This window comes from Leucoraja erinacea, chromosome 19 (assembly GCF_028641065.1).
Source record: "Leucoraja erinacea ecotype New England chromosome 19, Leri_hhj_1, whole genome shotgun sequence".
Classification (NCBI taxonomy): Eukaryota; Metazoa; Chordata; class Chondrichthyes; order Rajiformes; family Rajidae; genus Leucoraja; species Leucoraja erinaceus.
The window spans coordinates 12,737,570-13,025,927 of NC_073395.1; the positions used below are offsets into that span (position 1 = coordinate 12,737,570).

General features: G+C 45.0%; 4 protein-coding genes across 15 annotated transcripts; 1 reads left to right on the plus strand and 3 right to left on the minus strand.

Moving 5' to 3' along the window:
• Positions 1-6,712: 6,712 nt before the first annotated feature.
• dennd5b (DENN/MADD domain containing 5B) lies at positions 6,713-171,651 on the minus strand. 5 transcript variants are annotated; one of them, XM_055650329.1, is made up of 23 exons: positions 171,284-171,651; positions 97,447-97,518; positions 94,846-94,955; positions 77,355-78,021; positions 59,778-59,965; positions 48,548-49,081; positions 47,291-47,522; positions 44,218-44,368; positions 43,018-43,111; positions 40,095-40,208; positions 38,048-38,179; positions 34,900-35,052; positions 32,898-32,976; positions 29,990-30,071; positions 27,200-27,328; positions 24,928-25,049; positions 23,663-23,808; positions 22,351-22,469; positions 21,284-21,471; positions 18,738-18,820; positions 14,181-14,307; positions 10,478-10,658; positions 6,713-7,417 (listed from the first exon to the last, which is right to left on the minus strand). In XM_055650329.1, exons 1-23 carry the CDS (start codon positions 171,384-171,386, stop codon positions 7,234-7,236), a joined length of 3,990 nt encoding a protein of 1,329 aa, XP_055506304.1. In that variant the 5' UTR covers positions 171,387-171,651; the 3' UTR covers positions 6,713-7,233. The 5 variants fall into 5 exon arrangements, with proteins under 5 accessions (XP_055506304.1, XP_055506300.1, XP_055506301.1 ...); XM_055650325.1 differs by lacking the exon at positions 40,095-40,208 and adding an exon at positions 57,959-58,048 and having other exon boundaries at positions 171,284-171,650; XM_055650326.1 differs by lacking the exons at positions 40,095-40,208; positions 97,447-97,518 and adding an exon at positions 57,959-58,048 and having other exon boundaries at positions 171,284-171,650.
• Positions 171,652-180,721: 9,070 nt separating this feature from the next.
• etfbkmt (electron transfer flavoprotein subunit beta lysine methyltransferase) lies at positions 180,722-185,806 on the plus strand. The gene is made up of 3 exons (XM_055650331.1): positions 180,722-181,096; positions 181,705-181,835; positions 184,938-185,806. Exons 1-3 carry the CDS (start codon positions 180,849-180,851, stop codon positions 185,276-185,278), a joined length of 720 nt encoding a protein of 239 aa, XP_055506306.1. The 5' UTR covers positions 180,722-180,848; the 3' UTR covers positions 185,279-185,806.
• A 3,038-nt stretch (positions 185,807-188,844) lies between these two features.
• amn1 (antagonist of mitotic exit network 1 homolog (S. cerevisiae)) lies at positions 188,845-206,463 on the minus strand. Its single transcript, XM_055650330.1, has 7 exons — positions 206,307-206,463; positions 204,228-204,360; positions 203,458-203,599; positions 201,141-201,358; positions 193,416-193,472; positions 189,937-190,048; positions 188,845-189,169 (listed from the first exon to the last, which is right to left on the minus strand). Exons 1-7 carry the CDS (start codon positions 206,339-206,341, stop codon positions 189,096-189,098), a joined length of 771 nt encoding a protein of 256 aa, XP_055506305.1. The 5' UTR covers positions 206,342-206,463; the 3' UTR covers positions 188,845-189,095.
• A 13,185-nt stretch (positions 206,464-219,648) lies between these two features.
• On the minus strand, positions 219,649-245,871 carry LOC129706229 (uncharacterized). 8 transcript variants are annotated; one of them, XM_055650335.1, is made up of 4 exons: positions 235,474-236,479; positions 235,269-235,362; positions 229,007-234,901; positions 219,654-220,293 (listed from the first exon to the last, which is right to left on the minus strand). In XM_055650335.1, the coding sequence occupies exon 3, from the start codon at positions 234,831-234,833 to the stop codon at positions 229,041-229,043; it is 5,793 nt and encodes a 1,930-aa protein (XP_055506310.1). In that variant the 5' UTR covers positions 234,834-234,901; positions 235,269-235,362; positions 235,474-236,479; the 3' UTR covers positions 219,654-220,293; positions 229,007-229,040. The 8 variants fall into 8 exon arrangements, 7 of the variants coding, with proteins under 7 accessions (XP_055506313.1, XP_055506310.1, XP_055506307.1 ...); XM_055650332.1 differs by lacking the exons at positions 235,269-235,362; positions 235,474-236,479 and adding an exon at positions 239,954-245,871; XM_055650334.1 differs by lacking the exons at positions 235,269-235,362; positions 235,474-236,479 and adding an exon at positions 239,605-239,733.
• Positions 245,872-288,358: the final 42,487 nt, after the last annotated feature.

Here is a 288,358-nt window from a genome sequence, read left to right on the forward strand (position 1 = left end):
AATGGCCGGTTTCCTTTATGATTGTTGCTCTTTTTGCATATCTTTCATTCATAGAAACATAGAAACATAGAAATTAGGTGCAGGAGTAGGTCATTCGGCCCTTCGAGCCTGCACCGCCATTCAATATGATCATGGCTGATCATCCAAGTCAGTATCCCGTACCTGCCTTCTCTCCATACCCCCTGATCCCCTTAGCCACAAGGACCACATCTAACTCCCTCTTAAATATAGCCAATGAACTGGCCTCAACTACCCTCTGTGGCAGAGAGTTCCAGAGATTCACCACTCTCTGTGTGAAAAAAGTTCTTCTCATCTCGGTTTTAAAGGACTTCCCCCTTATCCTTAAGCTGTGACCCCTTGTCCTGGACTTCCCTAACATCGGGAACAATCTTCCTGCATCTAGCCTGTCCAACCCCTTAAGAATTTTGTAAGTTTCTATAAGATTCATTTGTTCTATATCTCTCTCTATCCTTGCCTTTCCCCAGACTCTCAGTCTTAAGATGGGTCTCGACCCGAAACGTCACATATTTATTTTCTCCAGCGACCCGCCTGCTGAGTTACTCCAGCTTTTTGTGTCTATCTCCGGTTTAAACCAGCATCTGCAGTTCTTTCCTACACAATACCTTTTTGCTGACTGTTTCTAGGAGTTCCCTCAGCACCTGCCACAGGCATGGGCTGGCAGCTGTGATCCATTGAAAACAGCCACATCAGGCCACGATTGAGAGAAAATTCATGTTAAATGTGGGGTGAGCCGAAATGTGGCCGAAATCCAACTTAATTTAAATTAACCAACCTTTTTACCAAAGATAGACACAAAAAGCTGGAGTAACTCAGTGGGACAGGCAGCGTCTCTGGAGAGAAGGAATGGATGAAGACTTGGGTCGATATCCTTCTTAAACCAGCATCTGCAGTTCCTTCCGACACAACCTTCTTACCAAATTGGTCAAGTTCCCATCTTTGGTGAATGGTTGTCCCTTCTCCTTCATAGCCAGCCCCTCAGTTTCAAGGATAACATGCTTCCGCTCCAGTTCTGCCAGTTCCCTCAAAAAATAGGCAAATTTCCTCAAACATTTTTTTTCCTTCTCGGAGTTTGGATTTATTTTCTCCGGTGTCCAGAAACTGTGGTTGTGGGAAACGTTGGGTGGGACACATTGAATCACACTGATCCAACCACAGTAATTGCACGACAAGTTCAGTGGAGGTACTATGGATAGACACCAAAAGCTGGAGTAAGTCAGCAGGACAGGTAGCATCTCTGGAGAGAAGGAATGGGTGACGTTTCAGGTCAAGACCTTTCTGCAGACATACTGGTACAATGGACGTGTCTTTGGTTGCACTACAAACTTCAGGTTTATTTTACACCGGCATTATGGTTATTAATTGTTGGATTTTTAATTATTATATTTCTCTGTGTGTATTGCATTTATTAGTGTTATGCTGCTGTATGTAAACATTTTTATTTGTTGGCTCATATGACAATTAAAACCCTGGGCTAAACGATCCCCATTGCCTTTTTTTTGGATAGAATGTAAAGCAAATGCAAGCACCAATTTATAATCCAACAAACACATGAGGAGTTAGCTTCCTTATCTTTTATTACCAATGCATTAGTTATCGGACACATATACAAAGTCAGCAATTCACATTTTCTACTGATAACATTGATCAGAGTTTTAAATAATAATAATAATAATAATAATAATGCATTATTTTACAGAAATATCGGGTGGGCAGGTCGAGTTGGCTGGAAGCTACAGTAGGGGGCACGTATGCTGCGTGTACGATCGTGAAATTCAGCCCTTACCTGGGGGCAGAGGAGAGATTGGAAAACCCACATTACTGACAAACAGAATCAGATCTAAAAGGCGATGCCTTGCACAGGAGATTGAACAGCTCTGGAGAAATAAGTGACGGGCGATCTTTAAAATTACAATGGGGTTGTGATATGATGGGTAATGTGATTTGTGAAGCAGTCTGAAAGTACAATTTGCTAATATATAGAGTAACCTTCAATAAATAACAGGACAAAGAATGTTACTCAAAGAGCAAACAGAACGTGGAAGTCAGGACCATATGCAATAATGAACATGGCTTGTACGCACGAGAGGAGAACTGAAAGTGTTCATGTTAGAGAAAGATGCACTGACATGGTGAAGTAAACCAGGATGTGAGGAGACTGGTGGTGACGCAAACCCTGCTATCATCCCATTGAGACAAACTGCTCATTCTATGCTGGAACATTGCTCTACATAAAACTAATACGATACCCAATGATTCCCAAGTTAATTTTGATAACTGGTCAGCAACCTAGCATAGCACTAAATTGGGTAACACAACGAGAAACTATCTGCCAAGCCCTTTGCAGGTGAAGTCTCACCACCCATCCATGGCTAGATTCAATGCTCTTCCCCGGCGTGCTGTCATGGCAAGGCTCACCGCTGTCCTGGGTTGTCATAAAAAGCCAGTTCAGCTGCCCTCCCACACAATTTACAGGATTCTCATAGACACACACACACACACCCCTACAGAAATAAATTACAACTTCAGATGTTCTTGATCATGTTCCCCTTCATCTCGCCCTTCAACAATTTGTACTTTGCATTTTGTCTTGACCTTCTGACTCACCCTGTGGGGAATTGCTTCCCCCGAGAGCAAAGGTGTCTCAGCCAGATTGGTGACTACTTACCACACAGGGGGCTGGTAAGTCCTTGGTGATATGACCATGGTTAGTTTCACAGGCAAAGCTGGGTCTGTCCACATGTGTACTCACACACACACACACAGAAGGGCGGCATGGTGGCACAGCGGTAGTGTTGCTGCCTTACAGTGCTTGCAGCGCCAGAGACAGGGTTCGATCCCGACTACGGGTGCTGTCTGTACGGAGTTTGTACGTTCTCCCCCTGACAGTGGGTTTTCTCCGAGATCTTCAATTTCCTCCCAAAATCCGCTGGTTTGTAGGTTAATGCGTTTGGTTATAATGTAAAATTGACCTTAGTGTGTAGGATAGTGTTAATGTGCGGGGATTGCATTCGGCGTGGACTCGGTGGGCCGAAGGGCCTGTTTCCACGCTGTATCTCTAAACTAAATATACACACCCACACAACCCTGTTGTCACCTGCAAGAGGAGGTCTAGCTGATTTATCTGCCTTAATCCACTTGCAATAGAGGGAAGGCAGAGTCCAGCTGCAGTTGGGCACTGAAGCCAGACTCAGTGAACATCACATCCCACGGACTCTGATACACAGAGTTGAACTGAATGGTGGACGCATCACTGAACACTGGTCCAGAATGTGTTTGGTTCTGCTTTCCTTATCAAAAAGGGTGCAGTTTAGTTTAGTTTAGAGATACAGCACGGAAACAGGCCGTTCGAACCAGCAAGTACGTGCCATCCAGCGATTCCCGCACAATAGTATAATCACCCACAAGGGACTATTTACAATTTTACCAAGCCAATTAACCTACAAACCTGCATGTCTTTGGAGTGTGGGAGGAAACCGGAGCACCCGGGGAAAACCTGTGCAGGTCACGGGGAGAACGTACAAACTCTGTACAGACAGCACCTGTAGTGATGATCCAACCTGGGTCTCTGGCGCTGTTAGGCAGCAAGTCTACCGTTGCACCACCGTGCTGCCCCTGCTAAGCAGGTTTCCGCCAAACATCTTACCTATTACTGTTTTTAGATATTCTGATAACGTGCCTTAAATTCTTTTTAATTGCCACTAACATGCCAACGTCCGTGGTTAGTGGCAACACTGAGTCTTTGAACGTGGGACTGAAGCTCTGTAACGATGGGACACCATGAGCACAGGTCAATGTGAGGAAGTGCATATCCACGCATTGCTCCTGCTCCCAATAGCTGCAGCTTCAAGCATTTTCAAGCTGGGCTGCCAACGCTAATTATCCCCGGTGGTTTCACCTCCCTCCTCTCCCCACACTTGCCCAGCCACGGTATTCCTGCAGAATATGTTAAAATAAACTGAAAGAAATATGTGACTTTTACCACACTTAGTTATTCTTTCTTTAGGAGTCACTTACAGCAGTATCCAGGCAAGGCAATTCCTGGACTGTCATGGATGAACTGATGGAGTTGACAGTAAGGCAAGGCCAATGTTTGACAGACCATTATAGTCTACTTAGCCAGATTCCTTTAGATCACGTTTGGAGTTTGGGAAGGCCAATAGGTTACTTCAGTACATAACCTTACTAAAAATGAATAATTGATGCGTTTTCAAAGGCCAGGTCTATACTCCTATCCCTTGAAGTATGGGCAGGTATGAATGAAGCCACTGGTATCCTCTGATACGATGGTCCAGATCACCGACAGATCTTAACTTCATCCAAAACCAAGAGTACTAGATGAAATGAATAGCGGAATATCTTCAATGGAAAGCTGATTGGTTTGGACCCTGTGGCTGGCGTTCTGAGTTCCTCCTCAACGCAGGCATGTACAGAGTGACACAAAGTGTGAGTTGAGGTAGCTGAGGCAGGTACTATCGCAGCGTTTAAGAAATGTTTAGACAGGTACATGGATAGGACAGGTTTAGAGGAATATATGGACCAAATGCAGGCAGGTGGGACTAGAGTAGACGGGACATGTTGGCCTATGTGGGCAAGTTGGGCTGAGGAGCCTGTTTCCACGCAGAAAGACTCAATAATTCTATTACTCTAAATGCTTTCTGCTGCACTGTGACTAAGTGCTGGAGTGACTCAGCGGGTCGGGCAGTATCTCCGGAGAACATGGATAGGTGATGTTTCGGGTTGAGACTCTTCTTCAGACTGGTTTCCAAAGATGCTGCCCGACCTGCTGAGTTACTCCAGCACTTTGTGTCCTTTTGTGCATTAATCAGCATCTGCAGTTCTTTGTTTTTACATGTACAGAGTGTGCAGACTCGTCTGTTCGAAGCTGACTCGTGGGATTACAGCCCACAGGACATTCTCGGGACAGTGGGAGTGAGGGACTGCACTCCCTTATAGCCTTGTGATCAAAAACACAGGAACAAAAAAAAAAGAGGCCTTTATCATCAAATGCAACTGGAATTCCTCCCAGCACAGAGATTCCTTGCCTTTAGTATTCAGTTATCTCTCCAAAGGCAATGACTGAAATGGGGGGGAGATACTCATCCTCTGGAACCATGAGGCACATTAACATTAGAGTTCAGGGCTCTTTATAGCAATTAAAGTGCTCTGTTTGCAACAGTTACAGGAATGTTTTCCTCCAGTGCCAGCCTTTTCTGTTTGTTACAGGTACAGCTTTTGATAAACACAGATTTTTTTCAAGAATGGGAATACCGATTCTCCTCCCCACCCACAAACCTTCTACTCCCGCTTCCCACCCTTGTGGCAACCCGGACCATCGACTTGTTACAACCAGTCTCTCTGAGAAGGCCGATGGGGAGCAGGTCAATTTCAGGGCATGGCTGGTATATGGGTGTCAGGGTTATGGGGAGAAGGCAGGAGAATGGTATTAGGAGGGAAAGGTAGATCAGTCATGATTGAATGGCAGAGTACACTTGATGGGCCGAATGGCCTAATTCTGCTCCTATCACTTATGAACGTATACTCTTACTATGGAATATTGCTGTGCAGTTTAGCCAAAGGAGGTGGCAGGAGGGAGGGGCAATCTCTGATTCTCCCTCACTTAGTGGGCGGGGAGACAGGGGAACAAAGGCTCTATTTCAAGGACACACACTTCCCTCCCGACCCAACTATCGTCAAATTGAAACAGCATCAAGTTTCAGTCAAGAAGTAATCAAAATATAATCGAGTATTTTTTTTGGTCGCGCTCAGGTGGGTTTTGACAGTAAGCCAGGCTGCAAGTAGCATTGAGTAGACCCACATACCCTAAAGCTCCTGTCCCACTTAGAAGACCTAAACAGCAACCTCTGGTGACCTTGCCCGCCACCCAAGGTTTCCATGAGGTCACCGGAGGTTTTGGTCACTCTCCCTAATGGTCGAAAGTGGTTTTCCGCGTGGTCGAGGCTTCATCTAGGTTGCTGCTATTTTTTCATCATGATTAAAACTGGCCTCGACTAAAAATAAGTTGCCGTTTTAAAAATCGATATTTTTTTAGTCGTAGGTCTAGTCGAAGCCGGTTTTCTTCATAGACGAGGAAGGTTTTCAACATATGCGTGGGAGGTGGTAGGAGGTTGCAGGTCACGTCGACCTTGATTTTTTTTTTGGGTGGCGGGCAAGGTCACCTGTTTAGGTCTCCTAAGTGGGACAGGGGCTTAAGACACCTCTCCTCAAAACACTGGGCTCCTCCACCAGTCACCCCTGCACTTGCATGTGGGTGAACTTGCAGTCTCCCTGCGGTGCAGAAGGGGACAGACGTCAGCAGTGAATTATCCAGCGGTCTTACAGATATCTTTTTAAGCTGTTGTGGAGGATCACTAGTGAGCAAACGAGAGAGGAACGGCAGAGAGAAGTAGCAGACAGGGAGCCACCAGGGCAATGCAACTAACGTATTTGGACTCGTGGGACACAGGAGAGACACGATCAAAACAGAGGGATGTGTGAAATTCATACTCTCAACACACTCCACAGCCCCCGATGGGATTCAGAGGTTTTCTTCAGTTTACCCGCAAAATAAAAAGGAACAGAATATTTACACAGACAGGGTACAAATAAAGGGAGGCAAACTCCCCGTGGAATATTCTAAACCAACTACGTTTTAAACCAGTAGGTTCTGGTGAACAGCTGACAGTGTAATCACTTCTTGGTAAAGGTACAATTTATTTACACACATCCAACAGGCAAAAATACTCTTCATTATCTATGTGACTTCTGTATAACGCAATCAATACTATTTTCTTCTGCCAGGGTCGACTGGCATGACCTTTAGGCAGAAGATAGACAGAAAATGCGGGAGTAACTCAGCGGGTCGGGCAGCACCTCTGGAGAAAAGGAATAGGTGAGGTTTCAGGTCAAGACCCTTCTTCAGCTCCTTCCACAGTCTGAGGAAGGGGCTCGACCTGAAACGCCACCTATTCCATTTCTCCGGAGATGCTGCCTGACCCGCTGAGTTACTCCAGCCACTTTGTGTCTATCTTCGGTGTAAACCAGCATCAGCAGTTCCTTCCTACACAATGACCTTTCGGCAGTTGGTTTGTTGTCCACCCCCATTCAGTGTCTCATGGTCGTTCGTCATGTCATGGCATGGCGGTTCGGAGGCCCCTCCCCACACAACATGTCGGGGGTGGTGGGGAAGGGTTCCCGCCTCTGGGAAAGCCAACGCTACACGTCGATGCCCTTGACCAGCGAGGTCTCCAGCGTGATGTTGAAGTCGTGCAGTGTCTGGAGGACACGGATCAGCGTGTTGACGGTGGCGCGGTCACGGAGCAGGGCGCCATCCTCGTACATCCTGGAGATGACCGGGCACTCTGCCAGCAACGGGATCCACTGGTGGAGCAGATGATCCCTGCGTCGGAGAGAGAGGGAGGAATGAACATAAGAGCAAAGAGAGGGAATGAACAAACCAACATCACTGCACATCTCCCATTGTTGTCTTTCTGTCCTGGGCCTCCTCCATTGACTGAGCGAGGCCCAGTGCAAATTGGAGGAACAACACCTCATATTTCACTTGGGCAGCTTACATCCCACCCCAGCAGTCTGAATATGGACTTCTCTAACTTCAAGTAACCCTTGCCTTCCCTCTCTCTCCATCCCTCCCCCCTTCCCAATTCTCCAACTAGTCTGACCTTGTTTACATTGTATCTATTTGCTTTGTTGTTACATTCTCCTAGCTAACATTGATCTATTCCACATGTTCCTTGATCTCCACACACTTGTCTCGTTTTCACACCTTACACTTCCTTATCTCTGTATCTCCCTCTCCCCTGACTCAGTCAGAAGAATGGTCTTGACCCGAATCATCACCCATTCCTTCTATCCAGAGATGTGACCTGTCCCACTGAGTTACGTTTTGCGTCTATCCCCTTATTAACTCCTGCTGCTCCACACTCTGGTAGAACTGGACCACTGGAAGTAGATTCAAAAATGAAATTATCGTCATGTCTCTGTGACCTGCAGCCGTGCATTCCTCCATTCCCCAACCCTCTTCCACATCCACTTGTTTGCCTGCTGTTGGCAGCCACTCTGATCGTGACTACGAGTGCTGTCTGTACATAGTTTGTACGGTCTCCCTGCGACTGTGTGGGCTTTCCCCCAGTGCTCCGGTTTCATCCATTCCAAAGACGTACAGGTTTGCAGGATAAATTGGCTTTGGGAGAAACAAATTTGTAAACTGCTGTTAGGGGGTGCCCGCTGGTCGGTGTGGACTCAGTCGGCCAAAGGGCCCGTTTCCATGCTGTATCTCTAAAGTCTAAAGTTATCCAAGCCCATTATTTTGAAAATCCTTCTCTGAACCTCTCCGCCATCTCCTCTTCCCATCTTCCTTCAGACATCCATGGAGCCCAATGCTTTGATCAAACATTGGCCCAATGTCTCCTCCTTTGCTTTGGTGCCAATTGTGGTAAAATGATTGTTCCCGAGAGATTTGCCTGAGGGTGGAACCATGTTAATAGTACAGCATAACATTGGATGCTGTCTGTGGTCGTGTGGGCACTCTTGCTTTTCAGATTTCGTTTAGTTTAGCTTAGTTTAGAGACACAGCATTGAAACAGGCCCTTCGGCCCACCAAGTCTGCGCCGACCCTAGTTCTATCCTGCACAGGAGGGACAATTCACAGTTTTACCAATGCGAATTAACCTGTACATCTTTGAAATGTCAAAAGGAAATCGGAACACACGGTGAAAACCCACTCGGTCATGGGGAGAACGTATAATCTCTGTACAGATAGCACCCGTAGTCAGGATCAAACCTGGTTCTCTGGCGTTGTTAGGCAGCAACTCTACCACTGCGCCACCCTGAGTTGTGCCGCAAGGAACGGCCGACAGGTTTCTACTCACAGTTTCAGAGGTTGAACTGAATATTTCCCTTGCCCAGCCCTGCTGCCTCCCTTCCCTTCAAGTACCCTTGCTGAGTAAGTATCACCATTATTACCTGTGACTGCACCACACTTGGCTGGGGAGGTGGGACTATTTACAAAGGCCTTTCACGGAGATGACACTGGCCGTGGTGTGTTAAATGAACCTTCCTACACGGCACAAGTCTCTGTTTTTGTCTAGCATTCCCCTCTTCTAATTCAAACAATGAACACTGACGGTGGGGCGGTAGAGTTGCTGCTTTACAGCGGAACACGGGTTCGATCCTGACTGCGGGGTGTTGTCTATACGGAGATCGTACGTTCTCCCCCTGCCCTGCGTAAGTTTTCTCCGGGTGCTCCGGTTTCCTCCCGCACTCCAAAGATGTACAGGTTTCTAGGTTAATCGTTTCGGTATAATTGTACTTTGTCCCCCAGTGTGTGTAGGATAGTGTCAGTGTTTGGGGATCGCTGGTCAGCACAGACTCCGTGGGACGAAGGGCCTGTATCCACGCTGTATCTCTAAACTAAACTAAACTCAAACACTGAAATAAACACTGGACATTGACAAAGAGAGAAGGGACGTCTGGTTTTGTGTGGGGTTGAGATCACTGTAGGGTGATGGGGCTGCCTTCATAGAGGCACCAAGCGAGCTGCTCGGCACTATGGAGAGAGCCCGCGTGACTTTTCACTGCAGGATCCCCATGGGAATAAGTTCTTGTTCCATCTTTTTAGTTTCTTAGCTGTTCCTGCAGGACGTGAGTAACGTGGCCGTATGGAAGTGCAAACGCTTTCATAAGTTCACAAGTGATAGGAGCAGAATCAGGCCATTCGGCCCATCAAATCTACCCCGTCATTCAATCATGGCTGATCTATCTCTCCCTCTCGACCCCATTTTCCTGCCTTTTCCCCCCATAGCCGTACGAATCACGCATTGTCAGGGAGAGAGAGGTAGAGACGGGGCGGAGGGAGTGGGATGTGAGGGAGGAGGGGAGAGTGCTGATGGGGGGGAGGGGTAAGGAAGGTGGCAAGGTTGGGAGTGATCCTGCGGGTGACTGGGGATCCGGGAGGGGACTGGTGAGGCGTCTGGGGGGGGGGGGATGGTGGGGGGGGCGTCTGGGGAGGGGGGGGGGGGAACAAGACCAGGCAAGGGAGGGGGAAATGGGAGGAGGAGAGAAACCGAGGAGTGAGGGGGGTGGGGGGGGGGGGGGGGGGGGAGACCAGGGAGACAGGGAGAGGGCGGGGGCAGAAACAGGAGAGGGGGAGATTGTAGGGTAGATGTGGGAGACAGATCAAAGAGTAGAGCAGCAACGATGAGATGCAAGATTGATGGACAGAAACGATGACAGTAATGAACGGAGACATAAAGAATGCACGACACAGCGAAAGACAAGGACAGGTTGATGGTGAGTGAGATCCATGAGCCAGATTGGGAGATGTACACACGCAGGGTGATGGGGAAGGGGGAAGAGTTAGGGGGGGGGGGCACCCTCTGCATACAGCTGAGGAGGAGCAAGGTCTGGACCAGACGTTGTGCTGTGGGCGTGCGGCCCGTACCTGGCTCCGAGACACACGAGCAGCTGCAGCTTCCCGTCTTTCCCGATGTTCCTCGGCGCGGTGTTGATGGCGTTCACGTACTGACACAGCGATCGCGAGGTCTCCGCGCAACGTTTCCCCTCCAGCAGGTTGACCTGGGACTCCTCCTCTTCGGCCGTTTCAAAGTACGTGACCGCTTTCTCTGCGTTTCAAGAGGCGGGAAAAGAATAAGAATAAGTCGCTCAGTGGACACAAAATGCTGGAGTAACTCAGCGGATCAGGCACCGTCTATGGAGAGAAGGAATGGGCAACGTTTCAGGTCGAGACCCTTCTTCAGACTGATGTCAGGGAAGGGGGCGAGACAAAGATAGAATGTAGTCGGAGACAGTAAGACTAGTGGGAGAACTGGGAAGGAGAGAGAAAGCAAGGGCTATCTGAAGTTAGAGAAGTCAATGTTCATATCGTTGGGGTGTAAACTACCCAAGCAAAATATGAGGTGCTGTTCCTCCAATTTGCGCTGGGCCTCACTCTGACAATGGAGGAGGCCCAGGACAGAAAGGTCAGAATGGGAATGGGAGGGGGAGTTGAAGTGCTGTGCCACCGGGAGATCAGGTTGGTTGAGACGGACTGAGCGGAGGTGTTCAGCGAAACCATCGCCGAGCCTGCGCTTGGTCTCACCGATGAAAAGCTTGGTCTCGCAGTGTAAGAAAATTATTTCTTACAAAGAATAAATCGCTACTTGTCCCTCCAAAGTCATTGCAGTTAGGTCTAGTTTAGGTTACCAAGGTACAGTGAAAAGCTTTTGTCGTATTTCTACGAAACATTACTATCTAGCCATCCGCAGTGTACATATACATGATAACGGGAATAACGTTTAGTGCAAGAATATGTCTATTAAAGTTAAAGATCGTCTGAAAGTCTTCAATGAGATAGATAGTAGCTCAGGACTGCTCTCCAGTTGTTGACAGAATAGTTCAGTTGCCTGATAACAGCTGGGAATAAACTGTCCTTGAATGTGGAGGTGTGCCTTTTCACACTTCTATACCTCTTGCCTGATAGGAGAGGGGAGAAGAGCGAGTGGCCAGAGTGAGACTCGTCCTTGATTACGCTGCTGGCCCTGGTGTAAATGGAGTCAATGGTAGGGAGGTTGGGTTGTGTGATGGCCTAGGCTGCGTCCACAAGTCTCTGTGATTTTGTCGGTCTTGGATAGATCTAGAGATTGCGGTCTAGAGATGACATATTGACCAGTTCAGACTTCAGTTTTGTTTATTGTCACGTGTACCGTGGTACAGTGAAAAGCTTTTGTTGCATGCTAACCAGTCAGCAGAAAGATAAAACAAGATTACAATCGAGCCATTTACAATGTATAGATACATAATAACGTTTAATGCAAGGTAATGCCAGCAAAGTCTGATCAAGGATAGTCCGAGGGTCACCAATGAGTTAAGATAGTAGTTCAGCACTGCTCTCTGGTTTTGGTAGGATGATTCAGTTGCCTGATAACAGCTGGGAAGAAACTGTCCCTGAATCTGGAGGTGTGTGTTGGGGATTGGACTGGCTAAGGTGGGAGGGGTGGGGGGGGTCATATATAGCTGCTGGGGACCGGACTGTTCCGGGGGCTTGCTCAAGGTGGGATACCGGTGATAGAGACACCAGGGGCGTCAGCCTGCCTTCCCCTCCCACCCTACCAGGCAATGATTGTGGAATGTGGGAAGTGAGGGGAAGAGCAGTGAGAACAAGTCCATCGATGATAGAGAGGTAGAAGTAAGGAACAGCAGGCGCTGGTTTACCAAGGAGACTGATATATCATCTATTTTGAAAGTTTTCTTCCTCAATAAGGTCTCATGCAGGCGGAGTATTTATTCTTTCCCTGGGATATTCACCTGTATTCCACAAGATGGCGCAATGCAGCCACCTTCCATGCGAGGTCCATTATGCTTTTGATGGATAGATACAGCATGGAAACAGGCCCTTCGGCCCACTGAGTCCATGCCAACCACTGATCACTCCTTCACACTAGTCTATGTTATCCCACTTTCTCACCCATTCCGTACACACTGGGGACAATTTACAGAGACCAATTAACCAACAAAGTCGAATGTCTTTGGGACACGGGAGGAAATACAGATGCGGTTTTACAAAAAAAAAGACTGCTGGAGTAACTCGGTGGGCTAGGCAACATCTCAGGAAAACATCGATAGGACATGTAGGATAGAATGGATTATAGGAGGTAAAATGGGGGAATGGAGCTGATGGGGTTGCTGCAAGAGCCAGCACAGACTTCAATGGGCTGAATGCACTCCTTCTGTTGTTATGAAATATAAAACACAAAATGCCTCTTGGCGAAGGTCCCCAGAGGACAACTAACAGCAACTCAATAAAGTCAACGCATTCAGGAGACGGAAGGCGGCTGGAACCATAAATCAACACCAAGACCTTACATATTCTGGTGAGCCGACCATCAGTGTAGGAACGACATTCAAAGTGCAACAGGGAGGTCAGTACGATGCCGCCCCATCCACTGTGGTGGCACGGTGGTGCAGCGGTAGAATTGCTGTCTTACAGTGCCAGAGACTCGGGTTCAATCCTGACCACGGGTGCTGTCTGTGTGGAGTTTGACGTTCTTGTGACCACGTGGGTTCTCCCCAGGTGCTCAAGTTTCTTCCCACACACCAAAGATGTATAGGTTATAGATGTGTAGGTTAATTGGCTTCGATAAAGATTGCAAATTGTCCCTAGTGTGCAGGATAGTGTTAGTGTGTGGGGATCGCTGGTCGGCACGGACTCCAAGGGCCTGTTTCCACGCTGTATCTCTAAACTAAACTAAAGAAACCCTTCCATCAGGTGGTGTAGTGCAGGCCAAATCTGATGTAAAGCAAACGGCTATATTAATCAGATTTCAGCCTGAAGTGTTGGGGTAAGGTATGCACTATTGTGTCAGGTTAACATTATGTGCCAGCTTTAAACTTGTGCAAATAACTAGCAAGTGTGTTAATATTAGTGCAATATGTAAAGGAAGCAGAGAGAAGGGGTTCCAGTGATTTAGTATGGGGGTGAACATGAGTATATTCCACTCTTAAACCTGTTCAGGGTCTGTTCACCAATTACTATCCCCTTCTACTCTCCCCCACTATTAATACAGTGTTAAATAATGTACAGGGATCGCTGGTCAGTGCGGATTCAGTGGGCCGAAGGGCCTGTTTCCAAGCTATATCTCTAAACTAAACTAATCCACAGATTAGAAGCACGTGTAACTAATCAGTTCATGTTTCTGGACTGGAAGAGGGAGAGGCCGAGGGTATTGTCCCTAAGTTCACCATGTCTGGAACCAACACAAACCAGTCACTCAACATTGCAAGGCACAGGGCAAAGTCTTCAAGCACTGAACTATTGAGGCACCTCAAGCAGAAACTGTTGTCCAGCGACTATTTGTCGCCCAACCCAGGCAACTATTTGCGTGCTAGCACAGAGGCACATCTACAATCACATATTACAATCGGCCCACACGCTTAAATCTCTACTCCCACAGCAACCTTTCTTACTTTAATTATGATCCCTTATCATCTATCTGTACACTGTGAATGGCTCGATTGTAATCGAGTATTGTCTTTCCGCTGGCTGGTTAGCTTGCAACAAAAGATTTTCACTGTACCTCGGTTTACGTGACAATAAACTAAACTGAAGCCGTGCAGCAAAGGAAGACGGCGCAGTGTCTGGCGCTCACCTAGGAAGTCCCAGATGAAGACGTTCTTCTGGAAGAGCCGCACTGACTTGAATCCGTGGTGAAAGACTTGTTCCAGCGCAGACACCAGGCCATACTCCCCACACAGCAGTATGGTCAGACTGCCTCTCTGCGGAAACACAAACAGGTGGGAGATGTTTCAACAACGTCTACTTTGATCTCTTAGAATCAAAAGGTCATACATCACAGAAACAGGCCATTCGGCCCAACTCATTCATGTCGACCAAGATGTCCATTTGAGCTGGTCCCATTTGTCTGCATTCGGTCCATATCCCCCTCATACTTTCCTATCATCACTTGTTCATTATTGCCACGTACGCACAGCACGGTGACACTCTATTGCACAACCACAAATGCACGGTCGCCACTGTTTAAAAATAAAATAAAATCATGCATCTGTCCAAATGTCCTTTAAATATTGTGATTGCACCCGTCACAATCTACATTATCAATGGCCCAGCGCTTCCAAACCCTTTCTGAAGGCAGGCCCAGCTTTACTACCATTCGATAAGAACCTGTCACGATCCTCCAGCCACATACACGCCTGATGCTGACACAGGCCGATCCCATGTAAGGTGATGATTCTGTCCTTGGAATTACAGAGGCTTTTTGCTTTTCAACCACAATCACACTGCCAGATCTACGAGTACAATTTTATTTATTTTGACTTTTCTGCGAACTTTCTAGCCAAAATACCTGAATGTTATACAAGCTCTGGTATCTGTACAACCCCATCCCATGTTTCTTTACTTTAGACTTTAGAGATAAAACGTGGGAACAGGCCCTTCGACCCATCGACCCCGTGCCATTCAGCGATCTCCCTGTACACTACCACTATCCTACACACACTAGAGACATTTTTTTTCCAATTTTACAAGCCAATTAGCCTACAAACGTGTATGTTTTTGTAGCATGGGAGAAAACCGGAGCACCTGGAGAAAACCCACGTGGTTACGATTACGTGTACAAACTTCGTCCAGACAGCACCCAGAGTTAGGATCGAACCCGGGTCTCTGCTGCTGAAAGGCAGCAACTCTAAAGCTGCACTACTGTGCTGCCTATTGCAGGGCATCCCGTTGTAAACAGTTTGAAAAGCACAATCAATTCAGGGAAAGGAGGAAGGTCAAACGCAAAACAAAAAAGCCTAGATAGGAAAGCACATTCACTTCTCTCGGGACGGGGCTCTGCCTGCTGGGAGCACTGAGTCAGTTAGCGAGAGGCTCAGAGATCACAACCCAAAGACCGGTTTTGCCTCCTGTACCAAAGGAGCTAGTAGTCATGGAGGAAAGATGAAGATATCCAGAGAAGAGGTGACCGCAGTCCCTCTCTCCCTTATTCAGCTCCTGTTATTTTCTCCTGTTAAGATGATCTGTAGTTTGAAAGAATGAAATCAGATTGTGGCCACACTGGGAATATACATATCTGTGATTGAATTGGAAGACTTGAGATCAGATAAACCCAAGAATGAATCCCATAAGATGGAGGAGAATGTCGATTTTACAAATGGACAGTAATAAATAAAGCTACCACGGCATAAAATCAGGATTCTACACGCACCGGTTTTCCGATGTCGGCATGTTAAAATTGTCTCTATGAGCCTGTGTCTCTGCTTCAATTATTTTGTCACACTTCCTCATGGTAACATCGAGCACTGTAAATTGCCCGCCACTAATGATCATGGCAATCCCGCAAGTATTCAGCACAGTGGCGCAGCGGTAGAGTTGCTGTCTTTACCTAGCCTGACAGACACGGGTTTGATCCTGACTGCGGGTGCTGTCTGTACGGAATTTGTATGTTCTGGCTTCCATAAATTGCCCTGAGTGTGTAGGATGGAACTAGAGAACGGGTGATCGCTGGTCGGCGCGGACCCGGTGGGCCGAAGGGCCTGTTTCCGTGCTGTATCCCTAAACTAAACGGGTGATCGCTAGCGAGCGCGGACCTGGTGGGCAGTCGGGTCTGTTTCCACACTGTATCTCTAAACTAAAGTGAAGCAATCTCATAAATTGCTCACTGCGGCCACATGGTGTCAGTGTTGTTCCACTGCACTCCATTGCAAGAGATCCTCAGCCACCACAGAAGACCAAGATCACTTGGAACACAAACTCAGTTGTTAAACCTTCCTTCACCTTTTCGGCAGATCTGTTTAACAATTCCACAACGTCCGAGTCCCAGTAAATTATACACTGACATAATATTCCTCTCCAGCAAAAGCAACGCACTCAACCTTCACAACATCACACACCTCTGGTGTCGGAAGGAACTGCAGATGCTAGTTTGTACCGAAGATAGACACCAGGTGCTAGAGGAACACAGTAGGCCTGGCAGCTTCCCTGCTGAAAAGGAACAGGCGACGTTTCGGGTCAGAAGAAGGATTCCGACTTGAAATGTCACCTGTTCCTTTTCTCCGGAGATGCTGCCTGACCCGTAGAGTTACTCCAGCACTCTGTGTCTACCACACAGCTCTGGCACTTTCCAAACCCATCTGCTGATGGAAGAAGCATCAATCCAGCAGACACAGAAAACTCCAGTGCATCGAAATCTCTGATGCTTGGATCCTGCCATGCACCAGGTCCTGCCAGCTCATCACCCCTGCCTCATATCGCTCGGGTGCTAAATTCCCATCCTCGTGTTTACTGTCAGTCTCTGCAGCTTGTAAATGCTGTTCCTCGCAACCCGCTACAAAAGTCCTGTTCCCCTGACTTCGACCACAGGAGGGCGGCACGGTGGCGCAGCGGTAGAGTTGATGCCTTACAGCGCCAGAGGCCCAAGTTTTAATCCTGACTACGGGCGCTGTCTGTACAGAGTTTGTACGTTCTCCCTGTGACCACGTGGGTTTTCTCCGGGTGCCACGGTTTCCTCCCACACTCAAAAGATGTGCAAGTGTGAAGGTTGATTGGCTTCCGTAAACTGTAAATTGCCCCTAGTGTGTAGGATAATGCTAGTGTACAGGGTGAACGTACGTCGGCGCAGACTCGGTGGACTGAAGGACTGTTTCTGCGTTGCATCTCTAAAGTCTAAAGGAAACAAATAGGGCCACAGTGAACATCTCATCTCCTCTTGCTCCAAAATATCAGCGGTCCGTGGTCAAGTGTCAGGGGTGTGATTCATGTCCACAACTCTCCAAATTAAAGATCAGTCTTCTATGGCACTTGGCCAGGTAGATCTGTGAGAAGGTTACACAGAAAAGCTGGAGAAACTCAGCGGGTGCAGCAGCATCTATGGAGCGAAGGAAATAGGCAACGTTTCGGGCCGAAACCCTTCTTCAGACTGATCAGGGGTGGGGGTGGGTGGGGACAAGAAAGGGAAAAGGAGGAGTAGCCGGAAGGCTGGAGGGTGGGAGGAGACAGCAGGGGAGCTGAGGAAGGGGAGGAGACAGCAAGGACTAACAGAATTGGGAGAAGTCGATGTTCATGCCCCCGGGGTGCAGACTCCCCAAACGGAATATGAGGTGCTGTTCCTCCAATTTCCGGTGCTGCTCGCTGTGGCCAATGGAGAAGACCCAGGACAGAGAGGTCGGAGACGGAGTGGGAGGGGGAGTTGAAGTGCTGAGCCACCGGGAGGTCAGCTAGGTTATTGCGGACCGAGCGGAGGTGTTCGGCGAAACGATCGCCCAACCTCCGCTTGGTCTCACCGATATAGATCTGCTGACATCTAGAGCAGCGGACGCAATAGATGAGGTTGGAAGAGATGCAGGTAAACCTCTGTCGCACCTGGAACGATTGCTTGGGTCCCTGAAAGGAGTTGAGGGGGGAGGTAAAGGGACAAGTGTTGCATCTGCTGCGGCCGCAAGGGAAAGTGCCCGGGGAGGGGGTGGACCGAGAGGGAAGGGAAGAATTGACAAGGGAGTTATGGAGGGAGCGGTCTTTGCGGAAGGCAGATATGGGGGGAGATGGGAAGATGTGGCCAGTAGTGGGGTCACGTTGGAGGTGGCGAAACTGACGGAGGATTATTTTTTGTATGTGATGGCTGGTGGGGTGAAAGGTGAGGACTAGGGGGACTCGGCCCTTGTTGCGAGTGCGGGGATGGGGAGAGAGAGCAGTGTTGCGGGGTATGGAAGAGACCCTGGTGCGAGCCTCATTTATGGTGGAGGAGGGGAACCCCCGTTCCCTGAATAGTGAGGACATTTAGATCTGTGAGAAGTTTAGTTTAGGAATACAGCAATGAAATAGGTCGTTCGGCACACCGAGTATGCACCAACCAGCGATCTCCGCACATTAACACTATCCTACACACACTAGGGACAATCTCTACCTTTATACCAAGCCAATTAACCTACAAAGCTGTATGTCTGTAGAGTGTGGGAGGAAACTGAAGTTCTCGGAGAAAACACACACAGATCACGGGGAGAACGTACAAACCCCGTACAGACAAGCACCCATAGCTTGGATCGAACCTGGGTCTCTGGCACTGTAAGGCAGCAACTCTACCGCTGCGCCATCGTGCCGCACTAGTTCCATAACGCAGGGGCGCATTGGAAAAAAAAATCTAAACCTTATATTTCAAGCTAAGCACAAATATCACAGTAGTTTTGGAACCCACCTCTTTTTCTGGCTTGTGAAAGTGCTTCACGATATTATTGATAGATTCCCCAATTCCTTCTTGGATTTGCCCAGCATTTGGCTCTGTCAATAAAACAAAAATGATTTAACAGAGCTGACAATTTTTTTCCCCTACTGCAATTGGGCTTGGTGAAGGACACATTTTTCATCTGCAAGATATATATTGCCGATTGACTAATCAATGAATCATACAACAGTCAAGAAAGTTATTCAGCTCATCCCGCCTACTGTAGCTTGTTGAAAGCACTAGCTAATTAGAACATCGAACAATACAGCATCGGAGCAGGCCCTTCGGCCCACAATATCTGTGCTGTATATGATTCTGATCTCCTCCGACTGCTTGTGATCCATATCCATCCATTACCTGCATATCCATGTACCTATCTGAAAGCCTCTTAAATACAACTCTTAAATAAAATATCTGCTTCCACCTCCACCGCTGGCAGTGCATTCCAGCCAACCACCTGCGAAAAAAACTATCCCGAACATCTCCCTTAAACTTCCCAACTCTGATCTTAAAACCATGCCCTCCAGTCTTCCATATTTCTGCCCTGGTAAATAGGTTCTAGCTTTATACTCTGTCTCTGCCTCTCATTACTTTATATATTTCTATCAAGTCTCTCCTCAACCTCTGAAGCTACAACAAAAACAATCCAGGTGTGTTCAACACCTCTCTTTATAGTTCATGCTATCTAATCCAGGCAGCATCATCTTCTGTACCCTCTCCACGTCCTTCCTGTAATGGGGGGACTGGAAATGCACACAGTTTTATAAAACTACAACATGTCATCCTGCTTCTTATACTCATTGTTCAGACTGATGAAGGCAAGCATACCATGTGCCTTCTTCACCACTCTTGTCTACGTGTTGCCACTTTCAAGGAACCATCGACTTGGACCCCAAGATCCCTCTGCACATCAATGTTGTTAAGGGTTGTGTTTTATATAGTCATAAGTTATTCAGCATGGAAACAGGCCTTTTGGCCCAGCTTGCCCACACCGGCTATACTAGAAATATATATATATTCCTAAATATTACTCCTATATATTATTACAATGTATCATAACTACATATTTTCCCTCTACATTCAACCTCCCAAAATACAGCACATCAGACATACTTGGATTAAACTCCATCTACTATTTCTCTGCTCACGTCAGTGACTGATCTAGAACCTACTGTAGCATTCGGAGTATCCTTCCTCACTTTTGGTGTCATCTGGGATCTTATTAACCAATCCACCTTAATACATCTATATCCCTCTTTGCATGAAACACAGTAAATGGCCCCAATATCTAATTCAAAGTCAACAGAACCAAAGATTTCAATACCATTTCAGGCAGTGCATCCTTGACCATAACAAGATGATGAAGGATCATCTTAATGATCTTTTAAGGATCCTTCCCTTAACGATGATGATCACCTTCTCCTGGTTATTTTGCCAATTAGTATAATCTTTTATATTCTGGCGGTCATTGACTCCCTCGCTAGTGGAAACAGTTTCTCCCTCACAACTTAACTTGGCTGTGAATAACTCTGGGACCTTACCACTCATATGTCTCAGGATTCTCAGGAACCAGAATTCCTGCCATGGTTTGTCTTATCTAAATGCTAAGCCCTGTATTTACCTGAATTAATCTCCAACTACCATTCCTCTGCCCATTTGATCAAGATCCCCCAGTATTCTTATATTACAATCACAACATTACGATTATACCACTGTACCTTGTTCCTTGGACCTCCTTTGAAGCACTGCCTCAAAAAGCCTCCCACAGCATCAAGGACCCACACCACCCTGGCCATGCTCTCATTTCACTCCTGCCATCAAGAAGAAGATAGGATCCTATTCCTTGAAACCAAACTCCAGGTGTAGGAGCCTGAAAACTGTAATGTCCAGGTTCAGGAACAGCTTCTTCTCAACAAAAATCCGGCTTATTGAACACCACAAACACCAACTAAACGTTGAACTTCAAACTATCTTAGTTGCACTAGGGACTTTTGGCTTTTGTTTTGATTTTTTAATTTATTGAACTTTTTTTAGTTTGTGTTATTGTACTTTCTATGACTACTGCCTTTACAGACCTGTTGTACTGCTGCAAGTAAGAATTTCGTTGTTCGATTTTGATGCGGATGACAATTAAACACTCTTGACTTTTGACATATCTCCTATTTCACCTGAACCCTATGTCCTAGATGAATATAGATGCTCCACACTGGGAAAAAGATTTGGGCCACCTACCTTAACTATGCCCCTTTTGACTTTATAAACTTCTATAGTTAACTCCGCAGCTTCCAGTCCTCCAGTGAGACCAACCTCACCTTGCCCACTCTTCCCTAGTATCTAAAGCCCTCCATTCCTGGTGACATCCTGCTGAATATCCCATTACCACATCCTCTCCACAATATGATGACCAGAACGGCACACAATATTCTCAGTCTGGCCTTAGCAATGCCGTGCACAGCTGCAATGTGATGCGCCGACTCTTAGACTCAATACCACTGAAGGAAGAGACGCGGTGAACTCACTGCCCGCCTTGCCGCCGAGGGAGGTGATGCTGAGTCGCCGGGCGACGGTGGGAGATCGCAGCTGCGGCGGGGTGCGGCACTGCTTGCTCAGGTCCTCCTCCACCACCGGGGTGATGACCTCACCCACCAGGATCCTCTCCAAACTGCCGTCGTCCACTCCCTTCCCCAGCCACCGGCCGCACGGGAACCTGCGACAACGCGGGAGATCACAGGCCGTTAGGTGACATCATCGGGGCCGGTGGGGGAAGGGGTGGGGGTAGGGTCTGTCTCTAAATACATTGCGTTGTTGGTTCATCAATGATTCCCTGCAGGTCCCAATGCCCCAGCATAAGACATGTGATAGGAGCAGAATAAGGCCATTCGGCCCATCAATACTCTCTGCCATTCAATCATGGCTGATCTATCTTTCCCTCCCAACCCCATTCTCCTGCCTTCTCCCCATAACTATTGACACCCGTACTAATCACGAACCCAGCAATCTTTGCTTTAAAAATACCTTGTGAAGACCTCTACAGTCGTCTGTGGGAATGAATTCCATAAATTCACCAGCCTCTGGCTAAAGGCAATTCCTTCTCATCTCCTTTTCAAAGATACGTCCTTTTACTCTGAGGCTCTCTGGTCCTTGACTCTCCCACTAGTGGAAACATCCCCTCCCCACCCAATCACCATTATTCCGTAGGTTTTAATGGGATCTCCCCTCATTCTCTTAAACTCCAGCGAGTGCAGGCCCAGAGTCTTCAACGCTGGTCATTTGTTATTTAATCCAATCAGCCCTGGATTATTCTCCCATTTTTGAATCTAAAGGTAGCTCCATTTATCCTGAAGCAATGTCTCTACAGTTAACATCCATCTTCTCTGTTGCATTATGAAGAATATCTTCATATTCATATCAATTCGTATCAAGAATTTATTCTGCTTTTCCCCCCATAGACATTATCTGACCCATCCTGTGTAATATCCTGTGGTTTATTTCCTAGAGTCAAGCTGATCTCGTCTGAGATTGTAGACGGCCAGTGAGCTAGGCTTGCTGAGCGAAGGTGTTTTCCATAGGCTTGTTAAATCCTTACCTGTAGGTGTGTCCTGTGATCTCATTCCTGACCATCACGCAATCCACCAGCCACTTGGCTAAAAGCCCTGAGTTGTCATGTCCAATCTGAACGGTTGTCAGCTTGCCCAGGTTCTGGCACTGGAAGTATAAGGAGGAGATTAGTTATCCCCACTGCTGCAAGGGCAACATGCTATCCAGGACTCCCTCCACTCCACTCCACTCTCAAATCATCCACCACCAGGTTTTCCTCTCGAAGGACATTCTCAACCTAAACAATCAACCATGCGTCAACTGCAATGAGACTCTGGCAGAGCCTGAACTCAGTGGAAGTGAAGATTTGAGAAATCAAATCCCATTGAACATGACCAACATGGGGAGAGTTGATGGGAGTGTAGGAGAATAAAGTAAGATCTGTATGGGCTGCCGTTTGATTCAATACAGATTTGGTGAGCAAGGAGCCCGTTTCCATTATGTATTATTCTGAGAATTACAAAAACTGTGAAGAAAGTTCATACATTGTACCACAAACATATTCAGTTATTTAATGAGCAAACCTAATTTATTGCAAAGGGCTAAAATCTACAAAGCCACAGAGATTTTCCATTGGAGAGCAGGTCACGGCTTATTGCATCCAATGTGGCTCTCCATCAGAACGGTCCAAAATGGCTCCTATCGCCCTCTATCTGCATTATCCTCTGATACAAAAAGTTCATCAAGAGGATGAGAATAATCAAAATAGTAATCGGCGAAATCCAACTTGGTCAAAATAGTTTTCAGTTCTATTTGGAGAAGTTGCAACTGAAAATAATGGGGTCTTGAAAGCCCCCACGTTGAAGGAAGGATATTCCATTAATTTGGGTCTAAAGACGATGATTTCAACATTAGATGGTGTTGGCCCAGACTGGTGCCTTCTGCCGAGGGTGACCCATGGAGGAAATACTTTAGACTTTAGAGTTTAGAGATACAGCACAGAAACAGGCCCTTCGGCCCACCGAGTTCATGCCGCCCAGCGATCCCCGTACACTAACACTATCCTACACACTGGGGACAATTAACAATTTTAAAGAAGCCAATTAACTTACAATCCTGTATGTCTTTGCAGTGTGGGAGGAAAACAGAGAATCCGGAGAAAACCCACGCAGGTCATGGCAAGAACATACAAACTCCGCACGACTAGCAGATTAATTGCACTGGACGATGAAGGGGAAATGGAGGGGCCCTTAAGGAATTTTGGGGCACGATTTCAGGAATAGGAAGGAATTTGAACGAGTGAAATTTTTAAACCGGTGCAAAGATCGTTTTGTGTGGGAAGTGTAACTGAAGCCACCAACCTCAAAGGTCATCTCCAAGAGGTTCTTGGGGACTTGCATCACTCCAGTGCCACCCAGCTCACCCGACACACTGATCCAAGGATTGGAAGTGGTGATGGAGTTACTCAGCTTTTTGATGGGGATGATCACCGCTCTGTATGGGATCACTGTGGGAAGTAAGAAGAGGTGAGATAAATCTCTGTTAAACCAAATGTAATTCTTACCTTCCCATTCCCCAATCCCTACCTCACACTTCTACGTGAAGCTGCTCTTGTGCATTAGACTTAATGGGTGGCAATTCCCTGACTCATAATGTGTTTAAGTTGCACTTATGGAGTCATATGGCAAGGAAACAGACCCTTCGGCCCAACTTGCCCATGCTAACCAAGATACCCCATCTATGCTCATCCCACCTGCCTGCATTTCACCCATATCCCTCTAAACGTGTCTTATCCATCTACCCGACCAAATGTCTTTGAAATGTTGTTATAGTTTCTGCCTCAACTACATCCTCTGGCAGTTCATTCCATATACCCACAACCCTCAGTGTGGAAAAAGTTGCCTCAGATTCCTATTAAATCTTTCCCCTCTCACCTTAAACGTCTGAAGAAGGGTTTTGGCCCAAAACGTTGCCTATTTCCTTCGCTCCATAGATGCTGCTGCACCCGTTGAGTTTCTCCAGCATTTTTGTGTACCTTAAACCTATGTCCTCTGGTTCTTGATTCCCCTATTCTGGGTATCGATTCTGTCTATTCCTCTGTTCATATACACATCTAGAAGATCACCCCTCATCCTCCTGTACTCCAAAGAATAGTCCTAGCCTTCTCAACCTCTCCCAATAGTTCAGGCCCTCAAGTCCTGGCATCCTTGGCCTTGGAGACCTTTGAACTCTCTTTAATTAGTGTTTACTGTATCTTGCACTAAACGTCATTCCCTTTATCCTGTATCTGTACACTGTGGACAACTTGGTTGTAATCATGTGTAGTCTTTTCATTGACTGGATAGCACGCAACAAAAAGCTTTTCACTGGACCTCAGTGCACGGGACAATAATAAACTAAACATCCATTTGTTTGGTTGAAAAGTAATTCACCAAATTCAACTCAGAACTTATGTTGATTCAGATACACTGCTGTACTGTTCTATGTTCTATAATGGAGGGATAGGGGTTATGTGCAGGTGGATAAGAGTTGGTCTTGGCATCACGTCAGGCACAGACATTGTGGGCTGAAGGGCCTGTTCCTGTGCTGCGCTTTTCTACATTCTATCTACATGGTATTGACTTACTGATGGTCGTGAACACACTGGTAAAGCAGAAGTAGTCCACGGCATTGAGCGACAACAGGTGATAAAGGAATTGTTCCTTCTCCTCTTCGCAACGTAGGAAGGCATAACGCTTGTACAGCTTCCTGTAAACAGAGGAACCCAACACCAGGTGAATAATTAACATCTCTGAATGCAGGTCAATTCTAACACCAAGAACTTTTCTTTTGAAACAGAGAGCCTCCACGTGCAGTTGAATGGCCTGAAGTGATTCCACAGAACATCGTCCATGAAATTTGACAGTCAGCATGCATTGGGAGAGGGGACCAATATTTCAGTCAAAGAGATTTGGTGAAAGAGTCAAACAAAATGGAAATAAGCCCTTTGGCCCACCATGTCCACCTAGACCAACATGGGTGAATACAGGCAAGGTTTTTTTTTGATAAGCAGATAGTTCGATAAAGGCCGGGGATGGAGTCAGGTGTAAATCCAAAAGCTACGAAGAGTTGCGAATTGTTAAGCTGCCACTAGGGAAAGTTACAGTGGTCAATTTACCGACCATTTTCACCTAATGAACCATTTTCAAGGAGATAATCCTTGTTGTAACTTGAGGAATATCTGCATAATTTTGAACATATTGGGGAAGTTCTCGCTGTTATGGGCAAAGATTCATCCTCTAATGAACGTCACCAAAACAAGAACCTAATTATTTCTCCATTGCTAATTATAGCAGCTGGTATAAGTGTTTTTGGCCTTCCATCACAATGATGTGATGGATGTTTATGTAAATTATGTTGTGTTGTTGTGTCTTGGGTCTATTTGTTTGTAATGTATGGCTGCAGAAACGGCATTTCGTTTGGACCTCAAGGGGTCCAAATGACAATTAAATGTATCTTGTATCTTGTATCTTGTATCTTGGTCTGTTGCTTCATTTCCATAGATTACGTGTGACTACAGTTCAAAAAGTACTCCAGGGACTATAAAGTGAGATTACCAAAGAACGGGAAAGGAACTAAAGAAATTCACGCCTTTGGTGTAATAAAACCCCATGTCTCACATGACTTTTATAGAATTCTACATCTTTTTCCCCCCAAAATAAACCATATTCAGAATAAAACATACATACAAAACAAAACCTCAGCAAAAACTCTTCAGACATTCACAGCATCTATACATTCAATAGGACGGCACAATGGTGCAGCAGTAGAGTTGCCGATTTACAGCGCCAGAGACCCGGGTTCTATCCTAACTATGGGTGTTGTCTGTACGGAGTCTGTACGTTCTCCCCGTGACAGTGTGGGTTTTCCCCGGATGCTCCGGTTTCCTCTCACACTCCAAAGATGTTCAGGTTTGTAGGTCAATTGGTTTTGGTAATGATTGTAAATTGCCCCTAGTGTGTAGGTTAGTGCTAGTGCAACAGGGATCGCTAGTCGGCGCGGACTCAGTGGGCTGAAGCGCCTGTTTCTGTGCTGTAACTCTAAACAAAACTAGTGTCGTAACTAGTGTCAAACTAGTTTGCAGCTATCTTTAAACAAAACACCCTTGCTACTCATGTGGCCCCCCTGGGGTGATACAGGTATCAGGGACCATTCCCTAATGAACATCTCACTGTGTACAAAGGAACTGCAGATGCTGGTTTATATTGAAGGTATTGAAGGAAAGTGCTGGATTAATGCAGCATGTCAGGCAGCATCTCTGAAGAAAAAGGATGCGTGACGATTTGGGTCGGGTGAAGAAAGGTCCCGATCCGATACGTCACCCATCATTTTTTCTGCAGAGATGCTGCCTGACCCACTGAGTTACTCCAGCATTTTGTGTCTAGCTTCGGACATCCCACTGTGCTGGGAGGCCAACAAGTTTCATTGAAATCAATCCCTTAAAACTTGTCCCCGGACTCAGAAGAGGACTGAGTGCTCTCCACCATTGTTCTGCTCTACTGCAGCTGGCTCTCCCCTTAACCCCCTACCCCCCCCCCCCCCTCCCCCCACTTATTTATTTAATTACTTACTTATTTACTGTTATTAGTGACCCCTTATTTTGCTTTTTTTTTCTCTTTAGTACTTTTTGTCTTGTTTATCTTACCATGTTTGTGTGGATGTGTACGTATGTGAGTGTTGTTTGTCCCCGTTTGGTTCCGACCTGATTCGGGTGGGTTGAAGGTGGGTAAGGGTAAAGGCTTTGAGGGTCGCTTACATACTGTTGCACAATTATGCCTTGACTGTCACTGTCTGTTATCATAGTATGTATGCAAATTGTGGTGAAATTCAAGTAAAAAAATTATTTAAATAAAACTTACTTGATAAGACTTTGGTTGAACATCAGTTGCTTAAGCTGTTGGGAGAGCACCTTTTTTTCCAGAGAGAGCCGTATCCACGCCCGGGCTCGACCCACGTCTGTTTTAATCTCACTCATTTGCTGGACATGTCTGAAAGATCACGTCATATCAGCATTTGTAAATACATTATTTCTGCCTCCTGCCTCATTTACAACTATTGGGGGTGTTACGGGGGGGGGGTCCTCTATACTCCACAATTTGAGATTTGTAATAGAATCACATGTAGTTCAAGTGCACATTGTCAGATTTTAATAAAGGCCATTCTTATACATTTTACAGCCACATCATGCGGCTAGCCAGTGGTTTGCATCTTGGCAAGCCTAAGGTTTGGCCCATGACTCTAACAGTTTTATTCATGTTTCTCAGTCTTATAATGGCTTCTTTGACTTTCATTGGCATAACTTTGGTCCTCATGTTGATAAACAGCAATAAAAGTTTCCAAAGGTGACGGGAAGACTGGAGGAAAGACTAGGTGCTGAGAGCTCTCTTATACCTGCATTAAGGAGGCAATTAAACACACCTGAGCAATTACAAACACCTGTGAAGCCATATGTCCCAAACATTAGGGTGCCCTGAAATGAGGGGACTATGTATAAACACAGCTGTAATTTCTACATGGTGAAACCAAAATGTATAAAAATGGCTTAAGAATGAACTGCAGATGCTGGAAAATCAAAGGTAGCTGGAGAAACTCAGCGGGTTTCTCCAGCACTTTGGTTGAACGTTCTCCAGCAACGTTTCGGGCCAAAACCCCTCTTCAGACTGAAGAAGGGTTTCGGCCCGAAACATTGCCTATTTCCTTGGCTCCATAGATGCTGCTGCACCCGCTGAGTTTCTCCAGCACTTTTGTCTACCTTGCATAAAAATGGCAGTTAATAAAATCTGACAAAGTGCACATGTGATTTTTTTTCTATTTCAAATCCCAAATTGTGGAGTACAGAGGCAAATAAATAAATTATGGGTCTTTGCCCCAAACATTATTGAGGCCACTGTAATATGGCGGGTTCGAATCCCGCCCAGGTTTTGTTGTCTGGACCTCCAGTGTTGTCAGACGTGCTGTTTTCTAGACAGAGCTTTAAATGGTAAATCTGTCCTCTCAGGCAGATACAAAGATCCCCAAGCGCTACTCAAGGGTGAACGGGGCAGCTCTCTTGTCAATATTTATCCTCGAATAACCGCACTGAAACATTAGTGCCTTTCTGTGTGCAAGTACTTCCCCCGATTGTAATTCACCTTGGAGCACGCTGATGACAGGAGAGATTCTATATAAATGCAAATCTTTCCTTCATTAACAGATGGCGAAGTAGCACAAGTTGAATTATTGACATGAAATTGTCTGTGTGCCGATTATTAGCAAAGGCTTTTGGGGTTTAATGACCACTGTCCATTTGAATCGAGCCGTATTAATAACAATCAGCTTGGTCTTTATGTTGCAGGCTGTCTCTTTACAATGGTCTAGCAGTGTAAAATAAAACAAACAGTTGATATCAAAGGCAATACAAGTGACAACTAGCAACATCTGGGGAAGGTTGGGTGGGGGAAGAGCAGATTCTGAATGTTTGTTGCAGACTTCCTTGAGGCACTGCCTCATGAAGGAAAAGCACAAAAATAAATAGCAGAAAACAGCAAACGGAATTGCAAGCATGATGACTGGAATGAAGATGATATAATTATCAGGAAGATTGATCAGGCTAGGACCCTTCCCTCTGGAGAGGAGGTTTCAAAATAATTGCCAAATGGTTTGCTGAGTCAGGCGTAGGTGTGTTTTCAGGTGGAGGGGAGTATAGATCATGATTGGAAACTATTAGTGATAAATTCTGGAGAAAATCCCTTCCTCAGGGAATCTGGAAACTAGTGTCGCAGAATGATTGAGGGAATATCATGGATAGATTTAAGAGGAAACTGGATACGTATACAAGTGCGAAGGGAATAAAATGATTCATCATATTGATGTCATGTAGGGTTGTGAAGTATTCGCGAGGAGTAGGGACAACAATTCAGTCTAATGCCAAAGAGGCGTTTCCAGTGCTGTGCCCTCTGTTTCATTCTTCTTTACTGAACACAGTTACTGATCAGAACATAAAAATATGCCAAGTTACAGTTTTACTTTGAAACTTACCGAATTGTGAAAGGCCTGGATAGAGTGGATGTGGAAAGGATGTTTCCACGAGTGGGACAGTCTAGGACCAGAGGCCGTAGCCTCAGAATTAAAGGACGTACCTTTAGAAAGGAGATGAGGAATTTGTTTAAGAAGGAATTGCAAATGCTGGAAAATTGAAGGTAGACAGAAGTGCTGGAGAAACTCAGCAGGTGAGGCAGCATCTATGGAGCGAAGGAAATAGGCAACGTTTCGGGCCGAAACCCTTCTTCAGACAGGAATTTCTTTAGTCAGAGGGTGGTTAATCTGTGGAATTCATTGCCTCAGAAGGCTGTGGATGTCAAGTCAATGGATATTTTTAAGGAGGAGATTGATAGTAAGGATGTCAGGGGTTATAGGGAGAAGCCAGGGGAATGGGATTGAGGGAAAAGGTAGATCAACCATGATTAAATAGTGTAGTCGGCGATGAGCCGAATGGCCTAATTCTGCTTGTACAACTAATGAACTTACAATTCCAACATAGTTATTAAATTATTTCTGGTGCATACATGTCTGTGTGTGGGCACGTTTGCATATATGTTTGTCTGTACACACAAACACACAAAATGATAAAATGCATTATCTTAGTGTGTAGACCCACAGTTACACGGTACCTCATGTCATGGATGAGGGAAACCTTGAGGGATGGCAAGATCAGTCCCGACTCCGACTTCCGCCGTTCCGGTCCAATTCCAACTGTGGGAACAGTGGGAAAAGCAGAAGGAAGCGAGGTGATGAGAGACCAGACACAGTGAGAGACATCACCAATTGTACAGAATTTGTCAGATAAATTGCTTCCTGGTATATTGCAATAAAGACTTTAGCAAACAGCCATAGAGAATTAAGAGGGAGATTGAAATTTAAATTTAGGTACATTATTGACACATGTACCGAGGTACAGTGAAAAGCTTTGTTTTGCATGCTATAATCTGGAGAGGGTCCAGAGGAGGTTAGTAAATTAGTAGAGAAAGCATTTATTTCGAGAAGCAATGCAAAAACAGGGATGTAAACTCAATGCCTAGCCTGCATTTGGGATATTGTTTCGAGAGTAGCCATTCGGCTCTTATGCACCGCCATTCAAATGACAGGGATGTAATGCTGCCTTCTCTCCATATGATCCCCTTAGCCACAAGGGTCTAACTCCCTCTTAAATATTGGAATACCCTCTGTGTTCCAGAGATTCACCACCTGTGTGAAAAAATATCTGAGGAAGGATGTGCTGGCTCTGCAGAGGGTCCTGAGGAGGTTTACAAGGGTGATCCCAGGAATGAGTAGGTTAACATATGATGAGCGTTTGATGGCACTGGGCTCATATTCACTGGATTGTAGAAGAATGAGGGGGGGCCTCATTGAAATGTACAGAATAGTGAAAGACTTGGATAGAGTGGATGTGGATGTGGAGAGGATACTTTCACTAGTGGGAGAGTCTAGGACTAACCTCATATTAAACATTTTTTTGGGGGGAAGGAGATGAGGAGGAATTTCGTTAGTCAAAGGGTGGTGAATCTGTGGAATTCTTTGCCACAGATGGCTGTGGAGGCAAAGTCAGTGGATATATTCAAGGCAGATAGGTAGATTTTTGATTAGTACAGGTGTCGAGGTTATGGGGAGACGGCAGGAGAATGGGGTTAGGAGGAAGAGATGGATCAGCCACGTTTGAATGGCGAAGCAGACTTGATGGGCCGAATGGCCTCATTCTACTCCTATCACTTACGATCATCAGATAACACTACATAAATACAAGCTAGCCAAACTCAAGGACAATAGGTAGAGTGAAGGGAAAGATGCAGAGTGCAGAATATAGTTCTCATCATTACAGCACAACAGTTCCAGAGACAAAGTCCAATGTCCACCGTGAGGTGGAGCTGAATCTGACTATTCCCTAGCTTCCGGATGGACTGGTCTGAAGCCCGATAACAGAGGGGAAGAGGGTGTTCCTGAATCTGGTAGTGCACGCTTTCAAGCTTCTGTATCTTCAAGTCGATAGGAGCTGGGAGAAAGGGGAGTGACCGGGATGGGGACAGTTTCAGCTTTAGGTTGTCAACGTTCCAGGATTGTTCCCGGGTCTCCAGGAATTGAGGACTCCGCACCTGGGCTGGAGAGGGCAGTCGAGGGGAGGAGGCCCTGTGATGAAGCCTCCAGGATGTATTCCACTGCCAACAGCAACGTGGTGCCATGATTTTGGGGTTTGAAGCCCAGGCCAACGTTCTCTGGGCAATGGAGTGGGGTGGCCGCAGTGTTGTGTCGGGCTGTGCATGAAGCAACTTGACTGATGGACTGTGTCGGTCGATCACTAAACATCAGTCCCACTCCACCCTCAGACAAGGGATGAGGAAGCACCAGTGCGTTGCAAGCCCCATGTTCAAGGGAGTAAAGAGAAGGTTCTCCAGACTGATTCCTGGGATGTCAGGACTTTCATATGATGAAAGACTGGATAGACTCAGCTTGTACTCGCTAGAATTTAGAAGATTGAGGGGGGATCTTAAAGAAACTTACAAAATTCTTAAGGGGTTAGACTGGCTAGATGCAGGAAGATTGTTCCCAATGTTGGGGAAGTCCAGAACAAGGGATCACAGTTTAAGGATAAGGGGGAAATCTTCTAGGACCGAGATGAGGAAAACATTTTTCACACAGAGAGTGGTGAATCTCTGGAATTCTCTGCCACAGAAGGTAGTTGAGGCCAGTTCATTGGCTATATTTAAGAGGGAGTTAGATGTGGTCCTTGTGGCTAAAGGGATCAGGGGGTATGGAGAGAAGGCAGGTACAGGATACCGAGTTGGATGATCAGCCATGATCATATTGAATGGTGGTGCAGGCTCGAAGGGCCGAATGGCCTACTCCTGCACCTATTTTCTAAGTTTCTATGTTTCTCATAAAGAGGCCACATTCGCCAGATGTCAACCCTTTAATTATTCATACATCGCATCCAAAACGTATTTTTCCGAACTTCCAATTTGCATTTGAATGAATCAATACTGGCTGCCCCCCTGGGGTTACCCATTCCATAGCCTGGCAATCCATTCTCTGAAATCATCTTTCCGCTGATCATTTGAATTTCCCCTCTGCTTCTTTGGATTGACTGGACTGTGCAAAATGAAAACACAAATGGACGTGGCTGTGTCATCTCATCGGTGAGGCTACTAAAAACGGGAATGATATCGCTGTTTTTTTCAAAGCATCTATATAATTGCTTCTCATCTCTCCAGCTCCTCAATCATCGTGTCCCTTTTGTGTCCGTTCTAAAGCAGCAATATCCTCTTTGTCCCGTGGGAGCCAGAATTGCGCAGCTTTCTAAGAGCGATGCTTCAGCAATTTAATCAGAGGCAAATTGCTTCACCATCTCTGCTCAATGCTGGCTGCCAGCACACCCTGGCTTTGCTTGTTGCTGCCAAGCATTGCTGTGAGGTTTAATCTAGGATTGTCCTCTCCCTGGTACCATCTCCTTTGGTTATTGTCCCCTCCCCCCCTTTCACTAGATATTGTTAAGCACCAGCCGCATCTTACAGACAGAGACCTGCTCACCTGGGATGTCCAGAATAGCTTCCCGCTTCTCCTCACACTCCTGATAGTGTACCAGGTGGGACCAGAGTGCAGACTTCCCCTGAGTTGATAATACAAAAGAACAAGCTCTGAACAAACAAAACAACGTTCAGCAGGTCAAGCAGCGTCCGTGGAAGCAATAGGCGTGCGTGGAAGTTTCAGGTCACGTTTCAGGTTAGGGATGGCACAGTGGTGTAGCAGTAGAGTTGCTGCCTCACAGCTCAGAGGCCTGAGTTCGATCCCGACTACTGGTACTGTCTGTACGGAGTATGCACGTTCTCCCTGTGGCTGCGTGGGTTTGCTCCGGGTGCCCTGGCTTGCTCCCACATGCCAAAGACATAGTGGTTTGTAGGTTAATTGCCTTCTGTAAAAAATGATAACATCGTCCCTAGTATGTAGGATAGTGCTAGTGTGATTGCTGGTCGACGCAAACTTGGTGGGCTGGAGGGCCTGTTTCCACACTGCATCTCTAAAATCTATAGTGATGACTAAAGACCTTGCAAGAGGACTAAGAGGTATGGGGGAAGGCTGGCAGTATATAATGCAGGTGCTGACGAAGTGCCTCTGGTAATGTGTTTAGGTATGGGGCAGGAACAGAAGAGCAACAAAAACTATAATGTTTAGTGTCGAGTGGAAGAATTGTCATAGGAAGAGGGAAACTGCTTCAAAGTTCACCCTTTATTTTGCACAAAGGGTGGTGGGTGTATGGAATGAGCTGCTGGAGGAGATAGCTTCCTCAAACTCAACAGCGATAAAACAGAATTCCTCCTCATAGGCTCCAAATCCACACTCAGCAAAATCAATAACCCCACTCTCACCATCGACGGCACCACTGTCTCCCCATCTCCCCAGGCCCGCAACCTTGGCGTGATCTTTGATTCCACCCTCTCCCTTGAGCCTCACATCCGCCATGCCATATCGTTAAAACCTCCTTCTTTCGTCTCCGCAACATCGCCAAACTCAAACCCTCTCTCACACCTCCCGCTGCTGAAAGACTCATCCATGCCTTCATCTCCTCCCGACTGGACTACTGCAACTCACTTCTCCTTGGCATCAGCTCCACCTACATCAACCGACTCCAACTGGTCCAGAACGCAGCCGCCCAACTCATCACCCACACCAAATCCTGGCATCACATCACTCCAGTCCTCAACCAACTTCACTGGCTTCCCATCTCCCACCGGATCACCTACAAAATCCTGGTACTCACCTACAAAGCCCTTCACCATCTGGCCCCCCCCATATCTCACTGACCTCCTCTCCCCCTACCAACCCTCACGGTCCCTCAGATCCACATCAGCGGTCTCCTCTCCATCCACAAGTCCAACCTCCGCAGTTTTGGGGACAGAGCCTTCTCCAGGGCAGCTCCCAGGCTCTGGAACTTCCTCCCCCAACTGATCCGCAATTCCGTGTCCCTCACCATCTTCCAGTCCCGCCTCAAGACCCATCTCTTCACCTCTGCCTATCCTTAGCCCCACGTCCCCCTCCCTTTTCATCTGTGCATTAATTGCCTCATACTGTGTTTTGAATTGAATTCTGTCTTTACTTTGTGTACTAGTCATGTCTCTACTATTTATTTCATTCCGCTTACATGTTTTTCCTCTACTTGCTAAATTTTTGTAAGGTGTCCTTGAGACTCTTGAAAGGCGCCCATAAATAACATTTATTATTATTATTATTATAGCTGAGGCAGGTATTATCGCAATGTTTAAGAAACATTTAGATGGGTATATGGGTAGAGGTTTAGAGGGAAATGGGCCAAACGCATGCCGATGGGACTAGTGTAGATGGGGCATGTTGGCCAGCGTGGGCAAGTTGGGCCGAAGCTCCAAGTTCCACGCTTCATAACTCTATGACTTTAAGCGAAGAGATTTGCAGTAGGGCAGTAGCGGTTCCCCATGGACAGTGCTGGGTCTACACTCAGATGGTCTTGCATGGGGCAGTGTAATCTGTGCAGAGGCAGAGCCCCCTTTGAAGAACGTACCTGTTTGATGAGCAGCCCATGACTCCAGATTCTCTCCAGCAGGTCACACAAGCTCGCTATCAATGTGTTCTCCTCCAGGCCAGTGATGTTGGCCTCTCCGTGCCCCAGTTCCACTGCCTCGTGACCCATCTTTTCCACCAGCATTCGCTTGGTCTGCAACGGAGCATTCGCCAATGAATTCAAACCATCCAGTCACCTTCCCAAAACAACTACGGTCAATTACATAACGCACACGCTGGTGCAGCCGCTCCCTCACAGCGCCACAGACCCGGGCTCGATCGTGACCTTGGTTGCTGCCCATGTGGAGTTTGCATGTTCTCCATGTGACTAAGTGGGTTTCCTCCAGGTGCTCCGGTTTCCACCCGCATCCCAAAGACAACCAGGGTTTGCAGGTTAATTGGCCACTGTAAATTGCCCCTTTGTGTGTAGGGAGTGGATGAGAAAGTGGGATAACATAGAACTAGCATGAGCAGCGAATCGGCATGGACTCGGTGGGTCGAAGGGCCTAATTTATATCTACGTTATCATTGATTATATTCAGGAGCCCATGAGGTCCTCAGGATTTTAGCCACTTCTGTACATTGTTATCTAAATCATCCTACTCCTTCACATTACCCAGGTTCTCACCATTCAGTGAAATATTGGCATTCAGTACAGTTGCGGGAGGATACAGCTGGTGACACACATCACCCTTTGTACCCCATTTCCTATTCAACTCGATCCCGGCTACGGGTGCTGTCTGTACGGAGTTTGCACGTTCTCCCCGTGACCGTGTGGGTTTTCTCCGAGATCTTTGGTTTCCTCCCACACTCGAAAGACGTGCAGATTTGTAGGTTAATTGGCTTGGTATAAATATAAATTGTCACTAGTGTGTGTAGTGTAGTGTTAATGTGCGGGGATCGCTGGTCGGTGTGGACTCAGTGGGCTGAAGGGGCCTATTTCCGTCATGTATCTCTAAACTAAATTATTCTGACCATCTGCTCCCCATTCCTGTTGTCAATCTCCAGCCATCACATTCCCTCAGCTGAAGGTACTTTTTGCCCCATAAATCCAAATCCAAATATGTTAGTTGTTGGCCATCTCCAAATGGGGTCTCATAACCTTGGTTTAACCTCCAGTGCAGCACTAAAAACCTCCCAGGTCTCAGTGAACAGAGTTCCCGGCAGGGACCACAGGCAAACTGATTAAGTCCCCAGCTCCCTAAGAGCTTTGACATCAGTTGAAGACAACAACCCAGTTAATCAGAGGGCAAGGAAACTATTCCCTGATTGATGTCATATACATCAATGATGTGGATGATGGTGTGGTAAATTGGATTAGTAAGTATACAGATGATACTAAGATAGGTGGTGTTGTGGATAAGTAGATTTTCAAAGTCTAGAGAGAGATTTAGGCCATTTTGAAGAGTGGGCTGAAAGATGGCAGATGGAGTTTAATGCTGATAAGTGTGAGGTGCTACATCTTGGCAGGACAAATCAAAATAGGACATACATGGTAAATGGTAGCGAATTGAGGAATGCAGTTGAACAGAAGGATCTAGGAATAACTGTGCATAGTTCCCTGGAGATGGAATCTCATGTAGATAGGGTGGTAAATAAAGCTTTTGGTGTGCTGGCCTTTATAAATCAGAAGCATTGAGTATAGAAGTTGGGATGTAATGTTAAAATTGTGCAAGGCATTGGTGAGACCAATTCTGGAGTATGGTCGCCAAATTATAGGAAAGATGTCAACAAAATAGAGAGAGTACAGAGGAGATTTACTAGAATGTTGCCTAAGTTACAGAGAAAGGTTGAACAAGATAGGTCTTTATTCTTTGGAGCGCAGAAGGTTAAGGGGGGACTTGATAGAGATCTTTCAAATTATGAGAGGGGATAGACAGAGTTGATGTGGATAAGCTTTTCCCATTGAGAGATGATTCAAACAAGAGGACATGATTTTTTGAATCAAGGGACAAAAGTTTAGGGGCAACATGAGGGGGAACCTCTCTACTCAGAGAGTGGTAGCCATGTGGAATGAGCTTCCAGTGGAAGTGGTGGAGGCAGGTTCATTTTTATCATTTAAAAATAAATTGGATAGGTATATGGACGGGAAAGGAATGGAGGGTTATGGTCTGAGTGCAGGTAGATGGGACTAGGTGAGAGTAAATGTTCGGCATGGACTTGTAGGGCCGAGATGGCCTGTTTCCGTGCTGTGATTGTTATATGGATATATCACATTCTCCTATGGGGCAGCATGGTGGCGCTTCAGAATTGCTGCCTTACAGCGCTAGAGGCCAAGTACGATCCTGACTACGGGTGCTGTCTGTACATTGTTTGTACATTCTCCCCGTGACCGTGTGGGTTTTCCCTGGGTGCTCCGCTTTCCTCCCACACTCGAAAGACGTACAAGTTTGTAGGGCAGACACACAAAGCTGGAGTAACTCAGTGGGACAGGCGGCATCTCTGGAGAGAAGGAACGGGTGATGTTTCAACTCAAAATGCCAGGGTATGAAGAAGGGTCTCGACCCGAAACGTCTCCCATTCCTTCTCTCCAGAGATGCTGCCTGTCCTGCTGAGATACTCCAGCTTTTTGTGTCTATCCTTGGTTTAAACCAACATCTGCAGTTCCTTCTTACACAGGTTTGTAGGGTAATCAATTCAATTCAATTCAATTTTAATTGTCATTGTCAGTGTACAGTACAGAGACAACGAAATGCATTTAGCATCTCCCTGGAAGAGTGACATAGCAAACGATTTGAATAAATAATAATAAGTGTCCGGGGGGGGGGGTGGTGATTGGCAGTCACCGAGGTACGTTGTTGAGTAGAGTGACAGCCGCCGGAAAGAAGCTGTTCCTCGACCTGCTGGTTCGGCAACGGAGAGACCTGTAGCGCCTCCCGGATCGTAGGAGGGTAAACAGTCCATGGTTGGGGTGAGAGCAGTCCTTGGCGATGCTGAGCGTCCTCCGCAGACAGCGCTTGCTTTGGACTTCGGCTTCAATAAGTATAGTAAATTGTCCCCAGTGTGTGTAGTGTGTCCTAGTGTAACGGAGATCGCTGGTCAGCACAGACTCGGTGCGTCGAAGGGCCTGTTTCCGTGCTGTATCTCTATACTACACTAAACCACTTTGATCCGTGTCCAAGTAGGAAAAATCATTGCAAGCTGGTTACCTTAATGCGACATTCTTTGAGCAGTCCTTCCACGAACTTCCAGTTAGTTTGTGCAATGACAGCGGGGGATAGGTCGGAGAGTTTCGGTTGCCGTAAGCTTTTTCCTAAGCTCCGGGCCTCTTGCATGTATTTCTGTAAATCAGGGCACATACATTTAGGGCCACCTTTCCCAAGCATCTGATGGACCTCTGTGAAATGGCACTCAGAGTGGCGGGATGCAAACACATTTGGGGAGGCCAGTGTAGTTAGAATATAGAACAGTACAACACAAGACCAGGCCCTTCGGCCCACACTGTCTGTGCTGAACATGATGCCAAGACCATCATTTATCTACCTGCACATAACCCATATCCCTCCATTCCCTGCATATCCATATGCCTATCGAAAAGTCTTTTAAATGCCACTATTGTATCTGCTTCAACCATCACCCCCCACCAGCATGTTCCAGGTAGCTACCCCTCACTGTGTACAAAGCTCGCCCCGCTCATCTCCTTTAAACTTTTCATCTCTCACCTTAAACCTATGCCCTCTAGTATTTGAATTTTCCATCCTGGGGAAAAAATGGTTATGACTGTCTATCCTATCTCTATCTCTCAGAATTTTTAATACAATAACTATTTTACATGTAGTTAGTGGTGCAAATTACCAGTTGATCCATTTACTAGTCCCATACACAGGGAGGTTTCTGATGTGGGTATGTCATGCTCCTGGAGATAGACACAAAATGCTGGTGTAACTCAATGGGTCAGGTAACATCTCTGGAGAAAAGGAATAGGTGACATTTTGGGTCGTGACCTTCAGACAGGGTCTAGACCTGAAACGTTACTATTCCTTCTCTCAGGAAATGCTGTCTGACCCGCTGACATACTCCAGCTTTTTGTGTCTATCTTCGGTTTAAACCAGCATCTGTAGTTCCTTCCCACACATGTTGTCATGCACATGGGGTTGACAACTGTTGGGTTATTTTTTTATTCGCTGCTACTTTCCATCTCACCTACTTCCCAATGACAATGCTATTGTTCCTATTTCATGGATACTGTAATCCCTAATGCTCATCCCAACCTTTCTTCCTTGTTCCTCAAATGTTACTCGCTCTTTCCTTCCACTTGAGATATATCGCATTAGTCATGGTTTGGCCAGGGGACTCGTCATTTCCTACACAAAATGTTGGGCAGTTTCACACCAGCTCCAAGTGATTATCTCGCAAAAACCCAGATATCGGTGATAACTGGTGCAAATTTGGAAAAAAAAAGCACTTCAATATGGCGAGCGGGGTTAAAAGGAACTTTGTGTTGGCGGAGTGGATGAGAAAGTGAGATTGTGTCGAACTTGTGTGAACTGGTCGTCAATGGTCAGCATGGACTCGGTGGGCCGAAGGGACTGTTTCCATGCTGCATCTCTCACCTAAGCTAAACTAAATCTACACAAACGTCTTGTTTTACCTAAAGAGAGGGGACTGGGACATTGAAAATGGTGAAAGGGTTTGACAGATGCAGAGAAAACTTTTCTTTTTACAAAGGAATCACAGTGTGAACGGGGCACTGTCATCTTAAAGTTAGAGCGAACCAACTCAAGAGTGGAGTCGGGAAGAGTTTTCCATTCATTTGGTGGTAACTTGGGATTTGCTTCCCATAAACTGCGTGCTGGCTGAAGCAGAATGTACCTATCAAGGCTGAGATCGATAGATTTACGATACTTCGACAGATCAAGGGGTATGAAGATACCATGGAGTCGGGTTAACTGCAGATCAACCATGATGTAGGTTCACAATCTACTTCCATTCATAATGTTACTATGGATACTGGGCCTAGAGTGCAAGAAAGAGAGTTTCCACCCTTCACTTCGGTGAAGAAAAACACATTCTGAAAAAGTACGGAGGGCTTTGGAGAAATGTTAAGGGAGGTTTCTACCCTATCTGGAAGAGTTGGAGAACACTTTCACTTTAGTTCTGTGGTGCAAGCCCTATTTCAGTGAGCTAAGCAGACTGACCGTGTAAACAAAAGCTGTGAAGGATTAGAGCATCACACAGCGTCCGAGCGCAACGTACCAGCGAGCACTCGGAGGAGGATTTTTTGGGAGGTCGTACGGCGAGGGGCGAACCCTGGTCCCATTCCCAGAAGGCCATGGAGTTGTGGTGGAGGAAGAGGTGCCCCTCCACTGGCTAAAGGCGAGCGGTGGCGAGGGCCCAGAGGGGAACCGATCGCAAAGCGAGAGAGCGCAGGAGAAAGGAAAACACAAAACGTGAGAGAGGAGCAACAACAAAAAAAAAAAAAACAAAAGAGAACTCGTCGAGAACAACAAACAATCAAAGTCTCTGAGCAACATGGACTTATTCTGCTGAAAGTTACTGTGGGGACCAGCTTAGCGGTGGAATTGCTGCCTTACAGCGCCAGAGACCCGGGTTTGATCCTGACTAAGGGTGTAATGTACGCCTGTCGGAGATTGTACTTCTCACTGTAATCGCGTGGGTTTTCTCCGGGTGCTCCGGTTTCCTCCCACACTCCAAAGACGTACAGGTTTGTAGGCTGGTTGGCAGCGTACCCTGCGGGCCGAGAGCCTGTTTCCACACTGTATCTATTGTCTATCTCTGAAATCTAAAGAGTAACATCAAGAGTAGAGTGGAGAAACTAGCAATTATGGGATGCATTTGTACAGGACTATGAGGAACAGGAGCCCAGTCTCTGCTCGGGTGAACTGCCCAGCCCGAACCTCACCAACCTGTTGAGGCATGCTCCATTAATGTAAACCTGAATATGTCCTTAATCTAATACTAATGAGGTCAATTAGCATCGTAGTGTGAAGCTCATGACCACTGAGAATTGAATGGGGCCATTTAAAGTCATTTCGCAATTTGCTAATCACAGAACCAACCCATTAACAGTCACTGATGAAATTATTTCTCCAACCCAACAACCAGCGTCATGGAAAGGTTTAATCACACAGAGGGAAAAAAGAAAGATGTTGTGCTGAGGGATGGAGACAGCTCCTGAGATAAGTCCCATCACAAGTTCACACGTTATAGGAGCAGAATTAGGCCATTCGGCCCATTAAGTCTACTCCGCCATCCAATCATGGTTGATCTCTGCCTTATAATCCCATTTTCCTGCCTTCTCCCCATAACCCTCAACACCCAATGATCGATTGCTTTCTGAACTGCAGACTTATCCAGACTGTAGCGACCAGTGTCTCCTACACTCTGCAGGATGCGGGCGTGTGAATATGTTGATGCACTCAGCGGTGAAGTGATTACCAGCGGCTGATCTGCCATTCACCTGGTCCCGGAATTAACTCTGAAAATAGGTCACAAAGTGCTGGAGTAACTCAGCGGGAGAACAACCCTGGAGAACAAGATTTGGTGACGTTTCAGTTCGGGACCTTTCTACAGACAGGGCGGCCCAGTGGCGCAGCGGTAGAGTTGCTGCCTTACAGTGCCAGAGACCCGGGTTCGATCCTGACTGACGGTACTTGTCTGTACAGAGTTTGTATGTTCTCCCCGTGACCTGTGTGGGTTTCCTCTGAAATCTTAGGTTTACTCTCACACTTTAAAAGCGTACAGGTTTGAAGGTTAATTGGCTTGGTATAAAAGTAAAATTGTTCCTAGTGTGTGTAGGGTAGTGTTAGTGTACGGGGATCGCTGGTCAGTGCATACTCTGTGGGCCGAAGGGCCTGTTTCCGCGCTGTATCTCTAAACAAAATTAAACTAAGCTGATTGTAGATGGGGGGGGGGGGGGGGTGAAATTAAGTTGGAAGAGAGAAGGGGGGAGCGGGGTTAAAGCTGGAAGAGAGGAGGGGCAGGACAAGGTGTGGCAGGTCATAGGTGAACACAGGCAAGGTGGGGTTTTGAAAGGCTGATGGTTGGAAAAAGGCCAGAGGTGAAAGGTATGAAAGTAAACAGGTAACATAAATTGTACTGCGTTCATATGGATTGCACAAACACAGCCAGAGCAATGCATTCATTTCTGGACACCATCTTCAAGAAGGTTAATCAGTTGTGCAGGTCGTACCTGAAGATTAATCTGAATGATACTGTCCTAAATGGGTTTATCGTGAATTGTGTTTTATTTGATTTATTTCTTCATTCCAGCATTTGTTGTCCATTCCGAAGTGTCCCAGAACTAAGGAGCCAGTTAAGAATGAATCACGTTAGTGGGGCTGGAGTAACATAGCTGTTTGAGTGGGTAAAGACTGTAGCTTTCCTTCTCGGAAGGAAGATAGAGAGCCAGACAGGTTTTTACAACAATCCATCTGCTCCATGCTTTTTTAATTCCACAGTTTTACTTAATAACTTCCGCTTGAAGTCGAATCTGTTGGGGTAGGGTCTGAACTGGTGCCTTTTCATCAATGGTCCAGATTTTTGTGATATATATAGCAATGTAACCTCTTTATCCTTGAGTATAGAAGGAAGAGGCTCACATAGAAGACTGTGATTCATCGGAATTTCCTACTCAAGAGGGCAGTGTAGGCTCATTTGTTGCGTATACACAAGACCAAGATGGATGGATAGCTTTTTAAATATCAAGGCAATTAAGGGTTCTGGGTTAGTGGTAAGAGAATGGCAATGAGGTATGAATGAATGAACACTTTATTGCCACATGTGACAAGTCACAGTGATATTCTTTGTTTTGCTACCCAAGGTACGCAAAGATTCGCTACATAAAGGGCGTAGTCCCAGTATCCCGTGCCAGGTCTTCCTTTTTTCTCCCCTCCTCCTCCTCCCTCCCGCTGGTTCTCCCTAAGCCGGGTCATCCTTTATTCTTCCATGATAGCCATGATTGTAGAGAATGGCTGAATGGCCCACTATTGCTTTTTTTTCTTATGTTCTTAATTTATCTTGAATGGCAACAGTTATAACTATCAGACAGCGAGAAAGATGGAGGGTTTTATGAATGGAACAGTCAAAGTGACCATGGTTGGTGGTAGGCGCAGGTTGTAAACGGTTATGGGTAGAGGACTTGGGATGGCCCCTGTACCTCTTTCAGGTCGTTGTCCAGTGCCAGGTGCTCCGAATGTTGCCGTAGACGATCCTTCCTTCGCTGCGCTGTGGCGCCTCGGTTCGCCCATCGGCTGCGGGTGTTGGGACAGATGAAGAGACAGTTTTAATGCTTGGGTAACAGCGTCAACCAAGAAGAGCATCGGCTCAGATCTTTTCACACTGAAAACATCAGCCGCAATTGATATGATAGCCTTTCCTCCATACAAGTGGAACGAATCACGAGCTTGATGGACCACTCTCCACTTGCCTGGATGAGTGCGGCTCCAGCAAATGTCAAGAACTCCGGCACCATCCCAGGCAAAGCAACCCATATAACTGGTACCCCATCCACCCCACCACACTAAACATTCGTTCCTTCCACCAACAGTGCACGGTCTGCAGGGTATACCACCCCAAAAAAAATGTTGGGCAGTTACTCACCAAAGTTACTCCGACACTAACTCCCAAATCTATGATCTCTCTCACCAAGAAGGAGAGGGGCAGGAAGCATTGTATTGTATTGTATTGTATTGTATTCAATTTATTGTCATTATCTCATAAGAGACAACAAAATGGATTGGATTGGAAGCAGATGGGAAAACCACCACCATGTTGCAGGTTTGACTATCTCTCTATTGAAGAACCTCACGGTGGCACAGTGGTAGACCTGCTGCCTTGCAGCGTCAAAGACCCGGGTTCAATCCTGACTACAGGTGTTGTACTGAATGGAATTTGTACGTTCTCCCTGTGACCACGTGGGTTTTCTCCAGGTGCTCTGGTTTCCTCCCCCATTCAAAAGACGTGCAGGTTTATTGTTTAATCGGCTTTGGAAAAATTGTAAATTGTCCCTAGTGTGTGTAGGATAGTGCCAGTGAATGGGGGTCGCTGGTCGGCACGGACATGGTGGGCCGAAGGGCCTGTTTCTGCGCTGTGTCTCTAAAACTTTAAAAAAAATCAAAACTACAACACTGATGGGACAGCATGCAAACAAAAACCTTTCACTGTACCTCAGTACACATGACAATAATACACTAAACTTGGGGTTAGGAGGGGATGGCAGAGTGGGCTTGATGGGCCAAATGGCCCAATTCTACTCCTATTACTTACGACCTTAAACTAAACTAAGCAAAAGAAGGGAGGAGTGCACGCAAGTCACACTGAACTTAGGGAAGATAAGATACTAAGGTGATGTACTCACTTGTTGTTGGTTGGTCCTGTTGCCAGTACATCTGCCTGCAGCTTGGGGAAGAAGCCCTGCTCATACTTCCCCTGTCCAATCTTCATGTCCAGCAGGTGTGGATGGATGGCAGTGTGGTCGATCTTCACCAGTCGCTGCTCAATGGCTTGGGCTGGGCGGCACAGTCAAGAACAGCAGCAAATTAGTCCACATGACTGAGGCGAGCAAAATCAAATGTGCAGGTGGGAGATTAAATACCAATTAGAGTGATCGTAACGTTGCAAAAAGCAAACAATGGCAAATGTTGGAAATCCAAAGCTGAAAAGGAAATCACACTGCAAATACGCCGTGGATCAGGTAGCACTCGTGAGGTGCAAAACAGAGTTAATCGATCAGATCGACCAGAAACAGTATCTGGTGAAGATGACACAGTGTCACTGATCCCACGGATGCTGCTGAACCCACTGGGCATTTCTAGCACATCCTGTTTTCAATATAGAGCACAAAGCTGTAATAGACTTTTGGAGAATGGGGTTAGGTGAGAGGTGAGGTGAGAGGTGGGGAGAGAGACTGCCAGACTGTCACAGCTAAAAGTTAAGCAGAACTTCCCTCTATTTTCTGGAGAGAAGGAATAGGTGATCTTTCGGTTGTGACCCTTCTTCAGATGAAGGGTCTCAACCCAAAACGTCATCTATTCCTTTTCTCCAGAGATATTGTCTGACCCGCTGAGTTACTCCAGTATTTTGTGTTCTTCTTCACTGTAAACCAGCATCTGCAGTTCCTTCCTGCACACTTTGAGAAGAGGCTTGTGCTTTCTCTTATTGCCTCTCTGGGCTAATGTATGTCAGCTACAGTCATATCAAGCCGTACAGCACAGAAACTGGCCATTCGGCCCACTCTGTCTGTGCTGACCATTCTACTTCTCCGCACTAGTCCCGTAGACCCACCTCTTGTCTACAGCCTTCTATGCCGTGGCAATTCAAATGCTTGTGCAGATTCTTCTTAATTGTGAGAAGACTTTTAAATTTGAGTTTAATGGATGTTTCTTGTAATGTGGGAGGCTGAAGAATCGTAACTCATCCCTGATAACTTATTCAAGCACATTCAAGGAAACAAGTTTGGATGGACTCAAAAGCTGATCTTGGTCAGCATGGATGAGTTGGGCTGAAGGGCCATTGTGCTGTATGACCCTTATGAACTTCATAAGAAAAACACAAAAGTAGTCCCTCAGACTATATTGAAATTATTTATTTCATCCAATAAGAATTTCACCCTGCTTTGGCAAGGCTACCAGCATAATCAAGGACGAGTCGCATCCTGGCTGCTCCCTCTTCTCCCCCTTCCCAGCAAAAGGTGTAGAAGTGTGAAAACACACAACTCCAGATTCAGGGACAATTTCTTCCCAGCTGTTATCAGACAACTGAACCATCCGACCACAACGAGAGAGCAGACCGGAATTGCTACCTACCACATTGGTGACACTCGGACTATCTTTGATCGGACTTCGCTGGCGTTACCTTGCACTAAACGTTATTCCCTTATCATGTACCTGTACACTGAGAATGGCTCAACTGAAATCATGTATTGTCTTTCAGTTGACTGGTTAGCACGCAACAGAAGCTCTTCACTGTTCCTCTGTACACATGACAATAGACTGAACAATAAAATAAAAACATCTCCAACTATTGGTTCTATGTGTGGACCTTCCTCTCAAGCAGAGGTCCAACTGCATCCAATGCCCAACAAGGGTTCAGCACAGAGTGAGTAAGAACAGGAAACCTATAGAAAATTCTTCTTAACTGAAACCAATTGCCACCGTGGTCCCTAGCAGGGACCATCAAACACAAGCACAAGAAAAGATTTGCAACTCAGACCTTCTAGTTTGCCAATGATTTTCTCATAGCAGATTTTCATCAGATCAACGGAAGTGAGGTAAACACACGTAGAGACAAGATTTGGTGCACATAATTCCGGATGTGGTGTTTGCTATCGGTGTTGTTAAACAAGGCTGTGATTTACGCAAGGAATTAGCAGTGATCAAAGTCAGTAATAAGCTTATTACGTTCATCGCCATCATTCCGGCCTTCTAGACAGAGCACATGAGGCTCTGGTGCTTCTATATCAAAGGAGCAGTACCTTCGAGCAAGCCAACTGTCTGGGAATAAAAACAAGCACTTGGCATCAAAACCTTCCTTTATAAACATGCCTGGGGTCATCTTAATTGGAGGAACATCAAACGCATAGCAAAGAGAACAGAACCCTGTTGATCAGAAACGAAACCCAAACCAGAAATGTAACTACAAGTAGAAGAGTAAATTAAAAGCTTCACCAGTCAGTGTAATGAACCAATGTTTGGAACTACGAGTCACTGCAGCAATTTAGTTTAGTTTCTTTGAGTTTAGAGATACAGTGCGGAAACAGGCCCTTTGGCCCACCGAGTCCGCTTCAACCAGCGATCCATCCCCGCATACTTACATTATCCTACACACACTAGGGACAATTGACAATTATACCAAACCAATTAACCTTCGAACCTGTACCTGCATGTCTTTGGAGTGCGGGAGGAAACTGGAACACCTGTGGAAAACCCAAGCAGATCACAGGGAGAATGTGCAGAGTCCAAACAGACATGCACCAGTAGTCAGGATCGGACCGCAGCCGGACTCCGGCGCTGTTAGACAGCAGTTCTATCGCTGGGCCTGTTTCTGCGCCTTCACTTTTCTCATCTTTGTCTACTATTCCACGGAATTCCACAGATTCACCACCCTCCGGCGACAGAAATTCCTCCTCACCAACTAACAGGAGCATTCTCCTGCTGAAAACTCAGGTGCTTTACAGTGGGGCTGGTTTGTGGTTGTAATAAACCAGTGCACAGTGTTCACAGGTTCCTGCTGAGGAAAACTGGAGCAAACCATAGACCTTCTCCAAGGCCAACAGGTCAGATGAACGGGACTACACCTTCGGACTTCGGTTTCATGAGCCAAACTATTACTTTGAGACGGATTATGAAAAAAAAAAGAAACAATGACAGTATACATGGTGGGAAAAAACTGATCCTGCACAGATCCTGAGCCGAGAGGGTAAAGGCACTCACCTGCTTCTTTCAAGATGGTACACTTCTGATAGTTTGAGGTGCGTATTGTGGGGACGCGGACATTGTAGATCTTCATTTTCTCGATGCGCGAATCAAACACCCTGAGCAAAGGATCCTTCTCCTCCCACAGTGACACAATCTTATTGTCGATGAAAGTTGCAAACATCTGTGTCTCTATGAAGTGTGAGAGGAAAGGAAGGTAGGGCTCTGGCTGGTCCGAGAGAAATGAAGCCTAGAATAAAAAGGAAAAAAAAACACAATTTTTGAAGTTATATATAATGCAAAGCAAATTAGATGTCATTCGTCAAATCTTGACAATTATTGACCAACATGATCTGGTCCGTGCTCCAGGTGTAATGAAAATGTTCAAGGTGTGAATTGGGGTCAAGTTACACCTGGGAATTGCTCTGCCCAGGACAAGAAGGCTCTGCAGAGAGTAGTGCGTTCGCCGAACGCACTATGGGAACTTCACTCGCCCCCCCTGCAGGAACTGTACATCAGGAGGTGCAACTCCAGAGCCAACAATATCATGAGAGACCCCTTCCACCCATGCAACGGACTGTTCCAGCTGCTACGGTCAGGCAAACGCCTCCGTTGCCATGCGGTGAGAACGGAGAGGTTGAGAAGCAGTTTCTTCCCAGAGGCCATTCGGACTGTAAACGCCTATCCCACCAGGGACTAACTCTACTGAACGTTCTTTCTTCCATTATTTATTATGTAAAAGAATATGTGTGGTTATGATTGTGTTTATAGTTTGTTGGTTGTTTGTCTTTTTGCACATAGTCCGCGAGCATTGCTACTTTTCATTTCACTGCACATCTCGTATGTGTATGTGACAAATAAACTTGACTTGACTTGACTTTGCTAACTTGTCCTTCCTGGCAATATCTTCCTTCTAATGTTCTAAGTTCCAGAGACGTGCACCATTCTGGTGCTGAAGCTTCATACAAAACTCCTCCTGCCTCTTCACTTCTCGTCAATTACTATTCCTTCCCTCATCTGCCCGTTTACCTTTGTCGAGTAGATTTGCACTATTTGTTCAGTTTAGACTAGAGATACAGCGTGGAAGCAGGCACTCTGCTCACCGAGTCCACGCCGACCAGCAACCATCCCGTACATCAGCACTACTCCACACAGTTCGCTGTATCTTGGTGCACGTGATAATAATAAATTAAACTGGACAGAATGTCTGGTAACATCGAGCACTACCCCCCCTCATGTGTAATACAGGGGAAGGGGCTGGAGGAGAATGTGTACCTTGTCAAAATTCTGCATCTGCTCCCGGTTAGTCAGCCATGACTCCATGTCCTGTGCGGGTTGGATGACAAAGGCCTCGTAGTCAGCGAACATTTGCGTGAAGCGTTTGGCAAAGACCTCGCGGAGTTGCACGGCCAGCTTGTAGTCGCGGAGCTCCTCCTCACTGCACTGGCACCTAGTGTCCCTCTCCTTCTCCAGGGGTGCGGCTATCTCCATCTTCTCCACGGACACCCCCGTGCGCTTGGCCAGGGCCTGCAGCCGCGCCAGCGTCTCGTTGCCCTTCAGCAGCTCGTACATGTTGATGGTGGTGCTGGTCAGGTTGCCGTTCTTCTTGTCATGGACCAGCTCGTCCAGCACCAGGTTCTGCAGCTCAGCGGCACTCTCGCTGCAGTGCAGGTTCCCCTCTGGCGGGATCCCAAACTGAAGCAGCACCTCCGAGATCTCCTGGATGAACTCCAGCTTGTTGGGGAACTGGGGGAAATCCTCCGGCAGGTCGATGAAGTGGTTGTCAATGTCCACAAAGCACAGGTTTGCCTACGAGAGAGAGAGAGAAAGAAAAGAGAGAGAGAGAGAGAGAGAGAGAGAGAGAGAGAGAGAGAGAGAGAAAGAGAGAGAGAGAGAAAGAGAGAGAGAGAGAGAGAGAGAAAGAGAAAGAGAGAGAGAGAAGAGAGAGAGAGAGAGAGAGAGAGAGAGAGAGAGAGAGAGAGAGAGAGAGAGAGAGAGAGAGAGAGAGAGAGAGAGAGAGAGAGAGAGAGAGAGAGAGAGAGAGAGAGAGAGAGAGAGAGAGAGAGAGAGAGAGAGAGAGAGAGAGAGAGAGAGAGAGAGAGAGAGAGAGAGAGAGAGAGAGAGAGAGAGAGAGAGAGAGAGAGAGAGAGAGAGAGAGAGAGAGAGAGAGAGAGAGAGAGGAGAAAAGGTCAATGACAATTCTGCTTCGCATCAAATCAAAAGGGGTTGGTCAGATAGGTTGCTAGTGTAATCCTCACCTGTTGTGGAGGTGAGTGATGGAGTTTGGGGAAGGGGAAAATGAATTGATGGGAATTAGATTTAGCTCATCGGGCTAAAGGAATCAAGGGTTATGGGGAAAAAGCAGGAACGGGGTACTGATTTTAGATGATCTGCCATGATCATATTGAATGGCAGTGCTAGTTCGACAGGCCGAATGGCCTACTCCTGCACCTATTTTTCCATGTTTAAAACTCAGAGAATAATTACAGGGAGAAATTAATTGGGGGATAAGGTGGCTGAGTGGGCAGGCGTGAAATGGGCTCCTTTTATGTCACAAGACAACATGGAGAAGGTTCTGTGCTTGTTCCTCCACTCCAGAGACCCGGGTGTGTCATCAAAGTAGGCATTCCAATGCAACACTGAGAGAGCGCTGCATTGCCAGAGGTCACACAAGACCATCACATGAGAAAAAAGATCGCTCATCACTACTTCTAGACTGATGACGGCAATCTTTCTGGTATCTTGGCCAACATTTATACCTCGACCATTATTCCCAAAACAGAATTATCTGGCCATTATCACGTTGCTGCTTGTAGTGCCTTTAAATGGCCACTGGGTGTCCTTATATTCCTGCATTTTGCAAAGGTCCTAGCGCATCAAAATATAATTTGCAGGAGCAATAAAACATATCTTCACTCCACTCGATTACTGAAAGACAAAGGTTGAAATCTAGTGTGAAGCATTTCTGTCTCTTTCAACTAGACATTCGGGGCGGCACGGTGGCGCAGCGGTAGAATTGCTGCTTTACAGCGCTAGAGACCCGGGTTCAATCCTGACCTTGGGTGTTGTCTGTATGGACTTTGTACGTTCTCCCCGTGACTTGTGTGCGTTTTCCCCACGTGCTCCCTAGATTTCCTCCCACACTCCAAAGACACACAGGTTTGTAACGTAATGGGCTTGGTAAAATCGTAATTTGTCCCCAGTGTGTGTAGGATAGTGTTAGTGTGTAGGGATCGCTGGTCGGCGCAGATTCTGTAGGCCGAAGGGCCAGTTTCTGTGCTGTATTTCTAAAACAAAAAAGCTAAAAACATTCCCAACTGAATGCTGACTCTCATTGTTGGCCCAGGTGCAAAGATGCAAGGTCTCACAGCAATATTTCTCCCTCATATACCCATTACCCTTGCAGATTTTTGATTGTGTGATTCGGCGCGTTCAGCAACACACAGGTGCATCTAAATTGGTTATCTCCTCTCATTTAACATCCGCAGACATACATTTCTGGCAGAGATCAAGAGATCGCCATCAATAAGATGAAGCATCAAGAGTATAGGCTTCACACAAGACCGAGAGTCTCGGAGCAACCATATATCATCCTATCGCAACCCAACATTAAACACCTAAAGCCCTCATGAGAATGCCTGAATTCTAAACCTTGGATTCCCTTGGAGTTGATCAACAAAAACAACACTAAGGGTGTGGATCATTTAGCACCAGCTTTGCACTATCTCAATTCTGCATTACTCTTCTTGTCAGTTAAGCCTGGCTCGTTCAGAGTTTAGAGATACAGCAATGAAACAGGCCCTTCAGCCCACTGAGTCCACGCTGGCCATCGAATAGTGTAAAATGTGTCAAACTCCCACTTCCAATGTTAGCCTCAATGGCTCAGCACTTCAACTCCCCCTCCCATTCCCAATCCGACCTCTCTGTCCTGGGTCTCCTCCATTGCCAGAGTGAGCAACACCGGAAATTGGAGGAACAGCACCTCATATTCCGCCTGGGTTGCTTGCGTCCGGATGGCATGAACATTGAATTCTCCCAATTTTGCTAGCCCTTGCTGTCTCCTCCCCTTCCTTAACACCCGAGCTGTCTCCTCCCATCCCCCCGCCCTCGGGCTCCTCCTCCTCCCTTTTTCCTTCCTTCTCCCCCCCACCCCCCCATCAGTCTGAAGAAGGGTTTCGGCCCGAAACGTCACCTATTTCCTTTGCTCCATAGATGCTGCTGCACCCGCTGAGTTTCTCCAGCATTTTTGTGTACCTCCAATGTTAGCCTCCCTGCTATTGTGAAATTTCGATGACAATGGTTCATTTTCAGTGCAACCATCAGGAACGGATTGAGGTTAGGATTCGGGAGCGTACAAGGTGAGCAGTCCTGGATGGCAAGAGTTGGTTGCAGAAGATTGGAAAGGATTATTAAACTTAAGACCCAGGTTTAAAACAGATGATAGGCCTTAGAATTACATTTCCAAAAAGAAATAGAGGCTGAAAAAGTAATGGCATGCTCTTTTTAGCTCATATCAAGGAATGAATCAGAGGTGTTTTAAAGAATCATATTTTTATGACACAGGAGGCCATTCAGCCTATTGTGTCTGTGCTAGACCAGAAAGAACTGTCCAGCCTGATTGTGTGTTGCAGTAAAAGGTTGGTGACAATGCAGGTCACGTCTCTTCAAGTATATAGCATACCCCAATTTAAACATGGTAACGGTTGTGATTCCTCAGCTCCAGATTCCATCCATGCTCTGGGTGAGAATGTTAATATTGACCAAATTAAAGACACCATAAAATGGAGGATCCCTGCATTTGTCAGAATTTCTTAACCTTTGTCAGTGGAAATTTACAGGCTGTGGATGGCACCGACCAGTCTGAGCCTCAGATGGATATGCAGGATGGTGAAAGATCCAGGTGTTCTCCTCATTTCCCCTTAATTGATAATATGTATTAAAATTCTGTAAATAAACTTAAATGCATTGATATGATTGCATTGCTGCAAAGGAATTGTAAATAATGTAAATAATGTTGCATGCCAATTACCCTGCTGTTTGTTGATTGGTCAAAGTGTTAAGACCTGGCAGGATTGTTTTGAGTTCCAGGGTAAATGTTGCATTAGTTAGTTTGTTAGCTTCCTTCCAGAAGCTTCTGCCAGAAACATTGTATGGAAGACTCTGTAATTGGTTTGGGGAACTGTCAATAATGTATTGATGTAATTAATATGTTTGATTGGACTCTAAAGAGACCACCCCTATGTAGTTTGGCCCCTCAAAGTTCGTGGACGTATAAAAGGTAGCCCCATCTTAGATCGATGACGATCTTCCGGAGGTGCGCTTGGGACTGAGTAACCTTTTAGAGTGTGTCTGCTTGCACGAGGCTGAGGGGCTTGGCCAGGCAGAGACAAGGATCGAACGCACGGTGGTTTAGGTATCGTATAGGGGAATTTGCTGTTCATTCTAAAAATAAAGTTTAGTTATTCCAGTGCTTGAGTCAGTGTTTTTTACTGAACTAGACCAGACTGAACTAGACTGAACTAGCTTCAGAAGAGCGTATTTACAAGAACATTGGTGCTCATCCTGCTAATCCTCCAGAAAGTTCTATGTACTCATGCCCCTGATTTCTGACCCCTCAGCTAAGGGAAACAGATCTTTCCGATTTGCTCTAATCACCTAATCAATCAAATCAATGGGCGACACAGTGGCGCAGGGGTAGTGTTGCCATCTTCCAGTGCCAGAGATCTGGGTTCGATCCCGACTACGGGTGCTGTCTGTACGGGTTTGTTTGTTCTCCCTGTGACCGTGTGGTTTTTCTCCGGGTGCTCCGGTTTCTTCCCATGCTCCAAACACGCACAGGTTTGTAGGTTAATGGGCCTGGTACAATTATAGATCGCCCCTAGTGTGTAGGATAGTGTAAGTGTGCGGGGATCGCTGGTCAGCGCGGACTCAGTGGGCCGAAGAGCCTGTTTCTGAGCTGTATCTCGAACTTAAAACAACTAAACCCCACGCGGGCTGAAGATGCTTTCAAGAAATATGCCGCACCACCTCAATTGGTTCCTTTTCCTGTCAGCACGCCTGAGAGAAAATAATGATAATGAATACATTTTCAAACCATGAATCTTTTGCTTGAACAAAATCCAATTCGCCTGGAAATTTGTGCGAGAGAGAGAGCCACGGATGAAATGTGATAGATCAGCTGACAAGGATCTCAAGATATTAATCAATATATATTCTGTTCATTTAATTCTTCAAACGCAGCAGCAGGTTTTAGTTGAATTAATGACGCAAACAATTGATTAAAAAATACGATTCAATGATGTTTAGATAAAAGGAGCTTGTATGCAGAATGCTGACTTGCTTTATATAGAAAGATCAAAGAGATGTCATTGGACATCAGTTCCACATGATTTAGGCCAAACCATACATATCAATCATAGCCTTGCTATTATTTATATAGATGAAGGGTACGTTGGAAAACTAGGAATGGAGTAAATCACCCTTGGCAGATTATTAGCTTAGTTTAGAGATACAGAGTGGAAGGAAGCAGGCCCTTCGGCCCACCTAGTCCACGCCAACCAGCGATTCCCGCACACTAATGCTATCTTACACACACTAGGGACAATTTACAATTATTCCAAGTCAATTAACCTATAAACTTGTAAGTTTTTGGAGTGTGGGAGGAAACCAGAGATCCCAGAGAAGGCCCACGCAGGACAACATGCAAACTCCGCACAGACAGCACCCGTATTCTCATACACGAGCAGCAACTCTACCACTGCGCCACCGTGCCACGCGTGCTCATCGTGCCGCTTAATTCTATTTCTTTTCAAGTTCAATCCCAAGCCAATTCTCTGACTTTGGGAACGAAACAGATCCAAGCACCAAGTGCGGCTTTGAGCACAAAGTGAAGAATGAAGACACACTCACACATAACCCCACCGCAAACACAGGGAAGGGATAAGCTCAACCTTGCCTGAAGCATACACACTGTAAGCTGCTTTGTGTTGTAACTGAAGAACAACAGACAACATACTTATCTCGACATTCAATGCTCCAACACAACTTGGCTAAGAACAAGCTAATTTGGTCCATAACTTCAGGGTGCACCTACTGCATCAATAGCATAAGGAGACTCAATGTGCTTCAGTAAGTCAGCGGAACAGATATCATCTCCGGAGAATATGGACAGGTGACGATTTGGGTCAGGACCCTTCTTCAGATTGTAAATCAGCATCAGCAGTTCCTTGTTTCTACGCATCAGTGGCATACCTGGATTTATGTACCAGGTCCTTCATTCACATGTGCCACCAACACAGAAACCACTGGACATTTGCAGTGAGATAACACAGCAAGTAATGTCTTGTATTACAATCGCTCTGTGTGTACGAGGCCAACATACCGAACTGGACCCCAGCTAAAGGGTCTGACCTGAGTCAAGCTGGCCGAGTCTCAGCCGACAGCCAAGTCTTGCTGGGTTTTTTTCTTACTGATTAATAGAGATTGTGGTGATAAACTACACTCTGTCCACACACCTTCCCTTCCCCCTAACTCTCTGTCCATTAATGAAATGAGCCCCACACATGTTATTCCAATATCATGTATCTGTACACACAAAATGCTGGAGTAACTCAGTGGGCAAGGCAGCATCTCTGGAGAGAAGGAATGGGCGACGTTTCGGGTCTCCTGAGATGCTGCCTCACCCGTTGAGTTATTCAGCATTTAGTATCTACCTTTAATTTAAACCAGCATCTGCAATTCTTTCTTCCACATGTGTCTGTACACTGCGGATGGCTGGATTGTAATCATGTATTGTCTTTCCGCTATCTGGTTAGCACGCAACAAAAGCTTTTCACTGTACCTCTGTGCACATGACAATGAACTGCACCAGTCGCCAGTCTACGATGTGCTCACTGATCCCTGGACAGAGGTAGGAATGTTGCAGTTGTTTTGGGAAGAAACAGCCCGGCAGGAATCCCAGCTCTGATTCAGCCCGGAGCTTCCTACTGGACGGTACGTCCCTGCAGATTACAAGTGAGCTCAAGGTCAGGCTGTCTTTCGTTACCTAACTTGCTAGTACGTGATTCCTGATTTCACTTTTAAACGACATTCATCCGAGAGCCCAGAGGATACCTGGCATCTGTTCAGCAAGGGGAATGTCGGAGCTGAATGGGAGATTAATTGCCCAGCGTTATCCCATGACAGGACTTCCCCATTGTCAATAATTTACTTTCTCACTGCTTTATATCATCCAGTCACATCATTGATTAAACTGTAGCTGATTTAACCTGTGACACACTTCACTCCAGTGCTCCTCGCGTTGAACTGTGGCAACAGCGGCAACAAGGATTTCTTCAATATATTGAGTTTACAGCTACTTACAATGCTGGAAATCAAGCGTGAATTGGATCAGCGACACACACTGCTGTGAAACTGCCCAAGCTCAATCCAGAAGCTTTAATGCACATACCCAAAGCAGCACTGAGCCCATGGTGTATCTGTTACAGGGATAACTCTGTCACACGATTCTCTGAACTGTTCCGCTGTATGTGTTGCCAGTACATTTATTTGCTTGGAAATATGAAAATGTGCTTGAAAGACTCAAAGGGCATATTAGTTTAAACTTTAGCCCTCGTTTCCTTGTCAACTAGCCTAAAGCTCCTGTCCGATACTTGCTAACCACTACCAGATTGCTACTCTTTCTGTGCTAGAACCCCCATCACAATAAATGCTTAACTCATTAGTCATTAATCAGTTTATTTTCCCCCTGTACACAGCCACAGTGCCAAGCACCCCAGTGTTCTGTTTTGTATTGTCGCTTTCAATCCATTCTCAAGGTCCCCATTCACTGCACACTGTAGCGTACAAGAGCGCACATCACACGACCCATGGTTGATAATTTCATCAGGATGTGAAGAGTTAAGAGCCCACTCTTCCAAATGCGACTAACATGAGGGATTCTCGGTTAAATTACGTGTAACTGATGCTGACACTTTGCTGCAAAGAGCATTTCGCAATAAGAAAAAGTGAATTTGCGTTACATGACACCATACCACATCCTTGTGATATCCCAGATTGGTCCTCCGCCAATGATTTTTCTTTTGGCAGCAGTCGTTATAGGAAAAGCACGACTGCAGACTTGCTCCCAACAAACACAGGAGGCAAAAAATCATTGGTGTTGATGGAGGAATGTTGGCCAAGGTACCTCGGGGGAAAAACTCCAGCATTACGGGGTCTTTGACACCCAGACAAGGTGCCATGCAAGACCCCAACATAACATCTTACATTAGAATGTTTAAGAAGGAACTGCAGATGCTGGAAAATCGAAGGTACACAAAAATGCTGGGGAAACTCAGCGGGTGCAGCAGCTACCTCCTTCGCTCCATAGATGCTGCTGCACCCGCTGTGTTTCGCCAGCATTTTTGTGTATCTTACATTAGAACTCTGATAATCCATCACTTTTGGGACTTTGTGGCAGGGGACTATCGGATTATCCCGATTATTGCATGTTACTCCCATTAATTTCCCAAAGCACCTTTAATTAACTTTTTTTAGATGTCGCACTACATTGTCTTAACTTTTCCAGAGAAACTCTTTCAAAGTTCAAAGAGACCATGAGTCAAGGCAAGAATCAATCATGTTTCATTGTCATATGTCCCGAAACGGAACAATCTAGTTCTTACATGTGGGAGTGTGGGAACTGGGGCCTAGGTGAGTTGGGAGGGAGAACCGCAAACATCACATGATAATTATCATAAGATAAGGCTAATGCAGATTATCAGATTCTCAGTTTTTCGTGCATTACCCCATATCATATACTCTACATTGGTAACCCCACTGCATTAAAAGGTTAAAACTTCAAGGCAATCAATGCTACTTAAAATACTTCACACGTCAACCCCAAAATAGTCAGTAAACGAAATGCTAAACTGTTATCAAGGATGTGAGAATTTTAACAAGTGGCATGGAGCAGTTAATCCAGGCTCGATTTAAGCCATTAATTTAGCGGGTACTGGTGCTGTTTTTTTGCATTGCAGTACCAGGTGTAATAAGCACGTTACCCACCAGCAGATCATTGTGGCTGGAGAACCAGGCGTTGGCTCCAATGGAGCAGTGACATCAAGTACCAGACGCAGTGTGCTTCGTCAACCTACGGATCCAGTCTCTTCATCAGGCAAGTTGTGCAGTTGTCAGGGTAACAAACCGAGAACGTACATCGCCAAACTGGGTTTTGAGGAAATCATCCCCTCAAAATTGGGAGCATCTGTAGGGTTTTTAGCCCATTTCTGCCTCATTAATTAGCTCACTGTTAGATCAGGACCCTTTGATCAACATCCCTTGACATTCCTACTTTAACCGAGATCCATCAGTCCGAGTCTGGACATTTTCAATTGGGTTTTCTTTGTCAGTTTGTTTGAATGGCAGGGAATGCAAGTTTTAGGTCCTGTAGCATAAGCAATATTGGCTAGTACCGCTTTAAAAACCGTAGTGTGTGACTGATTGCTCATCCTGCATTGGCACTTGTCAGCGTGGAAGCTTCCAGAATCTATCTGCCTCGGCAGAGAAAACCGCTTTTCACCCATGTAAGTTTTTTCTCAAGTGCCTGTTGAGCATTTCCAGTATTTCTTTGTTTTATTAGCGCTATAGGTATACGTTACCAACTATCCTTCAGCATCTTACAGAGTGAATGACACAGTTTCCACTAACCTTTGTGTTAATAGAGTACCCACTTTGATGAGGATGAAGTGCGGAGATCATGAATGCTTCTCTTCCGTGTACATGTGAGGGGATGTTGACCTGTCCCAATTATAATTGTAAAGGTGAAAGTGGCAATCTTTCTTTACTCATGTTCTTACACTGTACAGGAAACCCTTAAAATGGCTGCCAACAAATCTCCACAGTGCACAAATTTACATTCCGTCACTATGCTGCACACAGATCAATAGTGCGTGAGGAGACACTGATGTGCTTGGGAGTGAATATACAAATCTGCTAATGATACAAAGTTTTCATTTCGCTTGGGCAGCGTACAACCCAGCGGAATGTTGACTTCTCTAACTTCAAGTAACCCTTGCTTTCCCTCTCTCTCCATCCCTCCCCATCCTAGTTCTCCGACCAGTGTAATTGTCCTGATTAGATTTTATCTTTGTATGCTTCATTGTCACCTTCCCCGAGCTAACAACGATCTATTCAACATTTTCCTTGATCCTCATCCCCCTTTGATGTCTTGTTTTCACACCTTACCCTTCCATGTCTCTGTGTCTCCCTCTCCCCTAACTATGTCTGAAGAAGGATCTCGACCCGAAACGTCACCCATTCCTGCTATCCAAAGATGCTGCCTGTCCCGCTGAGTTACTCCAGCATTTTGTGTCTACCTTCAGTGCAAACCAGCATCTGCAGTTCCTTCCTACACACCTTGTCTGTCGAAGTGGACTGTGAGGTGGACGCAGAGGCTTCAGAGAGTTAAATGCAGCATTAAAAGAATGGGCAAAGATATGGTAGATGGGACATAATGAGGGAAAAAAATGAGGTCAAACTTTTGTTTGGTAGAAAAAGATCAAAGAAAGCGATTTGTTTAAATGGTGAAAGATTGAAAGATGTTGGTATTGAAAATCCTGGGTCTCTAAGGGCCCAAACCACTGAAAGTTGATGTGCAGGATTACCAATTGGGAAGGTAAATGATAAGTTTCCCCATTATTGCAAGAGCATGAGAGTGAAGGTGGCTTTTCCCAATTATATTCCACCCGTGCACGTGGTATATTATGTGCCAGACCAATCTCCCTAACTAAGGAAGAATATAAACATGTAACTGAAGGAATGGAACCAAGGCTCTTCTGGATTTTTTCTAGCAATGGAGGTTGGGAGATTGTTCTGTAGAGAGAGATTAATCAGACTGGGCCTAAACTCTCTAAAGTATAGAAGACACGTACAAGATACAAAAGGGACATGGCAGGGTAGATACAGTTGGTAATTCCTTGGCTCCTTGGATACTGATCTGGGTCCAGGTATCACCATCTTAAAATAAGAAGCCAGTCATATGTGACAGAAGACGAGGCATTTCTTCACCCAGATGGTGATGAATCTTTGACATTCTTGACTGACGCAGGAGGGCTGTAGACTCAGTTTCAGAGCTTATTTAAGATAGAGATGGATAGATTTTTGAATATGAAGAGAGTGAGATTTAATGCAGGAAAATGGCACTGAGGTAAATGATTAGGCATGTTCTTATTGAATAACAAAGGGGCCAGATGGCCTACATCCACTATCATTCCATGTTATTATAAAGATTAGCTTAGCATTAGAAACTGGTGGAGGGCAGTAAGAAACTGGAGCTGAGTGTATATGGCCGTATGGTCCATGGTTCTCCAGAGCATTAGTTCTAGTGACTTTTCATTGCAGCTTTCCCAGTCAGCCCAACTCCACAATGTCTCCAGCCCGTGCTGACCACTCTTCCTATGGAGTTTGGATGAGTGCGGCATGTTCCCCACTCACCCAACTGTGTGTGGAGCTGCGCTCCGATTCTTACCTCCTGTGCAAGCTCCAACTTGGACCGGTCATTGGGTTCCTTGGATTGCAAGCCCATCAGGTAGGGAACTGGAGCGTCGAGAAAGTGCAGGAGGGAGGCCGGGAGGATGGGGACGTAGACATGTTGCCACTGGAAGGGGAACAGAAGAGCCGTAATCCCCTCGGCCACCGTCATCAGCCGCTGGTAATCTGAAAGCAGATGGCACGTGGTTATTCTCAGCGTGAACGGGACACAAGATGGGATCAACAAGTCGATACAAAGATGAAAACATTCTCCCAACGGACAGCGCAGTGGCGAAGCGGTAGTTGCTTTCTGGGTGGCGCCAGCAATGGCTGCCTCGTCTGTCTGTCTGTCTCTTCAGACAGTCTGTCTGCCCCTTCCTTCCTTGTTGTTTTAATAGCATGTGTTAAATGCAGGTTTTTAGTGTTTTTTAGCTTGTTTTATGTGGGGAGTGGGGGTGGGGGGAAAACTATTTTAATCTCTTAGCTCGACAGAGATGCGATTTTTTCCTGTATCATATCTCAGTCCGCACTGCAAGCCTTTGCTGGAGACCGACTTTGGGAGCTCCAAATGCTGGAGCCAGCAGACTTACCATTGCAGAACTCGCAACCGCTTTGCCAAGGATCGACCTCGGTGTTCTAATCGCGGGAGCCTACGGACTTTAACATCGTGGAGCTCGCGGTCTGTGGTTAGAGACTGACTTCGCAAGAGCTTCGACTGCCCTGACGTGGGACCTTCGATCGCCCCGACACGGGAGCTTCGATTGCCCCAACGCGGGGGCTCCTACCGCCGGCTGCAAGAGCTCCGATCTCCCTGACAGATGGTTCGACTGTCCCAATCACGGGAGAATAAAGAGGAAGAAGATTGGACTTTATTGCCTTCCATCACAGTGAGGAATGTGGGGAATCCACTGTGGTGGATGTTTATGTTAACTTTTATGTAGTTGTGTGTCTTGTTGCTTTTTTTTCATATGCGCTGTATGGTAATACGCATATCACTGTACCTTAATTGGTACAAGTGACAATAAAAGACCTCTGGAGCCTTTACAGTGTCAGAGATCCGGGTGCAATGGATGCTGTCTATACATAGATTGTGTAGTTCTCTCCGTGACTGCGTGGGTTTTCTCCGGGTGCTATGGTTTCCTCTTACACTCCAAAGGCGTTCAGGTTTGAAGGTTTTAATGGCTTCTATAAAATTGTCCCTGGTGTGTTGGATAGAATTAATGTTTGGGTGATTGTTGGTCAGCATGGACTCAATGGGCTGACTGTATTTCTAAAACTAAAGCTAAAACCAAATAAATACTTAGTCTTCATTTTTCAACAGTGAATCAATATATCCTTGCAGAACCACTTCAGAATATAATGGCAATTTATATAATGGCAATCTGCACTGTATTGAAGTCAATGCATTAAGACGGTGGAGGTACAAAAGACTGCTGGATTCTGTATCAAATACAAAAAGAGAGCAGTTGACAAATACTCAGAAGGTCAGGCAGCATCTGGGAAATGGTCAGTCAATGTTCTGGATTGAGACCCTGCATCTTGACTGACAGTCAACATTCTTGACCCCCCATCAGTCTGAACAAGGGTTTCAGCCCGAAACGTTGCCTATTTCCTTCGCTCCATTGATGCTGCTGCACCCACTGAGTTTCTCCAGCATTTTTGTGTACCTTGACCCGAAACGTTGACTATCCATTTTCTTCGACAGATGCTGCCTGACCCGTTGAGTTCTTCCTGTTCTCTTTTTTCAGCTACAATAAGGACTGTGATCATGGGCACAACAGATGTGAGTATTTTCGCTCCGGGGATGAATAAAGTTTATCGTACCGTATTTCATCTTTGGGTTTCTGAGATGCAAGTGGCCTATGATTCCCGAAGCAATAAAAATCCTCCAATCCCCATGGGAAAAACACAACATATGATGTTGTTCTGTGCCCTTAATTACAGGTTAGTACACTCGCAGGATGATAATAATAGATTAAATTAACAGTTACAGCTTGCATGGCTTGCAAAATAGTCATAGTCATCGGTCTTATTTAGCACTTTGGTAGCAACTCAGCAACCCACTCAAAGCTGACACTGTGCAAATAATCTGGATAAATTACGGGCATTTGAGACGATTTGTTCTGCCGGAACGTTATGCTTCCGAGACAGAATAGACGACCTTAATTTTAGTTTAGATTAGAGATACAGCGCGGGAACAGGCCCATCGGGGTCGGGGGGTTGGGGGGAGAAGTGAGAACGTTGGCGTCTCAGTGGTCCTCGGAACATGCACCCTTTAGAACATACATCGTAAGGGGTGTATAGGATGCTAAGCACATATAACTCTTCAAGAAGGAACTGCAGATGCTGGAAAATCGAAGGTAGACAAAAATGCTGGAGAAACTCAGCAGGTGCCACACCCGCTGAGTTTCTCCAGCATTTTTGTCTAAGCACATATAACCATCAGTTCATGGATATGGAAATATCCATGACTTGGCCTCCCCAGCCTTCTGTGGCAAAGAATTCTACAGATTCACCACCCTCGGACTAAAGACTAAATATGGATAAGGTCTTCATATTTCTCTTCCAATGAAACAATAAAGTTTTGGCAGAGAGGGTGTTGGACATGTGGAATAAGTTGGCAGAGTTGTTATTTCATTACAACATTTAAAGGGCACTTTGTTGGCAGATTTCAGGCCAAACACAGGCAAGTGCGACTCACTTGGTTAGGCAACTTGGTTGGGGTGGAGAGTTGGGTCAAAGGGCCTGTTAACGTGCTGCTTAGCTTTACGACTCCACGACTGAGGTACGCCACTGCTCAGTTTGCTCTTGTTGCCATCGTCAGGGAAGAGCAAAGGAAGGCATCAAAACCAGAGACCTTCTTTAGTCAGAGGGTGGTGAATCTGTAGAATTCTTTGCCACAGAAGGCTGGGGAGGCCAAGTCAGCGGATATTTTTAAGGCAGGGACAGATAGATATTTGATTAGCACAGGCGTCAGAGGTTACGAGGAGAAGGCAGGAGAATGGGGTTAGGAGGGAGGGATAAATCAGCCATGATTGAGTGTCAGAATATACTTAATGGGGCAAATGGCCTAATCTACTCCTATTCCTTATGACCTATCAGCTGCCTCGGTCTCCACTCTGATTGTGCCAATCGTTAATTATTTAAGCCGGCTTGCATTGCGCCCAAGTGCTTGGGTACGACCACAGTGCCAAGCCTCGTGAATTATTTCACAATCTCAACTCTCCCTCCCAGAGCCTGGACGTGAGTGACACCGGCTGCACGCTGCGCGCAGCTCCATTGCAAGGAAGCATGCTTGGTTGCCAAGTGACTGTCACAACAGCCTCTGCTCTCCCGGTTGCCATGGAGACCGAATCAGGAGGCCGCCTGCACTTTCAAGTTTCATGCCAGAGATCGACCATTGGCGCAGTGTTTGATCTAAATTTAGCCAAATTTCCCCTCCCTCGTCCTTGAAATGATGTTTTCGATTTTCTGTATTCTTCAACGCATTTAATCTAAGGATCATGACATGCTGTATTTCCTGAACGCTCCTCCATCTTCTCCCCTTTCCTAGTTCTATCCTTGTAGACTGGAGGCTGAGTGGTGGCAGCTGGAGGAGGCAGATGGATGGCGAGGTTGCCGTGGTCACTGGGCCGCAGCGTTGGCGGTGGCGACGGCGAGAGGCCCTGCAGCAGCCGGGTGAGCGGGTGGATGGAGCACAGCCTGCGGCAGCTGCAAGGGGCAACGGTGGAAGGAGATGGCAGCATTGCATTAGGCCGGCCCAGGCCTGTTTCACCGATCCACGGCCACCAGGGCCACCAAGCCTTAAAAATGAGAGTCTGCATTCTAGAGAGCAGTGCTGAACTACTATCTACCTACGAAGGCATGAGTGCCGAGCTGGCCAAGGTCGACTGGAAAAGGATTCTAGCAGGAATGACGGTGGAACAGCAATGGCAGGAATTTCTGGGCATAATCCAAGAGATGCAGGATCATTTCATTCCAAAGAGGAAGGAAAATTCTAAGGGGAGTAAGAGGTAACCGTGGACAACAAGGGAAGTTAGGGATGGAATAAAACTAAAAGAAAAGGTGTATAACATAGCAAAGAGTAGTGGGAAGCCAGAGGATTGGGAAACTTTCAAAGGACAACAAAAGGTGACAAAAAGGACAATACGGGGTGAGTTTTGTGTGTGGAATTCTCTGCCACAGAAAGCAGTAGAAGCCAATTCACTGGATGAATTTAAAAGAGAGTATTGCCCCTGTCCCACTTAGGAAACCTGAACGGAAACCTCTGGAGACTTTGCGCCCCACCCAAGGTTTCCGTGCGGTTCCCGGAGGTTTTTGTCAGTCTCCCTGCCTGCTTCCACTACCTGCAACCTCCGGCAACCACCTGCAACCACCGGGAACTGCACGGAAACCTTGGGTGGGGCGCAAAGTCTCCAGAGGTTTCCGTTCAGGTTTCCTAAGTGGGACAGGGGCATTAGATAGAGCTCTAGGGACTTGCAGAATCAAGAGATATGGGGAGAAGGCAGGCACGGGTTACTGATTGTGGATGATCAGCCATGATCACAATGAATGGTGGTGCTGGCTCAAAGGGCCAAATGGCCTCCTCCTGCACCTATTTTCTATGTTTACCTCTTTGTGGACCCTCGAACTATCCTTGATCGGACATTGCTGCCTCTACCTTGCAACGTTATCCCCTGATCATGTATCTATACACTGTAAATGGCTAATTGTAATCATGTATTGTCTTTCCGCTGACTGGATAGCACGTGACAAAAGCTTTTCATTGTACCTCAATACACAGGACAATAAACTAAGCTGAAACTGATATCTCCTTAGACCAAGATCAGATTTTTCAAACACTTGTAAGTTGCAAGATGGCGTTAGAACATGGTGACTCGCTGCGGCTGTTCCAGAAGAACATTCATTGTACTCATGTATATTATGATTTGACAGGATAGTATGCAGATCAAGCTCTTCACTGTATCCATATACCCTGTACATGTTTCTCCCAGGGTGGAGATAGCCAACACCAGAGGGCATAGCTACAAGTTGCGAGAGGGAAAGTTTAATGGAGATATGCAGGGCAGGTTTGTTTTTAACACAGTGGGGACCTGGAATGCATTGTCTGAGGTGGTGGTGGAGGCAGATAAAATAATGATGGATAGAGGCTGTTAGATAGGCACATGAAAGTGCAGGGATTAGAGGAATATGGATCACATGCAGGTAGGTCAGCTAGGCATCATGTTTGGCACAAACATTTCGGGTCAAAGGGCCTGCTCCTGTGCTGTACTGTTCTATGTTCTGTGTGACAATGATAAACTAAATTAAAGTGTCTGAAGAAGAGTCCCGACCCGAAACGTCAACTCTAGTATCTATGTTCTCCATGGATGCTGCCTGTCTCACTGAGTTACTCCAGTACCGTGTCTTTTCTTCTAAACCAGCATCTGCAGTTCCCTGCATCTCCACTAAACTAAATTGGTGTTGAGATGCAGGTCCACATACACGCACACACAAAGTGTTTTTCCTCAACTTAGGCAGTTTAGTAAATTATGTAACTGCCACAAACGCAACACAGCCTTGCTCAATGACAACTCATGATATGATAATCTAATAATGTATAACCCAAGATGATTTTTCTCTCTCCAGCAGGCCCACTGGTGCAGAGCACCAATTTGACACACCTTTCACCCTGATATGTAAGCAGTCAATTGAGCTGACCTTCCCATTGAAACAAGTTAGTGACCCACTCGCAAGCTCACATTCATGAATCTGAAGAAGGGGTCCCAACCCAAAACATCACCCATCCATGCTCCAGAGCTGCTGCTTCATAAGCGATAGCAGAATAGGCCGTTCGGCCCATCATCTACTCCGCCATTCAATCATGGATTTTCTATCTTTCCCTCTTAACCCCATTCTCCTGCCTTCTCCCTGTAACCACTGACACCATCGTTGAGTTACTCCAGCACTTTGTGTCTTGTTTATGTTACACTTCATCAGATAAATTCCTAAAGGTCTCGAGGCAGACTGACAAACAGTTGCTGCTCAGAGCAAACAAAGCAGCCATTTTGTTTCCAAGGCTTCCCAACCAACATTGACATAAAGACCAGTTTACAGGGAAAGTAGACAAAAAAAATGCTGGAGAAACTCAGTGGGTGAGGCAGCATCTATGGAGAAAAGGAGTAGACGACGTTTCGGGTCAAGACCGGTCTTCGGACTGGTTTCGGGGGGGGAAAAAGGAAGAGGCGGAGACAGCAGGCTATGCGGGAGAGCTGGGAAGGGGGAGGGGAGAAAGCAAGGACCACCTGAAATTAGAGAAGTCAATGTTCGTACCGCTGGGGTGTCAACTACCCAAGCAAAATATGTGTTGTTGTTCCTCCACTTTGGGCTGGGCTTCACTGAAATATGAGGTGTGAATATTACAGTGAATATCGCTTGAGGGCCCAGGACACTAGACAACGACACAAAGCAATGTCTCATGTCCTCTAATGCTCCAGTATGACTGTATAAAACACATGGTCATTGAAATTTTATGCTGAGCAAAAACAACTCTGCTTATAAATCAACGCTAACATGAATCACAACAAATGTCTATCAATGGAAAGACTCCAATCACTCCTTGCCAACAATGTGAGGACTGTTTAGATTTATTTTTATTTTTAGAGACACAGCACGGAAACAGGCCCTAGGGCCCACTGAGTACGCACCGACCAGCGATCCACGCACATTAACACTATCCTACACTAGGGACATTTTTTACATCTTTATATTAAGACAATTAACCTACAAACCTGTGCATCTTTGGAGTGTGGGAGGAAACTGAAGATCTTGGTGAAAACCCACGCGGTCACGGGGAGAACGTACAAACTCCGTACAGACAACACCCATAGTCAGGATCGAACCCGTGTCTCTGGCACTGTGAGGCAGCAACTCTACCGCTGTGGCACCGTGCTGCACCTATTGTACATATGTTATTTTATTGATCAGTGGTGCTGCACCTATTGTACATATGTTATTATATTGATAACATTGTAGTTTAGCTGTTCAATTCTGTTTTATCCAAGGCAAAGAATTGTTTAGCTGATGGGTAAGTCATAGTATATAAACACCTGAACCTTCCACTATTACAATCCCTGCTGTAACACATAACGTGAACATCATCATTTACAAGCAAGCTGGTCACCAGCACACCCCTAAAGACTTGACCCAGACTGTTGTAATGTTGTTCAGGAAACATGGCATTGTCTTAAAGATAGACACAAAGTGCTGGAGTGACTCAGTGGGTCAGGCTGCATCTCTGGGGAATAAGGATGGGTGACGTTTCGGGTCGAGACCAGTCCCACAGTTCTCCACATTGTTTTCCTCTTGAGACCACACCTTCCGAGCCTAATGGGCTTACCAGGCACTGCCCTGCCTGAGGTCTTCTGTGGCTGATGCAGATTGGTCCTGGTCTTTTCTCACCTCCAACTCACCTCTCCCTCCCCCCCCCCCCGCCAAATTCCAGTCCGAAGAAGGGTCCCGACCTGTAATGTCACCCATACTTTTTCTCCAGAGATGCTGCTTGATCCGCTGAGTTACTCCAGAACTTTGTGTCGGACTTTGGTATAAATTGTTCTGACCAACAAATGGAAATCATGGCGTGGAAACAGGCCCTTCAGCCCAACTTACCCACACCCACCTAAGTCCCATCTACACTAGTCCCACCTGCCTGCATTTGGCCCATGTCCTTCTAAAACTGTCCTATCCATGTACCTGTCTAAATGTTTCTTAAACTGGGATGGTGGGTTTCATACACCCACCATGCTGTGTGTAAAAAGATTACTCCTCGGGTTCCTGTTAATTCTTTCCTCCCTCACTTTGTCCTCTGGTTCTCGATTCCCCTACGCTGGGCAAGCAACTCTGTACGTCGGCCTGATCTATTCCTCTCCGGAATGGGCCTCAGTGGATGCAGAAAGTCATCACACCCGACTAACATTGTGCAGTCAGATAATCCTCACAAACTAAAGACTCCCTCGGAACTGTGATTGAGAGAACTTGTTCAAATCTCATCAGGATTTCATGGTCAAGGAGGATGGTTTCAATGTCACTGGATGTTTGTGTAACTTGGCTGCCACGTTACCCACCAGGCAAAAAGCTTTAATGGATGCGATATGATGTTGTCTTTTACTTCTGTTGAAGGTTGCTGTTAGCTTTCATGACACCACTAGTGAGATTAATTTCACTCCTTCGGCTTGGAATCTAAAAACTCTTCAGAGCACTATTTAGGGAAGGTGGGTGCAAATTTCATGCTCAAAGATAACAGTACTGCGAAGATGAATAGTTATTTCCAATCTCTTCACCCAGTCAGCAGATTACATTCCCAGATCTGGCAACGTCACGGTGGCGCAGCGGTAGAGTTGCTGCCTAACAGCGCTAGAGACCCGGGTTCAATCCTAACCATGGGTGCTGTCTGTATGGATAGTTTCTCCCTGGATTCCTCCCACACACCAAAGACGTACAGGCGTATAGTTCAATTGGCTTGGTAAAATTGTAAAATGTCCCTAGTGTGTGTAGGATAGTGTTAGTGTGCGGGAATCGTTAAGTCAGTGCGGACTCGGCGGGCCAAAGGGCCTATTTCCGTGCTGTACAACTAAACTAAACAAAAAACGTTAGAGCAAGTTCCCTTGTAGAATAAAGCAATGATTTTTATCTGATTTAATAGTATGTCAATGTGTTCTCAGTTGAGTCCCCACACGCTGTGGAATGAACTCTTCCCCCCCCAGCGGTGCTGTCCTTTTACAGCCCCTCTACTGAGGGATAGCCAAGTCTATCTTTCTTGGTTAACAATCTAACCTTCCGCCTCCAAGACGCAGGTAAATGTTCGGGCCTTATTTTCGGGTAAAAAATAGCGTCTTCATTGCCGGGAAATACAGTAAGTCTGTTTAGTTAATAACCATGGAGGATGATTTGGTACCTTATTCAAAGACATAAGTTCATACATCACAGAAACAGAATTAGGCCATTCGGCCCATCTAGTCTACTACGCCATTCAATCATGGCTGATCTATCTCTCTCAACCGCATTCTCCAGAACATAACAATCTCCGCTTAAAAAAGACCCATTGACCTGGCCTCCACAGCTGTCTCTGGCAAACAATTCCACAGATTCACCACCTCTGATTAAAGAAATTCTTTGTTATCTCCTTTCTAAAGTAACGTCCTTTTATTCCAAGGCTGTGCCCTCTGGCCTTCCAGACTCTCCCACTAGTGAAAACATCTGCTCCACATCCACCGTATCTAGGCATTTCACTATTCAGTAAGTTTCAATGAGGGTCCCCCCTCATCCTTTAACGTACAGCTTGATCAAACGCTCATCATATCTTAAGCCAATCATCCCCCAGATCATTCACGTAAACCTCCTCTGGGGCCTCTCCAACACCAGCTCTCATCCCTCCTCAGATATGGGGCCCAAAACTGCTCACAATAACTGACATCGCACTGAGCTCAATTCCATGAGGGCACCACTTTCTACAGTATATCCAGTATCAATTCTCCATTTCCAAAATAATTTGTTTATATTCCGTCTTGAATGAGATGACAATTAAGAATTGCCCAATATGAGTTGGACACACTCAGAATTGAGCTGGGAACTCTGCCCAAACTCACATTCCATTAGCAGGGTAATAGAAGAATAACCTCATCACAAACAACTGGCCTGGATAAGAATTCATGGCCCAAGGGTTAAAATTCCAATGTGATCTTGGCATGGTATTTGCAGAAGTCAGACACACAGGAGGTGGCTGAGAGTTGTAACTTGATTACCAGTGAATTTCCTCCACATGAGATGCTTGCAGAAACTACCGCTGCAGCAGGTAGATGCGAGTTAGCCCAGATATGTTCACTTTTCCACGAACCATCTGCAGAAAGAGGTGACTTGAAATATCCTTCCCACCACTGCTGCAGAGATACATGAATTACAATGTAGAGTCTGACTGAGAGTCAATAATGTGCACATCAACTGTATTGCCAGCTCTTACTTTATCATTTCCGACCAATATTAAACTCACATTTTACACGGAAAACCAGCCACTTAGTCCAGCACACACAGCAGAGGAGAGGACTTAACAGCAACATCAATGGCGGCACAATGGTGCATCGGTAGTGTTGCTGCCTTACAGCACCAGAAAACCGGGTTTGATCCTGACTACGTGTGCTGTCTGGACGGAGTTTGTACCTTCTCTTCGTGACCTGCGTGGGTTTTCTCCGGGATCTCCAGTTTCCTCCTGCACTCCGAAGACGTCCAGGTTTGTAGGTTAACTGACCTGGTATTATTGTAAATAGCCCCTAGTATGTGCAGTTACTACGCGAGGATTGCTGGTCAGGGTGGACTCGATGGGCCGAAGGGCCTGTTTCCGCACTGGATCTCTAAACTAAACTAAAGTCGAGAGACTGGACTCACTATCCTTCAGAACAAAGCACAACATAAATGTAGTAAAATGGACAACAAAATACCAAATGGATCCACAAGGAGCTGCAGATGTTGTACAAAGAAAATTAACGCAAAGTGCTGGGGTAACTCAACAGGTCAGGCATCATCTCTGGAGAATTTGGATAGGTGACATTTCGGGTCGAGACCCTTCTTCAGATAAAAGAAGGGTCGCAACAGAAACATCACCCATGCATATTCTCCAGAGATGCTGCCTGACCTGTTGATGTACTCCAGCGCATTGTGTGTTTCTTTAAAAAAAAGGTTAGACTGGTGTTCTAAAAGCACGGCACGAGTTTCCTGATTACTTTCCTGTTCCCCGTCTCATCAGGGAAACTGTCGACACTCAGTTGTAGAGAACGTACAAGACTCAAGATTTTTAATTTGATGGGGCTTGGCGATGTTGGGAAGGTGGGCTTGTTGCTTCAGCTGCGAAGTTGATGTATGCCGAAGCAGCCTCGAGGGCTGGCTGGACTCTCCTTATGATCTAATGGAATCTGTCAGCTCCCTGCAAGGCCCTTTAAATAATTCAGGCAATCTAACACAAAGCCTTCTCAGTTTCCTATTCCTCCTCACTGGTATTATAATTCAAAGAAAATGTGCCGCACAAAGATTTTACACGCACTTACAAATTAACTGTCTTGCTATGTTCAAGTCACTACAGTGTAGAACTGGGCACTGTTACTGCACAACTTGGCATCTCCTGGTTAGGGCAATGTCTGTACTGCCCAATATCTTAATTACATTTTGGTGCCACCCAGAAGTCCAAGAGCTACCTGCCACCACACGTTTTCCTGTCTTCTGTGTGGAATCCTTACTAGCTTCTGCAGTCTGTGCAAAGATGATAAGACAGAACAATAATAAATATCGTAAGAAGGGCCTCGACCCGAAACGTCATCCATTCCTTCGCTCCATAGATGCTGCCTCACCCGCTAAGTTTCCCCAGCATTTTTGTCTACCTTCTACACTTCCCTAAATCAGCAGATTGCCTTGCTTGCATCCAGCCTTACAGCTTCAAACTACCACCTTATATATACTCTTTGTAATAACAAAGAACTGCAGATACTGGATAATACACAAAAGGACACAGTGCTGGAGTACATCCGCACGTCAGGCAGCATCATCATAGACATTACCTATTCATGTTCTCCAGAGATGCTGCCTGACCTGCTGAGTTGCACCAGCATTTTGTATCCTTATGTTTCTTACACTCTTTCCCTTGGAATGGCAGAAAGCTCATTCTGTTTGATAAGTTAATCTACTTTTAGTTATTACTAATGCAGTGGGAATGAGAAAGTCATCAGTCATCAAGACAGATTCACAAATTGCTCAACGTTTATACATTTTGAAGAAACCACTTCAAAATTAGTTCATCATTATTTCATCAAAATCTAGCAGTGTCATAAAACAATTAAAAATAAATTCTTATGTGAACACACTTTGTTTAAGCCCCCAACATTTAAAATGTAATTTATTTATATATTAAAGGTTATGTCTGTGGAAGCTATGGCCAGAATCCTTTCTCCATGCACGTGCATTCGTGCATGGAAATTAAATCCTTCAAGTAGGTATGTTGCAAAACTTGCCTTCAGCGGCGCTGCAGTTCTGTCGCTGCCCGTGTACGCGACTTTGGCGCCTTTGAGAGGGGAGCGGGTTTAAAACACGATTTTCTCGAGGCTATTGAAATCGAGGTTGTTCAGCCTGTTGCTAACGAAAAATCACTGCGAAACCCGTTCGCTGCAGCTATTTTTAAACTAAATTGGATTAAAAATCATCCTCTAAAGCCGCGAACGCCGACAACGGGACGGATCTTATGTAGGGGACAAGGCAAGGTAGGTTGTTTATTTTTACATTAAAAAGTGCTTCTTAAGATCCCTTTATTCAAAATTTTAAGTTGCGAGTGTGTGACTTGGGGGCCCATTCAAACCCGCAGTATCTTTCATGCCGCATATGGGCTTCAAATCCACCGCAATGGCAAAGATCAAAGCATCGCGTTCCAGAAAAACCCACTCGCACGCTGATTTAAATGGCCATTAATTTACCACAATTGAACACTAAATTCCTTCCATTTGGCCTATAAATTAATGTCAATGAGATTTTAAAATCTTGTTTTATTGTGAATTCTTGTGTAAATGTGCTTTGGACACTTAGGCTATTTAAAAATGTTAATCTTTTCTTAAGAAATGGATAGATGTTTAGATCTAGTAATTGAATTTTGGAATTAGCTACAATTAGGTAACTAACTAATTATATGCTTTAATTCCAGGTCATCCAAGTAAGATTTTTTAATAATTTGTTTCAGAATGCTTCAATCTATAATAACTGAAACTTTATTTCAGTTCTCTTAATTTTTAATAAAGTTATGGCCATTTGACTGTCCTTGATCACAACTTTTGTGTTAATGGAAAATCAATAGGGAACAAGGTGCTATTTTCCGAGTATGAAAATGGCCATAACTGTTTTAATACTGAAGATATGAAAGTGAATTAGGTGTCAAATTAAACTTCTTTTTATGCTTTATCTGATGGGATAAATTGCAGGCTTGATTTTTTAAATCTCAAAATTTTGTAACATTGTTACTTCAAGAGCAAGAGGGTGAGGGGTGATCTTATAGAAGTGCACAAAACCGTGAGAGGAATAGATCGGGTACATGCACAAAGTCTCTTGAACAAGAATCGAACAACCAGAGGACATGGATTTAAGGTGAGGAGCAAAAGATTTAATAGGAACCTGAGGGGTAACTTTTTTTTTTTACACACTAGAGGGTGGCGGGTATATGGAATGAGCTGTCGGAGGAGATAGTTGAGGCAGGTACTATCGCAACGTTTAAGAAACATTTAGACATTTTGGCCTAGTTTCACAGCACTCCCGTTCTCCCACTTATTTCCCTTAATTGTGGCCATCTACACCACCCCGATTTCTAGTCTGATCAGGAAATCCAGGCAGGGTGAGGGGGAGGAGGTCATCAGTCATGTTGACCACAAAAACTAGTGAATTATATATAAGAGCCCACCTAGCTCACTAATGTTCTGCAAGAGAGGAAATGAGACCCCCCTGATCCAATCTGCCCCGTAGGTGTTTGCACATCCACCCATGTGCTTGACACTTACATGGCTGAGCAAGTCCTTAAACTATATCATTATCGCTACGCTCAAACAGGAGAACGGTAAAAGTGCAGGGACAACCAAGCATCAACTGCAGCAGAACACAGAGTGCTGGAGGATCTCTACTTAGGTGCTGGAAGAACACTGGGTCAGGAAGCATCTGTGGAGGGAATGGAGAGATGACGTCTTGCGTCGGGATCCTTCTTCAGACCCCACATCCACCCATTAAATTCAGAAGCTGCCGAGTTTCTCCAATATTTTGCGTTTTGTTCACAATTCCAGCATTTAAAGTTCCTTATTCCATCTGGGACTGAACTAGGACAGATGGCGGCCAACACAGGCGATTCCTTTGCGTGCTAACCACAGAAGCAGATCTACAATCTCATATTACAGTCGCTCCACGCTCTTAAATCCCTATTCCCAAAGCACAATTTCATATTTATGATTTTCGATACACTGCAAATGGCTCGATTGTAATCATGTCTTGTCTTTCCGCTGACTTGATAGCACGCAACAAACCGTTTTTCACTGTACCTCGGTACACATGACAATAAACATACTGAACTGAAACTGAAACGGAATTCAGACATGGCAAATTCACCGCTCGTAACGGCCCCAAATTCATACGTTCAAAATGATCGCTGGTGAAATCTGCTCTGGGCCAAATTGTTTCTTGTGCAACTTACATGCAGAAAAGGCAGGTTGTGGGCTAATTGATTCCATTTCTAGGTTGCTGTGCCTTCAACTATCACACGCATGAATAATAGAGAGGAAATGAAAGGGAGCTTTGTCATTGAATTAGGATATTTTTTAATCACAGCTAGCTATGACTAAGAACAGATGGGTCAGTTAGGATTAATACTGTTCTACAACAGAGTGAGGGATGCTTCCACCCCTGTGTCTGCTCCTCCCGCTCTCCCTTCCCTTTTCAGCTTTGCTTGTTTAGAGCAGCTCTGTTGCCTTGGAGAATGAAGATCGAGGACTCAAGCATCGCTGTGTGGCTTGGGTTAAAGAGTCAGAGTCATAGAGTGATGCAGCCTGGATCACTTTGGCTCAACTTGCCCACACCAGCCAACAGTCACACCTGTCTCCCACCTGCCTGCCCATATAGAAACATAGAGAAAAATAGGTGCAGGATTAGGCCATTCGGCCTTTCGAGCCAGCACCGCCATTCAATATGATCATGGCTGATCCTCTAAACTGCCATAGCTGCCCCATCCAGGTACATTTCAGGTATCTGCGATGATCCTTGTGAATGGTACTGAATAGTAAACATCTTTAAGATCAATGCTTGCCATGAAGTATCCTTTGGAATTTAGTTGTTTGGCAGTAACAAACGTTTCCATTTTGAAATGTATATACTTAACAAACATATTTAGTGAAGTTAAGTCAATGATGATGCGACATCCACCATCTTTTTTGGGTTTAGTGAATATATTTAATACGAATTCCAAGGGTTCATGTTTTGTTTTTCCAATGATACCCTTTGTAATTAGTCTCACCAGTTCAGCTTGTCCCTCTCGTTTTTCTTTAACTGAGAGGGAAAATACCCTCTGGGGTGAATGTTGAACTGGTGGCAATTTTTCTAGTATGAATTGTATTTTATATCCACTAATGCCATTTAGTATATACTGATCACTTGTGAGAGACTCCCGTGCTTCTTTAAACAGGTGTAATCTCCCCCCCTGTTAGTATTAAGCCCCTATTTTCTATATGCTGGTAGGAACCAGACCCACCTACCTCCATGGTTATGGGTATTTCTTCTGTTTCCTGCCGGTCCAACGAGTCTTGCACGTTGTCTGACGTGGCGGTGCACTGCTGAATGCAATGCCGCGCCTGCGTGCTGAGCGGGCTCTTCACGTAGTCACTCACGTGACTCCGAAGTAAAATCTGTACCCATTCCCTGCTTTTTCTCCATATCCCTAGATTCCTCTAGCCCCAAGAGCTAAATCTAACTCTTGAAAGCATCCAGTGAATTGGCCTCCACTGTCTTCTGTGGCAGAGAATTCCACAGAAAAAAAGGTTTTCCTCATCTCAGTCCTAAATGGCCTATCCCTTATTCTTAAACTATGACCCCTGGTTCTGGACTCTCCCAAAATCGGGAACATTTTTCCTGCATCTAGCCTGTCCAATCCTTTAAGAATTGTATATGTTTCTATAAGATTGCCTCTCATCTTTCTAAATTCTTGTGAATACAAGCCCAGTCGACACATTCTTTCAACATATGTGTGTCCCGCCATCCCGGGAATTAACCTGGTGAACCTACACTGTACACCCTCAATAGCAATAATGTCCTTCCACAAATTAGACAACCAAAATTGCAAACAATACTCCAGTTGCGGTCTCTCCAGGGCCATGTACAACTGCAGTACAATATCCTTGCTCCTAAACTCAAATCCTCTCGCAATGAAGGCCAACATGCCATTAGTTTTCTTCCCTGCCTGCTGTACCTTCATGCTTACTATTAGCGATTGATGTACAATCACACCCACACCCACGTTCCTAATCTGACACCATTCAGATAATAATCTGCCTTCCTGTTCTTGGTACCAAAGTGGATAGCCTCACATTTATCCACACACATATCCCTCCAAACCTGTCCTATCCATGTGACCCCACAGTCAAGACTCGCACAACTGCACATGGAATGCAGGGGGTGTTGTCTTTCATGTGAATGGTCGAATGAAAATGTAAGCGGGGCTGCATGGTAGCTCAGCGGTAGAGTTGCTGCCTTGCAGTGCCAGAGTCCCAGGTTCGATCCCGACTATGGGTGCTGCCTGGATGGAGTTTGCACGTTCTCCCTATGACCAAGTGAGTTATCTCCGGGCGCTCTCATTTCCTCCCACACTACAAAGACGTACAGGTAAATTGTCCCGACTGTGTCCCTGGTGCTTGTGCACGGGTGATTGCTGGTCTGGCGTGGATTCGGTGGGCCGAAGAGTCTGTTTTCACACTGTATCTCTGAACTAAACTGCCTGCACCAGTAGGCCAGGTATAGAGGAGAATGTCCCGTAACATTTTTATGGATCGATAAAATGTTTAAGCAACTCTTACTTTTGTAATAACCATTCAATAACTAGGTTCAGCTAGCTACTAGTACAACATGCAAGAAGTTATAGAAAGCACATGAATCTGCACATATATCACTCCGGACACACCTTGCCTGCTTACTCAAACAGTCTAGGTGTGGGCATTCTAACCTTCTGGGTACTAGTTGTCTAACCCTCTGGGTACTGGTGCATCTAAGAAACCTTTTACTAGCATCCTCCACTAATCCACAGACTGAACTGTCTTTGCTAATTCCTAGCTGTTATCAGGCAACTAAACCATCCTAATGCCCCTGTCCCACTTAGGAAACCTGAACGGAAACCTCTGGAGACTTTGTGCCCCACCCAAGGTTTCCGTGCGGTTCCTGGAGGTTTTTGTCAGTCTCCCTACCTGCTTCCACTACCTGCAACCTCCGGCAACCACTTGCAACCTCCAGGAACCACATGGAAACCTTGGGTGGGGCGCAAAGTGTCCAGAGGTTTCCGTTCAGGTTTCCTAAGTGGGACAGGGGCATACACAACTGAAGAGCAATCCTGAACTATTATCTACCTCATTGGTGACCCTCGAACTAGCTTTGATCGGACTTCACTGGCTTTACCTTGCACTTAACGTTATTCCCTTATCATGCATCTGCACACTGAGGTTGGCTCGATTGTAATCGTGTATTGTCTTTCCACTGACTGGTTAGCACGTGACAAATGCTTTTCACTGTACCTCGTTACACGCGACAATAAACTGAGCTGTGTGTGTTGCTGAATCACAATCAAAAATCTGCAAGGGTAATGGGTATACGAGGGAGAAATATTGCTGAGAGTCCTTTGTATCTTTGCAGCTGGGCCCACGATGAGAGTCAGCATTCAGTGGAGAGTTTAGTTTTAGAGATACAGCGCAGAAACTGAAAGTGAACTGAGTCAAACCCAATAGGCATTGCATCGACCGATCCTTAACAGTGCAGCTTCCAACCCATGGCTGCTGCTTACCTTGTGAGTACAGAAGAATCTGCATCTCCAGCAGCACGCAGGTGAAGAGCTGAACCAAGTTTTCCACGCCCAGCAGTTCAAAGACTTCTCGCAGTGGGAAATCAAAGAGGGGAAGCTCAGTCGGTCCCGGTCGCTGGCAGATAATCGGCCCATAGACCCCTGAGAACTTGAGCGAGCGGCCGGGGGGAGGCAGCGGCACCTCGTAGAGGATGTTGTGGATGTAGCTCTCCAGGGGCAGTGGTGGAGTCTGCTGGGAGCTCACCGCCTTGTGCAGCTGCTGCAGGAACTTGCGACAGGCCTGCACGAAGGGCAGCGGGGTGATCAGGCAGATGCACTTGGACACGTAGAGGGTGTCGCGGCCGATGTCGTAGGAGTTGTAGCGCTGCATCTTGACCTGCGAGGAGCTGTCCCCCTCGTCGATGCTGCTGGCCAGCGAGTCCATGCTGCAGGAGGACGAGGCGTACACGCTGCTGCACTGCTCCACGTTGTGCATCTGGTACAGTGTCTGCATGGCGCTGCAGATCTGCCGGCAGGTGACCTCCTCGTAGAAGGTGAGCACGAAGCCGTAGGTGCGAGAGCCGTCCTCCCGCGTGATGAGGAAGGCGTGGAACTGCGGGTCCCTGTTTTCCGCCTGGGTTTTGAAGGAGAGCCCTTTGGGCATGCAGAGCTGAGGGGAGGGGGAGACAAAGAACAAAGCACACGTCAACATTCTTTGAATGAACAAGCAGTCTTATCAAAATACTGTGGTGGCACAGTAGAAACATAGAAACATAGAGAATAGGTGCAGGAGTAGGCCATTCGGCCCTTCGAGCCTGCACCGCCATTCAATATGATCATGGCTGATCATCCAACTCAGTATCCTGTACCTGCCTTCTCTCCATACTCCCTTTAGCCACAAGGGCCATATCTAACTCCCTCTTAAATATAGCCAATGAACTGGCCTCAACTACCTTCTGTGGCTGAGAGTTCCAGAGATTCACCACTCTCTGTGTGAAAAATGTTTTTCCCATCTCGGTCCTTAAGGATTTCCCCTCTATCCTTAAGCTGTGACCCCTTGTCCTGGACTTCCCCAACATCGGGAACAGTCTTCCTGCATCTAGCCTGTCCAACCTCTTAAGGATTTTGTAGGTTTCTATAAGATCCCCCCTCAATCTCCTAAATTCTAGCAAGTACAAGCCGAGTCTATCCAGTCTTTCTTCATATGAAAATCCTGACATAGAGTTGCTGCCTTGCAATGGCAGAGACCTGGGTTCGATCCTGACCACGGATGCTGTCTGTACCGAGTTTGCACATTCCCCCTGTGATCACGTGGGTTTTCTCTGGGTGCCCTGGTTTCTTCCCACCCCCCAAAGATGTACAGGTTTGGAGGTTAATTAGCTTTGGTAAAAATTGTAAATTGTCCTTAGTGCTCGTGTACGAGGATCGCTGGACCTCTTCAGTTATCAGGCAACTGAACCATCCCATCACCAACTAGAGAACAGTCCTGAGCTACCATCTACCTCATTGGAGACCCTCGGACTATATTTCATCAGACTTCACCTTGCACAAAGTGTTATTCCTTTTAACCTGTATCTGTACACTGTGGACAGCTCGATTGTAATCACGTATAGCCTTTCTGCTGACTGGATAGCACACAACAAAAAAGCTTTTCATCGTACCTGGGAATAAAATTACAAATGTTATCTTGCAATATTTAATATAAGAAAGATTAAAAAATGGTAAAAATGATAATAATCATGCACTCATTTTAAGGCCTGTTAAGTTAAAGAGGGGAAAGCAAGATGGGTGAACAGAGTAGTTTTATTAAGAAGGCAGACAAAAATACTGGAGAAACTCAGCGGGTGAGGCAGCATCTATGGAGCGAAGGAAATAGGCAACGTTTCGGCCCGAAACGTTGCCTATTTCCTTCGCTCCATAGATGCTGCCCCACCCGCTGAGTTTCTCCAGCATTTTTGTCTACCTTCGATTTTCCAGCATCTGCAGTTCCTTCTTAAACAAGTTTTATTAAGAATGTTGGGTCTCAGCCGAGCCAGGATTCTCCGCGACTGATGCAAAGAAAACCAGGATTAGTTGATGCTAGATACAAAATGCTGGAGAAACTCAGCGCGTGAGGCAGCATCTATGTTAGAGAAGGAATTGGGGACGTTTCGGGTCGAGGCCCTTCTTCAGACTGGATGATCATTGAGCTCAAGGGCACAGGGAAACCATACAACAAGGCCTCGAGAATTATACAAATTGACCTCTCTACATCATCTCTCATATCCGTTATCCCTAACCAGGCTGAAGAAGGGTCTTGACCCGAAACGTCACCCATTCCTTTTCTCCAGCGATGCTGCCAGTCCCACTGAGTTACTCCAGCTTTTTGTGTCCATCTACAATTATACGAAAGTTACACAAAAAAGCTGGAGAAACTCAGCGGGTGCAGCAGCATCTATGGAGCGAAGGAAATAGGCAACGTTTCGGGCCGAAACCCTTCTTCAGAAACCCTTCTACAATTATACGAAATATGGATTTCAAAAATTAAAGGGCTTATACTTTCTCCAGTCATCAAAACACTTCACTAATTACAAAGGGCACAGAATGCCTTGCTCCCACATCCATCTCTAACGACGGCCTGCAAATCTCAGAGAGCTTCCCCCTCAGAGGTATCATCTTCGTTTCGAAGCATTTCGTTGTCTCTGTACTGTACACTGACAATGACAATTAAAATTGAATCTGAATCTGAATCTTCCAGACAAAACATAAAACTATCCTCTCAAGTGGATGTTAACGATCCGTTGGCGATGCTTACAGAGTGCAGGAGTTGCTCATTGTTTCCTGACAAAAATCCTGACCTTCAATTATCACCCAAGAAAGGTCCAATGCACCCAGCCAATTAGTTGGTTGTGGGAGTTTGCAGTGTTGAAGTTAGCTCCTGCAATCCCCTAATTGTCTACTGTCATAATTAAACCAGTATGAAAAGTGTTACAGATTCTCGAGTGAAATATAAAACACGAGAAAATAGGAAAGGAGCAGAGTCTTTGGACCATCACACCTGCCCCACCATTCAATATGTTCATAGCCGATCTCTGCGTAGATAAATCAATATTCATGTCGCTGGGTTGTAAGCTGCCCAAGAGAAATATGACATCCTGTTCTTCCAATTTGCGTTTGGCCTCACCTTGTCAGTGGAGGAGGCCCAGGACAGAAAGGTCAGTATGAGAATGGGAAAGGGGGTTAAAGTGTTTGGCAACCGGGAGATCACATAGGCCGAGGTGGACTGGGCCAAGATGCATAAGAAGGAACTGCAGGTGCTGGCTATGCATCGAAGATGGACACAAAATGCTGGAGTAACTCAGCGGGACAGGCAGAATTTCTCTGGAGGGAAGGAACGGGTGACGTTTCGGCTCGAGACCCTTCTTCAGACTCCATCTTCTGGTCTGTAGTGTCCCAGCTTTGTCCGACGCCGTGAAATGGGAGCTCAGCAGGGGGTGCTCCGGAGCAGAGTTATGGGGACCTTGGTCGACCACTGTCAGCCGTCAGCTCTGTGCCAGACAGCACCCAATGACTCATCCGTGCTCTCTCACCGAGCTGTCAGACACATTCAAATGGGAACGTCAGTCACCTCAGCTGGAATGCAAATCCCACATTTTTTTTTCCTTTTCGTCAAACAAAGGAATCTACATTTTCGTCCAAAGTTAACCTCCCACGATAACAAACAGAAAGGCCGTGGCTGTGGACATTGCAAATTAAATTCTGGAGCATGTGCAGGAATTTAACTGCAATTGGTTACAGAGGGGCCTATTGAACAGATATTTATTGTGCACATCCTTAATGAGATTAGTGACTAGTGTGGGTGGTTATTGCTTCTTGCACATGCTCTGAAAATGGCTTTAACATAGCTTCTGCCTTGCAGCAAAATGAAATAAAAGATATCACAGCGAGAAATATTTGATTGTGAACATATTGTTGCATGCAGTGTAAGGCATGACTCGATAAAATCAAACATACATTCCCAGAACTCAGTATTCGCTCAGCATGTTAGACTGTTTTTCTTGCAGGAAAATATATTTAATCAATTATTTACAGCAATTTGGTGGCAGGAACCCAATGAAGCGGGGAGGGGGGGTGTTGGTGTTCAAGATATATTACAGCATTTATGATCGAACAATGCTGCAGAAATGAATCATTTAGACTGATTCTATGATTTCCTAGACCCAGGTCAGTTATCTGAGCAGGTCAGGGACAAACGTCTCCGAGATTTTCCCCTTCCTCGTGCCAGCAGAATTTATTTCCTCTTTCTCTCGCCTCTTACAGGGGATTAAATGATTGTTGAGTTGGGGGGGGGGGGTGAGAGGAAATGCAGCCGAGAGTATCAGTGAAAAAAAAACAAATGCTGGTCTGAAGAAGGGTCTCACATGGGAGTTTGTGTATATACATTATATATATATATATATATACACACACACACTGGACTATTTTTTTCATTTATTATATTGTTTACAGTGTATTCTGTTCACATATTCTGTTGTGTGCTGCAAGTAAGAATTTCATTGTTCTATCTGGGACATATGACGAGAAAACACTCGTGACCCGAAACGTCACCTATTCCTTTTCTCCACAGACGCTGCCTGACCCGCTGGGTCACTCCAGCATTTTTTGTCTGTCTTGGGTCTAAACCGGCATCTGGAGTTCCTCCGTACACAAATGCTGCTCTTTCCCCATTCTCCATCTATTTGCAAACCGGCCCCTCCAGTTTTACAGCTCACCTGCTATTTGCATCCTGGATTTCCAAACTCTGCTCAGCTTTCCGTATTAAGCATCATAAAAAGGCAGCAGGAAGTCTCACACTGCAGGGTGCAATTCCCAAGCAAACAAAAACAGCAGCTCTGGCATTACTACTGTGATTCCAAATACTGCCCAAGAGAAAACGAGCTCAAGTCTTGTGGCTCGTCCTGATATCAGAACCCACTCCTGTACACTGAGGTGGGATATACGGTACATAAGGTACTTTTTGTGTCTATTTTTATCTCCTTGTCGGATATTTTGGAGATAGGTTTGGAGGGATACGAGCCAAACGCAGGCAGGAGGGACTAGGGTAGCTGTGAGAGAGACACACAAAATGCTGGAGTAACTCAGCGGGACAGGCAGCATCACTGGGAGAGAAGGAATGGGTGACGTTTCGGGTCGAGACCCTTCAAGGGTCTCGACCCGAAACGTCACCCATTCCTTCTCTCCCAGAGATGCTGCCTGTCCTGCTGAGTTACTCCAGCATTTTGCATCTATCTTCGATTTAATCTGCAGTTCCTTCAAGGGTCTCGACCCGAAACGTCACCCATTCCTTCTCTCCCAGAGATGCTGCCTGTCCTGCTGAGTTACTCCAGCATTTTGTGTCTATCTTCGATTTAATCTGCAGTTCCTTCCTACACATAGTGTATCTGGGACATGTTGGCCAGTGTGGGTAAGTTGGGCCGAAGGGCATGTTTCCGCACCGCATCACTCTCTGTCGCTATTTTATTGGGTTTGATCTTCAATTTTATCCTCTCCGGCTAAGTATTATGTGATCTTACCCACACTACCGAGAAAGAACATAGTGTCCGCGATGGATGGGTAGGTATGTATTTCTGAAAGCTTTAAAATTAAACTAAGCTTTCAATGGGAGCAGTGGTTTTGACCTGAAACTTCACCCATTCCTTTTCTCCAGTGATGCTGCCTGGTCCGCTGAGTTACTCCATCCAAGCTTTCTATCATATTGCTTCAGTTGTTTAGTTTGGTTTAGAGATACAGCGCGGTACAGGCCATTCGGCCCACCGAGTCCAAGCCGACCAGTGATCCCCGCACGCTTACACTATGGCGGTGCAGGCTCGAAGGGCCGAATGGCCTACTCCTGCACCTAATTTCTATGTTTCTACTATCCTACACACACTAGGGACAATTTACAATTTTACCAAGCCAATTAACCTATGAACCGGTACGTCTTTGGAGTGTGGGAGGAAACCGGAGCTCCTGGAGAAAACCCACATGGTCATGGGGAGAATGTACAAACTCCGTACAGACAGCACCCATAGTCAGGATCGAACCCGGGTCTCTGGCGCCATGAGGCAGCAACTCTACCACTGCGCCACCGTGCTGCTTTAGGTTTTCTTTTAAACATGGACAACGATGGAAAGCAAGGCATGAAGCAAGTTAAGCTTGTCACTTAAGCCATTTCCTGTGATGCATAGCAAAGGGTTAAGCCTTTGCTATGACCTGTATCGCCAGTTGCAGCCTTGCTGCAGATCATGGGAACCCTCAATCAACCTCAAAGCAGGCTACATGCCATGGTCGACAGAACAGCATTCGGACCCACAAGCCCAGAGACAACAGTGGTGATTTCCAATGGTCATGGGCCATTACAGGCAGCTTTGAATCCATTACCCAGGCAATTCTAGTCAGAGAATGGCATTATTTCACTTAACAGAACATATTTTGTATACGAGTTAGAGAGAGAGTCATACAGTGTGGAAACATGCCCTTTGTCAAACAGCGTGGAAACATGCCTTTTGTCATAGAGTGATTTAGTGTGGATACATGCCCTTCAGCACAACGCCCATTCCGTCCAAATGCCCCATCTGCACTGCGTTTGATATGATATGATATGCCATTTATTGTCACTATACATGTACAGTTTGATCCATATCCCTCTAAATCTATTCTATCCATGTACCTGTCCAAATGTTTCCTAAACGTTGTGATAGCACCTGCCTCAACTACCTCCTCATATACCTACTACACTTTGTACACAAAAGTTACCCCTCAGGTTCGTCTTAAATGTTTCCCTCCTCACCTTAAACCTATGTACTCTGGTTCTCAATTCCCTGACTCTGGGCAGGAGACTCTATGCATTTACCTGATCTGTTCATCTCATGATTTGGTACACCTCTGTACGATCACCCCTCATCCGCCTGCGTTCCAAGGAAAAGAGTCATAGCCTGCTCAACCTCTCACTATAGCTCAGACCTTTGAGTCCTGGTAACCTTCTCTGCACCCTTTCCAGCTTGACAACATCTTTCCGCAAACATGCTGACCAAAACTGAACATAATGCTCTAAATGTGGCCTTGCCAACGTCTTATATAACTGCTGCATGACCTCCCAACCTATACTCTGATGAAGGCCTATGTGCCAAAAAGCCCTTTTGACCACCCTATCTACTACGTGCGACACCACTTTCAAGGAGAATTAAGGATCCTCAATGTCTAGGTCATGCTCTATTTTCACTACTGCCATCAGGCAGGAGGTACAGAAGCTTGAAATCACGCCCCACCAGGTTAAAGAACGGCTAATAAACGTCAGAATCCTACGGTGTCAACGGAACACTAGAGACCATGGACAATTCTAATTGTATTTTGAATTAATGTTATTTTCCACTATCTTCCAAAAATCGTGTAATTTCTGTATACAATTATGTATAATAATTTAATCTATGTGGCTGTGAAGCTGCTAGAAAGCAAAACTGTCCTTTCACCGGCACCCCACTGAACCTGTACTCAAATGCCAGAGAGCAGGATAGTTTTACCAGCATTGTGGCATTACAGTTCACGAGAAAAAGTCTCATATCTGCAATGAGGTAGGTTGGAAGATCAGGGCTACACCCTAGTTTATGGGAGGACTGTTGGCTCAGCACATTAATTTCATCACAAAGATGGTGCATCTCTACTTCCCTAGAAGCTTAAAGAGATTCTGCACCGCACCAAATATTCAAACTTCTACAGGTGCACTGTGGAAAGATTCCAGCCGCGATAGACACTGTAAAACAGCGACTCTACTGTGTCACACTAACTCTTCAAAGGAGGTTTATCGAACGCCGGTGATAAATCTCATGATAGGAACTAACACATGAGTTTTTAAAGCATAATTTCCTGATCAAATTGTTTCTTTTCAATGAGGCTACATTGCACATGTAGGAGGACTAGCCTGTAGCTAACCTCCCTAGCTTTCCCAATACCTTTTTTATCAGGAAAAGACTGGGGACTCAGACCAAATGAACACATCTTTCCAAGATAGACACAAAATGCTGGAGTAAACTCAGCAGGATAGGCATCATCCCAGGAGAGAAGGACTGGAGCTGGTTTAGGCGCCATGAACAGGCTCCTTTTGTACAGAAAGGCCTAATGATCCTGAACGACACCTCCTTCATTGCCACTCATTCAAGCATAATTAAATTTAAAATCCAAGATATAAGAGTGACTGCTTTGCAAAAACAAATTCTAGAATGCCAAAGAAACAGCAGATAATATTTATTGATCTACGGCATAGATTCATCTTTCCTGATTACAGTCAGGCAAAGCAGGCTTGCCCCTGCTCAGGAGGCCCCACGAGCTTTGAGCAGAACTGCTATTTGGTACCGAGTCCGCAGATTGCTTCAGCCACTTGCCATCCATCACAGATGACACTTGCATCATTTTACATGTTTTGAAGCCACAAGCTGTGCGATTTTAACCAATCGCGACCTCGTAGAAATAGCTGTTCCCTTGACAACCGTGGTTGTGTGGGAGGGGATTATAACTTTTCATTTTACGGCGAGGATTTGGATTACAATTTTCAAGCAGGGCTGCAGATTCAAGATGGTCATTGACGTTTATTTTCTGATGCAGTTAAATTAAGTTGTCCTTTAATTTCCACATTAATTTGTGTGCCAGTCTACTTGGTATTCATATCATAAGTTCATTAGCTTCAACTTGTCCTTCATAGAGCAAAGGAGTCACAAAATTAGACAGCACTGCAGCAGGCTCTTCAAGCCGACCAAGGTGGTATACTGTGCATGACCCCTCTGCCCGCATTTGGCCCGTATCCCTCTCAAATCTTCCTATCCATATACCTGTCCAAATACCTTTTCTAAATGCTGGCCTGGATGAATAGCTACTTTGCCCTCATTCTACTGTATCAAAAACGATTGCCAAAATATTGCTTCATCTGTTGATGAAAAGAAAATGTGCCCTCCAGAGTTTGCACTCACCAGAGCCAAATCATTGCTGCAAATTAATTTCTACCCATGGTGAGCAGCATAATTCAGATTGCCAGGTGGTTGGGAACAATAAATGTCAACAGCAGCGAGGATAATTGTGTTGAACTGTATTGCATAAAACTAATCGTGAATGTGGATGCGTTTCTGCACATTGGGCTGTCATTAGCTCAGTAGTTCCCCACCTGGTAAGAACTATCTTTTACATTTTGGACTGAGATGAGGAAACATTTTTTCAACCAGAGAATTGTGAATCTGTGGAATTATCTGCCACAGAAGGTGGTGGAGTCCAATTCACTGGATGTTTTCAAGAGAGTGAGATTTAGCTCTTAGGGCTAATGGAATCAAGGGATATGGGGAAAAAGCAGGAATGGGGTACTGATTTTTAGATCAGCCATGATCATGTTGTATGGCGGTGCTGGCTCGAAGGGCCGATGGGCCTACCCCATGCACCTATTTTTCTATGTTTCTATGTTACATTTCGTAGAATAAATATATTCTAAATCTGTGGCCTGTTGCCCTTGAAAAATAATGTATATTAACAAATGAAAACCCTGCATAATTCGCATTGCATGGGTTATGTTGTTCCTGTTCTCCACCAACTTGTTCATTCTCTTCTCTCAAGGGGATGGATGGTGCTTGGCTGCCTCAGGTTTCCAAGGGAAATGGGGAACAATCTCGACTGTGCTCGTTCTTTACGCAATGGGGCACATTGTGGGCGCAAGGGAGTGCCCAATAAGATGAAGAGATACAGTCCCATAAGGTAGACACTAATTTTGAGCCAATTGGTGTGAATTGAGGGGACTTTAGACTGCACTTTGTCTACATTTCTCAGCTATATCTTGCAGATAGACACAAAAACAGCTGGAGTAACTCAGCGGGTCAGGCAGAATCTCTGGAGAAAAAGAATAGATGACATTTCAGGTCGGGACCCTTCTTCAGACTACGTCATTCAGAACCAGGTTAGCTATGCGGTGGCCACTATGCCACTTAGAGATTGGCACTGCAGTGCCACGAGGTTTCATGGGCGCTGAGGAGATGTTAAGAACCCAAATGTTTACTACTGCTGGGTCGATCTAATGCTGGGGCAGGACGCAGTGGCGCAGCGGTAGAGATGCAGCCTTACAGCGCCAGAGACCCGGGTTGCTACAGATGCTGTCTGTACGGAGTTTGTACTTCCCCCCCCGTGACCCCGTGGGTTTTCTCCGGGTGCTTCGGTTTCATCCCACACTCCAACGATGTACAGGTTTTGTAGGTTAATCGGCTTTGATAAAAATATAAATTGTCTCTACTGTGTACGATACTGCTCGTGTGTACGGGGTGATCGCTGGTCTGCGTGGTCTCCGTGGGCTGAAAAGCCTGTTTCCTCGCTGTTCCTCTTAAGGCTAAAGGACACACACTGGGCTGGTAATGGATGTTGGCCTCATGGCTCAGCAATTCATCTCCTCAAAAAGCAAAGCACATTTATTCTGCATCGCACCCTCCATGTGCTCAGGCTATCTAAACACTTCACACACAATGAGATCCCTCTGACTGCATTTGTTGTTATTCAGGCAAACAGCAGGGATAATTAACACACTGCACTCAGATCGATTTGCAAGTGTTGATTGAGCAAGGAGTGTGGGTCGAAAGCAACACAGGATAACTCCCCGCTCCGCCATGTATTTTTATTCTACGTGAAATGTTTTAGACTTTAGGCTATAGAGATGCAGCGTGGAAACAGGCCCTTCGGCCCACCAAGTCCATACTGACCAGTGATCACCCCGTACACTAGCACGAGGGACAATTTACAATTTTACCAAAGTTAACCAAGGAACCTGCACGTCTTTGGAGTGTGGGGGGAAACTAGAGCGCCTGGAAAACTGACACGGTCACGGGGAGATCATACAAACTCCATACTGACAGCACCCATAGTCGAGATCGAACCCAGGTCTCTGGCGCCGTTAGGAAACAACTCTACCACTGCATCACTGTGCCGCCCAGTTATGGGATTTTTACAATAATTCACATATTTTATATTTATTCCAAAGGTAAAGCATGGTTAAATTTATCACTCTGAAGATGTTAATAGTCAGCGCTGTTGTGAAGGACTGGTTGAGGTCAACTGATTTATACCAAACAAAACGCCACTCTGCTGGTCAGAGTCAGAGCAATGACCTTAAAATATACAGGCACTCCCCGACTTACGCAAGGTTACCTTTCGTGAACCCGTACTCAAGTCAGATCTTAGTAAGTCGGAATCACCACCTTTCGCCCTTGGGGCACTTTCTGTGGCGCCTGGCCTTCTGGGTAAGCACAGCCGCCATTGCTGGCTTGTTTCTGATATAAACTTGAGTGAACGTACATTGTGTTCTGGAGATTGCACTTGGGACTGAGTGCAGAATTGTTTACGCGTGCAAATTTACGGAATATTAAGCCAGGGAGTGAATGCAATGATGGAGATTTGGCTATCGAAGTACCTCTTTAATGAACAACCATTGCGATGATATTTACTTTAGTTTAGTTTAGAGAGTGTGGAACCAGGCCCTTTAGCCCACCAAGTCTGCGCCGACCAGCGATCCCTATTAACACTATCATACACGCACCTAACCAATTAAGCTACAAACCAGTACGTCTTTGTGTGTGAGGAAACCGAAGATCTCAGAGAAAACCCACGCGGGTCACGGGGAGAACGTACAAACATCACCCATAGTCATGATCTCTGGGTCTCTGGCACTACAAGCGCTGTAAGGCAGCAACTCTACTGCTGCGCCACCGTGCCACCCTTGTTGCCAGGACTCGAGGGTCTGAGCTACAGGTTGAGTGGGCTGGGACTCTATTCCTTGGAGTGCAGGAGGATGAGGGGTGATCTTATAGAGGTGTACAAAATCACGAGAGGAATAAATCAGGTAGTCTCTTGACAGGGTAGTGGAATCGAGGACCAGAGGACATAAGTTTGAGGTGCAGGGAAAAAGATTTAATAGGAATCTGAGGGGTAACTTTTTTTACACAAATTGTGGTGGGTGTAAGGAACGAGCTGCCAGAGGAGGTAGTTGAGGCAGGGACCATTCCAACTTTTATGAAACAGTTGGACAGGTGCATGGAGAGGACATGTTTGGAGGGATATGGGCCAAACGCAGGCAGGTGGGACTAGTGTAGCTGGGACATGTTGGCCAGTGTGGGCAAGTTGGGCCTGTTTCCACACTGTATCCCTCTGTGACTCTAACTAGTGCAAGGTAAGAGACCAGTAACAAATGTCAGTGCCTGCCCCCAACATAACCCATTATCCCCACTGAGTACAAACATAAGGCACTTGAATTGTCCTGATTGAATCCCATGAGGTATGCACCAATATCTGTCAACAGTTTTTCATCAGGAAAGCGCATTGTTTGCCAGGCCATATCTGAGGCTTGTTTGTATAATGTACCAAAGTGACATTCACCATTTAGAGAGTCTGTACATGGAACCGACGGGACAAAATTAGCACTGGAGCGAAAGCGACAACTGGAAAATCTCTGGAAGTAAAATCAACCGTAACCCTTCCCCCAACATCTACAAAGATCTGATATCCCGAGATGACTCGACAAATCCCCAAAACATTTCATATGTTGTCTGGAACGAGTTTGAGTTCCTAATGATGATTCCGCTGTCTGCTCGCCTCATTATTCTGATGAGTTTGAAAAAAGTAATTACCATTTTAGGAATCTGAGAAAAGTAATTACCAGTTTAGAAATTTAGCGCAGGGGTGATGAGGTAATGCTGCAGCTGATTATTAGTTTCAAAGCACCACGTTCCCTCAGGGTCTACAAAGAGCACAGAGCATGTCTGTTCCATTTGAGTATTTCACAACTGTTATATGACAGGGCGGCACTGTGGTGCAGCGGTAAAGTTGCCTCTGAAGTTGCTGCCTTACAGCGGCAGAAGGTTCGATCCCGACTACGGGTGCTTGTCTGTACAGGGTTCATACATTCTCCCCGTGACCTGCATGGATTTTCTCCGAGATCTTTTGGTTTCCTCCCACACTCCAAATGCAGGTTTGTAGGTTAATTGGCTTGGTATAAATCTAAATTGTCCCCAGTGTTTGTGGGATAATGTTAATGTGCGGGGATCATTGGTCGGTGCGGACTCGGTGGGCTGAAGGGCCCGTTTCCGTGCTGCATCTCTAAATTAAACTAAGACAGGTTCCTGCAACACACAGTAACAACCCAGCAGTTGACTATACAGCGATATCTCGAATTGACTTGTGTATGAATCGAATTGGCTTGGTTCGGCAATTTGAGCGCCCTGGAGAGGAAAAGACTACAAAAAGTAGTAAACACTGCCCTGTCCTTCATCGGCTCTGACCTTCCTTCCATCGAGGGGATTTATCGCAGTGGCTGCCTAAAAAAGGCTGGCAGCATCATCAAAGACCCACACCATCCTGGCCACACACTCAATTCCCTGCTACCTTCAGGTAGAAGGTACAGGAACCTGAAGACTGCAACAACCAGGTTCAGGAAAAGCTACTTCCCCACAGCCATCAGGCGATTAAACTTGGCTCGGACAAAACTCTGATCATTAATAACCCATTATCTGTTATTTGCACTTTATCAGTTTATTTATTCATGTGTGTATATATTTATATAGTGGTATATGAACACACTGATCTGTTTTGTAGTAAATGCCTACTATGTTCTGTGTGCTGAAGCAAAGCAAGAATTTCACTGTCCTATCAGGGACACATGACAATAAACTCACTTGAACTTGAACGATGGGATATTGCTATTCACCAAAGATGACTGGTGTGTGCTGTGTGTTAACAGACTGAATGGTTTTTTTTTAAGAGGTCAAACAAAACCAGCATCTGATGGTTACAATGTACAAACTACACTTGTAATTTGAAATAAATTGTTTAGTTTAGTTTGGAGATACAGCAGGTAAACAGGCCCTTCGGCCTTCCTGGTCCATGCTGACCATTGATCATACTAGTTCAATGTTATCCCATTTTCGCATCCACTCCCTGTTCATTCGGGCAAATTTTACAGAGGCCTATTAACGTAGAAGCGTGCACGCCTTGGGATGTGGGAGGAAACCGGAGCACCTGGAGGAAACCCACATGGTCACAGGGAGAATGTGCAAACTCCACATAGACAGTACGCGAGGTTTTGGATCGAACCCGGGTCTTTGGCGATGTGAGGCAGCAACTCTACCAGCTGTGCCACCTTGCAGCCTTATCAAAGCTATTCAAATAACTCTGCTCTCCTCACCACTGTAGGGGACTAGAAGGGCAATGTGATGGGAACACTATCATTTCCAGGACAAAAAACTACCCATCTCATCAAATGGGAAGGAGAATCAAAAAATAACTGGAAGTGTGAAATGAAAGTGGAAAATACTGGAGATATGTAACAGGTCAGGCAGCATCTGTGGAAAGGGAAACAAGATTTGGGTTGATGGTCTTTCCATAGACAATGCTGAAAGTTGTAGTGTCAGAGTTATTCAGCGTGGAAACAGGCCCTTCGGCCCTTCTTACCCACACCGACCAAAAGGCCCCATCTACACAAGTCCCACCTGCCTGCGTTTGGCCCACATCCCTCTAAACCTATTCTAACCATGTACCTGTCTAAATATTTATTAAATGTCGCAATGGTTCCTGCCTCAACTACCTCCTCCAGCAGCTCGTTCAATACATTCACCCACTTTGTGTGAAAAAGTTACCCCTCAGGTACTTATTAAACCTGTCCCCTCTCACCTTAAACCTATGTCCTCTGAGTCTTGATTTCCCTACTCTGGGCGAGAGACTCTGTGCATTTACCCGATCAATTCCTCTCATGATTTTGTACACCTCTATAAGATCGCCCCTCATCCTCCTGTGATCCAAGCAATAGAGTCCTAACCTACTCAACCTCTCCCTATAGCTCAGTGCCTTGAGACCTGGCAACATCCTCGTAAATCTTATGTGCACCCTTTCCACTAGAGTATCGAGGATTTCCTGGTTTATCAAAATGGCTGATCAAAAAATCATCTGGACAGATACATGGATAGGAAAGGTTTGAAGGGATATGTCTAATGTGGGCAAATGGGCCTAGCGTAGATGAGTATCCTGGTCAGCATGGATGAGTTGGGCCAAAGGGTCTGTTTCCTTGCTGTATGACTCCATGTCTTCTGTTACTATTCTACTTCTTCTTATCGTGTCCACATCACAAGATTAGAAATTGTTCAGCCAGAGCTGAACACACTTCTCGGCATCTGCATACAATTGCGTCTTGCACTTCTTGTGCATGGTGGTGGTGGAAAGATTGGTGGAAATGTGAACGTTCTTTCTTTGACTGCCCTATTCTAGTAATCCTGTAGTCAGGATCGAACTCGGGTCTCTGGAGCTGCAAGGCAGCAACTCTATGTCTTTTGGTCTTATGGTTCTCTGCCCCTTGCACCTACATCCCTCTTTCTGGCTTTACATTTCACCCTCTTCTCCTTTATCTGACACCTTTTTGTCTCCTTTTTCAATACTAAGGGATGGTACATGGGTAAAGGAGAAGAATTAAGGCGACACGGTGGCGCAGCGTTAGAGTTGCTGCCTTGCAGCTCCAGAGACCCGAGTTCGATCCTGACTACAGGTGCTGTCTGTAAGGAGTTTGTACGTTCTCCCCATGACCTTGCATGGGTTTTCTCCAGGATCTTGTGTTTCCTCCCACACTCCAAAGACGCACATGTTTGTAGGTTAATTGGGTTGGGTAATTGTAAATTGTCCCTAGTGTGTGTAGGATAGTGTTAGTGTGCGGGGATCGCTGGTCGGCGCAGACTCGGTGGGCCGAAGGGCCTGTTTCTGCACTGCATAACTAAATCCACTGTGGCTGAACATTCAAATTCATTGCCTCGTGAATTTTTCATTCACGTTGTGTGATTGCTCTTTCTTTCTATCTCGCTCTGTCATTACAACATCAACAATCTGTGCACTGTGTTCCGAGCAGTACATTTTATTACTGATGCAAACCAGCTTTAATTAGAGCAAATGCATTAATGCTGCAGGCTTCATCGCCACGGGAACCAACCTCCAGGGAGAACCATCACCAAGTAGGCTGACAAGTTCAAGGAGAAGTCAACAATAACTCCCTGAAGCCTGCAGGGAATGGGCAAGTCGGTGACATCACCAATTTCCCCAGGAATAAATTCTGACATTTATTCTTACCAGCAACAGACAAAGTCAAAGCAGATCTGGGAACTGGGTAAAACCAGCATGCCAAGAAACATTTGTGATCCCATTTATTAACCTCCCACTCTTTCTCCTCCCCTCTTGATCAGTAAGAGCATCAAAGGGTACGGGGAGAAGGCAGGAGAATGGTGTTGAGAGGGGAAAATAGATCAGCTAGGATCGAATGGTAGAGCAGACACGATGGGTTGAATGTCTTATGGTCATCTCTCCCCTTCCACCTATATCCCTCCACCTGGCTTTACATATCACTCCTCTTCTTCCTTATCTGACACCCTTTTGTCTCCTTTTCATCTCTAACCATCTCTGCGCCCATCTGCCAATTAAACCTCTGCCACCTGTATCCACCTATCTCTTGCCAGAGTCTGTCATCCACCCCCCACCAACCTGTTGTTTCCAGCTGACTCACCCCTACCACAATCAACCAAAAGAAGGCACTAACCCAAAACATCACCTGTCCATTTCCTCCACAGATGTCATCTGATCCACTGAGTTCCTCCAACACTTTGTCCAATGCCAGGCAAGCAGCTTAGTTTAGTTTGGAGATACAGCGCGGAAAGAGGCCCTTTGGCCCGCCGAGTCCGTGCCGACCAGCCATCCCCAAACACTGGCATTTTCCTACACGCACTAAGGACAAATTACAGTTTTACTGAAACAACTTAAGCTAGAAACCTGTATGTCTTTAGAATATGGGAGGAAACTGGAGAAAACCGACGCAAGTCATGAGGAGGATGTACAAATCCGTACAGCCAGCACTCGCAGTCAGGATCAAACCCGGGTCTCTGGCGCTGTAAGGCAGCAACTCTACCGCTGCGCCACCTTGCTGTATTTAGGTACAAGTTATATAAGGAAAAAACAAATTAAAACCAGTTCCTGGATGACTGATTGTGGTCATATAGTAAAAGCAGATGGACTGATAGTACTTTTCTATTGCTTTCTCCTTAGCATTGCCAAGAACTAGTGTTTTCCCGCATAAAAAACACCAATTTATCAGGAACTTTGCCCTAGAACAGTGTGTACTTCCTGATTCCACTCCAGATCAGCTGGCACCCTGACTGAAATAATGCTTTTGGGCGCAGAGAGGAAAGCAAAGGAGACTCGAGTAGTTTAGATTAGTTTAGAGATACAGCATGGAAACAGGCCCTGAAGCCCACACCGACCATTAATCACCCGTTTATCCTCGTTATCTCACTCCACGCCCAGGTGACTACACAGATGAAATGGGAATAAGAAAGAAAGAAATCATACTAGTGGAACTTTGGTCAAACCTACAAGGTTACGTAGCCTGGGATTCACTGCACAGGAGCAATGAATAAAGAAATATTTAAAGTCCAACACTCACCATATTGACAGCATCTTGATCGAAAGGGTTGTATTCCACGTTTTGAGGATAATGGGCTAATACTTTAGACTTGAAGGTTCTTCTCAATGGACTCTGATCAAAGTTTTCTCCTATGAGGTGAAAAGAGATGGCAAATTATTCAGTACTCACCAGGAAGTTGCCCAGATTGTGGACAGTTCCCACTAAAATACAGTAAACAACAGCAAAGATTCACCAACTCACCTCCCGCAGCCAAAAAAGCTTGCAAAGGTATTTTAAGAACACATTATATTTTGAAGTTCTTCCACTTTGACTTCAAACAAGTAGGCATGATCCAGTTGAAAGGCCAACTCCTAGCCTGCTTGCAGGCCACGGCCGATGCACCAACCACGTAGCTGTGGCACAGGTTAGAACATTGCACACCAACCCCTCACTTCAAGTTGGGTCCCTTCACCATTAGACAGTGAGCTCACGGCACAGGAAGTGCGCTCCTAGCGCAGGAAGTGAGCTCATTTCCTGGCACATGGGACTGAGGTTCTGGTCGGGCCTCCATTTTGTGAAAAAGGACCACCAAGTTTTATCAGGTAGACATCAGGGCTGGAGGGTGATTACCATCGCGAGTTAGCACAGCGAATTATTTTCTCTGGACTGATGGGGTGGGTCCTCAACCTAATTAATGGGTTTGGTAGTTGTGATCAGATGAGACCGCAACTTGGGCCACAGGTAAATAAAAAAAATCAGGCAGCTACTTCTGAAGAGAATGCTTTCTTGATCAGAATGTTGAACTCGCTACCTCATATATTACCTGAGGTGAAAAAAATGTGTCCATCTAAAGGAAAGCTTGATAAACCTAAGAGGGCAAAAATGACGGTGGGGTAAAATGGGTACAATGGCCCATTTCTGTGGCATGAAACTATTTATAAGGTGGTTTCAGGTCAGCTGTCATCGAGCAACGTTTGATCGACTGGCATCAGCTTTGCCCGCTGTTGTGTTGCTGCTACTGGCCTCACGGTATGTAGGGCCAGGAGGAAGTGGGAAAGGGTAAATAATGGCCGACTGGAATCCTGGACATTGCCCTGTACTGAACACACGTCCAACTGATTTGTTTGGCGAGATGTTTACACAGCAGTTAAGTCAATGACTGAACAATGCATTTTGGAAGCACAGTGGTGCACAGTGGAACTGCTGACTGACAGCTCCAGCCACACAGGTTCAATCCTGGACGTGGCTGTACGTGTTCTCCATGTGAGGGTGTGGGCTTACTCCTGGATGCTGCCGTTTCCTCCAACATCCAAAAGATGGATGGAAACACGGAACTGCAGATGCTGCTTTACACAAAGTGCTGGAGTAACTAAGCGGGTCAGGCAGCGTCCCTGGAGAACACAGGTAGGTGACTTTTCGGGTCGGAACTCTTCTTCAGACTGAAGAAGGTGTGTGGGTTGACAGGTAAACACTGTAGGTTGCCCGCAATTTAATAGATAGCTGGTGTGAGAATCAGGGAAATGCGTGAATGTGAGACTAAGTGAGTAGTGGAGAAAATACATGGTGGAATGGATTGACATCATTGTTCGGAGAACGAGTATCGACTTGATGGGCCAAATGGCCTCCGTCAATGCGAAGAGAAAGTATGACACAATAGATGGATGGTTGAGAACCCTACATTAGGATCACCAGCATGATGGAGTGGGTGGAACCAACTTGTTATTAACATTAGTCATTGGAAACACATTGAATCGAACAGTGATCATAACAAATGAAAAGACTAGAGAATGCTTGAAAAGAATTTTTCAATGGAAATTAAAAGCCGGCAGATGTTGGAAACCCGAATTCAAATAAACAAAATGTTGGCAACATGCTGCAAGTCCGGCAGCATCTGTGGAAAGAGAAACAGGGTTAATGTTTTGGGCTAAAGCCCCTTTGTTGGAATGAAAGCATCCGATGATAGGTCTTTGTCCTTAGACATTAACTGCAGTTTTCTCTCCACAGATACTGCCAGACCTGCCGTGCGTTTCCTGCACTTTGGGTAAGAATTTTGTCTCAAGTTCAATCATGATTCTCACTCGGATCAAAACTCTCGCAAATATTTGGGGTTGCAATTAACTATTGACAGGTCCAGTCTAATTTGTTTGAGTTAAGATGCGTAGGGAGTTGACATCCTTCTCGACCGTTGGGTGTGAAGCATCTGTTATTAGCTGGTCTTGCAGCGAGTCCATCGGATCCAATCACTGCTTCAGCATCGGGTGATACACATTTAAAACCATGGAGAACAATACAGATAAGAGGAGCAGAAGGAAGAGTCCCATCACCATCATGAACACCACCACCACCACCACCACCACCAAACAAGACATTAATGTCCACCCCACAGTGACAAGAACTGTGCATGGATAAAATGCAGGCAAGCTCTACTCTAGTGTGGAAGGGGGAGGAGAGGCTACAGATGCCACGAGACAGGTCGACTAATCAACTTGCATCCCGATAATTCCCACAATCCCTTGTTCAACCAGGCGTGACATGCGAAGAGGGCGACAGCAGAATCTCCAAAGTTTTGCAGAAGTAGATTGAGTGGCATTTGGAAAGGAAGCAGAAAGCGGAGAAATTGAGCCGTTTTCCACTCTTTACCTGAGGCTTTGTTTGGACATGGAGATTCTTGGCTCCTGCCATACCGTGCTGCTTCTACCCACTGGCATAGCGCTATACAACACAAATAAAGAGACAAGACTGGGTGTCAGGGTGAACTCAAAACAAAAAAAAAAACACAGTTTGTGACAAGTGCCAACGAACATGTCCCTGTAAACAAAGGTGCCAGCTGAGAACGTACAAACACCGTACAGACAGCACCCGTAGTCCGGATCAAACCCAGGTCTCTGGCGCTGTAAGGCAGCAACTCTTCATGTATTTCCCCATGCCACCCTATGGGTGGGTGAAGGGGAAAAAAACTTAATTTTTTATCCACATCCTTCCTCAAGGCTTCTGATCCCTTAACGTTGATGACAAAAACACATTGGAGTTGCCTAGGGCACAATTCTGCCAGTCTACTGCAAGCAGCCTCAACTCAATGGGTGAATGCATTTAAATTAAGTTTGGTTGCAATGCCTCCCGTTACATAGCACATTTATTTCCAGAAACAAACTCCAAAATGACTCATATATAGAGACACATGGTGCTGAGGTCACTCAGCGGGTCTGGCAGCATCTCTGGAGAAAAAGGAATTGGTGACTTTTTCCAAGTTGGGGCCATACTTCAGACTGTCACTGCTGCTTTGTCTGAAGAAGGGCCTTGACCCAAAACGTTACCCATCATTTTTCTCTAGAGATGCTGCCTGACCTGCTGGGTTACTCCAGCCAACTGTCCTGTATTAACCAGGACATCCCGTATATTGGGCTAAATTGGTTTGTCCCGTACGGGACCACCCTTGTCCCGTATTTGACTACTACTACTCGGGTCGAGGGGACTGTCGTGACGGAGCGCCGCGTCTGGCCCCGCCTCACCCGTCCCGAAGTGGTGCAGCCCATGGAGTGCAGCAGCAGCGCCTCGCCCGTGGCCCCGTCGGTCGGCAGCCCGGCCAGCTGTCTGACCTTCGGACCTTCGCTTACCGCCGACACCGCCACCTTCTTATGGCCAATCAACTGTTCATGAGTTGGATGGGGTGCTGGACTTTGAGCGCAACGTCGCGCGCAAAGTCCGGTGCTCGGGCAAAAACTCCTCAGCTGGCCCGCCGGCTGGGCTTTGTGTGTGCAGTCCAGCACCCGGGGCCAATACATCATTCACCCAGCCACGGCCGAGTCGGTCAATGAATTGCCGTCAGGAATTTGTCCTGTATTTTGACCTTTTGTCGCTTATTTTGGAGTGAGAAAGTTGGCAATCCTACTCCAGCACCTTGTGTCTATCTTTGGTATGAACCAGCATCTGCACTTCATTGTTTCCACATTCTATATGAAATGACTCAGCTCCTCCTATCCTCTTATAATGATAGGCTTTCAAGATGCACATCTTTCAAGATCACTGCAGTTTGTAGTTTTGATGCTCTCCCACCTGATATCCCTTTGCCTTGCAGTGCTGACTAAATGTTCACCTGCACCTTAAGGTCTAGGAGGCACCAGATGTCCAATTGTACATGCAATATTTTGCACTGAACTATTAACCAAACCGATTACATTGAAGTATGCTCAAAACAACAGCACATGTAAGTCACCTTCTGTACTGACATTGGTCACAGAGATATTTTCAACAAACTGATCTCAACAACACTTTCAGTTTATTGTGCAACATCATTTGCACATCGTAACTTGCAAAATTACATCGCAGGGAATATTTCCTATTACAGCGTAACCATTTCACAACAGACAATGGAGATTATCATACTAGAACCATTACATATTGTTTGTTCAAGCACGACAATTTTTTTGCCTGCCTGCAGCAACATGCAATCCCAGGATCGATTGTCTAAACATTATGTCAAAGTTTTTTTTCCCAAACGCAAAAGAATATCTGAAAGACAAAATGAAATTGTTAAAAATACCCTGGAGGTCAGGCAGCATCTGTGGAAAGAGAAAGGGTTGCTATTTCAAATGTTGATCTTACATCTAAATTTTCATCATAAGCAGATGCATTTGATCCATTAAAACAAATCTGGATCCCATCCGAGATCAATAGACAGGCCCTGGGAGATCAGTTGGGAAAACCAGATGCACCTACTTACAATGAGAAATGTCATTTGCCAAAATGTTTCTTGCCATTTCTTTCCCCACAGATGCTGGCTGGCCTTCTGAATATTTCCAGTGTGTTCAATTTTCATGTCAATTAGCTTGTTGAACTCCGAGGCCATTAATAGAGCACTGGAATCACTCAGAAAACTATATCTTTACTTAAATTACTTTAGAGTTACAGCGAGGAAACAGACCCTTCAGCCCAGGGAGTCTGCATTGACAGGCCAACTCTAATATTATCCCACACAATAGGGACAACTTACAATTATACCGAAGCCAATTAACCTACAAACCTGTATGTCTTTGGAGTGTGATTGGAAACCGGAACACCCAGAGAAAACCCACGCAGTCACAGGGAGAACGTACAAACTCCGCGCAGACAGCTACCGTAGTCCCAGTGTTACGCCCTACATCACTCACACATCCTATCTCTTTCCATTAGCAAATTATATATAATCAGGAAATTTATTAAGTTATAGTCATATGGTATGGAAACATGCCATTTGGCCCTACTTGCCCATGCCAACCAACTTATCCCGTCTAAACTGGAACCACCTGTCTGCTTTTGGCCCATATCCCAATCTACCCGTCTAAATGTTTCTTAACCCTAATTATTTTGTTATTTCTACCCCTCTGCGCCTTCCTGCCCCCTACACCCTCTCCTCTACTTTAGGCATCAGCTTGGCATGGTGAATTCACTATTTAAAGTTACTCGGAACTATTTTCTAATTTCACTGCTCGATGGTCATAAGTCTTCTTTGGAAATTAAAATTTCCAAAACCTCTCGTATTTATAACTTCTCAGACATGTCTGGCAGCACCGTTGAACAAAAAAAACAACAGCTTCATTGCAAAAGTCTCCTTGAACCCACAAACGAGCAACGTTAACAGATTGGTGATGAATGTGTTCTGGGGGTATGTCTGGTTTTGCAGGCGGCGTCTGCTTCGCTCTTTAAAGCTGCCACAAACAAACTGAAGAACGGTCTTGACCCAAGACGACACCCATTCCATCTCTCCAGAGATGCTACCTGTCCCGCCGAGTCACTTGAGCATTTTGTGCCCTATCTTCGGTGTAAACCGGTAACGGCAGTTCCTTGCTACACATCACACAGTACAGGACCTACAGCATGCAAGACATTCCTCGACATTTTCCAACCATTGGACATGTTTTTATTTCGCGGGCAGGTGCGTTTCAAAAGAGTTTGACCATACTTTTAAACTTAAGGGCCAGTCCCACCTTCACAATCTCTTTTACTCGTGGACATTTTTCACCAGGTTAGAAAAACGCCCCGACCTACTTGAAGCCACGAGTACCTACGACTAGCATCACAACATACCTACGACCTACCTACGGCCTCTTACGACCCCCTACGACCTCGTGACGACCAGGCTGCGATTAAGAGTCAAGGGCAAACTCGGCAGAGGTCGTGAATTAGGTCGTGAAAGTGGGACAGGCCCTTTACTCAGTAGTCGATGGCAAGTTGAGCGAGTGGAATAAATAGAAGAATCTTGTACAAGTTCCCGACACCAACTTGCCATTTTGTCACCTGGACAAAAAGGGCTGACAGGGAAACAGGTCCGTTGCGTTCTGGGGTCAGGGAGGGATGGTGGGATGGGGGAGGTGGTGCAGGTGCACTGCAGGCCCCGTTGCAACAAGGGAATGGAGGGCACACCAAGTTCGAGGCTCCCTTACCCTTTGCGGAAAGGATTGCTTGTTAAATTTTCAGGAAGAAACACCGAAGAATGGAATTAACTTGGAAAAGCCTTTCAAACGTGGCAGACAGCTTTAGACCATGCTGCAGGACTGGGCGAAGGGCCTGGCTTTTATCCTGCATTTTAGCAATCCTTCACCAAAGGAAATAGTTTCTTTGTACGTGGCCTCCAGGTCCCCTTTGTCGCTTTAAATTACCCTCAATCTTCCAAAACCCAAGGTCAAGCACTAACCAGCAGACGGCTTAACATCCAGTCCAGTACCACTCTTCTTTCAAATCGAGCTACGTCTCAAATCTCTGAGCTGGATTACCGGAGCAGCAATATCAGGGCGTAGAAAGAGAGGGAAAACATTCAAAAACTAAACACACCAAATGCTGCCATTGGTAAAGTAGATAAGCCTAAAGCAAAACCCACTATAATTTAATTACTTCTGAAATGATTGGGTGCTATAATCCCATAATACGGTAAGCCTCAAAGGCAGCGTATTGGGAAAAAATAAGTTTTTCTTCCAAACTTCAAAGTAGTTTAAGCGGCAAATAGCAACGTTCGGCAATCTAATATTAAGCGGTGTTACAGCGAGGGCTCCAGAACACAGACATCAAAGCGGACAGGAGAAAATACAACTTGCCAGAGATGAAAATTCAATGTTTGGCATTGATGGATTTAATGATGTTGCAGAATATTTAATGAGCAGTGAAACTCAAATGTTTACAAAATGAAAGAGGTCACTTTGCACCAGTCAGTAATTATGCATCTTCCACATTAGCATATCTTGACTCCCTGCTGGTAAATTGAATAACCATGACGTATATTCACACCGAAGAGAGACACAAAAAGCTGGAGTAACTCAGCGGGACAGGCAGCATAATTGGAGACGAGGAATGGGTGACGTTTGGGGTCGAGACCCTTCTTCCCCAGTCAGACCCCAGTCTGAAGAAAGGTCTCGACCTGAAACGCCACCCACTCCTTCTCTCCAGAGATGCTGCCTATCCCGCTGTGTTACTCCAGCATTTTGTGTCTATCTTCGGTGTAAACCAGCATCTGCAGTTCCTTCCTACACAGCAACTTCAACATGGTAAAACATCCCAAATTGTTCACGGATGAGTTAGTAATGTTTAAGGAAATGAAGGATCGATCCAGGGAGTATCTATTAATGAGAGCCACATGGGAACAAATCGACATTTGGCTGTGGTGACACTATAAAAGCTACCATGACTTCACCTCCTCCTGTCCTGCATCCTGTAAGGTTCTCAACCCTTTTTGGTAGTTTCTCTGTCCCCACTGCACCTTATTTTCAAGCCTAGGCTTTCTGAAAAGTCTTCCTGCTTCTGGAAGCACAGCCACTCTCTAAATTGTCGTTACTTTTGTGCTCTGTTAACCATAAACGTTATTTATGACCATTCTGTGTGACAAGCAGTACAGATTTGGCCTGGTGATCTCAGTCTATTCCGGACCAGCACAGCACCGATTTAGTACGGTGATATCAGCATCCACTATACCAGTACCACAGTGATTTGGTATTGTTGTCAGTTACTTTCAGTTACTTGCCTTGCCCTCCATTCCTAACTCCCAACTTTCATTAATAATATCAACAAGCGTTCCTCCTTTTGTGTAATAACCAGCATCCAGCAGCTACAATGTTACTGTATAAATTGTGGCACAATACAGGTCCATCAATGTACAGTACCGGCTGAGACAGGCCCTCAATGTACAACACTGGGGTCAAGTCCGTCACTCTATTCACAGGTCAGTCACCAACTAATATTGGGATACATCACTGGTGGGTAACAGGTCAGACACTGTATAACAGTACCGCTGGGCACAGATCTGTCACTGTATAACATGTCTACATTACTTAGGGTTCCAGGTCAGTCATTGTTTCGCATGTAACAGAGGTGGTGGAGATAAGCCTCACACTGTAAAATGCTGGGTTATGATGCTAATGGTTACAGGTCAGTTATTGGGATATAAGACAGTTGTAGTGCTGGTGATTACAAGGGTGACAGCATAACATTGAGCCACTTTCCTATTTCATCGGTGGATATAGGACTCGTTTATAACTGGGATACAGTGCTAGCTTCAGGTCAGTCACTGTATAGATGGGGCACAGTGCTGCTGGGTACTAGACCATGGTCGTCTCCCAATGCAATACCGTGTTGGTGGCTTCAGATCCATGCAGTGCTGTTACATTATGAACAATGGGGTACGTTGTTCGTGGCTGCAGGTGTGTGGCAGGTACTATTGCAATGTTTAAGAAACAGAATGGACAGGTACATGGATAGCGTACGTTAAGAGGGATATGGGCAGGTGGAACATGGGGCATGTTGGTCGGCATGGGCAAGTTCAGCTGAAGGGCCTGTTTCCACTCTGTATGACTCAATGACACTACGGCAGGTGCTGATGGAGCAAGTTAAGGCAGTGAAATGAGAACGCTGCTCCCTTCTTGACTCATGCAGCCTGGTCTAAACCTGTCTCCCACCCCACCCCATTGCCTTCACTGGCAGAGGCTGCCAGTTCATACCGCAGTTGTGCCGCAGAGCACAAAGCTGAGGCTGAGTCTGCCAAATTGATACCTATCCAATTCCTGTGTGAAGAAGGGTCCAGACCCGAAATGTCGCCCGTCCCTTTTCTCTAGAGAGGATGCCTGACCCGCTGAGTTACTCCAGCACTTTGTGTCTATCTTGCCTATCATTCAGGTAACTTCATAACTGTGAATGAGAAAACATTCAGGCTGTGTGGTTGATCTGACCAGTCTTTGCGCTGAGCTCCAGCAGTGTCACTTCCCAAACAATACCTCGCATTCCTACGTTTCAAAGTACATGCAGGGATATGATTGCTGGAAGCTTCAATACATTGTCAAAGATTTGACCTTCAAACAAGTCTGTTGGCAGGCAGACAGCGTGTGTCGACTGCTTGCATCAAGGCGGCATTTAGAGAGGGCAGGAGAGATCTGCCTTCAGTCATCGTCAGTTCCTTTATATAGCTGCAGCCCGAGACAGGATTATTGCCTTTCTGTGGGGCCTGCTTGAATTAGACAGAAGCCAGTCCTCAAAATAGAACAGGAGAAAGCAGGTCAATGGGAAAGGCTTACAAAACAAGTCAGGTCTGCATCTGCTATTCTTCTTCAGTTGACCTACAAAGACAAGATGAAGCATCTCAAACCTGCACCAATTATTATGCATTGCTAACTGGCAATGTGTTCTCTTTGACACTCTGCACCATTTTTGGCACCCTGAAACAGGTTAATGAATCGTTCATTAAACTGGTGATGCCAAAGAGCTCTGTGACAATAGTGAGAGAAAAGGGGCTAGAGAGAAACCCAAAGATGAGAGAGAGAGAGAGACAGACGAATAGAAAGACATGCAGAGAGAAAGAGAGAGAGAGACAGAGACGGACAGAGACAGGCAGAGAGACAGACAGAGAGAGAGAGACAGAGAGAGACAGAGAGGGACAGAGAGAGAGAGAGAGAGAGAGACAGAGAGAGAGAGAGAGAGAGAGAGAGAGAGAGAGAGAGAGAGAGAGAGAGAGAGAGAGAGAGAGAGAGAGAGACAGAGAGAGAGAGACAGAGAGAGTGACAGAGAGAAAGAGAGACAGAGAGAGAGACAGAGAGAGTGACAGAGAGAGACAGAGAGAGTGACACAGAGAGAGACAGAGAAAGAGAGAGAGAGAGAGACAGAGAGAGACAGAGAGAGAAAAATCCATAATTAAGATTCTTGAGCAGTATATCCCAGGATAATTTACTAAATTAAACTAGTCACCTCATACACGTAGTTGCTGCTTTCATATTCAAATCCTAAGTGTTTCATCTTTTATGATATGTCCTATTTCCTCTTGGAGAGAGAAAAAAAAATCAAAGGGAATCTTAGGTCTCTAATCCTTTTAACCACACAATCACCATTCTGCATGCCACTGTAGCCATGGCCCTGCTATTTTTACATTCCTCAGTAACCTTGATCTTTCAAGGGGACGCTGATGGGGAATAAACAAACTCACGCGCGTGTTTCACAACTTCACAAAGTCAGGGTAAGGACGGCATCCTTCACTGTATTCTTCTGATGACCCTAATTGGTTCTGGTTCTGGTCTTTCTGGGCAGCAAACTCAAAAACTGCTCCACACGGTGTATGTTTGAAACTCAGACGCTTTTTTGTGTGTGAATGAATGAATGAATGATGAATGAATGAATGAATGAATGAATTGATTAATGTTTTGTTATATGTGACACGTCACAGTGAAATTCTTTGCTTGCATACCCAAGGTATACAAATAGTCGCCACATAGAGGGCGCTTACAAAGTTACAAAGTGCCCCCGCTCTAGGTCCCCTTTGTTCTCCCCCCCCCCCCCACCCATCCCCCCACGCTGGGTCCTCCTTTGTTCCTTCCCTCGGCAGCGGCGCCCTCACACCACGTGGACCATCCACCATCAGCCGCCGCACCGACCTCTCCGCTATCGCTGCCAGATCATTTCCGGATGCCTCCGATATCGAAAACATTGCTTTTGCCAGAGAACACAGTGGAAAAAGGGGCAGCAGAGTGGTGCAGCTGGCAGAGCTGCTACCTCCCCAGAGTTCGGTCCTGACCTCCGATGTTGTTTGTGTGGAGTTTGCACGTTTTCCCTGTTTCCTCCCACATCCCAAAAGACGTGTGGGTTTGTAGGATAATCGGCCCTCTGTAAATTGCCCCGAGTGTGCAGGGAGTGAATGCGAAAATGGGCTAACAATTAGTGTGAACGGGTGATGCATGGTCAGCGTAAACACGGTGGGCCGAAGGGCCAGTTCCATCTGGGTGCTCCGGTTTCCTCTATTGTCCCAAAGAGTGCGGGCTGGTAGGTCGATTGGCCTTCTATAAATTGTACCTGGCGCTGTGAGCACACAATTGTCCCCGGAAATAACACCTGCTAAAAATAAGGGCGGCACGGTGGCGCAACTGGTAAAGTGCTGCCTCACAACGTCAGAGACACAGGTTTAAACCCGATCTCCAGGTGCTGTGTGCGTGGAGTTTGATCTCCGATCTCCCCATCACCCTGTGGGTTTTCAGTTTAGTGTCACAGCTTTTTCAGCTTTTGTTGTTTGCCATCCAGTCAGCAGAAAGACAATACATGATTACAATCGAGCTAATTATAAATACATGATCACCCCCTCCATGACACACTGATCAACCGGAGGAGCGCGTGGTCAGTGGGGGCGCCGCGCCGCGAGTCGGCTGTCCTGCCAGCAGCGTGTTATTTCTACATTTTTTGGTGTGTCTAGTGTTGGTTTGGGTGTCTCTCGGTACGTCTTGTGTGAGGCGGGGAAAAGGGGGGGAACTGTTTTTGGTCGCCTCCTCCACGGCTTTTTCTATGCCGCCTCCCTCGTGGCCTAACGGCATGGATTGGAGCGGCCCTTCCCGGAGTTGGGCCGGAGTATCGGCAGCGGGCGCAGCGTGGACTTTCCATCACGGAGTGGGCGAACCCTTGCCGGGGGTCGCCAGAGAGGAGCGCCCCGACGTCCGGCCCACGGCCTATAACATCCTGAAGCCTCTGGTCTCTGGTAGGAAAGTGCCGACTCGGGACCTCCAAGCCGCAGAGTGTGCTCGACCATCCCGACGTCGGAGTTTTGATCATCCCGACGAGAGGGCCTGTACATCGGGCTGTCCGTAGCGGCGACTACGGAGGGTTCATGGCCCCGACCACTGGTGAACAAAGGAGGAGGACTGACTGAACTTTGTTGCCTTCCACCACAGTGAAGAATGCTGTGGTGGATGTTTGTGTTACATTTTATTGTGTATTGTGTGTCCTTTTTAACCGTATCGCTGCTGGCAAATTCATTTCACTGACTTGACTTTGACTTTAACCTTCAGCAACAGACTGGTTCCACAAAGATGCAGCACAGAACGCCACAGGAGACACTTCTTCCCTGTGGCTATCAAATTGTACAACTCCTCCCCCTTCTGTCGTGGGGTAAACTGACTCCTTCCCCCCCCCCCCCCAATCTTTGCACAGCCCCAACCCTTTCCACTCGTTACATTAATTTCATGTATTTGTGTTTGATGTTTGTTGACAGATCAATTTCCCTCTTGGGATAAGCAAAGTTCTATCGTAAATGTATCATAAGTGAATAACAGTCCAAGGTAAAGCCAGCAAAGTTTGATCAAGGATAGTTTGAGGGTCACCCATGAGGAAGATAGTAGTCGAGCACTGCTCTCTGGTTGTGGAGGATGATTCAGTTGCCTGATGACTCCAGATCCCTGGATGCTCTGATTTCCTCCCACATCGCAAAGACATGCGGGTTTGCAGAGAATGAGTGGGAGCTTCAAGTGTTAATATGAACAATGATCTGTCGTGGACCAACCACACTGACACGACTGCCATGAAAACTCACGGGACTATAGGTTAATTGGCCTCTGTAAATTGTCCTTGGCGTGCAGGGGAGGGGATGCAAAAGTGGGCTGACATAGAACTCGGCGACTCCGTGTGGACTAGGTTTCCACCCTTCATATCCAAACTAAATGAAGAGGATGTTGTGAAGCACACCATCGAAAGAAGGCAGGCTGATCCCTGCTTTGAATTCCACCCATACCTGCATCAGAATGTAACAGATGCGGAGGTTACATCTCCATGGGGGACAATGGGCTCATCTTGACTGGATGTCAGCCGCGAGGTTAAGCCGTTATTATCTATAATGCATTTCCATCACTATCAACAGCATTCATCAAGTTACAGGAGAAATTACTTTGACCCACTGGAGACCTGTATCACAAGCAGCCTCTCTGCATCATTTCACACATGACATGACACAAGGCCGACTCGACTGTGCACCGACCGGGTAAACGGAACACAAGAAGAGAGACACTTTAAAAACTGCAGCCTTCACATTTCTATGCTTCCTACAAGATTGCGGTGGAAAGTAACATGTTTTTAATGTGGTGGTGATGGGGGCGATTGTGGTGATTGCAATAAAAACCATTGTATTTAGAGCATTACACCAGCCCTTTTTTTGAGTTTGCGTTTTGTTAGTTTACTGTCACGCGGACCGAGGTACAGTGAAAATATGTTGTTGCCTGCTAACCAGTCTGCGGAAAAACCCATTCACGATTACAATCGAGCCGTCCACAGTGTACGGATACATGATAAAGGGAATAAAGAAATGCTGCTGTCAGAGTAGAGATTTAAACGAGTGGAGCAATTGTAATGCATGATTACACCACTGTAGAGGCCCTGATCATGGACGATGACTAGACAGGGTACAGGACGGAGAGAGAAAACTGAGCAACATGGTGTCAGGATAATAACCTTTCCCTCAATGACAGCAAGACAAAGATGGAGGTTGGACAGGGAGAGGTTGGACAGATGAGGATTGTTTTCTCTCGAATGGCGGGGGGTTGCGAGGAGACCCGATGGAAGTATATAAAATTATGAGAGGCATAGACAAGAGTAGGCAATCAGAACCTTTTTCCCCAGGATGGAAAAATCAACCACAGATCCACCACCCATTTTCCAGCAACTGGTGGCCCGGCACCTGCTTTAATCCGGACAAAATTACCAGAGGGCATTTGAAATCCACCCCCGGACATCCCCCAGAAATGTGAGGCCTATAGGCCGGGTGAACAGCTGCGGCTGATCGGTGGGCCGTCAAATTTGCTGCCTGCGACTGGGGTTCTGAATCCCAGCCGGAGCCGCAGATCTGGTCCCATAGCCGGCTCCCACAGCCTTAGAATAAAGGGGAGGTCATTTACGACTGAGATGAGAAAAAAACGTTTTCACCCAGAGAGTTGTGAATTTATGGAATTCCCTGCCACAGAGGGCAGCGGAGGCCAAATCACTAGATGGATTTTAGAGAGAGTTAGATACTCTAAGGACTAGTGGAGCCAAGGGATATGGGGAGAAGGCAGGCACGGGTTATTGATAGGGGACGATCAGCCATGATCACAATGAATGGCGGTGCTGGCTCGAAGGGCCGAATGGCCTCCTCCTGCACCTATTTTCTATGTTTCTGTTTCTATTTCCCAAGCTGGCTTTGGTGGCCGGGAGCCCTGGCTATTTTATCCTACCCACATTCCCATCTACACTGCCATATACAACCACTAATCTACACACTCAAGGGATTTACAAGGGACAAGTAATCTACAGTACTACGTCAATTTCTGAATAGACTTGCATATTCCTGAATAGGTCTGAAGATGGATCTCGACCAAACTGCCTGCCCCGCTGAGTTACTCCAGCATTTTGTGTTTATCTTAAGTCTATTTCCACGCTGGTTACGCTGCTGTTCATCTTCGGCATGAGCAAACCTGGATCTCTGGTTTTCGGAACCAATCATCCAATTTGTTTACAGACACACGTTCAATAGTTATTGAGAGCCAAAGCAAATCTTTGTGGCACTTCGACAAAGTACTGGGTTGTTGCATCTCTCTGCTACCTCTACCCTAGACTGCAAACCACAGGGCAGCAAGCACCTGCTAGCACACAGATAAACAAAGCATAACATATGCCTGCAATAACACGAAGCAGCCAGCTCTGTAGAAACCCCTGCCTGGTGCCATGTTACAAAAGCAACTGAACCACCAGGAGCCTCGGGTCCACCTTCTGCCTGGGTGTTTTGTTATCTTCTGCCAGAACAGTGTTGCTTTTGAAAGATTAGCCTCTTTGATCAAAATGACCGACACTCTTAATTGTCCACAGATGGACACAAAGTGCTGGATGACTCAGCAGGTCAGGCAGCATCTCTGGAGAAGAAGGATGGGTGAGGCTTCTCGTCGATTCCCTTCTTCAGACCGATTGCAGCGGGTGCAGGAATTTAAACTGGAAAATATTTTCCGATCTGATTGAATAGCGTGCAAAACGAAACTTTTGGCTGTACCTCAGTCCACATGATTAGCATAGGTTTCAGAGGTTATGGGGAGAAGGCAGGAGAATGGAGTTAGGAGGGAGAAATAGATCATTCATGATTGAATGGCAGAGCGGACTTGATGGGCCAAATGGCCTAATTCTACTATTCCATATGACCTTATGAAAATCAGCCATCATTGCTCTCCAAAGATACTGCCTGGCCCGTTGAGTTACTCCAGCACTTTGTGTCTATCTTTGGTAAAAAAACAACATCTGCAGTTCCTTCTTTCTACCTCTAATTATACGCACTGTATTTCATTTCACCGGGCTCCTGTGAAGTGCTCCAAAGTGGTTCACTGTGCATTTATAAGGTATCTTTATAGTAACCCTTATTATTTAAACCAAAGATAGACACGAAGCATCTCTGTTTAAATTCCTGCTCCCGCTGCAATCGGTCTGAAGAAGGGAATTGACCAGAAACCTCACCCATCCTTCTTCTCCAGAGATGCTGGAATAACTTGGTGGGTCAGGCAGTATCGCTGGATATAAAGGATGGGTGAAGTACATGTGTTTTGTTGTTGTCTGCAATACCTCTATGAACTTTCCACCAGTTTGCCTGTGAAGATATAATCATGCACACCTCTGCACTCTTCCTGCTTACTATCTACATTGAAATCTAGACATTCATACATTTCTTCCACTCCAATAAATATATTCTGCCTACATTCCTTGCAAACCAGAAAATGTATGACTTGTTCAATTTTCCCACTATGTTTTAAATTTTTAAGATTGAAGCTTGAAAACACCACCTGCTTTGCCTCTTGTCTTTCTGATATTAGTAGGTTCTGTCCCGTGGGCTCGCTGAATAAAAATCCTTAGGACAAGTTGCGGATCAGCTAAATAATGTTCTCACATCTTTCGACCATATTTTATGAAAATACACTTGTGCACTTTTAGCTGCTCAAAGGGACACTAACAAACTTGTGGGGGTTTCCCAGCAAATACAATATGGAAAACAACAGCCAAAATTAGAGATTATGCATCAGACACCTGTCAAATTATTCATACGTGAAACCTCCAAACCAGCAACAGAGGTAAACTGCTTTGCTTATCCGCAATTTTTGAGTTGCTTGGTCTAAACAACATCTGTCTTGAGGGCAGATAAGTTCTTATTCTTAGATACTCCGCATTCACAAACATGATAAAACCGTTTGTATAGAAATGTTTTTTTTCTTGCGCAGAAATAGGCCATTTGGCCCAATCAGTCCATGCTTGCAACTATGTTCTGTTCAAACTATAACAACTATGATAACAACATTTAGAAGACAACAAGGTAAACACAAAAAGCTGGAGTAACTCAACGGGTCAGACAGCATCTCTAGAGAAAAGGAAGAGGTGACGTTTCTGGTCGAGACCCTTCATTTAAAAGACAATTGGACAAGTACACGGATAGGACAGGTTGACAGAGATATGGGCAAACACGGGCAGGTGGGACAAGTGTAGATGGGGCATTTTGGTCAGCATGGGCAAGGAAGGCCAAAGGGCCTGTTTCCATGCTCGATGACTGCCTCTATCAATGCAGCTGAATGTTTAAATAAAAACCTCTGAAATATCGTCTGTCAATCGGAAAAACAGGCTTTCAGAAGAGAATTGCTCATCGACGCTGGCAATTCCACGTTGTTGCCAAAAATGTGTGTGGCTGGTCTCCAAAGACCAATAAGCTCAAGTGGAGTGGAACACCAGTACTGCTGATGAAATGTTTGAGGGCTTCCTAATGGCATGTTTTTCTTGGCTGAGCTCATGGTTTCTAACACGCAGCAGTATCCAGCAGAAATAATACATAGACTACAGTTTCAAAAACACTAGCTCGATCCTGAGATTGCATTGCCTATGCCCAGTGAATGAACTCGCTTGAAGTACTGAACCCTGTGCAAGAAACAGGTGAAGGACCTGTTTCTAGACCAAATGTCCTCTGTAGCCTGTTCATCCATTCAAAGGAATGTACCCTTGGCCTCAACACTGCTCTCCCACTCTCCCGAAACCTTCTGTCTCCCTGCATCAGGCCCTAAATTCAATCACACGATGAAGGGTCCTGAACCAAAACGTCACCTATCCAATTTCTCCAGTTGCTGCCTGGTCCACTGAGATACTCCAGCCTTTTGTGTCCATCTCTCACATTCAATTACGTTGGCCTCAAAGCTAATTTCAACAGCAGCTCTCAGAATCCTACAAGGACGAGGTACCTTGTATCTTCCGAAGAGTCCGCCTGGAACTATACTGGAAGTTGGACAATTTTATACTGGACAATTTTTGCATTTATCAAGCCAATTAATCAAGCCAGTTAACCTACAAACCCTTGCGTCTTTGGAATGTGGGAGGAGACCAAAGATCTCGGAGAAAATTCACGCAGGTCATGGGGAGAACGTACAAAATCCGTACTGACAGTGCCTGCAGTCGGGATCGAACCCGGGTCTCCGGCGCTGCATTTTGCTGTAAGGCAGCAACTCTACCGCTGTGCCACCGTGACGGCCGAGGTCAGTCTGTCCGTTATGGTTTTCCCTCAGCCAAGTTCAAGGGCCTGCAATTAGTCTCATTCATCCAACTCTCTCCTTCCACTTATACAAAGCCTACAATTATTCTCCCTATGCGCCAGGATATTGGTTACACGTGACCGACCCACAGGGTGGGTTCCTTCAACATCTTCTGCAGTGTGGGCCATTGGATGTGTCGGGGACCTGGGTCACCACTGTCGCACCTCCAACGTTCATCAATGCAAGCTCGATCATCAAGTCATTAGTGAAAGGCAAGGCCTCTATGGAAATGGATCCAAAACAAGTAAAAGGGCAACCAGAGTGGTAGTTGTGGAGGTCACCTGTCCCCATTACCCAGCTGGGTGGGACATCAAAATCACTCTGATCCAACTGTGGCCCCTGGTTCTGGGGGAGACCAGAACCAGGGGCCACGGTTTAAGAATTAGGGGTAGGCCATTTAGAACGGAGATGAGGAAAAACCTTTTCACCCAGAATTGTGAATCTGTGGAATTCTCTGCCTCAGAAGGCAGTGGAGGCCAATTCTCTGGATGCTTTCAAGAGATAGTTAAATAGAGCTCTTAAAGATAGCGGAGTCAGGGGATATGGCGAGAAGGCAGGAATGGGTTACTGATTGTAGATGATCAGCCATGATCATATTGAATGGCGGTACTGGCTCGAAGTGCCGAATGGCCTACTCCTGCACCTATTGTCTATTGAAATCCAACCATACCGCCTTCCTTCAAAGAGATGGTGCAGACACAACGGGCTCAATGACCTCCTGGCTCTAAGATCCTATCCAGTTAAACTATAACCATGATCTGTAGATGATAAGATGGATGCTGATATTTGCTTCAATCAGTTTTTATTTACCAGTCTTTGTGGAAAGTATCTTGAAGAGAAGCAAAGAAATTGATATATTTTACATCGAATCACACAAAATGAACAAATACAACAATGTGTAAGAAGCTGGCAGCATACAGCAGGTCAGGCAGTATCTGTGGAGAGAAATGGACAGCTGACATTTCAGGTTGGGACTGTACTCCAAGATTGAAGATCAATCTGAAGAAGAGTTTGGACCCAAAACACTGTCTGTCCATTTTTGTTCAGAGACTTCGGCTTATTGGGTCCGTGCCAACCAGCGACCACCCCATACACTAGCACACACTACACTGGGGCGAATTTACAATTCTAACCAAAGACAATTGACCTATAAACCTGTACGTTTTTGGAATGTGGGAGGAAACTGCAGCACCCAGAGAAAACCCACGTGGTCATGGGGAGAATGTACAAACTCTGTATCGACAGCACCCGTAGTCAGGATCGAATCCGTGTCTCTGGCACTGTAAGGCAGCAACCCCGCCGCTGCGTCACCGTGCCACCATTTCTTCCACAGATGCTGCCTGACCGGCTGAGGTCTTCCAGCTATTTTTTTTTTTGTTCCTCTGAAAACAATGGACATTATCTATATTCCTGGCCACAGACAAGTCTTTGAGGACACAGTCATTGTTTGACCAGCGTCTTTTCCTCTTGCTGAAAGTTACTGTAAAATTAGCAGGTAAGCAGTGGTTGGTAATCAGTGGCTTTACTGAACAATTAACTCAGCTGGGTTACCGTTGCTTTTATCAAAGATAAACTCTGGTATTAACGTCGCCAACACCCACACTTATGTTGCTCCTTTTGCAGTTTCAAATGTAGCAAAGCATTGGATGTATCACAGGAACATTATAAAACCAAGCCACTTGTTGATCTAAACTCTGACTAATGAATTAAATTGGAGACCAGGCATCTTTCGACAAGGCTGACGCTGGTAAAGCTATTTGTGCTGGTCAGAAATAGAACAACACTAGGATTTCAAGGTTTTAAAACTGGAGGGGGTCTGCAGAAATAGTTGCCCAAGCTCACAAAGAGATTTGAAAGCAAGTCTGAGAATTTCAAAAATGAGTTGCTGCTAAAACAGGAGCTAATTTAGGCCAGTGAGCATAGGCTGATGGACTTTAAGCTTTGGAATCCTCTTAATTAACCTGCATTTATATGATGCCTTTAATGTAATAGAACAACCCACAAGGTTCACAGGAGCAGCGTCCAAATCAATAAAATACAAGATAGTCGTGCAGATTACTGGAAGCTTTGTCAATAAGTGAGATGCTAAGTACCATTGACAAAAAAAGGAGGAAAAAGAGGTGGGACGAGAAGACGGAAGAGATGAGACTCTGGGAAGAGAATTCCAAAGCTTAAAGACACACCCACTGCTGGTGAAGCGATGAGACTTGGTGCAAATATCTCAGCCAGTGTAGAGTTGGTGGGGATTGCAGATCTTTAACAAGGCTTGTTTAGTTTAGTTTAGTTTCGTTTAATTTAGTTTAAAGATACAGCGTGGAAACAGGCTCTTCAGCCCGCCGAGTCCACCACGACCAGCAATCATGAGTGTCCTAGTTCTATCTAGAGATAATTTACAGAAGCCAATTAACTTACAAATCTGTACGTCTTTGGAATGTGGGAGGAAACCAGAGCACACGGAGAAAACCCACACAGTCACCGGAGAACGTAGGAACTGTGGTCAGGTTTAGGTCCCCCCCCCCCCGAGTGCTCCGGTTTCCTCCCACACACCAAAGACGTGCAGGTTTGTAGGTTAATTGCCTATGGTAAAGATTGTAAATTGTCCCTCGTTTGTAGGATAGTGCTAGTGTACGGGGAACGCTAGTCAGCGCGGACTCGGTGGACCGGAGGACCTGCTTCCGTGCCGTATCTCTAAACTAAAACTAACTTAAGGTCAGGGGGTAGGAGGTGGTGGGGGAAGAGGTAGCGAGCCTGTCGGTTGACGTTGGTAAGTAGTTGGTAATCACAATGTTCAGGACAGCTACAAGGTGTGGCAGAATCCTGGTTATAGCCCTGTCCCACAGTGCAAGTTCCTTCCAAGAGCTCTCCCGAGTTTAAAAAAAAATCAAACTCGTGTTAAGCACGGAGAATGAACGTAGCGGGTACGTCGGAGCTCGGGGACATCTCTAACGGCAGGTACTCGGGAAGACTCGCTAACGGCAGGTAAGCACGGGAAGACTCGTGAAGATTTTTCAACATGATGAAAAATGTCCACGAGAGCCCCGAGTACCGACGAGTGGCCATTACCATAAATCTCCGAGTTTCGAATCAGGGCAAACTCGGGAGAACTCTTGGAATGAATTTGTACCGTGGGACAGGGTTTTAGGCAGTCATGGTCACACTTATCTTGATCTGGTCTTCTTATCTACCAATCAAGGCCACAATTAGCTAAGGCCTCCGGCTTAAGGTTTCAGTGTCATGATCACCACTGTATCTCACCATACTCAGGAACTATCACACCCTCACCAACAGCGAGCGCAGGAAGGATAAGCAAATCACCGTGTTCTGTAGATGCAAAGAACCGCAGATAGACACAAAATGCTGGAGTAACTCGGGTAGGCAAGCATCTCTGGAGAGAAGGAATGGGTGACGTTTTGGGTCGAAACCATTCTTCAGACTGAGAGTCAGGTGAGAGGGAAACTAGAGATATGGGAGGCTACAAAGAGAGTGCAAGGTGTGAAAAGGACAGAGCAAAGCAGACATTGATCAAGAAAATGAAGAATGGTTCATTGATGGCTGAGGGGGAAGGTGATGATGAAAATTAATCAGGAGGACAGTGAAACTAGCCGGAGAACGAGGGTGGGGAAGGGACAGCGAGAGAGGGAAAGCAAGGGTTACTTGAAGTTAGAGAAATCAATTTTCATACCGCTGGGTTGGAAGCTGCCCAAGCGAAATATGAGGTGTTGCTCCTCCAATTTGCGCTTGGCCTCACTCTGACAGTGGAGGAGGCCCAGGACAGAAAGGTCAGTGTGGGAACCAGATGCTGGTTTACAAAAAAAAGACACAAAATGCGGGTCAGGCAGAATCTCTGGAGAACGTGGATAGGTAACGCTCTGGGTCGGAGCCCTTCTTCATACTATTCAAGGGCCCCACACCAAAATATGACCTATCCACATTCTCCAGAAATGCTGCCTGAGCCGCTGAGTTACTCAAACATCTGTGTCTTTTTTTTTTAAATTTTTGCTGAAGAGCATCAGCAGCTGACTCAGAGCAAGTGGCTACAGAATAAAGCACTGAAAAGAAAAGCAAATATCATTTCCCAGCTAATTAATCCTTGTTGAGAGAGGCTATTATCCCATATTCAACTCCCGTCTCCGTACATTTCACGTTCTTCCTACTTTCAATTACTGAGCAATGATTTGAATGTAAAATTCAGAGAAATAAAAAAAAGTAAAATTGAAGGCAAGCCATTTCACTAGGGAAACCAGGAAGTATTTTCTCTACCCATTGGATAATAGAAATTAATGTCTCGGTTAGATTAATGTTTCGTGCTGAATATCATACAAAACCTTCACAGTGGATTATCAAGGTTATCAGGTCTTTTATGGCAGGCCACACATGCATGCACACACATACATCTTAATTGGTAATGTGGGCCATTCGGCCCATCATGCTTTCACTATCATTCAATGATATCATAGATAATATAATTCCACTGCTGCCAAGCTCTCGCTATCCTTAACTAACAGTAACCGCTCACTGTCCTGCAAACTCCAAGTCACGTCAAGTCAAGTCACATTTATTTATATAGCACATTTAAAAAACAACTCTCGTTGGCCAAAATGCTTTACATTTGTTATAAGAATAGTATAAACAACCAAAACTACATACATACATACATATAGCCCTCGCTCAATGGACGTCAGGAAAGGCTTGGGAGTATAGATAAGGTTTTAGTCTTGACTTAAAGGAGTCGATGGAGGGGGCAGTTCTGATGGGAGGGGGGATGCTGTTCCACAGTCTAGGAGCTGCAACTGCAAAGGTGCGGTCGCCCCTAAGCTTATGCCTAGACCGCGGGATATTCAGCAGCCCCAAGTCGGACGATCTGAGGGACCTGGAGGTGGAGTGGTGGGTGAGAAGACTTTTAATGTAGGAGGGGGCAAGCCCATTGAGGGCTTTGTAGACATAGAGGAGGGTCTTGAAATGAATACGGAACCGCACAGGGAGCCAGTGGAGAGAGGCCAGGATCGGGGTGATGTGGTCCCTTTTTCGGGTGCCCGTCAGGAGTCTCGCTGCGGCGTTTTGGACCAGTTGCAGGCGGGACAGGGAAGATTGGCTGATGCCAGTGTAAAGAGAGTTGCAGTAATCTAGGCGGGAGGAGATAAATGTGTGGATGATCTTTTCGAGGTCATCAAAGTGGAGGAATTGTTTTATTTTAGCTATCGTCCGAAGCTGAAAGAAGCTAGCTTTTACCACGGCATTGACTTGTTTGTCAAATTTCAGTGCTGAGTCAAATATCACGCCAAGGTTTTTGACGTGAGGTTTGAGTAGTGGGGTAAGGCTTCCAAGGCTGCCTGCTATCATTTTGATTGAGTCCGAGGGGCCGAGAAGGATGACCTCAGACCTACTCTCATTTAGTTGGAGGAAGTTCTGGGCCATCCAGCACTTTATATCCTCGAGGCAGCGGGTAAGGTTAAGTAGATTTGATTGGTTTTTGGGCTTCAGGGGGAGAGAGTTGTGTATCGTCTGCGTAACAATGGAAGGAAATGCCGTGCCTTTCAATGACTTGGCCTAAGGGGAGCATATACAGGGAGAAGAGAATGGGGCCAATACTGCCTTTCACAATTCACTGCCTTTCATTTAGTTTAGTTTAGACATACAGCGTGAAAACAGGCCCTTTGGCCCATTGACCAATAATCATCCAAATACTCATTCTATCCCACACACAGGGGACAATTTACAGAAACCAGCTAACCTACTAACCTGTAATCTACAAAGGGGATTAGCTAATTAACCTACAAACCTTGGCGTGTGGGAGGAAACCAGAGCACCCGGAGAAAACCCACGTGGTCACAGGAGGAATGTACAAACTCCACACAGAAACTGTAAGGCATCAACTCTATTGCCACGTCACTGTGCTCCCCTTGATCGGGAAAGATCTTGCCCTCATCAGGAAAGATAATTCCAGATTCCCATCAACCACTGTGCTGGAAAATTACTTCCATGTTTCCCCACTGTAATGGCTTGCCTTGAACTTTAGTTTCTTTATTTCTCTTATCAGATGAGTGCGGGTCACCATTTCTACCCTATGAAATCACTTCAACAATCCAAGGACCTTGGTCAGATCATCTAGGCCCAAGGACATACATGCAAAATTTGGGCTTTGTAAATTAATATCATGAGCAAGCAAGGTCAGTGAATTTAGTTTAGTTTAGTTTCATTGTCACATGAGGTACAGTGAAAAGCTTGTTCCCGTGCAAACCAGTCAGCAGAACGATAGACATGATTACAATTGAGTCATTCATTTTACAGATACATGATAAAAAAAAACATTATCTAGGATATCATTGAATGATATTGAGTGCATGATGGGCTGAATGGCCTACATTTCCAATGAGTGTGTGTGTGAGTGTGAGTGTGTGTGTGAGTGTGTGAGTGAGTGAGTGAGTGAGTGAGTGAGGTGAGTGTGTGTGTGTGTGTGAGTGAGTGCGTGAGTGAGTGTGTGTGTGTGTGTGTGTGTACATGTGTGGCCTGGCAAAAACACCTGATAATTCACTGAAGCTTTTATTTGATATTCAGCACGAGACACAAGGTAGAGATGAGGCATTGACACTTGGGTCAGTGCAGCCAGTCCATTGCCAGCACTGCTCCAACCAGTGGTCAAGGGGCCTCTGCCAGTGCAAAGGGTGAAAGGCATGGCTGGCCTGTGCACTTCTGTAGGGAGCTCAACAGTGTGGAGAGACACCTGTGGGCATCTGGTGCAAGCTGAGTCAAGAGATTGGTGGACAATGGCAGGAGGAAGCACAAACTGGACACCCAATCCTGGAAGTACAAATACAAGTCCACCACCAATTTTCCGGCACCCTTGGTTCCAGAGTCCCTGATTATCTGACTTGCCGGACCAACAGAGGCCACCACGGCCTCCGGGAGGAGTCGAACGGTACCAGAACGAACGGTCCGCCTAGGCTGCCGAGGGGCCCAGATACCGGCCCGTAACCTTGGCCTCAGAAGGTGGTTATGGGAACGGATCTGCCCCGGCCGCAGGGAGATTGGCCGTGGAAATCCCGACGTGGTCGAGATCGGCCACCTCACCCGGCCTAGCCGCCACATTTTCAGCGGTGGGCGGGGGAGGGGGAGAGGAGATTTCAAGTGCGCTCTGGTAAATGACTCAGGATATGACCTGTGAGATGGAATTGCAAATAGATAAAACTGCCTTAACGAGCCATGCCAACACCTCATCCCTTATTCTTGATATAGACACGACCTGCAGATAGATGCTGGTTGACACCGAAGATAGACACGAAATACAGGATCAACCCAGCGGGACAGGCAGCATGTTGTTTAAGAAGGAACTGCAGATGCTGGAAAATCAAAGGTACACAAAAATGCTGGAGAAACTCAGCGGGTGCAGCAGCATCTATGGAGCGAAGGAAATAGGTAACGTTTCGGGCCGAAACCCTTCTTCGTCTCTGGAGAGAAGGAATGGGCGATGTTTCGGGTCAAGGTCCTTCTTCTTTCTCTCCAAAGATGCTGCCTGTCCTGTTGAGTTACTCCAGTATTTTGTGTCTTATCATCGGTGTCAACCAGCATCTGCAGGTCCTTCCTACACCTTATTCCTGAGACGCTGTCGGCAGCCCTACTCTGTAATTTGAGGTGATGGTTGGGGCGACATGTGGGAGGAATAAGACAATCACTGATTTTAGGACTTGCACCAAAACAGGCGCCAATCGGCAGTAGTGAAAATCTATCCAGCAGCTGCCCGGCTGCACCGAGAAGCAGCTTCATGGCAATTACCAGTGTCCCTTCAGCACAAAGGACACCAGCTTTCAGCAGCATTCTTTCAAAAGCACACTTAACACTGAGCACGATTTAAAGAGAGATTCTAATTGAAATGCAGATGCATTGTAGCTGCTTACAGCAGGAGACTCAAAGGGCTTTCTATCACTGAATTCTGTACCACCTGCACTTGATGGCAATTCATTCCACATTCCTCCCTCCCACTGCTGATTGCCTGAGTGATTCGCTGTAGAAAACGGTGATGGAGGTGCAGCTGCTGTCAGAGTCTTCAGGAAGCAATTGCTCCTTTTCAAAAAGCATTATGCCTTCGCGAGCAGAATGACAATTGCTGGCTTTGGTGCACAGCCCGCTGAGTTTGTGCCCATAGTTCAAGCTGGAGAGATGCAAGGGGAATGCAAATATACCTCGTGCACAACGCAGCGGTTCGTCTCTTATCTATGGAAAAATTGTGACTGAAGATCCTCAGGTGTAATCCATCTGCCCTTGCAGAAAAGCAATCAGACAATGGAGATAGGCACTCCTAACAGAATCATTTCCACTGGATAGATACTCTATCCACTCTGTTACTCTAACAGAGATGTACAGCATAGAAACATGCCCAGGCAGCATCTCTGGAGAAAGGGAATAGATTATGACATTTCGGGTCGAGACCATTCTTTAGACTGGAGAAGTGTCTCGATCCGAACGGTCACCTACTCCTTTTCTCCAGACATGCTGCCTGACCCGCTGAGTTAAAGCCCTGTCCCACGGTACGAGTTCATTCCAAGAGCTCTCCCTAGTTTGCCCTGATTCGAACTCGGAGATTCACGGTAATGGCCACTCGTCGGTACTCGGGGCTCTCGTGGACATTCTTCATCATGTTGAAAAATCATCACGAGTCTTCCCGTGCTTATCTGCCGTTAGCGAATCTTTCCGAATACCTGCCGTTAGCGGTACGCGCCGCTAAGAGACGTCCCCGAGCTACGACGTACCCGCTACGTTCATTCTCCGTGCTTAGCACTAGTTTGATTTTTGATTTAAACTCGGGAGAGCTCTCGTACCGTGGGACAGGGCTATAACTCTAGCTTTTTGTGTCTATCTTTGGTTTAAACACGCATCTGCAGTTCCGTCCTACGCATAGAAACAGGCCTTTTCGCCCACCAAATCTATGTCGACCATCTAACATCCAGTTACGTGTCCTACATTAATCGCATTTAACATTTTTATTTTCAGAGACACTGCATAGAAGCAGGCCCTTCTGCCCACCGAGTCTATACTGACCATTGATCACCCGTTCACACTAGTTCTTTGTTGTTCCACGTTTCCATCCACATCCCATACCAGGGGTAATTTACAGAGGCCAATTGACCTACAAACCTGCATGTCTTTAGGATGTAGCACCCGGACGATACCCGTGCAGTCCTGGAGAGAACGTTGCAAACTCCACACAAACAGCAATTGAGGTTGGGATTGAACCTAGGTCTCCGGTGCCTTCAGGCATAGAATTGGTTAAAAATTATCTTTTCGTTTTTAGTTTATTGTCATGTATACTGATATACAATGAAAAAAAATTGTTGTATCCTAACACGCTGCGGAAAGACAATACACGATTACAATCAAGCCATCCATGGTGTACAGAGACTGATAAAGGGAATAACATGAATAACATTTAGTGCAAGATAAAGTCCAGTAAAATCAGATTACAGATAGTCCGAGGGTCTCCAATAGGGTAGATAGTAGCTTAATCCTAACAGGACTGAAGGGTCCAGATCTAAAACATCACCCATCCTTTTTCTCTAGAGATGCTGCCAGACCTGCTTAGTTACTCCAGCAGTTTGTGTCTATCTTCAAAACCATTTTGTGTTTTAAAATTCAACATTTCTTGCACTGAAGTCTCAGATACAGATGCAAGCCCCGGACATGCCCAGTTAACTGCCACTTCTCTCCTTCCTGCTGCTCCAGGTGCAGGGTGTGTACTGCAGTCTGAGACGCCAAATTGCTTCAAGAATCATCTGGACCTACATTGCATCACCACGCTAGGCCCCATTGACCTTCAGGCCTTCTGTGCTGATGAACCTGTGTGATGCAACATCATCCACAGCACTGAGACAGCATCACGAGATAACAGCTACTGTTAGTACAAGCGAGGGTGGTCACCGAAACAAGAGGCAGACCCACAGCTGTTGTAAAGACATGCTGGCAGAACCAAGCTTCCAACGATGGACTTGAGCCAATTATTTTATCTTCGGGATTTTTAACCAGTTTTACTCCTTATCTTGTCTTTAGTTTAGTTTAGAGATACAGCGCGGAAACAGGCCACACGGCCCACCAAGTCCGCACCGCCCAGCAATCCTCACACACCAACACTAGGGACAATTTATTATTTTACCAAGCCAATTAGCCTACAAACCTGCACGTCTTTGGAGTGTGGGAGGAAACCAGAGCACCCGGAGAAAACCCACGCAGGTCACGGGGAGAACGTACAAACTCCGAACAGACAACACCCCGCAGTCAGGATCGAACCCGGGTCTCTGGAGCTATAAGGCAGCAATTCTACCACTGCACCACTGACTCAATGACACTTTCACTACCCGTGTTAGTAACAGGGACTTACTGAAACATGCATCCATCAGGACAAGACTGACACAAAGGCACCACCTTGCACAACACCTGTGGCACAAACTTCAACTGAAATGAGGCAGCGAGTTGTATTGCAGAGAAGATAAAATCACAAGAGTGCAAGAGAGAAGAAATTGACTCATGAACGTCCCGTGGCTTTCGTGCAGTATAAATGCATTTGAAGATACAAAGTGCTGGGGTAACTCGGCAGGTCAGGCAACATCTCTGGGGAACATGGACAGGTGACATTTCAGTTCAGGACCCTTCTTCAGGCTTGGTCAAAATTCCTGACCTGAAATATCACCTCTCCATGCTCTGCAGGGATGCTGCCTGATCCGCTGAGTTACTCCAGCACTTTGTGCGTTATTTTGTAAAACAGCATCTGCAGTTCCTTGTTTCTACAAATATAGTACATTTGAAGTGTCCGTTTAGTGGGAGCTTCCAACTGGTTCAGCTACATCATTCCCCAGCGCGCAAATGAAAAGAGTCAGCTATAGTGGGGGAGTTACTTAAAGAATCAGCTCTTCCCGAGACCTACAAGAACTAGCTTAAAGATTTAAAAATAGAAATGAATGATGAGTTTGATGCACAGATAAACTAGGTCAAGATAACAGCACAGTCGACTTTTAAAGCACCTGTACCAAATTTTAAACTCCTTGTTAATCGTCTCTCTGTTACCATGGCCAATTTTACACAGCTACTTTGTAGAATTCCTTCAGTCCCAGTCGGACTTCTATAGAGAATACATGACATGGAGTTAATTATTGTCCTTAGCATAAGCGCGTATAAGCAGTTTAGATACTACTTTGGGCTGTGGGCTTGGTTTTCTTAGTTGAGCGCTTAACCTGGTGTTATAGCACAAGTATTTTTGTGTTTGAATTGTAATTCAAATGTTTGGAACTCATAGTGCGTCTCTGCACTGTCTCCCCCCACCGACACTCTCATTTGCAATCGTCCTGCTAAACACTAAATAAAAACATTCAGTGGTGCAATTATAGATTGCGATCCTGGCTCCAGGCTAGAGAGTGAATCTTGAACAAACACGGCTGTGAAGTGATAGCGGTTACAAGATCCATCACTAACAGTGATACCTGCCAACTGGGATGACACACTAGGCCGAACACACAAGAAACATCTTTCATAACATTGGTGGATTGCAGGCAGCGTAACCTTTCCTTCACTGCATTAATGATAGAACTAACGGAGTGGATAATCAAGTAGCTGTAATCAGATGTAATCCAATCAACAACGAGAGAGCGGTCCTGAGCTTCTATCTACCTCATTGGAGACCCTTGGTCTATCTTCAATCAGACTTTACTGGATTTTATCTTGCACTAAACATTATTCCCTAAACCATACATCTGCACACTGTGGGTCTAAGATCCTATAGCGGAGCAAGATAGACCGCTCCTTCTAAATGCAATGGGCTGACGTGTAGTACGCAACGGAGCGGAACGTGGGCCTTTTTTTCATCCATTTCAGTAACCCGACCCGACCCGACTCGCAGTGTAATCAACGTTGTGGGGGAACAGTTTGTGTTAATAAATTATAATTCCGAAAATGAGGAGAAGATTTTTACCAAAGAACTTTTATTTTTACGAGGATGTTTCCGTTACCGGCTTCCGTCTCCGCACTAGTATCTTTGCTCCGCTACGGGATCTTTGGTGCGGAGACGGAAGCCAGTTACGGAAATGGGGCCGAAAATTACCCATGAATCTGCCCATGACCGTACTACGTCTTTTTCGTCGAGCGATCTATCTTGCTCGCTATAGGATCTTTGCTGTGGGTGGCTTGATTGCAATCATGTATAGTCTTTCCACTGATTGGTTAACACGCAACAAAAGCTTTTCACTGTACTTCGATACATGTGACAAAAAACTAAACAAAAAAAATCACCTCATACTGTTGGGGAATTAAGGCAAAGGATACATTAGGTGTCCTTGAGACTCTTGAAAGGCGCCCATAAATAAAATGTATTATTATTATTATTCAACAGGTTAACCCCTCAGGCCAAGTGGCCCCCACCTACTTATGAATACACGGGAAGAAAAATTGGGAAGATGAAACTTAGAAGTGTCAGTCATCTCATTTGGAGTAGTTTGGGATTGAACAAATTCCAAAAAAATCAGTCTCTTACCAATTCTCCCTGCTGCTGTGAATAGATACAACACAGTTTTAGCATAGTTTATTTTATTTTACAGATACATCGCCGAAACAAGCCCTTCGACCCACTGAGTTCACACCGACCAATGATCCCTGAACACTAATACTATCCTACACACCAGGAGCAACACAATTTTTGTTACTGAAGTCAATTAAGCTCCAAACTTGTACATCTTTGGAGCGTGGGAGAAAACCAGAGCACCAGGAGAAAACCCACACAGTCACGGGAGGATGTACAAACTTCATACAGACAGCACCCGCAGTTAGCATTAAACACGGGTCTTTGGCGCTGTAAGACAGTAACTCTACCACTGCGCCATCGTGCCCCCCCCCCCCCCCAAACTGGATACCTCGTGCAAAGGAAAAATTGATATCAGCAATTTAAAATGAAAGTTTGTAGGTTCAAAACATTAAGCTCTCAAGCAATGTCTTGTTGCAATGCTGCTTGTGGGGAGGTTAGCCTTGTGGAATTCGGGTGCCTCAACACAAAAATTTCGCTGGACTTTGGGGAATCTTCAGTACGGTATGTACACAATGTAGGTGAATTCCCAACGTGTTTCAGCGGGACTGCCAACTGGCCTTTGCTCCTCGCCTGATTAAGAGTCACAATTGATTTTCTATTGCATTTCACATGCAATCGTGAAGCATCAAATTGTCAATGGGTGTGGCATTGGGAGGGAATTGTTTGCAAAAGGAAAGCAATACTCGGCTTAGGGGATCAAGACTTCTCAAGGAAGCTGATCATCGTGACAAGATTGGAAGGGAGTTTGCCAGCTGTTACACGACTGAAAACAACCAGATCCCATATGGAAACAAATAAAGATCATCTGTTCGAGGCAAACGCCACTCCTGAAATAAAGATGTATTGCCAACATTTCATAAGCTGGGATACTGTCCAATTCACCTCTAACCCATTGGGGACAATTGGACATTGGAACTGACAGTGGTCTATGGAACTGATGCACTCAAATGCTGAGAACTATATTCTGCACACTGTATCTTCCCTTTTACTCTATTTATTGCACTTGAGTATTTTACTGATAGAGCGCGGAAACAGGCCCTTCGGCCCACCGAGTCCGCACCAACCAGCCAACGATCCCTGTACACTAGCACGATCGTACACACTCGGGACAATTTACAATTTTTATTTATGTATGGTAGATCTGATCCGTGGGAATAACATAGAACTGGCATGAACGGGTAATCAATGGTCGGTATGGACTCGATGGGCTGAAAGGTCCGTTTCCACGCTGTATCTTTCAATCCAGTTCACCGCTACAACAGCAAAGGCAGCAAAAACATTCTTATCTCAAAATCAAGCAACCTTGGCAATCGCTGGTTGTAGATGGTCCTGAATAACATTTTGTGTTTGAATGCAAGTTGGATGTTACATCCAAGGGTCATGGATCACTGAGAGGGGCGAGTGCGAGCTGGTGCTAATAAATATCTCCCATTGAAGATAGACACAAAATTCTGGAGTAACTCAGCGGGTCAAGCAGCATCTCTGGAGAGAAGGAATAGGTGACGTTTCGGGTCGAGACCCTTCCTCAGACTGCCCCAGTGCTGCGTGACCCGCTGAGTTACTCCAGCATTTTGTGTCTATCTTTGGTGTAAACCAGCATTTGCCGTTCCTTCCGACACAAATCTCTCACATTCTTTAGCACTAAGAAAGTCTGTGCAGCGAGACAGGGTGAAAATGGTTGTGGTCAGCTTCAGACGGTTCTGTCTGGACTGGTCTATTTATTGCACGAAAGGCAATTTCAACATGTGCACCACTTATATAATCTCTCTTTCCCCTGTATTATCTTGTGGGGAAAATAAAATGCAGTGTCTACTGATCAGGAGCCTGTTCCTCGCCTGCGTGCCAAAGCACCTCTCACCGCCCAGTGTCAGCGCCAGCACTTTTATTTAGAGCACCAGCTTGGCAGAGATAAATGAAAGACTACCCCACCTGGGACAAATACTGCCAGCATCACAGATGACGAGGTCCCAAGGAAGTTCTGGATAAAATGAGCAAAGTCCGTCCCCTCACCCATTTCAGCATCCAGTCGTTTGTGTAACAAATCCAGGACCCTCCACTGCTCTGAAGAAGGGTCTCGACCCGAAACGTCACCCATTCCTTCTCTCCATAGATGCTGCCTCACCCGCTGAGTTGCTCCAGCATTTTGTGTCTACCTTTGATTTTACCCTGCATCTGCAGTTCTTTCTTACACACATTGGCTCCACTGCTCTTCCTGGATTATTAAGGGTCTCGACCCGAAACGTCACCCATTCCTTCTCTCCAGAGATGCTGTCTGTCCCGCTTTTTGTGTCTATCTTCTGTTTAAACCAGCATCTGCTATTCCTTCCTACACATTTTATCTGTATCAATCGTTGAGTCTTTTTAATATGGAGAAGAATTCATGATGTTAGTCCAATTTTTAGCATTCAGTAGAAACAAGGAACTGCAATGCTGGTTTACACAAAAGGATACAAAGTTTCTGGAGTAACTTAGCAGGTTAGGCAGCATCTCTGGAGAATATGAATAGGTGACGTTTCGTGTCGGGACCTATATTCAGTCCCAACCCGAACCGTCATCTACCAATGTTCTCCAGAGATGCTGCTTAACCCGCTGAGTTACTTCGCACTTTGTATCCTTTAACGTTCAGTAGTTTGAATTCAGTAGTTTGAATTGAATTTCTGGGTGAATTAAAACTGCTGACTCTGGATTTCTAGAAATAAGAAACTGCAAATGATGGTTCACTAAAAAAGACACAAAGTGCTGGAGTAACTAAGCGAGTCAGTCAGCTTTTCTAGAGTAAGTCAGCGAGTCAGACAGAGATGCTGCCTAACTTCCTGAGTTACTCTAGTACTTTGTATCTTAACTCTAGTTTTCTCTTTGGAATCCTTGTATATTCTTGATAATCATCTTCACTATCTACAATGACTCCCCCCATTTTAATAACAAAGGTGCAACACAGAGTTGCGTAATGGCGCAGCAGGTAGAGCTGCTGCCTCAGCGTCAGAGACCCAAGTTCGATCCTGACATTGGCTGATGCCTGTGTGGAGTTTGACCATTCACCCAGTGACTGAGTGGGTTTCCTCCGGGTGCTCCGGTTTCCTCCCACATCCCAAAGATGTGCGGGCTTGTAGGTGAATTGGCCTAGGTAAATTGCCCTGGGTGCGTAAGTGGATCTGAATGTGGGATAACACAGAACTAGTGTAAAAGGGCGAGTGATGGTCGCAGTAGACAGGGTTGGCCGAAGGGCCTGTTTCCATGATGTATTCTACACAAGGTAGACATTTAAAACATGAGGTGCGCAGTAATCTCTTCTCAGGTGAATCCTTACCTGGGGTTGTGGAGACTTGATCATTGGAGGTGAATTGCATTTCATGCCAATATCATGTGCAATCTAGCATGAACCACAACTGCAGTGAACTTTATCGTTAGTCATTCATGGCATTTGCAATAAAAAATGGTATCCAGCAGTCCAGAGAAGATTAATTTCAAAGCTGGCTAACCGAGTACATACTAATGAAAGTCAAAATGGTTCGTGCTTTCGAAGGACAACTGTACCATCTGTATAAATGTTCACCAATCATTGTTGCTCGGGAAATTAATTACAATTTATATCATCCAATTAGCATAATTTAATTGGCTTTGAAAGACACACAGAGACGCGATTCAAAGGATAGGATTTGAACAATCAGTATTTACGTCAATAATGCGTAACAAGGTTAATTGCTCTTGGCTTCTCCACCCATTGAACCAGTCACATTTCCCATGAACAAACAAGCAGGGACTATGTGGGCTCCAGTCTCTTCGTTCATGAATGTCAGCTTGTATTTATAGTGCTTTAACTTGGGACAAATGACCCAAGGCACTTTGTAGCCTGCTAATTGAACACGAGTCTACGCCAGCAGAGGTAGTCAAATTTGCATTTATATAGCATCTTTTCATGACTTCCCAGGCAGTTTTACCTCCAAACGAAGTACCTTTAATAAAAATGTTCGTGCTTGATGTGTGAATCACAGCAGCTAATTTCAGCACAGAAAATTCTCAAACAATGACAATATAGAAACAACCAGATATTTCTTTTTATGATAATGATGAGAAAAAAAGCTCTGAAGTATCCTTAAAGGATCCTATGTCATAAGGTCATGAGGAATAGTAGTAGAATTCGACCATTCGACCCATCAAGTCTACTCCGCCATTCAATCATGGTTGATCTATCTCTCCCTCCTAACCCCTTTCTCCTGCCTTCTCCCCATAACCTCTGACACCTGTATTAATCAAGGGCATATATAGGGCACCATAGGGCAGCACAGTGGCTCAGCACTAGCATCTGCTTAGCTCCACTGGTCGGGTTCGACCCCGACTTTTGATCGGACTTTACTGGTTTTGCGTTGCACTAAACATTATTCCCTTATCGTGTATCTGTACACTGTAAATGACTTGATTGCAATCATGTTTTGTCTTTCCACTGACTGGTCAGCACACAACAAAAGCTTTTCTCTGTACCTCTGTTCACGTGACAATCAACTAAATTTAACTAAACTACGGGTGCTGTCCGTACGGAGTTTCTACGTTCTCCCAGTGACCGCGTGGGTTGTCACCAGGTGCTCCGGTTTTCTCCCACATTCCAAAAGCAGCCAAGGTTTGTAGGTTGATTGGCTTTGGTAAGTTGTAAAATTGTCCCTAGTGTGAGGAGTATTCACATGTATCTTTACAGAAAGCTCCCATGGCACTTCTGTGGCCCCCTGGAGTGATATCCCTTCCCTTATTTGGGGGATGTCCCCACCAGACTCTGCCCCTCAACATCTAGCAGGGGAAGGACCCTAGACTGTGGTCTTCTCCCACAGAGCCCTGGCGTTGGCTGCGTCGAGCTTCAGTGCGTCCCTCAGCGCCTCTTCCTGCAGTCTGCAGCGGGCCAGTCGGCAACATTCCCCGATGGACGTCTCACTGTGCACAACGATGCAAATGATCCAAACCTTGAGCAGAGACCAAGGCTCTCAGTTTCTAAGTGTAGAAACAAAGAACTGAAGAAGGTACACAAAAATGCTGGAGAAACTCAGCGGGTGCAGCAGCATCTATGGAGCGAAGGAGATAGGCAACGTTTCAGGCTGAAACCCTTCTTCAGACTCACTGCAGATGCTGGTTTACAACAAAGATAGACACAAAGTGCTGGAATTACTCAGCAGGTCAGGCCACATCTCCGGAGAAAACAGATGGGTGGCGTTTCGGGTCAGGACCCTTCTTCAGACTGAAGACGTCTTCGGACTCAAGGGCCCGACCCGAAACATCACCTATCCATTTCCTCCAAAGATGCAGCCTGATCCACTGGGTTACTCCAGCACATTGTGTGTCTCTGTCAGTGTCTAACCTCCTTCCATCCAACTTAAAAGGTGAACTATACCGGGGAAGCCAGTCATTTGATCCCTTAATGACTGTGATTGGCACTGGGGGCTTCTAATTAGGCATCACATACCTTGATTACAAGCACCAAATCAGAAAGGGTCTTACACTACGTCAGACTTGGGTGTTTGGCTGCAGGGTAATATAAACATCCTATTAGAATCAGGCCTTGGACTAGTGTCTGTATCATAATTACTTATTCCCCTGTGCAATGGCTTTGAATTCAATTAGAGTCTGAGGATCCTTTAGCTGGTGGCGACAAGGGGGGGGAGGGGTGGCGTAGAGACACAAAGCAGAACCCTCATGTAGATGACCCACACGTGTCAATGGGACGATAATCGCAATGTTCCGTGGGGAGGGGTAAAACACGCAAATGTCTTTCCTGTGAGAACAGCATCGAAGCGACAAGGGGAATGAGCATCTGTCAATACAAGCATTTCCTTTTGAGGTAGCCCTTACGTAGCGCAAACCTCGATGGAGAACGCGGTCACCCGTGTTCAGCTGCGCGCCACAGCAATGTTGGAATGTCTCAGAGTGCAACAAAGAGGATGGGCTGTTAATGAACAGGAGCTGGGGAATGATAAGAGTGGGGTTACACTGCAGAGCAGATGAGAGCTTTTTAGAGTGGTTCTATCTGAGTGAGGGGAGAGCGGTGCACTTAGAAGCTTCAAATAGCAGTCAGTCGCTGCTTGGCTGAAGGACCAGCATTTTAGACGAAGGAACTGCAGATGCTGGATTAAACCGTAGATGAGACACAAAATGCTGGAGTAGCTCAGCAGGACAGGCAGCAATGCTGGAGAGAAGGAATGGGCGGGGGGCGCTTCGGGTCAGTCTGAAGAAGGGTCTCGACCCGAAACGTCACCCGTTCCTTCTCTCCAGCGCTGCTGCCTGACCCGCTGAGCTACTCCAGCATTTTGCGCCTATTTTAGATGTAACGCCAACACAGGGTCCCAAGAATGTAGAACGTTGACTGAAAAGGGATTTGAAAATAAAAGAACAAGAGCTCCAAGTGGTTATTTCTGGCAAAACAATTGGGTCAGTGAACCTTCAGCTTAGATGATGGATGCACATACACCACCTACGGAGATACGGGCAACTGTTTTCCTCTGCAGTTTGACGTGAACCCATATTTTATTCTTTAATGTGCCCGTTAAATTAGGTCTCAAATACCAACGAGGACAGTGGTAATAACAGCCTGCTCATAAACAGCACTTACTAAATGTAGAAAAAGGAAAATAATGCAATATAAATAAGTAAAGCGGGGCAGTGTATCGCACAACACAACAGTGAAACAGAAAAAGATTCAAGAGTGTTATATATATTGTCATGTGTCCCAGACAAGACAATGAAATTCTTGCTTTGCTTCAGCACAACAGAATATTGTAGGCATAAATAAATACAGAACAGATCAGTGTGTCCATATACCATTGAATATATATACACACAGATAAAGTGCAATAGGTTATTAAAGTTCAGATTTTTGAGTTGAGTTGCGTTTAATAGTCTGATGGCTGTGGGGAAGAAGCTGTTCCTGAACCTGGATGTTGCAGATTTCAGGCTATACGTCAGGTCTAAAATGGTGGTCCCTCAGTCAAGCTATTTGAAGCTTCAAAGTGCATCGCTCTCCCCTCACTCAGATATAACCACTCTAAATGTGATTCAAAAGGTATTAATCATTCTTGGAAGTTGAAAACCAATGGATTAAATAATCCTTGCTTTCCCTCTCTCTCTCCGTCCCTCCCCCATTAGTTCCACTGTCCTCCTGATTAATTTTACCATGTGTTTGCCTTGTTGTCAACTTCCCCTCAGCCAACATTTCCTTGATCATCGTCTGCTTCGATCTGTCGTTTTCACTCCTTACCCTTCCATATCTCTACTTCCCCTCTTCCCGAACTCTTGGTCCAAAGAAGGGTCGCGACCCAAAACGTCACCCATTCCTTCTCTCCAGAGATGCTGCATGTGAGTTATTCCAGTATTTTGTGTCTGTCTTCGGGATAAAGCACTTCAATAGCCAGCACAGAGAGGACACCACAAATGTGGCTCACTGATCGTTTATTGTGCCAGCGGGAAGAAGAGTTCCACTTCCCTGTTATGATAGATTATTGCAGCACAATTTTAAATTATTATCGGTGCAGTGTGAATTAGAGGGCAGATTTGAATACAGTTTGCAAGTTACACTTCAAGCGGTGAAGAGCAATTAGGCAAATGCTTGAGGCTCTGGGCATCCAACAACATCGATGGGAGAGATGAAAAAAGTTCACGTTTTCTTGGCCTCTTGATACCCAAAAGTCCGTCACAATTAAATAAATTGCTTTGAATGATAGACGCCCGACACTGCAAAGTAAAATACAAGACCCCAAAACAGCGCATCTTTGAAGTAGAACCATTGGCCCAAAACATTAGCCCCTTCTACAGATGCCGCCCGACCTGCTGAGTATTTCCAACATTTTGTGCATTTATAGCAAGAATTAAATCTTGACCGAATTCAATGTGCAGGAAGGAACTGCTGATGCTGGTTTACACCGAAGATGGGCACAAAATGCTGGAGTAACTCAGCAGGTCAGGCAGCATCATAAGATAATGTGATAGGAGTAGAATGAAGCCATTTGGCCCATCAAGTCTACTCCGCCATTCAATCATGGCTGATCTATCTCTCCCTCCTAACCCCATTCTCCTGCCTTCAACCCATAACAATCCATCTCTGGAGAAAAAGAATAGGTAATGTTATGGGTCGAGACCCTTCTTCAGCCTGAAGGGTCACGACCTGAGACGTCACCTATTCCTTTTCTTCTGAAACGTTGCCTGACCTGCTGTTACTCCAGCACGTTGTGTCTCTCTAGGGTTTAAACGCTTCACCCCAGCTGGAATTGCACCTTGTATTATAAATCCAGAGGCGCCCACAGGCAGAGTCGGCGCAGCCTCAGACAATTACTCTGTGCTACAAATGCATAGGGTCCAGATCGAAACCGGCAAAGACACACGGAACCTGCTCTTTACTGGCGGGCACGTCCAAATGAAGCATCCTGCAGCCAATGAAGTGTCTTTCCCCGTCAAAGCCAGGGGAAGCAAAGACACACAACAGTAACAGATGACATCATTGCAGACTTCCCCTCTCATTGTGCATTCAAACTGCTTGCTGGCTCCGAGACAAACTGTGCGACCAGCTCTTTATATACCAGCTCTCTCACCGCCATTGCTTGACCTGAAACAGGGACTTCATGGGTCAGTGGAGGAGGGAGACTAATGTGTCAGCAGATTTCAAACCATCTGTATTTGTGCTGTATGCATTTCCTGTATTTGTTGTTTATTTTGTTTTTGTTTTAAAGAGATCCAGCGCAGAACAGGCCCTTCGGCCCACCGAGTCCGCACTGACCAGTGATCCCCGCACATTAACACCACTAGGGACAATTTACACCTATACCACACCAATTAACATACAAACCCTGTTGGTCTTTGGAGTGCGGGAGGAAACTGATGATCACGGACAGCACCCATAGTCTGGATCGAACTGGGGTCTCCGGTGCTGCAAGCGCTGTAATGGGCCTGTCCCACTTAGCTATTTTTAGGCTCCTACCGGCGACTGTCATAGTCGTAGCAGGCCGCCGAAAAACCGCAACTGGACCCCCCCCTTCGACATAAAATTTGAAATAGAATCATACTTTAACATCAAGCGGCGACAACCTACGTCATCCTGGCGACAACACACGACAGCACCTATGTCAGGAGAAGTCAAGCTACGCTCACTGGCGCCAAGCCAACTGTCACCGACTGTCGCCGAAATGTTTTGAACATTTCAAAATCCAGCAGCAACCAGAAAAACGCTACAATTCCATGGAGACTACTCACGACCATACAGGTGATGCCCCGGCAACTATCTGGTGACAGCCTAGTCGCCTAATAAATCGCCCAAGTGGGACAGGGACATTAGGCGCCATCTCTACTGGTTGTCTTTAGATTGTTCTTTAGACTTAAGGGACACACACGGAAACAGGCCCTTCAACCCGCGTCGACCAGCAATCACCACGTACACTAGCAATATCTAACCCACTAGGGATAATTTACAAATTCTTACTGATGTCAATTAACCTACAAACTTGTACGTCTTTGAAGTGTGGGGGAAAACTGGAGCACCCGGAGAAAACCAACGTGGTAATCAGGATCAAACCCGGGCCTCTGGTGCGGTAAGCCAGCTACTCTACCGCTGCACCACTGTGCAGGCCGCCTCTTAGTATAAGCTACTATTCGTACACATGTGCACAAGTATAGTTGTGCCTATGTATAGTACGTTTTTTACTCAACGGGATCCAAAAAAATAAATTTCGCTGCCCCTGGGTACAATATGACAGTAAAGTGACGTTGTTTATAATGTTATACTGTCTGTGATTTTAAGTATTAAAAACTCGTCAGCAAGATTTCAATTTGGAAGTTAAAAGCACAGTTCTCGGGAAGTTAGAACAACAGGGTTTTCAGGGTGTGTCGATATTCACAGGAAGTCTCTTGGTGTGTGTCATTCTTTATAGAAGGGCACCGGGAATGTAGTGAATTTTAAAGGGAGTGATTGAGTTACTGTTTCATGGGCGCGCCTGGGAGTGCATTAATTACTGCGGAGGCAGTGAGAATACGCCAGTGAATAAAGGTACGGCATCAGTGTTGTGGTTGACGGGAGGCATTTTGTGTGAGATCCAGTGAGAATGAACAAGACTAATCTGAGCTACAATGTCGCCAGGGGCCGACTAAGTTGACAACACTCATGGTCAAATCCCACTGGTGCCATGACAGAAGACAGTCTTCAGAGGATGAGGGGTGGGGGGGAAAATGAAAACAAAATGATAAACATAATGAGCAATTAGGCTTACCAATATTGCCTCAGGACGGACAGACTCAGAAGTCATTGGGTGTTCATTATTGTAGCCTGTAACCGACGACTGCACTGAATGTTAATATGCCACAGAAATACGCTCAACAACACACAGATCTTCGGCTAATTGCTTTGGCAGTTTATTACTGGGGTAAAATGCAGCCAAAGCTTATTGCTGAGCATGGCCTGGAGGGCAAACGACAGAAGGAGCAATCACACTCCAAACGCATCGGAAGGTGCTTTACTGAGAGTTAATCCCTGGGAGTAGAAGGCACAGCAAAATCAGAGGACAAAAGCACACAATGAAAGAAAGGACATGTAGAGAAAGCAGCGGCAACTGCGACAGAGCTGGCCTGAATTGTAATTTACCGTCCCCGGCACCTGTAACATGAGTGGGGCGAGCAGAAAAGACACAGGCAAGAGCCAGCCAGCTTATGGGGGTCTAGACTGGAGTGACAGTACAGAGGAGGAATCGGACACCCAAGATGCCTTCCCATTCTGACTGGCAGCACCAAGGGGGATCAACAGATGGCTTGTCTGCTCTCAAACACAACGGTTCCAAATTGCTAAAGCCCCTGTCCCACTGTACGAGGTAATTCAAGAGTTCTCCCGAGTTTTCCCCTGATTCGAACTCGGAGAATATCCATAGCGGGTCCATAGGAGTTTGTGGATGCCTCGTAGCAGCTCATAATGCTAACGGTAGGTACTCGGGACATCCGGTAACTCGTGACGGTTTTTCATCCCTGCAATAAATGTCCACGAGTAAAAAAAATACTCATGGTGAAAAACTATTTGACTTTTTATACCTACCGTTAGCATGACCAGCCGCTACGAGACAGCCACAAACTCCCACAGACCCGCTATGGACATTCTTTCAGTTCGACTCAGGGGAAAACCCGGGAGAACTCTTGAATTACCTCGTACAGTGGGACAGGGGCAAGACAAACACAAAATGCTGGAGTAACTCAGCGGGTCAGGCAGCATCACTAGAGAAAAGGAATAGGTGACGTTTCCCATTCTTGACCCAAAACCCTTTCGGGACCCTTCATCAGACAGAGAGTCAGGGAGGGGTACATTAGAGGTATGTGTAGGTGCAGAACAAAGCAGAGCCTGCATCGATGACTCAGGAAAGGTAGAGCCCACAATGGTCTATGGTTGGCTGGGAACGAGGTAATAATGAAGGATATTGGGGTGGAATGGGACGGAGAGAGAGGGATTGCAAGGGTTACTTAGATAAATCAATATTCATGACGCTGGGGTTGTAAACTGCCCAAGCGAAATATTCGGTGCTGTTCCACAAATTAGCGTGTGGCCTCACTCTGACAGTGGAGGCGGCCAAGGACAGAAAGGTCAGTGTAGGCCAAGGCGGATGAAGAATTGGGAGCTAGGAATTGCAGGAGGGTCTCAATACCTTACATCCTCATGCATGAATTAGACTGTATTGTTGGTGACTAACAATTAGACTAACAATTGCTGAATTAGAGGTGGGATTTCATCTCAAAGGGTATTTGCAAGAGCACACAAAAAAAGTGCACTTCAATAGTTTACTTCATGAGCTGATATGGCATCAGCCGTTGTGGTCGCAACAAGGATCCTGGGTTTTTATCCGGTTTTTTGCCTCCCCCAGGAGATCACGAGGTTCTTGGGGTGGAGAGGGGTGATAGCGGTATAAAGGGGAGGGTAGTGTCTTGTGTTCTGTGTCTTGTGTCTACTGTTTGTGGGTAAGTGTGTCTGTTTAGTGTTCAGCCATGAGCGAATGGCGGTGCGGGCTCGATGGACCTGGTGGTCTGCTCTCGCACCTACTTTCTATGTTTCTATGTTTCTAAAACAGATGCATGAGATTCAAAAAAAGATGGTTAAATAATGCAGCCGTTTATATTTCGTATGGATGTAGCAGGCACATTTGCAGTACATATTTAAGTGGGAGCATGCAGTTGGCTCAGTTTCATGTTGTGATATTGAGCATCATGTGCTGTGGCTGCTTTCCAGCAATGTAACACCATCACAGATATTCAGTCTGTCAGCTAAACACGTTAAGTCTTAACATGCAACCTATTGCAGTCTGAAAAATCAAAATGCTGCAGAGGATGACCATCTGAATTTTATTTTTAAAAAATGCTAGAAACACTCAGCAGGTCAGGCAGCATCTGTGGAAAGAGAAACAGTTAATGTTTCAGGTCCGAGATCCTTTGTCTAAACTAAGTCTAAAAAGAGTTTATGTACACAGGCACCTCGTCATAGGTTTAAGGTGAGGGGGGAAAGATTTAATAGGAACTTGAGGGGGAACTTATTCACACAAAGGATGGTAGGTGTATGGAATGAGCTGCCGGAGGAGGTACATTTGGACAGGTACATGGATAAGAATGATTTGGTGAGATATGGGCCAAACGCAGGCAGGTGGGACTAGTGTGGATGGGACATGTTGGTCAGTGTGGGTAAGTAGGGCCAAAGGGCCTGTATCCACGCTGTACGACTCTATGGCCTCGTATTTTACACTTGTTTGGTTTACCTTACACCGAAGATAGTCACCAACTGTAGGAGTAACTCAGCGGGTCAGGCAGCATCTCTGGAGAAAATAAATTGGTCGAGATCCTTCTTCAGACTGTGAGTCATGGGAGAGAGAATCTAAAGACGTGGTTGAAGAACTGACTCTCAGTCTGACGAAGGGCCTTTCCCGAAACGTGACCTATTCCTTTTCTCCAGAGATGCTGCCTGACCCGCTGAGTTACTCCAGCATTTTGTGTTGGCCAATATTTACTAATCTGGGAGTCCCATAGAAAGACACTCGCCAAACCTGCAACGCAAATTATTTAAACTCCCAGCGGTATGAAATGGCTGAAGTTACACTCTTGGCACTGGGAATCAAGGAGTGTGAGAAACGGCTTATCCAGACATCGCAATTTTGATACATTCTTAAACTTTGTGCCGTCAGATGGATTTGTGTGCGGCTTAAACGGCGAATGGACCGAGTCCAACGTTTCAAATGTGCAGAGGTTTATGCTCGATTTCCGCTTGAAAAACTGTGACTTCAATGGAAAATGCGGCAGAAAAATGCTAGCAAACAATGCCAAGGAATTTCATCAATCTGACCAAGCACCAAGAAGATTAGAGTTTATGGCCAGAGGCAGCAGTGAGATTTCCATTGCTGAAACAAGTTCACCACTATGTAGATTCTTCCTACACGTTCAAGGGCAGCTGTTCACCAGGAGCCTCTTCTTTTCAGCTGGCAAAAAAAGGATGTGCTTGTGAAAAAGGACATCCAAAGATGGCAAATAAATCCAAACCCACGATAATGAACCACTGGATTATCACCAACGTAAACCACGCACAGAAAGAGAATAAGTCCAGCAGCAAAGTGCAAAGGGAAAACCAGCTTATCTTCTTGCAACCTAGAAACAGGCCATTCAGCCCAACATAGTCCATGCTAACTATGCTCTACACTAAAGCCAATTGAATTTGACAAGACCAAGATTGGTACAATGCCTACACTACCAATGGTGGTGACAGAATAGGAGATAATAGTGCAGATAGAGCAATCATTTTTGTACTGATAATCTGATAATAGAAACATAGAAAATAGGTGCAATAGTAGGCCATTCGGCCCTTCGAGCCAGCACCGTCAGTCAATATAATCATGGCTGATCATCTAAAATCAGTACCCTTTTCCTGCTTTTTCTCCATATCCCTTGATTCCTTAGCCCTAAGAGCTAAATCTAACATAATCTACCATGTGCAGAGATACTTGTATTAAGAAATTAGATGATCTAATTTTGAGTGGAGATATGGTTATCCTTGATCTAGTAAAGTACTGAATGTTTAAATTGAATATAATGCATCTTGTATAATGACTACAAACAACAAGAAATGTCGTAGCTGAACGCACATAGCAACTGCCAAGGCTCGATGAGAAGTATCTAGGAAAACTAGACATTGGTAAAGTAGATGTGGTTTATTATTCGTGCAGGTGCTTTATCCGGGCTACCATATGAAACGTCTGATGTAGGTCACCAGCACAAGACAAGGAGACAATGACTTTCCAGCCACAGCTGCAGCGATAACCGATACAAACCTGATAAATACGCATTGGGAATGAGTCTCGGAACACACTCTCCAAGGTTGGGGCCAAAAATTGTCAGATTTGTAAAGGTGGTTGAAGGGGGGATATACAACGCTCATTCCCACTGATTCACACAGAGGGTGGTGGTTACATGCCAGAGGAGGTACTTGAGGCACGTACAACAACAACAACAACAACATTTAAAAGACATTTGGACAGGAACATGGATAGGAAAGGTTTAGAGGGATTTGGGCCAAATATAGGCAAGTGGGATTAGCGACGATGGGGCATCAGTTGGCATGGACAAGTTAGGCCAAAGGGACCTATTTCTGTGTAAGAAGGAACTGCAGATGCTGGTTTAAACCGAAGATAGACACAAAAAGCTGGAGTAACTCAGAGGAGCAATTTTCCTGTTTCTTTTACCGACTCTTCAAAGCAGACTGAAGTGTGACCAATGGGATCACGCTCACGAGCAGAATGTACAATGGAATTGATATCAGATATCAGACACTAGTCAGCATCTATTTGAACACCATGAGGCACAACAACAGCAAGCGTCATTAATTCTACCTTATCATCCAACCTCGCAAGGTCATCATCATAGAGACAAACAGCACAGAAACAGGTCCTCGGCCCGCCAACCCTATTGCCAATCATCAACAACCATTTATATTATTCCCATTTTTTGTATTCATCCCATGTGGCCATCAACTCGGCTGAGATTCCACCACTCACCTACACAGTAGGGACTATTCATAAATAATGGCCGTTTAACTTATCAAGCCACAAATCTCTGGGATAAACACAAAAAGCTGGAGTAACTCAGCGAGACAGGCAGCATCTCTAGAGAGAAGGAATGGGTGATGTTTCGGGCCGAGACCCTTCTTCAGACTCAACCCGAAACGTCACCCATTCTTAGATACGGAACCTTAAGGGCCTGTCCCACCAGCATGACCAAACGTGGGCGCAAGGCCGGTCCCACTTCGATCGGCGGAGGTGTACGGAGTTGTGTAAAGGCTGGTCCAGACATCGCACGGGGCTCCGAAAATCTTGCACTGTCCGAAAATTCCGCACGCCAACGGCCTGTCGGCCCACAGGCGCATTGAGGGCGTACGCAGCGTCTTGACGATATACGCAGCGTCTTGACGGCGTACGCCTAGCGCATGGTGTTGCGCGATGACGTCACCGCCCGGCGTGCCGTTGCGCGATGATGTCACCGCCCACCGCCGTGCGACGTCCAAATTCAGTCGGCCTGCCTCCTGCCCAGCTGATTGGTGAGTTTGACGTAAATTACGTCACGCGCGAACTTTGTGCGTACATACCACGAACTCCGCTTCTGTTTGGTCGCACTAGACGCATGCAATCGCATGCTGGTGGGCCAGGCCCTTTACACTTCCTTATCTCTGTATCTCTGTATCCCTGACTCAGTCTGAAGAATGGTCTTGACCTGAAACGTCACCCAGTCTTTCTAACCAGAGATGCTGCCTGTTCTGCTGAGTTACTCCAGCATTTTGTGTCTATCTTCGGTTTAAACCAGCATCTGCAGTTCCTTCCTGCACAAACAAGAGATACTGCTTCAAATCAGACTTGTCAATGTTGTGAGGTGTTAAGAACTATGGCTTTAGCCAGTTTGTACTGAAATAGGAGCTCACACTATTTCAAACCAAACCTGACAGACAGTGCATGATGAAAGCGAGACCGGACTGAAAGATGACCAGAGAGCAGAAGTACGAACCAAATGTGGGTAAAACAGGCAAAACGTGCTCAAGGGGATTTACAATATGTACAAAGCTGCTCAAACCGCTCCTTCCAGTAGTCAGTGCAGGTGGCACAGCCTGTGTGGGCACAATGAACAATTCACTATTGTGCAAAAGGGATCAAGAGTTCCATGTCATTGTTTCAGCTTGCCTTGTAACATAAAATGACCTTGCTAATCCCACTCAGAGGAAGTATTCTGAAGTAAAAGATCATACAACTTGAAAAATGCACTGACCATTTTATATAGGCAGGAACAGCAGATGCTGGTTTACACCGAGAGACACAAAATGCCCCCCGAGTTACTCCGGCATTGCGTACCAACTTTCACATACGAGGGCGGCATTGTGGCGGGGAGGTAGAGTTGCTGCCTTACAACACCAGAGACCCGGGTTCAGCCCCGACCAAGGGTGATGTCTGTACCGAGTTTTGTAAGTTCTCCCTTTGGCCACGTGTGTTTTCTCCGAGTACTCTGGTTTCCTCCCACACTCCAGACGTACAGGTTTGCAGGTTAAATGGCTTCGGTAAAATTGTAAATTGTCCCCAGTGTGTAGGGTTGTGCCAATGTACGGGGTGATCGATGGTCGGCACGAACACAGTGGGGCCGAAGGACCTGTTTCCGCACTGTATCCCTCAACTAAACTAAAATATCACGTACTTAAAATGTCCCGAGTTACTTCATGGAAACCTCAAAAAAATTTAAATGATTGATAAATTGCAATATTGGGCATAATCATAACGCTCTACTAAAGAGGTCGTTAAAAGAGAAGATGATGGTGAAGTTTATGGGAAGCTTGGTAACACAAGATTCCAGCTATCTACAAACTCCTGAGTAACAAAGTTCAAGAGGCATTCAGTGGGTCAGGCAGCATCTCTGGAGAGAAGGAATTTGCCATTATAGGTTGAGACGTTCTTCAGACTGAGGAGCCAGACTCCAATGGCAGAGAACATAAATAGGGATTTGTTTGAGAAAACGGAATTGAGAACTTCAGTGTCTCAAGGCTGAAGATTGGAGTAGATGACAGACAAAAAGCCAGGCATCAGGATGGTGGGTGAATGTGTCGGGCAAGCACGATCACTAGAGATCTGGATGACCTCAAGTTCAGAGAGGGTTGGATGAGAGAGGTTACCCAACAATCTCAATGTTATAATTAAACACGCACGTGCCAACAATTTCAAGCCTGTTGCAACAAAGCTCCTACCGAACAATGACGCATAAACACACAAGAATAAACTTTAATTCGTAAATTCATAAATTATAGGAGCAGAGTTAGGCCATTCGGCCTATCAAGTCTACTCCGCCATTCAATCATGGCTGATCTATCGTTCCCTCTCAACCCCATTCTCCTGCCTTCTCCCCATAACTTCTGATACCTAATCAAGAATCTATGTATCTCTGCCTTTAAAATATCCACAGACTTGGCCTCCACAGCCACCTGTGGCAATGAATTCCACAGATTCACCAACATCTGACTAAGAAAATTCTCCTCCTCTCCCCTCCAAAGGTATGTCCTTTTATTCTGAGGCTATGGCTTCTGGTCCTAGACTCTCCCACGTGGAAACATCCTCTCCACATCCACTCTATCCAGGCCATTCACTATTCGGTAAGTTTCAATGAGGTCCCCCCCCTCATCCTTCTAAACTCCAGCGAGTAGAGAGAGGCACAGTGCCGTCTAACCCAGTGGTACCCTGCTGGTATGCCCGTCTCACCTTCCCCAAGCTTGCCCCGACTTACAATCCTAAAATTTCAACAATCTATATTTATATAATGCCTTTCAAGACATTTCAAGCTTTAAGCTTAACTCTTCTGAATGAGGATGGAGTGAAGCAAGCGGAGTTTAAGTACCTTTATTTTCATCAGGAAAGTGCCCTAGCTTTTCTACAGAGTGAACTTTGACACCATTAGCCGCAACACATCTGAGACCTATTGAAATAGCCTGGGATTTACGTCACAAGGTTCAAAGGGCCAGCCTTTAAATGTAACGTTGAAGAGACTTTGCACATTTGCATCACCACTTCATTACACAATAACGCGGTGACACAAACACAAGACCGAGATGTGGCTGACAAACCATAATTCCCAAGCAATGGTATCAGCAGTGATTCTCCCAAACCAGTCAGAAAGCCACGGGGTCAGATAACAACAGAGATTTGTGCAGCTAATGCATTTCACTCACTCCAGCGTCAGTCAGAAGCAGTTAGACGATTTTCCCCAAGTCCTGGTTAACATTTATTCCCCAACAACGTTGGTGTGACTGGCCTGCTGATTAATGATCAGATCAATCATTCTTTAAAAGGCACGACAACCATTTGTTTGAAGAAGGGTCCTGACTCAAATTGTCACCAATCCATGTCCTCCAGGGAGGCTGTCTGACCTGCTGAGTTATTCCAGCATTTTGTCATCGAATCATAGAGACTTACAGCGCTGGAAACATGACCTTCGGCCCAACTTTCCCACAACGACCGGCCAATATGTTCAACCTGCTGTGTAGCAGTTTGATTTCCACGACATAGTAGCCACACCAAAGAAGAGGTTCCAGATTCGTAAAGTCATATTCCTACAGCACGGAAACAGGCCATTCGGCTCAGCTTGCCCACACCGGCCCACACCATCTGCACTAGTCCCACCTGCCGGCATTTGGCCCATATCCCTCTAAACCTGTCCTATCCATGTACCTGTCTAAATGTTTCTTAAACGTTGCCATAGTCCCTACCTAAAGTACCAACTCCAGCAGCTCGTTCCATACACCTACCTTCCTCTGCGTGAAAAAGTTACCCTTCAGGTCATATTAAATTAAAACTAGAAATTCTGTGTCTATTTTCAGTGTAAACCAGCATCTGTAGTTTGTTCCTACACATGTTGCCTGACCCGCTGAGTTATTCCAGTATTTTAACTTTTCTTGCTTCAAACCATTGCTGTTTGTAGGAGTGTACTATGCACAGATTGACTGCTTGCTTTCTCTGAAACAACATTGACTCTATTTTAAAAATACTTTGTTTGCAAAGCACTTTGAGATAGAGTCGCAGGGACAAGGTGCGGAAACAAGTCCGTCGGCCCACTGTCCATGCTGACAATCAAGTTCCCATTTACTCTAATCCTACACTAGTCCCCTTCTTGCCAATATTCCCATGCATGAGAGCCATGGAGGTTGGGGCAGGATACCCCATGGATGGCTCCCGCTAAGCCAGAGATGTTGCAGTACAGTTCACGTTTAATTTAGTACAACCGTCGCTGCATAACCATGGTTTAAAACTGGGGTGTCAAGTCAAGTCAAGTCAAGTTTATTTGTCACATACACATACGAGATGTGCAATGAAATGAAATTGGCAATGCTCGCGGACTTTTGTGCAAAAGACAAACAACCAAACAAACTATAAACACAATCATAACACACATATTCTTTTACATAATAAATAATGGAAGGAAAAACGTTCAGTAGAGTTAGTCCTTGGTGAGATAGGCGTTTACAGTCCGAATGGCCTCTGGGAAGAAACTCCTTCTCAACCTCTCCGTTCTCACCGCATGGCAACGGAGGCGTTTGCCTGACCGTAGCAGCTGGAACAGTCCGTTGCAGGGGTGGAAGGGGTCTCTCATGATATTGTTGGCTCTGGAGTTGCACCTCCTGGGTGTAGCACTAGTGTTATTGTACACAGACGACATTTTTATGAATCAGTATGGAGGCCACGTCAATGGATATTGTTAAGGCGAAGATTGATGGATTCTTGATTAGTACAGGTGTCAGGGGTTATGGGTGAGAAGGCAGGAGAATGGGGCTGAGAGTGAAAGATAGATCAGCCATGATTGAATGGCGGAGTGGACTTGATGTGTCATATGGCCTAATTCTGCTACTAGAAGTTGTGAACGTCTGATGCAGTAACAGACATTTTCTGTCTATCTTCAGTTTAAACCAGCATCTGCAGTTTCCTGTGGGAATAGGTCACTGTTTAACATTAGTTTACAATAAGCAGATGCAGATCTCTTGGTGGCATGAGCTGCCACTTCAAAGGCTCATTTAAAGATGGGATACAGGCACCATGGGCTGTAGGTCTGAAGAAGGGTTTCGGCCGTAAACGTTGCCTATTTCCTTTGCTCCATAGATGCTGCCTCACCCGCTGAGTTTCTCCAGCATTTTTGTCTACCTTCGATTTTCCAGCATCTGCAGTTCCTTCTTAAACATGGGCTGCAGGTAGTTTGAATCACTGATCCTGACCAGATTGCTCTTGTCTCCCCACTCCACCCCTATTCCAGATTTTGCTACAGTTTGCGATGAGCAAGTGTGCGTGAACATCAGGGTCCACCAGAGAAAAAAAAGATTAAAATGAAGGACAAAGGTTCCATGCAGTGGGCAGGGTGGAAATGCTTGCAGCTTCCTGACGGAGGGGACTGGGAAATATTTGTCCTGTGGGAGGAATGTGTGAACAGTTAGCTTTAAACAAAAACACTTTGTGTTGATATAGTTGTTCTGAATAGCCTGGAGCCTTGCATTTAGAGTTTTCCTTTGAATGTAAAGGAAACACATCAAGGACTGCAGAGGGGCAGATTTTATGAATCAGTATGGAAAAAAATAAATTATTTGTCATTTTCCTTTTTCATCTTGAATATTGTTTCACTTTTGAGCTCTGGGACTCCTGTAATTATATGGTGCTTCCTGTGGTCCTGCCCATTACCTGCTCCACATCCACCCCTTTATTGTTAATTTGAATGAGAACAGACTGAATAGCTCATCGCAACTATTTACCTAAATTCACAGCCAAGGTGCGTGCCGCAAATTAGGCAAGGCACTAACAAGCTGTCTGCAATGTAGACAAGAGTCTCTCAGGAGAAGGGAGAACATTGGAACAGAACAGTCCATGTCAAAGACACAATTAGGACGCTGGTTTAGCTGTGGAATCAAGTCAGCTAGTCAAAGACAAAGGGGCACAATCACAATGTCACAGGAGGCCACCATTTAATGCACAGAACAATTGCCGGCTCGTTGTTGATGAGTATTGAGGGGTCAAGGGATCTGGAAAGAAAACTGGAACAGACAGATTAGACATTGGATGGTGGAACAGGCTTAGAAGGACAAATGGCCTTCTCCTACTTCCATTTATTGATACATTTTGAATCCCAGCAGTTCCATACCTATTTTATTCCACCCTCACTTTACATCAAATGGTAGCCCATTAATGGTTACCCATTAATGTCAATCTTTTACCATCTCCTCCTTACACTTTAAGAGATACAGCGTGGAAATAGGCTCTTTGGCCCACTGCAATTGTACTGAAGCCAATTAACTTACAAACCTGCACGTCTTTGGGGCGTGGAAGGAAAACGGAGCACCCGAAGAAAACCAAAGCGGTCACAGAGAGAACACACAAACTCCGTACAGACAGCGATCGAGTTACTGCCTACGGCGTCAGAGACCCGGGTTCAATCTTGGTACTCTTGCTGGTACATATGACAATGAAATATTTTAAATCTCAGTGCTTATGTTCTGCTGTACCACGCCCCAATCTTGTGGTTCCTGGCTATTCTGTGAGCGATGATCCCATTACCAATCTGCAACCACTGCATATCCTTTCATGTATAATTCACATACTAATGCAGAGCAGGATTGTTGAATCTAGAGTATCAAGTAGCTTCTAATCAGCTCCACTACTCCATTCGCCTTTGATTATTAATACCAAGAGGCAGAAAAACATCAGGACAAGCTAAACTCGTTATGACAGTGAGAAAATACGAAACTAAATGGCAGCTGTAGAGTTGCTGCCTTACAGCGCCAGAGACCCGGGTTCGATCCCGACTATGGGTGCTGTCTGTACGGAGTTTGTACGTTCTCCCTCTGACCGCGTGAGTTTTCCCCGGGTGCTCTGGTTTCCTCCTACACTCCAAAGACGTACAGGTTTTTAGGTTAATTAGCTTTGGTAAAAATTGGAAATTGTCCCTAGAGTGTAGGATAGTGCTAGTATACAGGGACCGCTGGTCACCGCAGACCCGATGGGGCGAAGGGCCTTTATTCCATGATATATCTAAAAATAGACTAAACAGAGAGACAGGGTGGTTTCAGGTCTTTGTCACATGTTAATTGTGAGAAGTAACCATGGGGAAAATAAATAAAACTTTGGAAAAACAGAATGTAGAAACAAAGAACTACAGATGCTGATTTATACCGAAGATGGACACAAAGTGCCGGAGTAACCCAGAAGGTCAGACATCATCTCCGGAGAAAAAGATTAGGTGACATTTCAGTTTGGGACCCTTCTTTAGACTGAAAGACATAGGATACAGTTCACCCCAATTGGAGGTGAGAAAAGGCCAGGACAAATTAGGGCCAGCAACAGATGACCTCAGGAAGGGTGGAGTCCATAATGGCCCATTGTTGGTTGGGGGAATGGGCCACAGTGGACTCCACCAGTGAACCAGTTAAAAACAAGTGAAGAGCTGGAGGCGAGGAAAGACCAGGACAACTCAGGGCCAACAATAGATGACCTCGGGCAGGGAGGTGCCCTGATCGGCCAACTTTTAGCTCGGGATGGAGTGATACATTGCGGTGAACTGTGGAACCGGTTAAACGACTAGGCGGGAGGGTGTTTAATGGAAATTAATAAAAATGGGAGATCGCCAAGCTTTCGTTTCCCTTTGTGCATCCTTCCCACTCACTCCATCTCCCCAACTGGTTTCAGAAGGGTCTCGACCAGAAACATCACCTATTCCTTTTTCTCCATTGATGCTGTCTGACCCGCTCAGTTACTTCAGCTTTTTGTGACTATCTTCCACTTATCACCTCCCAGCTCTATCCCACTTGACTTTGTGTTGCTACATAATGACAATCCTTCCTGTTCCCGCTCAATCCTGGCATAGGGTCTCAACCCAAAACGTTGACTTGCACCTCTTTCCTTCACAGATAACTGCTTGACCTGCTCCGTTCTTCCAGCGTGCTGTTTCCTTTTCCCTCAATCAGTTTCATTTTCTCTGACCTGGTTGATTCCCTGTTTATTTGAGAATTGCCGTTCTAGTCAAGGGAAGATAGGGTTTTCAAAACGGGATTGTAAGGGAATTCTTGGGTGGTCATGGACCTTCTTGTGGGGAGTCCCCCGCGGTGTCATTCTCAGCAGGGGAATCCCCAGGAAAGTGTCACTATTTGTGCTGGTGGGCGGGGAATCTCTCGCAAGGCAAACTGATCGAATCAGTACCTCAAACCCAAACAGAAAGCACTCAGCAAGTCCGGAAACTGGAAAGAGAAAAACAATGCGGATGAAAGATGATCGACTGAAACTTTAACTCTGCTTAGATTCCCCACCCACCCTGACCAGCTGAGCATCTCCTGCAAGTTTTGTTCTTCAACTGGTTTTGTTTCATTTCGGATCGAGAGCAATATTTTACTTCTATTGAAATTATTCCAATAATACAACCATTTATCAATCAAATGACCAATTCAAAGACGGCACCAAAGTCATTAACAGCCAAAGTTTTTCCATTGCAGTGGGAGTTCTTTAAACCCTAGCATTCAATGGTGTCAATGGTGGCCTACAAACACCAGTGATACAATGATTTTTTTTAATTCATTGAACTTTATTTTGTTTATTGTGCTATCTGTGAGTACTGTGTTTATAGATCTGTTATGCTGCTGCAAGTAATTCCATTGTTGGTACATATGACAATTAAACACTCTTGACTCTTGACATTGCACATAAGTAAGTGCAATCGACAAAATATGTGCTGCTCAATTCTAATTGGAAATTTAGGTGGCTGCAGTGAATTGGCAAGGGGCCCTGTTGTTTTGTAGTCTCTCTAACCCAGTGCGTTTACTGACACAGCAGAAAGACAGTGGACAAGCAGTTCTCCTTTCTGCTCACGTACAGCACTCGAATGAAAAGGAATAGGATAGGGCTCGGTGACAACTCGGTTATTGGCTCTTAAATGAATGATAGACTTAGATTACTTTACAACTTTCCAGTTCCCCTCCGCCCCACCCCAACAGATTCCCAACTTCATTAACTAAGGTCCCAGTTCGGTCATTTCAGAATTGAGTTTTAATTCAACGCGAGTCCTGGAGTCATATTCATACAGCACATAATTGGGCCCATCAGCCCACCATGTCCCTACCCGTCTACACTGATCTCATATGCCTGCATTAGGACTGCATCCTATTAATCCTTGCCTATTTAAGTGTCTGACTAAATGCATCTTAAAATGACTTATTATACATGACTGGTATCTCCTCTGGTAGAGCACCCCCAATATCAACCAGTTTCTTCCCTTTAAATCTCTTCCTCTCACTTTAAACTTGCTCTCTTACTTTTGAGATTCCTACCAAGTTTCCGAATATCTATCCTGTCCCTCCTAAAATCTAATACACCTCTATCTGGTCGTCTCCCAGATTCCATCGCTCCAGGGAAAACAAAGCCAGCCTAATTAATCTCTCCCTACAACTAAAGCTCTCCCATCCAGGCAACTTCCTAATAAAGACTAAAGAACTGCAGATGCTGGTATCTTGAGCAATATCAGGTGCTGGAGGAACTCATCAGGTCAGGCAGCGTCTGTGGAGGGAATAGACAGATGATGTTTCGGATCAGGACCCTTCTTCAAACTTCATCAGTGATAGCAGAAGTGCAGAATATAGAGGAGATACAGCTTTGAGTTGGAACCCTTCTTCAGACTCTTTTCAGTCCCGAAACGTCACCCTCTCCTTTTCTCCAGAGTTGCTGCCCGACCCGCTGAGTTACTGCAGCGTTTTGTGTCTATCTTCGGTGTAAATCTTGACATCTCTCCTTCAAAACGCCATGGATGATGTCAATGAAAAGCTTCAAAGCAAAATTGAACCATTTTGCTCCATGAGAGGATCAACTTAAACAGAGAATAAGCAAATAAATGGCCATGTTGGGATGGAATTGTGGATCTGGCTTGAAAGCTGAGTAGCCCACACCAGTGGAATAAGTCACCCATTCCTTCTATCCAGAGATGTCGCCTGTCCCGCTGAGTTACTCCAGCATTTTGTGTCTATCTCCAGTGGAACAGAGCAGTCCAAAAGTCAAACAAGCAATCTGATGACCATTTAAAATGGCAAACCACAGAGCAATTCTACTCCATGTGACTGCTTCATAACTAGGTTTAATTTACCATATCATTTGCGAGGATCAGTTACATTTCAATTAGACGTTGTACAGTGCATCAGTGGTCAATAGCTAAGCAAATGTTACAATGCCCGAATCTCTCGTCAACAGAAAGGTTTACAAGGACCACGCACTGGTAGACACAACATGCTGGAATTACTCTGTAGGCCAAGCAGCATCACTAGAGAAAAGGAATAGGTGACGATTCCCATTCTTGACCGAAAACCCTTTCGGGACCCTTCATCAAGACTGAGATGCTGAGATGTTGCCTGTCCTGCTGAGTTACTCCAGCAGTTTGTGTCTACCTTTGGTGTAAACCAGCATCTGCGGTTCCTTCCTTACACACTGGTGCAGGGATTTCACCTGTGTTTCCCAGTGACACTGCACATGTGGTGGAATCTGAGGGGTCAAACAGAGGGGTTTCCAAAGCTGCACATAATAACATCATTAAAAATTCCAAACCAAGCTGGATAGGTCTTAACATCAGTCCGTAGAATACACATTTCAAACGCGATTAGTCATTTACAAAAAGGGTTGACTAAATTAGTTTATTTAATGTCAACACACACCATGCCCAATGCACTTTCACCTTTGTTTTGAATCATGTCTTATGCTGATAAGCTAACCAGTCAAATCTGTGTTCAGGGAGAATGATTGATTGCAGGAACACCACATGCTACACAGACCAAAAGGGAAGTGTGCGGTTTACACAAATATTTCACCACATCACAGCCCCAACTCCTTCCCACAGCAGCCGAGTAATTTAGTTTAGTTTAGAGACACAGCGCGGAAACAGGCCCTTCGGCCCAACAGGTCCGCGCCGACCGGCGATCCCCGCATATTAACACTATCCTACACACACTAGGGCCAATTTTTACATTTACCAAGCTAAGTAACCTACATACTTGTACATCTTTGGAGTGTGGGAGGAAACCAAAGATCTCAGAGAAAACCCATGCAGGTCACGGGTAGAACGTACAAACTCCGTACAGACAGCACCCGTAGTCGGGATCGAACCCGGGTCTCCGGTGCTGCATTCGCTGTGAGGCAGCAACTCTACCGCTGCGCCACACACACACACACACAAAATGGCAAACAACCACACTTGCATGCATTTTCTCATGCCTGGCTCGACCATTAACTTTGAAAATTGGAAATTAACTTCACCTATTGTTAAGAATGCCATTAGCGACCGCATCCCTTTCACCGACATCTTTCACAAGATTTTTACTCTTCCTCATTAACTATTTACCATCTCATACCACCCCACATTTCACCTCTACAAACATATTCCTTCCTCACATTCTTTTGTCAAACTATGGGCTCCAGTATAACATGACACCAGTGACACATATTAACATGACAAAGCACTGGAGTAACTTCTTCAGACCAAAGAAGGGTCTCGACCCAAAATGTCACCTATTCACTTTCTCCACAGATGCTGTCCGACCCACTGAGTTACTCCAGCTTTTTGTGCCTATCTTCAGTTTAAATCAGCATCTGCAGTTCCTTCCAACGCATCCTGGAGTAACTCAGTAAGTCGGGCAACATCTCTGGAGAACTTGGATAGTTGACTTTTCGGGACATCGTTCTCCAGAGGTGCTGCCTGACCAGCCGTGTTACTCCAGCACTTTGTGTCTTTTTCTTTTGTAAAGCAGCAGCTGCAGTTCCTTGTTTCTACACATTTAAATATTGTGTACGTTGACATGACAGAAAAATAACAAACTCAACACTGTTCCGTTTATGAACGACTAATTTTGTTTGAAATTTGTATTCTATGGGCTGATGTTAAAGGCTTGGTTTGGAGTTTTTAAATGACGTCATGTGGAGCTTTGGGAACTCCTCGTTTGTTCTCTCAGATTTCCCCACACGAATAATGTCACCGGTAACATCCCGGACCCATTCAGTGTTTGAGCATTTGTCAATATAAACCTGCTTAAGAGCACATCAGACAGACATTGTAACAGCTGAGTCCTGACCACTGATGTAGGGGACAATTTCTGATTTGACACTCCCCAACTTACACAAGAGACGACTTGCGTAAATTCACTATTTTTGTTTTGTTTATTACTGACACGTGCACCAAGGTGCTGAGAAAAACTCCACATGATACAGTCGAGCCATCCACAGCGTACAGATACAGGGTAACGGGAGCAACGTTTCGGCCTGAGCTCCTTCTTGTATACGCACATATACATGCATTCACAAACACACACACACACATCCACATATTACATATATACACACATATATTTTTAATGCATCGCTCACTGAGTAGAGAATGCAGATTTGTTTGGAGCTAGCAGAATGGAACAGGATTAATGACAGAAAATTGCAGAGAAAAGGAAGTGGGGGAAAAAGGCGAGCATAGGTCATTGAGTGAAATGCTCTATAAATGTAACCACCATTTCCTACACACACTTCTGTTTAGGCAATCCCTGGGGATCAAGCTTGAACTGCCTCCACTCAGATTTTATGGGCTTGGAGCAGATTGATGAGGTCTGTACACTCTTCCACTAATGGGGCAGGAGGAGGCCGATGAGAAGGAAAGGGAGTTGGTCTGATTCTTCCGCCATTTCCGCAGGGTTTCCTTGAACTCCAGGTGTGCAGCATCCAGGGTTCTTAATACTGCCCCGGACACCACTGTCCTGCTACCTGTTTTGATGGGTCAGAGCTCACCAGTAGTCAGGAGTGATGGGGAGAAGGCAAGAGAATGGGGATGAGAGAGAGAAAGATAGATCAGCCATGATTGAATGGCAGAGTAGACTTGATGGGCTGAATGGCCTAATTCTGCTCCTAGAACCTAAGAGCATAACCAGGGTTGCTGAAGCTGTAAGGCATCAATCAGTAATAAATGCTGCGCCTCTCTGTCTCTCGACGGATAATAGTTTGAGAGGCAGGATGGGAGGATGAATGAGTCAAAGATTGAGGGCTGTTATCTCAAACTTGAGAGGTAACAACCCTAGAAAGAGAGACTAAAGAATGAATCAGATGCGGAGACTCATAAACCACATGAAATGGATCTGAAGAATCAAGTCAGAGTGAGTCGTGCCCCACTTTGAAGGGCAGTCACTGTAAGCCACGTTCTATCCTCTTATATACTCCTTTCATGTTTTACGCAGTCTCTGCCTGTGGCTGATGGTTTAAATAAAGAACTGTTCTCGTCAGATGAATGGGCTGCAGCAAACAGCATCAGGGCACGGGCTGGGTTTGAGGGAAATGCAGAGCAGGGAGGTCAATGCATACACAAACAACACCATTGCGATCTGTACAGCATCCAGCTTGTCTGAAGCCAAATCAGAAGCTGTGGGCGGTTGCATAGTGAAGGTTATTAAATGGTTGTACAGGTTTCTCTCTCTTTCTCCTCCTTTCGCATCAAATTGGATTTAACCATATGCTTTTGTTTAAGGTGCTGGACCTTTGCTTTTAATGGGTCGGAATTTTACTTTGAATGTAAAGTTTCTTTGAATCTTTTAAAGTTTTCTTTTCGTCTCAAAAATTTTTTTAGGTTTAGAATTCTTTTCAATGTTGCAAATATTGTAGGCATTCATAGTTTATTGACAATTGAGTGCAACTTAACCAGCAAGAAAATTATTTCCAGCTTGTATTTGTGACGGGAAGGTGCAAGACTTCGACGGCACAATGGCACAGCAGTAGAGTTGCTACCTTACAGCGCTTGCAGTGCCAGTGAACCTCTTAGTCAGAGGTTATGGGGAGAAAGTAGGAGAATGGGGTTAGGAGGGAGAGATAGATCAGCCATGATTGAATGGCGGAGTAGACTTGATGGCTGAATGGCCTAATTCTACTCCCTATCATTTATGACCCTATGATCTTACATTCTCTTTGCACCCTTCCATATCTCCAGTTTCCCTCTCCCCTGATTCTGAAGAAGTCTGAAGAAGGGTCTTGACCCGAAACGTCACCCATTCCTTCGCTCCAGAGATGCTGCCTGTCCCGCTGAGTCACTCCAGCATTTTGTGTCTATCTTTGATACAAACCAGCATCTGCAGTGCCTTCCTGCACTCTTTATTGGTTGGGGATCTAAACCAATTAAAATGTGTTGACCTCTGCAAGAAGTTCCCCAGAAGGCCACAACCAAAATGGAGTCAGTACAGTGACACACACAAAACAAACAGCACCTTCTTCGACCTGCAGATACGATAAAGCACTTTACAGATAGTTAACTGTTGTGAAGTGCACTCATTGTTTTGATTCGGGAAACATGGCAGACAACTTGCCTGGAATGAGATCCCCAAACATTATTGTATTCGTGATCAAATAATCATCGATATTCAGTGAGATTAATATTGGCTGTGGGGAAGGTGACAACGAGGCATTTAACACTGTCACAGGTCCTTTACATCAACCCTAGACAACACTCAGGGTCTCTGCCAACACTCCCACAGCATTGCACTGTGCTGACCTTGTTCTTAGTCTCTGCTATCAACCTCCATAAAACAGATCCCTTTATGGTGAAGAGCAATTACAAAAGTCTGCTATCTGCCAATCTCTTTCACTTGGCCCTGTTAAATTCAAAAAACGTGCGTGTGGGAAGGCAAGGCCCGTCACACCACGGCCTTAGTCAGCCAAGCCCAGACTCAATAAAACAAGCTAATCGTTCTCGCTGCACACAAATCTCTTGTGGCATTTCGGCAAGCACAGTAAAGATTTACTACCTAACTACTCCTGTTTGCTGCTGAAGGCCGACCTTTGAGCTCACGTGGTGTTTGAATGCCATTTGGCCACTGCAAGCAAACACACGGAGATGTTAATTTGCACGATGCATGCATGCATGTAAAGGCCACGACTGTTTCCAGTGATCAAATGCCCCAGGCTTAGTTTAAATGCCACAGTGTTGGATAGATTATTGGAGGGCCCTGGATTTCTGCAGAGCTGCTGTCAAACTCCATTCTTTCAGGCAGACAACAGGAGGTGGAAACCTATTGAGAAACACAGGCTTCCACTGTTCTGTTGGCTCGCAGATGGGCTGAAGCAGTTTGATAAAAAGAATTGATGTTCAGTCAAAGCCCTTTGTAGAAAGCAGCATTAAATTAATCCTGCATTCTTTAGCACACAGACATCTTCATCCACACACAGTTGTTCATTCCAAATAAGTAGGCACAAAATGCAAGCACGTAAATCTGGTGTTATAAAATAATCCTTTTCACCACTCTGTGCAATGACAGTGTCTGAGACTGTACTTCATGTACCTATTCTATACCATTATACCGTAACAGACACAAGTCCATTTAAGAGTCGCATTACGAGGGTTTTATTGTCATTTGTCCCAAACAGAACAATGAAATTCTTACTTGCAGCAACACAACAGAATATGTAAACTTAGTGCCCCATGAACAATATAATAAATGGGAAAAATATGTTATATATATATATATACACACACACACACACACATACAAAAATGCCCACACATATACACATATACACTTTGTACTGGAGTTCCAGAGCCCTGGCTGCAGGGGGTAAATTTGACTCGCCAATCGAAAGTCCCGTGGTGGAAGTCGGCTATGGGAGCTGATCTGCCAACTCCAGCCGGGCCAGAGTTCCAAAGCCCTGGCCGCAGGGAGCAAATTCAACCTCTGATTAGCTGCAGAAGTCCCGATGAGGTAGAGATCGGCTGTCTCACCCGGCCTGGCCGCTACATTTTCGGGGAGAATTACAGGGGGGATTTCAAGTGCGCTCTTGTAATTCCGTACAGATTAAAGGAGGTGCTGGATCAGCGGTTGCCGGAAAATCGATGGTGGACCTGTATCGGTTTATCGTTGTTGTGAGTACCAGGATACAGTGAAAAATTGTGTTTGTCATGCAAAACAGGTAAATCATACCATACAGAGATTTACTGAACAGAAATCACACCCAGACTGTGATGCCCCCCCATTGCTTCCTCCACTAGTAATTGATCAGTGTTTCACAGCCTGCAGCACATCAACAGGAAAATCCCATTGATTATCCCTTGAAAGCTTTTACGATGCAGGAAATTGGATATTCAAAGGAAAGAGGAATGGTATGACCTCCTTCTGCAATCGAAACTGATGCCACTCATTGAAATGTACATTTGGTAAGATGTAATCTACAACTGCTGGGGAGGCAGAAACGAAGAGGCAGAGGGACAGAGAGAGGGACACAGAGACGCACAGAGAGATAGAGAGACACAGACACACACAAAAGATTTGCTGACCACCTTTACATTGCACCAAAAGCTTAGTAAATATGTGATAATCAGATGTCTGTCACTTGGTTTTCGACAAAGAGCAAAGAGCAAAAAAAAACGCTTGGAGTCACAGATTTCCACGGGTGACCAGGAAAGTTTAAACACACCACTTTTTTTTCCTGTTTTCCCCTCCTATGTTTCCAAGCACTTTGACTAAGCGAATAGAAACAGAAAGATAGAAAATAGGTGCAGGAGTAGCCCATTCGGCCATTCAATATGATCATGGCTGATCATCCAACTCAGTATCCTGTACCTGCTTTCTTTCCATACCCCCTGATCCCTTTAGCCACAAGCGCCACATCTAACTCCCTCTTAAATATAGCCAATGAACTGGCCTCAACTACATTCTGTGGCAGAGAATTCCAGAGATTCACCACTCTCTGTGGAAAAAATGTTTTTCTCATCTCAGACCTAAAAGATTTCCCCTTTATCCTTAAACCGTGACCCCTTGTTCTGGACTTCCCCAACATCGGGGACAATCTTCCTGCATCTAGCCTATCCAACCCCTTAAGAATTTTGTAAGTCTCTACAAGATCCCCCCTCAATCTTCTAAATTCTAGCGAGAATGAAAGCTCTCCCTCCCCTGTTCTCTCACGGACTGAAAATTTATATTATTGAAATCTATTACTCCCACTACTCTTTTTGTGTTTTCCACATCACATCCTACTGCAAGGTTTTATGTTACTAATTATCTTAAATCTATGGCTATGGAAACACCAGAAACAGTTTATTCACTCCTGTGTTCAAAACCATGATTTATTTTCTGCTCCAGATTTCTCACCTCGCCACATAATTCAGTTTGTATGGTCTTTATCTGCTCCATAATTGAACATAGTACGATGTTGGGATCGTACAAATGCTTCATAAAGCACAATTTCCTTGGGATCCATGTGACTTTATAACCAGATGTCAATTTGCTCTGTTGTCTTCAGAAACATGTTTGCAAACCACCCTCCAACTGTCTCTGTTCAAGATATAATTTTCATTCAATATCGTATCTCCCAACAAAATAAATAATTTCAGATTTCTTTGAGTTAATTTCTTAGTTTAGTTTAGAGATACAGTGCAGAAACAGGCCCTTCAGCCCACCGAGTCTGAACCAACCCCCGCACATTAACACACTAGGAACAATTTACACTTATACCAAGTATGCAAACCAATTAACCTACAAACCAGTAAGTCTTTGGAGTGTGGGAGGAAACCAAAGGTCTCTGAGAAAACCCACGTGGTTACGGGGAGAATGTACAAAGACAGCACCCGCAGTCAGGATCGAACCTGGGTCTCTGGCGCTGCAAGCTTTGTACGGCAGCAACTCTCCTGCTGCACCACCGTGCAGCGGGGTCTATCTACCCTGTTCTAATGCCCCATTCAAGTATTCTCCTAGTGTCCTTTGTAACAGGCACTATTCTCAACCTGACCTGCTGACAGAAGAGGGCAAAATACTAGTGGAGCCACTGACTCACAACACAGAGAACCAGGTTCAATCCTGACGTTAGGCACTCACTGTGTAGAGTTTGCACTTTCTCTCTGTGAGCACAAGGGTTTTTTTCTGTTTTCCTCCTACATCCCAAAGACATCCATTTTGGTAGGTTAGTTGGCTACTGTAAATTGCTGCTGGTGTGTTGGTGAGTGGTAAAATCTCAGGGAAATTTGATGAGAACGTGAAGAAAAGAAAATAAGAGATTAACGCGAGACAAGTACAAAGGGTGGGTGATGATCAGTATGGACTCGAAAGACCAAAGGATCAATTTCCACATTGTCTCTCTCTATGATTAGTATATTGCTCCAATCATACAATCTTTTAAAAGTGTTGCTTCTCAATATTTCTATGAAACTTCCAAACCCAAGATTCAAGAGTGTTTAATTATGAAATGTACCAATATTGGAACTATTCAATTGTTGGTTGTACTCATGACATGGACCATGGCAGATCAAATGGATGCCTCATCTTTAGGGTTGCCAACTGTCCTGTATTAGCCAGGACATCCTGTATATTGGGCTAAATTGGTTTATCCCACTCAGGACCGCCCTTGTCCCATACTACTGCTACTACTCGGGACGAGGGGACTGTCGGGTCGGAGCGACGTCGCGCGCAAAGTCCGGCGCCCGGGCCAAAACCCCTCAGCTGGCCCGCCCGGCTGGGCTTTGTGTGCAGTCCAGCACCCGGGCCAACTCATCATTCACCCAGCCACAGCCGAGTTAGTCAACGAATTGCCATCGGGAATTTGGCCCATATTTTGACCTTTTGGCAGCGCGACTCTGTGTTGCTACCCCTACAGCCTGTCTGCCTTTTTTTAAATTTTTTGTCTAGTTAAATGTAGTTGTTTGTGTTTTTTAATAGTGTTTTTAACTGTGTATATGTGGGGGGCGGGGGAAGGGGAAAACTTAAAAAAAATATCTCCCCTGTACGGGAGACCCGACCTTTTCCCTGACGGGTCTCCATTGTCGTTGGGGCCTAGCTCCGTGGAACGGCCTCCAGCCTGAACGACCTGGGGGCTCCAGTCACGGAGCCTGCGGAGCTGCGGACTTACCATCGTGGGGCTGGCCGGCATCGGAACGTGGGGAGCGGTGGTGACTCGCTGCTGCGGCCCGACCACGCAGCTCGGAGGCTCCAGCTGCAGCCGCAGGACCGGTGGACTGGGACATCGGGATCTCGCGGGTCCGGGTGAGGGTCCCGTAACGCAACTTCTCCAGCCCGTGTCGCGGGGTTGGAACGACCCGGAGCGGGGCTGTACATCGCCCGGAGCGGTCTAAAATGGCCGTTGGACTTATCATCGCCCGCCTAGGGCTTCGACATCGGGAGAGAAATGGAGAACAGGGGAGAGAAAAAGAGAACTAATGGGTTCACTGATGGATGTTTCTGTAAATTGAATTGTGTGCATGTCTGTAGGAAATCGTCTTTGTTTGTATGGCTGTGGAAACTGAGTTTCGTTTGAGCCTCACTGCGGTTCAAATGACATGTAATAAATATTTTATTGTATTGTATTGTATTTTGGCCCTCATTTGGGAGTGAGAAAGTTGGCAACCCAACTCACCTTTCACAAGAGTTCTGAAGCATAGATAGTCAGCACTGGGCTTGCCAAAGGCCCAATCCCCAAACAAATTCTAAACAGCAAGGGCAGAATATACAATTGTTGAATGGCAGAATCTGCAATTGTTAATCTATTCACAGTACAGATGGAAGTCGAGTTTACAACCACCATTACATTGCACTGAAACTCTTCAAGCAAGCAGTTGCTCAGGAAATAATCACAAGGGCAGTCACTTTAAATAGATCACATGAAATGTCATGTTTTACTCTCCAGGCAGGGGGCTATAGACTGAGAGTGCTTCTGATTTGCGCCTTCCTGAAGTAAGGAGAAAACAACAGACGTGCATTTATGTTAGATCTTTCACAAATTTGGAATGTTTGAACTTTGCAATCTATGAAAACTTTTTGAACGATCAAATGAACAGATTATCCACTAAAAGCTGAGGAACCAATGCTGGCCAGTTGTTTTTTTCTAGTCTAAGAGATACGATCATGGAAACAGGCCCCTCGCCCCTCCAAACCAACCCCCCCCCCCACTCCTCCGAGTCCATACCACTCAGCTTTCCCCATACACTGCACTATCTTATTCACTAGGGACTATTCACAATTTTTTTTTAAACCAAAGCCAAGTTAACCTACAAACCTGTACATGTGGGAGCAAACCAGAGCACCTGGAGAAAACCCACGCGGTCACGGGAAGAACGTACAAACTCCATACAGACAGCACCCGTAGTCAGAATCGAACCCAGGTCTTGTCAGACTCTAATGCAGCAACTCCACTGTGCCGCCCTATTGGGGAGAACTCCCTTGCTGTCTTCAAAATTGTGTAATGTGCTGCGGCCCTCGCCAAGAGACACGGACAGAATTTAATCCTTCAATAAAAAATAGACACAAACTGCTGGACTAACTCAGCGGGTCAAGCAGCATCCTTGCACAACATGGATAGGTGACGTTTCAGTTCGGGACCCTTCTTCAGTCTGGGTTCTCCAGAGATGTTGCCTGACCCGCTGAGTTATTCCAGCACCGGGTGTCTTTTGTTGTCAATCAGCAGCCCCAGTTCCTCCTTTCTACATCACCATCCAGGGAAGCGCTGAGAAAGAGCTTTACTCTGAAGTGGGACTTGAATCCATATGGTTCTGACTCAGAAGCGAGAATGCTTCCAGCTGAGCCACAGTTGACACCTGGATAGAATACTAAACAGCTAACACCGTCTACCCTGGTACAACAGGAAGAAAAATAATTTCTGCCATAGACGCAGGAACACAGCACCTGCCTGGGTGCTAATCTTTTCCAGCAACTAGCGGGAGGCGGAAAGTGATTAACGGTGGTGAGGGGGGGACGCTAGCTCTCGCTGACAGGATAAAAGGGAAATGCACAATAAAAACAGAACCGGGGTCTTACCTTCCACACCTCAGGGGAAAAAGTCTGAAGGTGGCCAGGCAGGGAGAGGGTCAACAGTTCGATGGACCACCCGCACAGAAGGAGGCGATGGCTGGTGGCATCAGCCTGCAGCAACCTGAGGCTCGGCTGGATCGGGCACCGCTCCAGAAGGCCGAGTCGGCAGACCGGACCAGAACTTGACAATGGAGTCAAGACCTGGCAACTCTTGCATGAGGTTTCAGTGGACTATTTCTATACATTACATTCTATAGATTCTATACATTAACCGGGAATTGTGCTTAGGTATGGCAATACTTTACAGAATTGTATCCAAACAAAGAATTTCAGTATATATATCCGTACATGTGATAATAAGGAACAATTGAACCCGTGATCAAGAAAGCACGTCAGAGTATTTAATTTCTTAGGCATCTGAGAAGATTCTCACGAGGTTTCTCTCGAACGTTTACAAATGCACCATAGATGTATTCTGACCTGATGCATCTCAGCCTGGTACGGCAGTGCTCTGCTCTTGACTGCCTGAACCTGCAGAGAGTGGTGAAGACAGGAAGGCAGGAAGTATTGCCAAGGATGCCTGCCACCCTGGCCATTCCCTTTCCTCTCTTCTACCCTCTGAAGAAGCTTGAAAGCCCAGACGTCCAGATGCAACAACAACTTCTTCCCCATTGCTATCCGACTCCCGAATCACACGATAGACACAAAATGCTGGAGTAACTCAGCGGGACAGGCAGTATCTCTGGAGGGAAGGAATGGGTGATGTTTCGGGTCAAGACCCTTCTTCACAACCCTTTCTGAAGATGCTGCCTGATATTCTTGTTCAGTTATTCCATTATTTCACCAGCATTTTGCTTGTACTACTTTAGATTACACTAGAATCTTTGTACCAGGAGGCAGATTGCATACAGTTCAGTAAAGTATTGCCATACCCAAGCACAATTCCCAATTAGCACAAACATGTATAGAAATAGTCCACTGAAACCGCATACATTTGTCACTGTATTTATTGCTGTTTCTGTCATTATCTTGGATATTATTTATTCCATGAGCTCCTGCGAACAAGAAATTTTATTGCACCCTAGTGATTCAAAGGTACTTTGTAGTCACATATACCTAGGTGCGATGAAGTGCTTTGTTTTGTGTACAACCTGGTTAAATCATACGGCAGAAGTAGACGTCATTACACTGGAGCCATCAAAGTTATAAAAAGCTCATTGAACAGTTTTATCTTCTGCTCACAGCAGCGAACCAGACCTGTCATCACACGTGGCCACAGGCGGCCCCCCACCGGATCCCCCCTTTGTTCTCAGCAGCCCCCCCACACCAGGTCCCACCTTGGCAATAAATAACAAGTAGAATCTGCCCTGATGCAGCATCTCAAACCGGAACACTGACTATCCCCATCCCTCCAGAGATGTTGCTCAGCCCACCAAGTCATCTTGTTGAGTCTCATTGTCTGTAACTCGTTTGCACCTAGCCCACAGCTAACAATGGCCTATCTCCTTTATCATCATTACTTTTTTCCAAATCTTTAATAAATTTCTTCTATATCTCTCCATATCGTCTATATCTCCCAATTCCCTTTCGCCTGATTCTCAATCTGAAGAAGGGTCTCAACCCGAAACGTCACCTGCTCCTTTTCTCCACAGATACTGTCTGACCCGCTGTTATTCCAGAATTTTGTGAATATATCTTCGGTTTAAACCAGCATCTGCAGTTCCTACAAGTTCACTACAAGTTCCTCCAGCAGTTTGATTTTTCACAAGTACTTAATGATTCTTAATTAGAGGGGGCGCTGTCCTGTGCGCGGCTGCCCTGCCAGCAGTTGTCTGTCTTTTCACCGTTTTATTTTTATTTTTAGTGAGTTAAAGTGTTTTGTTTGGAGGTCTAGACTTTTTTGTGTGGGGTGTGGGGCAAAAGGGGAAACTGCCTTTCAGGGTCCCTACCTGGTCGGAGAGGCAGCTTTTCTCCGGGCTGCAGCTTCGACCCGTCCTCGCGGCCTACCAGCGGGCCTGGAGCGGCGTTTCCTGTCGCGGACCGCCCAGAACCTCGGCTTCGGCGGTGGCACAGTGCTGGAGCGCTATCGTGGCGGGTGATGCCTTGCCTGGGTCGCCGCGCTGGAGCACCGACCGGTGAGCTGAGACCGCCGGGTAAAACATCGCGGAGCTGCGGGACTGTGGAGCGGCCAGCTGCGGCGCTGAACTTTACACCGGGAGCCTGGGATCTCGCGACGAGATCGCCAGTTGTGGAGCTCCAACCAGCGCGGCCTTGTCGGCTTCGGAAGCCGCGGCCTCCAGTACGGAGGCGGCCGTTCCAGGGTTCCCAAGCCGCTGTGAGGACTCTCCCGACGCCGGAGCACCACCACCCGGCGAGAACGGCCAGGAACATCGGGCCTCCGTAGAGGCAACTGTAGAGGCCTCAATAGGCCCGACTATGGGTGAACTGGGGTTGGGGACTGGACTTTGTGCCTTCCCTCATGGTAGGAGAGCCATTGTGGGGGTTATGTCTGTATTCTTTCTTAGTGTGTTGCAAAATGGCAAAAAGCATTTCACTTCATTGCACCTCGGTGTATGTGAATGTGACCAATAAAATACCTTTGATACCTTTGATTCTTTTTAACACAACAGGTGACCTCCTGATATCATAATTCCAAGCCTTAGTTTCAAGCACCAAAAGCTACAACATGAACCCGTCAGCACCCCTGTTATTGACCAAGTCAACCTGCAGCTAAATAACTAATGATCTCCAGTGCTAAACAACTCATGGTTAATGAATGTGAGGAAGATCAATCCAGTAATAAGGACATGACGTAATTATTTTTCAGCTCTAGAATTAGAGGCAATGGCACACAAAAGGCCAGAGGGCTCAGATGGTTAACTTAACCGTTCAGTGATAATGATTTGAGCTATAAAATGCAAATACTTAACGACTTTGGCAAGACTTGCTTTGCATTTCTTCCTTCACCAGAGGGATTTTCTGTCAATGCTAATAAATTACTATGTTTTTGCATTACAGAAGCAGAATGCAGCTTTACTAAAGCTATTGTATCTGACGAAGATAGACATAAAATGCTGGAGCAACTCGGCGGGACAGGCAGCATTTCTGGAGAGAAGGAATGGGCGACGATTTGTGTCGAGACCCATCTTCCCGAAATATCATCCATTCATTCTCTTCAGAGATGCTGCCTGTCCCACCGAGTTACTCCAGCATTTTGTGTCCATCTTGGGTGTATAACCAACATCTGCAGTTCCTTCCGAGCATTGTTTCTAACAGTTGTGCAATACTGCTCTCTGGGCTGAAATACCAAACGGTGTGAAGTCTTCGAAGATAAGACACAAAATGCTGGAGTAACCCAGCGGGACCAGCAGCATCTCTGAAGAGAAGGAATGGGTGGCGTTTTGTGTCGAGACCCTTCTTCAGACTGAGAGTTAGGTCTAGAGTTAGAGGGAGTCTAGAGATATGGAAGGGCATGGTGTGAAAACGACAGATCAAAGCAGAAGGTGATAAGGGAAATGTAGAATGGATCATTGTTAGCCGAGGGGAAGGTGACAACGTGGCATATGTTTAATCAGGAGGACATCAATATTCTCAGCAATGTAATCAGCAATGTTTAATCAGGAGGACAACAGAACTAGTCCAACTCTTCCCTGTATCTCAATCCAGAGGAACATTCTTCCCGATTATCCCATGACTGCTAAATTTCCACTGTCGGAAGAGGCACCCCAGTTCCATGCAGGTCCACTTCCTTAAAGGAAAGCCATCACAAACAGAGTCTTGCCAATTGGGGTGCTACCTACTGCCACCCATCCAACCTGCACTGACTCACTGTAGAGCAGCGGCTATGGTCTGGCGTAGACACAAAAAGCTTGAGTAACTCAGCGGGACAGGCAGCATTTGTGGAGAGAAGGAACAGAACGTTTCGGGTCATGACCCTATGGCAAGAGTTCCCGACCTGTAGTACATTTACCCCCGGGGGGGTAAATTTCACCTAACCAGGAGGCAAATTTGTTGATTCTGGATTTGTACGTATTTTTTCTCATTGACTGACTGTGTTTGGTTCTAGTATACCGGTTATCTGTTCATCATTAGTTGTTCATAAATAAGTGAAATCACATCGTTATGTGCTACAGGTGCACAACCTTTTATCCGACGATCCAAATAACGAAAACCTCCGAATAGCGACATTTTTTCGGTCCTTGAAGAAAGGTCCTTGAAAACGTTCACCGAGGGCGGCCCGCAGAGGTGACAGCGGAACCTCCGGTCGGTCCTCGAAGAAAGGGGAACTAAATCCCCATTCATTCACCCCACCTACACCCCTCTGCTTCCCGGCCATGTGCGTCCCTTCCCTCCCCTCTCCAGCTCCCCGCTCATTGCACCGGCGCGGGGGCTTTGTACTGTCTTCACGTCGCGATGCTAGCAGCACAGTGCCAGTCACCGGAGACGTCAGGACCAACGGAACACCGACCCCCAGGCCCACTGCAAGTACGGAGATCCCAGATCAGCAACTCCAGCCCAGCCCCGTTCCAACTCCAGAAGAACACGCTCCCCGTATGGGCAGAAGCTGATGGTGTGCAAGAATAACGTCTTGTTCTTGGGGTGGCGCAGCTCGGGCTGTGGGCGAACTACCACTTGTCGCCATAGCGGCCCATCGGGGAGCGGATTCCTCTGGAGTTGGAGGGGGAGGGGGGTATTGTGCTGTTTAATCGCCCCCTACTATTCCAGGGACAGGGAGACAGGACGTTCACCGAGGGCGGCCCGCAGAGGTGACAGCGGAACCTCCGGTCGGTCCTCGAAGAAAGGGGAAATAAATCCCCATCCATAAAAGAGAAGGTGAGGGTATATTGCGCGGGAGGGTTAATAATTGACAATATGCTGCTATCTGCCCGCTGAGTTAAAACATTCCCACGGTAGACACGATACACAGTGTAGGCAGCAGCAGATTGTCGCTCCCTTCAGTTTCACCCCACCTACACCCCTCTGCTCCCCGGCCATGTGTGTGACCCCATCCCTCCCCTCTCCAGCTCCCCGCTCATTGCACCGGCGCGGGGGCTTTGCACTGTCTTCAAGTCGGCGATGGCTGCAGGTCAGTGCAGTCACCGGAGACGTCAGGTCCAATTGGACGTCGACCACCCGGCCCACCGCAAGCATGGAGAACCCAGAGACCCACAGCCAACAGCAGCCCAGCCCAGCCCCGCTCCAACTACAGAGGAACCTGGGTTGCGGATGACGGGGCGCAGCTCGGGGCGTCGTAGGGGTCCATCGGGGAGCGGGTTCCTGTTGGTCCTGACGTCTCCGGCCACCTGCTATCCTCCGGGAACTGTACCCCCCTTGCAGGAAAGTGGGGTTGTTTGCAGTTGCAGAGGGAGGGGGCAAGGGCGGTACAGTTCCCAGTCTCAGCTCCAGTCCAGGGGGGTGGCCGGAGACGTCAGGACCAACGGGACAGCGACCCCCAGGCCCACTGCAAGCACGGAGATCCCAGAGACCCACAGCCAGCAGCAACTCCAGCCCAGCCCCGCTCCAACTCCAGAGGAAAACGTAGGGGCAGAAGCTGATGGTGTGCAAGGTGTTCTTGGGGTGGCGCAGCTCGGGCTGTGGGCAAACTGCCACTTGTCGCCGTAGCGGCCCATCGGGGCGCGGATTCCTCTGGAGTTGGAGGGGGAGGGGGGTATTGTGCTGTTTGATCGCCCCCTGCTATCCCATGGACAGGGAGACACAGCGGCTTTTTAGACTGGTGGGCAATCACTTCCAAAGTTCTGCCCACACAGTCAGTACACCTCTCCTACACTGCATTTCATACAAACATTTATTCTGCAAGAAAAAACGACATTGAAGACTCAAACTCGCGACCGAGTAACTGCCTGGATCAAGGCGCAAACTCGCGACCTTGCGGATATGAGCCGAGCACTCTACCACTGAGCCAGCCATTAAAATCTACGCTAAAAAATTTCCATTCCAAAGACCGACAAATTCTGAATTACGAAAAGTGTATGGTTCCAAGGCTTTCGGATAAAAGGTTGTGCACCTGTATTAAAGTTGCCAGGGGTAAACGGGACAAAAAAGGTTGGGACCCCTTGCCCTATGGTCTGGCATACGTTTATCCACACAGGTCATCTATTCTCTGGAGCTGTCATGTATTCAAAGTGATACCATCTTTGAGTCAGACATCCAAGATTAAACACTATGACATTGATTTAGTATAACACAAAGCAGCTGCCACCCTTGTTTTGATAACTTCAACCCTTCTGAATCAGATTAAAAACATTGGGAAAGAATGGGGTATTTTACTGTGCAGATAGCAGTTAAATTGATTCATCTCATCACAATCTGTGACCTTTGGAATCAAAGACACAAGTGTTTAGGTAAATGGAGCTGAAAGAGACATGAACTAACATAGTCATAGACCACGGAAACAAGCCTTCAGCCCAATGCAGAGCAAGATCGTTCCTCAAAGTAGTCACATTTGGCCCATATCCTTCAAAGACTTTCCTATCCATGTACTTGTCCAAATGTATTTTATATGTTATTATTAGACCTGCCTCGATAACTTAATCTGGCAGCTTGTCCATATATCCCCTCTGTGTGAAAAAGTTGCCCCTCAGGTTCCTATTAAATCTTTCCCATCTCCCTTAAACCTACTTCCTCTACTTCTTGATTTCCCCTAGCCTGGGAAAAAAACTGTGCTTTAACCCCATCTACTCCCCTCACAATTTTATACACCTCCATTAAGATCAACCCTCACCCTCCTGCGCAGCAAGGAATAAAGTCCTTACCTGCCCAACCTCCCCCTATAACTCAGGCCCTCAACTCCTGACAACATCCTTGAAAATCTCCCCTGTACTCTTTCCAGCTTAATGGCATTTTTCCTACAGTAGGCGGACTAAAATGAATAAAAATATTGAATATTTCTCTCACCAATGTCTTGTGCAACTATAAAATAATATCCCAACTTCTGCACTAATTTCCCTGACTAATGAAAGCCAGCCAACATGCCAAAAGACTTCTTCACCACCCTATCTACCGTGACACCACTTTCAAGGAACTGTGTACCTGTATTCCAAGCTCCCTGTGCTCCATAACATTCCCCAGGGCCCTACCGTTCCATGTGAAGGTTCTGTCCTAGTTTGACTTCACAAAATGGAATACGTCACACTTAAACCATTTCCCACTTACCCAGTCTCTCAAGATCACGGTGCAATTCTTGATAACTAGCTTCACTACCTACAATACCACCTATTCAGGCAATCCCCACTTCACGTACCAATGCTTCAATTCCTTATACAGTCACTGGCGAATAACCCCAGACTTCCAGAGGACTGTGCATGAGACGGTTCTTATATATCATTTTCTATAGCTGCCTATATCATTTCACTCTTTATAGTCATATATAGTCATATAATCGTGGAAACAGGCCCTTCAGCCAAACTTGCCCACAGTAACCAACATGTCCCAGCTACACTAGTCCCACCTGCCAGCGTTTGGCCCATATCCCCCCGAACCTGTCCTATCCATGTACCTGTCTAACTGTTTCATAAACATTGGGATAGTTTAGCAGCTTGTTCCATACCCCTACCAGCCTTTGCGTGAAAAAGTTACTCCTCAGATTCCTATTAAATCTATTCCCCTTCACCTTAAGCCTATGCTGTCTGGTCCTCGACTTGGTAAGAGATTCTGTCCATGATATTGTTTTTTCATTTAAGTGAATTATCATCCTGACACTGCCCATAATCAAATTAATGGAATACATAGAGTATTCAGTCATTAATGAACAACTTGAATCTTTTTTTTATTATTACCACCTAGAAAATTCCTTTAAAAAATTCATGGGGAATTTGCATGAAGTCACATTTTTCTAAGTCAAGTGATTAGTAATCCGGGCAGCCCCCTGCAACCCACTGAAACCTCACCTCATGCCAAAGCATGGTCACATTGCAACAATTTGTCGGAGGCCATAAATAGCGATGAGTTGAGGAAGCAATTATCTATTTATAGTGAAGTTGGTTGAAGAATAAATAGGTAGCATGGAGAACAAACTGCTCATCTTCAAACTGTGCCAGGGAATCATTCACGCCCATGTGTGAGGGATGATGGAGCATCAGTTCAACAGAACAACACACCCATGCGAAGATAAACACAGAATGCTGGAGTAACTCAGCGGGACAGCCAGCATCTCTGGATACAAGGAATGGGTGATGTTTAGTCTCGACTCCCTTCTTCAGACTGAGAGTCAGGGGGAGAGGGAAACGAGAGATATGGAAGGGTAAGGTGTGAAAACGAGAGGTCAAAGGGGACGAAGATGAGGGAAATTGTAGAATAGATCATTGTTAGCTAGGGGAAGGTGACAACGGCCTGAAACGTCACCTATTCCCCTTATCCAGAGATGCTGCCTGTCCTGCTGAGTTACTCCAGCATCTTGTGTCTATCTTCGGTATAAACCAGCATCTGCAGTTCCTTCTTACACACTCCCTTCGGGAGGAGACTGGAGCGGCAGCCCAGATATTGTGCTCAGGTGTTCAATGTGGGATAAATCCACAACATCATTATCTTGCAGGCTTCACATCAGTTTATTTTTCGTTAATACAATTGCCTCGAACGCTGCACACATTTTCTGGGATACTGAACCAGGACGACACTATTTCTTTAAGTGAGGTTAAATAGTGGGGTGTTGCACTAATTACTGTACACAGTTGGCTGTGAAGGCCAAGTCAATGGATATTTTTTTAAGACAGAGGTAAATAGATTCTTGATTAGTACAGTTGCCAGGGGTTATGGGGAGAAGGCAGGAGAATGGGATTTAGAGGGAAAGATATAGACAATAGGTGCAGTACTAGGCCATTCGGCCCTTCGAGCCAGCATCGCCATACAATGTGATCATGGCTGATCATCCCCAAACAGTACCCCGTTCCTGCCTTCTCCCCATATCCCCAGACTCCGCTATCTTTAAGAGCCCTATCTTGCTCTCCCTTGAAAGTATCCAGAGAACTGGCCTCCACCGCCCTCTGAGGAAGAGAATTGAATGGCGTGATAGATAGATCAGCCGTAATTGAATGGCGGAGTAGACGATGGACCAAATGGCCTAATTCTGCTCCTATCACATGAACTTATAACTCAGTGGGACAGGCAGCATCTTTGGGGAGAAGGGATGGGTGATATTTCAAGTTGAGGCCCTTCTTCGGACTCTCGACCCGAAACGTCACCCATTCCTTCTCTCAAGAAATGCTGCCTGTCCTGCTTGGGTTACTCCAGCATTTTTTGTCTGTCTTCAGTGTAAACCAGCATTTGCAGTTCCTTCTTACACTATTTATTTAAGACCATCAACAGCTTTTGCCCTGAATGACTAAATATTGCTCTCGGTCACCAAATCATTCTTGCCATTTCCCAGCTGTTCCACTGCGTGCAAAATGCCCACAATTGATTCAATGAGCAGAGAAAGAATAAATCGCCCTTAAAAAGAGCAGTTAGGTACAACACTGAGCCCCATGGAATGCCGCACATTTATGATAGACTGCACAGTCAAACTCTTCCAGGATTTCTGCTGTGTTTCAAAAACCAGGGCTGGTTCAGACAACCCACGGTTAAAAACTGCATCTTGTCAGAAGCAGCCCGTCTGCTTTGCCCAGCTGTTAACGCTGCAGAAACTACTGGCTTTGCCCAATTTGCGTTCACGAAGCCAACATGATTTGCATGCAGGACAAAAACAGCTGAAATAGCAGAATACATTCACCAGATCACAGAGGAAAATCCCACGTTATAACGTGGGACTGGTTAATCACTGCAAACTAATGAGTCTGAGCCTACATCTTGAACCAATCACCAGAAAATGGATCTTGTTATCCTGGTACATCGATTATTCAAGCTTGTTCACCTCAGTCCCTTATTTGGGTGAATAAGGGGGCAAAATTGGACCAACAACTTTTCAGCTTCTGCAAGTGTAGAATCTCCCAGGGGGGATGGGAAAAGGGGAGGGCGAAAGGGGGGGAGGGGGGAGATGGGGGGGGGGGAAAAGGGGTTGAAAGCCGGGGGGGGAGGGGGGTTGAGAGAGGAGAGGGGGTGGGAGAAAGGGGACGAGCGGTAGGGGAGAGTGAGGCAGGGGGTTTAATGGGCAACATTAAAGACGGGGATCCAACGTAAACAGAAGGCAGAGCAGAAGCTCCAGTGTAAGTGCCGGCGCTGCTCCACAAACACTCCCCGCTCCCAGCCTTTCACAGTCACTGGCGATGCTTGTGGCCCCGTTAATCCGCGCTCCGCGGCACCGTCTGCCCGGAGCTTGGGTACAAGGCGCCCACATACCTGAGAGTTCGTCGGGCTCCAGCCCGCTGTCCGTGTCGATGCCGGCCAGCACGAAGTAGTCGGCGAAGCGGCAAGATCCCGGGCTGGGGCTGGGGTTGCTCATCGCTGCTGGAGGCGGCTGCTCAGCCTAAACCCGGCTGCTCCCTCTCGATCTCCCTTCCCTCACCCGCTCCTCGCATCCCCCATGGCTCCGGCACTGGCTCCTTGCAAAGGGGGTAGTGCGAGCAGTGTTCGGCTGCGGCACTCACTCGGCTCCACCTCCCGGCGGCTCTGCCCCCTCTCCCTGCCCCGGCACACTGACGCAGTGCGGGCGCTACTTTCACACCCGCCCAGCAATCCCCGGCTCACTGCTCCGCCGATCCCCGGCTCCCTGCTCCTCCTCTCCTCTCCTCCCCTCCCCTCTCTCCCCTTCCCCTCACCCCACCCCCTCCCCTCCCCTCTCCTCTCCTCCCCTCCCCTCCCGTTCTCTCCCCACCTCTCCCCTCCCGTCCCCACTCCCGCTCCTCCTCTCCTCTCCTCTCCTCTCCTCCTCTCCCCACACTCCCGGCTCCACTCAGTCCCCCTGCGCTGTGAGGTTCAGCCTATTTCTGAAGTTCTTTCCTGGACCCAGCACATTGATGCAATTATAAAGAAAGCATATCAACGCCTCTATTCCCTGAGAAGATTACGGAGATTCTCGGTATGCCAGAGAGGATTCCCTTAAACTTCTACAGGTAGAGAGCATATTGACTGGTTGGACCACGGCCTGGTTCAGCAACTTGAATGCCCAGGGGCAAAGAAGACGACAAAAAGTTGTGGAAACAGCTCAGTCCATCACGGGTTCTGATCTCCCCACCATTGAAGGGATTTACGGAGTCACTGCCTCAAAAAGGCAGCCGACATCATCAGAGGCCCACATCACCCTGGCCACACACTCATCTCACCCCTGCAATCGGGAAGAAGGTACAGGAGCCTGAAAACTGAGATATCCAGGTTCAGGAACAGCTTCTTCCCTACACCCATTCGGCTATTAAACACGACAACCTCAAATAAGCTCTGAACTGTGTGTTTGTTTATGTATACTCACACACTGAACTTTGTTTTCTCATTTATTATATTGTTGACAGTGTATTATGTTTACAAATTATGTTGTGTTGCTGCAAGTAAGAATGTAATTGTACTATAACCATATAACCATATAACAATTACAGCACGGAAACAGGCCATCTCGGCCCTACAAGTCCATGCCGAACAAATTTTTTTCCCCTCCCACACACTGAACCCTTTCCCTTCTCATCCATATGCCTATCTCATTTTTTAAATGATACCAATGAACCTGCCTCCACCACTTCCACTGGGAGTTCCACACCGACACTCTCTGTGTAGTCCCCCTATGTTTAAACTTCTGTCCCAAATTAAGTGTTGTTTGAATCTTCCCTATTCTGCTGCATTTTAAAGACCTCTATCAGGTCCCCCCTTAACCTTCTGCGCTCCAGAGAATAAAGACCTAACTTATTCAACCTATCTCTGTAACTTAGTTGTTGAAACCCAGGCAACATTCTAGTAAATCTCCTCTGTACTCTCTCTGTATTTGTTTCATATGACAATAAAACACTCTTGACTCTTCAAAATATTTCCCCCTTCATCTTAAACGTATGCCCTCTGGTTTTCGATTCCCCCACTCTGGGCAAGCGACTCCGTGCATCCATCCGATTTATTCCTCTCATGATTTTATACACCTCTATAAGCTCACCCCTCAACCTCCTGTGCTCCAGGGAATAGAGCCCCAGCCTGCTCAGCCTCTCCCTATAGCTCAGTCCCTCGAGTTCTGGCAACATCCTTGTAAATCTTCTCTGCACCCTTTCAAACTTGACAACATATTTCCTGTAATATGGTGCCCAGTACTGAACACAATACTCTAAATGTGGCCACACCAACTGAGACTCGAGGGAATTGGGATCGTGGCCCACATCAAAGATTCACACACACAATCTAGGCTGACGCTCCTAGTGCAATGCTGAGCTAATGCTGCACTGTCTGGCCTCAATCAACACCAAAGCATGATAACCACAAGAGATTTTGTGCTGGGTACATCAGCAAATTCTTAGATTACTGTCATTTGCAGTTTACAGGAAGTGTGTTTCAAACCTTTTGGCTTCAATCGGCCAAGTTGGAAGATTTCTACTGTAACGATCACTTTCATTTTTTCCTGTGCCTTCAAAGGAAAGATTACTTTGGAGCTCCTACAGAGGCTGAACCAATAAATATAGTCATAAAGCCAAGTTAGGATCACAGAGAGAGAGAGAGAGGAGATCTAATGGCAGTCTTGACATTGGAGAGAGAGATGAAGACGTTGAGACAAAAATTCCAAAACTTGGAGGTGAGATGACTAAGACATGGCTGTCAAAGTGATGTAGGGAATTAAAGGCTCCAGGAATTAGACTGATGACAAGTTCAAAGGAGCTATAGGGCTGTTCGAGATGCAGATAGAGAGGGGTGAGTCCATATTTAAAATATAGATATGAAACTTAGCAACACACTAACTCCTTGAGGGCGGGATGGTTACGCAACAGTAGAGGTACTGCCTTACAACGTCAGAGACTGGTTCGATCCTGACTACGGGTGCTGTCTGTACGGAGTTTGAACGTTCTCTGAAGTAAAGGGGAGATAACTGGTAGAAAGAGGTGAGGGAAGGGGTAACGATAATGTCCACATAACCAACATACAAAGGCATTTCCCAGTCCACAACTTTAGGACTTCACTGGTTTAACCAGCTTTGTGAGGGGTCATCTATATTTTACAGATTCATGCTGGCTTTTGGATCAATTGAAATGTTCAAATGCCAGGTAACTCCATCTTAATCAGCGAGGCTGGCGATTTTAGGTAACTGGAATAAATAATGAAGTCGCTTGGACAGATTTTCAAATTAAAGTAAAAATTTGTTAATCAAAAGGAGTTTGAAAGATTATGTTTGAGAACCTGCAATGTTCTTACCTACTTGCTTTAAAACTCCCGAGTGTATAGTAAATGACTTGGTGTTGGCGATTTATCACATGTCAGTACCATCATTTCTTCATTCTCTTGCTTTAATTACGTTGTTAAATTCTCATCAATATTACTTTTGACGTCCACACTATTGCTATGATCTTTCTATTGTTAATAATTTACAGTGTTACTGTTAAACATTTATAGGAGAGTTCCTGACATTGGGGACTGTTCTTCCAGTATTAAATTTCATCAACCATTTATCAAAAGATGCCTCATTTGATTTGAAAACTGCATCTTTACTTGGGAAATGTATACATTACACTTTTATTTAGTTACTTCTACCACACCAATCCACGAGCAGTGCATTCATGTTTCCAGTCTTATTTGTTCAGTGCTAGTTAGCAAAAACTACAAACTTTAAACTTTTAGTCTAAAGCATGGAAACAGGCCCTTTGGCCCATCGAGTTCACACTGACCAGCGATCACTCGACAAGCGAACATAGAAACATAGCACTGGCTATGCACTATCCTCTAGTACACTAGCACTTTCCACTAGTTATGTGGATATGCACTATCCACTAACTATGCACTATCCACTAGTACACTAGCACTATCCAACACACTAGAAACAGTTTACAGAAGCCAATTGTTGGAGGGTATGTCTACAAATCTGTATGTCTTTGGGATGTGGGAGGAAACTGAGCACTCAGAAAACCCACACGGTAAAAGGGAGAAAACACAATGATGTAATCCAGCACCCGTAGTTTGGCCAGGATCGAGCCCGGGTCTCTGGCACTGTAAGGCGGCAACTCTACTGCCGATCCACTGTGCCGCCCCTCACATAACTCAGATGATAACCCCACTTTCACTTGGTAGTCTGAGTGTTAAGTACAAAGAACTGCATATGCTGTTTAATGCACAAAATGCTGGAGTAACTCAATGGGTTAGGCAGCACCTCTGGAGAACATAGATAGGTGACGTTTCAGGTTGAGACCCTTCTTCAGGCTGTTTGTCGGGAGGGAAGAAGATAGGTGGAAAAGGGAAGAGTCAGGACAAATAGCAGCAGGTAATAGGTCAACATAGACGAGGGTGGATTTTTTGATATGATTGGTTAGAACAAAGACCAGAAACAAGAAAGAAAAGAAGGTGTGAGACAGGTTTGAAGCAACAGAGTCATGTTGCTTGGCTGTCAACAAGTCATTCTGTGGGTGTAGTTTGTGGTGCTCTGCCCTCATTTGTCCCCATCACTGAATTCACTTCATAAATCATTTGTGAGGAAATCACCATTCACCCTAATATCCTTGTCATTGCCCAACATGGGGGCGATCGTTGTGGATTTATTCACCTTGGGACTAAGGAGGGATGATGTTATGTTCAAATAGTTTCTCTTGTAAAATGGGGCTTCTATCGATTCATTCATAGAATAAGAGCGTTGCATGCAATGCTCACATTTATTTGTTCATCTCTAATTACTTGACTTCTCAGAGTCAGCCACATTGGCAGGTCTGGATTAACATACAGAGTAGTTTGGATTAAGCTGGCCACCTCCTTCTCTGCAGTACATTAGTGCAACAGATGGCACTTTAACCACACAATCTCTGACCACTCAGTCTCTGGGGTTTGGGGTTAGGAGGGAGAGATAGATCAGCCATGATTGAATGGTGGAGTAGACTTGTTGGGCCGAATCACTTATGAACATGAATTTATGAACACTCTTTTTCATAACACACCAGTTTTTAGTGCTGATGTTAATATCTTTCAATATTTGTTTTCGTACTTCCTTTGTAGATCTTTTGTTGCCTTTTGTCTCCGTTTTGCACCTCATACACAGCGTGCATATACAGTAATATTGCCAGCATGCCAACAGTAATATTGATGGAAATTTACCAATATAATAAAAGCAAGAGAATGATGAGGATCTGCACAGCATTTCATATTCTTGCATGTTCTGTTTGTGCTAAATTGTTTCTTATTCTCTAGTGGGCCATAGCATAGTTTTGTTTGGTCAGCATTTTCACAACCATAGGAATATAAAACAGTTTTATTGCACACCTCAAGTTTTCTTGTGAATGCGTACCACAGGCCTGTACTTTTATTCATTAGTAGATTGACCCAGATTGCCCATCCCTCCCCCTAATCATTGTACTAGTTTCAATGTCGTCCTGGTGAGTTTCATTGTCTGTAACTCGTTTTCATCTAGCCCACAGCTAACAATGGTCTGTTTCCTTTATCATCATTACTTTTTTGGCATATCTTTCATTCATTTGTTCTATATCTCTTTATATCACTGTCTATATCTCTCGTTTTCCTTTCCCCTGACTCTCAGTCTGAAGAAGGGTCTCGACCCGAAACGTCACATTCCGTTTTTCCAAAGATGCTGCCTGACCCACTGAGTTACTCCAGCTATTTGTGTCTAACTGGAGTATGAAATCAGTTTACTTAAAACTGGAACCTTAGTAACTGGTTAACATTCTTCATTCAAGCCGCACGCTGACCTTGATCCGATTATGACAATCATTAGGTCAATATTTGTGTATAATTGGGCTGTAATCGATAGCTGACATGTTATCAATTACTAAATGTTAGCCGAAGATAGACAAAAAATGCTGGAGTAATTCAGCGGGACAGGTGGCATCTCTGGATAGAAGGAATGACCTGTCCCGCTGAGTTGCTCCAGCATTTTTTGTCTATCTTCGGTTTAAACCAGCATCTGCATTTCCTTCCTACACTAAATGTTGGCCTCCATTTTCAAGATCTGCCGCTACATCACTCACTGCTTCCTAAACAGATAAAACAAAACAGGATTTATTTTATTTTAGAGATACAGCATGGAAACAGACCATTCCGCCCACCAAGTCCACACCGAACAACGATCACCACGTACGCTAGTTCTAAGTTATCCAACATTCGCATCTTACACACTTGGGACAATTTACAGAAGCCAATTAACCTACAAACCTTCACGGCTTTGGAATGTGGGCCTATTTTAACATTATTGGCTGATTATCTATCCACTGGACTGTTGGATATATGGAGAGCGTACTGGAGTTCTAAGGCCAAGTTACAGCATTCATATTAGGTTTAGTGTGCAGTACAATTGGCTTCTTGGATAAAAAGGGGCGTGGCAAATCAAACAGTTCCTGGTTAGATTTATTGCAGTTTACTGATCAATGCATGTAAAAACACAAAATTGGAGCAGGGAACCAAAGTGACAGTTTCACCGAACACTTACGCTCAGTCCACCTATTCCTTTTCTCTAGAAACGCTGCCTGACCCACTGAGTTACTCCAGCAATTTTTGCCTATAAATGGTGCCACTGTCGTTCACCCACCCAATATCACATTAGTCTGAATGATTTTGACTCATATTTACAGAGCAACCTCTTAGTCCAGGTGCAGGCCTGATTTATTTGTCGTTCCACCCCACCAATGTGCACCATCTACGGATGATATCATCACTCATCAGACCTTTCAGTTGTCAGCGGGTCCTGATGGGGGGCTGAGAGGGAGCAAAGGTGCAGAGGACGAAGATCAATGCAAAACTATTTGTGATGTGAGAGAGAGAGAGATGGAGGTCAGGGGGGCCAGGAACAGCTTTCAAACACAGCAGGACAGAAAATATGGACCAGATGGTGGACAAAAAGATCTCGGTACAAATGAGAAGGCCACTTAGCCTTAGATAGACACAAAAAGCTGGAGCAACCAGCCACCATCTCTGGAGAAATGGAATAGGGACTGACAAAGGGTCGCGACCCGAAATGTCACCTAACCCACTGAGTTACTTCAGTGTGTTGTGGCTATCTTCGGTTTAAACCAGCATCTGCAGTTCCTTCATACATAGGCCACTTAGCCCTCTTGGTTAATCCATTTGAAAAGACTATACTCCCCAGACACCAGCCTTAACCCCTATTTCACCTCTGACCTCTTCACCCCATTTCCATCTCTGTCACAACCAGTTGGTTTTACAACTTGTTGTAAGCCCCTTTACACCCACCGATGTCACAGTCTTTTACTCTGCGTAGGGGAATCAAGAACCAGAGGACATCGGTCGAAGGGCCGAATGGCCTACTCCTGCACCTAATTTCTATGTTTCTATGGTGAGAGCTGCTAGATGATGTATTTGAGGCAGGTACTAGAACAACATTTAAAAATCACTTGGACAGGTACATGGACAGAAAGTTATTAGAGTGATATGGGCCAAACGTGGGCAGGAGGGACTAGTGTAGATGAAGCAGTTTAATCAGCAAGGGCATGTTGGGCCGAAGGGCCTGTTTCTGTGCTGTATGACTATGATTCTAAATAACCCTTGACTTATAATTTTCTGCTGCATTTAGAAAAATGCTTCTTGCATGTCTCAAGTCGAATTACATTAATTAGTTGGCTTCTATCCTTCAATAAAAACATTGCTATTGATACCAGACTTGCTGGTTTTAACTTTTTCTTACTTTATTTCACATTACCAGCATTTGCAGCATCCTTGCCTCTCATCTTCACGTGCAGACAGCAGTGTGAAATTTGTAGGTAGGAACTGCAGACGCTGGTTTACACCGAAGATAGACACAAAATCCTGAAGTAACTCAGCCGGTCAGGCAGCATCTCTGGAGAAAATGAATGGGTGACGTTTGGGGTTAAGACCCTTCAATTCTTTATGTTCGTGCAAAAAACTGCTGGAGGATGTCAAAGTCAAACCCTTCAATAAGACTCGTGAACGACTTGATTAACCGTCAGCAGTGGATGGTTTTATGTTACTTACACAAAGAGTGTCACAGTCAAAGGCTGTGATCACAACTCTAAAATTAAGTCAGTACAGCAGGACATTTACACCAAAAAAGATAACAATTTAGGATGACAGATGTGAGGTAGATTGATCTGTTAATTACAGGAATTGTGCCTTACTTTTACATTGAACAAAAGTCACGACAATTAAGGTGTTATTGGCAAGTCTGCGAGAAACGGGCAATAGTGGACTGACAGTTATATGTTAAGTGATAGATACTGGCAGACGTCATTTGGACCCTGCGAGCAAAGGCAGCGTCAATGAAGGTGTTAATGGCGAGTCTAGCTGGCAACTTGAACAAATGTATTAATAAACTCCTCCAACAAGGAACTCAGGGGTTCAGGCAGCAGCCGTGGAAGCAAAGAGGTAGTGAGCAAAGATCTTATAGCTCTGCTATAGGATCTTTGGTAGTGAGCGTTTCGGGTTGTGACGCTACATCACCTGAAACGATGACCAACCCTTTCCTGCCATACATGCTGTCTGATTCACTGATTTCCTGCAGCAGCATGTTTTGCTCCAGTCTCACGAGTCTTGTTTGTGCTCGCCGTTTGCCTTTTCGCTCCCACTGTAAAATATCCAACAAGATGCTGGGAATCTTCGATGCGGGAAATACTCAGCAGGCCGGGACACATTGTCTATACCCATTGATTTATGTCAGAGCAAAGGGGAAATTCCAACATTGCTTTCCCCCAGGTTGCTGCATGTATTTCCGCGAGTAACGCAACTCATTTAAGGCTTAGCTTTATTATTATTGTCATGTGTGCCGAGGTGCGGCGAAGAGATTTGCTTCGCATGTTATAAAATCATATCAGATAATACTTTACATAAATCAAGTCAAGAGTGTTTTATTGTCATTATGTCCCAGACAGAACAATGAAATTCTTACTCGCAGCAGCACGACAGAATATGTAAACATAGTACCCTGTAAACATTATAATAAACGGGAAAAAAGTAGTGTATATACACACACACACATATACATACTTGCCAGAGATGCTGCCTGTCCCGCTACTCCAGCTTTTTGTGTCTATTTTCTATACTTTGTGTACACTTTTTCTACACATATTTATATACACTTGTAATTACAGAAACCACACAACTATAGTGTATATATACTATACAATATATATACCATAGTAGTGTACTATAGTATACTATAATACTGTACTATACACTATATATACATATACACATGGTAAATATATTCTATACATATATGTGTGTGTGTGCATACACTGAACTTTTGTTCTCGTTTATTATATTGATTACAGAGAACTATGTTTATATATATATATATATATATATATATATACACACACACACATATACACATAAAAACAAACAAACAAACGAAGGGAAAGATGCAGAGTTCCTATCTAACTCTTTACTTTTCTTATTTTTAAAGTTTAAAATATGAAGTGGTACATGAAATGTATTATGTTATTTTTGGCTTATATCATTGTAATGTACACTACTTCTAATAAATAAAATAAAAACAAAAGGAAAGATGCAGAGTGCAGAATATAGGTCTCAGGATGCTGGTGTAGTGGGAAGCAAAGATCTTATAGCGAAGCTTCGCTATAAGATCTTTGGTGGGAAGCTGTAGACTCTGGCGCCAGTAGCTCTGACACTTCATAGCTCATGAGGACAAAGTTGGAGGCAGAACCAGTGTGCGGTTTCAGCAGGCAGCGGGGGGAACAAATGCAGCGGGACGGGGAGGCTGTGTGTTTCTGGGTTCCTTCCTCCCACTCTTGCGGGCTGAATCTGATTCACCATCAATGCTCGTTGCTTCCCCCTAGTAGCCGCACGGCGCAGCTGTGCCATGCTGCTGTGTAAACGCGTCCCAGCCCTGGGACGACGGCTGTGGCAGGGGCACCGCGCACCTTCCGTGCCGGAGCTGCGAGAGTTCATTGTCCGTAACACGGAGGCAGTGAGCGGGTCTCTGAGCCCGGAGATCACTCTGCGGCTCCTCACTCCGCGCTGTCCCTTCTGGAGCCAGGCTGCCCGGCTATGGCCCTTCGGCGACCCCTACTGGGCCATTTACTGGCCGGGAGGACAGGCGCTGTCCAGGTAGGTATCCAACCCAGTACAGGACCAGTCCCTTCCAGAGATAGACACAAAAATGCTGGAGGATCTGATGTTTTACCAGAACAATGAAATTCTTAATTGCAGCAGCACAACAGAATATGTAGGCATAGTACTCTGAAAACAATATAACACGATTATTTATAATATTATATAATACTGGATATCATTCAAGCCACACATATACTCTTTGCCGTTGTTATTTGCGTCTGTACCCTGTGAGGGTCAGACTAAACATTATCCAGAGTACTGTGAAATTCATTCTATTTGCAAACAGCCCAGCAAAAATCAGCAGAAATGGGTCCACCACATCTGCACCAACCATCAAGTTATAGTGATTCAAGTGATTTGGAAATACAAGGAGGCCTAGTAACAGAGGCATTTTCCTTGGTTGTCTCCCCCTTGATGTGTTGTTTTCACACCTTACCCTTCCATATCTCTGTGTCTCCCTCTCCTCTGACTCTGTCTGAAGAAGGGTCTCAACCCAAAATGTCACCCATTCCTTCTATCCAGATACCGCCTGTCCCGCTGAGTTAATCCAGCATTTTGTGTCTATCTTCCAGTAACAGACTTGTTCTAAATACCGCCCTTAGGTACATCCTGGATAACCCTGCGGTTACAAGGGGAAAGAAAGTTCTGGACCTGGGAAGTGGCTGTGGTGCATCAGCCATTGCAGCCTTCATGAGTGGAGCGACCGATGTTCTTGCCAATGACATTGACCCACGTAAGCACAAGTCAACAGGAAACTCGGATGAGTCTATAGTTATAAGGCAAACTGAAGTACAATGTACATCCAGATCCAGAATCTCAAGCTGGGTCATCGGCAAATATTAACGTTGTGATGGAGGAGATTTTAGTTTGTTAAATGGGAATGCCAGAGAGTGAATTGCAGGGCAAAGAGGGGGATGGGACTGATGGAATTGCTTTGCTGGGAAACAGCACGGGCTGAATGTCCTGTGAATTAGTAGTAGGGGATCAGAGATTATGCAGCAAAGGTGGGTAAATTGAATGAGTACACGCAGCACCTGTGAACTACTCAAGAGATGGAATAAGCTCGAAAGTGTGAAGTATCCTTATATTTAGTTTTGTGAAAAAGGCTCAAAATATATGTCAAAGTTAATGCAAGGTTGCATGGGGAGATTTGATGCTAAGACAATTCCAAGAGATTTATCGAACTCCTGTTATTGTTTTAGTATCAAAGCTCCCCATGCACGTGGCCAATATTTTTTGCCATATTAATGAACTGATTAATGAACTGACATATTCATGAAGAGTTGCTGCCTTCCAGCGCCAGAGACCCGGCTTCGATCCTGACTACAGGGGATGTCTGTATGGAGTTTGTACGTTCTCCCCGTGATCGCGTTGTTTTTTTCCAGGTGCTCTGGTTTCCTCCCACATTCCAAAGACGTACAGGTTTGTAGGTTAATTGGCTTAAGTAAAAAAATGTTTAATTGTCCCGAAGGTGTAGGATAGTGCACTGAGATCACTGGTCTGTGCGAACTCGGTGGGCCATAGGCCTGTCACCGCGCTGTATCGCTAAACTAAACTACCAATAATTATCATTGAGCTTGATCCCATCCATCTTCTTGTACAATATAGGTGAGTGATCTAGTCCGAAGGACCAGGAATCTTGGATGTTTTATTTAATTCCGCTTGTCTAGCTCGGAGCAAATTCAATATTTGGAGCACCTGAAAAATTGTTCTATCCAATATCAATTAAACAAAGGAAGAATTAGAAATAATTTCCAAACACACTTAATCCCACACAGGATGAATTCAGTCACTGTGGCAGACTTCCTAAATTATAGCACAAAGCATATCCATACACTGCATTCTCACTCAGTGTTTTGAAAGAAAATAAATGTACATGACACAGTGGATAGTCAGACAAGATAAAATTATTTGATATTAATAGCAGGGACTGATGAACGCACAGTCAGAGCATGCATTATATAAGACACAATGCAAACAATTGTAAGAGTATGAGGCTATTTGGGAATCGTAGGAAGTTGAAGCAGATGAAATGGCAATCACATACTTGATTTAAGTAAGAATAATTTTCAAAGAGTTTTTTAAGTTTTTAACCCAGAAACCAAAAGTCGATGCTGTGCCTGTAATTCAGTGTATTTCTAAAGTAACTAGAGCAAAGATGCAGGAAAGAAACGCAGGTTTAATAGTGTCTACTATCTATCATAGCCCTGATTTTTCTAGTAGACAATAATTCCATGATTTACCCAGTGTATAAAAAATGTTTGAGACTATTTCTAGAAATATGGGTATTTTTTGTCAGCAGTGGAAGGCAGTTGAAGAAAAAAGTTTTGTTTTTTCTCTGTGGTACATGTGCGTTTGTGTTCTTTTAGGAAATATAAATTCCCTGTTTTATGACTTGAAATGCACAGATAAACCTTTACCCATACTAGGTACCGCTAATAGTTGTGTGTTGACTACATTCAATGAAGAACATTTTGTCAAAGATAGACACAAAATGCTGGAGTAACCCAGCGGGTTAGGCAGCATCTCTGATGAAAAAGAATAGGTGACGTTTTGCCTCGGAACCCTTCTTCAGACTGAAGGTAGAGGTGGGGTGGGGAGAGAAGCTGTCGGCGAGAAAAGGTCAGAACAAATCAGGGCCAGAAACAGAAGACCTCAGGAAGGATGGAGCCCATTATGGCCCATTGTTGGCTGGGGAAGGGATGATAGTGAGAGGGATACAGGGATGCGAACAATGGAATTGGTTGGATGACTATGGTGGGTGGGAAGAAGGGAAGAGAGGGAATGCAGGAGTTACTTAAAATTAGAAAAATCAACATTCATCAACGTTGTGAGTTGCCCAACCAAAACATGAGATGCTTTTACTTCAATTTGCGTGTGGTCTCACTCTAACAGTGGATGACGCCCAGGACAAAAAGATCTGTATGGGAATGGAAAGGGGAGTTAAAAAGTTTGGCTACCGGGATATCGTGTAGGCCAAGGCAGAGTGAGCGCATGTTCAGCAAAACGATCACCACGTTTTATTGAATCAGGCAATATAACTAGTTTTGAGAAACTTGATTTAAGGATCAAATTACATAGTGCCTGTGACATACTTCCCAGAGTTAGTAGAACTTGGACATTTCTCCAATGCTTGTGAATAGAAACATAGAAAATAGGTGCAGGAGTAGGCCATTCAGCCCTTCGAGCCTGCACCGCCATTCAATATGATCATGGCTGATCATCTGGGTCAATACTGGGAATACTGGGTCAATTAAAATTTTTAAGAACTATCTTTTCTTAAAATGCATATCAAAGGATACAGGACAAAGGCAGGTTAGGTAAACATTGTTATCTGACCGAATGGGGCAAAAGGCTTGATAGGATGATCTATTTACAGTACTAATTGTTTGAAGAAATATTTTGATGGTACTCGTAGTCACCTATTCCTTTTCTCCAGAGCTGCTGCCTGACCCGCTGAGTTACTCCAGCTTTTTGTGTCTATGTTCGGTGTAAACCAGCATCTGCAGTTCCTTCCTACTCATAGGTCTTAATTGGACAGTGCAAATAGGGAAAATAGAATTGTATATAGACACAAAAAGCAGGAGTAACTCAGCGGGACAGGCAGTACCTCTGGAGAGAAGGAATGGGTGATGGTTCGGGCCTGAAGAAGGGTCTCGACCCAAAACGTCACCCATTCCTTCTCTCCAGAGATGCTGCCTATCCCATTGAGTTATTCCAGCTTTTTGTGTCTATCTTTGGTTTAGACCAGCATCTGCAGATCCTTCTTACACATACATAGAATTGAATATATGTACATGGCATATTTAAATGGTTCAATTCTGATTTCCTCCAGTTGCAGCAATTGCGATAGGAATAAACTGCGAACTTAACAAAATTCCACCACTGCGAGTAGCAACAGAAAACTTAATTGGAAAGATTGAAGAAAAATGGAATGTGATTCTTTTGGGAGACATGTTTTACGATGAAGAACTTGCCACTGATTTACTCACTTGGCTGACAAAATATAAGAAGCTTCATGGACCAGAGATCCTCATTGGGGATCCTGGAAGAGCAGAGTTTACAAAATATGTTGGACAGAACTGGCTGCAGAAGGTCAGCGAGTATGAACTTCCTACATCCACAAAGGAGGAGAATTATGGATTGACTTCAAGCAGTATCTGGAGATTTTTGTAGGATAAAACTGGGCTGGTCCAAGCCATTTCCTGTCAGGGTACAATTACAGGCCGTTCAGCTCTTCCTGTCTGATCTTTTACCTCAAGAGTCAAGAATGTTTTATTGTCATGTTCCAAACAGAACAATGAAATTCTTACTTTTAATGAACTGTGCACTGCAAGGGCCAGGAAGCGAGCGGGCAAGATCATCTCTGACCGCTCTCATCCTGGCCACAAACTCTTTGAATCACTTCCCTCTGGAAGGCGACTCCGGACTGTCAAAGCTGCCACAGCCAGACATAAAAACTGTTTTTATCCATTAGTAGTTGCTCAACAGCCAAAAATATGTAGCCTCCCTTTGATCTGGTATTTTGTTGGTTCACATGCTTGATCAATGGTGCTTTATCATTAATGTTTTATTATTAATGTTTAGTGTTTTCTGTGTCATTCGTAACTGTCACTGTATGTCATGTTGTTACTTGTGGGCGGAGCACCACGGCAAATTCCTTGTATGTGAATACTTGGCCAATAAACTTACTTACTCGCAGCAGCACAACAGAATATGTAAACATAGTACTCTGTGACCAATATAAATGAAAAAATGTTTGTTTATATACACACACAAACAAACAATAACAGTGCAAAAAAAAGCCTATGTAGTTCAGTGCTTATTTGGAGGTTGTAGTGTTCAATAGACTGGTAAGGAAGAAGCTGTCCTGCACATTACAGTTTCAGGCTCCTATATTTTCTTCCCCATGGCAAGAGTGAAATGAATGTGTGGCTAGGGTGGTGTGGGTCTCTGATGATGCTGGTTGCCTTTTTGAGGCAGCGACTTCTGTAAATCCCTTCGAAGGTGGGGAGGTCAGTAGCTGCGATGGACTGGGTCCCTTTTCTCCACTAACCCCATATGCCTTGGTTGCATAATACCAGATCTGTCAATCTCTGACAACTATACAACATTCTTGGGAAATGGAATCCTCAGGTTTACTGGATCCATTTTGTTTTCTTACCTTTGCGCTTTTTGAGACCATGACCGTTGGTTCTAGACACCCGATATACTGAAAACCTCAGCCTATTATCCACCCTGTCAAGATACAGAAGCATTTTGTGCATATCAGTGAGATTATCTCATATCCTTCTAAATTCAAAAACATACAGTCCTAGCCTGTTTATACCACAAACTAGCCATTTGAAAACCACAACAGGAACATACAAAATAGGTGCAGGAGTAGGCCATTCGGCCCTTCGAGCCTGCACCGCCATTCAATATGATCATGGCTGATCATCCAACTCAGTATCCTGTACCTGCCTTCTCTCCATACCCCCTGATCCCTTTAACCACAAGGGCCACATCTAACTCCCTCTTAAATATAGCCAATGAATTGGCCTCGACTACCTTGTGGCAGAGAATTCCAGAGATTCACCACTCTATGTATGAAAAATGTTTTCCTCATCTCGGTCCTAAAAGATTTCCCTCTTATCCTTAAACTGTGACCCCTTGTTCTGGACTTCCCCAACATCGGGAACAATCTTCCTGCATCTAGCCTGTCCAACCCCTTAAGAATTTTGTACGTTTCTATAAGATCCCCCCTCAATCTTCTAAATTCTAGTGAGTACAAACCGAGTCTATCCAGTCTTTCTTCATATGAAAGTCCTGACATCCCAGGAATCAGTCTGGTGAACCTTCTCTGTACTCCCTCTATGGCAAGAATGTATTTCCTCAGATTAGGAGACCAAAACAGTACGCAATACTCCAGATGTGGTCTCACCAAAACCCTGTACAACTGCAGTAGAACCTCCCTGCTCCTATAGTCAAATTTATAGAGAATACAGATTGACCATTTTTCAAGTCCGGACCCTTCTTCGGAAGAAGAATCCCGATCTGGAATGTCACCTATCCATGTTCTCCAAGGATGTTGCCCGAGTTATTCTTGCACTTTTGTTCCTTTTTTTGTAAATCTGCATCTGCATTTCCTTATGTCAATAAGATTTATGGTCGCATTTGGCCAACCAAAGACCGCTGAATGTGCAACATTCCATCACACTACCTTGATTCAATTAAATATAGAACATACATAATTTCCTCAGAATTCAACCCACAAATCAGAGTTATTCCCATAGGTCTTGATTTTGTCACTATAACCTAGTTTGTCACTCTTCTTTCGTGACATTTAAAAATAAAAATTATTCTAATTGTTATTATATCTATATAACTGTCTCATCTTGACCACTTCCTGTCTGCGCTGTATATTGATTTTAGAAAAAACGCTACCATATATCGCTATGAATTTTGTCCATCTTACTCACAGTCCTCCTCTGCTGAGGCAGCCCCCCCGAGGATTTTTCCGATCGATGAAAAATAAAAAAGTTATGAATGTTTAAAATATCTTGAGATCTGCTGATTGGTCCTCTCGTCTGTCAAATACCATGATGAAGGTAACGCCCCCTCGGGCAGGACTATAAAACCCCAGATGCCTGGATGTGTTAGTCACTCTGGAAGATTGTGAGGGAGAGGCCACAACTGTGCTTCTGCTGTGAGTCAACTGAATTGTGAGTCTGCAATGTACTTGCAATAAATGATTTGTTATCCCTTAATGAAAATAAAATGAGTTGTTTAGCCTGCCCTGTGCTTGAAACTGAAATGGCAATGGAAATGAAATGAAAATGAGATGAGTTGTTTGGCCTGCCCTGTGCTTGAAACTGAAATGGCAATGGAAATGAAATTAAATGAAAATGAGATGAGTTGTTTGGCCTGCCCTGTGCGTGATACTGAAATGGAAATGGAAATGAAATTAATTATTTGGCCTGCTTGAAACCACTAATTTAGGCCCACAAAGCCCCTATTAGCCGAGAAACCAGTCCCTTTCGCCCAACATGCCCGTATTAGCTCAGGAAGAGCATTTTGGCCGAAAAGGCCCGTGCCAGGCCAGGAAAAGTACCTTTCACTGAGACTTCACTCAGATATTTTTTAAAGAGTCCCTTCAGTCCGTCAGGGCTGTACTAGCCCAGGAGGATTCCCTTCGGCCCATCAGTAAGTATACCCCCTGCAAGTATTAAACCTCACCCCAGTATTTTTCTCACTCCCTTCATTGACTCTCTGTGAGATTCAGGCCATGATGGAATTTCTTCCTTCATTACTGTGATCTGCAGAAATAGATGAGAAATGTCTAAAATTGAATCTCCATCATCTCCCCTGTCTCTCCCTGTTTTGGACATAATTTCTGTCTGTTTCTGAGCTGCCAGCCCACCAGCCCTGAGTGACTGAGATCCCAGCCCACCAAGCCTGAGTGACTGAGCAGCCAGCCCACCACGCCTGAGTGACTGAGCAGCCAGCCCACCAGGCCTGAATGACTGAGCTACCAGCCCAATAAGACATTCGGCCCACAATGTCCATACTAGCCCTCTGGAAACTAGTCCCTTCGGCCCACAACACCCATACTAGTGCTCCAGAAAGCCCCCCCCCCACTAATATTGGAATTGGTGGAGAGGTGGAATATTGTGTGGGGAGACCAGCCCTCCCGTGTGAACATGGGACCCACTTAGTCTAGTAAAAAATAGTTCCACCCAAAGATTTCACACAGACTCAAATTTCATGTACAAATATTTATTTGTACATCATACCAAGGCAATGACGATAGCACCAATATATTGCATACAACCAAGTATTACATTTCACAGACAAATATTCTATACTGTAGTCAGCAAACACGTTAAAAAGAAACATTTAATTTAATTGGTCACAAATTCACCAAAATATGCTCAGAGCTGCTGTTGCTAGTTTATGGGAATTACAGAATAGGTTCATTACCGGATATTAAGCAATGGGGAAAAAAGAACATTTAGTATACGGTCCATGTCACTTGCTTCATTTGGTTGGGGCAGACTAATTGTTGCAGAGCTTCTCTTGAACGATCTGGAAACGGAAAGCATAGGACAATTACTGCTGACTGGTTAGCACGCTACAATAGCTTTTCACGCTACCTCGGTACACGTGGCAATAAGCTAGACTGAACAATTCAGGGGAACATTTGCATATTTCCCAATTTTCTAGTGATCCTAAGTGCTAATTCAACCATTGCCTTCACCTAGTCCCTCACACAGGAGCCATTTTGACTGGAGCTCAGGCTCTTGAGTGTCAGTGTCTCTTGAAGCTCTCAAGTGTTAATTCAACAACTACCAGCGCATTCAGTACTCACACAGGAGTCATTTTCACTGGAGCCTGGGCTGCGAGTGTTGGCAGGCTCACAGATCTTGGGATCCCGCTACACCCAACTGTTTTTGTACCAGGTACAGAAAAGCAAGCCTGGTTTTGCACAATGTCGTGATGGGGACAAAGGCTCATCTATGTATGAACATTAGCCGAGTACAGGCTACTATATCCCTATGGTTGATTATTACTTGTGCAGGCTGCATGTTCAGCTATCAGAGCCAATGATGCATCATCGTAGATTTTATTCTCTTGCCCTAGATCACAGCATGCTGTCGACACAGAAGAGATCAGCAAAAAGCAAGTCCAGAAGCCGTCACGAGCATTAGTGCATGACTCAATACCAAGTAGAGTGCATGACTCAATATCCACAGTGAGGCCTTAATTTCATTTACTTCATATTCCAAATCAAGTTTACACTGGCAGTAAAATTAAATGCTTGTCCATAGGGTTAATTCTACATGATAACTTACCTGTGATAAGTGGACAACCATGAAAAAGAAGAATGAAAATATGGGGACAGAAAATGAGCACACTTTCCACTGCGTCGTCTGTCAGGTTCACACAACGGTCCATGTGAATCTCCTGCAAAGATATCCTGACATTAACATTGTTTCGAAAAGGCAAAATCCTATTACAATGGACAGACAGACTTGCATAGACCAATTTTCCAGCATTGTTTCAAAGGCTGGAAGAACTTTTAAGTTGCTGTGGTTATTATTAAATGCGCAAATGCAGCAAACATTTTTGCACAAAGCGTTAATAAACAATAAGACGAACTTGGGTTGATGAAAATGTCTGAGGTTTTAAATATCACAAAAATCGATCTGTATAACAGTCTCTCTAACTATCCTTCAGAAATAGGGGACCTCTGTCAAAGCGACAAGCCTCATATTGTGACTCGGCAATAGAACTAATGCAATGTGTTCATATCGCTGTATACATTGGCCTCCATAATGTTTGGGCCAAAGACCCATCATTTATTTATTTGCCTCTGTACTCCACAATTTGAAATTTGTAATATTAAAAAATCACATGTGGTTAAAGTGCACATTGTCAGATTTTATTACAGGCCATTTTGGTTTCACCATGTAGAAATTACAGCTGTGTTTATATATAGTCCCCCCCCATTTCAGAGTACCATAATGTTTGGGGACACATGGCTTCACAGGTGTTTGTAATTGCTCAGGTGTGTTTAATTGCCTCCTTAATGCAGGTATAAGAGAGCTCTCAACACCTAGTCGTTCCATCAATTTTGGAAACATTTATTGCTGTTTATCAACATGAGAACCAAAGTTGTGCCAATGAAAGTCAAAGAAGCCAATATGAGACTGAGAAACAAAAATAAAACTGTTGGAGACATCAACCAAACCTTAGACTTACCCAATTCAACTGTTTGGAACATCATTAAGAAGAAAGAGAGCACTGGTGAGCTTATTAATCGCAAAGGGACTGGACAGCTGATAACAAGAATTCTCTCTATAATAAAGATAAATCCCCAAACACTTGTCCAACAGACCAGAAACACTCTTCAGCAGTCAGGTGTGGATTTGTCAATGACCACTGTCCACAGAAGACTTCATGAACAGGAATATAGAGACTACACTGCAAGATGCAAACCACTGATTAGCTGCAAAACATAGGATGGCCAGGTTACAGTTTGCCAAGAAGTACTTAAAAGAGCAACCACAGTTCTGGAAAAAGATCTCGTGGACAGATGAGACGAAGATTAACTTATATCAGAGTGATGGCAAGAGTAAAGTATGGAGGAGAGAAGGAACTGCCCAAGATCCAAAGCATACCACCTCATCTGTGAAATATGGTATTGGGGGTGTTATGGCCTGGGCATGTATTGCTGCTGAAGGTACTAGCTTATCTTCATTGATGATACAACTGCTGATGGTAGTAGCATAATGAATTCTGAAGTGTATAGACACATTCTACCTGCTCAAGTTCAAACAAATGCCTCAAAACTCATTGGCCGGCGGTTTATTCTACAGCAAGACAATGATCCCAAACATATGCTAAAGTAACAAAGTGATTTTTCAAAGCTAAAAAAGGGTCAATTCGTGAGTGGCCAAGTCAATCACTCGATCTGAACCCAATTGAGCATGCCTTTTATATGCTGCAGAGAAAACTGAAGGGGACTACCCCCTATAACAAGCATAAGCTAAAGATGTCTGCAATACAGGCCTGGCAGAGAAGACACCCAGCAACTGGTGATGTCCATGAATCGCAGATTTCAAGTAGTCATTGCATGCAAAGAATATGCAACAAAATACTAAACATGACTACTTTCATTTACATGACATTGTTGTGTGCCAAACATTATGGTGCCCTGAAATGGGGGGGGACTATGTATAAAACACTGCTGAAATTTCTATATGGTGAAACCAAAATGTATAAACATGGCCTTTATTAAAATCTGACAATGTGAACTTTAACCACATGTGATTTTTTTTCTATTACAAATCTCAAATTGTGGAATACAGAGGCAAATAAATAAATGATGGGTCTTTTCCCAAACATTATGGAGGGCACTGTACATTCCAAGAATTAGTCAAGGAAAGCAAAATGGAACATTCGCTAGAAATCTGAAATATAAACATAAAATGCTATGTCGAGGAAATTGACTTAAAGGAAAAACTGAGACATTAAGAGTCACTTCAAGAGGCTTTATTGCAATGATATCATGGAGACTGCGGCAGTCTAACTGCTCACCAGTTCTCTATCTTTGCAGCAGAATTTGCCGATATTTAAACAGTTCAGTAAACAACTTTTTGCGATTAGATACAATTATAGAAAAATATACTTTGTCCTTGACTCTATGTTTTCCTGTTATTGGTATCTACTACATGGTCATTAATGATTCTGTTAGTCATAATATATTTATTTCTTTATGTTAATCTTAGTCAGCAACAGATGGTTAATACAAATTGAGCATGATACAAGGACATCTTGACAAGGACATCTTACTCCACCTTATCTACCAAGAGTATTATTTATGTCAGAAAATACTTTGACCGATGAGAAAACATGTTTTACAATGTCTCTGTAGCTGGCTAACAAAAGATGCCAACTGCCACATAAACACACCCTTTTGTTACCTTATTTAATTCTAACCACAATTAAGTAGCCGGAGACTTTAATTTTCTTCTACAAGCTGGAAACACTTATATGATAAAAGTCATAGACCCATAACATTTACTCTCTTTCCCTCTCCAGAAATACTGACTGACCTTCTAAGTTGCACCACCTCAAGCATTCTACCGTCGTGAAATGTTTGCAGTAACTTTCCTTTTTAACAAGCTATAAATGGTTTACATTTTTCATATTAAAGAATGGTGTCTTCTATACAACCCGCCTTTAAGAAGCCCCAATTTTTGATAATGACTGTAGCAAATTTGACACCAGAACTATTGAACTATACGCAGGGCTTATCCAATTTGCAGAAAAATCTAATGTTTTTGAAATCAGATTTTAATCAATATCATGTCTGAAACCTTGACTAAAAATACTAATTTAGTTTGAGGTGGGAGCGTTAAGATGACAAACTGGAGAAAGTAATTCAGAGTTAAAATGAAATATCCTCCCCACTAATTTCCCCACTATCTCATATTTTCTTCATCTTCCTCCTGCATAATTGCTGCTTAAAAGCTTGCAACAAACCATACCACCTTCCTCCTCCCTCACCCTGTCCTTGAGCATCCCACTGCCCACATCTTCCTGTCTTGCCAGATATCCCTTCTCTCTCCAAAAGAGCACTTGAGTAGATATGATCTTTTTGAATAGCTCTTCCAGTTATGTTTAATTGCAACATAAGATTGTTGTGAAACTAAATATTCCACACATTTGGCAACCCTGAATTGTAAAATTTAGGAGAGAGAAAAATCAGGATATGGACAAGATTCATAAAGAATCATGAACACAGAAATCGTACCACAAAACCTACTTTTAAATTATGGGAACACACTCCATTCACCAGCCCAATAACACCAGCATCGGAAACCTGAGGAGTTAAAGAAAGCAATGATAATTAGAGAAAGCATGGTTGGAAACAACGGCAATGGTCTAAAACCTCTTGAAAATTACCATTTTGATATACATGCCTGCATGTGCTTTACCAATTGCAGGACGGGTTCTGCACTTCTTTGTACAGAATTGGTGGACTGTGCTCCTCAACCTGACCAATAGTCTGCATTGTCTGCACGGGTTGGTTCAATGTCTGTTGTCACTTTTTGTACTTGTGGGATCTATTGCACTCGAGGCCTTTCAGTTGTGACCACAAGTGACATCCTGGCCTCAAACAATGGAAGCTTGTGCACCACCCCAAAGCAATGCCTTAATGGTCATTTGACAGCTTGCTGATGTCAAAAATATCTTACATGACATTTTTTCCCCTGATAATCACCAACATTTAAGTTTAAACTAATTTAAATACTTTTAATATTTCAATACATTTAATATATAAAGCATGCATAATTTAATTTCTTAAAATCTAAAATAATACCTGAACTTACCTTTGTAATAGATGTCAGCGGCCTGCATCATGCATGCAAGGCCACCAACTCCCGTTTTATTTTATAACCACCCACCCTCATGATCTCATTGCAGGCCATTCGTACACTACAGATTACTCTCCCATTCTTTGCCACTGGGTGGAGCACCTATATACACAAAATGCTGGAGTAACTCAGCAGGACAGGCAGCATCTCTGGAGAGAAGGAATGGGTGACGTTTCGGGTCGAGACCCTTCTTCAGATTGATCTGGATGATTGCCTGTCAGTTATATGGTGTAATTTCTCCTCCTTGGATATTTTTTTACAGCTATTCAAAACAAGTTTGAATTAAACCAAAATATATATTTTTTGAATAGCCTACCGTTTTTGCTTGCAAGGGTGCCGAGGAAAACTTCATTACTTTTAACATAGTTCCCAGATTACCAATCTACATCATTATTAAATCAGATAGATAATTAAATCTGTAAATTCAATTTTACAAACAAGTCAGAAATACTAATTGTGAAACTACCATGTTTTAATAAAAATACAAACCCATTTGGTTAAGACCTTCAAGGAAGGAAATTTGCCACCTGTTATTTGATCAAGCCGATATATGTAACTTCAAAATTAACTATATTAATTTCAAATTCTCTATAATCTCACCTATCCCCTTTTCTGAAGCCTCTTCCAGATTTGCAACTTGTCCATGCACTCCAGTTCTGGTGTTTGAATCAGGAGAATGCCTGTAAACTGCCTCGTCAGGTCAAGGCCAGGTAAGGATGGATAATAAAGGCAGGCGCCTCCAGTGATGTGCACATCTCTGAACGAATATGGGGTACAGCAGGGAAATCGAATTACATTTTATTCCCTAATCCAACTATCAATACCAATGTTAATTTAAGTATAACATTATCAGCTTTTATTACTTGGAAGTTTTGCACCACCCAAATTTTATTCATTTCACCTATTGAGCTCATCAGTTTTGTCCAAACATAAAACATATACTTCCCAGGGAACCATCTTACATTCTACAGAGTAGTACTTTTCTCAGTGAGGTAATAAAATTGTGTGCTGCTAAATTTAGGTCATGCAGCGCTTCCAATCCACTCTCTTGCTTCGAATGTCCAGTATGACCATACCATCCACACTGTAAACTTTTCTTGGTGCACCACTAACCTATAATCGGATTAAAGAATAAATTCACAGGGAAGCGTTAAGAAGGAACTAGAGATACTGGAGGATCAAAGGTAGACAAAAGTGCTGGAGAAACTCAGCTGGTGAACAAGCTTTACAACTTTTTATTGATACAGGAAAAACTGCTGTGTCCACCCCCTGGAGAGTGGGGGGAAGCCACCTACAGGCCCTGGGCAATTAACTAATTATGTATGGTCGGCAATTAACCCATGTCTTGCCAGATCTACATTTCCAGGTTGGAGGAGCTTTGCTGGAAGCCATAAAAGCTATACGATGACGGGGGTGCTGGGACAAGAAGAAATTGAGACTGTGTTGAAAGAAACAACCAAGAGCTGCTAAGAACATGAACTGCTGTGAAGATGGAAGATCATCGTCATTGGATACATTTGATTGACTGTGAACAGTTTGTGGAAACAAGGACGATGGGCTATTGATGCTCCCTTTATTCTGGGGTGGCCCACCCCACATGGACTGAACTTTCTTCAGAATGGCAAACTTGCGGACTAACCCACATTTAAAGGATGGTACACACCTCCTTTTAAACAAGATTGAAGTCAAACATGACAAGCGCAGCAAAGATACCCTGACTGCAGACAGTAAGAGGTCTGCAAAGGCCAGTTAAATCTACCTGTTTTTGCCACAACCAAGGCACTGGTGTATTTTTAGGAAACAGTATATTTGTGACAGGGCATTGTTGCAAATGCAGTGCCACACAAGAGAAGCATGAACCAGTTACACCAGCAGACGGGGAATTCCAAGCGAAGCCGAATAAAGGCTGAGCAATTTTTATGATCCTTTTCCTGTCCTATGGTAGTATATTAGTGTCACGTCCGGGGGAGGTTGGTGGCCATTTAAAATGTTTGGAGGGACTTGTGGAACTGTATGCATTGATTGTGCTACTAGTGTACTATTAATTTGTCTGACGAGATGCTTGTGGTCTTTCGTATGTACTCAGCAAGGACTGTAGTTGTTATCAAATTTTTGATAAAAGGATGGAATGATGAAGCCGAATTTTAGTTAAAAATATAAGAAGATATTAAATTGGCTTCTGGGCTAGCTTACAGCTTATATTTAGTCTCAAATTAGGTTTGCCTCCTATAACATTGTCTCCCAAGTGACAAGCAGAGAGGAGAAGCTAGAGAGATCTCTTTGATGTAAGATGTCATAAACCAAATGGTCAATGTTTATGAGGGACGAAGTGACTAGAGAGGAACCAGGGAAGTAGAAAGATAAAATGTCGTAAACCAAATGGCCAATGTTTTTAGTATATCTTGTACCATGTAAACAAAATGCCTTTGATGTGATGCATTCTGTGGAAACCTTTTCCTGTACCTCTGACCATGACTAATCTCTGGAATGTGCTAAGGGGACAAAAAATAAACTATTTAATGCAATGTAATTCTGTTGTTCAGAGATGTGGATGGAGGACGGTCAAGTGCCTGTATTGGTCACTTGACTGGAGTTCTCCCTCCCTTCCATCGGCCGATAATAAGTAAAGTTTTGAACTGGTCTACCAGTTTGTGTGGTGTCTGTTTATTAAGAAGTGAACCTGTTTAGTTGTTAAGAAAAGTAGCTTTTTCAACCTGACATAAATATGTTGTAAATTTACAGCATATAATAGATCAAACAACTGCAACAATGACAGTCAACGTGTCTTGCTAAATATATGCTGATCTAGAAAATGAACTATTTTAGTGACACAGTATATTTTAAATCACCCATTGGACTCCTAGCTTAATCTATTCATACAGCACATTGTGATAAACATAAGCTATTTCATAAGTGCTATCAAATAAAAAATAGTATCAAAGCCAAATTGAGCAAAATCATGGTCAAAGGCAGAGCTTTCAAAGGAATGCCAAAAAGAACAAATAGGTACAGAGGTAGTTAGTGAGGGAATTCCAAACCTTAAAAAAACACACAATAAAAAGTAAAGGTGGAGTTATTCAATGTGGAGTTTCAAAACACCAGAACTGGAGTGCAGGGAAAAGTTGCAAATCTGGAAGAGGCTTCAGAAAAAGGGATAGATGAGATTATAGATAATTTGAAATTAATATTGATAATTTTTATAATATTTTCTCATCAGTTTCTTCCTCCTGCACAGCTGCTTTACCATTGGAAGCACTCAACATGGCCAGCCAAGTACAACTTCCAATGACATGCAGTGTACAATTTTAAAGCTTTTCACTTCATAAGATAACATTGTTCACAGAATGAATGAATCCCATTATTTCTTTTGTAGCACACTTGCAAGTATTGGATCCATATGTTTAAAATGTTCTGATACAAAAGTGACTGCAAGTGCCCCAAGCTCCTTAAGTTGAAGATAATTCTTCCTCTAACTATCCAACTGTACAACTAAGTATATAATTAATTGTCATTCGTGGAAATTATTTCAAAAACAAGGAACAATTTTCATGAACATTTTAGTTTTCATAAGTTGATTAGTGATTGGAGCAGAATTAGGCCAATCGGCCGATCAAGTCTATTCTGACATTCAATCATGGCTGATCTATCTCTCTCTCCTAACCCCATTCTCCTGCTTTTGCCCCATAACCCTTGATACCTGTACATCGTTTTCAAAGATTATTGGCAAAGTTTTTCAAAGTCACAAGCTATAGATATTAATGATGTATTCAAGATAAATTAGTGTGTTTGGGTAATGTTGCAATTCACAGCTTACCTCAAATAGATAACACAAGAGTTACCAGAGCTAGTTGCCTCATTCTTTGTTCATTAAATTTGGATCGCTCTTAAATTTAAGCGGTGCAGAAATAGGAAACTTTAATCATATATTTATCCTTTAAAATACATCTTCAAGCACCAGAATAAATGATTCTGAGCATTTATGTATTGTTTACTCTTAAATCATATCCATGTGGACAATTACCAAAATAAGATGTACTGTTAATAACATGACATCTATTTAAGAACGAAGCTCTTCACTGTATCTCAGTACACGTGCTAATAATAAACCAAACCAAATTGAAACTAATTAAGATCATATGTTAACTGTGGCAAAAGCATCAGTACAACAACAGGCAATACATGTTTTTAATTCAATGAGCAAGATTGAACTGTCAAGGGCAGGGAATTAAATAACATTCTGGTCCACCTAATTTGTAACATTTTGATTCTTTCCTCTAGATTCCTAGAGTGCAGTGTTTTAGAAATACAGTCTTTAGAATGGGTGACGTTTCAGGCCAATGGTTTTGACATAACGCCCCCTATTTTTTCTATCCAGAGATGCTGCCTGTCACACAGACAATCTTGATGTCTCCTGTGGTGAATAACGCACGGGTCAGACAGGGGAACCAATAAATCAATAAGCCAACTATCTGCTCTATCTGACCTCATTTTTTAAAATTTCCCAAATAAGCTTTATTTATAATAAATAATATATAGAAAACAAAACAGTGCAAAACTCATTACATTACCAGTGTCTATACATTGGCATTGTTCCATTCTGTGCATGCAGCATTTGCAAGCAAGGGTTACATGACATTATCAAATTGCATCTATTGCTCTTTAGTGACCATTGTTTTATTGTGCTGCCTAAAATAAATAAAGGACTACAAAATGAACACATGGTTGCTTCAAGAATACCAGGCATTGATGTGTTTGATTCCTTAGACTTTAGACATACATCACATGAACAGGTCCTTCAGCCCACTGAGTCTGCACCGACCAGCAATCACCTCATACACTAGCACAATTTTCAATTTTACCGAAGCTAATTAACCTACAAACCTGCATGTCTTTGGATTCATTGCCTCTGATTGCACATCTACTGAACTTAAGGGAGTAGATTTTTTTTTTTCTGCTGTTAACGAGGTTTCCATAAAGCATAATGCATGTAGTCACTGGCATTTTGTGTCATGAAACCTCCTGGGAAGACTGTATGCTTTATCCATCTACTGGTTATTGGCAGAGAAGAATAAAATCTAACTTTGTTTTCAAACCATCAGATAGGGAAATGAAATACATTACAAATATTTCCAGGAACACTTAAAAAACTGCATAAGTATCCATCAGTCACCTTGGCAGGCATTAGTAGTGCACTCCTTGACTGCTCTGACATTTCAGTTGTGGCAACAGGATGTGACATTGATGAGGACATCCAGACCAAAGTGCAGATGTCTCACATATTATCCCTTACATATTCTCGTAGAAGTATTACTCCCCGAGACGTTGTGTGTAATACCAAATTAAACTCCTCTCACCATATTGCTGACAGCATTCCAAGTTCTCACCTTCACACTCTTTTAGGAGCCTGTCCTGTTCATTCTCTCAGTTATTCCAGCAGTTCATGAGGATTGCTATCAAAGCATCCATTTTGACAGAACCCATATTTGCTTTGTGGAGAAATCTTGAATTCAGAATTAGATCCTTGAGCATTTTCTATAACACCACTATAGATCACAACTTGGAATAACAATGGGAAAGAACAGGCATTTACAAAATCATAGCTATGTAATAATGATTTCTTTAAATGTTACTTAATAGTTATTCAGCCATGATGAATTAATGGGGGATATTTGTTGAACCACAACTCCAAATTAGCAGAACATGCATAAAGTCAGCATTGCATGACACAACTGTGTTAACACTTAAATAAATATGGCATTTGGTGCAATTTACGGGCAGAAGTGCACATGCAGGCCACAACATGTTGGTCTCAGAACACAAATGGCAAAGAGAAATTGACCCTAGGATTATTTATCCATAACTGTAGTTCAGTATGAAGAATAATGAATGCAGTTTATTTTATTTCTGCTACATTGTACTATGCAGAAAAAATAAATATGCTATTACTGGCGGTGAACAAGTTTCATACTGAGATACAGCTAGTAGCAAATTTATTTTAGAACTGTGTCTTTGAATAATTCCTCTTGAATGTTAATCACTCTTTGTGTTATTAATTAGTGTAGTGGAATATGGATTTATAAGAATTTTGATATCCAAGTTTATATTTGTCACAGTAAATTGTTACAAAGAGTGATAAGCTTAATCAGTGTTCAGCAGTATGGATTGAAACTACAAGAAAAAAGTCTGCTTCAAGATGTTACAATGGTCTCCTCTTTGCCAAGAATAGTAAACAGTGTGTGATAGCATGTTGGCATCCATCCACCTTTCCTATGGATTAACAGTTAGCTAAACATTGCAAATTACGCTAAAATGCGAAAAATGGTTTTGAGGAACATATATAGACAAGAAAGAATTGACATTTTATGTTTCATCATTGGATTACTCAATTATACAAACTGCATAACCAATATCTGGAATTAAGGTAGCATTTCAATTATCTTTTGCAGTTCCAGGTATAACTGCATCAATTAGCGCATCTTGGTCAGAATGTTTGAACACAACCTATGTCCAGTTCTGTTGAGAGCAATTTTCAACTAACACACAAGTCTTGCCTGGACTTGAAATCGAAAGAACAGTCAGGCCTCCTGAACATCATGAAATCACTTCAGAATGATAGGTGCTTGCAAGGCAAGTATAAGCTTTATATTTTTCCTTCTGGCTTTATATATAAAGATTACGGTCAACTTTCCGAAAAGGCTATGAGATCTACTTACATTATTTGCAATGGCTGGCACTTGAAGTGTAAATACAAGAACATTTGACAGACATTTCTGACATTTACAAATTTCTATGTTATTTATTCTTAAACAAATGTTCCATTTACTTTTCTTAGGTAAGTGCATTATCATTTGCCAGACATTGCAAATTTCTATTTGCCTCTTCAACCAAACGATTTTTGGTTTACTGTTAACATATTTTCACAACTTCCTGTTACAATGGCATAAGGCAGTCATATTGGCCCGAACTGCTTGATGGCATATGTTGACAAGAGTGGCCATTTGTGTCAGTAAACCAAAGCTTCTAACCCCATGGACAGAGGGTATAAAGGACAAAGAAACCTGAAGGAGGACACAGAAAACCAAGAATATTTTGAATCATATTTATCAGTGTACCTTTGTGGCTGAAAAATCAACACTATGCAGAAATTTGCAGTTCTTCCCCAGTGCTTGCAAGCTGGTATCAGTGACGCCCAAGCAGCCACTAATGTTGATAATTTGTAGCAGTCTGCATTGCTGTGCGAGGGCAACAATCCCTTCATCCGAAATATTCCTGCATCTTTTGAGACACACTTCTGCCAAGTGGGGACAGGATGAAGCAATGACTTTTAGACCTGCAGGAACCACATAATGCAAGGAAGTATAACATTAATAATTAAAACAGATAGATGTCAAAATCTAAGCTCTAGTACTTCATTATGTGTCAAGAAAATATTAAATAAGTGCATGCACAGATTCTGAATTTCTATTCACATCGTTGTGTGGTCACTACTTTTCAATCGGTGGGAGCAATACCAACAGGATCAAAGCATGAAGTGATGGGAAGGACCCCAAAGGGACCAAAACACTGTGGATCAAATCAGTTGCTTGACTAAAATCCAGATGTTGAAGACACCATCATTATTTTTTTGTGATGTATAATGCCAATACATTGTACAATAAGCCCAGTAAAAATACACAGAATGTTCCTTATTAGTCACAGTAACACCATCTGAAAGGGTTTATGTTCACAGCATGATTGCCAACATAATGGGTACTTCTGGCTTTCACACTTGAGATACCAACCCTCTGTACATGCATCGGCCACCAACATTCTCTGCACCTACTACAAAGCCATAGTGACTGTGGATATTAAGTCAAGAGTGTTTTATTGTCATATGTCCTGAAACGGAACAATGAAATTCTTACTTGCAGCAGCACAACAGGTATGTAACACTGACAGTAGGATCACTGTCATCTGTTCTTAACAGGAAAGAAGCAACCTTGTAACACACGAGACCAAAATTGTGAACTTGCCATTTTCTTTAGGCAATGGTGTCAACACTTAGAACATTATTCAATTCCAGCTGGTCAAAGACCAAAATGCAGTTTAGAGAATTAGTGCAAAGTGCAACAACCTTTGAATCCATGACACTAGATAAGCTTTTTCTTCCCCTAAAAAGGCTGAATGCTAAGCAAACGTTGCCCCTGTATGAGCTGCTTGGTAGCTCCAGAAGGATCCTTTCCACACCTTCTCCCAGAGATCTTATCACTAAAGCAGGTTATTATTGGGCGATTAGATATCAGTTTCTGCTGAGGTGACGTATGTATAGAGCAGGGGTTCCCAAGGGGTGGGAGATTGCAACCTTCACGTGGTCCGCCCTGTTTCAACGAATGCAATAAATCCGGCGTGCACAATCAAATAAGATCAAATAGAACAAGTTGTCGTACAACTTTAGGCTGTACACGCCATATGCAAGAAGAAGAAGGGGTATCCAAACAGCCACCAAAGCTGTTTCCTCCTTGAATGGTGACACCATCATGGAAGAATATTTTTGGAGATAGAATCTTGAACGGAACGGCCAGAAATCAATTAATTCAATTCCACCTTGCCAAAACAAATGGTGATTTTATCCATGAAAGTAGCCTTGGGTAGAAGATTGTGACATGACCTTTTCCGCATGCATATCCGAGTGAAGCCAGGCAGCATGCTAACTATATGATCAGCTGAAAGATAGAGGGTGATTTCTGCAAACAACAAAGGTTTAATGATGAAGCTGTGATTGAACCCTAGGGAAGTTTTGAGTGAATGATAGAAAAATTGAGAGCGGCAATGACAGGTCAGGAGATTGTGATGAAATGACCCTGACTGGTTACAAGAGCAGTGAACCAGAGATACTGTAGTTGAGAGAGAGAGAGAGAAAATCGATTCCATAGAGTGAACACTCCTGGCTAAAAAATTGGGTGCAAAGATGAAGGGGGCGATAGAGCTGAACATTAACCCTGGGTCAAAATTCTTCGTGTTGCAGATATAAAAGAAAGAAACAATGGCCTTTGCCAATGATTGATTATTTGGTGAGCGGGATAACTCAGAGGATTAGTAAAAACAGAGCAATGGATACATTTACGAGGGGAGATAGAGGATAGCAGAAAGCAATGGAAAAAATATCCAGAAAAAACATTTGAAATTCTTGAAATTTACATTGTTTGATGCAATTGCAAACACTTGTAACTATTGAGACATATGGAAACGGTATATGACAATTTCTACTTCCATCACCCCTGAGAATTGGAAGTATATGGTGTCAATGATACTTTGTTTAAGTCAACATATTTTAACTTCTACAAAAGCTTCCCTTTACGCAATACTTTATACTGATTGTTGAAATATAAGTAACTGCCTTTAATTGCTTACCCCCTCCCCACTATGTTCAAAATGAGCTTTTAATAATACCTTCAGAAGTTACAGAGAGCTTGCAGTCACTGGAGCTCAAATTGATTTCCCTTAGCTGAGTGCAGATCTGAAGCATGATCAACCCATTGTCTGTAATGTCACAGTCACGGAGGTCCAGCTTCTGAAGGCCTGGGTGTAAGACCTGCATTCAAATCATCGACCGTGAGTACATAGATACGTAATCTTGGAAAAGGAAATAAATTAAGTAGCGACTGTAACCAATTAACAATAGGGTGCTCTGTACGGTTTAAATGAAATTAACAACATTGCATAGCTAAAGCATAGTAATTCTTGAGAGGAATTCATTCACAAATAATTTAATCAACCATAAAAATATCTATAGCTAAAGCATATCAGTTTTAAAGTACTTGATGAAGCCAAATGTGCCAATTTTGTCTTAGACAAGTGATGGGACTAGAGGGAAGGATGATGGAGACAAGAAAAATACTATTCTACCGATTACAATTGGTGAACTTGACCAGTAAATCAGGAAGTGCTCAACCATGGGACAAGGCAAACAGGCTTTACTGTCATGCAATATCCTGTAGTGCAATAGCTATCGACATTCCTGAAGGGTTTCATGTTTCAAACAGCCATGGCACTAGCACCAAGTCATTCATACTGGATGGTTCTATCATGCTGTTGACAAAAGCAGCAATACCATTAGGCAACAGATGATTACAGGAGGAATGATCAATCGCTATCTAAGAATGAACCAAATAATTGTACTTAATGTTACCTATGTGTAAAACAAGTCACTGATTGCTCACCTGACTCATGTTCGCATCTGTAATAATTCCCTGCAAGCTCATTATTTTAATTAATTTGTCTTTCAGATTTGGTGGCAGAGTTTGCACATCAGTAGCATACCTAGAAAGTGATTTTACCAGAGAGCATAGGCATCTAAAAATAAACAGAAAAATGACAGGGTCAGATTATATGGATGGTGACAAAAACATTTTGCATAAGGGGTAAAACATTGAAGGCCCCTCAATATATAGACTTTTTCCAAGTCTTCATCTTGACATTCTTTTAGTTTTCTTTGTAACTTTTTGTTGTTTTGTTAATCTCTTCCTAACAACGTGTGTTTTTTTCTTATTTTTCTATAAAGGGCTTCAGGTTCATTTGTTGTATATTGTGTTGCCCAAGTGTTGCTTTTGCCTTTCAGGGATACAAATCGGTCTTTAATAGTACTAAACACCTCTAATGCACATAATATGCATGAAAAGTTAAATCGGGTCAATTCATAATTTTGACAGTAGTTATTGTTGAATTAAAAAACTTGGTTTGTGACATTGATGCTCAAGTGTTTTTAATAACAAGATTAATCATGTTATGGTCATTTATATGGTCTGTAAGGCAGAGACTAATACTGGCTTGTCATTCGTCATTGAGGATTAAACATTACTGAGTGAGCTGAATCTCCAGCTTGTGACAAGTAAAATTTAAGGACCACGGATATTTTTACAGCTTCTCTGCTTTCTGTACCCATGCAACTCAAAATTATATCATAAAAGCCAAAGGTCAGAATCACAAAGGGGATGGGGGGGGGGGGGGGCTTTGAGGGGAAGATTGGCAGGGCATTGAGGAGAGTGGGGGGGGGGGGGCTTGAAAGGGGGGGGGGGGGCATTACATAAAAAATACATACAGGAGTAGGCTATTCAATATGATCATGGCTGATCATCTAAAATCAGTACCCTGTTCTTGCTTTTTCCCTCATATCCCTTGATTCCTTTAGCCCCAATAGTTAAATCTAATTCTCTCTTGAAAACATCAAGTGAATTGGCCTTCACTGCCTTCTGCGGCAGAGAATTCCTCAGATTCACAACTCTCTGGGTGAAAAGGTTTTACGAGGGGGGAGCTTTGAGGGGTGCTGGGAGCATTGAGTGGGGGGGGGGGGGGGGGGGCTTTGGTGGGTGTTGGCCATTTAAGGGGGGGGGGGGTTGTGGGACATTGGGAGGGATGGGGATAGAGGAAGGGGTGGGGGCATTGAGAGGGTGGGTGGGGGACAATAAGGGAGGAAGAGTAGGACATTGAGGGGCATTGGGGCGGGGGTGTTGAGGGTCAGGGAGTATGTGAGAGACAGGGGGGGGGGGCTTTGGTGGGTGTTGGGCATTTAAAGGGGTGTGGGGGCATTGAGAAGGATGGGGAGGTAGAGGAAAGGGGGGGGGCATTGAGAGGGATGGGGAGGTAGAGGAAAGGGTGGGGGGCATTGAGAGGGATGGGGGGAGGTAGAGGAAAGGGTGGGGGGCATTGAGAGGGATGGGGGGGTAGAGGAAGGGGTGGGGGCATTGAGAGGGATGGGGGGGTAGAGGAAGGGGGTGGGGGCATTGAGAGGTGGGGGGGGGGTAGAGGAAGGGGTGGGGGGGCATTGAGGGATGGGGGGGGGGGGGTAGAGGAAGGGGTGGGGGGCATTGAGATGGGGGGGGGGGTAGAGGAAGGGGTGGGGGGGGGCATTGAGAGGGATGGGGGGAGGTAGAGGAAGGGGTGGGGGGCATTGAGAGGGATGGGGGGTAGAGGAAGGGGTGGGGGGCATTGAGAGGGTGGGGGGGGATAGAGGAAGGGGTGGGGGGCATTGAGAGGGATGGGGGGATAGAGGAAGGGGGGGGGGGCATTGAGAGGGATGGGGGGGATAGAGGAAGGGGTGGGGGGCATTGAGAGGGGGATGGGGGTGTAGAGGAAGGGGTGGGGGGCATTGTGAGGGACGGGGGGGGCAGATAAGGATCGGAGAGGAGATGAGGAGGATGTCGGGGTGCCGGTGTAATGAAGGACAAGGCCGTGTTTGTGGGTGTGTCTCTCGGTCTATGGGTGTGTCTCTGGGTGTGTGCGTGTGTGGTCCCGGCACTTACAGGTCGAGCAGCGAGGAGCCGAACACCTCGCCCATCCCGCCCGCAGCCCAAAGCAAACCGTCAACCCGCCGCCTGGGAAACCGCCCGCGGCAGCCTGGGAAATTGAGTTCACTGGCATCATGGGAAATGGAGTAAATCGGTGACGTAGGAACGGGAGTGTATTGCAGTGGCATCATGGGTAATGATGCTCATCAATGGCATCATGGGAAATGGAGTCTAACGGCATCATGGGAAATTGAGTCCATTGGCATCATTTGGCAATGGAGACATGGGCGTCGTGGGAACGGTGTGTGGTTCAGGGGCATCACATGTAGGGCTGCTCATCAACAAGCCCATCATGCAACTAGATTTAAAGTAGCCCTTTCTTCCCAATAACCCTTTCTGGCTTAATCCCTCACTTCACCACTTCCAGTTTAAATTCCATTTGGAATATTTTGTGGAGGACCAAGAAGAACCAAGAATGATATCATTAAGAAATGGAGTCCATCTGCGTCGTGGGAACGGACGTGTATTGCAATGGCATAATGGTAAATTATGCGCACCAGTGGCATTGTGAGAAATTGAGTTCTAAGGCAACATCGGAAATGGAGTTACAGGCGTCGTGGGAAATGGAGTTCATCATGTGGTGATAACGGGTGTATATTGCAATGACAACATGGGAAATGGAGTTTGTCGGCATCATGAGAGAAATGGGAATCCATAAATTGAATAAAGGCGTAGGTATTTTCTGTAAAGAGCAAGCTGCATTCTCAAACCCATTCCCACACTGACCTTTCAGTCCTGGGCCTCCTCCATTGTCAGAGTGAGGTCAAAGGCAAATTGGATGAACAGTAGTAAGTACCACATACTTCGCTCGGACAGCTAACAACTAGGGTTGACAACTTTCTCACTCCCAAATAAAGGACAAAAGGTCAAAATAAGGGATAAATTCCTGACAGCAATTCGTTGACCTACTCGGCTAGGAACTTGTCCCGGGTGCTGCACTGCACACAAAGCCCAGCCGGCGGGCCAGCTGAGGAGTTTTGGCCCGGGCGCCGGGGCCGAGCGATGTCGCGCGCAACGTTCGGCACCCCATCCAACTTATGAACCAATGATTGGCCATGAAAAGGAGTGGTGGTGGTGTCGGTGGTAAACGAAGGTCCGAAGGTCGGACAGCCGGCTGAGCAGCCGACCGCTGCTGCAGTCCATGGGCTGCACTACGTCGGGATGGGTGAGACGGGGCCGGACACAGTGCTCAAGCCCGACAGTCCCCTCGACCCGAGTAGTCGCAGTCATGTACGGGACATGGGCAGTCCCGTATGGAACAAACCAATTTAGCCCAATATACGGGATTTCCCGGCTAATACGGGACAGTTGGCAACCATACTTACAACTCAGTGGTATTAATATTGATTTATCTAACTTCAAGTAACCCTTGAATCGCCTCTCTCTCCATCCTTCCCCAACCCTAGTCGTTATACGAGTTTCACTGTCGTCATGGTGAGTTTCACTCGTTATCACCTAGCCCACAGCCAACAATGGACCATTGTGGGCCTCACCTTTCATTGATCATCGTTACCTTTTGCATGTCTCTCTTTCATTTGTTCTATACATAATCACAGTCTATATCTCTCATTTCCCTTTCCACTGACTCTCAGTCTGAAGAAGGGTCTTGACTCAAAACCTCACCTATTCCTTTTCTCCATGCTGCATGACCCGCACAGTTACTCCAGCTTTTTGTGTCTATCTTTGGTTTAAACCAGCATCTCAGTTCCTTCCTACATCAGCAGCAAATAAGCGAATTTAGTTAAAACATTCTAAATACTATTAAAAGGGCGACAGCATTAAAACAAATAAAATCAAAGTCAATTACCTCCTTGAAAAAGTTACTTTTATAACAATCAAACAGGTTCGCTTCTTAATAAACAGACAACTCACAATACGGTTGGTAGACCAGTTCAAAACTTTACTTATTATTGGCCGATGGAAGTGGCAAGGAAAACCTCAATCAAGTGAGCAATGCAGTCACTTGGCTGTCCTCAGTCCACATCTCTGAACAACAGAATTACATGGTATTATATAGTGTTTTTTTGTCACCTTAGCACATTCCACAAACATTAGTCATGGTCAGAGGTACAGAGAATAACCATTACTACAGGATGCATCTGGGTTGTCTCGTCACCTCAGCTGCATCAAAGGCATCTTGTCATATGGTACAAGAACTTTATATATCAAAGGCATCGGACATTTGGTACAAGATACTTGCATATCAAAGTCATCAGTCACTGCATACTTCAAAGGCATCGGACATTTGGTACAAGGTATTTTACATATTAAATGCATCGGACATTTGTCAGAACCCCTTACTGGGATTAATCTGGGCTTCCTCTTTCGTCAAATGGTAGACAAATGTTATAGTCATTCATTATCTCAACACACAGCAGCCTGAGGCAAGCCTAGACTTGCCTCTCTGTATTAATCTACTGGAAAAAAGCCTAATTTGAGACTAAATATGTTGTAAACTGGCCCAGGAATCCATTTAATATTTTCTTATATTTTTAACATAATTCAGCCTTATCATACTGTTCCCATTGTCAACTGCCCACCCTCCTGAGGGGCTGAAGGTCTAAAGCTGAGTGGTGGCTGGGAGGCCTCGTCCCTTCTCAGCAGCGCCATCCAGCGCCCAGAGCTGATGCGCCAGCTGAAAACCCACGTTTCCCTCCTGATGTCAGGCAGCAACGATCCGATTCATTCACCTCGTTTATCTCTCCATAGATGCTGCCTGGCCCGCTACGTATCTCCAGCTTTTCTTTTGCACTGTGTCTGTTGAAGGCATTTTTCTTTTATGTTTTGCAAAGGAATTTCTCATCAAAAGATAGCATCTTTGAAAATCTTGCAATCCATCATGCCCTCCAGAGATACTGCCTAAAACACTGAATTACTCCAGCACTTTGTGTCCATTGTGTAAACCAGCATCTGCAGTTGCTTGATTCTATAATTGGGGCAAGTATTGTTCTCACAATCTCATAACTCAGACAGAAGAAGTTCCAACCAGTTACAGCTACATTCCAATTGTGCATAGTAGGTGGTTTCTAGGGATTACAAAGGGAGAGATTGGTGAGCTGAAGGGGCCACTTAAATAGACAAAGTTGTTTGGATATGGAATAAGTAAAATAAGCCTACATTTATATTTTCAAATCAGTGTCAACAATTCAGTGATTTTGTTAAAAGAAAGGTTGGATTGCACATTTTAGTTTAGTTTAATTTATTATTGTCATATGCACTGAGGTACAGTGAAAAGATTTTGTTGTGTGGTATCCAGTAAAAGAAAATATTTTGCTTAGTTTAGTTTATTATCACATGTACTGAGGCACAATGTAAAGACTATACATGATTACAATCAAGCCGTCCACAGCTAAAGGATAAAGGGTACAGCATTTAGTGCTAGATAAAGACCAATTAAAGATAATTTAGATCGGAGCCTGTGGCAGGCAGAGTTGGCGAGGTCGAAGCCCCCCATGGGTCGGAGCATAGAGCCCGTGCACCGCGTGTTGGCTGGGCCTGGGTCGGCGTCACGGAAGCGTCCGGAGAGGAACCGACAGTGATAGTGGAGAGGTTGGAGCGGTGGTCAATGATGGCCCCAACCGATGGACTACGTGCAATAAGGATGCTGCTGTCGTGGGAAGGAACAAAGGAGGAGCCGGCGTGGGGGGACCAATGGGAGGGGGAAGAACAATGGACAATGGAGGACCTGGCGTTTCGGGGACCACCATAAGATGGATGGGGGAGGGGGAGAACAAAGAGGGACCTGGCGCGGATACTGTGTGTACGTCATAACCTTGTAAGTGCCATTTATGGGCGACTATTTGCATACCTTGGGTATGCAAGCAAAGAATTTCACTGACTTGTCACGTGACAATAAAGTATTCATCATTCAATCATTCATTCATTAATTAATTCATTCATTCATTTATTCATTTTATTCAGTTCAAAAGTCTCCAATGAAGTAGATGGGAGATCAGGACTGCAATGGCTCTGATAAGAGGACAGTTCAGTTGCCTGACAACAGCAGGTAAGAAATTGTCTTTGCAACCAGCATTCTTCCAACTAGCACTCCTCCCTTAACCATCACCATCAAATTAGTTTAATGGGTCACTCATTTTATTGTTAGCATGACCATGTGTGCAGGTTGGCTGCCATATACAATACAATTTATTTGTCATTTGAACCCCATTGAGGTTCAAACGTAATGTTTGTCCTATAAAACAACAGATCAGTTTAGAAAACAAAAGTTTGGATCGGAGCTGTATGTCCAATTCTTTGTTATCACTAGGCTTTGATCAACATTTCGCTCTTGAACCTTGAGAATTGATGTCTAATGAACCAATTGTTCCAATTTAGATTTACCAGCATACATTAAAAATATTTAGATATCATGGTTTAAACTGCTGGTTTATTTTTGGATCAGCACCACCAGCAGTATTGGTATCTGACAATTCTAAAATGAATATTTATATAAGAGGTAAATATATTAGTTGGGAATATAAGATTTTGGGAAGATATGATGAAGGTATTTGAAATCTCGAAGTGGTATGCACAGAGTGGGTAGAGATAAGCTGTTCCCATTGGCAGAGGGGTCTAGAACGAAGGGATACGGTATAAGGTGACTAACAGACAAACCAACAAAATAAATTAAAACATTTCATGCAATCAATGTTTAGACTCTGGAATGCAACGCCTACAGTAGTGGTGGGGGCAGATTCAATTATATTGTTTAGAAAGGACCTGAAGTGAAATAATTTGCAGGAGTTTGGGTGGAGGCCATATTGAGTGGAACCAGCTGGATTGCTCTTGCAGAGAGCAAGAAGGGATTTAATAGTTTGAAGGTACACAAAATTGCTGGAGAAACTCAGCAGGTGCAGCAGCATCTATGGAGCGAAGGAAATAGGCGACGTTTCGGGCCGAAACCCTTCTTCAGACTGAAATTCTTCAGGTCAAATTTAATACTTTGAATTGTCTCCACGCCTGGTGTGATCACTTTTCTAACTTTGGCTGGAAAATATATTGGTTAGAAGAGGACACGAGATGGCAGTGCTGTTCCACGTCATGAATGCTGAACACAGGTTTCCTTTCATGGAATTATTATTTTACACTTTGGTTTACTTTCATGTTTATGAGGTTCACTATATCAGGAATAACTCAGCTGATAATGCGAGGAAGATTTCTCGAGCTGCATGCAAATTTATTTTCCACTTGCTTGGCATTAGTTTAAGTTGTGTAAACCTTCCGCATTAGTGCTGACAGATGGATTTCATAATGTTGCTGAACTTTTCTGAAAATGTGGCCAAGCATATAGGAGGATTACCATAGAACACTCCTAAAATGTTTAATTACTGAACATTTTCTGTTGGCTCAAGGTCTTCTCCATATCACAGAGTGAACTGGTGATTTGTCTGTTCTCTGCAGGATGCCCTTGACAAATAATCGACTAGACTGTAATAGTTGTGAACTATAATAAACAAAACATAATAATGGCTATCTAGACTACACTTCTTCCCACCCTGCTTCCTGTAAGGACTCCATCCCCTACTACCAATTCCTCCATCTAAGCCGCATCCGCTGCCAGGATGAGGTGTTCCACACCAGAGCATCGGAAATGTCCTCATTCTTCAGGGAACGGGGATTCTCCTCCCCTTCTATAGATGAGGCTCTCACCAGGGTCTCTTCAATACCCCGTAAAACTGCTCTCTCTCTCCACCCCCCCACTTGTAACAAGGGCAGAGTCCCCCTAGTCCTCACCTTCCACCCCACCAGCCCAAAGACCGCTCCCTCCGTAACTCCCAGGTCAATTAGAAACATAGAATATAGGTGCAGGAGTAGGCCAAGTGATAATGCCCCTGTCCCACTTAGGAAACCTGAACGGAAACCTCTGGAGACTTTGTGCCCCACCCAAGGTTTCCGTGCGGTTCCCGGAGGTTTTTGTCAGTCTCCCTAATGGTCGAAAGAGGTTTCCGCTTCTTATATGTTCCGAGAAATACAAATGCACATGTTGTTATTTACTTGGAAAGGCTTTTGACAAGGTCGTAAATGTTAGTTAGTCCAAAAAAGTTTAAAAGAAAACAGTGGATTTCAGTGAAGGAATAAAGGGAAATATTGGCTTGGATCTGGCGACTAATGGAGCCTCTCTGCATTATGAGAAATATATGCAGCCATGATTGAAACCTTCTTCCACTGTCAAAGCAGAGGGAACCAAGCTGAGCAGTACTCAAGGCAAGCATGTTGGAAGGAGCAGGTACCAGATGAGGCCTATTTATCAAGTAGCATTTCTGTCTCAAACCGTGTCCATTTCCCCAAGTTGGGATGCATCGTGACAATATACCAATATAAGAACAGAAAAATGGCGAGTGTCCCAAATGCCAGTCACGGCCACAGCCCGGATGGCTTGTTGGTTGGTGGGACCTACCTGAAGGCCCGTCGGGTGGCGTAACTGGGGACCCACCCGAAGGGTCATTAGTTTTCAAGAGAGATTTAGCTCTGAGGGCTAAGGGAATCAAGGAAAAAGCCAGAACGGGGTACTGATTTTGGAAGATCAGTCATGATCACATTGAATGGCGGTGCTGGCTCGAAGGTCCGAATGGCCTACTCGAGCAGCTCTTTTCTATGTTTCTACGGCGAAACCGGTAACCCGCTTGAAGGCTCGGCGGGAACGGGAACCCGCCCCAAGGCTTGTCGGTCAGTGGGACCCACACAAATGCTCATCGGTAGGCAAGACCGGGAACCAGCCCAAAGGCCCATCGGAGGGAGCTGGAGATTTCGGACGCGAGGAGCAAGGGCCAGTAGGAGGGTGAACTGGCGTAATGCTTCCAGCGCCTTCAAGGTAGGCTGCAGGAGGCAACCCCGGGACTCAAAGATGGCCAGGGAGGGGAGGGATGGAGAGGAGAGGGATGACAGTTAGTGGGAACAGATCCAGCACTTTGAGTACGCGAGTCGACTGGATTTTTGACTTTGTATAATCGCGCCAGAAATGGAGGCGCCTGCACATGTATTATATGCAAAATAAAATTCACTGTGCAGTTGCATATGTGACAAATAAATCACCACTGAACCATTGAGGGCGATGTTGGGTACACTTTTGCCTCTGTTGTCTGTGAACATGTGCATCGTAACCCGTTAGACCCTCTGCATCTTTGATCCCCAGATCAATTGGAAGACAACCCGGGTGATTAACAGGCCATAGGAGCCGGGGATGGGCCACACCAATGCCAAGTGCAGCAGCCCCAAGAGCGTTTCATTCCTGACGACCAGCTAATTTTTTTGTCGCATGTTTCGTCCCACCCAACCAGATCCCCAGCACTCAGACCTTATGGTGAAGGGAATGCCGGGGGGGGAGGAACAAAGCAAGGCCCCACGTGGGGGGGCCGACATGAGGGTGGGGGAGGGGGGGGGGGGGAAGAACAAAGGGGGATCTGGTGCGGATACTTTGTAATTTATACCTTGGGTATGCTGGCAAAGAATTTCACTGCCACTTGTCACGTGACAATAAAATATTTATTCATTCATTCATTTATGCATGGACGAGTGTTCTGGCCAGTTCTCAAAAAGTATGGCTTCACTCTTCTTGTGGTTACTCTGGCTCCAGATGAAATCTCAAACTGATTGTTGATGCTGGTAAATCTGTGGTGGTGGATCTGAGCAGAGGATGGTAACCGTCCATGCACTTCATCTGCTTATTTATTGATGTGTGTATATATTTATATAATGGTATATTGACACACTGATATGTTCTGTATTCATGCCTACTATATTCTGTTGTGCTGAAGCAACGCAAGAATTTCAATGTCCTATCTGGGACACATGACAATAAACTCTCTTGACTCTTGACTAGACTTGTCATGTACACTGCCTGGTATCATCATATATTTTTATGTTTATGTTTTATCATTCCTGATGGATTCAACAAAGAGTTCTATACAACACAGAGACAAGACAGGGGGAGAGGACAACCCTGCCTGACTCCAGACCTGATCAGGAAACTATCCATATACCCACTGTCCTACAAATTTCCCCCCCAAATCTGATGCCTATGATGAAGCCGAGTTTTAGTTAAAAATATAAGAAGATATTAAATTGGTTTCTGGGCTAGCTTACAGCTTATATTTAGTGTCAAATTAGGCTTTCCTCAGGTTGCGGGGTGTGTGAGATAACATTGTCTCCCAAGTGAAGGAGCTAGAGAGATATCTTTGAAAGTAAGGTGCCATAAACCAAATGACCAATGTTTATGGGGGAGGAGGCAATAAAGGAAGAGAGAAATAAACAGTCACATCTTTGTAAACAAATGACCTATGTTTATGAGGGACCAAATGACAGAGGAAGCAGCGAAAAGAGCTAGGGGTGGTCTATTTGGAGATAAAGCAAATAGGCAATGTTTTTAGTATATCTTGTACCATGTAAACAAAAGGTTTGATGTGATGCATTCTGTGGAAACCTTTTCCTGTACCTCTGACCATGACTAATGTCTGTGGAATGTGCTAAGGGGAAAAAAAACCTATTTAAAGCAATGTAATTCTGTTGTTCAGAGAAGGTGGCTGAGGACAGTCAAGTGTCTGTGTTGGTCACTTGACTGGAGTTCTCCCTCCCTTCCATCGGCCGATGTTAAGTAAAGTTTTGAACTGGTCTACCAAACAGTTTGTGTGGTGTCTGTTTATTAAGAAGCGAACCTGGTTTAGTAGTTAAGATAAGTAGCTTTTTCACCTATTGTAGGTATAAGGTCAGGACTTTTAAACATTAGGGAACATAATGGACCACTTTAATACAAATGAGACAAAGATTGTGTTGATGGGATTCTAATTAACGCCGGGAAAGAACATTGATGAGATCAGGATAAGGAGGATAATGGACGAATGTGCTGTACATAAGAAACAGGCAAGCTGTGAATGAAAGATTAGTGTAACAACAGATTCCTGAGTTAAGGTATTTGAAATCTTTGGCCCATGAATACCAAAAGGAGTCCTTTGCCTCAAAGTTTTGCATAGAATCAGAAGTGGTTGCAAAGAACTATCTGGCCAACTAAGCTCACCAAAAATAGCCGTGGTCACATCTGATGGACTGTCAGTAAACAGTTATGTAATATGATTGTTCTTAAGAAGTATAAAGTGCAGTGTGTTTTGGTTTTAGAAAAATAGAAAATCGGTGCAGGAGTAGGCCATTCGGCCCTTCGAGCCAGCAGCACCATTCAATATGATCCAAAATCAGTGCCATTCTGGCTTTGTCCCCATATCCCTTGATTCCCGTACCCCAAAGAGCTAAATCTAACTTTGTGCTACATGGTCTCTTCAAGGAGTGTATACGTCTGCTCAGATTAATTGAATAAAGACGTTCCATCTATGGCTCCTGTATATGACCATAATATTCCACTTTCTATGTACTTATATTAATTCTGCTGCTGCCTCGCTAGGATCTCCGCATCTTTCCTAAAATGTGGCATCCAGAAATGGATATGATACTCCATCCATGGCCAGCTGAACCAAAATTTATAAAGGCTCATCGTAACTTCTATGGAGGGAATAGCTGACGTTTTGGGTTTGGTGCCTTCTTCTGTCTGATGGAGAGTAAGTCATCTGTCCATTTCCCTCCACAAATGCCGAGCTCCTTCAGAAGTTTGTTTTTTGCTCAAGATTACACCATCTGCAATCTATTGCGACTCCCTAATAACTTACTTTCTCTTGTTCTCTGTACCTTATAAATAAAGCCCAGGAGCCCACAGGGTTTTTTAACTGCTGTTTTTTTAGTTTAATTTGAAATACAACGCGGAAACAGGCGCTTCAGCGTTTTGAGTCCGCGTCGACCAGAAATCACCCTGGACACTAGCACGCTCCTACACACTAGGGACAATTTACAATTTTTTTACCAAAGCCAATTAACCTATAAACCTACATGTCTTTGGAGTGTGGGAAGAAACTGGATCACCCGGAGAAAACCCAGGTCGTTTTGGAGAGAACGCACAAACTCCGTACAGACAGCACCCATAGTCATGTTCGAACCCGGGACTCTGGTGCTGTGAGACAGCAATTCTACAGCTGCCCCCAGAAGATAGACACAAAGTGCTGGAGTAACTCAGTGGGTCAGGCAGCACCTCTGGCGAAAATGAAAACAAAGATGAAGTTTTGGGCCAGAGATGTTGCCTGACCCGCTGAGTTACTCCAGCACAAATAGCATCTGCAGTTCCTTTTTACCCCCAGATCACTCTGTTCTTAAATTATTCAAAAAAACAGCTTCAAATACCTCGATCTCCAGTTTTTACATTTTATAATGCAAAGCTAAGAGAGTCCAAAACCCAGATTAATTTTCACATCCAGCAAGATGAAATAGTTAGGCAACGACAACATCCCTAATAAACTACAGGCTGCTGAATTTGGCCTTGACAGTCATAATCTAATTTGTGGAACATCTTATTTCACGCCTGTAACTGAAACTTGTGGAGGCTGGTCAAGACTTTCCAATTAGTTTTTGTCTAGTTATCCTGCTTCAGTGTGCTCCTACACTTTGCCCTTGGCTTGTTAGCTGGTTCTGTCAGCAGCTGGGAAATTAAAATGAATACACCCATGTTCGTACTTATAATATCCTCGAAGAGTGAAGGCCAAAATTGGTGGACTGCAGACATCATGAAGGAAGTCAGAGCTGGAGGCAATTATAGAGATTGGGATGGGCAAGCACAAGAATTTTAATATAGGGTGCTAAGAAAGGAGATTAGATAGCAATATAATATTTTGATTTCAATATTGTGAGAACAGAGGAGGAGTATGTTGTGGATGACGTATTTCTAGACGGAGGAACAAATAGATAATATAGGAAAAAGGTAACCTTGTTAATATTGATAAAAGAAACAAAACAATACTAAAGGATGCATTAATTCACACCGAAATCCCCAATTTTTTATTTATTGCATACCAACTTCTATCTATCAGTTATCAGGATACAGGTTTGATATTTTAACCCAATAATGTCTGTATTCTAGAGTGTACTAGTTTGATTTTGAGGTTGACAGGTTTGTCATTTGAGGAGAGATTCAGCAAGGTGGACCTTAATTCTGTCGAATTTTGAAGTTGAGAGGTAATCTCAGCAGAGTTTATAAAAATATTAAGGTGCTTGATGGGACAGTTGGGATCTGCTGTTTCTGCTGACCAGGGGATCAAGTCTCAAAATAAGCAATCGATCGTAAGGGACTGAGGTGACAAGAAATGTCTTTATACAGAGACTAATAAATCTTAGGGATTCTCTGCTGAGGAGACTTGTGGAGCTCAGTCATTGTGCATACCTAAGAGAAAGGCTAATAGATTTTTCAATTTTAAGTAAATAAATAAAATGGTGGTGGTACTGCGATTATCTTGGGGGGGTGGGAGATTGCAATCTTCACGTGGTCCACCCTGTTTCGACTAATGCAATAAACCCCGATGTGCACAAACAATAGATCAAATAGAACAAGTTGACCTACAACTTTAGACTGTGCACGCCATACGCAAGAAGATTATCTTGGGGGTAGGCACAAGGCTTGTAATTGACGTAATTCTTTCTATTACATATTCATGTAAACATGTATGGAATAGCGTTTTATTGATTAATTTTTGCCAATGTTGGAGAAATGTTCCTTTTCTGAACTAATGGAAGCTGAATAGATGGTAGATTGAAGATTTATCCAGTGTCTGGTTTGGACCCCCAGGGCAATCTCACATCTACCTATGAACCACCCCCCCCTCAACTGTATCCACCTAACACTCACTAAATTTTGTTCTGCTTCTCCTCTCTTCCAGCTTTCTGGATGAATGTATCAGTGTACAAAGATTTAGCCAAGTCTGTGGGTCTTTCTTTTGCTATCAATACCTAACTGCTTTTAGATTTAAAATGTAAACTGCCCTTCATTGTGGGTTAATTGGCGTTGGTAGATTGTAAATTGTCCCTAGTATGTGTAGGATAGTGTTAGTGTGCAGACATCGCTGGTCGGCGCGGACTGAGTCAAAGGGCCTGTTTCCATGCTGTATCCCTAAACTACTACGGTAGTCATTAACCAGATTTTTTGCTAATCTAAGTGTTCTTGGAATGATGATCTCGTCCGATGGTATAAACAGTTGATTGAGGATGAACACATTAATCAGCCCTGAAGATTATAGGTGGTAGAGTTATACAAAGTGGATCGTGATAGCTGAGTTTTGTATTGTAAAATCACTCATTGGCCTGTTGCATGTTTAATTTAGTTGAAGAATGCCTTTTGACTAACCCAACGGTTGCTTTGAATGAAACAGAATTTCATCCTCTGTTCCATTTTATAAATGTTCTACAGTAGATAATTGTAACTGTCTGTATCTTGTACATCTGAAATTGGGTTTTGTTGACTTTATTGAAACTATATTTCAATAGCTAGGTAAAATGGGAGCTATTGCTTATATCGTGCATACTACTGAATACGAATTTCCACTCAGAGTCTTTGCTTTCACCAGAGTTCTCTCTTATTGTGAAGGAGAGCTGAAATCATCAGTTGAGCAGTTGGAAAGTAAGCGGGGTGTTTGGTGGATAATGATCAGAAAGAGTTTCTTAACCTGTATTCTTGGAAAGGGTGCAGAGCACATTTACGAGGGTGTTGCCAGGATTTGAGGGCCTGAACTATTGGGAGAGGTTGAGCGGGAGAGGGTGATCTTATAGAGGTGCACAAAATCAAGCGAGAAATAGATCAGTAAACACAGAGTCTCTTGCCCTAAGTAGGGGAATCGAGAACCAGAGGACACAGGTTTAAGGTAAGGGGGCAATAATAGGAACCCGAGGGGTAACTTTTTATACAAAGAGTGGTGGGTGTATTAAACCAGCTGCTGGAGGAGGTAGTAGAGGCAGGAGCTATCATCATGTTTAAGAAACATTTAGACTGGTACATGGATAGGATAGGTTTAGAGGTATATGGGTCAAACACAGGCAGGTGGGACGTGTGGATCGAGCATATTGGTCGGTCTGGTCCGAAGTGCCCGTTGTTTCCATGCTGCATGACTCTATGGCTCCCAGTGTTTGTGGCTCCATCTCCAGTTGGTCTGTCTTCCAGGTGAAATAGAACCGAGAACATGATCTAATATACTTCTAGGTCTATTGCTTCTATTAACCTTTGTTTCTGCTCTTCCAACTGCGGAAGAGAGGAGAGGAATACTTTCCAGTCAACTGGATTAAGGTTAAAACTAGGTTTTTCCTGATACAATGACTGGTTTCTTAACTGTTTTATGATGTGATTAATTTGCTGTTGAATCTGATATATGTTTGCATCTGATGTCATTATCAATGACCTTCTGGAGATCTCTTAACAACTCTGCATGAAGAATCAATCACATAATACAGTATAAGATTAAAGCCAGAAATCGACCAGACCAACTCAGATATCAGTGAACCACTTGACTGAGTTAATGACCATTAAGTGAGTTTCAATCTGAAACAGCCCTGAACAGCCTTTACTCAATAGTCTAATTTTGCTCAAGTCTAATGCTGCAACATTTTTGTTTAGAAGGAAATAAACATAAGTATAGCATGAACACGTTTATTAATTACCCTTATAATATTTACAGAATGCCCCTTTTCTTCCATACAAAAAGTAATAATGTAGGGTCGCCATCATTTATTCTTAACTTACTGTGGAAGTTCTGTAACGCCAAAGCCTCACACATAAAGTTCATTACAGCTCATCAAGTAAAACGTGTGATGAAAATTTTTGATCCCAAATGGCTATATTGGGATACAATTACAGACAATAAGATTTTTATTTCTTTTTAAGATGCATGTTCTCTGTAAAAATACTTATTTTACATCAAGCAGTGCATTTAAGTGCGTTGTGTAGTGCAGTACAAGGTAAACAGATGCAGAACTTCTGGGGAAGCCATGCTCATTTTTGGCTTCTTCTGGAGATTATCCAGACACATGCTAAGAGACATCAGTTGGCGTGCAGTCTTCATGGGATGGACTTCCTTGTCAAATCCTCAGGGCCCTGAAATTATTAAGCACAAATAAGAGTAAATGCAACATCCAAACCGCTTTCTGTAACAGTTGCATGCCATATGCTAGATATTCTCCCCTCTCCTTGTCTATGATTTCTGGTACTTGCTACAATATGCAGATCTACATTGGAGCAAAAATGAACAGCATCTATATATTAGTAAAACTATTTTTTGTTTGGTGGGGGATCCCTACCACCCCAGCTACGGACTGTTCAAGCTGCTACGGTCAGGCAAACGCTTCCGCTGTCATGCTGTCAGGATGAGACTGAATTTCTTCCCACAGGCCATTAGGACTGTAAACTCTTATCTCAACAGGGACTAATTTACTGTACTAGTTTACTGTTATGTCTTTAAAAAATATATATTTTTTAACATGTAAATACTGATTCTGTTCTATTCTGTTCTGTAGTTTTTGCACAATCCGCAGGCATTGCCACTTTCATTTCACTGCACATCTTGTATGTGTATGTGACAAATAAAGTTGACTTGACTTGTACACGTGCGTGAGATCCCAAAACCCCGCCAAAACGGTACACGATAGCGCTACAATTTTTGGCCCACCTTACTCACCATTGTCCTGGGATGTAATCGGATGATGTTATATTTTACAAGTTATTGACATTTTAAACTTTACAAACATCACTTTTCAAACCACTTATCCACTTGCCCTGCCCATCAGCCACATTTGACGCCACAATGACGTCACAATGGGATACCGAATCTCATTTACATTAAATATCGCAATTTCCAAAAAGACTCAGTTTTAATCAAATTCTCCCATTTGCATTAACAGCTAACATTGTGTTTAGGTTATTTTAAAGAAAAAAAATTAATTGAGAATTTCATTTTTAAAAGAACTGCGATTTTCATTGTGGGTGGGGGGTGGGATTGGGGGAGCTGAGGAGTGGGAGAGCGGGGGATAGAGGGTGGTAGGGAGGGGAGAGGGGTTATGGAGGGAGTGACTGAGGGTAATAATAATAATAATGGATGGGATTTATATAGCGCCTTTCTAGATACTCAAGGCGCTTTACATCGCATTATTCATTAATTCCTCAGTCACACTCGGTGGTGGTGAGCTACTTCTGTAGCCACAGCTGCCCTGGGGCAGACTGACGGAAGTGTGGCTGCTAATCTGCGCCTACGGCCCCTCCGACCACCACCAATCACTCACACACATTCATACACAGGCAAAGGTGGGTGAAGTGTCTTGCCCAAGGACACAACGACAGTATGCACTCCAAGCGGGAGGGAGTGACTGTGGGTAGGGGTAAGGAGGGAGAGGGGAGGGAGAGCGGAGGGAGTGGGGGAGGGGAGGAGAAGGGAAAGAAGATGGAGGGTGAAGAGGAGGGGAAGTGAGTGCTGGGTGATGAGGGGGGGATGGAGGAGGATTGGGGGTAGAATGAGGGGTGGCGAGGTAGTGGAGGAGCAGAGGGGGAAGAGGGAGGAGGAGAGCGAGGGGGTGAGGGGAGGAAGCAGAGGAGGGTTGGTGGAGGGTGGGGAGGAGGATAATGGAGGAGGGGAATAGGGACATGAAGAAGGAGAGTGAGATGTATTCACACTTATCTTATTTTTTTACAAGTAATTGCAATTTTGAACTTTAAAAAAGTCTGCGCCGTGCCGTGACTCGAGTCACAACGGGGATCTCTGGCGTCACAACGGGAACCTGTCAGCCGCTCCTGCGCAGTTGGGGGCTATGGGTCAATGGTGGAATATTGCCTTGGGGGACGTGCCCAACAGATCCACACCTGGTCTAGTCATACTTTAAAATACTTTGTAACCCGTAACTCCATCTGAAAGATTTAATCGATATTAACTAGAGTTACCTTGCATGATGAGATACATTACCATTTTCTACACTTTTGTTTAAATGCTTATATAGCTTTGAAACTGCAGATAGAGGAAATATACTGCTAGTGGTTTATATGATTGCAACCGATAACTGAAATACTGCTGACTTTGTTTCCAAGGGGAAGGATGTAAATGCGAATTTCGCTCTTGTCCTTTTTCGCGGCAACAACCATGGTGGAGACCCACCGGGTGGGATCGCTCACCTCTTTCAGGATGCCCATGGTGATCATGTTGAGCAGCGTAGACTCCACCTTGTCCTTCATGGCGAAGGTGACGCGGTGCGACGGGCGGATCACAGGGTCCACACTGGGGTCAACAGCAATCTTGTAGCAGCTGGGCAGCTTGCCCAGCTTATCGTCGAAACGGTCGGGGTATTCCCACAGGGGGTCCATGAGGGTCCGCACCTGGTGGATATCACGGTGAAAGGAGACCAAATCGAGGTCTTGGCACGCCTGGGCACCCAGCAAGGTAACGTCGTCAGAGTCTAGCAGGTAGAAAGTGAGGGGCCGAGAGGCCTTCAGGACCTTGCAGTGCAGGGTTGCCTTTCCCACAGGAACGAGCACGCCGCCCCCGTAGGCATGCAGGCGGGAGTTGTCAACAGTCACTATTTCATCAGCTCTTATCTTTTTGGAAAGGCTTGTTGACATTACATTGGTTACGGCCCCCTTGTCGAGCTTCGCGGAGAAGGTCGAACCATTGACAGTAACCCGAACCGAAGGGTCCGTTATCAAGGCATGTGCATCCAAGAGTGAAAAAATGCTGGTCTCCCCCTGGGATGAACTGGTATCAGACAAAGGGAGTTCGTCAAGCTGGTGCTGGGAACCAAACTCGCTATCAGCTTGAGCAAGGTTGTTTAACATTCTCCGTGGAGGGGGGACCGGTTTCACACGGGAGCGGCAAGCTGCAGAGAAATGGTTTAACTTCCTGCAAAAATTACATGTCTTGCCCAAGGCAGGGCAAATATTAAACTGATGGGAGGCAAAATTGCAGTTGGGGCAACGTCGTGTGCTGCCGCCCCCGGGTGCAGGGGAACCCCGCTGTCGCGGTGGGCCAGCGTTCCGCCGGCGACCAGCAGCACTGGCAAAGTTAATGTCATGATCAGCAGGCGACAGTGCCGAGGCGACAGCCTCAGCCATGCGGGAGGCGTGCAGAGCCTCGTCCAGAGACAGGTCTGGCTTCCGCAGAAGTTCAGCCCTCAGCTTTACATCTAGAAGGCCATATACTAGGATGTCCCGGGTCACTTGATCGGGGGTCAGAGCGTCCAGGCGACAACGCCTGGCCATGTGTCGCAACGCGGCGATATAGTTGTCGATTGATTCTCCAGGGATCTGACGCCGACTGAACATTTTAAAACGCTCTAGAATGCAGTTAGTGGGGATGTCGCACATCGCGGTAGACTTAGCCATAAGACATACCGGGTCTCGAGCATCTTCACCCACACCATATACAAACGACTCAGATCGCTCCAGGGCATCGGGACCAGCCAGGTTGAGGAGCAGAGAAGCCCGCATTTCATCAGTGGCAGCAGGATGGGCGATCGTCACGTAGTGCTGGAAATCGCGTCTAAAGACACCCCACTGATGGGCAATGTCTGAGTTGAAGACAAGCACATTGGGCTTGTGGCAAGAGGTAGCCATGGCACGGGAGATAGAACAAGGGACAGGGAACTGGGTTAAAAGTAAATAAAACACAACGGGAACCCGTCAGCCGCTCCTGCGCAAGAATATTGCCTTGGAGGACGTGCCGCGATGTGCCCAACAGATCCACACCTGGTCTAGTCATACTTTAAAAGACTTTATATTTTTTATTTTTAAAGTGCTGGAGAAACTCAGCAGCTTAGGATTGGACAGACAATCCGTAACTCCATCTGAAAGAGTTACTCGCTATTAACTAGAGTTACCTTGCATGATGAGATACATTACCATTTTCTACACTTTTGTTTAAATGCTTATATAGCTTTGAAACTGCTGATAGAGGAAATATACTGCTAGTGGTTTATATGGTTGCAACCGATAACTGAAATACTGCTGACTCGTGTAGATGTAACCGACACATACAATTCTTGGAAAAACCACAGAACAGAACATGCCTGGGATAAACTATCCATAGAACGGCAGTTGACCGAACTGACGTACAGAGATCGCTGCTCCGCAGAAGATAAGATAACAGGCACTGGAACAGACATTAGCAGTTGGTTCCTGGCAGTTGCTTTTTGGAAGAATCACTAAGGCATTTACATGACAGTATATAAGGAATTGTAAAACTCTATCATAGGGTGACTGCTCGGGGAACACTGAGTACAGTAGAAGCTTGTTTAGATATGTTAAGGGAAAAAGTGTAGCAAAGTCAAATGTGGGTCCCTTGAAGGCAGACATGGGTGAAATTATTATGGGTAACAAGGAAATGGCAGAAGAGTTGAACAGGTATTTCGGATCTGTCTTCACTAAGGAAGACACAAACAATCTCCCAGATGTACTGGAGGACAGAGGATCTAAAGGGGTAGAGGAACTGAAATGAATGTTCATTAGGCGAGAAATAGTATTGGGGGAGGCTAATGGGACTGAAGGATGATAAATCGCATGGGCTGGATGGTCTGCATCCCAGGGTCCTCGGGGAGGTGGCTCTAGCAATAGTAGACACATTGGTGATCATTTTCCAATGTTCAATAGATTCAGGATCAGTTCCTGTGGATTGGAGGGTAGCTAATGTTATCCCACTTTTCAAGAAAGGAGCGAGAGAGAAAACGGGGAATTACAGACCAGCCTGACCGGTTATGGGGAAGATGCTTGAGTCAATTATTAAAGAGGTAATAATGGGGCATTTGGATAGCAGTAAAAGGATTAGTCCAAGTCAGCATGGATTTATGAAAGGAAAATCATGCGTGACTAATCTTCCGGAATTTTTTGAGGATGTGACAAGTAAAATGGATGAAGGGGATGTAGTGTATGTAGACTTTCAGAAAGCCTTTGATAAGGTCCTGCACGGGAGACTGGTGACTAAAATTAGAGCATATGGTAGATTGATTGGCAGACAGGAAGCAAAGAGTAGTAGTGAACGGGTCCTTTTCAGAATGGCAGGCAGTGGCGAGTGGAGTGCCGCAAGGCTCGGTGCTGGGGCCGCAACTCTAAGGTCCTAAGGCTGAGGTTGGGAAGGAAGGGGGGGACATTTTTTATGTGCGGTCATTCCCTTGTAAGAATACAATGACTTGTTTATTGTGTATTTATAATATAGTTTATTGTATATTATATGTCATAGCTGCTTTCTTGCATCTCTCTCTCTCTGTGTTGGCTGCAGCTATCGTTGGCTTTGGTGAGGGAAGCAGGTCGGTGATTGATCACAAGGCCCCTCAGAGGCCTTGTGATCAATGTGCCTGATTGGCTGCCGAGTGACCAGCGCATTATGTGATTGGACACAATGCCCTTGGAGACAGCGGCTGATTGGACAGGAGGAGACCGATTTGTTGATTGGACGGGAATTTTAAGGGAAGCTGGTCGGTGATTGGACGCCAAATAATCGGGCACAAAAAATTGACAAATAGCAAAACAATAAAATCGAAAATCCGATTTAAATCGTAAGAATATCATGCCCGATCTGCAGCAAATATACTAGTATCTGCTCTAGTATCTTTGATCTGCAGTTCCTTTCTATTGAAGAAGAACCCTGGCCTGAAACAACTCCAAATCCATTCCCTCCACAGATGCCGCCTAGCCCGCTGAGTTCCTCCAGCACTGTGTTTTTTATTTAACTCTTGAAATTGAAGATAGACATAAAGCTGGAGTAACTCAGCGGGACAGGCAGCGACTCTGGAGAGAAGACCCTTCTTCAGACTGAACTGAACTCTCATCGGTGAGAGTACTTGTGATTGTCTGCAGAAGGGTCTCGACCTGAAACGCCACCAACTCCCGAGAGCTGCAACCGGTCCCGCTGAGCCATCCCAGCCTCCCCGTGTCCACCTTCAACTCCAGAGCTAAATAAAAAACACAGAGTGCTGGAGGAACTCAGCGGGCCAGGCGGCACCCGTGGAGGGAACGGACCAGGAGCCACCACGGCTATCCCTTTCTTCCACGTCCACCCCTCTAATCTCTCCCCCCTCCACCCGGAGTAGATCTATCCGAGCCAAGAGTAGATTACTCCAAAGATCCTAGAGTGGGTCTCTAGGATCTGTGGATTATTCTAGCGCAGGGCATAGGCACGGGGCCCAACTGGGAGCAATTGGTCCAATCAGCTTAAGGCCAGCCCTGCTGAGACCTCGCCAGAAGTTTCAAACCTATGGCCCCCTCCAGTTCGAGCCACCATGATACCATGTTGTAAACAACCACGTTTGCTACTTTGACTTGGGAGTTTGCATTCCGTCACAGTCCCGCCAGCGGTTTACAGCTGTTTGATATCCGCTTTAGGAAGGAGTGGGTGGTCTATGAGTTGAGTGTCCGGGAGGTGAACTCCTTTTACGGCGGAGAGACGCCAGGTCTGATGGGGGCCAAGTTCTTAGATAGTCATTATGGAATTGCGAATAGTTCCAATGAGCTATGAAAAACGTGGACTGCCCTTACAGCGCCACTTTCCTCCACACTTTCCACCTCATGGAGACCCACTCAAAACTGAAAAGTAGGGGAATGCCGTCCCCCTGCGTATCCCCCATTTCCATCACTACTTGTATTCACTGCAGTTTAGAAGGATGAGGGGAATCTTATTGAAACATAAAATTATAAAAGGACTGGACAAGCTAGATGCAGGAAAAATGTTCCCAATGTTGGGCGAGTCCAGAACCAGGGGCCACAGTCTTAGAATAAAGGGGAGGCCATTTAAGGCTGAGGCATGAAAAAACGTTTTCACCCAGAGAGTTGTGAATTTGTGGAATTGCCTGCCATAGATGGCAGTGGAGGCCAAATCACTGGATGGATTTAAGAGAGAGTTAGATAGAGCTCTAGGGGCTAGTGGAATCAAGGGCTATGGGGCGAAGGCAGGCACGGTTATTGATTGGGGACAATTAGCCATGATCACAATGAAAGGCGGTGCTGGCTCGAAGGGCCGAATGACCTCCTCCTGTACTTATTTTCTATGTTTCTATATTGGTATAATCTCTGTACTGGTCCCTGCCATCCCCGTCATGACGAATTGAGTAAAGCTTTGCTTGGTTTACCTTTAAACATTTTTGTTGTCTGTTTTAAGTAGTGGACTTTATCACGTCTATCCATGTCCTCCAGAGTTACTTCCTGACCCGCTGAGTTACTCCAGCACTTTGTGCATTTTTCTGTAAACCAGCATCTGCAGTCCCTTGTGTCAGTTATACCTTAATTATACAAGTTGAAGAATAAATATTTTTAGATTTTGGAGATACAACAGGTCCTTCGGCCCACGAGTCCATGCTGACCAGCAATCCCGGTACGCTAACACTATTCTACACGCAAGGGATAATTTACAATTGTACAAAAGATAATTAGCCTACAAACCTGTATGTCTTTGCAGTGTGGGAGGAAACCAGAGCACCCAGAGAAAACCCACATGGTCACAGGGAGAATGTGCAAACTCAGAACAGACAGTACCCTTAGTCACCCAAGTGGACTTTTAATTTGTAAGAAGGAACTGCTGGTTTAAACCGAAGATAGACTCAAAAAGCTGGAGTAACTCAGCAGGACAGGCAGCATCTCTGGAGAGTAGGAATGGGTGATGTTTCGGATCTTCAGACTTGTGGACTTGTAATATGTTGAATTTTAGTCTTTTAATTATTATTGTTATATAACGATGATTTTTTTCCAAAAAATTGCTAAAGCAATTGCAATATACATCAACATTGCTAATATGCCCTAAGGTTGAGAAGCACAACATGATGGCAATTAAGGCAGTATTGCTAGCAAGAAAGAATGAGCTGAAGCTTACAAGCAGTGAAGAGAAAGTTCAGAATAAGATGAAAGAGTGTTGCGTTTGAAACAGAGAGATAACAAGGGATAGGACATTAATTACACTTGCAGGGTATGAACTAATGAGATGTAGTTGTCAAAATAAAGTGATTGAGGGTCAGAATCTGATTTAGGGCGCAAAGAACACAACAGCAGGGTTGAAACAGACGAAAACACTGAGCACTGGAACAAGCAAGGATTGGTACGCACTAGTTTGTGAAAAGTCATGGATAAGTTTTAGCGTAGGATATAAGAGAAGAGACAGAGTTGAATAACTGAGGATTCAAAATGACAAGGTGGGAGATAGCTTAGGTGATTACTAGTTATCATGGAAAAGGAAAAAACAATCAGAGAGAAAAAGGACAAAGGACATTTATTGTCACATACACCAATTGGTGCAGTGAAATCTGAGTTACCATGCAGCACACAAAGAGAGAGAGCGATAGGGAGAGAGAGAATGCCCAGTCGGAAGAGAACCTATAGTTAACAAAACACGGCAAGAGGAAGAGTGACAGTCTGTCAGAGACAACCATCAAAGTTTTGAGAAACGGGCTGTCATTATCAATGTAAATTGATGTGTTCATAAATGACACTCTCCTGATATACCATAGCAGTTTGCTGCAGGCACAAACAAGACTCCTGAGCAAAGTGAAGGTTAATAAAAAAAAAACTATAATTGAGATCGTACACAATCTAGACATTCAGTCCTTACTATCCACATTCTATCAGATTTAGCTTCTCTCTAATTTGTTTCTCTTAACACTTGGTTCCCTTGACTTGACATGCAAGAATTTTGAACAAAATGTCAACGATCATCCCTCTGAAAATATAAATCTCATGCAAAAACACATTCTAACTTTTCACCTGCCAATTGCAAGAATTTGAGATGCAGCAACAACACACTCAGGTTTTGCTGCTAAAAGTGACACTGAAACACTTACAGCACCGATCTGCATACCTTACATAAAGTCTGGTCTGATCCAAATTCTGCATCAGTGCTGCATACTGCTTACAACTCTACTGAGAGATAGCATTGCGGAATTTGATGTCTCTGAAGAGCATTCTGTGGCTGAAATTTCCATTATTTTAGATCGAGTTGTATCCAAATATCGACAATCGCTGTTCTTGGTAGCCTCCCTATAGCTTTCTGGGCTTTGTCCTTCTGAACTTTCCTCTGCCCCTTCAGACTGTGGATTAAGAATGCTATTCGACATCTCAGAAAGAACATTGTTGAGTTCTTGATGCTCCAGTACTTTAATTCTTATTTCACTAAAGTGATCCACACTAGACTCACATTCATTCAGACTTTCTTCATCTCTAAAACGATGTGTTGAAAGCCCAGTCATAGCTCTGCCTTGGCTTAGGAGTTCACAAATATCACGTATGCCGTTCTGCCGTTCACTCGGCATCATGGCAGGAATAATTCTCTTTGTTTGGCCGGCTTCAGCCTCATTGTTCCCATGTAAAGAGTTGCCCAGCTGACTACCCATTTGGTCACTGCTGCTTTGGAGACAAGATGTTGGGCTGCTGGACTCCAGCAGCAGTTTTAATAAAGCAGTATCAGTCCAACTACCCATGTTATCTTCATCGGTCGTGAGATGGGATGTAGCAGCTCTATCCATCAAAGTTGGTTCAAGTTCTCCAGACAATCCTTCGACTTCAATGACTTTTGCTTCATTGCACTGGTTGTACAATCTGTTTAGGTGAGATTTTTCTCGATGAAACTGGCTTCCATTGACACCTGTTGTGAAACCAAAGTTGAGCTGATGCAGGGCACTCAACTTGTGCATTCTCTTATTTAATTCTGCTGCACCAGCTGCAGTATATATTCCAAACCCACCATATACCCTCTGTATCCCATGTTCAAAATCAATTTTTTTCTCAGGCTCTTGACTTGGATAGTCCATTTCTGTATCATCTTTGGAAGGAGACCAGAAATGTAAAATTGACTCAGTTGACATTTCCATCTCAGCTGCAGAGGAAACTTTATTTTTGGTGAAAAAATCCTGATTCATCGTCTCTCTGGAACTCAAGCAGCAGAGAGCAGATGTTTCCTTCTCTACTGCATTGGTGAAGTCTTCACTTGGGCTTTCATCACAATGTCCATTCCCAGGCAGCACATTGGAGGTGTTTGTGGAAGCAGCTGCTTCACTTGCATACTTATCGTCCACAGGAATTCTACCCAAGTTTACCTCTGGATGGAAACGGCTCTCTGAATGTTTAGCCACAGGGCTGACAGGTTCACCGAAATGAACATGAGAGTTACTTGTGTAAGGTACAGTATCCTGGCTGCGAGGCATCTCGGTAACGTCGTCTCTCCGTTGGCTTTCTCCAAAGTTTGAGGCAGTTCCCATTAAAGCAAGGAATATTGCTTTATTATTTCCCACTTTTGCTTTTTGTTTCATTTGACGACTGGAGAAATGGCACACCTTTCTGACGCATCTCTGAAGCTCTTGACCAGTGCTTGCCAAAGATCCCGTAATTGTGTCCTTGCCATTTATGAATGTCCCGCGTTCCCAGTATTCCGACAGTGAATATACAAATGTGATCCTAATCCCTGATGGCAAATCAGGTTTGGGATTTCTACAGGCTGCCAAAACTGTGCTCCCACTCAATATTTTTTCTTGCCCCAGGCAGCCATCTTCAAGCACTTGCTGCCCCACAGTCGCACCAACCGGTTTTAATCCACTGTTGCTGTTGGGAACGCCTGAAGCAGGAATTGTGCACTGTGATCTTATTCTTGTGTGCAACGTGTCTTTCTTTGCACGTGGAAGGTTGATGGCAATACAATCAGCACTGTTTGATGCATCATCAACTGGTAACATTTCAGCTCCTGCTGTGTGGCTAGCAAATGCTGCCTGTGTAGAGTTTGACGAACTTCCAACGTTATCCTTACTGTCCGGCAGGATATTTTCATGACTCTCCCAGGCCAGTGAATTAGACAATCCCATGGTCTCAAAAGACCACACAATTTCTTTCCGTGGAATTGGGTTAATCTGCTTGCTTAACCCTTTGTATGAATCAAAATGCCTGCCCACCGCGTACTTCTTATATCTGACTATGTTCACAGCAGACGCAGCACAGTCAGTTACAATAGGCATTTTACTAGAAGATAAAATACCCGAGCAGTTTCTCCAACAATGTCCATTGTAATTGCTGCCCAAATCCACAGGTTGAAAGGGAACAGTATTTATTTGTGTTGGCTGTGCCAACTCCATAGAGGACGAGCTGTTGGGTGAAGACAGCAGCGGACAACCTGCTGTGTTTGATGGAGGACTGTCATCGTGCAACCTAACATCTTCGAATTGGGCCATGTCGGTAGCAACCATGTGTGCACTGGATGAATTATCAGGTACATTTTCTTCAGCTTCTGTGTCAACTTGAACCGAAGCAACGGCCAACTGGGTCTCTATATCTGACACCCCAGTTGCCTTTGAGGGAAAATCATGTTCTGCACTATTCAGTACCATTGCATTTTGATCACTCGTCACTTGAATGTTAGGCTGCTGAAGAGAGCTCAGTTGGTTTACTCCATCAGATGTACCAGCCATGAAGGCTGCATTGCCATTGTACAGAGGATCAGCTGGTAGGTTACACTTATATTGTCTTTCTCTAGTACCAAATGAAGCAACTTTTGAAGCATCTGTGCTTACTTTCCACATTGTTGAGAAGGGATCTTGGGAAGCCACCGCTACTTGCTTTTTACTCTGTGTGGCCATATTGAATGGCGGTAGATATGTGTCTGGGTTCTGCCGCAATTCTGCACGGGAAAGATTGGCTGGAAAGGACGCAACTGTGTTCTCTCCTGCCATAGGCGCCAACGATGTTAGAATTGCTTCACTGTCTTCAGGAATAATCCCCAGGGAACGTAAAATAAATTCTAAGGTGTCTGAATCCTTTGCTAAAGGTTCCTCGGAATTTGAATCTGAAGTTAGTTCCTCAACAACACTTTCTGGGGATGAATTACATATGTTGTTGTCGTTGGCTGCATAAATGTCGGAAGCTGAAGACATTTTTTCCACAATGTTTTCTGCAGATGGCCCATTGCTGGTTTTACAAGCGAGTTCTGCATGGCCTGTGTTAGAAACAGAAGTGGCTGACTGACCATTAGCCAATTTGAGAGATGGAGCAGGGGAGATAAAGCCCTGTTCCAGAAAATCCTCTGGGAATGAAGCATTCCCCCATTGTCCCTTTGATCCTGCATTTGAGAAGCGAACATCATTGATGGCAGCTTTTTGCCCTCTACTCGACTCTTCAGACATCAATGCCCAGAATTTGTGGGAGTCCACTGAAGCTGTAGTGAAGTTGGCGACAGGGTATTCTCCAACCTGCTGTTCAATTTGGATGCTCTGTGGAGTTGGTGCAACATCCATTGTACGAGGCAGCTGTGGGCCCCCTGATAGTTCAGTTGAATGGCATGGTAACTTATGCGCAGCCAAATTCGGGAAGACGGCATTGTTGAATTGATCCTTCGAATTATCAATTAAACGTCTTAGCAATGACCTTTTGTCTCCTGATCGATTTAAGGGAGTTGACTCTTTATGTTTTTGTCTTATGTTTAACTTTTCTGACAGTGGATGTGCAACTTCAGCATCCTGCCTGCCGGGGGCTCTTGAGAGAGATTGTGCGGAAGAGCTCGATACGTTACGCTTAATGTATGGTGACTGCTTACTATGCATATATTCTGCAACTTGGTTGCCATAAGATGACTGTATAGCACTGACAGATCTTGACCTTGCCTGGTCCAGCTCAGTTGAGGATGGGCGAATGTTGGTTGAGGGTGCTTCCATCTTCAGACGTTTTGGGTGACTATTTGCTTTATTTACATATGAATACTGCAACATATTATACAGTGACTCGATTTCTTTTGAACCATGTTCATCATGCCGAGATGCATTTGGCTTCAGGACTGCGGGATCAGTCTGGTTAGGGTCTGCTGCAGATCTGGGATTCATTGGCTGCATGGAATGACTCCTTCCATTTAGTTGGCCAGATCCAAGATAATCGTGGTTGACAGACGATGAAGCTTGCAGATAACTCTTTAAGATGCAATCAGTACCCACAACGCCACAATGGTTATTTGAATGGGAGGTTGCTGCAACATTTTGACAAACAGAATTCTCCTTCTGATCTTGGAGAGATGGGACAGATCTCTCTTTCACTGGCTGGAAAGATTTGGAATTTCCCACATGGGGAGCCAAAACTTGCTGTGAATCTTGACTTGGATACACAACACTGCTGTTCATATTTTTATTCTGCGTACAATAATCTCCCATTGACAGAACATTGTTCGGATCCATGAAGTTTGAATATGATGTCGGGGTCGTGTTCAGAGGCAAGCGGTTATCGCAGGCAATTTGTAAGTTCCTTCCTTTCCATTCGGCTCCTTTTTCCTTCTCCAGCCTCCGAAGTACTGATAAAGTACTATTCTCTTCATATCCATTCACTGAATCGACGGGTCGATGAGCTATCCCATTGATGCCGTTACAAGGTGTGCTTTGCGCTATATATTGGCAGGGTGGCAGTTTTGCAGAGGTCTGCAGTGCACCTGCCAGCTGACTCTGCTGCTTAGCTGCTCTTTTCTTCCCTTCCATAAACTCAAATGCAAAAATTAAGGCCTTCAACTCACTGCTTGAAAGTTCCGAAAGAAACTTCATTGTATCAACCCCTTTTCTCTTCCTCGAAAATGAAGGGTTCTTTTGAGGGTACGTGTCTGAAATATTCTGCCCTCTGTACGTGGACTCGTAATCGCTGCAGTGACTTTGAAAAGTTGCACCATTATCACTCTGAGCGTCTACTCCCAGGAATGAAGCAAATCCTAAACCGTCTGGACTTGGAGTCTGGGTATAAGGTTTATTACCCATTGCCGTTATTTTTTGAACATTTGCGTTTGGTTCTTTGAGACTAAGTTGCATGAAATGGTTTTGAGTTGTTTCTTGTGGAACTGTGACATAGTCTCTCTGTAGCACCTCTCCCTGAAGATGTGTTCCAAACATGTTGGGGCCAATGGACTTTTTGTAAACTCCAATATTGACATTTTGGAACGGCTCTGAATGATGACTGAGTACATTGGAAGACTGCTGATTAGCTCTTTGGCTGAAACATCCAGGAATAGGCTTTTGCTGGTAATTGGGTTCTTGCTTGTTCCAATAGTGTTCCACTTGAGCAGCTCTAAGAGGCATCCTTACGTTGTCCCAACTTGAAAGTTGCTCTGAAGGAGGGGACATCTTGTGTTTTCGCAGAGGTAGTCTGAGGCGAGTAATGGGAAATATCTGACTGTTAGGCTCCATGCCAGAGGCTGTGTGATTCTGATACGGTGCAAAACGCCTCGAGTGGGCATCTCGATTCCAAGCTGGTGGCCTGTTTTGGCAAGTCACAAACTTAACAGTAGGTTGCTGGGAAGATGGAACAGATTGCATTGATCTATTTTGCAAACCGACCGGCTGACCCCCAGTTGTCCAAGACCTTGAATAAGCAGAGTTTTGTCTCATTTCAGATTGGGAACCTCCAGTTAGGGCTGACTTTAGCGAGGACGGATGAAAAGTAGAGTCACTGCAATATGGTGATAATTCATTTGGAGGATAGACATGTTGATCAGTAAGTTCCGATGGATAGATTGGTGCTGGTACATTTGCAGAATAGGAAGATCCAGGGAAGGCTTTCCAAGTCTGGTAATTCGATGAAGGCTTTCCATTAACAGCGCACCACGATCTTCCAAAAGCTTTCTGGGACATTGAATTGTGGAAACCCTGATGACTGTAGTTATCTGGAATGCCATGTTGCATTTTTCACCCCTTGGATATACCAAGATCAATGTTCTTCTCTTTGTTTCTTATTAATTGATTCCTGTAATCTGCGAATAAGAAATATAAAATATTAACCCAAACAGTATAATATTGAAACATTGGGTATTTTTAAAGCAAAGATTGACTTTAGACTTTAGAGATATAGCGTGGAAACAGGCCCTTCAGCTCAATGAGACCGCGCCGACCAATGATCACCCCACATACTAGGACTGTCCTGCACACCAGGTAATATCCACAATTTGCAGATGCCAATTAACCTACAAACCTGTATGTCTTGTGATGATATTGAGTTTACCCATCCGAGAGCCCAAAACCTAAGTCAAGGCTTTAAGTCTTAGGTGTTATGTATCTACAAAGTACTCTCACAATTGGGAGATTGTACTGTATCAACCTAGATTTCAAAGACTAACTTACTTCACTAGGCTGGTCTCTGCTGAAGCTGTTTAGCTGTCAATAATCACTATTTCGATCGGTAGGTCTCCCTTCACAAACAAGGAGGAGTTACTTCCTGCCAACAAAGCCGAATAAATATATTTATAATTGTAAATGGAACACGTTTAATTCTGAGGAGTAATTTTAACAGAGATCATAGTTTACAATGGATTTCCAAAACACTTACAATTTAGGATAATATACCAATGAGTTGCAGTCGAACAAGTCGTCCACTGCAGAAAGACGGCTGTGGGGATGTGAATTCCGGTTCTTTTACCTTTAGTCTGGTTCAATAATAATTGAGGCGAAAACATGGTTGAGTCCAACATATTTTACTCCAAGGTATCTATCTGTTAGAACTCCGACCAGAGTCCTCACAGACCTAACAGGGCAAGCAATTTGTAGTACAGTTGATCCCATATTTATACAGAATTGCAACAGTGACGTTCAACACAATATCCACTTCAAATCAATCACAAGCTGTACCCATTCAAAGTATACTTGTCACTTACACAATACTGTGGTTGATCAATCACAATCTATGATCACAAAGCTCTAAACAACAGGAAACTAGTCAATAGCAAGGATCGTTATCAGTTACAAACAGAAATCTCTGTTTAGCCATTTTCCAAGTCCACAGTAACCCACATCCTGTGCCACCATTGTCAATTGTCTTTTCCAGAGCATAACAAGAACAAGTCAAGGGTGTTTTATTGTCAGGTGTCACGGATGGGACAATAAAAATTCCTACTTGCTGCAGCACAACAGAATATGTGAATACGTAAACATAGTACATAACGGAGGAAGAGGGAAAAAAAAGTTCAATAAATAACAAATATAGTGCAATAATAATATAGTCTTTTGCAATTCAGAGCTCAGAGCTTATTTGTTGTTTGTGTTTAATAGCCTGATGGCTGTAGGGAAGAAGCTGTTCCTGAACCTGGACGTTACAGTCTTCAGGCTCCTGTACCTTCTCCCTTATGGCAATGGTGAAATGAGTGTGTGGCTAGGATGGTGTGGGTCTTTGATGATTTTGGCTGCCTTTTTGAGGCAGCGACTGCGATAGATCTCTTCGCCAGTGGGGAAGTAAGAACGATAGCACATCGGTTTAAGGTTTAAGAGGGAAAAGATTTAATAGGCACCCGAGGGGCAACTTTTTCATACAGAGGACATTGGGTGTATGGAACGAGCAGCTAGAGCAGTTGAGGCAGGTACTGTAAAAATATTTGCCTATTGTTTACAAAAAAAGGCACGTTTAACCTTCTGAGATAGGCGTATAAAAATAACCGATGAGGAGAGTGGAGAACAGACAAAAACAAAACGTGGGAAATGTGCAGAGCAAACACTGAGAGATAAAGAGAGAGAGAGGCATTGAGGTCTATCAGAATGAACTTTAGCCGACTCTGAAGAAGGATACAAGGAACTACGAATGCTGGTTTACAAAAAAAGACAAAGTGTTGGAACAACTCCCCGGGTCAGGCAGCATCTCTGCAAAACATGCAGGGACCCTTCTTCAGCTAATAAGCTAATAATTAATTAATAATTAATTCACTGATGATAAATATTTAAGCTTTTCTGAGTGTTGGCAGAAGTCACAATGGCTTTTGTACACTTCTCTCCTTGGTCTTTCAACAACCTGTTGTTATCCACGTAACACTAATAATACCGCAGTTCACCTCTTGCACTGTCATGACTTGTTTCTTTTTGGTTCTGCAGTCTTTTTTTGTATAGGGTGATTTCACGAAAGGTCACTGGAGCGTAGATCCGCACCCACGTGACGGAAAATCTCAAGTGGTGGACATGCTATACATCCGGTACATGTTAGTGGATGGGAAAACACGCACTTTCCCACCCGTTAAAAACATAGAAAACGGCCAGGTTTTGATCTGCAATTTATTGTGCCAGTCAGGGTGACCGTGAGGCACAGCTACCTAGATTTACAGTTAAAAAAAAGATAGAAACTAAGGTAAATTAAAGAGGGAGCTAAAGGTGCCAATCCAGCGGAAGTGAACAGCGGACATTTGCCGTGGAGATTTAAAGGTCCAAAATATCGGGAATTATCGCGTTTGCTCGCTGAATTTCATCAAAAGTAAGGCATTATTGACTCCCTCTTTAATTTACCTTAGTTTCTATCTTTTTTTTGGACTGTAAATCTAGGTAGCTGTGCCTCACGGTCACCCCGACTGGCACAATAAATTGCAGATCAAAACCTGGCCGTTTTCTATGTTTTTAACGGGTGGGAAAGTGTGTGTTTTCCCATCCACTAACATGTACCGGATGTCTAGCATGTCCTCCACTTGAGATTTTCGGTCACGTGGGTGCGGATCTACGCTCCAGTGACCTTTCGTGAAATCACCCTATAATTTACGTGTAAGGTTTTGTGTGTTGCCTGAGTCTATGTGCTTGCGATACTGCTGCAAACAAGCTTTTCATTGTACCTGTACCTTAATATTCTTGCGCACATGACAATAAACTCAAAACAGATTTATAGAAAAATTGTTAACCAGGGCAGCACGTGGCACAGCTCCAGGGACCCAGGTTTGATTCCAACCTCCTGCATTGCCGGTGTAAGGTTTGTATGGTCTCTCTGTGAAGTCTACGGTTCTCTCCCACATCCTGAAGATTAGTGCAGATTGCCCAACAATATTGGAAAGTGGCAAAGGAATCAAAAAATAAATTGATGGCCATGCGCAGGAATAAAGTGCAGGGACACAGAGAAATAAGAAGAGGGGGTTGAGACTAATAGGATTGCTCATAGGAACTGGCATCAACCCAGTGTGCTTTTAATTATATGTTATTATAAATGGAAGATACATTCTATTTTTTGTTGGAAGACACAGGAATGTTCTGTCATCACACTTCTATTAACCATGGACCAAGGTTGTCTGGTAATATATAGTTCCTTCTGAACAATATCATTTGATAAATAGTGGTTCCTCAGATATTATTTGAGGCATTCGTCATTCGAAATGCTTTCCACCGTGTCCACCAAAACACATTCTCTGGCATTCACAAATTCTCTGGCATTCACAAGGCAGTCTGGTCAACTGGCACCGAATTACAACGCAGACAGACCATGTATTCCCTCTCTCTCTATCCCTCCCCCACGCCAGTCGCGCCAACTTCTCGTTTTCACCCAACAAACAGTTAACAATTCTTCAGTTCTGAAGAAAGGTTCCGACCCGAACCGTTGCCTATTTCTTTCCCTCCATAGATGCTGCCTCACCCGTTGAGTTTCTCCAGAGCTTTTGTCTAGTTAACACCGGCCTGTTTCCCTTATCGTCGTTACTTTTTTTGCAGATCTTTCATTCATTGTTCTTTATCTCTCCACATCATCGTCTATATCTCACGTTTCCCTTTTCTCCGACTAGTCTGAAGAAGGCTCTCGACCCGAAACATCATCCATCCCTTCTCTCCAGAGATGCTGCCTGTCCCACTGAGTTACTCCAGCTTTTTGTGCCGATCTTCGGTTTAAACCAGCATCGGCATACAGTTCCTTCCTACCCACATTGGTTCACCAGATGTATGTCGACATTTACAGCCTGCACTCCCAATCCCACCGTCCCTTCCCCCTTCGCGTGTTGCTCATCCCTTGCCCCAATTCAAACACAAGCTGTGACTCGGGTCGATGTGTCCACTCTGGTTTGCGGTAACCCCATGACATCCTGTATTGATTTTTGGCGGGGCATTATTTTTGTCTGTGCTCCGAGAGAACCGAAACTACTTCAACACGCTGCATAAACCAGGACATTTGTACCTCTGCCGGAATAACTCAGCGGGTCAGGCAGGTTCTCTGGAGAAAATGAATAGGTGATGTTTCGGGTCCGGACCCGTTTGCAGATTTCAGACCTGTATGTGTCCAAGTTGTGATGCGTGCACAGAAGTTAAACAAACGCCTCTAGTTTGCCTTTCCCCTGACTCAGTCTGACGGAGGGTCTCGACTCGAAGCGTTACCTATTTTTCTCCAGAGAAGCTAGCTAGCTAGCTGCCTGGCCCGCTGAGTTACTTGAGCATTTTGTGTCTATCTTCGGTGTCTTTGGAGAAGGTGGACCTGGAGGAACTTGCAGACTATTTCTCGAGTTTGCGTTGCCGCTGTGACAATCGCCACGAACAAAGAAGGACAAGCAGCCCGTGAAACCAGCCGAGGGAGGACAAGATCTTCGGTGGCCACATACCCGGCTCTTCAATCACTGGAGTTCCACACTGAAACACCGCGTTAGATCAGGGCTAATCTCAGGTGCTCGTGTGTATATAGTCAGTTCGTCACGACATGTGCACCGTTCAGAAATATTAATATTAAAACGCTTCGTACTCTTACCTCGTCATCACACAACAAATGCACTCATCTCTCATCCCAGTCCACCTGGGATCGGTCCCTTTAAGTGGTCGCAATGACCTGCTACATTTCACGTTGTTGTACAGAAAGCCCTCCAACTCCCCCGCCCCCCTCCCCCCCACAAACGCACTCAAAATAAATATCTGCCCCAAGTTGCAAACACCAAGCCATGTCATTCTGTGGCAGCACAGCCGAGAACTCTTCCCAACTGCAAAAAAACTTTCGAGAAAAGTTGCGTGCGTCAAATTGCACAACAATTTGAAAATACATTTGTCAGATAAGGAATTGATGGGGTAGTGGGGACAATGTAAGAATGAAGATCAAACTTTACCAAACACTGCTGGGCTTTTCCTCCACTTCACGGCTGGTTTATGGCCACATCCCGAGATTTTCTGAATAAGTGCGTTCACGCTTTCTCCTGGGTCATGAACTCACTCAAATTGATCTTTATTCCGCTGGAAGAGGCGCAAAAGGTCCCAGTGAACAGGGGATCGCTCTGCATTCAAACGCGTTTGCTGTTGCCAGAAAAAAAAAATCAAAAGACCAGATAAGATGCGCAGTTTCAGCTACAAGCGGAGCGAACATGGTCTGACGAGGACAGTCGGCTGTAAAAATGTAATGGAAACCATTCAGCCCATCCTCACTATTGGCTTTTTTTTTTCAATTTCAGTATTTGATCCTTGCTGATTCCACATTAGTTTGACCTTGCCAGCCATTTGAAAGTCTGCTGTTCTAATGGGACCAACTTTACCCAAACCATGCTGGGACCAGAGCCCTGGTGAATAGCATAACTAGGGCTAAAGATAATGCTTCCGACTAAATAGTTGGGTGGGGTGAGTTCGACAGACTTAGAAAAGTATGGATAAAGTTATAGGAGAGGAGAGTGCAGGAGAGGTTATGGGAAGTCTCCAGAATAAGAAGTGGGACAGAGTTTAGAAAGTGATAAGTCTAACATTAGGCAGACGCCTAATTTGAGAAGATGGGTGATGAATACATGCTATAAGGAATAGGAGTAGAATTAGGCCATTCAGCCCATCAAGTCTACTCCACCATTCAATCGTGGCTAATCTATCTCTCCCTCTTAACCCCATTCTCCTGTCTTCTCCCCATAACCTCTGACACTTGTACTAATCAAGAATCTATCTATCTCTGCCTTAAAAATATCAACTGACTTGGCCTCCATAGTCTTCTGTGGCAAAGATTCACCATCCTCTGACTAAAGCAATTTCTCCTCAACTCCTTCCTAAAAGAACAAATATAGAACTGAAGGTGTTATATCTTTAAGGGCAGCATGGTGGCATAGCAGTAGAGTTGCTGCCTTACAGTGCCAGAGATCCGGGTTTGATCTTCACTACATGTGCTCTCTCACTGAGTTTCTCCTGCATCTTTGTGTACATTCTATCATCATGTATTTATCCACTGTAAATGGATCAATTGTAATCATGTATTGTCTTTCTGCTAACTGGTTAGCACACCACAAAAAGCTTTTCATTGTACCTCGGCACACGTGACAATAAACTAAACTGAGTTGTTGCCTGACCCACTGAGTTCCTCCAGCACTTTGTCTTATTTTGATCGAAAACGGGCATCTGCAGTTCTTGTGTCCACAAGTGAAATACCTAAAATACTAAAACATACCAATGAGTTGCAGACAAACAAGTTGTATGGTGAGGAGTGGAATATGTATTTTCTCAGCAACTCCTCCGCATCCTCGCTATCTTTGAGCATTTATTTATACATCATCTGTATGTGATGATTTGCAACTATATTGACCAGGCAAGGAGGATGATGTGATTTGATTGTCCATGTGGGCCCTATCTTTTTCACACCTTTTTCATCACAGTTCTGATAAGATTACTGTGAACCTTGTGGTCTTCTTCATTAGGACTTGGAACAGGAGATCATAACCTGAAGGTCAGTAATGTTTCTCTTGTATATGTCAAGATTACGGACAAAGTGTTCGGGACAGACTCTTAGCTCAATCAACAATAAGCCTAGGTCAGCCGGTGCTTTAAAACTGAGCTCAGCAATAAGCCTTTGTGACCTGGATATGAATATCTATCACAATTGATTGAAAGATGCAGCATGAAAATAGGCCCTTCAGCCCACCAGGTCCACGGCAATCATCGATCACCCATTCACACTTTTTCTATAAAAAGAGACACAAACTGCTGGAGCAACTTTGCAGGTCAGGTTGTATCTCTGGAGAACATTGGATAGGCAATGTTTCAAGTTGGGACCCTTCTTCAGACTGATAGTAGGATGGGGGAGAAAGCTGGAAGAGAGGTAGGTGCGTTCGGTGCTTCTGATGTGGCCTTCTTTACGTTGCCAAGACTAAACGTATCATCAAACCGTGCCTGCTGGATCTCCTGGTCGCTAACCTTTTTAATTCTCCTTGCATCCCCACGCCAACCTTTCTTTCCTGAGCCTCCTTCACTGTCACTCCAGTGAGGCCACAAATAAACTGGAGAAACAGCAATTCAAATTCCGCTTGGGTAGCTTACAACCAATATTGAATACTACAATTTTAGGTAATTAACCAACAACAACCTTTTACCCTTCTCCTGTCCCCCTCCACATATGCCCATTCCTCCGGCTTTACATTTGGCTCCTCTTTCCACTATTGTCTCTGCCTCCATCACCACCCCTGGAAAACATCACATCATCTTGTGATAAGACCACAGGTCTTCTTTAGGTTTCGGTTTATTATGGTTACATGTCGCAAAGTATGGTGAAAAGCTTTATTTTGCATGCTGTCCATACAGATCAGATCGACCGTACATAGATACAACCAGTTCAAACTCAAGTACAATCAAGTACAATAGATAGAGCAAAGGGGTGTAGAAGGTAGGATATAAGGGAGCTTAAGAGTGGGGTCAGAGTGTGTAGAATAGCTGGTACATGTCCACCACCGATTTTCCTGCACCCTTAGTTCCAGAGCATTTCTGGATTATCTGTGTGGTGGACAATCAGAGGTCACAGTCTTGGGGAGTGTAGATACTGTCTCACAAAGTTGGCTGTGGAACGTGGCTATGGGAACAGTTCTGCCGGCTCCGGCCAGGCCAGAGTTCCAGAGCCATGGTCACAGGCGGCAAATTTGACCGCCGATTGGCGCGGAGGTCCTGATGAGGGTGAGATCGGCCGGATCACCAGTTTCCGCAAAATCGATGGTGGACCTGCAATAGTTTGCACTGACACATGAAAATATGACCACGTGACAGTTAACTTGACAAGGGCACAAATCCGTATTTTACCCTGATCGTGTAAAACCAGTGAACCTTTAGTTTTAGTTATTAGTTTTACTTTTAGTATAGTTTTTAGAGATATGGCTTGCTGCTGATTAATCTATGAAGTAGGGACAAGAAGCAAGAGACAGCCACGCAGAGTAAACTGGCAACCACCTGCCATGATCCAGCATAGCAAATCTGCTTCTATCCTCAGTCTGCCTTTGCTCTCAGATTAGTGTAGTATTCTGTGCTAACCACTGCCCGGTATCTTTGTATCCCCATTTCTCTTATTTCCAAAAATAAACTTGATAGAGAACAAAAAATATATGCAAAACATAGGACTGCATAGTGGCTCAGCGGTAGAGTTGCTGTCGTACAGCTCCAGAGACCTGTAGTTCCATCGGACTACGGGTGCTGTCTGTTCAGAGTTTATACGTTCTCCCTGTGACCACGTGGGTTTTCTCCGGGTGCACTGGTTTTCTCCCACGTACCAAAGACGCGCAGGTCTGTAGGTTAATTGGCTTTTATGATTTGTTTGTGGTGTGGCATAACGTACGGGATTCACTGGTTGGCACGGGCTCGGTGGGCAGAAGGGCCTGTTTCCTAAACTAAAACAAAAACTAAAAACAAGACCAAAAACTCCTCAGACATTCTGTGTTCACACATTCAATAGTGTCAGATTTAATAGTTTAACTATCCTTAAACCAAGCGCCTTTGCCATTCCTTCGATCCGTACTTACATTGATCTTTTTTAGTTTCTGTGCAGAAATTTCCAATTGCTGTGAATTTCTAGCAATTCATGCTTCTCTTAACTTGGTTTACAACCCCACGGTATGAATATTGATTTTTCTAACAAAGTAACCCTTGCATCTCCTCTCTCTCTCCGTCCCTCCCCCACCCTCGTCATTGTACTGCTTTCACTGTGATCCTGGTGAGTTTTATTGTCTCGTTAACACCTAGCCCACAGCCATATAACCATATAACCATATAACCATATAACAATTACAGCACGGAAACAGGCCATCTCGACCCTTCTAGTCCGTGCCGAACACATAATCTCCCCTAGTCCCATATACCTGCGCTCAGACCATAACCCTCCATTTCCTTCCCATCCATATAACTATCCAATTTATTTTTAAATGATAAAAACGAACCTGCCTCCACCACCTTCACTGGAAGCTCATTCCACACAGCTACCACTCTCTGAGTCAACAATGGACTGCCTCATTTGTTCTATATCTCTCCATATATCGCCATCTAAAACTCTCGTTTCGCTTTCCCCTGGACTCTCAGTCTGAAGAAGGGTCTCAACCCAAAACATCACTTATTCCCTTTTCTCCAGGGATGCTGCCTGACCCGCTGAGTTACTCCAGCCTTTTGTGTCTATCTTCAGTTTAAATCAGCGTCTGCTGTTCCTTCCGACACTTCCTGACTTATTAATTGGCGAGTGATCGCCTTGCCTTGCATTTATTTGGGCAGAGGAAATACTATAAGTCAAACAGGCACACAAAGATATCAAATTCCTTTCTGGGTCGCTCTAGTTAGCAGAAATCTTAATTGCTGTGATAAGCAGGAAGTTCATTGACAGAAATTATTGTGTAAAACTCTTTAAAGGTTGGAAAAAAAAGGAGATGGACACATGGTTTCTGTCTGTTTCAAGGTTGAGTGAAGCTGCTTCATGAAACACCAGTTAATGATAGAAATCAATGCATTAAAGGGGTTCATTGACACCTCTTTCTGGGTATTTGACAATTCATATCTAAGCAGATGAACCCATTGCATAGATGTTTGTTGTGAAGCTGCAGTAGTTAAAATAGCTGTAGCTGGGTGCCTGTTCTGGGTCAACGTTATTGTTTAAAAAATGGAAAATGTGCAATTAATATATGTGTGGATTGGATCAAACTGTGGCTGGTGATGGCTGCCCAAGTGAAATACGAGGTGCTGTTCCTCTAATTTGCATTGGGCCGCACTCTGACAGTAGAGGAGGCCCAGGACAGAAATGTCAGAATGAGAATGGGTCGGGGAGTTATGGGTCTATCCCCCACTTGCCGATTTTGTGGCAACTGCCGGCGACAGTGGGTTTAACGCCAATGAGCGTAGCCTGACTTCACCTGACGTAGGCGCTGTCGTAGATAACAAGAGAGGGAGGAGCTTAATGCAATCAATTATGGTACATACGTAGGTCAAGGAAACCACATTTCCCATGGCAACTTCCAACTTGAACTTAGCTCTGTCCTGTTTCCTCCATTAATTTAGCCAATCATTTAGTCTTCAGAGCTCCATTTGCCATCTCGACCACTCCGGTGGCCTGTGGGTGGTGAACACAGTGGAATTGCTGTTTAATGTTAAAATGCTGACACAATGACGCCATCCTTGTGCAATTGTATCTGAGTTTAGTAACAGCATTCCAAAATCAAGTTTAAAAAAAAAAAATTCCTAATAGACTTTATTCGATAAATAAATATACACAATACATGATCCTGACAAAACTCCATCCGACAATCTCAGAGGTTATACATACATACAATACAATTTCCCCAAATCACAATTTTACCTCTCACCCTTACGACTCATGTGTCACTTCCCTATTCTCCTATCAGTTCCTTGTCTATTGTCCAGATGTTATGTCATGTGGTCTATCATGGTCTATCGATGCTCCTTAATTAGCCCATAGCTAGCAGCATTAGGTAAGCCATGTAAGTTTCTATAGTTCCGTAATTTAGTTAAGCAATGTTTCATCGCTCGGCTCCTGGTCATGTACGCATTAACCCTTCATCCCCATTTTTCTCCTTCACAGTAACAGCATTCCAAAATCAAGTCTTTTAAAAAAAAAAATTCTAAATAGACTTTATTCGAGAAATAAAATATACACAATACATGATCCTGACAAAACTCCATCCGACATTCTCGGAGGCCTTACATACATACAATGCAGTTTCCCCAAATCACAATTTTACCCCACACCCTTGTCACTCATGTGGCCCACTGGCGTGGAATCCCTTCCTTTATTTTGAGGGGAGTCTCCACCTCACCCTGCCCCCCCATGTCCAGCAGCGGAAGGACCCCAGATTGTCGCCCTCCCCCACAGAACCTTGGCGTTGGCTGCACCAAGCTTCAGTGTATCCCTCAGCATGTACTCCTGCATTCTGCAGTGGGCCTGTCGGCACCATTCCCCGACGGACATCTCGCTCTGCTGGGAGGTCAACTAAGCTCGGGCAGACCAAAGAGCGTCTTTCAACCGAGTTGATGATTTTCCGATGTCAGTCTCTGAATGCGTCCCTGGTAACAATCCGCAAATCACAGAGTCCTCTGTGACGGAGCTGTTCAGAATAAACTGTGACAGGGACCCTTGTAAACCTCTCCAGACTGTCCTTTCAAATCCATACTCTACAAAGAGGTGGGCAACTATCTCCTCTCCAGAGCAGCCATCCCGAGGGCTGCATGCGCTGGTAGTGAGGAAGGCGCAGGAAGGATCTGACTGGGAGGGCTCTCCTCACCAACAGCCAAACCAGGTCTTGGTGCTTGTGAAAAAGCTACTCTTCTTAACTACTAAACCAGGTTCGCTTCTTAATAAACAGACACCACACAAACTGTTTATTAGACCAGTTCAATACTTTACTTAATATCGGCCGATGGAAGGGAGGGAGAATTCCAGTGAAGTGACCAATGTGGACACTTAACTGTGCTCAGCCACCTTCTCTGAACAACAGAATTACATTGCCTTAAATAGGGTTTTTTTTTGTCCCCTTAGCACATTCCACAGACATTAGTCATGGTCAGAGGTACAGGAAAAGGTTTCCACAGAATGCATCACATCAAAGGCATTTTGTTTACATGGTACAAGATATACTAAAAACATTGGCCATTTGTTTTAGGTCATTTTATCTTCAAAGAGATCACCCTAGCTCTTTCGCTGCGTCCTCCCTGTCACTTGGTCCCTCATAAACATAGGCCATTTGGTTTATGGCATCTTATCTTCAAAGATATGACTAGCTGTTTCTTTCTCTGTCACTTCCTCACTTGGGAGACAATGTTATGGTATTTATTATCCCACACACCGCAACCTGAGGCAAGCCTAATTTGACACTAAATATAAGCTGTAAGCTAGCCCAGAAACCTATTTTAATTTTTTCTTATTTTTGTAACTTTATTCGGCTTCATCACTTGTAGGTGAGTTCTGTCGATGAGGCATTTCGCCAGACAAGCTGTGCAGCCTCCTATGGGAACCACGCCACAGGATCCATGGAGTCATTTTCCTGCAACTGCCGACAGGAGCTTCGGTGCTGACCCCTGCCCGATGGACATGTGGTCAAAGGTGTTGGTCCGGAAGAACCTTTCCACAAACGACAGATGGTGCGGCAATGTTCAGCTGACTGGCACAATGCACGGCATCTGCGCCAGGCCCATCCTTCACAACACCGCGGACAGGTAGAATCTCAGGTTCACAAAAATGCTGGAGATACTCAGCGGGTGCAGCAGCATCTATGGAGCGAAGGAAATAGGCAACTTTTCGGGCCGAAACCCTTCTTTCGGTCCGAAACGTTGCCTATTTCCTTCGCTCCATAGATGCTGCTGCACCCTCTGAGTTTTTCCAGCATTTTTGTGTAGCTTCGATTTTCCAGCATCTGCAGTTCCTTCTTGAACAGGGAGAATCTCAGCAGGTAGTGACCCATTGGTGCCCACGTGCCTTGGCTCTACACTCCGCTTAATGCAGCCCCACACGAAGGTGGCCATCAGGGTGAGGGCGACTTTGGGTCCCCCAATTGTGAGCCGACTTGTGCATTGTGGCCTGTCACACCCAGTCCATCCCCGATCCCCAGATGAAGCAGAAGGCAGCCCGGGTAATCCCGTGGCGTACGAAGGGGAACGGAGGACGGGCCACACTTGCACCAAGTACAGCAGCCCCGAGATCACCTCACACCTCACACCTGATGACCAAATAGTTTCCTGTTATAGAGCGGGAGCGCTGCTTAAACAGCTCCAGTTTCTTCCCCAACTTGGCTATCCGCTCCAGCCAATTCTTGTTACTTGCCTCAGCCCCCCCGAACTAGATCCACAGCACCTTCAAGAAGTCAGGCTTGATAGTGAAGGGGACGGAAGGTCGGTCGGGCCAGTTGCCAGAGAGCAGTGTCTCGCTCTTCCTGCGGTTCACCCTGGCTCCCGTGGCCGTCTCAATCTGGTCGCAGATGCTAATCAATCTGCGGACTGACCCTGGGCCCGAGCAGAAGATGGCAACATCGTCCAGGTACAGGGAGGTCTTGACTTGAGAGCCCCCACTGCCTGGCAATGTCACTCCTTTTTTGCTTGCGTCCTTCCTGATGGACTCAGCAAAGGGTTTTATACAACAGACGAATAAGACAGGGGAGAGAGGGCAACCTTGCCTGACTCCAGACATGATGGGGAAGCTGTCTGATTCCCACCCATTGATTTTTACTGCACTACGGATATCAGTGTGGAGCAGTTGGATCCAATTCCTGATTCCCTCCACAAAACCCATTTTGGAAAACACGTCCTCCATGTAAGTGTGCAACATCCTGTTGAAGGCCTTCTCCTGGTCCAAGCTGACCAGGCAGGCATCCGCCCGTCCTGCACATAGGCAATGGTATCTCTCAGCAGCGCCAGGCTGTCTGAGATTTTCCTGCCTGGTACAGCACAGGTTTGGTCCGGGTGGATCACCTGCCCTAGAGCAGGCGTGACCCGGTTGGCGATGGCCTTAGATAAGATCTTGTAATCTACATTTAACAATGCGTCTCCAATTCCTTACATCATTCATCTCTCACTTCTGCTTGTAGATTAGGGTGATGTTGCCCTTCCTCTGCCGGCTAGACGCTTGTCAGAGGAAGGAAATCTGTCTGGAGTCAGACACAATTTCCTCTGACTTGTCTTGCTCTCTGAACCCCTTTGGAGATGAAGAACCTCTTGATGTTCTCCTTGGGTGTTTCTCACCAGTGTGTCGGGGAGTCAAAGTGGGGTCTCACTGTTCTCCAACATGCGTAGTCCCTCTTTAGCTCCTCAATGTTCTCTGGGGTTAGCAGCTTCATATTTAACTTCCACGTCCCTCGGTCTGCCTTCCGGTCCTCCTGTAGGTGACAGGAAGCCTGAAGGAGGCAGTGGTCAGAGAAGAACATTGGCTCTTAAAAATAGCGCAGTCAGGGGATATGGGGATAAGGCAGGAACGGGGTACTGATTGGGGATGATCAGCCATGATCACATTGAATGGCGGTGCTGGCTCGAAGGGCCGAATGGCCTACTCCTGCAGCTATTGTCTATTGTGAGGTCGGTGTGTCTGAAAGTGACGGCCTTCGACGGAAGAGGAAGTCTATCCGGCACGGGGCTGAACTGTCCGATCTCGACCAGGTGAACTGTGACTGAGACCCGCCTGCAGGGTCGCTGAAGGCATCAAGCAGCTTTGTGTCTTTGACCGTCTCCACCAGGCGCTTGGAAATGGTGTCCAGTTTGTTGTCGGCACTGCCGATCGTCCAGCCGCATTGATGATGCAGTTGAAGTCACCGGCCATATTGAGCAGCTGGGGCGTGGCCAGTCGCGGTGGGAGCTGCTGGAGAACGGCCAGCCGCACGCTCCGCATTAATCAGCCGGAGCAGAGAGCCACGGAACATTACATCCACCACCATTACATTCCAACCACCTCCCTGACCTCAGTGATGGCGAAGTTCCCTCCCCGCAGCAAGATCCCCGAGACCGGAAGCGCAACAGTCATTGCCCCCCCAACCATACCGACAGTCCGTGGGGATACCATCGCGACCATCTCCGATAGCAGCGGACGTGTAGCAGCCCACACTCCTGCAGAAATGTCATGTCTGCCTTGACCGTGGCCAGGTAGTGCAAGGCGTTATTCACACTGCGCACGTTTAGCGATGCCATATTACCATATAACAATTACAGCACGGAAACAGGCCATCTCGGCCCTTCTAGTCTGTGCCGAACACTTATCCTCCCCTGCCAGGTTTATCACCATTGCCCTTTAGAGTGTTCAAGAAGGAACTGCAGATGCTGGAAATCGAAGGTAGACAAAAGTGCTGGAGAAACTCAGCGGGTGCGGCAGCATCTATTGAGCGAAGGAAATAGGCAACGTTTCGGGCCGAAACCCTTCTTCAGACCCTACCTTGCCCTTTAGAGTCACTGACCGTCATCCTTTCCTCTCATGCGCACCTCCTTGGTGAATTGCAACACCATTTCAGGGCTCAGGTACTGGGTGCTGGCTTCCTCAAGGAGGGGGGTCCCCTCGAGCATAGTCGGAGATGTTGTCAGAGGGACCTTCCTTGTTCCTCCCTCTGGACGCACCACCCCCTCTGTCTCCTGTAGCTGGGGTCTGGCGGCAGATTTGTTGCTCCCGGTCTCCCGGAGCTGGGGCCCATTGGCCGCTGCACTGCTCCCGGTCTCCCGGAGCTGGGGGACAACAGGCGTGTCCTTTCCCTTTCCGATCTCCTCACCCGTTTTCTTCCTCTGCCTCCGTCGTCGGGTCCTCGATGTCGACTCATCCTCCGACGAGGAGAGGTTGCCGACATCGGTCTGGGAGAGGACTCTTCTCTTAGAATTGTCCATTCCCTTCGGCCTTGGCTCTTTGGGCAGAGCCCTCTGGTACTTCTTCCTTTTCACCACTTGCCATGCCTCCCCCTGTTCCAGTTAAAACAAGAGGCTAAAAAGATACACATAAAAATGAGTGTTCCAGGAACTAAGAGGTGGGTTCATTACATCGTAGTCTTTTAAGAACAATTAGATGATAATTGCATTTTACATCAAGTGCATAACACTGTCTTTATGTGCAGGCATCACAATCTTTAACATAATAATGGTTCTAGACTGATTATACATAATGCCCAACATTGGTATAAATAAAGCATAACCATTCACACCTCCTTTCTATTTGATAAGGGTCAGTAGATACAAAAATCACTTGCTAAATACCATGTAAGCAGACATTTGCTTGAGAAAACTATTTGCTTTTGCTGTGATTGTCCAGGTGCTGAGTATACAGAAAGAGATAGAGCAGAAGAGACTCTTACTAATTTCAAGGCACATATACAGCCGCTAACTAGTTACACTGAGTTAACAAGTGTGGCTGAATTGTTACTACTCGTAATCAGAGATTTCTAATCAGACAGTGAACAATAATCAGAGAGTTCTGGGCCAACTTCTAAAGCAAAACCTTAAGCACAAAAAATATGAACCAGTACATGGGGTTGGACATCCATACTGTTGGAGCTGCAATCTTTTAGTTAAGACATTAAACTAAACCACTTAGCCCTCTGACATGGACATAAGAAATCCTATGAGGCTACTGTGAAGAAACACCAGTGGTCCTCTTCCTCGTACTCAGGCAACATTTCTATTCCTTCATCTTTAATGCCAACTCACCACCAGTCACGGAGATGCTGGCTGTCCCACTGGGTTACTCCAGCATTTTGTATTTATCTTTGGTTTAAACCAGCATCTGCAGTTCCTTCATACACACCAGTCACGTCGTCCTCTCCTCACCCCTTTCCACTTTCCACTTCCTCTGCAACTCCTTGGTTCGTTCATCTTTCCCCCACCTAACCTGCCCCATCCACAGGTGCTTCCCTCTAACACCTGCCCCTACGCGTCGAGACGGTGCTTACGGCGTCGAGGCTGTACTTCTCCAGAGGCTGCGGGCCGGCAGTGCCTCTTCCAGGTGAACTTTTGAACAGTATAGTTTTTCCAAGCCTGGATGTCATCCAGCTTGTATTTGATGCTCCACGAAGTGGGACCCCCTTGACTTAAGCTTAAAGACCGGCCTGAGGTCGGCCAGCGAGCATGCGACGCATGCATGCGGCGAGCTCGAGACCACATTTACAGATGCCACCTTACTGGGTGGACTGTGGATAATGAGGATCAAAGGATGCAGTAGGATATAGATTGATTGGGAATTTGGATAGAGTAATGACAGATGTGAGGGGTGGCATTTCAGTAGGGCAAATGCAAGTGGAAAGCGAACAGGACCCTTAGGATTATTGATGTACAGATTGATCTTGGAATGCATGAGAATTTGTGCATGACTAGGCAGGGAAAGGATGGATATGGACCACCTGTAAGCAAATGGGATTAATTTAACTACATTACATTAAGCCTTTCACTAAAATAGAGGATGTGGAAAGGGTGTTTTCCGCCAGTGGGAGAGTCTAGGACCAGAGGTTACAACCTCAGAATTAAAGGATGTTCTTTCAGGAAGGAGATGAGGAGAAATGTCTTGTCAGAGGGTGGTGAATCCATGGAATTCTTTGCCACAGAAGGCTGTGGAGGCTAAACCAGTGGATATTTTTAAGGCAGAGATACTGTAGATAGATTATTGATTAGTACTGGTGTCAGCGTTATGGGCCGAATGCAGGAGAATGGGTTTAGGAGGGGAAATAGGCCCTTAGAAACATAGAAATTAGGTGCAGGATGCCATTCGGCCCTTCGGCCTGGACTGTGGATATGATCATGGATTTTGTCTAGTTAAATATTGCTGATTGATTATTGGAAATCTGGATAGAGTAATGTGGGATGAAGTGTGGGGGGGGGCATTTCAGTAGGGAAACTGTTTTTAAATCTGGAAAGTGAACGGGGACCGACTTTCCCTTATTGATGTACAGATTGTCTTGGGAATAGCACCGTGGAGCGGCCTTTGTGCATGACCCGGGGGCTCGGGAGACTGCGGATGCGATAGCTGCGGACCATCTGGGGCTGGCCGGCCTCGGAGCGTGGGGGGCGGCGGCGGTTTCGCTGCTGCGACTCGACTCATGGGGCTCGGAGGCTCACTAAACGCAGCCGCAGGTCCGGTGGAAAGGGTGACATCGGGAGCGCCGCGGGTGGGAGAGTCTAGAGAGAGAGAGGTTACAGCTTCTCGGAGCACCCGCAACGCGACTTCTCCAGCCGGTGTCACGGGGTTGGAAACAACCCGGAGCGGGAGGAACATCAATCCACGGCTTCATTTGGGACATTCCAGCGCCGTGGGGGCTCAAACATTGTGGACTTTTTTTAAGGCAGAGATACCGTAAATAGATTATTGCGGCCTAAAATGGCCGTGGGACTCATCATCGCCCTGGGGCTTATCGGGGGGGAGAATGGAGAACAGGGGAGAGAAAGACTTGCCTTCCATCACAGTGGCTTCACTGTGATGGATGTTTGTGTGAATTTAATTATGTGTATGTCTGTAAGACAGTGTCTTTGTTTGTATGGCTGTGGAAACAACATTTCGTTTGAGTCTCACTGGGGCTCAAATGATAATAAATTTGTATTGTATTGTATTGTATGGCTGATCATCCAACTCAGTATCCTGTACCTGCCTTCTCTCCATACCCCCTGATCCCTTTAGCCACAAGGGCCACATCTAACTCCCTCTTAAATATAGCCAATGAACTGGCCTCAACTACCTTCTGTGGCAGAAAATTCCAGAGATTCACCACTCTCTGTGTGAAAAATGTTTTTCTCATCTCGGTCCTAAAAGATTAAAAGATTTCCCCCTTATCCTTAAACTGTGACCCCTTGTTCTGGACCTTAAACTGTGACCCCTTGTTCTGCACCTTAAACTGTGACCCCTTGTTCTGGATGATTGAATGGCAGAGTAGACTTAATGGGCCAAATGGTCTAATTCTACTCTGATTCCTTATGACCTTATGACCTTATGACATCATGGTTGGTTTGGACATGTTGTGCTGAAGGGGCTGAGATGTTTTATATTTTGTGCTGTGCTGTTGAAAATCAGTTGAATATGGATTTTCTTCTTTTTTTTAACACAATATCTGGCATCCATCCTTTTATTTAGGCAGCCTTTTAATTCTCCGGAGCACTTTTGATCTGGTGTAAAAACCCTCCATTTATGCAGCGAGTTTTTCAACCTCATGGGTTTGCAAATCAACTTGTTTGTTGTTTTATCAAGCAAACAGTTGGAGTGCTGGTCCTCTAAAGTGCATAGTTTCAGGGGAATAGCACAGTTCCAGGGATCCCTCGAGACTGTTGTTTAGAGAGTGAGCACACACACCCACCGCAGCCTTTGACCTCATTGAGTTCTGCTATCCCTTATGACCTCCAGTGCGGGCTTTGAAGATGCTGTGCACAAAGAACATGCTTCTTTTGGCCAATGTTCTTAAGCAACCTGTCTGGTTTCATCTCAGTTCCCTTGAGCAGACACTCGTCCTATAGGTGGTTGTTTTTTACACCTATTCTGCCAGCAGCATAGCCCAGAACTCCTTTAAAAGACGAGTCAAGAATCAAGAGTGTTTTATTGTCAGATGTCCCAGAGAGAGCAATGAAATTCTTACTTACAGCAGCACAACAGACTATTTAAACATAGTACTCTGTAAAATTATATAAACATAGACAACATACATACAAGTGAATGCTTAAAATAACGTAATTCCAAGCATTACTGAGAGAGGGTAACTTAGAAACCATCATACAATAAGAAATACTTCAAAATCATGAACTAATGTGAGCTTTTTACTGAAATGTTCTCACAACTCTTGCCTTACATGCACTGCTCTATAACTCCCATTACGAACACAACCCATTTAACAATCAATGGGTTAGTGTCCATCTGTGCAGGCGACCAACCCTGACTGCAGTTTCCTTGCATGTTTTTTTCAGTAAATATACCTCTGAATGCTTGGCTTCATCCTGACCCCACCTCTCTTCCAACTAAACCCCCCCTCCACCACCACCCCACTACTTCAGACTTATTGTAGGGAAGGGGGGAGAGGAAAGCTGAAAAAGGGTAGAGGTGGGACAAAACATGGCAGGCACTAGGTACAGAGAGAGGAGGTACAGAGAGAGTGAGTTTCTCCAGCAATTTTGTGTACCAATAGGTACAGAGACATGGGATTGTTCTGATAACCAGACAGTTTGAACAAAGGATAGAGATAAGAACAGAAAGTGTGAGACGGGTTTAAATAGTTTGAAGAGTTGTAGATTGTGAAGCCAGAGGGAGGAAAGTGGCTGGGTACATGAGAAAACTAACCAGTGTCTTTAACCAATTTGATGATGTTCCAACAACAGTTGATGATTGTCTCTGTATGCATTCTTGGGAACAGTCGCATGATCAATACTGAACCACACTGCCCTCTGCCAATAAAGCTCCTTGACGACACCTTGGAATGCAAAGTATTTTCCATGTCTTGGGACCCATTTCTTGGTGATGTAAGCACCAATGATAAAATTCACCATCACCTTCAATGTTTCAGTGCTTCAGTCTTCAAATACCATATACTACACCTTGCACTAAATGATATTCCCTTAGGTACCTGCACACTGTGTATGGCTCGATTGTAATCAGAGCCAGGATTTAGCCAAAAATGCCTTTTCATGCCTTTTTTGATGATTTCAGGAAGATAATGTTTTTCCAGTGCCTAAATCACCCTTTCTTGGTGATTTAACGCACCAATACAAGAAAGTTTCACCATCGGGGCAAACCCATGTGTAAGTGCTTTAAATGGTGATTGGAGAATGGGAAAGACTACAGTCTTGCACAAACTGGAGTCATGCCCTAAGTAGGTGCACAGTGTGTATTGGGGAGGAGTGTGGGGAAGGGTCCAGTCTTTTCAAACTGGAGTCAAGCTGTGAGTAGGTGTGAAGTGTTGGTTGGGGTTACCAGGTTAAGTTTCTGTTTATCAAAACTGCAGTGGAGGGTTACACAGAAAAGCTGGAGAAACTCAGCGGGTGCAGCAGCATCTATGGAGCGAAGGAAATAGGCAACGTTTCGGGCCGAAACCCTTCTTCAGACTGATCGGGGGTGGGGGTGGGTGGGGACAAGAAAGGGAAAAGGAGGAGTAGCCATCGGGGCGCTGGAGGGTGGGAGGAGACATGGCATTGGAGAGGGAGTGGGAAAGGGTCAGCAGGACTCTTTGCAAACTGGAGTCATGCTTTAAGTAGGTGTGAAGTGGTGATTGGGGAGGAGTAGGTGGGGAAGGGTCCAGTCTTTTCAAACTGGAGTCAAGCTGTGAGTAGGTGTGAAGTGTTGGTTGGGGTTACCAGGTTAAGTTTCTGTTTATCAAAACTGCAGTGGAGGGTCGTTGGTCGGCTGACGATTGCCCAAGGAGCGGAGAGTTTTCCTCTTGTAGCTTGTGATTTCTTGCAAGCCCGACCACACTGAAGAAGAGTCATTTGCTGAGAACTTGCTCCTCAACCTCAGAGTACCTTTCCTTGGCAGCTCTGATTTCTCTTCTTAGCTTGTATTTGGCCTGTAGAGGTCTGCATCCCCGCTCCTGTAGGATCTACCCCTGCAAGCGTCAAAATGCCTAAAGTCAAGTCTTGGTTCTTGGTTCTTGGTTTCTTGGTCCTCCAAAATATTCCAAATGGAATTTAAACTGGAGGTGGTGAAGGGAGGGCTTAAGCCAGAAAGGGTTATTGGGAAGAAAGAGCTACTTTAAATTTAGTTGCATCTGCTTGGGTAATGTCTTGACTTGTAAGAAACTGACAGATTTGGTGAGAGTGTACGGGAGTGATATATTCTCTACAGCCAACTGTGTGCTGTTTTGCATTGTGAGAAAGTTGTGAATCGTGAGAAAAAATATTTAATCTCCATGCATGTACAGACAGCTAAACACAAGTTGGCGGCAGAGAAACAGAAAGTAGGAAATACGCAAGCTTGTCTCTTCACAACATTTACTGTTGGCTCCAATCGCAAATCTGAGTTTTCGAATGATCTGTGCAACGCATTCATTGATGCTTGAATTCACTGTGGAAATTGGAAAACAAATTTCTCTGAGTTTTTTAGGGAAATACACAAAGGAACATATACCAAGCCAGTCATCATTATGGAAAAATTATGTTGACAGCAACTTCAACATTGTTGTGCAGAAAATTAGAGATGAAGTTGCATGCAACAAAATATGGATCTCAATAGACGAGAGAACTGATGCTGTGGGGAGATTTGTTGCCAATGTGGTCATTGGTACACTGGAGGCAGGTCAACCATCAAAGGGCCTGTTTCCACGCTGCACCTCTAAACTAAACTGAACTAAAAAAAACACATTGGCAGTTTCACAAGGACATTCACAGGCATCTCGCCCACAGACAGAACACCTTTGTCCACTATTACCTGTTCCTGTATAAATAGTCCGCAGGCAGCGTACACCCACTAAGTCGGCTTGGGGTTAAGTCAACAGTCCTCTGTTACATTTCTCCCCCCAAATCACATCTTGGATCTTTTCCAGACTATGATGGACTGTTCAAACTTTTATGCTTCTCCATGTGGCTTGACCTTTGCATGGATACGTGGAAAAAAGTGTGTCCTTCACAGATGTGATGTGTAAAGGAATGTGTGTGGTGGTCCCAACTATCATTAATCTTAACGTTCTTGACTTTTTATTTTAAAGGGAGTACAATACCAGTGTTTGTTAGCTTCTGGCAACCCTCGGTGCAACTATATATCAAATGGTTATCTTTCTGTTGGCATTTAGGGTTTTACTCGCTAGAATTTAGAAAATTGAGGAGGGATCTTATAGAAACTTACAAAATTCTTAAGGGGTTGGACAGGCTAGATGCAGGAAGATTGTTCCCGATGTTGGTGAAGTCCAGAACAAGGGGTCACAGTTTAAGGATAAGGGGGAAATCTTTTATGACCGAGATGAGAAAAACATTTAGATGTGTTAGATGTGGCCCTTGTGGCTAAAGGTATCAGGCGGTATGGAGAGAAGGCAGGTACAGGATACTGAGTTGGATGATCAGCCATGATCATATTGAATGGCGGTGCAGGCTCGAAGGGCCGAACGGCCTACTCCTGCACCTATTTTCTATGTTCTATGTTTCTATGTTCAACGTGGAGATTAAACAAACCAGCATTTAAATTGTAGCTTGTTTTCCAAGCTTTTATAATTCATTACAAAGATGTGAAATTTCTTTACCAACGTTATTTCACAGCCGTATGGTGAGTGACAGCATTCAGTTGTTGGCTGGCTGGACCTTGAACTGCAGTGGGTTGAAAGAGATCAGATTTTGGTTGAGTCCAGAGGTGTGTATATGGGCATTAAGGTGCAGGTGGAAGTCTTACAGCAATGTTAAGTGTATGAGGGTGGAGCAGTGGGAACACAAGAGAGAGAGAAAAATAAATAGAGAGAGAGAGAAATAGAGAGGGAGAGAGGGGGGGGGGGGGGGAGGGGGAGAAGGAGAGAGGGAGAGAGGGGGAGAGAGAGAAAGGGAGAGATAGAAGAGAGGGAGAGAGAGAGAGAGAGATAGAGAGAGAGAGAGAGAGAGAGAGAGAGAGAGAGAGAGAGAGAGGGGGAGAGGGGGGAGAGAGAGAGAGGAGAGGGAGAGAGAGAGAGAGACACACACACACACACACAGACAGGTGGAGGGAGGGAGACGGAGGGAGGGAGTGTATGTGAAAGAAAGAGAGAGCAAGTGGCAGAATATATAGATAACAGTGGGAAGCACAGAACAAAGAAACACAGTGAAGACAGGGCACGTGATCATCATCTGGTCAATATCGATGTGAGAAAGTGTAGTGGTGCCGACACGGCCCCAGTGAGCTGACCCTGGACATAGAACAAGCAGATAAGGTTGTTTGGAGAACTGCCATCCTGTGAGAGGGACTGCCTGATGAATTGCAACTCATGAACAGGCACCGTTATAATGAAAGAACTCTCTAGCCCGATAACAAAACAGATGTGTCTAAGTTTACTCCATCCAGGAATGTCGCTGGCCCGTGAAGGATGCAAAACCTTGGTGGAGGCCCAGGTCTAAGTTAAAGATGATGTGTCTTCTTCACTCAGTGTGTGAATGAATGACTTCAGAGTTGTGAAGGTCCCAGTCCGGGGTAAGAACAAAGAAAGCTTTCACAAAATTGGAAGAACAATCATGTAAAAGAAGGGCTGTCGGAGACATTGAGAGTGACATCTGGCGGCAAAGTGGCGCAGCGGTAGAGTTGCTGCCTTACAGTGCCAGAGACCCGGGTTTGATCCTGACTACAGGTGCTGTCTGTACGGAGTTAGTACATTCTCGCTGTGACCACGTGGGTTTTTTCTGGGTGCTCCAGTTTCCCCCCCCACACTCCAAAGACGTACAGGTTTGTAGGTTAATTGGTAAAATGATAAATTGTAAATTGTCCCCCATGTGTGTAAGATAGTGTCAGTGGATGGAGTGATTGCTGGTCGGTGCGGACTCAGTGGGCCAAAGGGCCTGTTTCCGCACTGTATCTCAAGTGCAGAGTCTCGAGTCTAAACCCTGGAATTATCCATAGCAGAAGGAAGACCTTGAGTTTGGAACTCAGAGAAGACGTCATGGCTATCTGATACCATTGTGGCAGATATTTGGATTATTCGGGTGGTGACTCGGTTCACTCTCAGTGACCAGATACCATCTCGTACTCACTTTCCTCTCATTTAACTCCATATTAATCATATCCTTTAACATCTGTCTGCGTATTACGGAAGCAATTGGAGTCATTACATCTGTTGTGCTCCTGATTTGCAGGCATTTACATTTCATCTGGAGATGCAAGCTTGTAAGTTGTAACATGCTCCCATTGACCAACAATTTTACTCACGTTCCTCAATTTCTTATAATCCACTTGTACTTTAGCTTCTTCTTCCTTTTCTAATTTCTCCGCTTTTGCAAATACTTTTTTGTCACTCAAAATCCTCAAGGTCTTTTTTCCATATTTGCGGCTATTTGTTAATTTTATCTCATTGGAGTCATTACATCTGTTGTGCTCCTGATTTGCAGGCATTTACATTTCATCTGGCACAGAGATCAGAAAAAAATATTGTATATGTTACTGTGCAGCAAAGATTAGATTAGATTAGATTAGATTAGATAGATTAGATAGCCTTTATTGTCATTCAGACCGAAGTCTGAACAAAATTGCAGCAGTCATAGATATAATAAAAACAACAATAAACACATATTAACATCCACCACAGTGAGTCCACCCAGCATCTCCTCACTGTGATGGAGGCAAAAGTCTTAGGTCTGCAGTTTCTTCCCTCCTCTTCTCCCTCTGCGCTGAGGCAATACCCCCCGGGCGATGTTATAAATCAGTCCCGCGGCTCAAACACCGCGGACCGGGGTGGTTGAAGCTGCCGCCCACCAGTCCTGCAGACGCAGCCGCTGGCCCGCGGCCGAACCCCGGACTCAGGCCACCAGCACCAGAACATCATCCCAGCCACCCTCACATTGAAAAGTGTGAGTACCGCACTGTGTCTTCAGCCTGGGGCTGGGCTGTTTTGCGTACAGTTCATTAAAACTATGACTGTACATAAGTTCAGTCCAAGTATCATATTTGCTGCCACTATCACCCTTGGCAGCGCGTTCCAGGCACCCACAACTCGTTGTGTAAAAAAACAAACTTGTCCTGCATATTTAAAATGTTGCCCCTTTCATTTTAAAACTATGCTCTCGAGTCTTTGACATTTCCACAGAAACCTGTCAGATTCTAACCCTGGACTGATTGGATGCAGCCCCGATGTTTCCACCCTTTCCAGCGCTCCGCCTTTAACTTTTGCATTTACCGGAACATCAGCCTGAATTTAGCAAGAGAACTGGAAGATGGCATCTCCCTCAGCTCTGCTTCATAGTCACCCAAGTCTTTTGAGGTCAAGTTTTTGGAACAGGTCTTGACTCAGAGTCAGGATGCCACTCCCGCAGCTAGCAATATCTGGGACTAATTTCAGACAGCTGCATCCTACATTGTACTTGGGTGGATGTGGAGAGGATGTTTCCACCAGTGGGAGAGTCTAGGACTAGAGGTCATAGCCTCAGAATTAAAGGACGTTATTTTAGGAAGGAGATGATGAGACATTTCTTTAGTCAGAGGGTGGTGAGTCTGTGGAATTCTTTGCCACAGAAGGCTGTGGTGGCAAAGTCAGTGGATATTTTTTAGGCAGAGATAAGTAGATCCTTGATTAGTACAGGTGTCAGAGGTTATGGGGAGGAGGCAGGAGAATTGGGTTAGGAGGGAGAGATAGATCAGCCATGATTGACTGGTGAAATAGACTTGATAGGCCGAATGGACCTAAGGTCCTATTCCTTATGACCTTATGACCTTATGACTGAAGATTTACCAGGGTGATTGCCAGAAGGCACAATCGATTATGGAAGAGAGACTGCATTGCTTCAGCTTATATCCACTGGAATTGAAAAGTGTGCAATGGGATTTAAAGCATCGTACAGTTCAGGCTCTTTGGACCACAATGTCTGTGCTGCACATAATGCCAGGTTAAATTAATCTAATCTGCCTGCACTTGATCCACATTCCCTCCATTCCCTGCATATCTATGTGCCCACCTAAAATACTTAAATGCCAGTTTCAATAGTACTTGTCATTGTCACATGTACTGAGGTGAAATGAAATTCCTGTTTTGTGTACAGCTTCAGAAAAACTAGGTCACTGTACAGGTAAGTCCGCACAGCACAAGTATCAGGATATTTGCTGCCACTGTAAGGCAGCAACCTTGGCAGCACCATCGTTTCCCAAAGGCACCCACAGAATCAAATGTTCATTGTAAGAATGAAAAAGAAAAACCTCTTTCTCTGGCAGATTGCTAAAAATGGGAAAGCCCATTTGGGGTCATTTTAAAACTAGGCTCTCGACCCTGGGTGAGTGTTGACCAGCTTTCCACAGAAGCCACTCAGCGGGTCAGGCAGCATCTCTGGAAAAAATGGATAAGGTGATGTTTTGGGTCCGGACCCATCTTCTGGCTTTGGGTCGGTCTATCATCCACCTCTTTCCCCACCCATGGAAGCGTCTGTTGTTCCCCACATTGACCTCATCAGCCAACTCAGATCACACAAAGGCAGAGGGGCAGGAAGTCATCACCGATCCCAAAGGATTTCCTAAGAAATTGAACGGTGTGTCACCATAGCTGGTCCAAGAGGAACTGCCAGTGTTCACTGGAACACCAAGTGCTGGAGTAACCCAGCGGGTCAGGCAGCATCTCTGGAGACCATGGATAGGTGACGTTTAGTGTCAAGCATTTCTTCAGTTTGAAGAAGAATCTCAATCCAAACATCAACTAAACATGTCCTCCAGAGATGCTGCCGCCTATTCTGCCGAGTTACTCGAGCACTTTGTGTTATCTTTTCAGTCATTGAAATTGAATTCCCGTGCATCTGCCTGTAGAATGAAAATTGCAAAGGACTTGGGGTTAAAATCAGGAGACCAATCAGTTAGTTCCCTCCAACATTCGAGTCCACCTAGAAACCAGCACCCAGCCTTGCTGAGATTCCTTAGAATTATGATGGGAATGTATTTCTCTGATCGTGAACCAGCCCAGAAGCCAGTGACATCCAAGGGATTTGTAAAACAAAATGTTAGGATTGCTTTGAGGATGAAGTACCATATATCGATCAGGAATGATTGAGTTTCATTGTCTGTATAACTCGCTAACGCCTAGCCCAGGGCAAACAATCAACCATTTCCTTCATCATCGTTACGTTTTTTGCATATCTTTAATTTATTTGTTCTATATCTCTCTTTCTCAACGTCCACATCTCTCGTCTCCCTCTCCCCTGACAGTCTGATGAAGAGTCTCGACCCGAAACGTCACCTACTCCTTCTCTCCAGAGATGCTACCTGAACTGCTGAGTTACTCTGGCTTTTTGTGTCTATTTTCAGAATGATTGTCTGCTGCCCATAGTGTTTGGAATTGCTGAACAGCAGGTGGAAAAGAGACGATTGGCCTGAAACCAGTGTAGAAAATTCTTTAAAACAACAACATAACAACAAAGGCCCATCGAGTCTACCCCGCCATTCAATCACGGCTGATCTCTGCCTCTTAATCCCATTTTCCTGCCTGCTCCCCGTAAACCTTGACATCCGTTCTAATCAACAATTTGTCTAACCCTGCCTTAAATTTGTCTATCCCAGCATGCTGAAAAATTGTCCTCGACCAAACTGAGGCCGCGAGTATGCGGGAACTTTTCTCGAGCATGAAGGAGAGTTACAGTGACCTCCTAGGACCACGTGTCGACCATGCTGTGAGTTTGTGGCGAGCGCAAACTCTTCTAAACTCGCAAATTAGGTCGCCATAGTGGGACAGGCCCTTGAGCTTTTTCTGCTTGAGACAAGGAGTCAGTGAGTGATGTTTAGAAATACATTCTTCTTACAACTGCAAGTCTGGTGAATGTATCGTGGACTACGGCACCACCTTGTGGTTGAAATAAAGTAAGCAGTACAAACAGCAGTGACAGGGTCCAAAAATTCCACCTTGCATTAGTGAAAGAACAGTGCTGTTTTGGTAAACGTAGCTTTGATTGGGGTTGAGCAAAATTGCAGACACTGCTGGTGCTGGTTTCTAAAAAAAAGACAGTGCTGGCGTAACTCAGTGGGTCAGGCAACATCTCTGAAGGACATGGGTAGATGACGTTTTGGGTCGGGACCCTTCTTCAGACATTGTTTGTGGGGGGAGTGAGGGGAAGAATGCTGGAAGAGAGGCAAGGTGGGACAACGCCTGGCAGGTAATAGGTTGATACATGCGTGGAAGGTTTTTTGATAGGCAGATGGTTGGACAAGGGCCAGAGGTGGAAAGACAAAAGGTGTAAGACAAAAGGATTGAACAGTTGCAAACTGTGAAACTAGAGAAAGGAATGTAGGTGGAAGGGGATGTGGAGTAGTGAGGTAGGTTTGGTTTAGTTTGGTTTAGAGATACAGCGTGGAAACAGGCCCTTCAGCCCACCGACACTGCGCCGACCAGCAATCCACGCACATTAACTCTATCCCACACATGTTATGGACAATTCACATTTATACCAAGCCCATTAACCTAAAAACCTGTACATCGTTGGAGTGTGGGAGGAAACCGAAGATCTTGGAGAAAATCCACCCGGTCACGGGGAGAACGCACAAACTCCATACAGACAGCATCCGTGGTCAGAATCGAACCCGGGTCTATGGCGCTTCAAGCCCTGTAATGCCCCTGTCCAACTTAGGAAACCTGAACGGAAACCTCTGGAGACCTTGCACCCCACCCAAGGTTTCCGTGAGGTTCCCGGAGGTTTTTGTCACTCTCCTTAATGGTGGAAAGTGGTTTCCGCGTAGTCGAGCTTCTTCTATGTTCCAGCAATTATTTCAAAAAATTCAAAACCGGCCTCGGCTAAAAAAAGGTTGGCGTTTTAAAAATCGGTAATTTTTTAGTTGAAGCCGGTTGCGATGCTAGTTGAAGATGTTTACTGGAGGTTGCAGATAGTGGAAGGTAAGACCTTTTTTTCACCCAGTTTTATTCCACCAGGGAGGTCTTATCGCCGCCCAAGGTTTCCGTGCGGTTCCCGGAGGTTGCCGGAGGTTACAGGTAGTGGAAACAGGTAGGGAGACCGAAAAAAAACTCCGGGAACCTCACGGAAACCTTTGGTGGGGCGCAAGGTCTCCAGAGGTTTCCGTTCAGGTTTCCTAAGTGGGACAGGGGCTTAAGGCAGCAACTCTACCGCTGCGCCACCAGGTGTGAGTCACGTTGGGGCACAGGGGAGAGGGGGTGCGGGGTGGGGAAGAAATGGGTGGGGGGGAAATGTTAGAGTGGGGGAGATTTTGTAGTTACCTAAAATTGGAGAATTTATTGTTCTTACCACTGGGCCTATAAGCTACCAAACTGAAATGTAAGGTGCTTTCCTCCAGTTTGTGTGTGGCCTCACTCTGTAAATGGAAGAGGCTCAGGGCAGACGTTTCAAGGAGCCTACAATGCAAGCTCATGATGACCTCCTGAGAGGACATCTGTACCAGGCAAGTGGAGATCCAGGGATAGACTTGCTGGGATAGAGGCAGATTCAAATTCTTTGGTTTAGTGAAATTCTTTTCCAACTAGTTATATAGTTCCTCCGCATCCATCTCAGCAGCAATCTCACCTGGTCTCTTTGCAGTGAAGCGGTTTTCAAGAAAGCCGATCAGTGTGTTCACTCTTCATCAGCCTGAAGAAGACTATTCATGTTCTTCAGGATTGCTGCCTTATCTGCTCAGTTACTCCAGCACTTTGTGTCCTTTTTTGTATTAACCATCATCTGCAGTTCTTTGTTTCTACATCAGTAACTCAGAGAGTGAGCACAAGAAGATCTGAAGAAGGCTCCTAACCCGAAACACCAGCTACCCATGTTCTCCAGAGTTGCTGCCTGATCCCTGAGTTACTCCAGCACTTTGTGTCCTTTTGAAATCTGTAGGCCCTGGCGCTGTTCCAGAATCATGGCCTGATGTGAAGCCCGATGAACTCACTGCAGCGTGCACTTACTGTTTATATAATCGATGAGACAAGAGTCAAGAGAGAGTTGAGAATGTTTTATTGTCATGTGTACTGATGTGTACAAGGTGAAGGAGAAAAGATTTAATAGGTATCTGAGGGGCAACCTTTACACATAAAGGGTGGTGGGTGTATGAAACAAGCTGCCAGAGGTGGTAGTTGAGGCTGGAACTATTCCAACGTTCAAGAAACAGTTAGACAGGTACATGGATAGGACAGGTTTGGAGGGATATGGACCAAACACAGGCAGGTGGGACTAGTGTCGCTGGGACGTAGAAACATAGAAAATAGGTGCAGGAGTAGGCCATTCGGCCCTTCGTGCCAGAGTACATATCGGTAATTTGGATGCCTTGGGGACAGAGTTATTGTCTGTGAAAAAGAGCTGTTGATTACGTCATTTTGCAAGCTGCTGGACCAGGCTCCACAGTTTTGCAGAATTTGCATGAAGTTTCTGCACCTGTAACCCTTTTGTTGACACTCTGTTCGGGTTATTAAGTGCTTTTAGTTATTTTGCAGGGCAAGGATGCCGAATGCATGCATATGGTTGCTTGGGGAAGTTTTAGGTTCTTATTTAGTTTCACTCTATGACTCTACTGGAACCGAACAATGAAATTCTTACTTGCATCAGCACAACAGGTTTGTAAACACCGCGCATCAGAAAGAACTGCAGATGCTGGTTTAAATCGAAGGTAGACACAAAATGCTGTAGTAAGTCAGCGGGTAAGGCAGCATCTCAGGGGAGAAAGAATGGGTGCCCATGGCTGCCTCACCCGCTGAGTTACTCCGGCATTTTGTGTCTAAGTTTGTAAACAATATACTCAATAGATAATATAATAATCAAACGATCAATAAATAAGTCTGGATTTCAAACATTATGTTCAAACAACAGTTAACCATGTTTTTAAAACCAGCTGTTCTTCTTAGTACTGAAAATAAGGATTATTTATTGCAACAGGCACCAAGCTAGTCTTCAACGTCTCTGTGAAGGAAAAGTTTATCTTATCTTCTTCCTACATGACCTTGCAGATGCACAAGCGGAGGCCTCATGATTTACTGGTGCTTCCAAACGAGCCCAAGTATTTTGCCAAGCAGGTAGTTATGTTTCTAAGCGAGCATGCTTGCCTGACATGTGGTGGGTGCTGTTAGAGGACAACTCCATTCCAGCTGAAAAGCCAGTTTAACCCTTACATTACCCCTCTGCACTTTGTATTGTTCTAGTGCAAACTATTCGTTTGTGTACTTGAAGGTAAGTGTTCTTAAGTCAGCCATGTTATGGACATTTGTAAGGCTTCTAAATGGGAGGAACTCCGTCTCAAAGTGACAGGCGGGATTAATAAACAGATGTTGCAGGGGAAAAGCGTATGAAGAATAACAATGAAGCACAGTGGTAGAGTTTCTGCCTTACAGCGCCAGAGATCCGGGTTCGATCCTGACTATGGGTGCTGTCTGCACAGAGTATATAAATTCTCCCCTTGACCACGTGGGTTTCCTCCAGGTGCTCCGGTTTCCTCCCACACTTCAAAGATATTGCGGTTTGTAGTGTGAAGGAGAAATGTAATATGCTTTACCTGTGTGCTTGATTAAATGCTGAGCATTGCAACATTACTGCAACCACAGAAGCATTACATAATTAAATGGTGGAAATGTATGAAACTGGCAAGGCTTACTTCATAATACGGGCTACAGGCAAACGGCTAACTATGGGCTAACTGAAAGGTACCGTTAGGCCATAGGAGGAAACATCGTTTCAGTTACAAGGGCAATATGGGAAGTAACTGGTGAATGGAGACGTACAGAAGGTGAACATGTCTAGATATTGGGTCATTAATGCTGAATATGTGGAAAAATGTGGTATAACCAGTAACTGACCTAATGGCCATTTGTACATCTGTTGGCATTAGATAAGAATAACTTGCCTCTTGACCGACTGTAAGGCCGTTGGTATTATGTAATCACCCTTGATAGCTTCTCGTTTTGTGTGTATAAATATGCTGCTTACCCACTCCATCAGTGAGTGGGTCTCGGAGAGACGAGTAGTATGTAACCATACTGATTGTAACTCTCCCACTCCCGGTACCGTAATAAAACTTGATCCTTTTAACGACAATTTGTCTGATGTATTCTGTTGTCTTCTAGTGAACTTTTACATTTGGCACAGCGAGCAGGGTCTTGCTGGGACCATCACCGAAGACTGAGTAATCGGCTACGATCTGACCGGGACCTTGAAGGAAGTAAAAGCGCTATCGGATCCATTGAATCTGAACTTCCGAGTAAACTCCCGGAATATCGCGGTCCCTCGTCGTTAGAGGTTGACCCGGTTCCCTGCCAAGATCCTTAAGAAGACAACTTGTGGTAAGAGGAATTACTGTATAAAGACTATAGTGATATGTTTAAATAAGATTAAGTACAGCAGACTACGGGTCTGGGTACGTTAAGATATGTTAAGCGACATTAAGTACGATATGGTACTCTAAGATACATTAAGGTACAGAGATAACAATTGGACACGTCAGGCCAGTTAATTTGATAATGGGACTGGTCTTAGATAAAAGTAATGGTGGTGCACCAGTACCGCACATGTTACATGGATCCGGGGAAACAGACAGATTTGAGACAATTGCATGTTAGCATTATAAACTAAGAGGCTGGAGAACGAAGCCTGGCCCATGTGGGGAACGTGGAATGTAGACACAATTAAACAGGCGGAACAATTGATATGGGACAATTGATATGCTTCTACCGCTGCACCACAGAGAGCATATTAACGTATGGCATCTCCGTGTGGTATCTCAGCTGCACGGAGGCGGAGAGGAGGCTCTTCAGCGCGTCGTCCACAGAGCGCAGAAGATTATTGGGACACAGCTACCAGCCCTGGAGGGCATCTACCACACACGGTGCCTCAGGAAGGCCGTCAGCATCCATAAAGAATCCTCACACCCTTGTAATGGACTGTTCGAACTACTTCCCTCCGGCAGACATTACAAGGCCTTCTACGCCCGAACCTCCTGACTCAAGAACAGCTTCATTCCCAGAGCTATAGCGGCTCTGAACTGGCCCTGCTGAGTGCCCCCCACCCCCCCTGGACTGTCTCCCTCGGATGGTCACGTCGCACAGACACATCTGCACTTTAGTCTGTTTGAACTGTTTTGACTATTTTACTGTTGTAATGTTCTTTTTACAAATAATGCTCTCGGGGTATCTAAATCTAAATCTAAATTTTATTAGTCATTTAAGTTATGACATCGGATGGAAGCTGCATACCAAATCTCGTTGCGCTTATGTGCAATGACAATAAAAGATATTATTATTATTATTATTATTATTATAAGAAGCGGGAAAGAAGTGGAAGAAAAAGATTAAAGAATGGAAGGACGAGGTACAAAGAAAGTGGGAAGAATCACGCTATAGGAGCTGGATAGACACCGCAAGTCATAGAGGGATTGAAGTACGTACAAATGGGGAAACCTTAATGGAATGGGAAGTGCTACAAGCAGAATTGGCTTGATGAACAAAAGAAAAAAACTGATAAAGAGAAGGGCCCAATTAAAATCAGACCGGTTAAACAATTGAATATACAAACTAATACTGTGAGACAAAACCTCGGGGAACCCTTATCTGGCAATGTGACCCTGAGACATAGATGCGACACAAGCACAGGAATGGTTCAGAATGGCTCACTAACCCACTCCGCAGTGGTGGGCAATTGACCTACCCCCCTCAGATCTATATCCCGGCATTTATGGCCCGCACGTCACCCTATATTATGACTCTACGGGTGTGATGTCACCGCCGAGGATTTTTATAAGGATCTTACCAGCACTACGACTAAGATCAGGATCATAGGGGCTATTAGCGGGCCAGCAGGAACAGCTCTCCACGCTAAGATGTGCCCCGACCTCTGGTGAACGAAAGGACTCACGTCCCCAAACATTACAACTGCAGTATCCCCTGATCACACCGCTAAAGAACTCTGGTTTCTTGCCTACCAACTAATTAAACAGGCGGATACAAGTACTAATCAACTTTAGTATTTTAAAGAAGGGGAAATCGAATATTGGAGGATGGATAAAGGAATTTGTCTGATGTATTCTGTTGTCTTCTAGCGAACTTTTACAGTAGTTTGATTGGCTTTGGTAAAATTGTAAATTGTCCCTAGTGTGTAGGATAGTGTTAGTGTACGAGGATCGCTGGTCACCGCGGACTTGGCGGGCCTTTTTCTGCGCTGTATCTCTAAACTAAACTAATAACATTTATATCTCTATGAGGAAAAGCTAAAGGAAGATGCGCCAGATATGAACCAGAACAATGAAATTCTTACTTGCTTCAGCTTCACATGACGTCAAATTTAGCTGAAGAGAGCTTCAGGGGAGGAGAGAGGAATGAGATGGAACAGTCCTATAAGTCTGTAAAGTCTGCGAGGCTAAAGAAATTAACCTCGCGGGAAACAACAGAACGTTAACGAGAGGAACCGTGGAGCCGTGTAATTTATTGGAGGATAAAGGAATCTGCAAAAGTGCCACAAAAACATCACACTGGGACAAGTGTGTGGAAGAAAACATTTGTAGAAGAGGAGTAAAAGAATTAACAATGTTTGCTTAAGGTCCCAAAGGGGTTTTCTGCCCAATTCATTGCTTGTGAAGTTGTCTTAAATGATGTTTTATGGGAGAACAGCCGGTAATTTCTCCAAGAAGGAACTGCAGATGTTGGAAAATCGAAGGTAGAAACTCAGCGGGTTTCGGGCCGAAACGTTGCCTATTTCCTTCGCTCCATAGATGCTGCCGCACCCACTGAGTTTCTCCGGTAATTTCTCCAGTGAGACTAAAAATGCTGCAAGAAGATAAATAACTAAATAATCTGTGATAGCAATATTGCATTAGGGATAAATGTTCGCCAGGCTGCTGAGAATTATTTTTCAAAATAATGGCAACAATTATGGAGTGTTGGTAATATTCGGAAGCTGGCACTCCTAACAATACAACATTCCCTTGATTTGTAGATGTGTTGGTGTGAGTGGCCAAAATGCACCTCACTTTGTAGTGTGGGAGGAAACCGAAGATCTCGGAGAAAACCCACGCAGGTCACGGGGAGAACGTACAAACTCCATACAGACAGCACCCATATTCAGGGTCGCACCGGGTCCCTGGCGCTGTAAGGCTGTAGCTCTACCAGTACACCACCATGTCGCCCAATACTGGACCCCCGACAACACTGGCACCTTAGAACAATCGGGATGATGTTTAGACGACATAGAGTTGGCATGTGTCTGCATTAAACTGACCTGGCAGGGTTTATGATGGGATCCCTACACCCATTACATTTGGCTGACCAATGTTCCATGCATGTGTTCAAGAAGGAACTGCAGATGCTGGAAGATCGAAGGTACACAAAATTGCTGGAGAAACAGCGGGTGCACCAGCATCTATGGAGCGAAGGAAATAGGCGACGTTTCGGGCCGAAACCCTTGAAGGGTTTCGGCCCGAAACGTCGCCTATTTCCTTCGCTCCATAGATGCTGCTGCACCCGCTGAGTTTCTCCAGCAATTTTGTGTACCTTCAATGTTCCATGCATGTAGTTCCCAATGAGCACCAGTAGGTAGAGCTAAATCACCTTTTTATCACAACCTTGAATGGATTGTGTTGCTGTTCGGCTTCACTTATTTTTCCACTTTCTCAGGCTTTATTTCTGTTTTCCACTTTGTGATTTAGTTCTTTATGTCATAATGTCATAGTCAAGAGTGTTTTATTGTCATATGTCCCAGGTAGAACAATGAAATTCTTACCTGCAGCAGCGCAACAGAATATGTAAACATAGTGCCCTGTAAACAACATCATGAATGAGAAATAAAATTCACTGTGTGAATCAGGAGAGTCAGGAGTGGCATCCAGATGATTGGGAAATTGCCAATATTACCCCACAGCACAAAAAGGGAGCAAGGCGGAATAGTGGGAGCTATAGGCCGGCTAGCCTGACTTCAGTGGTTTGTAAGATTTTATAGTCCAATTTAAAGGATGCGGTTATGGAATACTTAGAAGTTCACAATAAAATAGGTCAAAGTCAACATGGATTTGTGAAGGGGAGGTCTTGTCTGAAAAATTTGCTGGAATTCTTTGAAGAAATAGCAGGACAGACAAAGGAGAGTCAGTAGATGCTATTTACCTAGATTTTCAGAAAGCCTTTGATAATCTCATTGCTGAGGTGACACGTTGTCTTGTCAAACACATTTCATTGTACCGTTAACCCTATGTCTACTATGTCTACATATGACAAATAAAACTGAACTGAACTGATAAGGTGCCACAAGGGAGGCTGCTAAGGACCATGAGAGCCCATGGTACTGCTGTGGTTCAATGTTCTTAGACAGACAAAGACACAAATAAAATCAGTGATCAAGCAGTACAATCTTTATTTCGCCAGCGGGTGTGGTAAAATTCTGTACAGTATGCAGATTAGAGACCATACAGAGTTCTCATCCCCACACAAAGGGACAATGATCTCAGTACATGCATATATACTCCTATAAACAATGATTCAGCAATACCTTATCGACAGAGCATAGTACAGCCTCTTGCTTCTTAAGGTTGACAGATCCTTAAGATTGACAGCTTCTTAAGATTGACAGGTTCTTCTGACAGAGGAAGGGTTAGCCATATATGGTTATATGAAAAAGCTATTTTTCTGCAGAACAAGCATTTTGTTTTTTTTTTACTTATGATGCACATTATAATCTTATAGAGCAAGGGTTAGTGCCAAGAGTCTGAATTCTCTCTAATGGTTATATAGAGGAGACATTCATGAAGCTGTGCTTGTTATCTCGCTTATGTTATTGGAAAGGGAACATCAACAGTTTGCTGGCCTTGTTAATGTACTGAAAGCAAAGGTTAGTGCTTTTTTGCTAGCCTTGCAATTTAATAGTAGAAGGTGACAGGCTTATCTTAGCTGAATCCATTTTGTAAAGTAAAATCTTTTTTAACTTCCACAGTATCAAAGGGCAGATAGTAGCATGGATATCAGGTTGGCAGGATGGCAGAAGGCAAAGAGTGGCAATATAGGGGGCTTTTTCTGGTTGATTGCCAGTGATGACTTCCACTGACCTCTGTGCTGGGGATGTTGCTCTCACATTGCTTATTAATGATTTGGATGAGGGGATTGAAGGCTTTGTGGCCAGGTTTGTGGATGATACGAAAATAGGTGGAGGGGCAGGCAAGTAGTGTAGAGAAAGCAGGGACTGCAGAAGGATTTGGATGGGTCGGGAGGATGGGCAGAGATGAGGCAGATGGAATATGGTGTAGCAAAGTGTGGTGTCATGCATTTTGGTAGTAGGAATAAAGGCATATATTATTTTCTAAATGGGGAGAGAATCCAGAAATCGGAGGTACAAAGGAACGAGGGATTGCTGGTGCAGGATTCCCAAATAGCTAATCTGCAATCGTATCAGTAGTAAAGAAAGCAAACGCAATCCTAGCATTTATTTTGAGAAGGCTTGTTTACAAAAACAGATACCGTGTGTAATGCTGAGGTTTTATAAGGCACTGGTCAGGCTGCATTTGGAATATTGTGAAACATTTTGGGCGCCATATATGAGGAAGGTTGTGCTGGCTCTGGAGAGGGTCCAGTGAAGGTTTACAAGAATGGTCCCAGGAATGAATAGGTTAACCTATGATGAGCGTTTGTCGGCACTGGGCCTGCACTTGCTGGAGTTTAGAATAATGAAGGAGGACCTTATTGAAACGTACAGGATAGTGAAAGGCTTGGATAGAATGGATGCGGAGAGGATGTTTCGACTAGTGGGAGAGTCTAGGATTAGAGGTCACAGCCTCGGAATTAGAGGACGTTCTTTTAGGAAGGAGATGAGGAGGAATTTCCTTTAGTAGAGGGTGGTGAATCTGTGGAATTCTTTGACACAAGGTCAAGTCAGTGGCTGTATTTAAGGCAGAGATAGATTGATTCTTGATTAGTACAGGTTATGGGGAGAAGGCAGGAGAATGGGGCTAGGATGGAGAGATAGATCCACCATGATTGAATGGCAGAGTAGACTTGATGGGCTGAATGGCCTAATTCTGCTCCTATCACTAATGATCACATAAATATATATATAGTTTGGATCAAACCCAGGACTTGGGCGTTGTAAGGCAGCAACGCCACCACTGCGCCACCCAGTGCCACTCAACCGGGTGTTCGATGTTTGTCCTACATGCGTGATTTTGCCGTGATTCAGCCAACAACAGCGTTGTCACTAATGAATTTATAGATGGCATTGGAGCTATGTCTAGTCGCACTGTCATGGGTGTGAAGAGAGCAGAGCGCAGGGCTAAGCACGCACCTCTGTTGTGGGTCAGTGGGGAGATGTTGTTACTGATCCGCTCTGATTCAGCTGTGCCTAGGAGCTTTCACAGTGGAGCAGTAAGTTGGAGATGCAAGACACTGCAGCTGCTGGAATCCTGAGAAAAAAACAAAAAGTTCTGGAGAAACTCTGCAGGCTCAACATCTGTTGAGGCGAATAGACAGACAGTGATTCGGGTCTGACGGAGGGTCGCCTGCACATTTCCCTCCACAGAACTGGGCTTGTTAATGTGTGTTGTTGGAAGGAACTGCAGGTGGCTGATCATCCAACTCAGTTTACATCAACGATAGACATAAAATGCTGGAGTAACTCAGTGGATCAGACATCATCTCTGGAGAAAAGGAATAGTTGACGGTTTGGGTCAGAAACCTCTTCAGTGTGAATGTGGAACCGATCAGCGAATGCTCTTTTGCCCGGTTCACCGGCAGGAGCAGCTAAAGCTCTTCTGTGAGACCTGCGATCGGCTGACGTGTCAGGACTGCCAGCTGCTGGAACACAAGGAGCACAGGTAACCACTCGGGCAGGTTACAGATCTGGTTACTGTGTGTAGGAAGGATACTGGTTTAAACCGAAGATAGACACAAAATGCTGGAGTAATTCAGCGTGACAGGCAGCATCTCTGGAGAGAAGAAATGGATGCTGTTTAGGGTCGAGACCCTGTATCAGTCAGATTGTGTAACATCAGGTACAATTTGTGCAGGAAGGACCTGCAGATGCTGGTTTAAACCGAAGATAGACACAAATGCTGGAATAATTCAGCAGGACAGGCATCTCTGGTTGACCCATTCCTTCTCTCCAGAAATGCTGCCTGTCCTGCTGAGTTATTTGAGACCATTTTCTAACATTTTGGGTCTATCTTGAGTCTTCTCTTAGTCTGAAAAAGGGTCTTGATCTGAAACATCACCTGTTCTTTTTCTCCAGCGATGCTCTGTGGCCTGCTGAATTATTCCAGCATTCTATCTCTATCTTTAGCTTGTCAATGTTTGAGTCAGAACCATATGGATATTCTCAGCGCTCCCTATGTTTAAGGACCCTCCTGTTCTCTTAGAATCTTGCAACTTTGGATTTTGGAACAGAAATCTGGCTGCTTTTCTACAATCAAAAATCACTTCTCTGTGTACCAAAAAGGACAATTCCCCTCTCAGCAATCCCTGAAATGCTGCCTTTTTAAAATCTTCTGCTCACAGCTAAAGCCCTAGAGGGAATGAGTGTAACCAATACTCTCTGAGCGCTCTACTCAAGTATCAGGATATACTGTTGTGGATGCCAGATCTCCGATTTCACCCTACGTTTTGAGCACACCCAATGGTCGACACCTTGGCACCGTAAGAAGTGGCTACAATCCCAGTCCTTCCCAAAGTCATCTATCTAAACAAGGCCACCATGTGTAGTGGTGTGGTTGGTTAGCTAGTCACCCAGAAGATCAGAAGATCTACCCAGAAGAGAGACACAAAATGCTCAAGTAATTCAGCGGGTCAGGCAACATCTCTGGAAAAAAGGAATAGATTGAGACCCTTCTTTGGACTGAGTCAGGGGAAGGGGGAACGAGAGATATAGATGTTGACATATAGAACAAATGAGTGAAAGGTATGCAAAAAAATAACCCCTAACTCTGTCTGAAGAAGAGTCTCGACCCAAAACTTCTCCAGAGATGTTCAGTTTAGTTCATTGTCAGGTGTTACTGAGTTACAGTGAAAAACATTTATTGTGTGCTAACCAGTCAGCGGAAAGACACTGTTGTGTTACTCCAGCTTTTTGTGTCCATTTTCGGTTTCAAGCTGCATCTGCAGTTCCTCCCTACACATAATAACCCAGTTGCCTGGGTTAACAAAATCCACTCAAGCTCCGATGGAATATAGAAACAAGTAATAATCTGAATGTTTTTGAAAAGAACAGCTTGTCTTTGAAATAATGATGGTTTTCAAGTAAAAATGTGAACTGCGGGCCGATGATGTCTTTCTCAGAAGTAATTTGGAAAGAAATATATTAGAAGCTATATATTAACTTTATTATGAAAATTCTCAGTAGGTGAGGTGACATTTTGAAATAAGAGTCATGAGTAGTTAATTGTCATATGTTGTCGTGGCTATTCCTGAAGGTCGAGGATGATGGACTACGTTCTGTTATTTTTATGGATTCTCAGGTGGCTTATGAGTCCAATCCTGGCTTTGCAGCTCACAGAACGAAGACGCCTGTGCATGTGTTTGTTTAACGTGTACTTGATGTTGCTCTCCAAGAAGCACACGGTCCTTCACAAATCAATCAACTAATTCCAATGGCAAGGGAACCAAGACAATTGGAGCTGATAGATCTGTTGCAGCCTTCATCCGCCTTCACAGACGTTAAGTTCAAGATAACTTTGTCCGCCTGGTCCGCCGTTGAGGTATTGTAGGTTGGATCGTTCTTAGTCTGGACCCTCATCCTCGACCTTACCGCCATGGGTGGCCCCACCCGAAGCTGGTGGTTCCGACCACATCGCTCTCAGAATCATGGGGTCACGCAAGCCTCTTCACCACGACAAGGTAAACGATCCGAAGAGGTGTCATATGTACTGCAAACAGGTACGCCATGTCCAAGGTACTCAAACATCAATACACTCCTCTCCACACCTGAGGTTCCCCATCCCAACCCCCACAGCCTCCGCAGTGCCTTTAGCCTCAGTAACCATCACTATCGTGGTCTTAAGACTCAAATTTGGATAAGATGACAGAGACACGGAGCATTCTTCAAGAAAACGAAAGCCTTTATTTGCAAATATTCAGCTGGAACATTCAGAGATGACATCCCCTGTCCGCTCTCTAATTGCTCTCTGCTTCACAAAAACAGGCAGCTCTTTATTACAGTTTCAGCCTTATCATCTGCTACATTACCATGCCTGCTTCCATCCTTGGTTCAATCTTATTAAAACTTTACATTCCCCTCATATCTCTCATCGACTCGCCACCCTTAAATTTAACTTTAATGTCTCAGCTATGTCCTTGCCACCATTATGTTCCAGCTAAAGCAACAGCAACTTGATGCCAAGGTTACACATACCATACATATTGGTTTACAATATTGGCTTATATGTTTACACACAAAGATACAAAAGGTGCAAGTAACTTGTTTATAACTTTCATACCACCCCCCATCCAATGTATCCAGTCAAACCCGTCATGATCGCAACCTCATCATTGGGCATTTTTAAAGTGGAGATCAGTAGGTTCTTGATTAATAAGGGTGTCAATGGTTACAGGGAGAAGCAGGAGAATTGGGCTGAGAGTGAAAAATAGGCCAGCCGTGATCGAATTGTAGAGAGGACTCAACGGGCCGAATGGCCTAACATTGCTCCAATGTCTTTTGGTCTTATCACAAAATGATACATGCATCTGAAACAACCCAGACAGTGGACCTTGAAGGTAAAGTTTACTTCGGAGTCACGTGAGTGACTACGTGAAGAACCCGCCAGGACGCATGCGTGTCATATCGCTACACGCATTGCGAAACGACAGGCGGGGTGGAACGACGTTCCCCCGCAGCGGCAAGTTTAAAAGCCGGGACCGACAGGTAAGTGGTTACTCTGCGGTCATTATTGTTCCCATACTGTTTCACAGGTGGACGATGGACAAATCGAAAAAGTCGACTAGAGCTGCGACTAAGCTGGCGGGGGAGGACCGCGGAGTTGCGGGCAGCCAGCAGCGGCCGGCGGCACAGGAATCACCCGTAATGGGATCAGCTGTGCCCGGCTTAGCCCCCGCACCGGCCAGATCTACACCGTGGCCGGGCAGGAAGGCAAAAAGAAAAACGAACTGAGCCGTTGACTCTGATGAGTCCGACTTTGAGGAGCCGCGAGCGGCCAGCAACCGTGCGCGCTGGAGCCGGATGGAGCGGCTTATGGAGCAAATGCTCCAACGTGACAGACTCCGGGAGATGGAGTCTAGTCACCGTGGGTCATACATAATACCCACAGCAGCACCTTATGTAGGGCTGCACAGTGCATCTCCCTCGTCAAAGGGGAGTACTGGGGGTCAATTCTGGGCTGACCCCGAAGAGAGGTTTGCCGAACAAACTACAAGTGTGCAGGGGGTGCAGGAAGGAGAAAATCTACCGGACATTGTGTCCAACTACATACAGCCGGATCAGACTGGACGAAACCTAGAACAGAAACTAGCTGCCAGCATTGATGTCCTGTCATTCAAGCAACTACAGGAACAGGCTGTGATGGACACCACTGCCAAATATCTGGCACCAGGAAATTGCATATCCCTGAATGTTCCAGTCATGAATAATTGTATCTGGAAACACGTCGGAGCAGCAGTTAGAAGCATGGATGTCAAGCTCCAGAAAATACTAAAACTACTAACAGCAGGGATCACAGCATTCGCTCGCACAGTGGATGGGAAGGAAATGTTGCAAGAACAACAGGATGCACTGGCACTATTCTGCAATACGCAGTATGAAATCAATAGTATCAGAAAGAGTGCCATCCGACCTGCCTTAAAAAGCAAAATTTGCAGGCCTGTGCAAACCTGGAGACACAAAGGCACCGATATTATTATTTGGTGGAAACCTGTCCAAGCAGGTTAAGGAGCTCGATGAGGAGGCAAAAACCCTGGGGCTCATAAAGGCGACAACAGCAAGGACCTCCCACCGCCACAGACAGCACCCTTACGCACCCACCAGCAGAACAGGAGAAGCTGGTGAAAGCTCAAAGGCCGGGCGTACAGGACAGCGGTCTTTTTTAGGCCATGGCCCAGACCGGCCTTCGTGGAAAATGCGCAAACCCCAAACCCAAACCCAAACCCTGGCGCCTCAACCTCCTCGAAGACCACACAGGAAGAAGTAAACCTTCCACTGGTAACCATGGAGGTAGGTGGATCTGGTCCCTTACAAATTATAGGAAGCGTGGATAATACACATATCGGTGGGAGATTACACTTCTTTTGGGAGGCATGGAGTGCATTAACAACAGACACTTAAATCCTAAACAGTATCCAGGGATATACCATTGAATTTGTGCACAAAAATAGCCCCTCAGTTCAGCATGTACCATAGAAACATAGACATAGAAACATAGAAAAAAGTGCAGGAGTGGGCCATTCGGCCCTTCGAGCCTGCACCACCATTTGATATGATCATGGCTGATCATCCAACTCAGTATCCCATCCCTGCCTTCTCTCCATACATGTGCAATATATTCATTTCAAAATGGAAACCTTTGTTACTGCCAAACAATTGATTTCCGAAGGCTACTTCATGGCTAGCATCGATTTAAAACATGCTTACTATTCATTGCCTATACGGACTGACCACAGACGTTATTTAAAATTCAACTGGATGGGGCAGGTCTGACAGTATAGAACTCTACCAAATGGATTAACATCAGCCCCCAGGCTGTTTACAAAAATCTTGAAACCAGCCCTAGCGTTTCTTCGGAAACAAAAACATATGATCATGGCCTATCTAGATGACATATTGATTGTGGGCAAAACTTTGGAATTAGCCAAACTAGCTGTATCAGCCACCAAACAATTGTTTGAGAAACTGGGGTTTATCATCCATCCAGTTAAATCTAAACTAACGCTTTCCACCATAATGGATTATTTGGGGTACACTATTGACTCAATTCACACGTCGGTGACTTTACCAAAGGACAAGGCTACAGTCTTAACTGAGGCCTGCAACAACCTCATTGACAACCTCGTTTTTTTTGGACAATCATGTCATAAGCCGTCTAAATTGTCTATATTTTGTGTTATTCTCTCTCCATGATCATTATTTTTAAACTAAATATTCACAACAGTTTGAGTCACATGTATTGTGCAAAAAACAATAATTTTGATTTCAATATATTTTGAGAGGATGTTTCTGGATTAATTTATGGGAATTAAACATTAAATTCCTTCCATCTGGCATATAAATTCATGACAGTGAGATTTAAAAATCATTATATAGTGAATTCTTCTGTGAATGGGATTAGTTTATTATTTGGATAATTAGGCTATTTAAAAAATATATCCTTTTCTTAAGAAATTGAATCTACAGGACATTCTTAATGGGAAAGTAATGGGCAGAAAGGCGTCATGTGGGGTTTGAAGAGCAAAAACTTGTAGTTTACAATGCCAAAATTGAAAAGTTGAGGAAAGACAAGGCGTACAGAGTTGCTTATTGGTTAGAATCTGAGGAGTATGATGTTGCTACTGATTATGATATGCCAACGTACCAGCTAGCAACTGATCTTCTCCATAAAGACTTGGTCTATTGCTAGAAATTGTAATTTATTTACCTTTCTGTTATGGACTTACAGCGTATTATACAATAATATTAAAGTTCTGATCTTGTGAATATCACATTTTTGAATTTTCAAGGCAGTCTGGGTGTTTATTACTATTTCCGTCACAACGGTCAATTTTGTAATTAGCTACAATTAGATAACTAACTAATTATATGCTTTAATTTCAGATCATCCAAGTAAGATGTTTTGTATTTGTTTCAGAATACTTCAATCTATAATAACTGAAAATTTCATTCAGTTCTCTTAATTTTTAAGAAAGATGGGCTTTTGACTGTCCTCGATCACAGCTCTTGTGTTAAGTCGATGGAAAAGCAATAGGGAACAATATGCCAATTTCCGAGTATTAAAATGGCCATAACTTTTTTTAATACTGAAGATATGAAAGTGAATTAGGTGTCAAATTAAACTTCTTTATATGCTTTATCTGATGGAATAAATTGCAGACTTGATTTTTAAAACCTCAAAATGTTGTACCATTGCTAGATAAAGATAGATATTATTAGTCAGGGGGGGGGTGTGAAGAAATGGGGTTGATCAAATTGGCAGATTTTGGTTAAGCTAATAACCACAGGCAGAAAGAATAATAAACATAAGAGTGATTGAAGATTGTTCTGCTGAACCTAACCAATTCTACATCACCCAGTCAGTGAAGATGCTATGCAATGCTAAGGGTCAGCCACCCTCAGCTCGTTGCTGGGAGAAGAGTCCGTGCTACCAGAAGGGAGGATCATCGATTAGAATTACACGTATCTGGAGTGGACATCGCCAGGGATGATGACTCCATTCCATTCGCGACACCAAGCGCAGACTCGGCGACCGTTTGTCCGAACACTTGAACTCGGCCTACTGGATCTCCCAGTTGCCAACCATTTTAACCCCTTCCCCTCCCCATACTGACGTTTCTGACCTGGGCCTCGTACAATGCCAGAATAAGGCCACACACAAAGTGGAGAAACAGCTCCTCATATTCCACTTACAACGCAACGGTATAAACGTTGAATTCTCCAATTTTAGATAACGTGTAACAACCCCCCTCCTCCTTTCCCCTTTCTCCCCACATCCACCTCTCTTCCTCCCCCAACCCTTTTCCCCACGGGCTAGCACCTATTCCTCCCCCCCTCCACCCACCCCCCCTCCTCCCCCCCCTCCCCCTCCCCTCCCCTTCACCTCCATTCTATGTTCTGGCTTCACAACTGTCAACTCTTCAATCCTTTTGCCTCACACCTGTTTTAAAAAATAATCTCTGGCCTTTGTGCAACGATCTGCCAACCTCCCACCTGTGTTCACCTATGACCTGTCATGCTCCGCCCTGCTCCTCCTCTCTTTCAGCTTTCTTCCTTCTCCCCCTCCACAATCAGTCTGAAGAAGGTTCACCCGAAACGTCACCTGTCCTTCTTCTCCAGGGATGCTGCCTGACCTGCTGAGTTTCTCCAGCACTTTGTGTCCTTTTTCGTGCACTAGCATCTGCAATTCCTTCTTTCTCCAGGCACCTTTGTACTCGGGGAGATGCCAGAGGATAAAGTCATTAAATAGAATTACTTTACAACTGAGTGAGCTGATTACTTTGTGGACCTCTGTGGCTAATTAGGTAATTGTATCCTTTCATGTTTGTAAATAGTTGATCATTGTCAAAGTTTATTATGTTTTTTTTAAAGAGAAACAACTTGGTGTAAATGAGGATAGGTCTGGTGTATATCATGTCAAGAGAGTCAAGGGGCAGCTCAGTGGCCCAGCGGTAGAGGTAGAGTTGTTTTGCTTTACAGTGCCAGAGACTCGGCATTCGATCCTGACTACGGGTGCTGCCTGCACGGAGTTTGTATGTTCTCCATGTGAGATTAATTTGATTACAAATTGTGTGTAGGATAGTGCTGGTGTACAGGGATCGCTGGTCGGCGCGGACTCGGTGGGCTGATGGGCCTGATTCCACGTTGTATTTCTAAACTAAACTAAGAGTCTTTAATTGTCACGCATACTGAAAGAGAACAATGTAATTCTTGCAGCAACACAACATGCTCGTAAACACAGTAACGTATTGAAACAAACAAAAAATTAAGTTCAATAAATAAAAAAATATATAGAGCAAAACAAAACAAGATAAAAGTCTGAAGTCCTCCTCAGTGCAACCAAGCCAGTCAAAGTTTAGTTGGAGTTAGTAGTGTTTTTGAGGCAGTGCCTCCTGCAGATCCCTTAGATGGTGGGGAGGTCAGTGCCCATAATGGACTGGGCAGTGTCCACCACTTTCTGTAATTGCCTTTGTTCCTGGGAATTCCAGTTGCCAATCCAAGGTGTGATGCAATCAGTCAACATGCTCTCCACTGTACACCTGTAGAAGTTCAAGAAAGTATTCGTAGACATCCCGAATCACTTCAATCATCTAAGGAAGTAGAGGCGTTGATGGCCTTTCTTTATGACTGTATCAATGTGCTGGGTCCAGGACAGATTTTCAGAGATACGCACGCCCTGGTACTTGAGGTTGTTGACTCTCTCCACCACTGTCCCGTTAACGAAGACAGGTTTGTGGATCCGTGGCCGTCCTCTACTCAAATCAACAATAGGTTCCTTGCTTTCGCTGACATTGAGAGCGAGGTTGTTGTTCTGGCACCATTCAATCGGACGATCGATTTCCCTCCTATACTCTGACTCATCATTATCTGTAATGTGTCCAACAACGGTGGTGTAGTGGGCGAATTTAAAGATGGAGTTGGAAGTGTGTCCGGCTGCACTATCATGGACATAGAGTGAGTGGAGGAGGGGCTGAGAACACAGCCATGAGACGCCCCTGTGCTGATGATTATCGAGGAAGAAGTATGTAGGAAGGAACTGCAGATGCTGGTTTAAACTGAAGATAGACACAAAAAGCTGGAGTAAAGGGCCTGTCCCACTAACGCAACTTTTCAGCGACTGTCTTTGAACTTCAAGCTCGAGGGCATTCGCCTGAAAAACCTCGAGCTAGATCGACAGTCAGCGATGAGACCACGAGCTGGATCGACCATCAACACACACACACACACACACACACACACACACACACACACACACACACACACACACACACACACACACACACACACACACACACACACACACACACACACACACACACACACACACACACACACACACACACACACACACACACACACACACACACACACACACACACACACACACACACACACACACACACACACGTCGCAAAGGCGGGGGCCAGGGAAAGCGAGGAAGAGCTAACTGAAATTCACACCCGCGATGAACAGGAAGGCAAAAGACGGCTGGCACAGTGTACGGTAAGTCCTTTAGAGAACGCGGAGGGGGGGAGGAGAGAAGGGGGGAGAAGGGCGGGAGTCACTTTTAAGAAGCCGGACAACTTTTAATAAAGTTTAGCGGGCATTTAACATTACCGGTCGGTTTTCCTTGGTTCTGAAAACTCCAAAGCGCCAATTAAAATGCCCGGTCAGCAAAGGAGGTTGTCTATGGCTACTTCAACTGCCTATAATGATATAGTGACCCCACTCTACTGCGCTATGAGTTCAAAAGAACCATGCCCACCAATTTTTACTTGTGGAAAATTTTTCAGCATGCTGAAAATGTTTCCTCGACCAAACGAGTATGCGGAACTTCCCTTGAGCATGACGGAGAGCTACAGTGACCTCCTAGGACCACATGTCAACCATGCTGCGAGTTTGAGTCAAGCGCAAACTCTTCTAATCTCACAAATTAGGTCGCCGCAGTGGGACAGGCCCTCAGGCAGCATCTCTGGAGAGATGGAACGGATGAGGTTTTGGGTTGAGACCCTTCTTCGGTCGAGGAGGAAGTGTTGTTGCCAATTCATACCAAATGTCTCTATTGATGAGGAAGTCAAGGATCCAGTTGCAGAGACCCAGTTCCCTGAGCTTGATGACATGTTTGGAGGAGATGATGGTGTTGAACGCCGAGCTGCAGTCTATGAACGACAGCCTGACTTGTGTGTTTTTATTGTCCAAGTGGTCCAGTGCAGAGTGGAGTGCCAATGAGATCGCATCTCCCATTGATCTATTATGGCAGTAGGTAAAGTGTAATGGGTCCAGGTTCTTGCTGAGGTTGATATGCATCATAGCCAATCTCTCAAAGCATGTGTAGGAAGGAACTGCAGATGCTGGTTTACACTGAAGATTGATTCAAAATGCTGGAGTAACTCAGTGGCACAAGCAGCATCTCTGGAGAGAAGGAAAGTTTGATGTTTTGGGTCGAGACCCTCAAAGCACTTCTTCACCATGGACAATAATGCCACTGGTTGGTAGTCATTGGGCCATGTCACCTTACTCTTCATAGACACCAGTATTAATGCTGCCCTTTTAAAGCAGGTGGCAACCCCAGACCTCAGTAATGAGTGGTTGGAAAGGTCTGTGAAAATTCTAGCTAGCTGGTCTGAGCAGATACACCATCTGGTCCAGATGCCTTCTGAGGATTCACCCTCCTGAAGAATCTTCAGACATTGTATTCAGTGACTGATATTATAATACCATCAGGGGCAATGGGGGCCTGGGAAGGCACATCAGCGTTCTCCCTATGGGGAGAATTACGCCAATCATCAATAAAGGTTATAAAATACATTAATTGACAGTTCCCTAACCCAATCACAAAATATCACATAACATTGTTTCGACAGTAAGCACGTAGTGGGAAACTGTTTCATTAACCAAAGAAACATGTTACCAAGTAATGTAAACAATTTGGGCAAGGCCCCTCTCCATGACCAATCACGAGTAACGGCGCGAAGACCATGCAACATAGTTAACACCAGTATTATTACCCATCATCTCCCAACCAATCCTGAGCATGCATTTGCAGCAGGACCTAGCTCCCTTTGCAAAACCCTCATACATATTAACAATTAAAGGACATCTGGACATCAAGCTATACTCAACTTCCTCCCAGGTCACAGACACTCTGGAGCCATGATCCTCATGGTTTTGCAGCTTTTGCAAAAGATGTCAACCAGGCTTTGCAAAAGCAGAAATCCTCCATTTAGTCAGGCATCTAAAATGCCCAATATTATCACCCCCACCCTAGTCGTCTTAACAGTTCCACTGTTTGCATCCTTGTATCCCTCTCGTTAGCACATCTTCCCCTGCGGGGAAGGCAGCATCTCAAGATAACTCCCTGAGGTTATCTGTTGCTGGCCTCGATTTGATCTGCCATTTTCTCGCCTCCAATAACTTTCAGTCTGAAGAAGGATTTCGACCCGAAATGTCGCCTATTCCTTTTCTCCAGAGATGCTGCCTTGACCCGCTGAGTTACTCCAGAATTTTGTATCAATCTTCAGTATAAACCAGCAACTGAGGTTCTTTCCTACACAATATTAAATTCAAAATCTGACATGCATACATATGTCTGTATGACACACAGCAGATCTAGTTTCCTCTCTCCCCTCTTTCAGTAATTGTTCTTTCTTATCTCATGTGCTTTTGATGTCAATCGTTAGAATACTGTAGAGGTATGGCCTTCATCTCTTGTGTTTTGTGTAGTTTCCGGGGACGAATGGATAAGATCTACAACTAGATGTCTGTAAAGGCGGAGTTTGGTCATTTCCCAGGGATGGTCTGTGTTTCCTGTTTCCTTCCTCTCAAATCGCCACCTCTGCATAAATCCATCTGCATTTTTTATGTCCATTCTCAAGGGCCTGTCCCACTTTCACGACCTCTGCCGAGTTTGCCCTTGACTCATACTCGCAGCATGGTCGTCACAAGGTCGTAGGTAGGTTGTGATGCTAGTCGTAGGTACTCGTGGCATCAAGTAGGTCGGGGCGTTTTTCTAGCCCTATGAAAAATGTCTGCGAGTAAAAAAGGTCGTGAATTGGGTCGTGAAAGTGGGACAGGCCCTTCAGTCTCCACACCACCTGTGGTCTCTCTATTTCTACAGTCAAGCTATTCTGACCACCATCTCTCACTAGTTAGTTCTTATTGACATTTAAACCCATTTATAAAAAAATTGTGTACAAAGCACCATAGGAAAATGTCCTTCAGCCCACGATATCTGTGCCGCACATGATACCTATTTACACTAATCCTTTCTGCCTACACAAGCCCCAAATCCCTCCACGCCCTGCATATTGATGTTTGTGGGTTAATTGGCTTGGTATAAATGTAAATTGTCCCTCGTGTGTGGGGATCGCTGGTCGGCAGAAGGGCCTGTTTCCGCGCTGTATCTTTAAACTAAACAAAACGAAGCTACTGCCTAGGTGAGATCTGCTACGTTATTTTACTGGGTTGGATGCAAAACAAGGCATTTCGCTGTACCTAGGTACATGTGACAATAACAATATAATTGAATCCTTGAATCATTGTAAATTAAAAGGTGTTTTGGACTATTGTGAATAATATTCGATCGTCCGTCACCACTGAAGTAAGTAGTGAACTTGCCGCATGAGCAGAGTTTTTCCTGAAAGGTTTTTCTACATTGCTCTGGATTCTCAATGGAACATTGGATTCCCAGTTTACTACTTTCCTTAACGCTAAACAGCAGCTACATTGGTGCTAAATTCTCCTTATGACTTTATGGGAAATATTTGCTTAACCAAGCCAAAACGAATGGGTTAAAATGAAATGAAAACTCCCCAATCAAATCTTTATCAGCAGATCGGAAACTAAACCTTGACTTTCATAAAATGGTTTTGCAGGATCAAGGGTGTACATAATGAAGAGTAAATACTTGAGTTTCAACATAATGATGTGTGCTGAATTTAGACTGTGTCATTATAGTGTCGTAATGCACTGACCCACCAGTGTGTCTTAATTACAAGCAGCAAACTACCCCCAGTTGACCTTTACAATGATCATCCTTTGTCCTATTTCTGAGTGAATATTCGAGTCTAGTACCAATTAGTTACTAATTGTGAGTAGATTTTGTGCTAATACTGCCCAAGTTGAACCCCCAAATTTCTCAAGGTCAGGGGGATGAAAAGGCAAGCACTAATCACTCAGCAGAGATGTTGTGCCTCTTACAGCTACTGATGATTATTTATTAAACTGCCAAGGCAAAGAATGATTGAGAGCCTTTATAAAACTGCAGCAACATTTTTATTGCAGCAATCTACTCCCAACAAAATCTACAGCTGCATTAAAATGCAATCCGGTATAAAGTCCTGCAATTTATATGCACAATCATTGATTTATCTAGTGTTTGCTGGAATTCCTTCCTTTTGTAAAATATAATTCTGCTTCCCCCAGCCAGCTTTTCTGCAGTGCTAATCCCTCTTTGTTTGACTCCCAGCAGGTGTAAATGCAGGAAAAACCTATTTTCTCTAATCCATTGCAATAGGATTGACCTTCCATTGATCCAGCAGTGATTGCCAAAATATCTCCGTACAGTAAACCTAGGTTATAACGGAGCAGAGAGGGGGAACGGTGTCTGTTATTGCGGATTGTCCGCTGTAACCGAGTCAGAGATTACCAAGTAATAAGGTATCATTGTATAGGGGGGGTTGCACGTAAGGTCATCGGGTCAAAGGGTGAGACGCACGGAGCAGCTCAATCCATGTGGAGGACATGGCTGTCTCGGCACACACTGTTAACACACGGAATGCATACTTTCTTACCTGTTGAAAACTGCCGAAATTGTCATTTTTTGGGCTATAAATATTTGTAGGTGCTGTCACTGAAAGCGGGAAGGTATCAGTATCTCTGAACCCAAGCATCAGCTCTGAACCCAAGCACCAAGGTGTAAGTGGCCGAAGGAGCGCATCCCTCGGGACGGCCCCCACTCTTCCCCCGGCCACCGTTGCCCTCCGCCCCATCTCCCTCTTTGGGCAGCACTGTCACGGGCTGTGAGTCGGCAGCACCCACACACGGGGCCGGTGAGAGTGGGGGGAGCGGGGCCAGGGGGAGCGGGGCCGGGGGGAGTGGGACCGGGGCCGCGGTTCCGGGCAACGTCAGCTGCAGCAGTGTTGGGGACAGTCTGCTCCCTCCACCCACCCAGAGTCACTGACCGTGCTTCACCGACACCCCGACCACCTCCTCCTCCCACAGCCGGTCGTGGTATAGATGGCCTGGGATCCGTGAGTGTGCAACCAGTCCGGATGGCGAGGATTGGTGGAGTCATTGGATGCGGCCCGCGGGCGGTCAAAGGCAAAGGTCGGTGCTGGCAGCGGTAGGTGTAACCTGGAAGTGTCCGAGGAAACTGTGTGGGCTGGCGGTGGCAGCAGTAGGTCCGGTCTGGAAGTGGCTGGGGAGGCGTTGCAGGCGGAAGTAGCGTCGTATAGCTAGGTCTGTCCGCTATAACCAAAACCCGTTATAAAGTGTTCCGTAATAACGAGGGTTTACTGTACTTTTACTTTGAGAGTCTCCCCATACATTCAAGATCAATATCCATCTGCACGCCATTCCTTTGCAATATTTTCCAAGAACACCATGTCCTCGATTGTGAATTAATTGTAATAGGATTACTATTAAAACACAAAGTACTTGTGCTACAACACCAGGATAAGTGCTCAACAAAGAATACCAAGCTCAATGCCAAAGTTGTATCTCAACTGCTTATACCTACATATCTATGCTATGGACAATAAATACATGTTAGTAGTAAATTGGACGGAACCATACACAGTTAAAAGATAAATTGGGAAATTACAGTTCAAGTATCTTTGCTCCACCACAAGGTCTGGTACTTTGCTGACAGATTGAGCATAAGATAAATGTAGGACATTAATTTGCCAGTCTGCCCGTGCAAGGAATCATCTATAATC

Coding starts and splice junctions, on each gene's coding strand:
- dennd5b (XM_055650329.1), bottom strand. CDS start 171,386: ATGAGCAACCCCAGCCCCAGCCCGGGATCTTGCCGCTTCGCCGACTAC. Junction 30,072..32,897: donor AGCTATTCTGGACATCCCAG/GTGAGCAGGTCT, acceptor CTGTTCCCACAG/TTGGAATTGGACCGGAACGG. Junction 27,329..29,989: donor TCCCTCATCCATGACATGAG/GTACCGTGTAAC, acceptor GTGATCTTTCAG/ACATGTCCAGCAAATGAGTG.
- etfbkmt (XM_055650331.1), top strand. CDS start 180,849: ATGCTGCTGTGTAAACGCGTCCCAGCCCTGGGACGACGGCTGTGGCAG. Junction 181,097..181,704: donor GGAGGACAGGCGCTGTCCAG/GTAGGTATCCAA, acceptor TACCGCCCTTAG/GTACATCCTGGATAACCCTG. Junction 181,836..184,937: donor TGCCAATGACATTGACCCAC/GTAAGCACAAGT, acceptor GATTTCCTCCAG/TTGCAGCAATTGCGATAGGA.
- amn1 (XM_055650330.1), bottom strand. CDS start 206,341: ATGGGCGAGGTGTTCGGCTCCTCGCTGCTCGACCT. Junction 204,361..206,306: donor GGCTCCTCGCTGCTCGACCT/GTAAGTGCCGGG, acceptor GTTTATTTTTAG/ATGCCTATGCTCTCTGGTAA. Junction 190,049..193,415: donor TGTGTTCCCATAATTTAAAA/GTAGGTTTTGTG, acceptor ATATCTTTGCAG/GAGATTCACATGGACCGTTG.
- LOC129706229 (XM_055650332.1), bottom strand. CDS start 234,833: ATGCAACATGGCATTCCAGATAACTACAGTCATCAGGGTTTCCACAAT.